The 286,100-nt window shown below is 48.8% G+C and overlaps 4 protein-coding genes, 7 long non-coding RNA genes and 2 other non-coding genes across 25 annotated transcripts in view; 6 read left to right on the forward strand and 7 right to left on the reverse strand.

Annotated features, from left to right (window-relative positions):
* Positions 1-50,913: 50,913 nt before the first annotated feature.
* Syne3 (spectrin repeat containing, nuclear envelope family member 3) lies at positions 50,914-131,568 on the reverse strand. Of its 5 annotated transcripts, none has more exons than NM_001042699.2 (19): positions 119,513-119,658; positions 118,452-118,583; positions 96,719-96,876; positions 90,182-90,354; positions 88,863-89,172; positions 84,152-84,313; positions 82,307-82,654; positions 80,378-80,511; positions 78,935-79,109; positions 76,508-76,690; positions 75,144-75,287; positions 73,967-74,101; positions 67,873-68,034; positions 67,547-67,719; positions 66,062-66,191; positions 64,286-64,444; positions 61,587-61,736; positions 60,563-60,601; positions 50,914-53,352 (listed from the first exon to the last, which is right to left on the reverse strand). In NM_001042699.2, exons 3-19 carry the CDS (start codon positions 96,860-96,862, stop codon positions 53,146-53,148), a joined length of 2,928 nt encoding a protein of 975 aa, NP_001036164.1. In that variant the 5' UTR covers positions 96,863-96,876; positions 118,452-118,583; positions 119,513-119,658; the 3' UTR covers positions 50,914-53,145. The 5 variants fall into 5 exon arrangements, with proteins under 5 accessions (NP_001036164.1, NP_766088.2, XP_006515716.1 ...); XM_006515653.3 differs by lacking the exon at positions 119,513-119,658 and adding an exon at positions 130,972-131,042 and having other exon boundaries at positions 52,312-53,352; positions 118,452-118,587; XM_006515652.4 differs by lacking the exons at positions 118,452-118,583; positions 119,513-119,658 and adding an exon at positions 130,972-131,568 and having other exon boundaries at positions 52,312-53,352.
* Positions 124,441-126,578, forward strand: Gm31742 (predicted gene, 31742). The gene is made up of 3 exons (NR_168503.1): positions 124,441-124,638; positions 124,781-124,945; positions 125,731-126,578. It is a non-coding gene; the product is annotated as a predicted gene, 31742 (long non-coding RNA).
* A 2,095-nt stretch (positions 131,569-133,663) lies between the features above and the next one.
* Positions 133,664-147,737, reverse strand: Gm46375. 2 transcript variants are annotated; one of them, XR_003950255.1, is made up of 2 exons: positions 143,389-147,737; positions 133,664-135,993 (listed from the first exon to the last, which is right to left on the reverse strand). It is a non-coding gene; the product is annotated as a predicted gene, 46375 (long non-coding RNA). The 2 variants fall into 2 exon arrangements; XR_001780683.2 differs by having other exon boundaries at positions 142,954-147,737.
* Positions 147,738-151,597: 3,860 nt separating this feature from the next.
* Positions 151,598-153,260, reverse strand: Snhg10 (small nucleolar RNA host gene 10). Its single transcript, NR_003145.3, has 2 exons — positions 152,941-153,260; positions 151,598-151,806 (listed from the first exon to the last, which is right to left on the reverse strand). It is a non-coding gene; the product is annotated as a small nucleolar RNA host gene 10 (long non-coding RNA).
* On the reverse strand, positions 152,056-152,330 carry Scarna13 (small Cajal body-specific RNA 1). The gene has a single exon (NR_028576.1).
* Mir3069 (microRNA 3069) lies at positions 152,058-152,122 on the reverse strand. Its single transcript, NR_037229.1, has one exon. It is a non-coding gene; the product is annotated as a microRNA 3069 (primary transcript).
* Positions 153,261-153,598: 338 nt separating the features above from the next.
* Glrx5 (glutaredoxin 5) lies at positions 153,599-161,892 on the forward strand. The gene is made up of 2 exons (NM_028419.3): positions 153,599-153,963; positions 161,256-161,892. The coding sequence occupies exons 1-2, from the start codon at positions 153,681-153,683 to the stop codon at positions 161,429-161,431; spliced, it is 459 nt and encodes a 152-aa protein (NP_082695.1). The 5' UTR covers positions 153,599-153,680; the 3' UTR covers positions 161,432-161,892.
* Gm46374 lies at positions 153,959-160,947 on the reverse strand. Of its 7 annotated transcripts, none has more exons than XR_003950249.1 (3): positions 160,685-160,947; positions 154,840-159,219; positions 153,959-154,673 (listed from the first exon to the last, which is right to left on the reverse strand). It is a non-coding gene; the product is annotated as a predicted gene, 46374 (long non-coding RNA). The 7 variants fall into 7 exon arrangements; XR_001780681.2 differs by having other exon boundaries at positions 154,840-158,208; positions 159,129-160,947; XR_003950251.1 differs by having other exon boundaries at positions 154,840-157,127; positions 157,759-160,947.
* Positions 161,893-168,884: 6,992 nt separating the features above from the next.
* On the forward strand, positions 168,885-174,438 carry Gm31884. The gene is made up of 3 exons (XR_872957.1): positions 168,885-169,032; positions 172,553-172,635; positions 173,350-174,438. It is a non-coding gene; the product is annotated as a predicted gene, 31884 (long non-coding RNA).
* Positions 174,439-177,609: 3,171 nt separating this feature from the next.
* Gm31829 lies at positions 177,610-223,972 on the reverse strand. The gene is made up of 3 exons (XR_872956.2): positions 223,101-223,972; positions 221,898-222,212; positions 177,610-179,975 (listed from the first exon to the last, which is right to left on the reverse strand). It is a non-coding gene; the product is annotated as a predicted gene, 31829 (long non-coding RNA).
* A 17,269-nt stretch (positions 223,973-241,241) lies between these two features.
* Positions 241,242-259,084, forward strand: Gm32062. The gene is made up of 3 exons (XR_001780536.1): positions 241,242-241,557; positions 257,304-257,386; positions 257,864-259,084. It is a non-coding gene; the product is annotated as a predicted gene, 32062 (long non-coding RNA).
* An 8,915-nt stretch (positions 259,085-267,999) lies between these two features.
* On the forward strand, positions 268,000-276,206 carry Tcl1b2 (T cell leukemia/lymphoma 1B, 2). Of its 2 annotated transcripts, none has more exons than NR_155261.1 (4): positions 268,000-268,214; positions 273,980-274,150; positions 275,044-275,145; positions 275,611-276,206. NR_155261.1 is itself a non-coding variant. In NM_013775.2 (4 exons), the coding sequence occupies exons 1-3, from the start codon at positions 268,071-268,073 to the stop codon at positions 275,080-275,082; spliced, it is 354 nt and encodes a 117-aa protein (NP_038803.1). In that variant the 5' UTR covers positions 268,000-268,070; the 3' UTR covers positions 275,083-275,084; positions 275,611-276,206. The 2 variants fall into 2 exon arrangements, 1 of the variants encoding a protein (NP_038803.1); NM_013775.2 differs by having other exon boundaries at positions 275,044-275,084.
* A 4,478-nt stretch (positions 276,207-280,684) lies between these two features.
* Tcl1b1 (T cell leukemia/lymphoma 1B, 1) overlaps positions 280,685-286,100 on the forward strand; it is a 6,922-nt gene continuing 1,506 nt past the window's right edge. The window contains exons 1-2 of the mRNA NM_013773.2: positions 280,685-280,882; positions 285,382-285,546. Coding sequence (NP_038801.1) covers positions 280,742-280,882; positions 285,382-285,546 — 306 coding nt within the window. The 5' untranslated portion in view covers positions 280,685-280,741. The remainder of the gene's footprint in view (positions 280,883-285,381; positions 285,547-286,100) is intronic.

The raw sequence follows: 286,100 nt of genomic DNA on the forward strand, positions 1-286,100 counted from the left end.
AAACATATGACCCTATGGGGTAATTCTTCAAACTGCCACAAGATTCATGTTCTATAGCCACAGAGTGAACTAGGACCAGCTCAGTCCATCCAGGGCAGTCCCTCGCTCCCCTGCTGTTTCTGTCTTAAGCAGAGGGAAGCAGTGTTAAAAATGCAAGAAACTAGCATTTGGTGGTGGCACATGCCTTTAATCCCAGCACTTGGGAGGCAGAGACAGGCAGATTTCTTAGTTCGAGGCCAGCCTGGTCTACAGAGTGAGTTCCAGGACAGCCAGGGCTACACAGAGAAACCCTGTCTTGAAAAACCAAAAAAAGAAAAAAAGAAAAAAAAGCAAGAAGCTGACTTGTCCAATAGAGGACAGAGCAGTGACCCTGGAAACATTCCCAAGGGTTCCCGCCTCCGGGCCTGTTCTGCCCCATGCCTCTACCCAAGGCTCCATTACCCTGATGGGGGGCCTCTTGGGCCTGCCATACCCTGAAGAGTAGGAAGTGATTCTTCGCATCATCCTGCTAACAGTGATGGAGGCGGCCTTGCCACAGGGAGAGCCTTTGAAGAGGGGTGAAAGCACAGCAAGAGCCTGTGATAGGATGGCACCTGGCCTGACACCACGGAGCAGCCCGGGAGGTCTATGCTCCCTCCACGAAGGCATCCAGCGAAAGCACAGCCACACATCCTCTCAGCCTAGAGTTAATGGGATATCTTGATTGTTCCTGTCAGCGAATGACACCGCTATTCAAGCTTTCAATTCATCACGTACTTTTAAAAGCAAACTCTGGGGCCTCAATTAAATAAGCTTCCTCATTTACTTAATAATGGTGCCATATTGACGGAACAGGGACATTCTGTGAGGAACATTCCCTTCGCAGACTCTTTCAGGATCTGAGGTAGCAGATGGGGGTGGGGCGAGCAGCCTCAGGCTGGCTTGGAGCCTTGGTTGGAACCATGGGACCTTGGAGCCTGAGAGTTGACCTGAAAGTCACTTTCAGGCTGCCTGAATTCTTTACCACCGGTCCCTCAGATCCCATCCTTGGTAAGGCAGGAGTAGCCTCTGTCACACAGCAGGGGCTCAGAGCTTGCTTCCTTTCACAGTCCTTTGGTCAGTGGTTTTCTCAGGCAAGCTGTTCATGCATCGACCCTCTGGCCAGGGTCCTGGGGCAGAGAACCAACAGGCACCTCTACTGAGAGGCCAACACAGCCACCATGACAGCCAGTCTCTGGAACTCACTTCCTCCCCTCACATATCTTTCAAGGTCCTCTAATTCCTCTCTATCCCCAAGAAGGCTCCCAGGTTCCATTTTAGTCATCTCCGGACCTGTAATCCATCCTGAAGTCTGAACCTTGGTTAGCGCAAGCTTCCACCAGGCGCGCCTCGGACCACTCTCACCCCGCTGTCAGGCCCTCATCCCTCAGTGTCGGGGAGCCGGCAGTCTTCATGGAACCAGTCGTAACTGTGGCCAATTTCAGTAATTTCAGAATTGCCAGGGAATTCCAGCCTGTCGCAGCTGCTCCTTCATGCTGCCTTTGATCTCCACTAGTCTCCGTGAGACGCAAAATACTGTTGTCATCCTCAATTACTCCAAGGGACAGGGTGGCCTTGACCTTGCCACCAGGCTTCCTCAGCCTACATGAGGCAGGCAGCAGCTGTTACGGAGGAAGGACAGGCTCTGGGCAAGGGAACTTCCTCAGGCCCATTCTGGAGGCCGCAGCCTCTGGAGCAGAGAGACCCCAGAGCCTGGTGCATGCTGGGCCTCCACCTTATCATTCAGCTATATCTGAGCTCTATGTTTTGTTGTTCTTTACTTTTTATTGTGAGCCAGATCCCTTACCAAGTTCTCCAGGCAGGCCTTGAACTTGCAACCCTCTGGCCTCAGCCTCCTAAGGTGCCAGAATAACAGGCTTTATAGCACTAAATGCAACTGGGCTGACTTCTCCCTATTCTTCACAGCCCCAACTCTGGGTGCATAACAAAAGCCCACCTTTCCTGCTAGGTTTCCCCTTACACAGCCCTGTCAGAATGAAGCACGGTGTTAGTGCGCCTCAGCCAAGCTCGGGGGTTTTGGTGGCCTTACCACACACTGATGTGTGCCCCAAACAACATGGCTGTCATAGATAGCAACTGTCCTCACGACACCTAGCCAGCTTGTCCAGTCCCCTAGAATTGCCAGGGGTTTTCCTCCAGAGCAGTGGTTCTCAACTTGTGGGTTGCGACCCCTTTGGGGTTGCCAAAGACCATTGGAAAACACAGATATCTATATCATGTTTCATGACAGTAGCAAAGTTATGAAGTAGCAACGAAATCATCCTATGGTTGAGGGGTCACCACAACATGAGAAACTGTATTTTCGGGTCACAGCGTGAGAAGTGGGGCTTACCGTCCTGGCCAGCCCAGCCGAAGCCTTTGTCCCCTTCCCCCTCTCTCACTTCCCACTTGTGTCACATTAAGCCACCACTTTTACATAAACATCAAATAAAACCGGTAGCCTGACTGTGCTGCCCCCATCTCTCCCAGGACAATGGTGGCCACCCCTTGCTGGCCTCCACACATCTACCTGGCTCCTCATTGATCTCCATCACTATGGATTCATGTCCCCCTGACACACACACCCCATGCCAGGCTAGTGATGGCAACCTGAATGACTTGTGCTGTGTCTTGGTCTGGCCCTTCCCCCGCCACACTGGGGACCTAGCTGAGCTAGGCACACACCCCAAGACCTTTGCACTGTGTGAGGTAATTTGACACGAGACACTCACCTGTCTCGTCCTACCAGAAGCTTATGTGTACACTATACTGTAAACCATGCCTCCATTTCCTTGTAGAAGCCAGGGCTATTTTTAATTCCCTTCCTTCTATGTAAATTCCCTTGAAATATTTCTGTGACCATGTCCCCTGTCCCCTTTAAAAAGTGACACACCCTCTACCACAATATTCACACCCACATTTTATTGACATATGAACCTGACAGTCTCCATCTGTATTTAAGCATTTCAGGGAGAGCTGGGGTCAGAACCACACAAAGTAAGAACGGTGTGTTTGTTGGCATGATGGAGGAGAGGCAAGTGTGCCTACAGGCTTTCCAGCTCTCTGAGGACCCCCATCCATTTAAGGGGGGATGAGAAACACAGAAGTTCTAGCTCAGTTACCTTGGGCAAGCCCCACACTGCTCAGCTGGCAATTTCTTCAGCAAACAATAATGATGGTGTTTACCTGGCTGCCTCCACAAGGACTGATGTCATGGGGCCCCACACAAGCCTCAGCACAAAGGCACTTGGCCAGTTAGACCTCACCACTCTGTGCAGCTGGCACCAAGGAAAGGGCTCTGTGCTGTACTGAGACGTGGCTCTCTCTTGCCTGGGACACAGTCTTTTCTGTGAGATCCCAGACTAATCTCCGGGAACAGACAGACAGCAACCATCATCACCCCCATGACCTTTCCCCAGGAGCTGGTGTGACAGCCCAGCGATTAGCCATTTTTTGGCTTTAGTTTTCTCTCCCACCACCAATCTGATGGGCACCGCTTTACATTTCTGTGCTAGCCCCACTTTGGTCATTATGGGAAAGGACGTGGCTTTGGGGACAGTTTCTTCATGTGGGTGTGTAGGAAGGAGAGGGCAAGTGGGTTTGCTCAAATGGGAGAGTCTTAGAAATGCCTGCTGCTGTACTAGGCTCTGGGTGTGGCAAGGAATAGGTAAACAGGAGGAGGCTGCCCTCGGAGAGCTGAAATCCTGTGTGAAAGGCTGACTAGGCGGATTACAGTAATAAAAGGCCATGTGACCGTGGGTTATGCCAGTCAATGTCCCATTGCTGTGCTAAACATCTGAAAAGTCAACTCAAAAGAGCCAAGAGGAGTTTGTGCTCACACTTTCATGATCAGCTTTCCGGGTCTGCAGGAAGGGTTTCATGGTGACAGGGCTTGGTGGGGTGCAGCTGCTCATTTTGGCAGCCTGGAAGAAAGGGACAGGAGAGCAAGCAAAAGGATGCAGTGGAGACAAGTGACACCCTTCCGAAGCATGTCTCCACACTGGCCTCTTTCCTTTAAACTCACCCTCAAATCTCCTTGCCGCCCATCACCACCAATTATAACTCTATCAAAGGGACTTTTCACTGATGAAGACAGAGTCTTCTCTTCTGTTTGCTGGTTCATCTAATCTGTGTCTGGGTTCATCTGTAATGCTATAGCTAGTTTGTGTGTGTGTGTGTCTGTCTGTCTGTCTGTCTGTGTGCCTGTGTGTGTCTGTCTGTCTGTCTGTCTGTCTGTGTGCCTGTGTGTGTCTGTGTATATCTGAGTGTATAGCCATAGCTAGTGTGTATGTGGGTATGTATGTGTATGTGTGTGTGTGTGTATGTGTATATAGCTATAGCTAGTGTGTGTTTTTGTGTGTGTTTATAGCTGTGTCTGTGTGTATACCTGTATTTGTGTCCATGTGTTTATATCTGTGTGTGTATCTGTGTATGTGTGTGTGTCCATGTGTTTATATCTGTGTCTGTGTGTGTATCTGTGTATGTGTGTGTGTCCATGTGTTTATATCTGTGTCTGTGTGTGTATCTGTGTATGTGTGTGTGTCCATGTGTTTATATCTGTGTATCTGTGTATGTGTCCATGTGTTTATATCTGTGTCTGTGTGTGTATATCTGTGTATGTGTGTGTGTCCATGTGTTTATATCTGTGTCTGTGTGTGTGTCCATGTGTTTATATCTGTGTCTCTGTGTGTATCTGTGTATGTGTGTGTGTCCATGTGTTTATATCTGTGTCTGTGTGTGTATCTGTGTATGTGTGTGTGTCCATGTGTTTATATCTGTGTCTGTGTGTGCGTGTATCTGTGTGTATTGTGATGGGGATGGATAGCTTTCTGTGTGCTAGGCAAGTACTCTAGCACTGAGCTACATCCTGAGATGTTTACTCAGATGAGAGTTCTAAGCAGAAGAAAGGCATGATGTCATCTGCAGTCTTGAAGGATCACCCAAGCTGCTGTGTGGAAAAAAAAAAATGGGGCCGGGTGGAGCAATGAAGAGGCCTGTGAAGAAATAAATCCAGGCAAGGACTGATAGTGACGTGGGCAGGGTAGGGGTAGGGAAAAGAATGCAGATTCCAGAGATACTTTGAAGTTATTGCCTGTGGAATTTGCTGATGTAGGGAGAGGGATTCGAGAGGCAAGAATGGTGGTGGCCTGGATATTTAGATTAACACTGAGGCAGGCGAGGCCAGCAGCTGGGGTGGGTCAGTCAGGAAGCAAGCAAAAGGAGTTGTGCGCTCAGTTTGGCACTTCCAACCAAAGGAGACAGTCGGGCAGGCTTCGAGAGACTGAAGCTCTGAAAAGAGTTTGAGAGTGACCAGTGTACGTACGTACGTGTAATATCAAATGCTTTGAGGATGGATAAGGTCACTGAGAGAGAAGAGAGGAGAGGAAGGAGGAGGGAGAGAAGAGAAGGGGAGGGGAAAACAAGGTACTGGAGAGATGAGGGAGCGACTGGGAAGGTGTTAGGTTTTCTGGTTTTGTTTATGTTCTCTTTGCTGTGTCTGAACGTCCAAGACAACTTGAGGGAGAGAGCTTGTATTTTGGCTCCCAGTTTCAAAGGGATCAGTCGGCTATTGCCTAGCTCCATGATTCACGCCTGCTGTGAGGCAGAGATCATGGCAGAGGAAGAGTGGCAGGAGTTTCTTCTTGTGCTCAGAGATCAGAGAGGCAACAGCTAGAAGTCAGGTGTCCCATTGTTTTCCTGTTTCCTTTCTCACTACATCTGGAGCCATCCACACTTAGGACAGGTCCCACCCACCCCCCACCCCACCCCCCGCAGCCCCCTAGGGGCTTCTGAATCCATTTAGGTTGATAATGAAGATTAACCACTTCAGAAGGGGGGAAGGGAGAGGAGCGGAGAGACTGATGAGCCAAGGAGGGGGAGGCCAGAACATAAGTGAAGGATGTACTTGGAGACGGAGGAAATGTCCATTAAATGTGTCAGCTGCTCCGGGAAGAGGAGATGAACATTGGCCATCGATACTGTAGACCGGAAGTCTGACGATTATTGATTCTAGGTAAGACACAATGCACCCCATTCACAAACTGTCAGAGGCAGGGCGTGCACACTGCCCTACAGGACCCCATACCACAGCCACTGGGACCCCACCAGCTGTACTTCAGGAATCACAAGATTGGCAACCCCAGGAGAGAACGAAGGAGAGTCATCAGCACCCAGAACACAGGCTTTTCTGTGAGCAGAGGCTCTGGGATGCTGTGCTGTGATGACCTAATGTGAGCCCCCCATCTTCCATTACACATCTTGTCCACAGCTCAGGGTTGATGGGGGTAGAACGAGCTGGATTAAGTTTTATGCTGATAAATTCCCTAGCTTAGTTTAATCACTGTGACCCCCACTAACATTGCTCACCTGAGGTAGCCTCAAAGGGCCAGGTTCTCTGGGAAAGTTCTACTTCTCCCAACCCAGTGATCATTGGTGATCAATGAGTTGATTGACTCACTGATGCCCTCATCCGTTCATTATTCACTGATTCGAAACTCATAAGAAGACAACTGGACTGTGGACTGCTGGCCTTTGCCTCTCTCTACTTTTTGAGTATCATGAAGAAAGTGCGCTGCCTCATGTGCACAGTCCTGTTTGTATTGTGTTTATGTGCATGTTGTGCATGTGTGTATGAGAGCGTGTGTGTGTTTGAATGTGTGTGTGTGTGTGTGTGTGTTGAGGGACCATGAGAACAGATAAAATTCACACTGTGAGGGGAAGAGGAAAAAGGCAGGGAGCCTAGGGCTCAGGAATAGTCTAGGGAGGAGAGAATATTCACCAGGGTGAGCAAGACTTGCCTGGGGCTGGGAGGAAGGCTGCATCCTCCACGTGGTAATGGACCACAAGGCCCCAAGACAGGCGGGATAGCATGAAACCACAAGGCTTTGGAAAGCTCAGAGCAAGGGCAGAAGGCTAGTCAGAGCTGTGTCTACCCAGGTAATGATAGGAATCGTTAGGCGTAATCACTGAGCAAACTAGGTTTTAGTCACTTGGTTGGGTAATGTCATTCTTTGAATGGAAAGGGCGTTATCTCCAGGTGTTTAGATTCAGCTGTCACCATCTGTGTCTATGAAGGCCCTGGGTGGAGGGCTCCCATGAGTCCTCTGTCTCCTACATTTCAGACCGAATGCTCTGGGCAGGACTCTGAAAGAATGATGGGCTTGGATTTCCTAATCTTCCCCGTGCTCACTCACAGTAAAGCACAGACAACAGGCAAAAGCCTGGAGCATCCGCAAATATAGAGCTGGGAGTCCATCCTCCTCACAGCCCACTCACCCTCTGACGGGGTGGGAGGGTGCTGGTAGAGTAGCATGTGGAGGGTGGTTTCTCTCTCATTTGAAAGTGGCAAGGCCTCAGACAGTGGGACACATGCTTTCTCCAGCTTCAGGGACAGCAGGGTAAGTTCACTCACCCGGAAGAAGTCTCCAGGGAATTGCAAGCCGATAATCTAGCACTCGGGAGACAGAGGCAGGAAGATCGAAAACTCGAGTTCAGCTGGGGTACACGATCTCGTCCAGAAGGAAGGGTGGGTTGCGCTGACAGCTTAGTCAGTAAAGTGAGGATTGTGCAAGCGTGTGGCCCAGAGTTCAAACCCCAGGACATCTGTGAAAAAAGCAGGGTGTGGTGGCTTATGCTTGTAACACTAGTGCTGTGGAAATAAGCAGATCTCTGAGGCTGACTGGTCAACCAGACAGCCTAGCCTAGTCAGCAAGTCCCAGGACACTGAGAGACATTGGCTCAAAAGAGCAAGATAGAAGGACAGTACCTGAGGTTCTTTCTCCTCTGGTACTCCCCCCCCCCCCACACACACAAGTGTATATGAACAAGACATACAGGGAGGGAGGGAGGGAGGGAGAGAGAGAGAGAATCTTTTTTACTTTTTAAAAAGATTTATTTATTTTATGTATATGAGTATGCTGTCTCCAGACACACCAGAAGAGGGCATCATATTCCCATTACAGATGGTTGTGAGCCACCATGTGGTTGCTGGGAATTGAACTCAGGACCTCTGGAAGAGCATCTCTCCAGCCTGAGATGTCAATCTTTAAGAGGCATTATGAAATGACGACTAAACCAGAGAATAGGAAGGCCATGTACACTTGTGACAACAGGACTCCAATTAGAGAGTTCCCGGAATCCTTTGTGTCACGTGGCCCTGTGCCCTCTGCATCAGGCTATCACTAAAGAGGAAGAGGTACTTCAGCTGTGACTGAAGTTGGCAGGAGTTTGACTACCACACTGAATGGGCACACTATTTACTGAGTCCAGGGAACCACTGGCCTCAGAGACATATTTAGGATTGAGAAAGAGGCTTCCCCCACATGCCTCGTCCAACCTTTTCACCCAGCCAAATCCTACACACCCTTCTCCAGGGTCTAGCCTAATAACTGTCCTCACCCCCCATCAAGGAAACTTCTCTTTATAACAGATAGAGACCATTACAGAAAACCTCAGCCAATGAGAAAGCACAACTGTGGAGCTCAATCCCAATGGCTACATCTACGAAACAGCGCCAGAACCTAAGGCTCAAGGAAAATTAAAGAAGGGGGGGGGGGACTGGGTCTCTTACAAACGCCAAAAAAGTCTCACTGGTAAGACAACCTAGACATGAGCTGAGCAAGAACAGGAACAAGAGGCGTGTGAAAGTATATGGGGAAAGACCTCAAGGCCTCAACCCTACACAGAATTATATAGGTCACACTACACAGAGAATTGTAGGTTGCTACACAGAGAGCTATAGGTCACTACACAGAGAATTATAGGTCACTACACAGAGAGCTATAGGTCGCTAAGGAATGCTGAGAGCAGAAGTAGTCTCCCCATGGGAAGAACACACCAATTGGCTATTACCAAATGGTCAGCCCTGAAAACAGACAAACGATTGACATTATATAGACTGAACATGGCATATTTAGAAATATATATATTTATATATTTATATATATATATAAATAATATATATATAAATATATAATATATATATAATAATAAATATATATATAATTTTTTTAAAAGGTGAGCAGGAGACTTTATGAGGACTGTCTAGGATTCCTTCCTGGGGCAGCACAGTCCTCAGGAGCAGGGTTGAGCAAATGACAGACAGAAGGGACATATGTCTGCTAGGGCCGGGTGGAATGCTCCTGATGACACCTGTAAGCCCTGATCGACTGATATGAACCCAGCCCCTCCCCTCACACCCGGGAGTCTCTCTAATCAGCCTTGTTATTATTCTAGTCTAGCAGATGAGGAATGTGGTGAAAGGTCTTGGAGCCAGGATCCGGTGTAGTCAGGATGCTGGAATGGGATGCTCAGAGGTGGGGAGAGATAAAGACTTGAACGGCAGCCACTCCCATCAGACATTTATCACTTATCTGCTACGCTGGGCTCCACGTGGCGTGGCGTGTCTCAGAAGGGAGGAGACAGGCAGAGATAGGGTGGAGGTGGTTACAGTGTCTTCCCCAGCAGGCATGGGGGCTCCCACTGGAGGAGTCTGGCAACACAGAAACCATTTTCTTTTTGTTTTACACATGGGGTTGAGCTTAATTCTATGCATGTGTTGGGCAAATGTTCATTTTCACTTTGAGACAGGTCTTATTAAATTACCAAACTGGCCTCAGATCCATGGTTTTCCTGCCTTGGTCCTCTGAGTGGCTGGGGCTTACAGCCTTTTGGTAGGCGAGTGCAAGAGTCAGGAATCGTGGTCTGAGACTGGGGAGTTGGCGCAGTGGTTTGAGAGTCTGTTGTGTTGAGTTCCTGTGTTTGATTGCCCAGGACCCGTGTAAAAGTTAGGCATGACTCATTGGCTCATGTTTGACATCCTAGAGATGACAAGATGGGAGGGGGAGACAGATGGATCCCTGGAGTCTGATGACCAACCTAGCTAAGCTTGGCAAAATTCCCTGCTAATGAAAGGGCCTGCCTCAAACAGGTGCAGTGATCTAAGAAACACACCCAATGTCTCTGTCTCTGTCTCTGTCTCTCTCTCTCTGTCTCACTCTGTCTCTCTCTGTCACACACACACAGGCACACACTGACACAATTTAAAAGACGAACCCTGCTATATATTTCTCTGGCAACTGACACTAATTTGAAAACTTCTACCCTTCCATAGTCTGTTTTGTTTTGAATATCCCTAAATTACATCTTAACTCATCCTGTCTCCTCCAAAGAATAATAAACAATTCCCAAGTTTCCGAAACAAAGTTACTGCATTGAACTAACGTCAACAAATCTTTGAGTCTCACTGTGAGCTGAATCCTTCACCAGGCCTCCAGATCCCAAGTTTTTAGTAATAATGAACGCAGAATTATGCTGAGCTGACTCTACTAATGGGAACGGCCATGGTATCTCTCACGACTCGTAAAGTGCCTGAAACTCAGGAGATGCTCAGTATACCTGTGAAATTGATAAAGGAACAAAGACACAATGGACAGTCTATTAAATAAGCATAGCAGTCAATAACGCCTGCTGGAGATCCAGGAGAAAGGCAAGCAAGGTATTCGATTTTGGATTTTCATCTTCTTCTTGAGTCAACTCTAACAGGTGGCGGTTGCAGCTAGCTATTTCTTTGGGAGGTTTGCTGGTAACAGAACACAGCTTCCCATGTCATTTTGGTATGCCATACTACTAGCCAATTCAAAATGCTTCCCAGTTCCTTCTGCGATTTCTTCTCTGACTTTGAAGTGCTTAACAAGCAGTGACATTTGAAAGAACGGTCTGGAACAAGGTTGGGTCGACTGGCACTGTCGTGAGGAGCAGATGCCAGGAGTACTGATCTTTGCTTAATTTTTTTTTTTTAGTTCGCCATTGATTTTATTTGTTAAGTTTTATTATTTTATTGAATGGGTATGGGTATTTTGCCTGTGTGTTCATCTATCTGTGCTGCATGTGTGTGCCTGGTGCCCCTGGAAGCCAGAAGAGGGCATCAGATCCCTTGGGGCTGGAGTTACAGACTGGCTGTGAGTCACTATGTCGGTGCTGGGATTCCTCTGGAAGAGCAGCCCATGTTCTAACCATTGAGCCATCTCTTTTACTTTTTTTTTTTTTTTTTTTTTTTTACAATAGCGTTTGTCTTAGGCTGAGGGGAAAGGTCCATCAGTAAAGTGCTCACCTTGCACAGGCCCAGGACCTGAGTTCATCTCCAGAACTCGTGTCGAGAAGCCAAGCAGTCGCATATGTTTGTCATTTCAGTGCAGGGGCTTGCTGGCCAGTCCAGCTGCTTCCAGTTCAGACTGTTTCCTGTTCAGTGAGAGGCCCTGTCTCAAAAAGTTAGCTGGACAACACCTCCCCTCCCCTCTATGTGAGCACGCTTGCACACATGTGTGCACGGATTCCTGTGTCACACCCACCTCTGCAGTCAGGTGACGTGAGATGATGTTTTGGTCAATGACAGACCTAAGATGCTGCTACCCCGTGGCACTGTGGCTCTCTGAGTCTATATGGTTCAGTATTCGCATGACAAGCCCTCCAACAGTATGCATCTCTGAGCAAGTCTCCGCTACTAAGCAACATGAGACTGGATTCCATCATCTAACCTTCTGTTTCTATTGAAAAGGCCCTCATTGTGGGTCTCGTTCCTTTTTTTTTTATTCTGGATACTTAAAAAAGTAGGTGTTTTCTTCCTCCCTTCCTCCCTTCCTCCCTCCATTTCTCTACCTCCATTCCTCCTTCTTTCCTTCCTTCCCTCTTTGCTTCCTTCCTTCCCTCTCTCCCTCCTTCCTTCTCTCTCTTCTTCCCTCTCTCCCTCCTTCCCTCCCTCTCTCCTTCCTTCCCTCCATCCTTCCATCTTTCCTTTCCTCCTTCCCTCCCTCTTTTCTCTTTCTCGTTCTTTCTTCCTCCTCTCTTTTCTTCACCCTCCTCCTCCTGTCTCTTCTTTCTCCCGTCTTTTCTGCCATCTGAGGCTCTAACCACTGACCTCCACCCTCCAACCCACCTCTGGCCCGTTGGCTAATTCTAATGGTCGTCTTAGTTTTGTTTTTTTGCCAACCCCTTTCTATTTTAATCCCTGAGTTGAGCTTTCGCTGAAGCTTTGGGAAGACTGAATCCATTATTATTTCTCTGTACAAGGTTTCTGTCCCCTTGCCTCTTCTTAGGAATTCCTTGGTGTGCTTGTGATAACTCGCTAGACGCTGTCCCACTGCAGGCTGAGACTTTCTTGTTTACCCAGTACTGCTTTTTCAGTTTGGATCATGTTGTTTGGATCGTGTTATCAAGCTCACTGACCACTAGGCCACTCACAATCTGCTTTAGGCAGATAAATGTTTATGGTTTTATTGCTGTCTAATTGACAGGCAATAAATCACACGTATTTAAAAATATAAGCTTTGAGTTTGGGGCTCAGGCGTTGCCATAGGAACGCCACTATGGTGAAGATACAGGATTTACCCGCTACCCCAATGTGTCCTGTGCTACTGAGCAATGCCCTCTCTCCCTCTTGATCCCAGAAGACCACTGGACGGGCTGATTGCTGAGTTTGCATTTTCTTGGGACTTCAGGGGACTGACTGCACAGTAGCACACATCTCCTCGCTCTGGCTCACTCCAGAGTTCTGCGCAGGTGCCAAAGCTGTGCTCCCTGTCTTACAGTGTTCTGTCATATGGATACGCCAGTCCCTGAGGCCAGTAACCTGTGTGGAATGATGGGGTTGTGGGCAGGGATTCAGAAACTCCCCAGTCATCTTCCAACATGGTTGCACCCTTTATCTTCCCATCATCTTGAGCATGCTTGCACATCAGACTGAAGATGTACTATATGGGCTGGTGTTGTGTGTCTGCTTGACACAGGCTGGAGCAATCATAGAGAAAAGAGCCTCCCTTGAGGAAATGCCTCCATGAGATACAGCTGTAAGGCATTTTCTCAATTAGTGATCAAGGGTGGGAGGGCCCCTCGTGGGTGGTGCCATCCCTGGGCTGGTAGTCCTGGGTTCTATATAAGAAAGCAAGCTGAGCAAGCCAGGGGAAGCAAGCCAGTAAGTAACATCCCTCCATGGCCTCTGCATCAGCTCCTGCCTCCAGGTTTCTACCCTGTGTGAGTTCCAGTCCTGACTTCCTTTGATGGTGAACAGCAATGTGAAAGTATAAGCTGAATAAACCCTTTCCTCCCCAACTTTCTGCTTGGTCATGATGTTTGTGCAGGAGTAGAAACCCTGACTAAGACAGGTACTGAAATGCTTAGAGAAAAGCACTGGTGATATACTGTGACACATGTAACTTGTCCATTAGGATATATGCTAAATTAGTACAAAGGCCAGGGAGAGGACGGTGAAAGTACACTGCTCTAAAGTTCCAATAACAATAACAGCAAAGCATCATCATAAGAAAGTTGTACCATGATGCAGCTGCTGCCGGCAGATAAGAAAGAGGTCTGGCTAAAAGGACAATATGGAATCATAAAAGTTCTTCATCTTAAAAAAAAAAAAAAACAGAGGAAAAGGGGAACCAAGGAGAGATAGGGCATAGCCCCTCACCCAGTGTGTCAGAACACAAACTAGATACCAAAACACAAGAACCACACAGCAAGGCAAGCATCAACTGTGCAGGGGAACAAACCTTGGTGAGTGCAAAAAGAAAATTACAGCTGTGTGGAGAATCCAGTTAAAAAACGAGCATCATGCTAAAGATGTTCAGAAAAAGCCATCGTGGGTGGAATGAAACAACATGTGTCTTAGTTAGGGTGACTATTCAGTGAAAGAGATATCACAATGGGTGCTTGTTTATAGTTACAGAGGTTTAGGCCCTTATCATCATGAAGGGAAGCATGGTGACACATAGGCAGACATGGTAATTGAGGAGTAGCTGAGAGTTCTACATCTAGATCCACAGGCAGCAGGAAGAGATAGAAAAACACTGGATCTGGCCTGGCCCCTTGTAACCTCAAAGCCCACCTTCAGTGACTCTCCTCCTCCAACAAGGCCACACCCACTCCAACAAGGCCACACCCACTCCAATAAGGCCACACCCACTCCAACAAGGCCACACCTCCTGATCCCTCCCAAGAAGTGCCACTCCCCCATGACTAAGCTTTCAAACGTATGATGAGCCTATGGGACCATTCTTATTCAAGCCACCCCTTCATAAGGGAGTCCCTGGAAGGGAATGCAGAAGCAGAGGAAGATATAGATCAGTGAGAATCATTGAAATAAAAGTCTAAATGACCTAGGTTTTTACCCGAAGAAACAAGAGAAGGAAAGCAGATAAGATAAAATTAGAAAGCAATGGAATAGAAAATCAGAGAGGGAAAGATAACAAAACCAAAATAGTTTTCTTTGGGAATAATAAAGCTGTATTTCCAATCAATAGCTGAAGATTTTCGTTATGTGTATGTGTGTCTGGAGCAGCGGGTGTTAGCATGAGTGCAGTGCAAATGCTCACAGAGGCCAGTAGTGAGCGTCAGAGCCCCGACGTTCCAGCCCGTGGTGAGTGGGTGGATGCTGGGAACCGAGCTCAGGTTCTCAGAAAGAGCCATTTGTGCTGTTAACCACTAAACTGTCTCTGCAACCCCCTTTGTATTTATTTGTGTCCCCACAATACTTCCATTGATTTTTAGTGCTTCTAACATTTGTTGGCTACACACACACACACACACACACACACACACACACTCACACAATTGTGACTCTGCTTGGAGCCATATCCAGAGCCCTGTCCTCCACGGCTGTTGCCTCTCTCCACACCTCTCTCCTGCCTCTTTGTCTGCCGCTCTCCAATTGTCCAAGAATGAGATAATCCGGTGCTTACCTTCCGGAACTCCTAGAACTGGTTCTAGTGACGAGGCTGGTGAGTTTCTGTTCAAAAGCTTCCTTTGTTTACGGCCAGCAGTGTGACATAATGATGCCCCCGCCCCGTTCCCCCAACCCCCGGCCTAACTGGACTGTCCTTCAGACCCTGCCTCAGTCACTCAGGGTCCGGACCTTGGAAACATAAACCAGCCAGCACTGGTCTTAGCTGGTGCTCAGCAAAATGGCCTTCCCCTCTCTTTCTCTTTTCCTCCCTGTTCTGAAAGCTACCCTCAACTTACTCCAGATAAAGTAAGACTGTTTCAAGATACTAATTCACAGATGAGCCCAGGATATCCTTGAACTTTCTGTTTTGGTCTCCTGAGTGCTAGAATCACCAGCATAGGCTACTACACTCAGCTTGAACTTTCCTTCAGTTGTGTGCATGTGTGCATTCTAACAAATTGGGAAGTATGAACGATCCCGCTCAGCACAGCAAGCCCCCCACTCCCGCCAGTACCTATATTTCAGCCTTGGCTGTGCTCCTGAGAATACAGAGAAAGCAGAAGGGTGTGTTCTGTGCGGGGGCCATCAAAAGTCTGACTCCGACTCCATAAGTGAGGTGGGCCATAGCTGAGGAGCACAGCGTCCATTCTTGGAAGTTTTGGGGTATCATGGATGACTGACCTGCCCTGGATGCAGTTCACTCTGCCATTGACCCAACCCTGCCTGGTTGATGCCTTCTGCTGGACGGCTAGTGACTAAGCAAAGGGACACCAGTATCACACTCTCACCAGTGTCCCCTGCTCACACTGTCTCCTCTGTCACTCTCTGGAACACTTCAGTGATAACCAAGGGACAGAGGATCCTGCCCTGAGCTGCTTGCAGGAAAACTTCAGCCTCTGTTTCCCCACTGACAAGAATAGGGGATTAGCATCCTAGACATCCTAGGATACAGATTGGAAGCCTCTCCTGTGTGTTTCCTGCTGTTTACAGTTAGAATTTAGGCACTTAGTGTAACTTGAAGGCCTGACTGTACACAATGTCCAAGATAGCTCACCTAGCCGTGTGGCATACTAGTTATCAACTGGGAGCTCAGCCAGACATCATGGAAGCATTCATGGCTTACCATAGCACAATGCCTGGCACCTGAGGGATATCCTTCCAATGTTAGCATGAGATTAACCCAAGGTACCCACCACATACTTCTGTGCCTCTTATATCTTTGCTCATGTACTAACTAATTACTTCTGTCACAGCTGTGACAAAACATCCAAGAAAAACAATTTTAAAAGAGAAGTGTTCATTTGCCTCACATTTGGAGAGATACAGTCCATTGCGGGGGGGTGGGGGGGGCCGGAGGTGGTCATGGCAGCAAGAGGTTAAGGCAGCCGGTGCCCCCGTCCCCTCCCCCACAGGCACAATCAGGAAGCTGAGCGACATGAACACCAATGCTCTGCTTGCTTTCTTCTCTTTATGCATCCCAGGATGCAGGCCCTGGGGTGCTGTGCACATTCAGCGTCAGCATGCATCTTCCCTCCAGATAAACCTTCCAGAAAACACCCTTACAGATGTGCCCAGAAGTGTGTTTCCATGGTGACTCAAATCCAGCCCCACTGACAATGAAGGTGAGCCATCACACCCTAGAAGGCTTGAAGCATCGCTAACGTCACTTTGATTGGTAGAGAGAGTCACTAAAGCCAGTCCAGATTGGGAGTGTGTATGTGTGTGTGATATGGGGGGTGCAGGGGGAGATGATATCACAGTCTACATACTCAAGAAAAAAAAAAAACCACACAGGAGGATCCTGTGGGATTGGACAGGTTGCTCAGGCTCTCTTTGGAAAACACAGTTGGTTTTCCAAACATTCCCCCATAGAACATTCTTGGGCCACTGGCATGTTCCTCACAGGGGATACATGCTTGGCATTTGTCCTGGTACTCTCAGTATGGTGCACATGACTAACTAGAGATATCCACTTTACAGTCCCTCAGTATCAGTTCACGGCTTTGGTGCAAGCTCTGGGTTGGTTTCTTGCTTCTAACCCAGAGGAACGTGTGGGCACACTTGATGTATTTACTGTCTCACCCCTGAGTTCCCTTTTCCCTTCTAGTCCCTTAATTTTACCGTATTTGGAACCCCTGAAGTTGTTATGAAGGTCTAAAGGCATACTAGAAGTGAAGGCTTTGTAAACTGTATACAGACCAAGGATGTTGATAGAACAGTCGCTCCATGCTTGGAGGCCCTCCTCCTCTTTACCTCAAAATCCCAGTCTTGATAAAGCAGGAGGAACCGGTTCAAGCTAGACATCTCCTTCAAGCTGCCTGCTGGGGCCCAACACAATTAAACATTCTCCTTGTAAGAGCTGCCTTGGTCATGGTGTCTGTTCACAGCAGTAAAACCCTAACGGAGACAGTGCCTAAGAGCACATCCCTCGGGATGCTTTTCTGTTGCTATGGAAGCTGCAAGTGTGTCGAGAATAGATGAGACTCCCAGGAGTCTGGCTTAGGTAGGTGTTCCATGAAGGCTGGTCCATGGATGAATGATGCAATGCTGAATGGATGGATGGATGGATGGATGGATGGATGGATGCTCAACCAGGCATTTTGCTCAGAACACCTTATAGACATTTGGAAGCACAACTGCCTCTCTAAATACTCTTGACTTACTTCATTTCCTTTCATTAAAAAAAGACAGCGAGGCAGGAAAAATATAGGTCTCTCTCTTCCTCCGACTTCTGAGATCATAAGCAGGCCCTGCTTTCTGGGTACCTAATGACACTTCTTTTAGGACCCCTTCATGCCTCCAAGCTGCCTGTCCCTCTCCACTCTTTCTTCAGCCTTGAGCACATTGCAGTGACCACTCGAGTAGCAGACACCGGCTGGCACTGAGGACACCGCCTGGCCATTTCTTCCTTGTGGAACCAACCTTCTCTGGGGCCGGCCCTCACTTCTTCCTCCCCAGCGTCCACCAGCCTTGAACTGCGCCAGCCCGGGGGACGCCAGCCGGCGGTGAGGAAAGATTACATGAATAAACAATGCGCCAATGTTCCGAGTGAATGACTTTGGAAAGCACTCCGGGCTTGTTCTGGTTCAGTGAAAAGCAAGCGCTTGGCCTTAGCCAGCGTTGCATTCCACTCTGGGTTCGAGGGTTGCCTCTGTCCAGGACTGTGCAGGAAAATGTGGGGCTCTCCATGAGTCAGGGCTACTCAGAAGTTCTGAGAGCTTCCGGATCCTGGGACAAGTGTCCTAAGACTGCAGTAGGGGTATCAGGCACGTCCCCCACTTATCTCTTGCTCTAAGTCTGACCTTGAACTGTGCCCCTTGACTGAAGGGGCTGGCCTCAGACAAAGCATAGTGTGTAGGACCCAGGCAGCACAGGGCTGGTCACAAGTACAGCATTCAGCTACAGTGCAGGCAGGGAAGGGGCTCTGAGGTCTCTTTGTTCCAGGGCTCACATGGTGTGGTGGTTGCTTGGCTGTCCAAACAAGTATGCAAAGACTCTGTGACCCTGGAGGTGGAAAATACCTGCCTGGGCCAATCAGCGCAAGGATTAAGTGTAAGGCCAAAGAGGTGAGCGAAGGAACAGAGCCCAGCCTGTCCTTTGGTGTGCACCTGCAGGCAGCCACGGAGCTGTCATTCCTAACCAGCAGCCCAGCTGCAGCCCAGACCTTGGAAGTTGCTATTATTAGGTGGGGGATGGGGGATGTCGAGGCTTAGGGACAGCCAAGTTCTCAGGTAGGGTTGATGGACCAAGAACTGGAAAACGCTGGTCTCACAGGAGCACAGATGACAAGCCTGCGAAAGAATGGAGACTACAGACCGCTCCTGTTTGTTTTGGAAAGCGAGGGGCCTGTGTGTTATGTGGGAACTCTGCAGGGGGGTGGCCAGGTATGGAAAGAATGTAGGCTTTGGATTCTATCATTTCTAGGCTTAAATCTGGACTCTGCATGGGAGGGCTGTGTGATCTTGGACAGGCTGTCTGACTGCTCTGCGCCTCTACAGAAAACATTTTACTTATTAGAGGTTCATAAGAGAATCCAGCCAACCACCCCTGCCACCTCCAGAGTCAGGCCCATGAGTCTCTCTCAACTGGTGTTGTCATTACTGTTTCAGGATCTTGAAACAGGGTCCCTCTGAGCTGTGACATGTGACCTTGTATACCAGACCACGCATCTCCCAGTCTGAGCTCCAAGTTGCCCCTGTGAAAGATTCCAAGGCAAAATGACAGGATTAAGTCAGGGGTCTCCAAAGCCCACCATGTGTTTGTGGGAATAAGCAGTCCTGTTTCCTTGGACTGTCCTGGACATCATGGGGGGGGGGGGGACATTATGGGGATGGGGGGGGGGGAGTGTGCCGCAGCCTCACTGGCCGCTGCTCACCAGATCACAGAAGTTCTACCCTTCCTCAATGTGACCATCAAATGTGTGCAGACATTGTAGCACATCCCCTGGAGCAGAAAAAAAGGAAGCAGGACCTGCTGTCTGTCTTGTGCTTGCTGGGCTCTTTAGACAGCAAGCCAGCTCTCTGGGCCTCCCATTTTAGATATGAAGCATCGTGTTCAGAAAGTGCTCGGTCCTCTAGGCCAGACCCCAGAGTTCTGAAGTAGGAGTGTTACCTGCTCCAGGAGGCTGATAGATTTCCCTCAGGCAAGATAAAAGGTTGCATTCTACCTGGTCCCACAACACCCAGTCCTGATTTGGGGCTCAGTTAGAGAAGGGGGGCTATTTGAAGTGCTCTGGGTGACACATGAGGGACAGCTAGCCAAGGATGTCCTTGACGCCAGCGGTGGTCAGCTCCATGCAAGGACAGCAGCTGAGGCTGGAGCACGGACTGGAAAGACATGTCAATAGAGAAAAGCCCTGTGAGCAGTTGACTATTGCCTAAGTGGCCCGAGATTTTGCCTTTCATATCTGTAAAACAGGAATAATCTCTCTCTCTCTCTCTCTCTCTCTCTCTCTCACACACACACACACACACACACACACACACACACACACGCCTCTGCCAGCCAGAGGACTCCTGTGGGTTTGGGTAAAGTCCAAAGTACCTGACACATTCAGTAAATGGTATCCGTGACAGTGATGGCTAGGGTCAGCCCTTAACGAAGCAAGAAATGACTGGGCTGTGCCAGAAAGGGCTGATGTGAGCAGCCTACAAGCCGCTGGGAATTCTGGGAGGGCTGCAGTGTCCAAGCGGCCTTCACTAAAACAACAGTCCACATTGAGTAGGTCTTGAGCTAGCCCATGTGGGGTCGACAGTGCCCCCTCCTGGAGAGTGTGGGTTGCTGGCGCTGATTACTTGGGGTTTCTGAGGGTTGCCATGAGGTGCCTTCATCAGCGGGTTTGACAGAACCTTCCAGGCGAAGAACACATTGTGAAGATAGTCTCCGTGCTCACTCCAGGCCGGAAAAGTCACTTTCCCCGCACTCTACCATCTCCTGCCTTCTTTGGTCCAGCCAGGTTCATCTTTCTGTCTCTCTGATTAAAATCTAGTATCTTCTGGGGAAACAGAAGCCGGTGAGCTAGTGGCGTTTGCACATCCACCTACCTTTCTGGCTCTGAGGAGGCGGGGCTTGTGCTTGTGAGCCTTCCTCTTCCTTCTCCAGGGAGCCGCCACTTTCTCTCCAGGAAGGACTTCCTGAGCTTGCCATGGGCAGAGGTGGGCGTGTACACTGGATGCACAGAGAAGCCTGGAGGCCGCTGACTCTCCCTGCGTGGGCTCTGCTGTGGACCACTAGGGCAGAACGGCCACAGACTTCCTAGTCCCTTTCTAGTGCCCTCGCATCTCTGCAGAGGGCAGCGTTTATCTATCAACCTGTGTGTGAGAGAGAGATGCCCAGATAAAGTCACCCTGAATCCTCCTCTTGTGAGATAGGAAACTGTCCTTGCTTTGCACAGGGAACGAAAGCTTGTCACACAGGCAGGGCCAAAAGTGCTTAAATGGACTTTTCTGGTGCCAGGATGACCGGTGTGTCCTTATCCAAGTGTCGGAAGCTGACCTCCAACACTAGCCCCTGTCTGTCATAAAGCACAGGTTTGCCACATTGAAGGAAAGAGGCACAGATCACGGGGGAGGGGGGGGGCTCCAGTGGTTTCTCCCATCTCCTACTAGGTCTGTGATCTCCCACTGGGGCCCTAGAGTGGACCCTTGGAGGCCTCACTTGCTAGACACATCCTCTGGCTGCCCTGTCTAGCTAGTTATGAAGCTGCCGGCAAGCCATGGGCACTGCAGAGGGCCAAGGCACAGACTGTCCAGGTGGCAAATGGCTTCCCCTCTCCACTACCGTTCACCAAGAAAGTCTCCTGGCTCTTTTCCAGGTGACAGACTGGATTCTATCCCAGTGTGTGATGGCCTCCAGGAATTTATGTCACAGCCCTGAACTAGGCTAGCTGGGCGCTTCACTCAAACCTCTGCAAGGACAACTTTGTGTATTGGTGTGAGTGTGTGTGTGTGTGTGTGTGTGTGTGTCTGTCTGTCTGTCTGTCTGTCTGTCTGTCTCTGTGGAGGGGGTCATTCTTTTTTTCAAACTAAATATAATAAACAAAACTAAGAGATTCGAGTTGATTTTTGCCTGTAAAATAACAAAGATACATTTTAGTATATTATTATGAAATGTTGGTGGATATTCCTATCAAAACCTATTTTTTTTGTATGTGTCTAAACCCAAATTTAGCTATATGTCTTATGTTTGATTTATTAAGCTCGGGACCTCTACAGACACATAAACATGCATACACATGTGTGCATGTACTCTCTCCATACCCACACCTACTGCACAGTTTCCCTTGGTATCCAGGGAGCATTGGTTCTAAAATCCCCTCAGATACCCAAATCTACGGATATGGGAGTCCCATATGTAAATGATGCGGCTTCGGTATTCCACCTGTACACACCCTCCCATGCACTTTAACGCTATATAAATATGCTGTCTTGCTCAGGGAACTATGAGAGTGCACAGATGCAAATACTATTTTCTAACTACATTGTCTTCCAGGTAGCTAATTCGGCAGGTGGCTGGCTCTATAGACAATTCCATGTTCCCACAAATAAAGAGGGTCAGCTGTACACATGAAGACAGGGGTGCACACACATAACTCGTATGTCCAATGACTGGATTCTTAGTCACATATATGCAAGCAGACACACACACACACTTCTCCCTTTCTGTGGACTATAGACACTGTCTCAAGACTGAGTCCCTCAAAATTGAGTTTATAGCCTCTAGGTCTGCAGTTGTTTCCTGAGGCCGCTTCCCCCATAGATTCCTTTAGGAGCCTGTGTTTGCTAGCGGCCATTGCTCCTTCCTGCAGCTCCTATGGAATTAACGGCTTGGGCTTGGTTTTGAGCAGAGGTGGCAGACCCCTCCTCCCACCTAGCTACCTTAGCCTCCCTCTCTCCCTAATGGCTTCTCCATTACTTTCTGGCCTGTGGGCTGCTGGCTGGCTGGTGGGTCTTGTGAGGAGCAGGCCTCTTCCCGCCCACTCCCCAGTTGCTCATAGCTGGTTTATGTCCGTCCGTCCGGGCAGTGCCTACAGGGCCTGCGGCCTGGATGTTCTGAGAATTTTATTGGCACCACCACCGAGATGAGGGCCATGGGGGTCCTTTGGGCCTTTCGGAGCCGCTTTATTGGAGCAGGCCTTTCAGACACAGCAGGCAGCCGCCATTTCAGGAGAATCTGGTTTCTCTGCAGGCTCGGGCTTGTTTCCTCTCTGTTTGATTTGGCAGAGGCACAGCCTGGCCTGTTTTGATCTGCACCTCATGTTTGGGCTTTTTGTGGCCTGTTGGTGGATGAGGTGGTGCAGAGGGTTAGCCATTTCCCCACAGCCACAGGGACACAAACAGAGCTTTGTGTCAGGCCGCAGCAGGTGGAATGGAAAGTGTTCAGGCCCCTCCCGGGCTCAGGGTGGGGGGGATGCAAAGCCGTTAAAATGCAAATAAAAGCACTCCACAGCACCTACACCTTGGGAACCCAAGCTGGCCTGTGAGAAGACTGTTGGGTCTCAATTACCGTCAACTCCTTTGGGATCTGGGATAGGAAGGAGGCGGACAGAATTAATATTCTGCAAGGGGATTTGAATTTTAAAACTTCACTGGGGGTTGAGTTCACAGCCAGGCCTGAGCAACAGATGGCCAGCATGCCCCTGACATTTGAAAGCAGTGAAGGGCACGCTAAGGGAGAAAGGGTCTGGCTAAGAGAGCCCTGTCCCATCCATGGAACCCTTTCTGCATTTGATTGGTCCCCAAACCAAAATGAATAGCCACCATATTTGAAATAAAAGATCCATGGGGAACGCTGTGATCGGCTGGTGTGCCTGCCATTCATACCTCAGAATCTAACCCTCAGATGGTGACCATTCGGGGATGGGGGCTTCATGAGGTATATGGCTAAATGAGGGCATTAGGGAAAATCTAATTCATTACAAATCACTCTTCCTTTTTTTTTCTGGTGTGTGTGTGTAGGTGAGAGCACATGTGTGTGCACATGTCACATGTGTGCACATGCACAAAGATGTCTGTGGAAGCCAGGCTGTGACATCAGGATGTGTTTCTCAATCAGGACTCCACCTGACTTTTTTTTGAGACACGGTCTCTCACTACGCCTGGATATGGCCCTCTGAGCTAGACTAGTGAGCCCCACCCCCACCCCACCCTGTGCACGTGTCTCTGCCCTGGAGTTAGAGGTGCGTACCTCCACCCCTGGTTTTTGGTACGTGGGTGCTGGATTCAAACTCAGTTCTTTATGCTTATCTAGCAGTGCTGTTCTGTAAGGGGGTTACCTTTCGGAATAGCCCCGCAAGGACTTTATTGACTGCGCATCTCCTCAACCCATGACCGTGCATAAAACAGCATTTGAATGCAGCCACACCCAGAGGGACACACCCAGAGGGACAGGGAAAAGCTTCATCAGAAACCAGCTCCACCTGCCCTTGATCTCCAGAGCTGTGAAAAATAAGGGTTCCAGCTTTGAGCCTCCTGTCTCCAGCACTTCACCAGACAGCTTTCGGGGAGCTCAGAATCAGCAGTGAGAAGGGAGGAGGCCTAGTCGGCCTCTCTGCTGTTGTGACAAACGCTGACTGAATGCACAGGCTGTGTTGCGTCTCACACTTCCCAGGCCGCAGTCTGAGGGACTGAAGCAGAGACTGGAGGAGTCCTGCCCACTGCCTCCTCACCCTCCTCTGGTTCCTGCTCAAACAGCATTCTTATACAGTCCTGGAACCCTTCCCAGAAACGGCACTAGCCAGAGTGAGCTGGGCTTTCCCACATCAATCAATAATCAATGATCAATTCCCCAATAGACACAGAGAGCTACCGGCCAATCTGATCTGACCAATCCCTTAAATGAGACTCCTTCACCCTAAATGACTCCTTAATTTTTAAAAAACCATTGTTGTTTTGTTGTTGTTGTTATAAATATGGGTGTTTTGCCTGAATGTATGTCTGTGCACCACGTGTGTGCAGTGGCCACAGACGTCAGAAGAGGGCACTGGATTCCCTGAGTCGGAGCTACAGGTGTTTGTGAGGCACCATGTTGGTGCTGGCAATCAAACTCAGGTCCTCTGAAAGAGCAGCCAGTGCTTTTGACTGCTGAGCCATCTCTCCAGCTCTGTCAAACGACTCTTGGCTGTGTCAAGTTGACATAAAAACAAAAACAAAAACAAAACAAAAAACTAATGATGATAGAACTTTTCAGGGAGAACTCCGATTTTGTTTCTTGCTCTGTGAATTTGGGGCCTGTGGGCTCACGCATTGAAGACTCTGGTGAGTGGCGCTGTGGATGTTCAACCCACCCTGAGCAAGCCAGCCAAGCCCCTCAGTTACCCTCGCTGTCCTCAGATCTTACGAACCATCCATTGGTGGCTCAACCTTTCTAAGGCTTTAATACCCTTTAACACAGTTCCTCATGCTGTGGTGACCCCCAACCATAAAATTACTTTGTTGCGACTTCATACTTGTCATTTTGCTACTGTTATGAATTATAATGTAAGTATTGGAAGTGTAAGATATCTGATATGCAACTCCCTAAAGGGGCTGTGACCCAGGAGTTGAGAACTGCTTCTCTTTGGGATAATTTGGGGCTTCCTTCATAATTGTCCCACAATAAGGCAGGAAGCTGGAGTACCCTCTTAACCACCCTGCCCCTCTTTCATGAAGTGTATTAGCCTCAGGGTTACTCTAACTGCTGGAGAAGGTGAGGACATGGGACATAGTGACACGGGAGGTGGCCAAAAGGAGCGGGAGTGTCCTGAGGAGGAAGCAGGTGCCAAATGCCTGCCTCTCCATCACACCAATGTCTCCCAGGATCTGACTGAGCCCAGGGCTGGACGGCAGCTCCTGCAGCCAGAGCAAACAGTGAGCCTGGCTCCTGGGTCCCTGAGTCACTACAGACACCTCTCTTTTCTTGCAAAAATCTTTGCTCTGGACTCCTGTCCACACTGTCATGAGTGAGTCCATTTTCTGTCGTCCCGCTGTTTCTCACAGGACCTTTGGCATCAGACATGTGTTTGTGTGTGTGGTTTCCCACACGTCAGCCTTAAGCAGACACCAGCTGGGCACTCTGTAACCCAACCCTAACACAGCTACTCAGGGAGTGTCACATTACCACAGGGGGGAGTGTTTGGTCCCCAGAGGCCACCCCTTTTCCTGCGGACAATCACCAGCCTGTGTTGTTTTTACCTGTGGTTCCGACTGAATGACTGTAAGGAGATTTGATTTGATCTGAGCTGATTACTCACTTCTCTGAAGGAGCCCACAGAGCTCAGGAAAAACAGTTTAGCCATGGGTCAGAAAGGATGGAACACCAGACACAAGTGGATGAATGGGTGGAAGAGACACCCAGGGCCAGGTACAGGGAAGGGACCAAGTTCCCTGCCTTCTCTGGATGGGCCTCTCAACAGAAACCTCCTGGTATTCAACCAAACAAAGTTCTTGTGAACTGAACCCCATCGGAGCCGTGGGTAAACATTAGATATATCTCTGGTTATGTCACAGTACCGCACACACTTAACCCCAGATCTGTGAACACATTCTCCGACACCCCACCTGTGCCTTCATGCTGGAATTTTCCGAGTGTGAACCACCCTCACCCCATCCCCTCCCCCCACCCTGGGACCCTGGCATCTCTCTTCAGGATGTAGAATGGTCGGTCCCAAGGCCTGCCCAGCCATCAAAGTAAAGCTTTTGCCTGCCCCAGTTCCCCCTTCCTTCCTTTCCTCTGTGTGACACTACAGGGAGACAGGGAGTTTAAGAGATGGCCGTACATGACGAGGACTGCTTCCCTCTCCCTCTCCCTCTCCCTCTCCCTCTCCCTCTCCCTCTCCCTCTCCCTCTCCCTCTCCCTCTCCCTCTCCCTCTCCCTCTCCCTCTCCCTCTCCCTCTCCCTCTCCCTCTCCCTCTCCCTCTCCCTCTCCCTCTCTCCCTCCCCGCCTCTTCCTGGCTTCCACAATGTGAGCAGTTCCACGCCACCACATGGTCCCCACCACGATGGACTGTTTGCCATAGACCCCAGAGTGATGCTGTCCACTAACAGGGAGCTCTTTTTGCTTCCGTTATTTCCTTTCATCTACTTTCCTCATGTCAGGCATCCTGAGGGCCAAGGCCTTAAGAAGGTTACACTTTCAACCCTCCATGGTTACCCAATCCTGTGACATCAGTAATACCGTCACCACTGGGTCTGAGGCCCAGTTGTCAGTGTACCTTTAACTCAATGGTTGCAGGATTTTTGTTTTTTTCTGATGCTTGAGATTAAATCCAGGACCTCATACAGGCTACCCAAGGACTGCACCACTGAGCTACATCCCCCAGCTGTAGCTCAGTCCTTAGAGTGTACTTGTCTAGCACGCATGAGTCCCTGTGTTTCACCCCAAGCAACCACCTATAACTCTCGTTGTAGGCTGTGTTGTGTGACCACATGGTCCTGTGTTGGGTCACTGGTCACCTGCCCTCTGCACCCTCCTGTCTGTCAGGTTCCCCAGGACAACTCTGCAGCAATGGCATCTGCAAACCACAGGTTGTTGGTGACTTTGTTTAGTCTTTACACGATTCCCCTTCTGGAAACTCATTTTTCTCAGACACCGCTTCCCCTGCTTGCATTGTGCATGTGGACGAAGGCATTGCATTTCTGCCATAGACTGTTCTGCTGAAAAATGACCTGGCAGCAACACCACTTTCCTTATGTGCTCTGTGTTGCTAGGTACTCAGAGGGACTCCTTCCTTCCTTCCTTCCTTCCTTTCCTTCCTTCCTCCCTCCTTCCTCCCTTCCTTCCTTCTGTCTTCCATCATCCTTCCTTCTGCCTGCCTGCCTGCCTTCCTGCCTTCCTTCCTTCCTTCCTTCCTTCCCTCTCTCCCTCCCTCCCTTCCTCCTTCCTTCCTTCTTTCTGTCTTCCATCCATCGTTCCTTCTGCCTTTCTTCCTTCCGTCTTCCTTACTTCCTTCTGTCTTTTCCTCCTTCCTTCCCTCCCTCCCTCCTTCCTTCCTTTCTTCCTTCCTTCTTCCCTTCCTTTCTTCTTTCCTTTCTTTGGTTGATTTTAGCTTTCCAGAACACTCTCAATGTATTCCTGGCTGTCTTGGAACTCTGTAGAGCAGGCTAGCCTTGAACCCAGAGATCCTCCTGCTTCTTCCTCCAAAGTGCTGGGATTAAAGGTGTAATGCCACTACATCCAGCTAGTACATTTTCCCCTGAAGGTGAGGGTTTTGAAACGTCATGCTTAGGTGCTAGTTCCTTTTGGTCAGCGACCTTCAGTGTACAGGGCACTGTCTCAGCAAAGAATTTCTTCTCTTCTTTTAAAAAGTGTCCTCAAGGTTGGGTGTGAAAGAGAGAAAGAGGGGAGGCCAGTGTCTCACAGTCCCTGTTATGGCACACTCACAATGAGCAGAAGACCTTCCACTGGGTCCGACTTCTAAAAATTCCCCCAGTCTTTCTAACAGCACTAACCTGTGGACTAAGCTTATAAATGTGGCCTCTGGGACACTCTAGGTACAAGCTGTCACAGAGGGGGAAGTGATTACGTCATGAGGTAGTACCTCAAAGAGGAGGACAGGAAGAGACTCTTAACCCCTTCCATGTGAGCTCAGAGTGAGAAAAAAGGTTCTCACCAGAAATCAACCTGTTAGGGACCTTGAGTTCCAGCCTCCATAACCATGAAAAACAAACTTCTGTTGTCCATAAGCCGCTCCGTCCGTAGTGTTTTGTTATAGTAACTTACTATAACTCTAAAATGTTTGTTCTATGGATAACGAAGTCAGTGTTCTAGTGCTGTGAAGAGACACCACGACCATAGTAATTCTTATACAATTATAATTCTTATACAATTAAACAATTGGGGCTAGCTTACAGTTTCAGAGGTTTAGTCCATTATCATCATGGTGGGGAGCATGGCAGCCTGCAGGCAGACAGGTGCAGGAGAAATTTGAGAATTCTACATATACAATCACAGGCAGCAGGAAGAGAGACACTGAGCCTGGCTTGGGCTTCTGAAAGCCCAAAGCCCACCCCTAGTGACACACTTCCTCCAACAAAGACACACCCACCCCAACTAGGCCACGCCTATCCCAACAAGGCCACACTTATCCCAACTAGGCCACTCCTACCCCAACTAGGCCACACCCACCTAACTAGGCCACACCCCTAATCCTTCTAAGCAGTGCCATTCCCTGATGACTAACCATTCAAATACATGAGCCAATGGGGGCCCTTTTTATTTAACCCTTCACAGGTATGTTTGAGGATATGAGTTAATTCGTTTATTAGACAGATGTTGTGCAAACATCTGCTATGTGTTATATTTGTGCTGGTGACTGGGGATAAACTGGTGTTGGCATATACTTATAATCCCAGCACTGGGAAGTTTGAAGCAGGCTGATCAGAAGTTCAAAGTTATTCTTGGCTAAGTTGTGAGATGGAAGATATGTGAAACCCAAGAAGAGGAAGGAGAGAGGAACAGAAGGAAGAAAGAAGAGGGGAGGGGAGAGGGGGAGGGAGGGAGAAAGAGAAGAACAGAAGGAAAGAGGCAAGAGGAAGAAGGGAGCAGGAGAGAAGGAGCGAGGGGGAGAGGGAGGGAAGGGAGGAGTGAGGGAGAGAGGGAGAAAAAGAGGGGAAGGGGAGGGAGGAAAGGAGGAGAGTGACGAAGAAGAAAGAATCCATCCTAGGAGTCTTCTGCTTACAGAATGGAAACTTTACGTCCCTCGGCAAAATATTCCCGCTGCTGTAAAAAGACAAAATGAGCCACTGAGAACAACGGCTCCCTGAAGTTTCACCTTGTCGAAAGCAGAATTCCTCACGGGAAGGCATTCTTATTTCTTGTTGTGAAAAGGCCCCCAACATGAACAAACACACGCACACAAACCAAACAGACCACAGCCTTTCATGTCAGTGTCTGGTTTTAATTTCCCCTTTTGTTGCCCAAATCAGATTTGTGTTGCTAAGGAAGTTAATTGGGGGCTGTGACCGAGCTGGGATCCCATGCAGAGTCCAACCCGTCCGGCGTCTGTCTTTTGAAGCTCTCCTCTCCAAAGCCCGTTATCTTCTGCCTTCGAACAGCTGTTGCTGTGATCTCCAATCTGCCCTGCACTGAGGCCTGACTTTATCATGAAATGAGGTGAGGGGGCCAAAGAGTTGCCTTTATTGTCTAAGAGGACGCTAAAACTTCACAAGAAAACTTCTTTTTTTTATCTGATCACCGGTTGGCAGGATTTACAGCCTCCTGGGAGAAGAGGGGTCAGGAAAGTTCAGCATCCTACTTTGCCTCTAATCAGGGAAGCAGAAGGCTTTAAAATAGGATTAGCTATCCACCGGGTCCTTTGGGTGTTTGGCCTCCCAGGGGTCAGATCAGTCCTCAGGGCGTCTTTTCAGCTCCATCTGGGTACCAGGTACCATGCTGTGTTCTTCAGAATAAAGACAGACCAGCTTTGAAAGCAAGCCAGGGGAAGAGGGAACCCGAGGTTATCTATCGCTCACCCTCTGTAGGCTCCCACAGGGCTTCACATAGAGCGCTTCTGGGCTTCTTTTTAGCAACCCCAGAATCAGAGACTAGTGATGAGACCAGCCTACTGAGGCCAAATGTGGTAAAACAGGTTCAGGCCCAGAGCTTTCTGAGCCTTTGTCTCCTACCTAAGAAAGACCTTGTGTGTCTGGGGGTGGGGGTGGGGTGTGCAATGGGGTAGGGTAGAAGCCTCAACTCCAGCCCCAGGTCCATGACAACGTGGAGGCGGATAGCAGAACACTGTCTATGCTCCGAAGATGCTGAGCAGTCAGTCCAGTAGTTTCCGTTTGACTAAAATATGCTGTAGAGAGAATCCAGTTGGTCAAGAGCTTCCCTTGCTGGTGTGAGCTCCTGGGCTCAATCCCTGGAGCCCATGTGGGGGGGGCGGGGGGAGGGGGAAGGCAATGGTGACTGCCTGTGCCTGTGACCCAGCAATGGGGAGGGAAACCTGAATATCCCTGGGGGTTGTGGTCAGCCAGGCGAACCTAATCTGTGTGCTGCATGCCCAGTGAGAGACTGTCTCAGAAAACAAACTCCTGAGGAATGACATCTAAGATTGTTATCCAGCCTAGACACATGTGTGCGCATGTGAGCACACCACAAACACACACACACATACACACACACATGCACACACACATGCACTCACACGCATGCACTCACACACATGCACACACATGCATATACATACACCTACTCACATGAACATGTATATGTATGTATGTATGTATGTATGTATGTATTGATCATCTATCAGTGTATACATCTATGTATCTATGTATCTACCCTCATATAATTCTTGTATATCACATATATAGATATATATGATATAATCCTATACATACGATACAAATATATGAATATCTAAATACATATTTATATATTATTATATGCTATATGTAATAATAAATATGTGTATATATGTATCACAATTCTTGATGCCTCTCTAATTCCAATATCTTCCTGAAAGCTAAACAGCCTCTGGGACTCAGGTTGGTTAGAAGCAATGGGACCACCAGCAATCATGGCTTCTTCCAATCTTCTATCCCTTCTATAACAACAACAGTGACAGAGTGTCATTCAGGTCTAAGATGTTGTCTGGTCAACATGCCACTCGACTCATGGGTTCATCAGGCGCTACCTCCTCTGGGAAGCCTGGCTGATCTCCCACACCCCTCACTGATGGCCAGCATGGGGTGTACACAGCTAGGACATTTGTATTTGCTGGCTCAGCACTTATTGAGGTAGAGGTGAAAGGAGCATGTCATATAGTCAGTCGTCACTCAAGGGAAAGGATTGAGGGCCACAGGGGCCAGATACAGGGCATGATCTTTGGGGGGAAGACCCTGAGGGTTCTTAGGAGATGCTGGTCTGGGACCTTTCAGGCTGGGGGACAGGGACAGTGTAAACCCACCTACGGTTAGGATGCTTAGCTGGTCTCCAGGGCTGGCATCTGCTTTCCTGTAAGTGTAACCGCCCAAACAAACAAAGGTGGCCTCCGGAAGGTCACAGGTGGGTGGGATGTAAGTGGGCACACTATGAGCTTGGTGGATTCTGTTTCCACCATGAAGCTGAACGCCCCAGGGATCCAAGGACAGAAGAATTAGTAACAAATCCTGGGTCTGACACTGGCTGAGCGTGGGCTGCCATTTGATTCTAGCAGCCTAGCTCCCGGTTTGTGTTGGGTGGAGGTATGGACACAGAGAGAGAGGTGCCCCTTGGTGCTCAGCATGGCCTACCCGATAGCAAAAGCCTGAAAGCAACCTGTTGTTTCCAAAGTGATCCCTAAATCTCTTTCCCTCCCCCTCTGCTTGCCCTGGCCCCCAGTGAGGCCTTCCGTGGTGGGGGTACCTTCCCTTCACCCTGCACCTCTTGTAGCTTCCTTGGCTTTACCTCAGTTGGCCCACCTCTCACACTAGAACTGGGGGTGATGGCTTCAGGAGAGAGAGCTTGCTGGGAGTTGCAAGCCCTTCAGCTGGTCTGAAGGGGAGTTTCCTGGATGACTGTTCGAGTCCATTTTGGTTCTTTTCGCTGCCTTCAGGACCGGCGCTCCCTAGAGTCCTTCCTGCCTTTGCCAACACAACTACAGCCCTCATGGTATCTGACAGAAGTGTAAAAGCTCAGACTGTATGCACCCTGCTCAGTCCCTCCAAGGCCCAGGCCTCCTGCAACCAACTAGGCCTACATTTCTCCCTCAGTTCCCACCATGGCAAATTCCAGAGACAGCTATGTGCTAGCTGCTGCTGGAGACTCTGTGCTGTGTGCTAAGATCAACATGCTGTCTAGAAACAAGAATTCCTCACTTGGGAGCCATGGTGGGTTCCTCTAGCTGGCTGGATCTGTTGTGAATTTCTCACTTCTGTGTTCCTTTCTCTGAAGGTTCCATGAATTTCAGGTTTCAGTAAACTTAATTCAGCACCTACCAGACACCATCGTTCCATCTGCACAGTCCCTGTCCCTGGGCACACCAGAGGATCCCACATCTGCACAGTCCCTGTCCCTGGGCACACCAGAGGATCCCACATCTGCACAGTCCCTGTCCCTCGGCACACCGGAGGATCCCACATCTGCACAGTCCCTGTCCCTCGGCACACCAGAGGATCCCACATCTGCACAGTCCCTGTCCCTCGGCACACCGGAGGATCCCACAGCTGCACAGTCCCTGTCCCTGGGCACACCGGAGGATCCCACAGCTGGGACAAGTGTGCTTCCTTTACTAAGGCTGGTGTTAACAAATGGAACTGGCTGGCTTCCAGCAATGGGGGTTTATTCCTGTGTAGGTCAGGAGGCGAGCATCTAAACCAAGGCATCACTGGGCCTCAATTCTCCTGAGGGACTCCATTCCACAACTCTCTCCAAGCCTCTGCAAGTGGCTCACGGTCCCTGGTTGTATGCAGGATTCCAACACCTGCCTCCATTGTCACGTGACCATCTTCTTGAAGATACCAGGAATGACAGATTCAGAGCTCAGCCTACTCTGCAAATATTATCACCTTTGAAGAACTGGGTTACAATGTCAATGCTTTGGGATTTTGGGGGCGGGTGGGGGTGGGGAGGGGACGCAGCATACCCTTTAAGACCCACTAACAATGGAATCAGACCACAGACTCAGGTCTGATGGCATATCCTTGCTCTTTGTGCCTGAAGCTGATGACAGCGGAAGCCAGCATTTCAAGTGGCAACAGCAGTGTTGTTCTTGGTGATTATAAATCACAAGAGCCCCACAAGGCAGGCATTGAGATACCCCCACTTTAGGGTCTCTTTATATATGTAGCCCAGGCTGTCCCCAAATTCAAAATTCTGCTCCAGCATCCTTCATGCTGGGATTGCAGGTCTGTGCCACCATGTCAGGACCGAATTCCTTTTAAAGGTGAGAAATTGGGGGTTGGGAGGGAGGGGGCTCACACTCAAGGCCACAGGATCTCATAGGAGCAGAGCTGGGACTTAAGCTGCTGTCCTTGACACCCCACTGAATCTCCTGAAGACCTGCCTTGCTAAGAACACGGTGCAATGTGCATATATGTTGGTGAAGCACCCCTGGGAACCTTTCAAACAGACCACTGGGCTGGCGGTGATTACTGCAAACCCCAGCAGAAAGGGAAAACTTGGAAAATCCTTCATGGAAGAAAGGACTTCTCAGGGCTAGGTTTAGCAGCGCAGAGACAAGGCTGGGGGTGGTAGGGTTCTGTCTGACTAATTCAAAGCTCTCTTCTCGAGTAGATGAGATAAGAAGGGGGCTTGCTGTTTACTGAGAACCCAAGCTGGGGTGAGTCTGTGTGGACTTAACCTCCTGGCCCCTGCTCCAGCAGAAATGTACTTTGAAAGCTTCATTCCTCTCATGAGGAGGGACATCTCAGTAGGGGGTGGAAGCCTGAAGAAAGGGGACCAGCTGAGCAGGCCCAGTGCCTTCTTCTTCCCACGGATCCGGAGCCAGCCTGTGCCCCAGCCCAGAACCCAGAACACTGAGCGGTGAAACGGCCTGCCAAAGGCCGACCTAGATCCATCCTAATATCCAGAGCAAATGACTCCCAGGGAGCCAGTTCCGTTGCCAGGGGCCTGTTGTCTGCGTCAGGCAGTCAGCTGTCACAGTTGAATGACATTTGACAATTGGATAATACTTGTATTTTTAGGCATGGGTCACAGAATCCTTTTGTCTACTGCCAGGGCTGCCCCCACACTGGGACTCTAAGGAACAGAACCTCTGGGTGCCTGAAATTCATGCTTCAGTAAAAGTGGGTGGGTGGTGTCTGCCAGGCTAGACAGCGTGTCCCAGGGTGAGAAGACCTCTACCAAGGACATAGGGGTCTCTTTGGTGTCTTGGCAGAGCATGGTCACTGTAGCTGGTGCTAACCCACAAACGGCCAAGTTTATAACTTCATGGCCCTGCAGAAAAGAAGGCATACAGGTTGGTTCCTCTGCACAGGGTAGGGGGACTGGGCTGTGGCAATGGTGACAGGAAACAGGTGTTCAGCCAGCCAAGCTAGCAAGGTCAGCAAGAGCTATGAATGCTACAGGCGGGTGGGCAGCCAGCATGAAGTGGGGTGAGAAATGAGCTCTGAGGATTCCAGTCAAGAAGGTGTTCAGAAATAGAAGGTCCATATTAAGGACCAGGCACTGATCACACAAGGACAAAGCTGGGCCCCAGGGTCTCAAGCAGGGCCCCTCAACTTTGGCATTTGACCTGCAGAGCTGGCTCGTTCTTTGTCCTGGGTAGCCAACTGTCTTCTCCATTGTTGGCCATTCAGTAGCATTTCTAGCCTCTCCCCAGCCATGACAATGAATCATGTCCCTAGACATTTCTAAATGTTTCCAGGACAGAGGCATGAAACTGTCCCCTGTAGAGTCTTAGAAGAATCTGGAGGTTTGGGGACAGAGGGCAGACTACAGGGATGGACATGAATAATGGCCCAGGCTGTGGGACAAGGGACCCACTCTCCACTCACCCTTTGTGCTTTAGTTAGGGCCCTGGGGCAAGCGTAGGGCGCCTCAGGCCCCTGTTCCCACAGAGGACACACAGGAAGGTGTCACAGGTGAAGGGAAAGGCTGGAGGCTGCTGGAAGACCTGGCTTAGAAATAGCAGGACAACGGTATCCTTGGTTTCCCCTTCTGTATAATGGGAAGAACAGCTCCTCTCTCACAGAGACCCCGCAGAGGTTAGCAGCACTTCTGTGCCTGCTGTTGGGGGAGTCGGCCAGCAAGGCTGCTACTGCCATAGCTGGTTCTCATGTCTTCCACCGTGATCCAGACATGGCTCCTCCCATCCCCAAGTGTCAACTGCTTCTCTCATTCCCCTGAACTCTAACCACCGCAGGCAACTGTGGCGTGTCTCCTACACTAAGCCAGTGTGCATTTCCATTCTGCTCATGAGACTTCTCAGAGTTTGTCTCAAGGTTCTGGTGAGAGAATGAGCCTGCCATCGAAGTAGCAGGTCTCAGAAGTGTTTCTCGTGGGAGGCTGTGAAGTGCTACCACCACAGGTATGCTGTTGTGGCTTGTTTGATGAGCAAGACACCGCTTGCAGGGAATGGGTCTGAGCTAGACCAGGGCAGGAGTCAGGCAGCATCCAGGACGGCAGGAAGTAGACATGGCTGCATATAACCTGCTTTGGGTTCCAAAGAGGGAAACAAAATCTCAGCGAAAGCCTGTCGCGCCCACCTCGTCTGGCAAGGAAGACACAACACGGTCGGATTCTTCTCAACAGCCTTTATTGCAGGAACGGCTTGATGCTGCTACAGGGAACCCGGGTTCCCAGGGAGGTCTGCTTATATGCCCCCCAAGCACAGGGAAAGGCTTCGTGGCCCCCTGGGATTGGTCAGTCTGCCGGCATCTAATTTGCATGCACCCGCTCGGGAGGGGTTGGCGCCAGATTCAGGCTAGCGCCTGCCCAGTGGTATTGTTTACCACAAAGGCACACTGGAAACCTGTGCCATCTTAGAGTTGGCTTCCTACAAAAGCCCATCTGTAGTGGGAAGGAGAGGTAACAGCTTCCCCGGGACCAGTCACGTAGGGGCCTCCACGGTTAATAGATTGTCAACTTGACAAGATCTAGACTGTGGGGGAGATGCGCACACCTATGAAGAAATCTCTAGATTAGGTTAGTCTCTGGGGACACCTGTGAGGAACTTTCTAGAATAGACTGATTGAGGAGGGGATCTGTGATGAATGTTGGCGGCACCAGTTCACCTGCTGAGGTCCTGGGCAGCACAGAAATGAGCTGGTGAGCTGAACACAGCATCTGTCGTTTCCTGCTTCCTGACTGTGGATGCGATGTGACCAGCCACCTCACCCTTCTACTGCCTGCCTTCCCACCATGACGGACTGCACCCTCCGACTGTGAGCCAAGACAGATCCTTCTCCCTCACCTGTTGTTTCTCAGGAGTTTGCCACAGCGACACAGAAGAAACTAACCCCATGACAAAGTAGTAGCCATCAGTGGCTCAAGTGAGGTATTCCACGAGAGCCACTGGTGCGTGAGAGGGCCACCAGCAAATGGGCGCTCGTCTTCTCCCTTTACACTCTGGAAACACTGCCATGATAGAGGATTATGTAAATGTGACCTCTCTGGAGCACCTCTCTGGAGCACCTCTCTGGAGCATCTCTCTGGAGCATCTCTCTGGAGCACCTCTCTGGAGCACGTGGTGGGATCCAGCCTTAAAGGAGGAGCAGAAGCAGCTGGCTCCAGGAAGAGGGCATGTGACTCGGGCCCCAGAGGTTATGTTATTTTACATTTGCTTTGTATTGAAGCTGGACTTGAAATTGTCACTTAGAGACTGCTCAGTGCAGACCATTATCTATGCTCTCATTTAATTTCCATTCTAACAGAGAAAGCACACTTCATCCATCCCTCTTCTGGGTTCACCTGAGGCTACCTCTTCTCACCTCTGCCTGGAGCAGCCTCAGGTGAGCCTGGGACAAGCCCTACCCATGGCCACTGGGGGCTGCCCCTGGAATACCAGGCAGAGAAGAGTCATGTGGGGCCTGACCTCACCCACATTAGGCCCCAAAATGGCTACTGACAGTGGCAGGAGAGTTTGACTGCTGTGGGTTGCAGCCCTTGTCTTCCTTCTTTAGTTAGGGAGCTTAGTTTGCCGAGCCTCATTGTCTGTATGTAAATTGGCAGAAATGGTGCTACTGCCCGGCAGTGAACTCAATGAAGCACCAGGAATGTGGCACACAAAGTCTGAGGGAGGGGCTTAAACTGCAAGGGTTCAAGTCCCTCCTCAGGCTGCGTGCTAGCTGGGTGCTCTGAGTCATTCCTACAAGCTTCCAAAGGCTCTTACCCAGGCACGTTGTGAAGTGAGCATGCACAGATGCCTGAAAAAGTGGGGCTCCCTTCCCTCACTGTTGTGAACAGACCAGCAATAAAGATGGGGTGCAAGCATCTATGTACTGAGGGTCAAAGTTCTGGAGTTCCCAGGAATGTATATGATATATATGTTTGATATGCATGTGTGTGTGTGTGTGTGTGTGTGTGTGTGTGTGTTCGCACGCATGCACGCACATGGAGAGAGAGAGGGAAGGAGGGAGGGAAAGAGAGAGAGACAGAGAGACAGAGATAGAGACAGAGAGTCTCACCACATCACCATGTACCTTCAACTGGCCTGGAACTCACTCTGCAGACCAGGCTGGCCTTGAACTCACAGAGCTCTGCCTGCCTCTGCTTCCTAAGTGCTGGGATTAAAGGGGGTCACTGAAACACCTGGCTGGCAGTTCTATTTAACAAATGAATAGTAATGAATGGGTGATGTATGAAAAACCATGGAATTAAGGTGGGGATCTTTTTTATTTTAATTGTTGAGACAGTCTCACCACACCGGACCTAGGAAATTTGATTCAGAAAAAAACCCACCAAGCTTTCGGGAAAAGGAGGAAACGAGACAGTGTGTCCTGAGTGAGGTGATCCACACACAAGGGACGAACTGTTCACGCCCTCACAAGAGGACCCTAGCTCACTGGTTCAGCAGTAAGTGGGGGAAGCGAGGACACCGTCTATGAGAACAGAGGAGACCACAGGAGAGGAAGAGCACTGGAGGGGCCAGAGGACATACAAGACTGGGAACAAAGAGGATGCTATGGGAAGGGTGGCCGAGTAGGAAGGAGGCGAGGGGAATGTGGGTACAGGGGCAGGGAAGAAAAGCAACAAAAACGTGTTACTTTGTGTAACATGGAAACGCCATATGGAAAGTTACTACTGTGTTGCTAATTTAAAAAAAGAAAAGAAAGTAGAAGGAATATGCCTGTAAAGAGACAGCAGGAGTGGGGGTGGAGATAAAGTGAGGTGGCAATTATATAAGTAAAAGGGTCACAATGAGACCGGGTACTATTATAACTGATATATACTAGTAAAAAGTTAGTCAAGCCGGGTGTGGTGGCACACGCCTTTAATCCCAGCACTTGGGAAGCAGAGGCAGGCAGATTTCTGAGTTCAAGGCCAGCCCGGACTACAAAGTGAGTTCCAGGACAGCCAGGGCTACACAGAGAAACCCTGTTTCGAAAAAAAAAAAAAGTTAGTCAAAACCATGAATGTGTTGATAAAGGATTTTATACCATGTCCAGCACATGGTGTAAGTCTGTGGCCTATGTCACTGTAATTTTAATTACTATTAAAAACAACAACAAAAAAAAAAAAAAAAAAAACAAAAAAAAAAAACCAAGGGCTTCAGATGAGATTTCTTTTGTCCCAGGATGGTGTGAGTCAGGGACTCGGCTGGGCTGGACTCAGCCGGATGGTTCTTGGAGTCTTGGCTGGGTTCACACACGGGTGCAGTGTCAACTGGTACAGTTTAGCACATGCCATCTGTTTGAGCTAACCGGTGAGGTGGCAGGTTGGTTTCTGATTGTGGCTTTATATTGCCACATACTTAGAGGCTTAGCAATCACATGCATTTCTTGTCTCAGAATCCTAGAAATGAGCATCAAAGGTGGAGCTAAAGTCACAAGGCCAGAAGCACCATACTCCTTCTGGAGGATCAGGAGGCCACCAATTCCTTGATATTTTTTAGAATTTTTTTCCGTGTATGTATTCTTTGCCTACATGTCAGAGTGTGCACCTAGTGCCTGTGGAGGTTAGAAGAGGGTAATAGATCTGCTAAAACTGGATTCGTGGATGGTTGCTAGGAACAGATCCCAGGTCCTCTGCAAGAGCAGCAGGCCTCTGACCCACCATCATCTCTCCAGCTCTCCTTGACATTTTAAGCTTCTGGAGTCTATGCACATCCTGTGGCTTGTGGGCCATTGAAGCAATGAGGATAAGTGATAAGAGTGGACACATGAATACATGCATGAATGAACGGATGGGTTGGTACACTGATGGGTAGGCAACCAATGAATGGGTGAATTGGTAGACTGATGGTTAGACAGCCAATGAATGAGTGAGTTAGTAGACTGATGGGTAGACAGCCAATGAATGGGTGAATTGGTAGACTGATGGGTAGACAGCCAATGAATGAGTGAGTTGGTAGACTGATGGGTAGACAGCCAATGAATGAGTGAGTTGGTAGACTGATGGGTAGGCAACCAATGAATGAGTAAGTTGGTAGACTGATGGGTAGGCAACCGATGAATGGGTGAATTGGTAGATGGAACAAATGGATGGGTTGGTTCATTTATGGATGGATGGATGGATGGATGGATGGATGGATGGATGGATGGGTGGATGGATGAGTGGATGAGTTAGTTGGTAGATGAATAAGTAGGTGGATAGGTAGATAGGTAAATTGATAATATGCCAGATAGATGAATGAGTTGGTGGATAGATGAGTGGATGGATGGATGGATGGATGGATGGATGGATGGATGGATGGATGAATGAATGGGTTGGCTGCTGCTGCTGTGTATGTGTGTGTGTGTGTGTGTGTATGAATTGACTGGAGTGTGTGCATGTATGTATGTTGTATGTATATATGTTGTATTATGAATAGATGGATGGGTTGGCTGGTATGTGTGTATTATATATGTGTGTTTGTGTATGTATGTACATACATATGGGTTGGCTGGTATTTGTGTATTATATATGTATGTAAGTATGTGTGTATGTCTATATGTATGTATTGGCTGGCATGTGTGTGTTATCTATGTGTGTTTGTGTATGTATATATGTATGGATGTTTGGGTTGGCTGGTATTTGTATATTATGTATGTATGTACGTATGTATGTATGGGTTGGCTGTTGGATTTGTGTCTGAATGGATTTACTAGATAAGCCATTGAGTAGATGAACAAATGTGAGTGTACACACACACACACACACACACACACACACACACACACACTCAGAAAGCTTTCTGCCATCTCCAGAGCTTAGACCATTGAGGAATATCTTCTTTCCCACTCAGCCCCTAGAGCTGCAATCTTCCCCACCTCCATCATTCCCAGAGTGCTTCCCACTCGGCTTCACAGTGGGAACCTGCTCTCTTTCCAAACTTCCCACAGAACTGCCTGGCTCTGGTTATGAGAAAATAAGTCTGCCACTTAATCACCAGTGATGTCAGTCGGGGATCCTTCAACAAAGAGGTTCGTTCTGCTTTTATTTGTTGCTACAATGAAGAGCATGAAAATTTTAACAGCACCCTAATGTGGACCAGATGGGAGAGACACTGGCTCTCAGGGCCTCCTATCTCCCCCACCTTCCAGTGGCCTTTAGGACAATTGATGGGATGGCCTGCAGCCAGAGCACTGCTCTTATAGGGCTGCTGCAGGTTCAGGTCCAGCTCAGGAATGCCTCCCGGGTTACTTGTGGTGTTACTCATTGGATCAAATTGCATTCCTCTGGAACCCTGGTAATGTCATACTGGGGCTAGATACAAACCTGGGCTCCTCCCTTGCTGGTTTTTTCCCACTGAATGCTGAGTATGTCATAGAATTTCTACCCATAAAACCCCAAAGCTTTGAAAAATCACAAAGGATGACGCTTGATTTGGATATGTGCTGTGCAACCTTGAACAAGTCAGTTGTGTCTCTGAGCCTAAATTCTCAGCTCAGAAAAGGAGAGCCAAGGGAAGATTTGTAAGCCTTGACAAGATCATGCTTATCAGACCCTGCAAGATGCTGACTATGTGGGGAAGGAACTGAAAGTTGACTGAGAGACAGACTTAAGAGGTGTGTGGCCTGTAGGTCTCACGTGGAATTTTACATCTGAGAGGGAATCTTTTGGATTATAGAAAATGAAGGTTGGTGAGCATGCTGTATGGGCCACGGCCTGGAGACACACATGCATAGAGTAGGCATGATTACTTTTTTAAGTATTTAAATTTGTTACCACTGGGCAGGGAGATGGCCCAACGTGTAAAAGCGCTTGCTGCACAAGTTTGATAAGCTGAATTCCACCTATGAATAAAACCGATGTGGTTGCAGTTACCCGTAATCCCAGCATTCCTGCAGGAGATGCAGGGCAGAGACATGGAGAGCTAGCCTGGAGAACTCAGGTATAGAAATGATAAAGGGGGCCCTGCTGCAGAAATAAGATAGATGGAAAGAACCCAGTCATTGAAGCTGGCCTCCGAGTTCCACGTGCACACTGTGACACACACACAACCATAGTCACACAGGAAACAAAATAAGTCACTATAAGAAACGGTTCTTTTTTTAGGGGAGGGGGGTTTTCGAGACAGGATTTCTCTGTAGCCCTGGCTGTCCTGGAACTCACTTTGTAGACCAGGCTGGCTTTGAACTCAGAAATCCGCCTCAGAAATCTGCCTGCCTCTGCCTCCCAAGTGCTGGGATTAAAGGCGTGCGCCACCAAGAAACGGTTCTTACATTGAGCTCTGCAACCTTGAAGGACTGGGAAACCACCAAACTCACATCCCAGAACTCTACACACCCACAAGGCAGCAACTGGAAGGTCCTGCCTCCCTGTGGTGACTTCTTCCACCAAATCTAGCCTGCTCCTTGGTGTTTTCTGTTTAGAGTCTATAAGCGCATGAGTTTACAGACCCAGAGTTAGAGCAAAGCTCATTAGAAAAAAATTAAGGCCAGACAAAGAGCAGACAACCCCTGCTTTCAAGACAGCTCACAGCTCTTTCCTCCAACACAACCTCAGAGTCCTTAACCCTGTGCCCTGGACCCTGAGGGGTCGGAGACCCCGCCCATGATCCCCTGGCTCTGATCCACCACCCTTACAGTCATGTTCACCAACCTTCAACCTACAGTCATGCTGTTCCCTGGGTAGCTGGTGGGCTGGGGCTTAAGATGGATGAAACATGAACGGTGGTGGGTTTGCTTCACTTCTTGCAGACTGTTGGTCTCACAAGAGGTCACTAGAAGGCAGAGGGCTTCTACGTTGGAGGGCTCCTAAGCCACCTTCAGATCATGACCTTGAGGTAGCCTTTCTGTACCCCAGGCTAGCCTAACACTCATGGTGATGCTCATAGCAAGAGGTGAGATTCCAAGAATGAGCCTTCATGCCTGGTCCTTAGCCATTTCTCTCTTTAGTGGTCTAGACAATAAAACCCTTGACAGCCACAGCAAGAATCAGGCACAGCACCACACACAGTGCCCCGCGGCTGTGGATCCTGCCTTGTCTTCTAATGAAGGCTGGCATGCGTCACCGCGGAGTGCAGGGCTCCATCCCTCCTGTCCTCATTTCCAGGACACATTCAGATCTTAATACATTGTGTCAAAATGAGAGATGCTTTCTGTTTGCCTTTCAGCAAAATTGTGATGGCCAGGAGCTGGTTGATCTGTGAATACTTTCTCTTTGTTTATAGCCCACGGGTCGCTGTACCCCCAATCTCTGCCTTTGGCTGTTCAGAGGCTCGCTCTGCCTGCACGGAGCCCCTGCCAGGGCCTCCTAGTCCTCTCCCATGGTTCAGAGAGATCATTAAATTATCACAATGTCTGGAACACAGCAATGACTCCAGCTTCAGTTTGTGGCTTCTGAAGGACTGACTGACCAAGCACTAAAGCAGGGTCTCCTGGGGATATGCAACCAGAACCCAGTGAGGCTCCCAGGCACAGTGGATAAGTTATGTGCACACATCTGCACATGCCTCTGTGGCTGTGTGTGGGTATGTGCCTATGTGTGGTTTATACACATGATAGTTGCATGTGGTGTGTTCCAGCCTGTAACTGTCTATAATTCTGTGTACGGTGTGAGCTGTGGTATAGACGTGTTGTGTGTATTGCACACGTGATTTGTGTGGTGAGAGGATGTTTATGCCTTCAGGTATGTGTGTAATCATGTGTGTATGTCTGTGGCTATGCTTGTGTAGAGTATATGCAGGTTTGCCTTTGTGAAGAGCATGTGTTTGTATGATGCGGGTTATGACAGCTGTGTGCATACGTCTATGGGGTTTGGTGTGTGTGTGTCTATGTATGACTCTGTGAGCATTCGTGCAGGTGTGAGCAGTGTGAGAATGTGACTGTCTACGGTGTATACATGCATATCTGTCAATGTGCACGTGTGCCTGCTGTGATTTCGTCTCCCTACCCTTATGTGGAACTTCGTCATGAGTTTAGTTGCTAGGCTCCCTGACACCACTTGGTATCCTTGATCTCTTCATGTGACCCACAGGGATGCAGAGCAAGCATTGAGGCAGGCTGACCCTGCCATGTGTCTTGTCTCCTTTCATCATCATCATCACCATCACCATCATCACCATTATCACCATCACCACCATCACCATTACCTTCACCATCACCATCATCAGTCATCACTATCTGCATCATCTTCATCCTTGACATAGAATAGAAGCTCATTAATCTCTTCTTCCTCCTCCTCCTCCTTCCTCTTCCTCTTCTTTCATCCTCCTCCTTCCCCCCTCCTCTTCCTCCCCCCCTCCTCCTCTTCCTCCTCCTCCTTTTTCTCCGTGCTGGAGATTGAAGCCAGGATCTCACCCATAATTAGGCAAGCACTCTGCCGGAGCCACCCCTCCCACCCCCAGCCCTGCAAGCCTGGGAATCCTCTAGGAATGTTCTCGTTCTCAACAGTTACCCACTTCGGAGGGCCCGCAGCAGTTGAACAAAGGAGTTCACCCTGTGCACACCAGCCTGCCTTTACCTCCAGCCTCCCCCATACTCGATCAAGAACAAAGAGGCATGGCGGTAGGGTGGTGGCAATCTTGCCACGTGGTACATAGGCTTCAGGACATCAAGATCAGATGAAAATTAGCCAGGCAGAGAGATGCATGCGTTGCCAAGGAGACCGTCCAGTGAGTTGCCATTCTTGTAGGAAGGGGGTGCATTGGGGGAGGATTGTCCTGCTGCTGGTATTGTTTGGAAGAGGCCATGTGGAAATAGGAGGTGCATGGATACTGGGCACCCAGAGGTGTGACCCGGGGAAGTACTGTGGACTCCCTGCTGAGTGCTCTTTTGTGGTGAAGGAAGGGTAAGGTGAAGCTGTCATTTGTGCTTTGTCAGAATGTTCTGGATATGACAAGGCTTTTCCAGCTCAGGAAAAGGAAGGGGAGGATAGGAAGAGACAGCTGTCAAGAGCCATCAACGCACTGCTATGAGTGACCATGGAGACCAGGAGACCCTGCCATTGGCAACCGTCATGATTCAGCAAGCCCTCTGATAGCAACAACAGGTTCTCCATCAGGAGGGGCCAGCATGGACGTGGGGGGGGGTGTATGGGGCAGGAGGGCTGCTCCTGGAACCTTGGCATCCACTCTACTCCCTTGATAGTTCTGAGAGCCACTTACTTATCCCTGACAAACCCATTTCTCCCTACACCAGTTAGACTGGACTCTGTGGTCTGAAACTAAATCGATTGATTCTAGAATCTTCCCTCAACTACTTCCCCAGGACACGTGGGAGTCCTAGCGTAGTTGCAGGCTTCTGTCAGTCCTAAGCCACGGGGAGTGCCAAAGCAGATGGCAGACAGGATACCCTGCTCAAAACCCACCAAGGCAGGACCAAAGGCATGATGGGACCTGCCTTGAAGTGGCTCCCTGTCTGTGTTTAGTATGTACCTGGCATGTTCAAGTCCCATCTCATTATAGTACTTACAACCACATACCTCCAAGGGCACACAGTCAGGGAGACTGAGAAGTTGCTCAAGGCCAAACGCCTTGTAGCTGCAGTTATTCAAACTCCACGCTCACCAGAGGGATCCAGACCTGCTCAGATTCACCATTCCGAAGAAAGAAAATTAAGAGCAAAAGGGAGCCCATAAAGACTATGTTTAAAAAAATAAATAAAATTTTAATTTCGGAGTGATTTGAGAAAGCCTGCAAAACCAGCACAGAGTTCCCAAGAGCTTCCCCCCACCCCCGCCCCCGCGCCTCCGCTGACTCCTTCCACACCACGGGCATCCGTCAAAACTGAGAGGACGTTAACACCGCACAGCCGCCGTAAGGGAGCTCCAAGCTGGCTTCCTCTAACGGCCTCTCGCTGTTCCAGGATGCAGTCCAGAACACATATTGCACTTTAGACTTCTCTTAAAAAACGTTTTCTTTTTTGTTACCTTGTCTCCGCCTTCCAAAGGAAAGGAGGCTTCAATTATTTGCACATGCCCGAGGCTGAGAAACACACGCACGGGCAACGTGAGCCAGGCTGTGGCTCAGAACAATTTTAAGCAATTTCCCTTTACACTCTTCAGTGGATGAGCCCTCTTGGAGAAACTGCAGCGGAGGCCACAGGCAGACCAGGGCAGAGAGCAAAGGCAGGACCCGCGCCAGACAACTGCAAGCCCTTCTAGCCAAGGAAGCTCCCAGTAAATCAGGGATCTCTCGGGGTGCCCAATCCAGGGCAGCAGTGTACAGAAGGTCACGACGAAGCCAGAGCTGGCAGGGTCCCACAACAGAGGTGGGACAGTGGCTGAGAGCTTTTTCTTTTTCTTTTTTTCCTTTTTTCCCCCCTTCCCTTTTGGTCTGGCCCTGCTCACTCCAGCCCCGCTCACTCAGCCCATAGGTTCTTTTGTTTGTTTGTTTCTCATTAAGGATGGTTGTGAGCCACCATGTGGTTGCTGGGATTTGAACTCATGACTGCCAGAAGAGCAATCAGTGCTCTTAACCGCTGAGTCATCTCACCAGCCCAGCTGGGAGCTTTATATCCTGATCTGCAGGCAACAGTCAGAGAGGAACTTGATTGACATGGGCTTTTGAAACTTCAAAGCCCACCCCCAGTGACACACTTCCCCCAATAGGACCACACCCACTCAACAAGACCACACCTCCTAATCCTTCCCAAACAGCTATAGTAACTGGGGACCAAGAGTTCAATGAGCCTAAGAGGACTAATCTCATTCAAACCGTTATGTGCAGCAAGGCAAAACTATATCTTCTACTAACCTTTTAGGGAGAGTCCCCCATTGATCATTGTATGCATAATCGTGATTCAAAGCAGATGCATCATAGGAAGGGATAATAGGCCATCACAGAAATATCATAGGAAGATACGTCAAAGGGATATCATAGGAAGATGAAATAGGAAAGATGAATATATGACCTCATATGTCAATCAAAATGGAGAGCCATCTAAGTCACGCCCCCTAGGAACCAGCCCTTCCTTCCCTCAGAGCCCAGAAAGGAGGTTGAACAATAACCAGCCTCCTGTCAACCTGAGCATCTCTCTCTCCTCTCTCTCCCTCTCTCTCTCCCCCTCTCCTGCACAATCGCTTTGCATAATGTGATCTTGCTGCTTCTGCAGCTCTGCGTGAGCCTTATTTCCAATCTTTGATTAAGAGGCCAATACACAGCCCTAAGCTCAATCGCCAGTAATAAGCCTAACAACAATGTCAAAATAAGCCAGCCATAATCCTGCTGCCTCCTCCCCTTGTGCCCTCCCCAGCTAACTCCTGACTCAGAAAAAGGACTCGAAACCACACAGCATCTCATAGACCAAAATAGAGCTTTTTATTTCCAAACATAGAGCAGATACATTTTTTTAAAAAACCATGAAGTAACAATGATAACACAGAATCGTCTTTCAGAAGACCGCTGCCGCGCAACTTCACAACAGCACTGAGCAGGGACCCCAGGACTCACTTGGCCCTTCCCACAGAGCTGAGAGATGCTGAGGCCTTCAGTCAGCTCTGGACTTGATATGAACCAAGATAACACCACACATGTTCCAAGACAGTCCTTTGGCTCCAAATTTGCCTGCCTTCCCAGAAAGCTGAACTTATCAAAAATTCATGTTTTATAATCACAGAGACTGTGACAAGGGGAGGTGGCCTCTCTGTACTGTTTACACAAAGGAAGACTTAAAACATTGAATTGGATTGCTCTAGCTACCAGAGCACACTTATGCAACACAAGGCACATGCACACATGCACATGCACACACATGCATGCACACATACATACATACACACATGCATGCACACACATGCATGCACACATATATACATACACACATGCACACACACATGCGTTCCCTGTCCCCCTCTTCATCCCAGGAGCTCCAAAAACTTGCCCAGCTCCTGATCTTTGCTCTCCTGGAAGAATGTGACCCACGTAGAGTGATCCTGAATTTGCCTCTGACATTGGTGGCCTGTGTGTTTCCAGCCCCTGCTCCTGGCAGTCTGTCCTGGTACTCCCAGCCCCCATTGGCAATGGAAGTCAGAGAGCTTGCTGCAGAGTAGATACAGGGAAGAAAGCCTGCAGCCCCTGCTCAGAAATGCCATCTTCCAACAGGCTAACCAGATGCTGGAGTAACAGTGGCCTGAGGTCCGTAAGGGAGAGCAAAGCCACAGAGGATAAAAGCGAGTTCTACACAGTGGCAGAAAGCCACCAGCTTGTGGCCAGTCAGCCCTGGGTTCAGCACCTAAACCTAGCTCTTAACTCTACAGCCCAGGGTCTCCAGAGCTGGGCCGTATCTCAGGCCCTTCCTTACTGGTCTCCTCTGCTCTCTTCCCTCAAAACTAGACAAGAGTCTACAGGCTCTGTCCCACATCCACACACTATCACCAGGAGTCCACGTGGCACCTGGCTGTTGAGCTAGCAATGACCATTCCACAAAGGAAGCCTGGGATCTCTTGGGAAGCCGACTCCCTCTACCATCACTGTCTCCTGTGTTCAGGGATGCCTGGGTATCATCCTGTGAGCATCTATAATATTACCATGGGAACCAAAAGGCAAGCAGGTGCCTGGGGAACACTGAGTCTTGTGGGCTGTCCTGTAAGGCTTGTGCTAGGAGACTCCATGCTTGATTCTTCTGCTGTTTTTTTGAAAAAAAAAAAAAAAAAAAAAAAAACCTCCCTTGCTCTTCTTTGATAAACGGAAGGCCTTCCTCTCATTCTTTGGGGCTGAGGAAGAAATGTCAGCTGATTGGAAGTCCTTTGGTTGCAACCTTGTACTGGAGAGGCTCCAAGCTCTGTCTATTAGGTGATGGTGGGTCTCAGTGACCTGCTAGAAGGTCAGAGGCTGGTCTGAAAAAGCTATGGCTCTCTTTCCCTTCCCAGGATTTGCTCCCAGGAGCTCCTTGTGGCTAGGAGTGGCTGGAAGTTATTGTGAACTTCCCAGAAGATCTGAACACAAAACAGGGTGGTAAGCTCAGCCTAGGCTCTGCAGGACAGGGGAGCGCTGCCTCTGTACTCCTAGGTTGGGTGTTCCACAAGCACACTGAAGGGCTCGGGAACTCCTTCCTGTCAGCTAACAGGGGCTGGCAGGTAGCACAAGGACTTCAAAGGGCCCCTATGTTCTAAAGGAGTATGAGACCCAGATGTGGGGCTCTGGGTGAACCTGGGATTCTTGTTCCAATAGTGGCTGATAACCTGGGTACCAGCCTAATCTCATCCACCTTTGTTCCTTCCTAAGAAAAACTGAATTTTACCTGAATGCCCTAAAGTTAACATGTGGGGTTGGCAGAAGATGCAGACAAGAATTTAGTCTTACGTGGGGGGCTAGGATTAGGTATTAGAATGACAAGCAGGTACTTTCCCCACAGGACAAACTAGTAGTAAACACTTTAAGTACTTTGAGGACTAGAAAGTCCATTCAGGCTGGGGAGAGAGGGTGGCTCAATGGTCTGCCATGGGCACATTAAAGGAGGAAACGGCCCACATCTCTCCTCCATGCTGACCTGGCCAGAATACAGGCTAGGGTGAGGGGAACAGAGGACCTGCCACTGTAGGCTGAGCTTAGACGTCCACAGCCATAGACAGCCGTGGGCTCCTCCCTGGAAGGCCTCCGTGCTCAGGCACAGCCCAGCCCAAGGATCTACCTTGAGGCTTGTAGAGGGCCAGTCAGTGGGCTGCCCCTTGTGCTATGCCCAGGTCCTGACCTTCTCCTACCCCTGACCTTCTTCTGCCCCTCATCTGGCCTCCTCTGTAGCTCTCCTTGCCCCTCGCAGACACAGCCATATTTAATTAGCAGAGGCTGTGAGGTTCCCTCCCACCTATCCCCAGCTCCCCTTCTGTCTCCGCCGTGGTCTTTGAGCTCTGGGTAGGTTGAGCAGCACCTGTGGGAGTGCAGATGAGCCAAGTCGTGGGCCAGGGCCCTAGTCTGTGCTCAGCATCTTAGAACAGACACCTTCTAGTCTAGGAGATCTGGAGGGCGGGGCCTACACTTTGTTTACCCAACATGTATGGCCCCAAGAAGAAACTTTAAGGGTTTGTTATATGGGTTAGAATGAAGAGGGGACAGGGACACTTCCTCTGTCTGTCTGTCTATCTATCTATTGTCTATCTCTATCATGTCTGTCCATCTATTATCTATCATCTATTGTCTATTTTCCCTTCTCTCTATCTTCTCTCTCTCCCCCTCCCTCCCTCTTTCCTTTTTCTCTCTCATCTACCCCCTCTTCTTCCTATCTCCCTTTCTTGCTGTCCCCTTTCTTAAACAGTGATAAACATAGACCCCCTTACACACTGAGTGTGCATTTGTGGCCCTCAGCCACTGTGGTCTCTGTCTCTGCTCTCCTCTGCTCCCATTTCCTATCTGATTACCTGAGCCTGATCAGCTTAAGCACCGATTCTCAAGCTCTCTGTTGATCTGCTCAGACCTGGCTCCACTCTGCATAAAGAACAAAGGTACCCTCAGCCTCTCTTGCTCTCAGGCAGCCTGAGCATCCTCACAAGGTGGCCCACACCCTTGGCACCCATTCTCCCAGCAGTAGCTCACTAAGACCCTGTCAATCTCTTTGTCCAGGCTGCAGAACGACCCCAGTTTCCTTCCTCTAAAGCCTCTTAGGACCCTGGTCCCACAGGGAAGTGAGGCCAATGACGGAGGACTCCACAGTGGGGCTGAGCTCCAGGGTATACGGCAAGTCCCGCCTCTCGGAGCAGTGTGAGGATGGTGATGATGGGCTATCGCCTACAGGGATGTGGCTGATGAGGGGATTCCTCAAAGAGGAATCAATGAAATGCCAGCTTTTCAGTGCCAGCTCCCCGAGGACACCATCGCCTGTGTCTAGGGGCAGCCCCTCTGCCCTTTTTGCCAGTACCTCTAGGTCTTCATGGCTCCCCTGCAGTCAGGACCACTAACTCCACTCATTCTGTCCGGGTTATAGACACATCTCTGCCCCTAAAAGCACCATTCTGATCCCAGAGGAAGGATGGGGCAGGAAAGGGCAGGAGGAAGCATGCAGACCAGGGGGTCAATGGCACTGATACTGTCAAGGGCTTCTCACACATCCACTCTCACAGGCTAACCTGTGAGGGTTACATGTGAGCACTGTCTGCAGGACAAAGGAACAGGAACACACACACACACATGCACTCACACATGAATGTGCACACATACAGATGCATACATGCAAACACACATGTACACACACACATACATTAACACATGCACTCACACATGAATGTGCACACATACAGATGCATACATGCAAACACGTGCACACACACACATTAACACATGCACTCACACATGCACATACACACATACACACACACATGCACTCACTGAAATGTACACACATACACACACATGCATACACACATGCACTCATACTCAAATGTACACACATATACACACATGCACTCACACATGCACAAACACACACATGCATATGCACGCATGTACATATATACACAAATATGCATACACACATGCACACAGAGGCACACACACACATGCACTCACACACACATATATCCACACGCACATACAAACACACATACATATGTATCCGTGCATGTACACACACACACATGCACATACAAACACACACACACACACTCTCTATACAAATAGTCCTGATACATCTCTCCAGGGACACCTTCCAACTCTCTTTGATAACTGGCTAGGACACATCCCAGTAGCAGGTGTCTGCCCCCATTTTAAGCAAAAGAAGCTACATCTGAAAAGCGCCCAGAAGTGGCTAGCACGTCATATTGCAGCTATATTCATATGAAAGTAATAAAAATATCAGTCCCCTCTGTTAAAAAAAATGTTACACAACAAGCAATCCACAGTGTCATTGTCGTTAAAAACACAGCCAGGCTCCCACCCTGCCCCACCCCCACCCAGGTATTGAAGTTTGACCCTCCCCAGTATTTATCAGGAGACACGCCCACATTCGTAGCAAACAGCTCTCCCCCAATCCCTCTTCAATTCAGGTCATGGAACTCAGGACTCACACCTGTTAGGCAAGTGCTCCAAAGTCGAGCCCTGTTCATTTTTCCTGGGAAGGAAAATGTGGGGAGGTTTGCTCTAATAAACCTGGTATCAGTCCATTTCTGGCTGTATAGGTTCTTGCTGTGTGGCTATGGGTGAGTTACTTCCCCTCTCTGGGCCTCAGGTTTTTTACTTTTGAAATGGAAAAGTGGTTACAGAAGTATTGATGGCCCTTGCCACAGTTCTGATGGAGTGGTGGACCAGTGGTCTTTCTTGGCCAGTGAGCATCAGGGCTCTGCTATCTGGGTCTGAGATCAGGGCTCGGCTACCTGGGTCTAAGTGAGGTCAGGGTTCACCAGTCCCTGATTTCCCAGCAAAGTGGCCAGGTGCAGAGAGGGCTTTGTGACTGGGGTTACAGACAAAGTCAGGGTCACGAGCCCCAAGACACTGCTTTCCTGTTTGCTGATGTCCAACCTTTTCTGGGTACCATGCTAAGATGAAAGCTGCCTCTGATACAGCCTGATGCCAGCTTGCATGTGCATCAGTGCGGTGACCTGGGAGTCCAGTCCCTCTTAGGGCTACAGTATTTGCTGTATTTAAAGTGCCTCTCTGGGTCTGTGACACTGATGATGGTGAGCTGGTGATCAGGCCTGCGAGCACACACACTCCAAAGGAGTGTGTAATCCCATCTGGAAAAAGGGAGTGTTAAGTATTTTCTAAAGGTTAAAAAAAAAAGTGTCGGTTTAGGGTGAACCCGATCCAGTTTTAAAGCACTTAGGAATCATCCCAGAATTCCCTGGTTATGTGTCCAGCCTTGGGCATAACCTGGAATCACCCAGATGCCTCCCACCTGTGCCTGGAGCTGCCTTTGCCTGCTCCTGCCTGGGGTCAGACTGTGAGCCGTAGGCCCATGGGGGAATGTGGGACCTGCCCAGCCTTGTAGACCCACCAGCCTGCACAGTCCCTTCTTGGAAGGGAAGAGAGGCCCCTTCAGATGGCCTGAGTTTCTCCTCTCTGCTTAGGGTGGACCTCCTGGCCTGGTGGGCAAGCATTTCCACTCTGCTCTCAGCTCATGCCCTAGGCTGCAGACAGCTCAACAGCTGTGTACAGTGGCACGGGCCTCCCAGGACTGACACAGGCCACTTCACCCTTATGCATGAGAATAAAAAGTCAAGTTCATCTTTTTCTTTCTCCTGGAGAAAACATGCAAATAAAACCCAGCCACTTCTGAAGACGTGGGATCGCAGTCACGGTCATGGTCACGGTCACGGTCACAGTCATAGTCATGGGCATTCCTCCATGGTCTGTGTTATCAGTGGCTGCTGTGCAGGGTTGGGTGCTCCGTACCATCATTTTGTGGTGCTCCATTGGGCTCCATCTTTACAGCTCTTCTTGTTGCTCTCTTGGCATCCCTCTGGCACGCATCTTGTCTCACTGCTCTGGCTAAGCCAGTGGCCCACCATCACGGCTTCTCTTTATCTAGCCCACGGCCCAAGTCTGTGTGACTTTAAAACTAGCCAAATACTCAAGTCCCAGGACTCCAATTCTGTGTGGCTATGGTAACCACTCAGAGGCTTCTTCAGCAACATCTGGATTTCTGGTTAACAGGCTGTCATCAAAGTAACGGGTGATTTTTTTTTTTCCCTCTCCCCCAGGGATTCCAGGAGGCTAAGGCACAAGTGCCACAAATCCCACTAGAGAAACCCACTGTTTTGGGCTTCCATAGGCACAAAGAGACATTGTATCTGAAGTTATCTACACTGAGCATGTACAGACATGGCATATAAAAATTCTGTACATATTCCCTAACCACACACAGTACACATTTTAGTATAAATAGACAGAAGCAGCATCGTAGAAAAAGGCAAGTTTGTTCTGGAAACAGAGGCAGCATTTGGTCTAAGGCTGCTCTGGGTGTGAGATCGGCTACTGGGCCCCCAGCAGCCAGCCTCTGAGGGACTGCAGAAGGTCACCTGTGCGCCCAGTGGGCTAGGTGGGCGGGGGGCCATTGTACCGAAGCATGAGCGCAAAGGAGCGGGCGAAGTTGTTGGCCAGGGCGCAGCTGCGCTCCTCCTCGCCGGCCGGCAGCAGGAACAGCAGCAGCAGAAAGAGCAGGAGCAACAGCTGCAATGGCAGTGCCACACGGCATGCTTTCTGTAGGAGAGAGCAGGGACTCCACCGCTTCTGCCTCCGACTCTGTGAACCAATACGAGATACACATGAGTACATGAGTGGCTAGGAGCCTCGGGGATTGGGGCTGGAGGACATGCTGGATCAACCACGTGACTGCGGCGGCGCACTATGAAGAAGGGTGTGATGGGTAGTCTGGGGTGTCAATCTAGAGCCACAAACCCCTGAGCATGCCTAGGAGGGAGTTCTAGATTGTGTTGAGGTGGCTGGATCCAGCCTAACAGCGGGTGGCACCATCTCATGGGCTTCCCGCTGAATAAAAGGGATAACATGATTAACCGAGCACCAGCATCCATCTTTCTCTGCCTTGGGACTGTGGGCACAGTGTGACCAGCCACCATCCCCAAGATGGATGGTACCCTCGAACCTGCCTTTGGGTTCCTTTGTCGGGCATTTATTGCAACAGTGAGACATATCGACTAGGATGTGTAGCTGAGCTTAGCCAGCCACAAAGTTCTCCGCAGACTCCTGCAACCATCCAAGGGTTTGGAAGGGGTATAACAACAGAACAGATTTGGCCAGGGATGACAGAAATCCTTGCCTGGTGGACCCTCAAATGACAACAGCTTGTCTTGGAAAGCAAAATGTACTCAGTGGAAACCACACCTCAGGCTTCAACTGTTAATCTCTTCCTGGGCTAGGTAGGCCCATGTGGTCCAATGCCCTTGGGCAGTAGGACCGCACAGCTCCTCATCAGCTGCACAATCACAAAGGTTGGTGGGTGGACCCATGTTGGATTGCTGAGGCCCAGGGGCCCTTGTGGTTGTCGTTAACCATGGAGGAGCACCATGTAGAGGGGCGGAGAAACTTGGATTTGTGTTGATGGAGGTTAAGCTTGTATGTGACCTCAGACTGCTGACTCTCCCATAGCCTTAGTTTCTTCCTCTGTAAAATGGGCAGAGGACAACCAGCCTTCCAGAGCAGTTGAAAGCATTCAGGAAGCCCATGAGAAGCTGAGCATGAGGCCTTGGGTAGAGTATGTGCACACTGGAGAAGAGGAGCCTAGATTTTCTGGGTGGACTATTGGGGTAGTGACCATGTTCACAGACAGGGGGCAGTGTCTCTATGGTCACCTCCTGGGTACTGAGCGATAGGCAGATGGCCAGAGCAGAGAATGACTTTCTGTTATTCAGCAAGGAAAGGATGGGAGCCTCGAGTCTGGTGGAGCCCTTCTCTCTTGGATGGCTTTGTGTGGGGCATAGGTATCACACTCTGCAGAGAGAGAGAGGCACTTGGAACTGACATGAGCTAGGACTGCCAATTTCCTTGTTGGCCCCTAAAAAGAATGTGTTAGGTGTGTGAGTGTATGGGTGTGCACGTGCATGCACACACACTCAGTTCCAGGCTCCCTGGCTGGTATGAGTTTCTGAGAAGTCGGGTGGAGTCAGGGAGAGGAAGGCTTGGCGATGGGAGGGCTGGGATGAAAAGGAAGTAGGCCGTCTAGATAAACAAGTTCAAAAGCAGCACTTAGGGTTCTGTAGGTAGACGGCAGATAGCATCAAGTGGGGTTGGAGGTCAGTCGGGGTCAGAGATAGCATCTCCGAGCAAAGCCGGGCTATGTATTTAGCTGGGACCAGGGAAGAGACAGGTTTGATCTGATTGCTGAGCTGTGTACAGGTGACGCCCAGGGAGGTCAATGACACCGCCTGCCCCAGCTCCAAATAGCCTTGCTGTCCATGGGACAGAGGAAGAGAGGCTGTCCAGAGCGTTTAGGGCCAGGCACATGAGCGTCCACTGCACCTGGCAGTCGGAGGTTTTTCTTTGTTGGTTTTGTTTGTTTTCGTTATTTAAATCTCCGCTAGGGAGCTATCCTCTACCACGAGAAGCCAGCCAATGCCTCCTAGGTCTGATACCACAATATCCCAACCCAAGTACCTGTCCAAAGGCAGCCGTTCTCTTTCTACCAAGAAAGAAAGCAGTCGCCACCAAGGCCAGAGTAAACTCGACCGAAAAGCTTCCACAGAGGAGCTGGGGATGGCACCGCTCAGCAGGTAGAGTGCTTGTCCAGCACGCATGAAGCCCTGGGTTTGATCGCCCACACTGGGGAAACTGGCTATGATGGGGTCCACCTGTCACACTGCACTCAGGAGGGAGAGGCAGGCTTAGAAACCTGGTTCATCCTCACAAACATAGCCTCGGCTATGGGAGACTCTGTGGGAGGGGGGGGGGGGAATGGAGTGAGAGAGAGGAAGTGAAGGAGAAAAAAGATGCATAAGGAGAGGCTGTGTCTTCAGTGGGGAAGAGGGAACAAGGACAGCGACCTTACAGAGAGAGGGTTAGATCACTCCACATCTGGTTGAAGGGAATGGGGAAAAGCTATTTCTTTCCTTTTTAAAGATTTATTTATTTATTTATTATAAGTATGCTGTAGCTGTCTTCAGACACAGCAGAAGAGGGAATCAGATCTCATTACAGATGGTTGTGAGCCACCATGTGGTTGCTGGGATTTGAACTCAGGACCTCTGGAAGAGCAGTCAGTGCTCCTAACCACTGAGCCATCTCTCCAGCCCCCCAAAAGCTATTTCTTGATAATTCGAACCAAAAGCAGAGACTCCCCCAGCTAGGTGGGCTAAATGTGTAGCCCAAAGAAAGCCAGAATGAAATCCAATCAGAAGCAGAGATTTCAACTTCCAAGATTCTCAGGTGAAGGTCACCTGAGTTGGTGGGGGAAGCGATTGTGAGTACTCCCTGAGTAGGGGGGTGGGGTGGGGATCGTGAATACTCCCTAAGTGTAAAGGGTGGGGGGGAATCATGAGTACTCCCTGAGTGGAGGTGAAGGGTAATCGTGAGTACTCCCTGAGTGGAGGTGGGGTGGGGGGGTGATTGTGAGTACTTCCTGGGAAAGCTAGACTAGGACAAAAATCTAAATTCCAGTAAGGTGAAAATAGAGGGAAAAAAAAACCTTAGAAATACAATCACACAAAAACCTAATGCCATTCCTAGGTAGGTCTGTATACCAAGAGCCCCACTGTGCGCTGCCCAGTGTACCAAGAGCCCCACTGTGTGGTGTACCCAGGAAGCACCTGTGCCTGGCCCCTGCAAACCACCCTGATTTGCCCTGGAAAACAGCAGCACCAGTCAGACCTGGCATCAAGCGAAAAGACCGTCTTCAGGGAGGGCGGCACCCCACTCCGGGCCACAGAAAGGCCTGAGGTGCGTCCCAGCCCCGTCCCAGCTGCCATCCAAAAAAAAAAAAAAAAAAAGAACTACCATTTACGTGTCGTGTCTGAGGGCTGCAGGCAAGCATCTGCTGGCACCAAGCTGGCTAACGCGTTGGCAGTGCAAATTTAATAAATCTTAATTATTCTGTTTATGCAAACAAACAGACCAGAGCTGCTGACGTAGCTGGAGCGTTAGATGACTGGAGGGCTGGCCGGAGTAAGGGAGTGTGGAGAAGCAACCACACATAAATCATCAGCCCAACAGTGGGCGTCTTTCTTCCCCGTGGATGGAAAAGAATATACAGAATGTTTTCAAGTTGGTGAGATTACAGCCTCTGCAGAAGCCACTGCTGTTCTACCTGGCTGGCCTCTGTATATGCGTGGGTACGTGCATGTGTGTGTATGTGGGTGCATGTATGTGTGCACAAGTTTGTGTGTGCATGTCTGTACAAGTATGCATGTGCATAAGTGTGTTAATGCATGTGTGTATATGTGTGTGCATGCATGTGTGCATAAATAAGCATGTGCGTAATTGTGTGTGTGCACATGTGTATGTGCATGCATGTGTGTATATGTGTACACAAGTATTCGTAACATAAGTGTGTGCATATGTGTACACATGTGTTTGGAGTTTTGTCACACTTGTATATACCTAACCACATAAATAACAATAGGCAGACTATGAATTTCGGCTTTGAATGTCCCACAGAGACTCGTCAGTTAAAGGAATGATCTCCTCGCTAGCTACTTGGAGGAGTAGAATCCTTAAGAAGTGGGGCTGCACATGGTTCACCTATAAAGAACGCTGTCTGCTCTTACAGAGGACCTAGGTTTGATTTCCTGTACCCACACAGCAGCTCACAACTGTAACTCCAGTTCCAGGGAGTCGGGTGCCCTCTTGTGGTCTCTACAGGTACTGCATGCATGTGGTGCACAGACTTACTGCAGGTGAAACACAAAAGTAAACAATAAGGATAAAAGAGGTGGGGGCCCTTCCCTCTTGGTAAGCTGATTTCCTCAAGCATTCTGTAACAGTAACTGAAAGCTGACTAACACAAGACCTCTGTCACTGCTCTTTCTGCTCTTGGAAGAAGTAGGGAGCGTGACTACAGACATGCGAGGCCCTCATATACACTCATATACAGGACAATTGAGAGCCGACAATGTGCCAGTTAACAAGAAGGAAACTCTTCCTGGATTTAGTTCCGTGGACTTCCTTCATGGGAAGATCATGGTTGAGTCATTTGCCAAATGTCACACACACACCAGTGACGGAGCCCGGACTTGAAGTCAGAGCATAATAAACATCAGTTCTCAAAGTGTGGTCCCTGAACTGGAAGTGTGAGCAATACGTGGGGATGTTGGAAACACAGATTCATGAACTATCCAGAGCAGTGGATCAGGACCTCAGAGGGGTTGGACGCAGCCGTCTGGGCTCACAAGCCACCCCTTAGGTCGTCTCTGAGTCCCGAGCTGCCGTGAATGGCTTCCTTCGTTACAGGAGGCTGAGGCTCACTGGCTTAGAAGGAAACCAGCACAGAAGCCAGACTGTTATAAGCCTATGTGTTTGAATCAGGGTGGACACACAGAAAGAACCTTCTGGTTTGTCTACTCAGCAGAACAATGGCTATCATCTCCTGGCTGTAGCTCAACAGGACTAATTGTTGAACCTTGGGGCTATGAACCCTCGTGGCTGCTGCTCTTCAGAGCCTCCTGACCCAGAGACTGTCAACCCCAGTTCCACATAGATGTCCCTGGCACTGTGCACGCAGCCAGGTGCTCAGGCGCTAGGATGGCATACATCACTCTCTTGTTGGTTGGTGGGATTTGAGCACTTTAAACAGCATTCCGCACAGAATCAGCAATGACTCCGTATTGACAAAATAAATGAAATGACTGAAAGGAGAGGCGGTTAGAAGGCACCATGGCTAGACCAGGGATCCAGATGTAACTAACACTTAGAATCTTTCTGACAGGGGTACGTGTGTCATGTCACAGCTAGGAATGTGGTCCAACACAAAACTATAAACAAACAAAATACTGTGAGGGTTTTTTTTGAAGAAGAAGAGGAAGAGGAGGAGGAGGAAGAGGAGGAGGAGGAGGAGGAGGAAGAGAAGAGGAAGGAGAAGGAGGAGAGGAGGAAGGAGGAGGAGGAAGGAGGAGGAGGAAGAAGAAGGAGGAGGAGGAGGAGGAAGGAGGAGGAGGAAGAAGAAGAAGGAGGAGGAGGCCACAGCGGCAACAGCTCTTTGTAACTTTGTAGAACATAATGTTACGTCTCAGTGACTAAAGGTTGGCTGCCCCTGATCAACTCTGGCCTAGGGTGCATGGATGTGGACTCTCAATCATGGAGGGGCTTAAAGTGCAGCAACCACAGGCAGATTGAACACTGATCTTGGGACTTCCATTTCCTCCAGGGGCCACCAGGCCAGGCAGTAGGGATCACATGCCCTTTCCTGACACCTTTGCACTCCACAAAGTTCACATCATTCTGAACTACGGCGAAACACACCTCCCTCAGCACCTCCTGGCTTCACAAAAGCCTTCAAATTAATCCACAGAGTAAATGAAGCCAGTGTGGGCTTCCATTTCACACATCACGAAAGACATGGGAAGACCTAAGGCAGGGTCATCTGTCCAAGGCCACAAAGCTGAAAGGCCCAGGGCTCAGCCTTGGTCTCCCAAAGCTGCCAGAGGCCAGGATTGAACCCAGGGTGTCCACACCAGGGATGCTGACTCTGGGGCACGAGGGATCTGAAGTGACGCCGGGTCCTTTGAACCAGACTGTGCTGTGGACTCACGTTATTAGGGTCAACGTTTGGCAAGAAAACAGTGGTAACACTGGGGACAGCAAGGGACAGGATTGGGGAGACCCTCCGAGCCCCAGGGAGGCCTCCAAGGCACCCTGTGAGACAGCAAAGCATTAGGTGCTGAGGCTGATGCCAGTTAGCAGTCACATGCTGCTGGGCACATCTTGTCTCCATGATGTTCCCTCCACGGGCTTAGAGCTGGGTTAAGGAAGCTATTCCTTGTGAGTGGCAGAGTGCATGGAGATGCCCAGCCACGACTGTCCTGGCTTGAGTTGCAGATGTCCCCACAGAATCGTGGTTTGGACAGCTCGACCCCTAGGTGGCTGTCCCTATTAGGGGAGGTTACAGAGACTATGAGAGTTGGAGCCTAGCTGGCTGAAGCTTATGCCCAGGTCTCAGTACTCAATTTCCCCCTCTCCCCCTTCCTCCCCACCCCTTCTCTCTCTTTCCCTCCCCTTCTCCCAGCCTCTCCCTCTCCCTTCATTGCTAGTTGGTCAGGAAGTGAGCGGGCAGCCATCCTCTGCCACAGGCAGAGCAACGACTTACTGCCCAAGCCCATGCATGAGTCTAAGGATCATGGGTGCATTCTCTAAAACCCGGAGCACCTTAAACAGCACTGCAAAAAGAACTGAGGCCACTGAGCACCAGTCCTGACACCCAGATCCTAGGCTGTGTCATCTGGTGTGACACCTGGTGTCACCTTAGGGGTGCCACCTAGAGGGCAGGAACTGGCACTGTTCTCGCTTTCGCCGTGACCAGTACGGGAAGAGCCAAAGTGTTTCAGTGGACAGCAGTGGGCACAGCCTGTCTGGCAGAGCAAAGGACTCCACCACCCTTTCTAATGAGTCCCCTGGGGCCAAAAAGGCCACAAGATCTATTTGCCTGGGATAGTCCAGGCTCCTGGGCCAGTCCTGGTTTACATCTGCTGTCACAGGTATAATCAGTGCAGCATTCAGTCTCTCTCCAGAGTGTCCCGAGGCCTGGATGACAAATCCAGGGTCCTTCTCAGTCTCACGTCAAGGCTAAGTCATCTACACACACTTCAATCCCTCCCTGAGCCTGGGGCTTCCTGAGAACACACACCTCGGGGGCCCAGCCCATTACAGACCAAAGCTGATTCTCCATCTGTGATCTCCAGCTCTCCGGGAACATTCTAGAAAACCCAGACACCCTGCGCCAGAGTCACAGGCTCCAAGCCTTGCACATTCTCTGCCCTCTAGCTGTGTGGAACAGATGGCAGACACGTACCTTCTGGAATGCAGTCAGCTCCCCCGGAGAACTCTCGGTCTGTTATTTTAGGGAAAGGAGAAGAAATGGGGTTTAAAAAAAAAAAAAGTCAGCTAGGCGCGTAAAACTTAAACCCCAGCAGAACCCCCGTAACAGAATATTCATTCTGTCAGGGGAGTATTTTGTTCAAACTGCTGGTCATCTGGACAGCCTGCACCAGCAGGGGATCCCATTTAATGAGCTTTTTAACACACTTCAGGTCCAGGTGGCACTGTCTGGATGGCCTTGGCCAGGGCTCGGAATGTGGTCGATATGGCCTGGGCTGAGCTGACACCTAGTGGCCAACCTGGCAATTGCAGAGCCAAAAAAGCCTGGCTTGCCTCAAGCTGTGGCTGAAAAGTGGGGTCCAGGGAGCCACCCTACCCGCTCCTTCCTGGACCCAGGACACTTAACTTCTTTGTCTCGCTTTGGTCACCAGACCCTCTCCTACACGGGCAAGTTAGGAGGTCATGGTCTTTAACAAAGGCTATCATTATCTTAACCAATGGTTTTCGTAGGGACAGGAGGTCCAGGAGATAAAAGGGCTAGCCAGGAAGAGAGGAGCCGAGGCTCAGGATTCAGCTCCATATGGCATCCCCATGGCAACACCACGCCCCAGTGAAGGGCTATGTGGCCCTTCTAGCCTTGGGGTTAGGAGTGGGACTCAGCTATTCCCCCTGGAGTCTGGGATGCAGCTATTCCAGCAGAAGGTGGTTCTAGGATCAAATGGGAAATGATGTAAAACTATAACACAGAGGGAGCAAGACATCTTTATGTACTAAGCAGGAGTCACTGCCCTTAGTCATAGACTCCAGCCTCCCTGGGAGGTAAGATGGATAAATAATATTACAAGAACCTGAGAGCCAAGAGTGTTCCTCTCCTCCTTTAAGCAGCCACCGTGGCCTGATAATATGGACACGCAGGAATGAACATGCATAGATGCAATTCTGTCTCCCCGAGACATGGTTGCCTCCTGGGACCCCCAACCTTTGGCCCCAGCACCTACCAGCAGGTGGCCAGAGTCCTTGAGCTTGGACTTGTACAGCATCCACCGGTAGCGCAGATCTTCCAGCTCGTTGGAGGGGTCCCTTGCCGGCCTGAGACGAAGCAGGTTCTCAAAGAGGTGCTGGCCTTCTGGGATTCGGGCCTCCAGCTCCTGAGAGAGAAGGTGGCATCATGCCACAGATGCCCAGTGGCTCAAGAACCCCACCTGGCTGATAAGGATGCCAATCAAGGGCCCCATGAAGCATGCTGGGAGATGTGGGCAGGGCCAGTAATATGAGATTCTCATCCATGCAAGTTTTTTAAAAAGGGTTTTTAGGGATGGAGAGATGGCTCAATGGTTAAAAATTATGGCTGTTCTTTTAGAAAACCTGAGTTCAGTACTCAGCACCCAAATATTGATTCATAACTATTTTTAACTTTAGTTCCAAAGACTCTGATGTCCTCTTCTGGTCTCCAAAGGCACCAGGCACAGATGTAGCACATAAGGGCACAGACATTCATGCAGATAAAACACTCATACACATAAAATATTCTTTTTAAAAATGGGCCCTAGACGTATTTATTTTATATGCACGAGCATTTGCCTGCCTATATCTATGTGCATCATGAGTGTGCACGAGCATTTGCCTGCCTATATCTATGTGCATCATGAATGTGCACGAGCATTTGCCTGCCTATATCTATGTGCATCATGAGTGTGCACGAGCATTTGCCTGCCTATATCTATGTGCATCATGAGTGTGCCTGATACCTACAGAACTGGAGTTGTGGATGGTTCTGAGCCACCATGTGCATGCTGGGAAGGAAACGCAGGTCCTCTCCAAGAGCAACAAAAGTTCTCGACTACAGAGCCATCTTTCCAGCCTTGCATCCAGAATGTCAGAGAACTCCCAACAGGCAGAAGAATGGCAGTGAGGCTGTTACTCCCAACACTGACAAACTGGGATCACAAAAGGTTTGTCACAGTGGTCACCATGATAAAATAATGATCACTGAGAGATGACACTGCTGGCATTTGAGACTGCCAGCATTGTTGCTCAGTCACGTAAGCTTTATCTGTCTAAGAAGACCACGGCTTTCCCCTAGGGTGACATTTCCTCCTCCCGGGAGTCCTGACAGATGCTGTGATGTGGGGATCAGGGGTCCACAGGTTGGAGCGTAAGCTTCAATCCCAGCTTTGGACCCTGGCTAAGCTACTCAGAACCCACCCCCGTGTGGGATGGACTGGAGGTCATTTGATATGACTGGAATAGAGGGTGGGGAGTGGGTGGGTGGACTTGCTGGTGATGTGCGGCTCCCTCCGTAGGATAAGCCATTCACTGAGAACATTTAAAGCCAGCAATGGACTACCAAACAGGGGCAGCGAGTAAGGACAGAGTAAGGGGTGGAGTCACAGCCTCCACGGCAGAGCACTTGCCTAGTGTGTCGGAAGCCCTGGGCTCAATCCAAACCACCACAAACCAAGTAAAGGCCCCACAGAAGCCCCAGACATGGACGAGGCCTGAGAAGGGAGGCCTCTGTCCAGATCTCCTTTTGCTCTTAGGATTTTTGACAACCTAGGGGGAATAACACCAGCTTTGAAGCTGATGTGTTTCTGCAGCCTCACAAGGATGAGGCAGCGAAAGCCAAAGCCTGGCCTTGGCAGAGGCAGGGACTTATTCTCTTTGTAGACGAGATGCCTGCAGACTTGTTCTCAGAGTACATACGTGAATCTGGGCCTTGAGTGTACTTATAACCAAGTTTCAGATCATCTTAGTGGCCCTTGAACGTGGACTCAGTGGCCCCAGAATCATAAAGCCCCCAGTTTTTTGGCAATAGCAAACAAAATCATCTCTGAAGGAAGAGATTATCCTAAGTCCCAAATTAGTCTTACGTATATTTTGTCCAGGACAAAAAGTAGCCGCCCAACAATACTCGACACCAAGAATGAAAAGCAAAATTATATAACAGAAATGCTCCTAGATGCCCGGAGGTAGCAGAATTATTTGTCAATGCAGTCACAGTAGACTACAGTTAAAAGACAAGCTTAAACATTTCATCAAGGATGTGAGGGAAGCCAAAGAATGTAGCCAACCAGACCAACCTGAACCAAGTAGAACGTCCAAAACTGATCGTTACAACCAACGTTAAGAGCTTAACAGAAATACAGAAGAGCAAATAAGACACAGATAGAAATGGAAGGTGAATCAGAAAAAAATATTCAGAATTCAACAGTTACAGGTGAAAGACACACAAAAGAAACAAAGGGAAAAAAACACACACACACAGTGTGTGGGATGTAGATGACAGTGACATTTGAGACAAGGAGAAAAAGGTATTAAGGCAAAGGTAACATTTTAAAAGGTTGTCAGATATTTTTCCATAAAGGCCAACACTGAAAATACAGTTCAAATGATTGCCGAGCAGGATAAGTAAGAAGAAACGTGGACTCTAATATCAGACTGAGATTTCACACAAATAAGAGAGAGAAGACTCAGAGTGGACTTGATTAGGGAGGTCTTCCCTGTACAATGGCATAGGCTTGAACATCATGCTAAAATCTTCCATCAGGGGGTCAGGGTCACACTAGTGATTGTGTTGGGTCCTGGCTACCTGCAGATGGAGACTTGACCTGGGTAAAGGCCCCACCAGAAAGGAGGCCACGGAGGAAGCCTTGACCAAATGGCACGAACACCATTAAGGTTACTCCTTGAGACAGACCTGCAGCTTCACCTCTCTGGTCCTCAAGTCCTTGGCTGTGGCCACTCTCATTGTGATGATTCTACGTAGCTTGGAGTTTTCTGCCTGCAGCCACTGTTCAAAGTCCCTCAGGAGCTGGGGATGATCTTCAGGGAGGTCGTGTCCTTCCAGTGGGTTTGCCTGCAGGAAGGCATGTGGCCAGAGGTGAGAAAGGCTTGCCACAGCAGAAGGGTGAAGATGAGGACAGGAGACCCGGGGGACATGGGAGAGGTGCAGAGGGACGAAGAGCAGTCTCTAGTCATCCACATTTAGGGGTCGAGTACCCTTCACCATTACCTCTGAGCATTCATCTTCATCACCTCTCCATCACCTCTCTGAGTATCCCTCTCTATCACCTCTGGGCATCTCTCACCATCACCTCTCTGGGCATCCCTCTCCATCACCTCTCTGGGCATCCCTCTCCATCACCTCTCTGGGCATCCCTCTCCATCACCTCTCTGTAGTTCCAGAAGTTATCACCATCCTTGACCAAAATGCCTACCCAGTGGCCATCCACCCTCCATGTTTGTAGAGATGTGGACAGAGTAAAATAAAAGCCAGTCCAGCTAAGTCCTTTCCTGTCCCTTGGTGGGTCCTCCCTCTTCCCCCATGTGGCTGGAGAGCCCAGGGTTCCAGTTCTACAGGGTCCTGAAGGTTGAGCTGCCTCCCCCCTCCTCCCTCTTTCCCTCCCCCTCTTCCTCCTCTTCCTTCTCCCCTTCCTCCTCCTCCTCTCTGCTGGAGCCTGCAGCTGCACCTCAGCTCCCTCTCATACACTGTCCCTTCTGTATACACTGTCCCATCTACTGAGAACATGCCTGTGGTGGTTTGAAGGATAGCTCATGTATTTAGATGCTTGGTTCTCAGGCAGTAGAACTAATTAGGAGTATAACCTTATTAAAGAAACTGTATCAAAGGGGATGGACTTTGAGGTTTCAAAAGCCTATGCCTTTTCCTGTTAGCTCTCTCTGACTCATGCTTGTGGACCAAGATGTAAGCTCTCAGCTACTGCTCTGGCATCTGCCTGCTTTGCTGCTACCATGCTTTCTGCCATGACAGTCATGGACTCAAAGGTTCTGGAACTGTGAGCCCTCAATAAATCTGCTGTTTTTATAAGTTACCTTGGCCGTGGTGTTTTGTCATGGCAATAGAAAAGTAAGACAATGTCCCCACTTCCCTCCCTCATCTGCTCAGACTTGGGGGTTCAGCTGATACTTCATCCACACTAGAAGGGCTTACTCACCCCAGACTTGAATATAACATCCTAACCAGCATCAGCACATGCCGCTGCACCTTTTTAAAACCTGCTCAGCTTCCTGGACTCCACTGCCATGTCTCTTATACTGTGTTCCAGAGCCCAGCAGCACAGACCATCTGCTGGGGCTTGGCAGCAATGCAGAAGCAGGCTACCAGGTCAGGACCTGTATCTCTGATCTGTTTGCTCTCTGGGGTAATATTTTTTAACCTCTCCCAATATGAACTGCTGCAGGGGTTCAGAGAAATGAGGGGCAGCCTTGTCTTGGGGTGTTCCTGACCTTCTGGTGTGATCTAAGACCTCTAGATCTCAGACCCTCAAGACCCTCAGTCCTCCAACAATTGACTGCTTCTGAGGTCACATCAGGGGACAGTAACAAGAAAGCAGATGCATCCCATGAGCTGAGCATGCAGTCCAGGGCAGGAAGGGAACTGTGCTGGAGGCCCCAACCTCCTTCACTTGACATTGGATCTGACCGTTCTCCCAAACCTGGGAGACAGACTCACCCCATGCTGTCTCCTGGGAATGGGGTCCTGAGGGTTGATGAGAAAGCCGGCCTTTGGGATGTTGTTGGTGAACACCTGCTTCTTCCCCGTGTCCACCTCTGTCCTCTGCAGCTGCTGGTTTCTCATGAGACTGGGGAGACAAATACACTTTCTCAGGGCAGCCGCGTTGCCGCAGACCCTCTGAGTCCTTGGTCTGCGAGGAACGGGATTACTTAGGCAGATGGGCAAAAGAGTCAGATGAAGTGACAATCAGGCACACACAAGAGAGGTGTTGAATCTGAATGTAATGTTCTGGTTGAGCTTCAGACTTATATTACAACGAATTATCAGAGGATACAAATCACAAAAAGACAAGATACACTGAAATTCACCAGTTACAGCAGAAAGGAATTTGCAGGGACTAATTAAATGTTTACATTAGGGATAACAAGCCCAGCCTAGGATCAGCGTAAAAGCATCAGGGGGTTGTTAACTCTTGATAGGCCTTAAGAGTAGTATGTTATCAGGAGCTCTAAATTCTTAGGTCTAGTAAAACTTATCCTGTCTGGAGAGTTCCCCCTTATTAGGGTAGTATATCAACTTATACTTGACATGGAATGTAGCCTGTAGTAAAAGATTTCTATCTCAGTGAGACTTTTAGTCTCTTTCTGCAAACAGCTGTAAATGTCAAGTGCTTTATTGTTTTATGGTAGAGCTTAATTAGTTACTGAATAGGTTAAACTCCTTGCTGCTATCTGGATTCTAAGAACACTGGGAAAAGGCTTTAGCTATGTTAGAATACAATCTTAAAAGGCATTTACTATAAGGTAATGCTTAATAGAGTGCACGTGAATCTATACACTAGACTAATGTGGTGGAAATTTGAATATTATGGGTTAGGGAAAGAAATGCCATAACTCTGGGAGGAAAATTTCCATGGAACTCTTATCCTCGTGAAACAGCTTTCAGGCTTTTAGCCTGACAAACCGATCTAAACTGGAGAGTTGGCTTTCGCCAGACATCCAGGAGAGTCCTAGAAATTAATTTCTCATGAGCAGCTTTTTGGTATTTCTGCCTCACAAGCTGACTCCACCAGAGTCCCAGGAGAAGTGACCAGACAAGGGTACCAAGAAGGACAGGAAACTCCTGGGATTCACTTAGCCGCCAGCCACCTTTGGAGACCATCAGAAGGCTTCCCGGGCGTGTTCATGCCATCTCTTATTTTAAACCCACCTTACCACACCAGGAAGGTATTATACCTATCAATGCAGGTAAAGAAATACGCTCAGGCAAGAACAGGCTAGAGGCTAACTCCCTAGTGAGGGGTGGATGATCTCAGATCCTCCGACCTCTACCAGAGTCACTAACTAGGCCAAAGGTAAGGAAGGTCCCAGGTTCCTGGCACCGTGCCTGGCCCACAGCCTAGCTGCAGCCATCTGCTCCAGGGACCCCAGGAGGTAAGGAGGCATGGTGTGAGACAAAGTGGGAAGCAAAGAAGTCCCTCACCTCAGCATGTTCTCCTCTAGCAGCCGCAGGGCCTGCCAAGACTCCATCAGCTTCCTCAGCTCCTCCTGGACCATGGTTGCCCCTTCTGGGGAAGACTTCTTCATCACAAGCTGGCCCAGTGCTTGGAGCAGGGACACCTGGACCTCTTTCTCTGGGATTTCAGACAGCAGCGTCTATGGGAAACATGAGTGTGCGCGCGTGCACACACACACACACACACATGTTGAGGCACTGATCTGGGGAGGAGGGAGTCTCTGTACCCCTGTATGAGGGTCATCACAGATGCTGCATGGGAATATGGCTGGAAGAACGAATTGGCACCTTACCTCGAGTCCAGCCTCTTGGGACTCAGCATCCCACAGACGCACATCCCCTTGGTGTGACTCTAATGTCTGTGTGGCCATGGTGATCCATAGCTGCAGCTCCGACAGCCTGTGACTGAAGGTACAATGTTCCCGTACGTTCTGCTGACACCTGTCCACGAGATCCTGGGGCACAGCCAGGAGGGCGGGGAGATCTGAATGTTTCTTCTTTTTAAATTTAATTTATTTTTTACCTATTCACTTTACATCCCAGTCATCCCCCTCCTGGTCGCCCCCTCCTACAATCCTTCCCCTGAATGCCTGAGGCAGACTCCGCTGCCACCCCAACTCTGCAAAGCCCCTAGATCTGGCTTTACCCTCAATCTACCTCACCAGGAGCCTTGCCGGCCAGTCTTCCCCTCTACATGGTATAGACCACTTCTGCCCTAAATACTTCTGACCCTGTCTTGTTTCCACAGAAACTCCCAAGTATAGTTGAGGGTGGGGCTCCCATCCACTGTGGTGCTCTGTGAATTTGGAAAAATCAGAGGTAGGAATTTGGTAAGGTTGGGCACAGATGTAATATCTGACCCAGCTGTGGCTCCTGTTTCCCAGAAGAGCGAAATGCTGTCTCTAAAGGGCACACATATATCACTGTCATCACTCCAAATCAGAAGCCATCCACAAAAGTAAAATGGAGGACACGTGGTGTAGCAGTGGTAGAACTCTTGCCTGGTGTGTGTAAGGCCCTGAATTCGGTCAGCATGGGGGTTAGGGTGGAAAGGCTTATGGTAGAACATGCGCTTGACAGAATAGTCTACAGCAGCGAGAACAGCTCCAGAAGCTGCTGCAGAGACTTAAAACTGGTCAAAGCTGCTGGGCATGGTGGCACACGCCTTTAATCCCAGCATTCGGGAGGCAGAGGCAGGCAGATTTCTGAGTTCGAGGTCAGCCTGGTCTACAGAGTGAGTTCCAGGACAGCCAGGGCTATACAGAGAAACCCTGTCTCAAAAAAACCAAAAACAACAAAAAACAAACAAACAAACAAAACAAAAAAACTGGTCAAAGCTTAAGTGAGGGTTGAGTGCTCACTTCCAAATGGAACACTAATATGAACCCCCTGTGGTGGTTTGAATGAAAGGTGTTAGCTACTACAGGATCATGTATTGTTCCCCAGTTTGAAGTGTTTTGAAAGATCAGGTGTGCTCTTGTCGGAGGAGGTGTGTCCTTGTCAGAGTGGGCGTGTCCTTCTTAGAGTGGCATGTCCTTGTTGGAGGAGATGTGTCTGGGGATGGGCTATGATGGATGGTTCAAAAGCTCAGGCTGGAGCACTCATGTTCTCCCTCCCCTCCCTCCCTCCCTCCCTCCCTCCCTCCCTCCCTCCCTCCCTCCCTCCCTCCCTCCCTCCCTCTCTCTCTCTCTCTCTCTCTCTCTCTCTCTCTCTCTCTCTCTGCCTGCTGTCTATGGGTCAGAATGTAGCTCCCAGCTACTGCTCCAGCACCATGCCTGCCTATGTGTCGCCACGCTCCCTATCATGATGATAATGGACTAAGTCTTAAGCAAGCTCCCCACCCCCCCAACGCTTTCTTTTATAAGAGTTGCCTTGGCCATAATGTCTCTTCACAGCAATAGGACAGCGACTAAGGTACGCTCCTCCTCAAGGATTGGGGATAATCACGGAAGGTGGGGTAAAAGAGGGTGCTTCGACATGACACAGCTGGTGTAAGCAACTGCAGTTACCGGTACAAAACCAAGCCAGTTTATACTACCACTGGGATAAGGGAGGGGCTCATGAGACCCCGCCCCTAACAAGGGGCTCTTAGCAGTTGAAGGCTGCTGGGGGGATGAGGAGTCCTTTTTATTCTTTGTGGGGTGTGGCCTCTGGGAGGCCGCCCAAGCTCTAGTGGATGACCCCACGACCTTCCCATGTGGGCAGCACTAACTACCCAGCAGACAGCAACAGCATCAATGTACGAGGGTGTGAACCAGGGGCATGCTGGGAGTGTTCAGGAGGGGGGGGGAGCAGGGTGGAGATGATGAAGATACATTGTATACATGTATGAAATTGTCAAAGAATAAATAAAATTAGTCTTTAAAAAAAATGAACAGCCTGTGACCCCTGAAGCACTGTGAGAGAATCTGGGTGTGTGAAGGTGGAACTCTGAAGTCGGGCTGTCTTCCAGGGCAAGTGAGGGATGGTTTATGGGGGGCACGGTATCACCCTAGGTTTTGTCTGAGGGTGATCACATGGGTCTGTTTGTTTTAAGATTTGTTGAGCTACAGCAACGTGTTTTCTTTTCTGTATCTAATTAGTTCAACATCCTTAATCATCAGGGAAATGCAAATCAAAACAACCCTGAGATTCCACCTCACACCAGTCAGAATGGCTAAGATCAAAAATTCAGGTGACAGCAGATGCTGGCGAGGATGTGGAGAAAGAGGAACACTCCTCCATTGTTGGTGGGATTGCAGGCTTGTACAACCACTCTGGAAATCAGTCTGTCGGTTCCTCAGAAAATTGGACATAGTACTACTGGAGGATCCCGCAATACCTCTCCTGGGCATATATCCAGAAGATGACCCAACCGGTAAGAAGGACACATGCTCCACTATGTTCATAGCAGCCTTATTTATAATAGCCAGAAGCTGGAAAGAACCCAGATGCCCCTCAACAGAGGAATGGATACAGAAAATGTGGTACATTTACACAATGGAGTACTACTCAGCTATTAAAAAGAATGAATTTATGAAATTCCTAGGCAAATGGATGGACCTGGAGGGCATCATCCTGAGTGAGGTAACCCAAACACAAAGGAACTCACACAATATGTACTCACTGATAAGTGGATATTAGCCCAGAAACTTAGGATACCCAAGATATAAGATACAATTTGCTAAACGCATGAAACTCAAGAAGATTGAAGACCAAAGTGTGGACACTTTGCCCCTTCTTAGAATTGGGAACAAAACACCCATGGAAGGAGTTACAGAGACAAAATTTGGAGCTGTGACGAAAGGATGGACCATCTAGTGATTGCCATATCCAGGGATGCATCCCATAATCAGCTTCCAAACGCTGACACCATTGCATACACTAGCAAGATTTTGCTGAAAGGACCCTGATATAGCTGTCTCTTGTGAGACTATGCCGGGGCCTAGCAAACAAAGAAGTGGATGCTCACAGTCACCTAATGGATGGATCACAGGGCCCCCAATGGAGGAGCTAGAGAAAGTACCCAAGGAGCTAAAGGGATCTGCAACCCTATAGGTGGAACAACAATATGAACTAACCAGTACCCCGGAGCTCTTGACTCTAGCTGCATATGTATCAAAAGATGGCCTAGTCGGCCATCACTGGAAAGAGAGGCCCATTGGACACACAAACTTTATATGCCCCAGTACAGGGGAACGCCAGGGCCAAAAAGTGGGAGTGGGTGGGTAAGGGAGTAGGGGGGGTGGGTATGGGAGACTTTTGGGATAGCATTGGAAATGTAAATGAGGAAAATACCTAATAAAAAATTAAAAAAAACACAACTCTATATAAAAGTTTGCAAAGCTCCCTCCCCATCCCCATGCCCCTCCCCCTCCCTCTCCCTCTGTTTCTTCCTGGGTCCTATTTCCTGGGCCTGTCAGATTCTCAGAAGTCTGAATCACTGGCCTTTCTTATCTCTGTCTCCAAGAAGGATGGGCACTGTCCTCAGAAGGATGGCCATTCTCCATGCTTCTGGCCTCCTTGCCTGGGTCTCTCTGAGCCCCCTTTTCTGCCCACCAGGGCCATTTAGACTCCAGCCTGCAGCCACTATTCTCACAACATTACCCTGAAGGCCTCATGCCTCTATGCTAGGCTCCCAAAGACCCTATCTCCCTATATATTTAAAAAAATCAAACAAAACAAAACCACTGGCAAAGCTACGGGATGCCAGGCCCCTGCCAAGGGGCTTGAAAAGTCCATAAAGTCTGAGTTGTAATTAGATATTGTCCAAAGATGGGTTCAGCATCCCACATTCTGCATCTGCCTTCAATAACTCTGTCAAAGATAACCTCATTTTCTAAACCCTGCTTTTCTGAGCCTGCAGTACCAGGGTCAGGATACCAACAGTAGCTAACTACCCACGACAGCTTCCTGCCATAGGGACCTGTGGCCTCCGGCACAGGAGCACACTCCCTGTGGATATGTGACAGTTAATCTTGCTTGTCAACTTGACTAGATCTAGAATCACCTCAGAAACAAGCCTCTGGGCATGTCTCTGAAGGATTGCCTAGGTTCATTAGCTAAGGTGAGAAATCCCACCATAATGTGGGCTGTGCCACTCTGCAGGCCAGGGTCTAAGACATCATGAAAAGGGGAGAAACTAGAAGCAGTTGAATCTCTGTGAGTTTAAGACCAGCCTGGGCTGCCTAGGACTCCAGCGTTCCTTGCTCAATACTTTCTGATCTGACTAAAGCTACAGTGAGACTCGCTGCTTCAAGTTCTGGCCACCATGGTTCCCTGAACCATAATGGACTACACTCTGGACCTGTGGACCAAAGCAAGCCCCTCTCTTCACACGCTGTCTTTGTCAAATCCTTGGTCATGGTGATGACAGGACATGAAAGTGACTCAGCTGTGAGTGAAGGATGATTTAAAGTCACCAGACTTTTCAAGGTCTGCCCCACTCAGGGGCAGGGTTGTGTATGCCACAGGCCCTGTGTATGGCACCATGCTTCCTGGAGACTCCTGGGGCCAAGCCTGGTGCAGGAGCCAAAAGTAACAGACAATGTGTCATGGTCTGAATATGCTTGACCCGGGGAGTGGTACTATTGAAAAGTGTGGCTTGTTGGAGTAGGTGTGGCCCTGTTGGAGTTGGTGTGTCACTGTGGGTGTGGGCTTTAAGACCCTCATCCTAGCTGCCTGGAAGCAAGTATTCTGCTATCAGCCTCCAGATGAAGATGTGGAACTCTCAACTCCTCTTGTACCATGCCTGTCTGGATGCTGCCATGTTCCCACCATGATGACAATGGACTGAACCTCTGAACCTATAAGCCAGCCCCAATTAAATGTTGTTCTTATAAGAGTTGCCTTGGTCATGGTGTCTGTTCACAGCAGTAAAACCCTAACTAAGACACAATGTAAGTGTGATAGGTGCTCCCACCACGTGGAGGGAAGGAGACAGACTTGTCCCGTGCCCTTTGTGTCTCACATGTCCTGGGATTGGGTTCTAACTCTAACACACAGGTGCAAGGAGGTCTTTAAAGCTCTAACAAGGTCATTGGCTTCTCTGGGAACACACCCATCCTAAACACAAAGGACTTAGTATTGCTGGTCATGCTGCCTCATGTGACATTAGTGGCCATGTCCCTTCCTTGTGACCAGGGCTTGCCATTTACCTATAACTTGATTGCAATGTCTCTTTAAGAATCTCTTTCTATTCTAGACATTTCTAAGTTGCCTGTGACATCGATGTGTCCACCTACTAACTTCTGGATGTAAAGAAGATGTTTCCAGTGGAAACGGTGTTCAGGGCCAGGTAGAGTAGAAGTTAGCCTAGAGTTGATTTTTCCTTGAGCTGCACTGCCAGGGACCAGCTTGAACTCCATGAGTCTTGGTTCAAAGGCAGACCCTGGCCTGACTAGGTCAGGCTGTGCAGGGATCCCGGAGCCTGCATTTCTATTTGTCTCAGTCCAATGTCAAGAAGTCTGAAGTTCTGAACAAGCAGTTAGTTGCAGGGAGTACAATCAAACCTGTGCACCTGAAAGCGCTCATGTGGCCACTAGAGGGCGCTGCAGACAAGGCTCTGAAGCTGCCAGGGCTGAGGGACACCCCTCAGGTGTTGGGACAAGGCCACCATTTCTGTTCTCCCTCCGTGGCCCTCCTCACAATGTGAAACCCTGGCTTCACTCACCCACTCACTGATCCACCCACCCAATCCCCAGGAAAGCAGGGCCCTTGTCTGTCTGTCCGTGCATGCTGCATCCACCACAGGAGCCAGAACAGCAGCTGGCATACAGGAACTGCTCAGCAGTCAGAAGTTACAGAAATGAGGATGAGGACAAAGAGAGGTTGAAAGGAGAAAGGACCCAGGATTGTAGGAGTGTAGGACCTGGCTCTCACAGCTCAGGCACATCACTGGTCCCTTACCTCCAGGGACCTCTGCAGGGCTTGCTGGTCACAGGAGATCTGGTCTACTTTCTGCTGGTGCTTAGAGTTCCCATGGGCAAGAGGCCTCACAGCCTCGATCTGTGTCCCCAGATCCAGCCCCTCTTCCTGCAGCCCCTGCGATAGAAAAACAAGTGAGCTGGGTCACCTCCCCTCCATCCAGAAGACCCTCCATCCAGGAGGCCCAGTAGGGCAGGGGCTGAGATGGGTTCCCAGGCTAGCATGTCCCTCTATCAGTGGCTGTACCACTTGGGTGGTCCAATAGATTCTTCTTCAGGGCAAATGAAACTTTAAAATTCAGACACAAATATCCTGGGGCACCATAAAAATAAACTATAGGAAAGATCCCAGACAGCATCTTGAGAAAGAAACCCACGTCTGGACCCCCACCTGCTGACCGTTGGTTGTTATGCGGAATTAGACCTACTTCAGTATTAAAGACTCAAATGTAGCATGCTTAATGTTTTCCAGAGAACACTGTCAGCTTATGCACGAATCATGTTTGGGTTTAAAACAATAAACACCGTGTCGTGTGCATGATAAAAACCAGTAAGGTCCCTCAGCCGGCCAGTGATTGCCAGTGACCTGCCTGTATGCGGTCCACACGTGATAGAAAGCATCCCTTCCTAATCTCAAAATTGGTTTATTCAACTGAAAGCCTCCAAGTTCCTAGGACACTTAATCTTCATCGTCTACCTGACTAGATGTTTATCATCTAGCAGACACCTCTGCTGTGTCTATGAGGGAGTTTCCAAATACGATGAGCTGAGGAGGGGAGAGCCACATTAACTATGGTGGACCCACCCCATGGGCTGGAGTCCCCAAAGGGAATAAAAAGAGAACCGAACTGAAAGCCAGCATTTACTGCCCTCTCTGCTTCCTGACCCCTCCTCAGACTTCAGAGCCCCAAAGAACTGCTTGTTGCTGTGTTAGACTCAAGACTCCGTAGCTCAGGGAGTGTGTATGTGTGTGTATGTGTGTGTGTGTGTGTGTGTGTGTGTGTGTGTGTGTGTGTGTGTGTGTGTGTGAACAGTCCCAGCTGAGGCCAGGACTGCCCACTGAATAAGCAGAGATTCCATTGAGACCCACGCCATCCCGGCAGTAATGGACCCAAACTGCCAGAAGGGGGTGCTACAAAGTAGACAACAGAGCTCCTCACCTGCAACCTTAGGAGCTGGACCTGCTTTCCAGGAAGGTCCCTCGGAAGCCCTTTCTCTGCTTGGATCCTGGCCTGGAGGTCTAGGAGCTTCCTGTTTAGGGGATCAAAAGCCACCCCAAAGTCCTTGTGCTGAACAAGCAGGCTCTGCAAATAGAAGCATAAATAAGAGCTTTTCTTATAGTGCTTTGCAAGACCTAACAGTGGGCTGGGCTGCTCTCTTTAAATGAACTCCTAAACCATCTCCTCCAGGAAGCCCTCCCTGGTGGGCCAACCTTGTGTCCCCTTATCACACTTTAGCCATTGTCTGTGCAGGCTGCCCCTCCCCTGTACACCAGATCTCTCACCAGAAGTTTATTATAAATATGATTTTTGAGAACACATCTCAGTCTACTCATTTCCTCTCTATACTCTGTTATAGAGACAGAGTTGAACCAGTGCCCTACAGACACTGGCCTCTTCAATGCCAGAACCCTATATAGAGCCCTATAGGCTGCCGCAGCCTGTGGACCAGAGATTCTCAACCTGTGGGTTGTGACCCCTGTGGGGGATGGGGTTGAATGACCCTTTCATAGGGGTCACCTAAGATCATCAGAAAACACAGATGTTTTTACACTATTATTCACAACAGTGGTAAAATTACAGTTACTCAGTTGGGAACTCCAGTCCATGGAGTGGGGCCGTTAACAAAAATAATTTCATGATTGAGGGTCACCACAACATGAGGGACTGTATTAAAGGGTCGCAGCATCAGGAAGGTTGAGGACCACCGGTCTCTTTGCTGAGACCCCTTTAGGGGTGCAGCAGCCTCAGTGGTTTGAAAGTGAAGACTTCTCTTTTTGTCTGACTTCCCCCCAGCTCCTGCAACCCTGCCTCAGCCCTCTGATGAGGTGAGGTTGTTGGACTGGAGTCAGGTGATGTAGCCTGAGCCCTGAGCCCGTGCCAGGAGATCCTGACTGACTCTCCTCACCTGTAAAACAGGGTGAACGGCAGGCAGCACCTCCCCTAGAGTGTCAGCTGGACAAAGATTAGCAGGTGGCTGGCCCAGAGCCAACGCCAGTAGACCATAGCCATTATCATCATCATTACTGGCCACTCAGCAAACATTTGGCAGCCGGAACAGGCTGCCCACAGAGTGCCAGGCTGTTGCTTTGATTGAGTGTAGCCGGAAGCTTGCCATTAATAACACTGATTCCTGGGACTGTAGTGAATTCAAGTTAGCAAGTGTTTAAATGTTTGTATCTGCATCTCCTATTGCATTTAACTTCTTTGTGTGCGCACACATGCACACATAGGCGCACATCCAGAGCCATGGGGTCCACCCCCACCCAATGGCCAGGCTCCAGGGCGAAGCTGCTGATGCTCACCTGAAGTTTGCTCTTCCGCTGAAGAAGGCTGTTATGCAGTAGGTCTCTGTCCCTCACAGAACTTGTCACCTGCTCCAGGAGGGTGGCTGCTCTCTCCTGGCCAAAGATGCTGCCCAGCAGGTCGGTCTTCAGCTGCAGCATCGCCAGCTGCTCTTTCAGGCGAGAGCTTTCCGTGAGGGCCGCCTGTGAGAGACAAAGTATCCATGCACCTCAGACAGCCAGGGGCCCCGCCTTTTCCTATAGCTGCACAGGAGCGGTGACTCTGCGGGCATCTGAGGACCAACACAGAGGGAGCAGACTTGCAGAAGTGGGTTGGGAGGCCCTGAATTTTACAATCCCTGGGGTTTTGTTTTGTTTTGTGCATCTCATTACCAAGTACAATCCATACCCTTCCCTGTCTCATCCCATGTCAGCCCGTCATCACCACCAGTAGCTGTGGCAGATGCACTCAGCCTCTCACCTGGACCACTGCTCCTGCCTGCCTATTGCTTCCAAGCCAGCGTGCCCCCCTCTGCCCCCCCCCCCGTGGTGACCCTCCACACCTCACCAGCGTGATTCTCTATGCCTGTACACAGTGATACTCCATCACCAACGAACCTTCTGACATCCTGAGAACATAGCTCTCGGGCCCCAGGGCAGTTCCCACCAATAACAAGAGGCAAGTGGATCTTGGGTGAGTTCATGGCTAGCCTGATCTACATAGTGAGTTCTAGACTAGCAAGGGAGATCCTGTCTCAAAAAAAAAAAAACAAAAAAAAAAAAAACAAAAAAAAAAAACAAGAAAAAAACAAAAACTAAATAAAACAGGTAATTAGGGAGAGATTAAAGCTGGGGAGACAGCTCAACAATTGAGGTGCTTGCTGAACAAGCCTGAGGGACGTGAGTTTGAATTCCAAGGAAGCCAAATAAATGCTGGGTGGGCGAGGTGGGCCAACTGTAATCTCGGTTTATGGAGGCAGAGGTGGCAGGGGATGGCTAACAAGACCGGCCACACCCATGAGCCCTGTGTCCAGCGAATAATGCAGAAGTGTAAACAAGGAGGATTCCCAGCACCAACCATGAGCTCACACATGGGTAAGCTCCAGGCTGCAGGCTGAGCAGCGGGCTCCAGGGGAACAGGGCCAAACCTGGTTAAAGATTCTTCCAGCAACACTCAGTAGACCAGCAAGGGTGAGAGGTAAACTGGTCCAGTGTGTTGATGGAGGCCATGTGCCTTGTGGGATGGTAGGTGGTTTTTCTTTAATTCTCTGGGAATCTTTACCGTCTCTGGGTAATATAGGTTTATTTTTCTAATCAGAACAAGAACTATCAAATCAGGTTGACACCCAGCACAATTTGTGCCTCCCTCTCTGCTCTGTGCATCTGAGCATCCTTAGACACAAGGGCATCTCATGGACCAAGAGCTCAGTGGTGACATGCAGGGTTTATCAGCCATGAAAAGCCCCAGTGGGCTGGTGAGATGGCTCAGCGGGTTAAGAGCACTGACTGCTCCTCTGAAGGTCCTGAGTTCAAATCCCAGCAACCACATGGTGACTCACAACCATCTGTACAGCTACAGTATACTTGTATACATAAAATAAATAAATAAATAAATAAATAAATCTTTTAAAAAAAAAAAAAAGAAAAAGAAAAACCCCAGTGTTGAGGGACTTTGTGACAGATGCTGCCAAATGCTCTTCCTCCTAGTCCCCTTTTCCCAAACAGCCAACATTTGTTTTGGAAGTAATGTGCCCAGCTAAAGGCTTAGCATTATTAGTGTTACTGGTACAGCAACCATGACAACTTCACCATCTTCAGCCAGGCAGCTGGTTCTAAAGGATGGTCACATGACCTACCTGACCAATGAGATAAAAGGTTCCCAGAAAGGCTTTACCTTCTAACTGGCAGCAAAGAGGTTGATGGAGAGAGCCCTTGGCACCTGCGCAGTTCCCACCAAGAACAAGTACCTCTTGCTACAAAGTATTGTTGTAACAAATACTTTGTCAGCTAAGTTGGGGGCCAGAAAGAGACTTGTGGCTTGGAACTAGGAGAGTCTGGGCTCCAGATGACATTGTTGAGCCATAACACTGGCCTGATCAACTCTGTATTTAAAGGTCCCACTGGCCAGGCTGTCACGGCAGAGCAGTGAAGACAATGGCTTGCTACACTGTTCCCGTGCAGAACTGTTGTTACTCTACCTATAGTGGGGACTTCAGGGGAGACAAGATTCCATGTAGGAAATCCATAGAAGTCACAACAGGCTTTGCCTCTACCTGAGGACTAAGCGTGACTTTTGCCCCTGAGAACAAGTGTTAGTCCTTCCTGTGCACTTGATACTTGGCTGGCCCGGGTATCTCAAAGACCCGGGAATGGGTTTGTCCCTGAGAGAGCTGCTGAGATTCCACACACTGAACCAGTGGCCTCCCCAGCCCCACGGAGCCTGGTTACCTCAATCTGGGGTAGAAAGGTGTGAATGGAGGCCAGGTCAGGCAGGCTGGCCGTGATGTCCAGGAGCCTCTGGGCCAGGGCCTTCCACAGCTGCAGGTCATTTAGGGGCCGCTGGAAACGCTGCCACAGCTCTGCCCGGGTCGCATTGTGGAGCCTGGTATTCTTCCCCTTCATACTGCCCGGGCAGCACAGGGCACAGATCCAGAGAGGAGAGAGTGGGGTTAGTCCAGGGCTAAGGCCTACAGAGGCCCAGGCTGCCAGGGCAGGCCTCCTAACACATGGGCTACCACAAGTGTGTATGGACACAGGCTTAGGAATTAAGTGGGAACTTGTATGCACTGAGGCAGGACGAATGAGAAGCCCACACGCCTGGGGTCTACCCGAGGACAAACCCTGGGCTCCCTCAGGCTCGGGGGTCCTCAGGGAAGTGAGTATGCAGCGTCTGAAAGGGTAGCAGTCTAGAGGCAGAGCAACTACGCCTTGCATGGCTGGATGCTGTCCAGCCCTCTTTTCCTCCTCTAGAGAATGAGTAATAGAATGCTCCTAGAAGCATTCCTAATCCAGCGTGTTCTTCACGATGCTCCCAGAAATATTCATTACCCCCCCGAAACTTCTTCTAGTAACAGGACGCTGGAAGACTGCCCTTCCCACTTAGACTCAAACAAGAGCTTAATCCACGTTTCAAAAGGTCATTTAAAATAAATCATGAGAACGTTAGTCTGGGACCCAGAGCTACATTGCGTCTGAGGACGTCCTGGAAGAGAATGCTGCAGAATGAGCTAGCCTGTGACACACACACACACACACACACACACACACACTCCACCCCACCCCCACCCAACCCCAGTGAAGACACTAAAGGGGGTGAGACAGTAGGGTGGAGTGCCTACATCCACCCTGAAGAAATCCCCCATCATCAGGCAGGGGTATAAGATGTACTAAAGAGATGCTATTAGGATAGCTGGGCTGTTTTCAGGATGCCTCCGTAGCAAAAACAGTTGAGCACCTCAAATGTGTAGTGCTCACTTCTGCGGAATGGGGGCCATTACTCTGTGTTGCTGAGCCCAACTGTGCCCATGGGCAGAGATAAACAGAAGCTGTGCTGAAGACACACTCTGACTTAAGTCTCAGCATGGCCAGGCGGAGGCAGAGGAGTGGCACTCACGTACATGGTAGCCCTCCCTTATGACACTGCATGGTGAAGCTCTCCAAATGCTCGGCCATGCAAAGACCCAGCAGAGGTGGGTGGACGAGCCTCCAAGCCAGGAAAAAGCTAAGCTCAGACCTCTTTCTGGGAGCCGAATCTAACAGTGACAAGAGGCTAGAGTAGACACTTGCCATCCCCAGACAGCAAGCCCACCCTCCACACACAGGGTGCCAAGCATCCAGCACCCTGGGTCCCGCCCACCCTCAGTCCTGCCTGACTTCAGTCTCCCTGGGTACCTTTGGTATTCCTGAATGGTGGCTACCACGCTGTCAGAGAGTGACTGCAGGTCCGGGAAGGTGACAAGTTTCTTCAGTTGAGTTTGTAACCGGTCTACACGGGGTTCCTCTGAAGCCAGTGCAGCCCGAGTCCCCTGCAAGATGACATCCAGGTGCTAGTAGGGTTCCTTAGGGGGGATGGGCTTAGTGTGCAGGGCTGAGTAGAGGACAGTGACTGGCCAGGCTGGAGGACCTTGTCACCAAAAGCATGGGCTAGGGGGTCTTACCTGTCATCAAACGCATAGACTGGGGCAGGGCATCGTACCCTTAGGCTCAGCCCCTGTTCCTCGACCTAGAGCTTAACTTTCCCTGTAGCTGCCTGGATGGATTTGGTGTCATCTTCTTCAAAGTGACAGTGACAAATGTTAGCTTCATTTTACTGTAGCTGCTCCCACTGGCTACAGCCTTTCCCTCTGGCTCTGGGAGATCGACCTGGGTTCAACCCCCAGCACTGATGTAAAAGACTAAGAAGAACAAAGCTCCAACAGAAAGGATTAAGGAACTTGGTCCATCGGTTAGCAAGCTGGACTCACTCTAAAAGCCAGTACTTTTTAAGCACCTACATTTTTAGGTGGTAAGCACTCTCTCTGGCCTTCCTGTCAATATTCCCAATTCACATACGCCTGACGGTAAACCATTCTCCCCAGGCTGTCCAGAGTGAAGGAGAGGAACCTGTCTGAAGCCATATGGTCTGGTCCCACGATCTCCGCTCTCAACCACCGCACCTCGCTCTGACTCAGACTAAAGCAATCCCTTGAGGATGCGTGGTTCATTCTGCAAAGAGATGCAGTGTGGCCTGGCCTGCCAGGAGGCTGGATGATAAAGCTCTCAAGTGCATAAAGGATGGGGATGGAGAGAAAACCTTAGCACCATGGTGGGGCAGAAGGGAGATCCCGCGGGGTGAGGGGGTGGGGTGGGGGTGGGGGAACCAGGCGATGCTAGGGAAGGAAACGGGAGCCTCATGCAAGCCGGACAAGTTCTACCACTGACAGAGTCCTGATATTAACAGTAAAGAAAGAGGTTGGGGAGGGTTGGGAATCTTTATCTAAAAACTGTCTTCAAGTCAGGCCTCCTGCTGTGAGCTTTTTGGAGGAGGACCAGGGAGAGAAGGGGAGGAGCCCAGGGGGAGGTGCAAAGGGGGAGGGGTCCAGGGGAGGGACCCAGGAGGAGGTCCTTAGGTTGTTGGAAGTGTGCCACTGAAAGAGTTCATAGGGCCTGCTTGTCTTGTCTTCCTGACTGGCCCTGCTTTCTGGCTTATGTGGTAAATATATGTATGATGTGCCAGAGACTGTCACCAGGACATGTTGTCCCTGCCTGAGGCCCAAAGAAATGCAGCCCCTGGATCTCAAATGGCACTTCCAGAACATGTGGTACACAAACCTTTCCTCTTCATAAGTTGGTTGCTGCAACCGTTTTGTTACAGTAACATGAAGGTGACTAAGACTTCCTGAGTTGGTAGGAGCCCACACTGCTTTCTCTAAATGGGGGTCCTTGCGCCACCCCCTCAGATCCTGCTCTGTGTTTTCTTCTTACTATCTCTCTACCACCTCTAACCTCACTACTCCCTGGCCAGAACATCCAGTTTTATCCCACTGCTGAGGGAGGAAAGGGTTTCAATCCATGCCTGGATGTCTTTTGTTCCTTGGGTCTTAATTAGTCACCAACTTACTATGTGCCTTTAGGGATTGCAAGAGGGAGAAAAATATTTCAGGCCTCAGTTTCTTCTTCTGGAAAATGGGAAGAAACACAAACTTTCTCTTTGGCCCTTTCAGGGAACTCAGGTGCCAAAGAATCAAGCATATCAGAGAGGTGTAAGGCCTCTCTGCGATTATGATTCTACACCACAGAGTAACTCCAGCAACCCGAGGCCCAGCACACCCCTGGACTTACCGAGAACAGCCTCCACTGGGCCACCAGCTCATCCTCTGTGGCTGTCTTCACCGTGGGCTCCAAGCCCTCCTGGGCCAGCCTCTGAAGGCTTTTCTTGAAGTCTCCCAGTTCTGCCTCCAGCTGTTGGATCTGCTGCTCACAGTCCCCCCTGGACTGGAGCAGGCCCCGCAGCCTCCCTTCCTCCTCTTTCCAGAGGACTCTCAGCTTCTCCAGGACACCCCGCATCTCCTCCAGCTCCCCTGAGATCTTCTCTGCACCCAAGGGAGAGGTGTTTTGAATGACACCCACAGCCTGTTCCTCCAATCTTTTCAGAGACTCCTCACCCCTAGGGAAATCCTTGGCGATGTCCTGGCGAGGGGAACAGGGGGACAGCAGGAGAGCAAAGGTTAGCTGCACTCACAAAGCAAACCTGGGGACCATCCCAAGGGTGACTGTCTGCCCTAGGTAACAGAATCAAGGGGCACCAAGCCCCACTCTGTGTGCAGATACCTCCTTAGACTTCCGATGCATGTCTATCTTTTTTTTTGCTACATTTGTAGAGGTATGGGAAGAATGTTGTGTGTGGCTTATGTAGCTCAGGTTGGCCACAATATATTATTGCTAAGGATAGCCTTAAACTTCTGATCCTCAGAATACCCCAGGTATATATAACCAGGCCTGGCTTTTATGTTTTTATATTAACTATAAATAGTGCTGGCTTCCCCCTTTACAACAGTGATTCAAGTCTTCTTTTCTTTCCTTTTTGTGACAGGATATGATTATAGACACACATAAACATTTATATTTATCTTTCCCACACTGGCCCCAAAGTTTCAATCGTTCCAATACCTTAAACTCCCAAGCTTTGGGCTGCTGGCTGGACACTCCTACCTGACTCTAAGCTTTCTTTCTAAATAATGGTCATCAGCTTCTTCAAAGGCAAGTTGATTTAAATGTAAATTAACAGATGCCTAGGAGAGCTGCAAAGTGGTTCTTGAATTGCTGGTGATAACTTGCTGTCTGGTCCAAAGGAAACTCCAATTCCCCAGACTCCAACAGGCAGTGCAAATATCCAAAACCATGCTCAACCTGGACCATAGCCTCCTGAGAGCCAGGCTATCCTCGCTGTTCTCTAGTCCTGATCGCCTGCTCTTCTCCCCGCCCGTGCAGACAGCCCCGGCTATGTCCGGTCTGCTAGCCATGTTCTTTCGCTTTCTGTTCTGGACTCTTCCAGATGCCTCTGGCTGTTTTCTCTCTCAATAAAAACCTTCCCCTTAACCATACCATAGAGCAGTCATGTCTGCAGTTTCTTTACCGCACCCCCACCTTGTATACATCTGGTGCCAAACCCTTGAATACACTCACAAGGTACAGGGTCTAGTCGCTCCCCCAAGGCCATGCGGTGTGAAAGGTGGCCTGAACCCTCTTCTCCTGCCCACAGCATGGTGCCCACCCACAGCTCTTCACCTTGAATGGGACGACTTCCACTGTATAGCTGCCCTGGCCACTGCAGGGTCTGTCACTACATCCCTAACCTCCATCATCCGGGAGGCAGAAGCAGCACCCATTCAGACTTTTAATGAATAAAAACCTCTCCTGCCATGCCATGCACCCACATCTGAGGCACATGGGTCTAGACCAGGCTACTGGGGATCCTGCAGGTTCGACCTGTCCCACCTGTCAGCTGTCACCCCAAATGTTTTGTACTCGATCCTCTGATTCTCAGGAGTCTGTGCTGCGGGTGTCTGTGTCTGGTGTGGCAACCTATATTATTCCCACTTGTGACAATATGAAGGTTCTCCCTCAGCAGGGCCCTAAGACAACCTAGCTGGGACACAGGGTCCCTGCTGGGTCCCGGTGGTGTACCTGCAGCGTAGAGAGACGAAGTTCTGTGGCCAGCTTGCAGTTCCGCCCCAGACAGCTGTGCACCTTCTCCACCACCGCCTTCAGCCACAGCTGGAACTCATTCACGTCCTCCCGGTACTGCTCATGGTCCTGGGCCACCTGGGCCAGGAGGTCCACCCTGCGCTGTAGGGGGAAATGCCTGCTATGTGGGTCCCCAGTCTGGTTAGGAGCCCAGTGCCTGAGGCTGGGCTCAGAATAAGAACCAGCTTGGTAGGGAGTGTGAAGGAATCTGTATGGATGCTGGAGTCAGAACCAGATGCTAAAGTCCCACACATGACAGCCAGCACCTAGCCTGGTCAACCATACAGCTGGCATTCTTTCCTGCTATGTCTGAAGGAATGTCACTTGATAGGGTATAGGAACAGCATGGACAATGATAAGGACCACATACCACTGTCCCTCTGAGCCGTGGCCCTCACCCTTGCCCTCGCCCTGCTGGGGCACTGCTAAGAAGCTTACATGCATACTCGGTAAACCCACCCACAGTGGTCTCTCATTTTTATCCCAACTTGACAGACAAGGACTCTGAGACTCAGAGCAGTGAAGTGACATGCCCAAAGTCACCCAGATAGGACAGCCAGAGATGTGGGGGGATTCTAGGCTGTATAAGAAAGGCAGATGAGTGTGACCTAGAGAGGAAGCCATGAAGCAAGCAAACAAACAAACAAACAAAAAACAAACAAACAAACAAAAACGGTAGCAGCTTCCGTCTGCAGTCTCTGCTTCAGTTTCTGCCCTGACTTCCCTCGGACACTGATGTGGAAGAAGAAGCCAAATGAACACTTTCCTCCCAGAAAAAGAGACGCTTTGGTCAGAGCTTATAGCATACCAATACCAACAGAGGAGCAAGGTAGGACAGAGGGAGTTTGCGGAGAAAGTCGAGGAAAAGGACCAGGGGACTCTTCCAGTGTGTAGCTTGTGTGTGGCTTACGGCATCCATAAGCCATAACCATGTTATCAGCCATTGCTCACAGAACGCGCCTTCCTGAGAAGGTGTGTGTGCTGGATCTAGGAGGAACCAGGATTCTCACGGGGCCCAAACTGAAATCCAGACAGCAAGACTACACTCTCCATCCCTACATAGGGATGAGGGGAGACCCGGAAGCTGGAGACCCCAAACTGTTTCTATCAAGCCAAATGCTTTTTGGCTTTGCCTGTCAGTGGCTTCTACTGCCATGACTCGACCATTCGGGAGCCACTTGCATTCTGTCACATAAGCAGCCAGAGGGCACGGGGAGAACGGCCCCGTTCCCATCAGGCCTCTCGTTACAGATCCTAAAGCTTGAAAATTTCCCTGCCCATTTAAACACCTAAAACCTGTTCTTAGCCCAGTGCCAAGCAGCCACAGGGGAGGCCAGGCAGTGCAGCAGCCGAAGCATCCTGACCTCAGCTCCTCCCGGTGGAACAGGCCATGTCTAGGAAGTGCCTGACCCCGTGGGAAGCTGAGTCGCTCCTTTGAGAAGGGCAGGCAGGAGGATCAGAAGCCTTCCCCATCGGTCTGTGCGTGGTTCCCCTCCTTTGAGACAATGTTCACCAAAACTACACAATACCAGCTCATTAAACCTCTACAGTAACAGCAAGCCTAAGAAAAATCTCCCCATTTTAGAGATGGAATAGCCAAGGCTTAGGACCAGGTCACTTGGGAAAGAGATGAGAATCTCAAGATAAGGACTGGCTACATCCCAAAGTAGAGCCTTGGGCAGGGACCACCTCCTTTGTAGATCAGTCCTCCACCTCCAGAAAGTTGTTGGGGCCTCTTCCATTCCTTCAGTGGTTCCCACTTCCTGTGGTATGGTTTGCACACACAGTTCCCTCCAACCCCAGGAAAGGCTCCTGGATGAGACTCAGTGGATTTGACAGGAACCTCAGAGGCTGAGCCTGATGTTGATGGCGATGGTGATGGGGGTAGACAGGGATGGGGTGGGGTGGGGGACTCCTTCCAGGAATGAATGGTGGGTAGCTCTGCCTGTATGAATAATGAGGTGCTGGCACCCAGAAAAGTCCAGAGTAAACAAAAATCCCCACAATGAGGACCAGGCGCTAGCAAGGAGCGGCAGCAGGCAGAAATCCAGATTAGCTGAGTGCCAGGCACAACAACCATTTCAAAGCCAGAGCCTAGCCAGTGGGAGAATGACAGGGGAAAGAGTGGACCAGGGCTCCACCTTCTCATTAAACTAAACAATTAAACCATCTGCAGCAGGCAGAGTTGTCAGCAATGTCAAAACCCAAGCAATTAACAGGGTGGCTTGGATTTATGTCCCCAACAAAGGGCTGCGGAAAGTCTAGGACCCATGGCCTGATGCCAGACAGCCCTTTTCTGTGGAAGAGGGCGGATGTTGCTGTTTGCTGCTCTCAGAAGCAATGGTTTCAAATCAAACAAGGAAGACAATCCTGGCTTCAGCTGGCCTGCCTGCGCTTTCCTTCTGATACTTTGGGAGGACAGAGAACCTCCACACTGGGCCTAGAAGCTTCTTCAGGGGTGGCCCCAGGAGCCAAAGGGGGTGCACCTGTCCCCACCTGTATCAGAGGCTTCACTGCCTCACATGCCTGGCATCTATAAAAACACACACAGGGGGAGGGGTGGAGAGGTGGCTAAGCAGATAACTGTCCCTGTGCTGCCAAACCTGACAACCGAGGCACATGGTAGAAGGAGAGAGAGGGCTTGGAGAGGCAGCTCAGTAGTTCAGAGTGCTTGCTACTCTTACAAAGGATCCAAGTTTGGTTCCCACCACCCATGTTAGGCAGCTCACAACTGTCTATAATTCCAGCTTCATGATCTCTCTCTCTCTCTCTCTCTCCCTCTCTCTCTCTCTCTCTCTCTCTCTCTCTCTCACACACACACACACACACACACACACACCCCACATAAGAGCCTGATGTCACATGGGCCAAGCCACTTCTGGTTTTTCCAAGCCAGCTGGCCAGTCCTCCTTAAACAGTCCCTCTGGGGTCCCAGACCCGCAGAGAAAAATCAGGGGTTCCCAGATTTCAGCCAGCAGTTAGAAGGTGAAAACAATCCACTTCTACAGACCTCCGTCCCCTCATGCCTCCACACCTTTCTTCCATGTTGAGATTGAGCTGACATCTATACGAGAAAGGCTAGCTCCTCCCCTCCATCTTGATGGTCCCATCATGGAGGCCTCATGACCATACACCCAGCTAACTGAAAACCCAGCCTCCACCAGGAACCCTAAATCCCCTCTCTGTGATGATGTGTAGTGACAATATTGGTTTCTTTAAAACAACTCAGAAATAGGAATGTGCATTTGTTTTAATCCCAGGTGTGGGATATGAGGCTGCTTCAGATTGTCCACAGCAGCTGGCTGTGATTTTCCTCATGCTCCAGCAGAGGAGTGATTGTGCCAGCTGCAGATAGTTTCTGTGATTGTGTGATGTTTGGAGAACTAAGGGGTTGTTGGTATTGGATAGTTGGTTGAGGTTTCTAAGTAGTCATGCACAAAGAAGGAAGAGGAGGGGGAGGGGGAGGAGGAGAAGAAGGAGAAGAAGGAGGAGAAGAAGAAGAAGAAGAAGAAGAAGAAGAAGGAGGAGGAGGAGGAGGAGGAGGAGGAGGAGGAGGAGGAGGAGGAGGAGGAGGAGGACGACAACAACAACAACAAGAGCAAGAAGAACAAGAAGAAGAAGAAGAAGAAGAAGAACAAGAAGAAGAAGAAGAAGAAGAAGAACAAGAAGAAGAAGAAGAAGAAGAACAACAACAACAACAACAAGAGCAAGAAGAACAAGAAGAAACAATTAGATATTCTGACAGCAAAGACCAAACTTGCCCCAAGGAACAAGATACCCCTAGTTAGCAGGAAGTAGTCTAATGATAATGTCTCCCATTTTACCCTTCTATTCTTTTGTCTCTCCTATCTGGTGTTAAGAGGAAGGGAATGGGTGGACATACTAAAGACCTATAAAGAAAATCAGAATTTCTAAAAAGTAATCATTTAACACAGTAACTGAATGAACCATCACAAAAGCACAGCCAGGATGGGATGGGGGATGGGGGGAATGGGCAGAAGGATGAGGGGATGGGGTAAGGAAAGAGCAGCAGTAGATGGGCTTAAGGGATGAAGGAGAGAAACTAAGACGGAAGAAAAACAGGGAGGTGAAAAGGAGAGAGCGGATAGAGGATGAAGGGAAGCTGCCGGGGACATGAACAGCACAGTCCGTCAGTTTGTGCACATGTATTAAGCATCCACATGTGTGTGAAACTCTGAGCAGCTCTGGCTTATGGGTAAGGAGTGGAAAGCTGGTGGATGGGTAACCAGGTGCTGGACAGACAAGGGTGAAGATGGGTGTTAGACAGTGAGTGGATGGCGGGCAAGAAAGCAGATAGAAATGATTAGCACTTAAGAGGATGTCTGAATGGGTGAGTAGACAGGTGGGCAAGTGGGTGGATGGCTAAGCAGTTTAAGGATAAATAGACTAGTTATCTGGGGAGTGCTAGACTGATGAATGAGTGAGCAGGTGGACTGGAGAGGTAGTGTGTAGACTGAGGGGAGGGGTGGGAGGAGGGAGGCTCGCTGATGCCTCCAGGAAAGGAGCAGACAGGCCAGGAGGTTGAGTGGAAGGTGAGTGGTGAATGGGCTGACCATGAGCAAGCTGCAGAGGACTGCAGAGGCAGATGGGGTGGGTAGGTGTTTGGGTGATGGAGCCATCCGCCACTGACCTGGGCTCTGGCCTTCACGGCATCGTACTCAGCCTTCATCCTCTTCTGGGCATCTTCATCCACGCTGGGGTCTCCGATCCTGCTGAACAGGGAGCCCGCCTCCTCCAACAGCCTGTCCAGGAGCACAGCCTGATTGTCCACGTTGTGCAGCAGCACCTGGGCGTGGCTCAGCTGCCATTGCTTCTCCTTCAAGCCCAGCTGCAGCTCCACGGGGGGCTCCAGTGCGACCACCATCTTCTGGAACCAGCGGTAAAACTCATCCTGGGCCAGCAGGTACTCACTCCAGTGCAGCCACACCCACTCGATGCGACTGTGGGATGGACAGAGGTGGTGGGGTTGAGAGGCCTGCCCGCTGGCTCCTGTCACTGACCCCTCCCAGACTCTAGGAGCTTTGTTCTGGGGACAGAATAATGCTTTCTCTGTACTAGTCACACTCCAGATTCTAGACTTTCCTTCCTTCCTGTGAGACCTTGTGTCCTGTGAGTAATCGCCCAAAATGAGGTCAAGCCCAGATTCCATGTGTACCCTCAGCCTCCTGCTAGGGAGATTAAGTCCAGGTGGCTCTGAGCCACCAGCACCCCAGATTCTGGCTCTGAACTTCCACTACTAGCACACAAATCCTTCACTCTACCCACAGTGACCCCAGGACCTTAGAATATGCTGTCGGAAAGCAATTAGAAGATTGCCCCTGGGACTTTGCCCCTGATGTTAGGCTGAAAAAAAAAATCCGTGGGCCAATTAGTGGCCACCAGGTAGGGATGGGGGATGAAGGACCCATGTGAATTCTTAGGGTACAGTAGCCCTGCACCTTCACCTGCCTTAGGCGCCATCTCTCTAGTGTGGAGATGGCTCTATCTTGGCAGCTGACATCAAGATGTTTGTCTGTAATGTTGGATGGAAAGGTTTGGAAGGCAGAAAGCTCTGTTCTGTCATGCATAGCCATGCTCAGATTTACAAGAGCTCTGGGGATTTGAACTCAGGTCCTCACACTTACACAGCAAGCACTTTATCCACTGAGCCATCTCCCTGGTCAGGGCCAGGCCTTCCTATGTCTGCCTTTTCAAAGAGGACACATCCAGGAGCCTATTAGGACTTCTGGTGCAATAAACGGAGTTTCCAGTGTCTACTCTGTCACCATTATGCTTATCTGTTGTTAGAAAGTGACACTAACCTGAATCCAAAGAGGGCATGCTGTTCCCAGGACCCCTAAGTCTGAAAAGAGTTACTTAGACAGAGGTCCCAAGGGTAGGTATGGCAATGGGCAAGGAGAGTCACCAGCATCTGAGGATGTGGCACTGAAGTCCCCTGACTGTCCCCACCTGTGGCAGTGGGTCATGTAGGTGACCGTCTCCTCCCACTGAGACTTGATATCCCTCAGCCGGGCCAGGATCTCAGGTTTCTGGCCCTCCTGGCAAGTTGCCAAGAGGGCCTCCGCCGCCCGCAGGACCAGTTCCACCTTCACCATTCCTTCAGACTCCAGCTGGCAGATTTTCTGTGGGTACAACAGCCAGTTTCCCAGGGTCAGACATGGCACCACCAGGCGCCCACAATGGACCCACGCCGAGAGCTGGATTTCAAGGCTACAGTTGCTGTAGCTCAGCTGAAGGCCCTGCACCCTTGTGATGTGCTCCTGAGGAGGCTTCGGAAAGAGAGGGAGCTCTTGAGGTCATTACTGTCCTTGACAACTGAGCTATGCCCAGCCTCTAACTGAGACAAGGCTTGCTCTCTCCTGGCACGTGTCTTTCTCATCCTGTATCGTGGTACAAGCAGGCCAACCTCTCAAACTTACTCAGAAGAAAACACATGCAAGTAGCGAACATCACCGTGTGTGTGTGTGTGTGTGTGTGTGTGTGTGTGTGTGTGGTGCCAACGTGTGAAGTGACATGACACCCTCAAGTCAGCTGTCAGAGGTCATTGTGGTTCCCACCTAGCCAGGGCTCAAAGGCAGTCACATTGCTTTGCCCTTGTTTCAAGGTCTTGCTCCCATGGGTGACTGAAATTGTACAGTCCATTCCTGAGAGGTGACTCACTTAAGGACACCCCAGAGCCTTGCCTACATCCATTCTATGTGCCCCTAGCCTGTCTCTCCCAACATCTTCCCTCTTTATCTCTATCTTTAAACTTATTATTTGTGTGTGTGTGTGTGTGTGTGTGTGCATGCATGTGTGTGTTGTGTGTTGGCAAGTGTGGGTGCATGTGTATCCCAGTACACATGTAAAGGTCAGAGGACAACTTTTGGGAGTCTGTTCTCTCCTACTGTGGGCCCTGGGAATCAAATTTACACCGCCAGGCTTATGACAGACAGCTTCAGCTCTCAATTTGATATAACCTAGACTCATCCAAGACTCATCCAAGGAATCTCAACTGAGAGATCTCCCAGAGCAGATTGGCCTGGAGCCATGCCTGTGAAGAACTGTCCTGAGTGTCCATTGATGAGGGAGGACACAGCCCACTGTGGGCGGCACCAATCCCTAAGCAGTGGGCCTGAGCTGTAAGAGAGATAGAAAGAGAAGCAGAGAGCAAAATGTTCTTCCATGACTGCTCTTCAAGCTCTTGCCTTGGGATCCTGCCTCAACTTCCTTTAATGGTAGATTGTGACTTGGAAGTCATCATCCCTTTCCACTCTCAGTAGCTTTTGGTTATGTGTGTTACCATAGCCATGGAAGGAAACTGGAACACAGTAAGCCCCTTTACCCTCCCCATCCACCTCATCAGCCCTGTACCCATCACCTCTCGGAGCTGCACACTCAGATGCTCTGCATCTTTTTATCTCATCTGGCCTTCAGCTTTTCCCAGGACAAGCAAGTGGCACCTTGCCTTGGCTATTGTCACTACTAATTGCTATTATTCAGAGACATAAGCTTGGCCTCCTGTCAGGTGACTGGATGTGTTCCAGGGCCATTTATGGACTAAAAGATCATTCTAAGGTGACCTTTGCCATATGACTTCTGTACTACACCAGACCTGTGACAGGAAGGGAAGTAATAGTTACAGCCAACGCCAGGGTTGCAGTAAGCCCCATGTTAGCATGTCACCTGGCCCGACTGCACTGGCCACAGTAACTGTCTACTATGTATGTATGTATGTGTGTATGTGTGTGTGTGTTTGTATATATATATATGTATATGTATATATTTTACAGACAATAGAATCTCTTTATTTTATTCTCTCTCTTCTTTCTTTCTTTCTTTCTTTTTTTTTTTTTTTTTTTTTTTGGTTTCTCAAGAAGACAGGGTTTCTCTGTGTAGCCCTGGCTGTGTCCTGGAACTCACTCTGTAGTCCAGGCTGGCCTCGATCTCAGAAATCCGCCTGCCTCTGCCTCCCAAGTGCTGGAATTAAAGGCGTGTTCCACCACCGACCAGCTTATTTTATTCTCTTTTATTACTGCCTACTTACATGGCTTGTTGGCAGTGCCCCCTGACCTAACCTCAGGATTAGTTTTCAGTTTTCATACCCCAGGAAGCCCAGTTATCTCTGCTCCTTCTCAGAGAATGGTGAAGGAGGGGCTCCTAACATTCAAGTGTGACCCTCTCTGACAGTGTGTGACCTTAGGCAGACCACAGGGCTACTCTATGCAGTCCTTTTCAGTGTCAACACAGCAATTCTGGCTGTGTCCAATAGATATTCTGTCTTAAACAATATTGACAAAGCATGCAAGTAAACACTTTGTCGACTGTTGCATAGTCAGACCTTCCCCCTACACGTGTAAATAGTCCCCACTCCATCTTCATGGCTCCATATGATAAAAGCTAGCCAGGATGGCATGACATTGTTGGGACTTTTCCTCGCTATAAAGAGTGAAACTTAGAAGAGTTCCCTCCCCTTGCCCCTGTCTCTATATGGGACAAAGCCAACTGGAGAGTGGGGAGCATCCTTACAAGAAAAAGGAGGCTCTGTTCTGTGGGGTGGCAGGATGTGGTAAGCCACCCTCTCTGGGCAGTGGCTACATCAGGGCCTCAGACAAGAACCCTTGTGTCCTACTCAGTAATAATCAGCAACAAGGAAGACAGCAATACCTCCAAGGTAGGCTGAAGATGCAAGAGCCATTTGTGGAATGTTCTAGAACAGTTCTCAACCTTCCTAAGGCTGTGACCCTCCCCAGCCATAAAATTATTTTCATTGCTACTTCATAGCTGTCATTTTGCTACTGTGATGAACAGTAATGTAATATCTGTGTTTTTCGATGGTCTCAGGCGACCCTGTGAGAGGGACATTTGACTCCTCAATGGGTTCACAAAGCACAGCCTGAGAACCACCATTCTGGAAGAGCACCCAGCACGCAGGTTGCTGCCCCACACCGGGAACAGAGTCTTGCAGCATGGCTGGATATGAATTTTTTGCCAGGCAGAGATTTGATCTGACTAATAACAAAAATTAAGAGACAGCATCTCTCATGGCCAGATGTATGAAGGAGCATCCACAGTCCTCGTACCTGTGAGGTGGATATATATATTGCTACTCACTTTACAGCTAAGAATGCTGAGGACCTACAGAAAACAGAGAATAAAGGACCAGGAAGTCTCCTAGGTCCCTGAGTCCCAGTGGACCCCACTAGCTTGTCAAACCAAGAGACCCTTTAACTTGGGGAAGAAGTAAGATTCAACCTCTCGGGCCACACCCTTAAGGGACCCACCCTGACGTTGAGGTGGCAAGGTCAAAGTTCTCTTCCCCAAAGTCAACCTCCCTACCCAGTGATCTTGCCTTTGCCCATCCATCTCTGATAGGAGAGGCACAGGCTGGACTTAGGGGATCATGAAAGCACCTGACACCTTCCGCTCTTCCCAAGCATGTAACTAACCTTGACGCTTCCTTGAGCAGGCAAAGGAGCTAGCAGGTGCCAGAAGAGACAGAACACGTAGTAACCTCCTTTCCCCAAACTTGCAGGCTTGCCCCTGCCCCTCACTAGGTAGGAAGAGCCATTTGCTGTGCCCTGAGGTGGGGAGAGGCTGAGACCACAGCAAAGTTAGGGCCCAGAGAGGAAGAGTTGGTCCCTCTTTCTGCCACGCCCACCCTGCGGAAGCCTGAGGGCTCCATTCTGTCCACTCAGCATAGGTCCCCTCACCAGCAAACAGGGATCCCAGGGAAGTCTGGCAAGGGGAGGGGTAAGAGCAGAAGCCGTAATCTGCTGGTTCCAAGCAGCTGGTGACAAGAATGGGGTGCCAATTAGATGACAAGACTTAGTCAAGGGCTTCGCCTCAACCCAGCCAAACACTAGCTGACCACTAGCTGGGCATGTCGCCAGACAGTGTGGTCCGTTCTGGGATTCACAGGCAGGACAGAGAGAGAGAGAGAGAGCTACAGATGCAAGAATCACAGACTTTGTTACAAAAAAGCTACCTGGAAGCTCAAAGAACTGGGAAAAATCCAAGAGGGCTTCTTGAAGGAGGCAGCATTGATACCCACAGGAATGGTGCCCACAATTGGAGGAGGAGGAGGAGGAGGAGGAGGAGTGAAAGTGGAGAAACAAGACATAGCTAGGGATGCTCACACTTGGCCTCTGGAAGCCAGACCCCAGCAATGCAAAGGTGACCTGATCAGGAAGGGGTCTAGAAGCTGGTGAGAAATCTGAGGATGGGCTCAAGCTTAGGACCAATAAGGCTGGAACTGGAGAGTGGACAAAGTGAGCCCGGCCTGGGAGCCTGTATCCACAGTATGGCCCCATCCCAGTGTTCATCCATGGGGCAAGTAGTTCTCTTCCCACTTCCAGGGCTGAGTGCATACACACATACACACACACATACACACACACACACACACACACAAACTCACACACATACACATACAGTCACACACATGTACACACATGCATACACATACATACACACAGTGATATACACATACAAACATACAGTCAGACAGATTTACACATGCACATATATATACATATACACAGACTCTTACATTCACACACATACATACCTACAGAGACATATATATATACATATATATATATACATATATATATACACACACACAGACATATACAATATATACATGCATACACAGACACATACATACACGTAGACAAAGGCATACACATAGAGACATATACATACAAATATACAGACATATGCACATATACACAAATACACAGACACACACATGCATACACAGACACATACACTCAAGAGACACATGCAGACAGACATACAATCACATAAACACACAGATACATACACACAGACACACACACATATACACACAGACACACACAGAGAGACAGATATACACACACATAAACACCAGACATAGATATAGATACATATATATACACAGCACACACACACAAACATACAGACACATAAACACACATACACACAAGCACATACAACAGACACACATACATATTCACATATACTCACACACACATGCTCACAGACACACATGTGAACACACAGACACGCACGCATATACACACACAGATACATATACACAGAACACACATACACATACAAACATACAGATACATACACATTCACAAACACACAGACACACATGTGTACACACAGACATACACACCAGCCTGGCCAACAGTTCCTCCTATGTCCCTCTGAGCCCTCCTCACTTGCAACTCCTCGACAGTTGCAAGGTTTCAGGTGACAGGCAGCTGAGGAGGAACACTGGGGGACAGCGGTGCCCCCGAGGAATTGAGGCAGCAATGGTCAGGGGGGCACCCAGAAGCTAGGTGGCTAGTAGCAGTCAGAAAGGACTGGCTACTTTTCATTTCACATGCTCACTCATGGCAAGCTGATGGGTATTCTGAGGAGATGTAGTCCATGAGCTAAGGCTTAGTGACAGGAAATCAAGGAGGAACACATAACTTGTGAGGGGTGACAATGGGGGCACAGAGGTCATGGATATGAAGAACTTCTAATGCCAGACAAAGCTTAGCTCCATAGCATAAAAACCATGGCGAGTTTTAGAGAAAAACAAAAGACTTTGGATGGCTAATCTCATCTGTCAACTTGACTGGACTGAGAGCCACCTGGGAGACTGGCAAAGCACACCTCTGGATGCATCTGTCACCAAACTATGCTACATGTGTGTCCTCAGAAGCTGAAGAGTGTCAGATCCCCCGGAGCTGGAGTCAAGGCCATTGTGAGCTTCCCAACATGGGTGCTGGGAACGGAACTTGGGTCCTCTGAAAGAACAGCCAGTTAACTGCTGAGCCATTTTCCTACATTACTCCCACCTTTTAAAATAAATTGTGTTTGTTTGCCTGTTTTTTCAAGACAAGGTTTCTCTGTGTATCTCTGGCTGTCCTGAAACTATGTAGACCAGGCTGGCCTCAAACTCACAGATATCTGCCTGTCTCTGACTCGGGAGTGCTGAGATTAAAGGCATGTGCCACCATTACCCAGCTATTTTATTTTTAATTATGTGTGCGCGTGCATGTGTGTGTTTGTGTGTGTGCATGTTTGTGTGCGCGTGCATGGGTGTATATGAGCACAAATGCCTGCAGAGACCAAAAGACAAGAGATTCCTAACAACTAGAATTACAGGTGGTTGTGAGCTAGCAGACATGAATGCTGGGAAATGAATTCTAACACTCTCTAAGAGCCTTATGCATCTCTTACACCTTGAACCAGATCCTTTTAACCCTCCCCACTGATGGAAGAAGTGGACCAATCCAGAAGTTCAAGGAGTGGGTCCTGAACAGAGCCAAGCCTGAGCCAGCAGTGTTAGGGAACCCACCCAGATGTACAGATTCCCGCCCTGAAATGGAAGGGACAGAATGCAGGCTCTGTCCCTTGCAACCAAAGTATGAACGAATAGCAGGTTCCTCTTGTGGAACTTTCTGGAACATCAGAACTTCAGCCTCAGCTCCAGACCAGCAAAGCCAGGCCACTGCCTACCTCTGTCTCTCGAAGCCTTGCCTCCAGGGCCGCTCGGGGCCCCTTCGTGTTGTCATTGACCTGAAGCTGCTCCTGTATCACCTTCATCCAGGCCTGGGCATCCTCCACGCTCCTCTCAAAGTCCTCCTGGGGCTGCTGCGTCATCGCACCTGCGAGGGCTGGGAAGGGCCACATAAGGTCAGGGGTCAGGGGCTACAGAGAGAGCCCAGGCTGTGGGCACAGCATACCAACACCCCCCACCACCACCACCACCACCATGCTCTCCAGCATACCAGCGGCCCACTCGGCACGGCTGTCAATCTTAAGTGTCCAGAGCTAGAAATGGGCAGGCAGAGAACAGGTCTAGCCTGTGCTATGGGAACAGTAGGCTGGTAGAGACATCCCCTTGGCATATAGCCTCTCTGTCCCTTTCTCTACCTTGGGAGCAGGTTGTCTCCTAACTGTAGTTTCAGACCCTCAACAGGAGAGTTTCAAAGCTCACAGACAGAAGGCACAACAGAAAAGAAGCTTGATTTGAATGAGCCTCACGCCCTCAGTTGAAGAAACATTGCCTCTGGCATCAGCCAAACCCACAGAAACCCAGAGCACTCCCGAAATTAATGAGGCAAGGAAATGGCCACGGCGCTTATGTTGTCCCCACTTCACACCAGCTTGGGTCTCCAGCAGCCCCTGTATGTGTCCCTCCATGGTGGGGAGGTGGGGCTCCCCACAGACCCAGGCAGTCAGCTGACACAGCCCCTCTGATAAAGCCCACCTGTTCCCTAGTGACACCTGCCAGCTGGGCAAGCCACCCACCCACCCACCCCTGTCCCCTTGGCTGGGCTGCTGCTCCTAACCTCACCCTGTACTGTGAAGTTAAGTCTCGGATTTCTCATTCAGCGTTCTTAAAAGCCCACTAAGCTTCGACAAAACTCTTCTGCGTTCCAGCAGAGTCGCTCAGTGTCAGTTGACAGCGACTAGAGCCTGCTTTGGATTAAGGTTCTTTACATCCACATTCCAATTAAAGGGATTGGGTCTGACTTATCTGCCAGCCTCCCATGATGCCTTGCACAATAAGCCTGAGGGTGCTGGCAGAAGCAGTCCAGAATGGGGGTACAGCCCATCATTGTTTTGTTTCTTTGAAGTGCTGGGGATAGAACACGAGGTTATGTGTCTGTCAAAGAAACTCAACCACTGAGTTGTGTCCCTGTCATGCTATTTAAAATGGCAAAATGCTTAGGACATGAGAGTTCAAGATAAAATATCTTAAATATCACATGCTTTCTCTCATCTGTAAAAATATATTTAGTTGTATCACACACACCACACACACACACACACACACACACACACACACACGTAATGAAAACAGAGGGGAAACTCTTTGGAATGAGGAAAGAAACCACTGAGGGGGTGGAGAGGCACGATGAGATGACACAGCTGCTTGCAGAATACAGACTCAGCAGGAGCGCATGAATGTAAATGCTGAGGACGTAATACCAAGAAGCGAGGCAAAATTATGTATTTAGTAGCTACGAACCTACATCTAATCCTAACACTCGGGAGGCAGAGGCAGGCTGGTTTCTGAGTTCAAGACCAGCCTGGTTTATAAAGTCAGTTCCAGAGAAACCCTGTCTCAAAAAGGGGGGGTTGGGGAAGAAGAGGCAGAGAAGGAAAGAAGGAAAGAAGGAGAAGAGAGGAGAGGAGAGAGGAAAGACCAGACCACCCAGAGCACCAACAGCCACTAGCTGCTCTTGCAGAGGACCTGGGTTCAGTTCCCAGCACCCACACTGTGGCTTACAACCACCTGTTATTCCAGTTCTAGGAGTGTCTGAAGCCCTCTTCTGGCCTTCACAGGCACTGCATGCATACATAGTATACAGACGTACACAAAGCAGAAATAAATCTTTTTTAAAAATCACCTCTAAAAAGGAAAAAAAAGAAACCAACAACCCTATAATATAAAGAGGCTGGGGTCTCCCCATTTCTGAGCCCATGTGACTAAGAATGGAGGGTGTGTAGAAGTGGCCCAGGCCCTCCCAAGGCCTTGTCCATACATATGACCTGAGGCTTCTCCCATGGGAAGAGTCACTGTGACTTCAGAAGCCACCTGGCTAAGAGCATTCATCCACAGGCAGTTAAGATCACCACAGAGGGTCTTTTTCCTCTCTTATTTCTATTTTTTTAAATAGTTATTAATTTTTAATTATGTGTGTGCATGTATGTATGTGTGTGTACATGTGAATGTGGGTGCCCACAGAGGTCAGAGGGGTCAGATGCTATGGAGCTGTAGTTACAGGTGCTTATAGGCCTCCCTTTGGAAGAGCAGTGCTCATAACTGCTGAGTTATCATCTCTCTAGCACTGTCTTATTATTTTTTGAACATTTTTAAAAAATATTTTTATTAGTCCTTTGAGAATTTTGTACATTTAAAAAAAAGATTTATTTATTTTATGTATGTGAGTACACTGTTGTTGTCTTCAGACACCCCAGAAGAGGGCATTGGATCCTATTGCAGATGGTTGTGAGCCACCATGTGGTTGCTGGGAATTGAACTCAGGACCTCTGGAAGAACAGCCAGTGCTCTTAACCACTAAGCCATCTCTCCAGCCTGCACTGTCTTATTTTTAACCTCACATTTTGTGAGATTTTTTTTTTTTCAGGAAAGAGCAACCATCCTTTTACAATTGGAAAAAAATAAGCAAAATCCTTTCTGAACATGACTAAGTCTCTCCAAAAGCCTTGGCCAGGAATCTGGCTGGCCCCCAATCCCCATGGCACTGGGCGGAGGAATCTGTGGCAGACAAAGAGATGCAGACAAAAGGCCATGCCAGCAGCGCAGGGCCAAAGGGCAGGGGCATGGGTGGGTGGCGGAGAGCAGGCTGCACAGTGGGAGTAGCTGCTGCTGATCCAGAGCTCCGCCCCCACAGTGTTGCTCCGCCCCACGGTGTTGCTCCATCCCCACTTTGTTGTTTTTCTTGTAGAGCTATTTTGACATTTTTTTCTAGAAACTTAATACACACCCGCAGCCACTCCCTGCCTCTCAACACTTCTTTTGAAATATGCCTTCACGTGTGCTTAGCCTCTGCTCGGGTTCTTTGTGGCTCCAAACTGCTGCCCAGTTGCAAGTCTTGTAGAGCTTCCGAGAAGTCTGCTTTCCTATTTAGCAAAGCCAAGAACTCGGGGACAGAAAAATCATCCCCACGGCCTCAGAAGACAGGAGTGCCCCGTGATTAGCAGAGCAGTGCTTGCAAGCAGAAGGCTTCGTGACCCAATAGTGTACCTCACAGCAGGCAGGGCTAAGCCCAGCATCAGATGGCACTCACACTGGCTGGTGAGGCTGCAGGCAGAGTTCAGGGGATCTGAACCTCTTGGGCAAAGCCGCCACACCAAGGAATTTCATTAACGCAGCGCCCTGCCCACCTGACGCTGCAGCCCCAGCAGTAAATAAGCAGACACAGCCCCGCAGCCCTCAGGATGGACAGCTGCCCATAGGGCATGTGTGGCTGCGGAAGGCTAAGGTCCTTCTCAAGTGCAAAGAGGTTAAGAAAACCAGGCATAAGATGACCCAGCTAGCAAATACTGACAATCCAGTTTGGGACACACACGTTCTAGCACGCACTCGCGCTCGCGCACGCACACGCACACGCAAACACACATACCCACACACACACTACTTTATTAACACAGTAAATCACATGATCTGAACCACAGATCTTCTAACTCCAGTAACTCTGAAATAATATTGAACATAACCAACACTTGGAGACTGTGCGACAGCTGCACCGTAAACTAAAAATACCCATGTCAGAATGCCAGGCCCTGCTAATAGCAGAGGGGCTTTGCTGCTGCCTGCTGTATGAGCCAGAAAACCGTCAGGGGTCAAGTGGAGGGGAGAGTGGAGTCACTTTCCCATCTAAGCTTGTGGGTCCCTGAGTTCTATCCAGGGGTCCCCAACACTACACAGACCTCACGTGACAACCTGAAGTCTAGCCGATGGAGAAAGCAAGAGAGTGTAAGGAGCTGACAGCTGAAAAGTCAAACAATAGGCTGGAGAGATTGGCTGAGGGGTTAAGAGCACTTACTGCTCTTTTAGGGGACCCAGGTACGGTTCCCAGCACCAACTGGCAGCTAGCAACTTGGTGGTTCACAGTTCACAACTATCTGTAGCTAGTTCCATTGGATCCAATGTCTTCCAGTCTCTGTGGGCACCAGACACAAACACAGTGCACACATATACATGCAGGTAATCACACACTGCCCTTGCTTGTCAATTTGATACATTTGGAAATAACTAAAAGCCAAATGGCTGGACACGCCCATGAGGACGCTTTTCTTAATTAAATTTGTTGAAGTTGGGAAGACCCACTTTTAGATCCATGTTTAATCTGGGCCGTACCTTCTGCTGGTCACCTACACAAAGGACCTGGAAGGAGGAAGCTCTCCTCTCTATGGTTGCTTGCTTTCACTCTCACTGGTAAATCCATTCCTGAACGAGCTTTGGAGTCTACTTCTTTGGGATTCCAGCGTCTACTGAGGAGCAGCTGAGCCATCCAGCCTCATGGACTGAGCAGCTACTGGATTTTGGACTTTCTGTGGGTATCCAGACATTGTTGGACCACAGCCTGTAAGTCACTCTAATAAGTCACATATATATTATGCATTCACTATATACAATATATAAGTATATATAATATGTGCATATACACATATACATGTACCCACACATATATATATCTTCAAATCCCAAGTAGAAATAGTATTTTATTTTATTTATTTTATTTATTTATTATTTATTTTTGGTTTTTCAAGACAGGGTTTCTCTGTATAGCCCTGGATATCCTGGAACTCATTTTGTAGACCAGGCTGGCCTCAAACTCAGAAATCTGCCTCCCTTGCCTCCAGAGTGCTGAGATTAAAGGCATGCACCACCACATCCGGCTTCAGTGTCAATTTTAAAAACATAAAATTAAATAAAGTTTTAAAAGGATTCTTTCCGGGTTTGGAGAGATGGCTCAGAGGTTAAAGGCACATACTGCTCTTGCAGAGGACCTGAGTTCAGTTCTCAGCACCCACACTGGGTAGTTCACAACCACCTGTAACTCCAGTTCCAGGAATCCTACCCTTTCAGCCTCCACATACACTGTACTCACGTGTACATACCACAAACACACATAACAAAAACAAAATATTTTTTTTAATGTTCTGGAAGAATCTAGTAGATTCTAAAAAATCTTAAGTAAATTTTTTACATGTGCTCTAGCTTTCAAAATTAATAAGCATCCTTTTCTTCTAGTTTTTGACTGCTTTTTCAATCCATATTTGTGATTTAGGTGTCCTTCGAACAGTTTACAGAGAGGTAATTTAAAATTTCTATATGGATGTAATGGACCAAGGAGCCACCATAGGACAAAAGGGACCCAGAGAAAAAGAGATGGTGATACCATCAGACATGGGGTGGAGGTGGCAGGCACTGGAGCCCAAAGGAGACACCGTAACTACAGGAGGCCACTCAGCAGGACAGGCTACTGGAGCAAACCCCAGCCTTCTCCTGGCTTAGCCCTGGCAGAAGCCAGCACACAGGAGTCTGGGCAGTGCAGCCCTCAGAGGCTGGCTCCCCCATCCCTGTGCTGAGTAGTTTTATGCCAACTTGACACAGCTAGAGTTTTCTGAAAGAAGGAAAACTCAATTGCGGGGGGTGGGGGGAACCCTCTGTAAGATCCAGATATAGAGCATTTTCTTAGTGATTAATGGAGGAGGGGGAAACCCATTGTAGGTGGTGCCATCCTTAAACTGGTGGCCCTGGGTTCTTTAAGAAAGTAGGCTGAGCAAGCCATGGAAAGCAAGTTAGCACCCCTCCATGACCTCTGCATCAGCTCCTGTCTTCAGGACCCTGCCCTGTGTGAGTTCCTGTCCTGGCTTCCTTTAATGATGGGCTACAGTGCATATAGGCCCTTTCCTCCCCACTTGCCTTTAGTCATGGTGTCTCATCGCAGAAATAGAAACCCTAGCTAAGACAATGACATAGGCACAGATGGGGTGGGGAGAGGCAGATAGGAGGGCGCTGGGCCAGAGCGAAGCACACTGTCCATTTGGAGGATCCCTGTACCCCAAGTCTAGCTCCCAGAGCAAAAGGCTGAGCTAGTCTTGCAGGAAGGGCTGGGTTCTTGGCATTGGCAAAAATGCCTAACCTGGCCTCCTGACAGCTTGGCTCCCAAGTCCTGTCTCCTGGGGTCAGTCAGATCTCCCTCCTCTCCCTTCCTTCTTTCAAGCTGAGAGTCCCTACTTGGCTCTATGGTGTTATTGGTAAAGCACCATGCCCCTAGCCTTAATCCCTCTGTGCTGGTCAGTTGTTTTTTTGTTTGTTTGTTTGGGTTTTTTTTGTTTTGTTGACAACTGGGAAGAGGAAATCTTATTTGAGAAAAATGACTCCATCAGATTAACCTGTAGACAAGTCTGCAAGACATTTTCTTGATTAATGATTGATGTAGGGGAGAGAGTCCACCCTGGTCGGGTGGTCTTGGATGGTATAGGAAAGCAGGCTGAGCAAGCCATGAGGAGCAAGCCAGTGAGCAGCATCCCTCTGTGGCCTCTGCATCAGTTTCTGCTTCTAGTTCTGTCCTGGTTTCTTTCCTTTACGATTATAACCTGTGAGTCAAATAAACCCTTTCCTCCCCACATTGCCTTTGGTTGTGGTATTTATCACAGCAATTGAAAGCAAACTAAGACAGACAGACAGACAGACAGACAGACAGACAGACCGACCTACCTAATGTCCCTTTCTAAGGTTCCACTGGGCATAGCCTGCAGTACTGCTTGCCCTCCAGAGATGCAGGGCTCATGGAACCCTGATCAGAACTGAACCATATCTTGTTGATGACATGCCTAAAACACGGCCGTACCCCCTCAAATAATGCAAGGGGCAAAGTCGGGCTCTCAAAGTAAAGCACACTCTGGCATTATCGGCCTTATTCTGCAGTGAGGGAAACAGAGTCAGAGAAGCCTAAGAACCGGCCCGGGAGTGGTAATTCCAGCTTCACAGTGGTTACAGCCGCAGCCAGCACTTCCAGGACATCCTTCATGTGCCTGACTCCATAGCAGCAACTCCCAACCTGAGGATCATGAGCCCTTTGGAACCATCAGGAAACACAGATATTTAAATTACGATTCATAACAGTAGCAAAATTACAGTTACGAAGTAGCAATGAAATAATGTTATGGTTGGGAGGGGGGGGTCACCACAGCATGAGGAACTGTGTTAAAGGGTCACAGCAGCAGGAAGGTTGAGAAGCACTGCTCCAGAGGAAGGATTTATATTTATTCAATTATTACAGATTATCACAGAGATCCACACAGGCACACACTATTCTCCTTACTGTGGTGATAAGAGAACTGAGGTTCGCGGATACTAAGAACCCTGCAAGTAGCACAGACAGGTCTTGAACCCAGGACAGCCTGGATTTAAGCCATTTGTTTTTAGTCCCAAGTGCTACACAGCCTGCCTTGCCTGCCTCTGCCTGGGCTGCGGCCCCATTGAAAGCAGCCAACTGATGTGGGGAACTGGGGCAGTCAGCCCTGTGTGAGCTATCTTCAGAGACCTGGGTCTCAGCTCAAGAACCTAGAGTTTGGGACATGCTCCATGGGGGCAGCCAGGTCCCCTCAGACTGCCTGTACTGGATGCTCTCACCCTTGTGCCCTCCCATCTCATCTACTGGCACTTCGTTCAGGAACCCTGAAGGTGTGGAGAGATCATGATGAGGAGAGCTAAGGTTTTGCAGTGGCTTTCTGAGAGGTTACATCCCAGCGTTCCCGCCCAGTCACCCTAGCTGGCCCACCACAAACTGATCCTGAGTCCTAAGGGGCATGCTCCCTGCGTTGTGACTCACCAGCCCCAGCAGTGACTCAGTCCTTCCTGCCACACATGGTTCCCACCCTTCCATTCTCCTTCCCTCTGGCCTTGAATACACAGAATTTAATTATCTGCACCACAGCTGGTTTTAATCCCAAAGCTTCTCCAAGCGTGCAGTGGGAAGGTTCCTTTCCTCCAGGCTAAGGGGGATGGCGGAGGATGCGACCGACCAAGAGATCACTGCCCAGACTGCCAAGGGGATGGTCCTTGGCCTCTCTTTCATCATGTTTACAGAAGGTGATTCTAGGAATGGAGTGTAAAAAAGGAGGGCCAAGGACTCTGGAAAAGCGTGAACCAGCTATTGAGCCAGGCACCTGCGTGCTGCCCCGTTAACCTCACACCCCTCCAGGGCAGCAGCCTCTAAAGTATGGAACATTTTATCACATCTTGAAGGTAACAAAACAGTAGCACACAGGCTCAGGGACTGTGCAAAATGCACACAGGTTTTGGGCAGGGCAGGTTCCACTGGCACCTCAGTCAACTAGCTGTGAGGTCAGCCCTCCATGCCCACGGTTTCCAGATCCATTGATGCAGCCATCAATGATAAGGTATGTAACCTTGGTTACCCTGGAACTCACTATGGAGACTAGTTGGCCTGCAACTCACTACATAGACTAGACTGGCCTTGAACACATAGATATCCTCTCTGCCTCTGCCTCTCTGCCTCTCTGCCTCTCTGCCTCTCTGCCTCTCTGCCTCTCTGCCTCTCTGCCTCTCTGCCTCTCTGCCTCTCTGCCCCTGCCCCTGCTCCTGCCCCTGCCTTGTGCCAGCTGGAATGAAACGCTTATGCCACCATCCTTAGTCTCAGATTTTTGTTGTTGCTATTGTTTGAAGTTGCATTTGAGCCGGGCACAGCAGTGTATGCCTGCACTCCCAACTCTTCGGGGATGCAGGCAGGAGGCTCAGGATGTCCGTGTTATCCTCGGCTACAAAGCAAGTTTGAGGCTGGCTACACCATAGCATCTCTAGGGAGCAGTCCCAAGCTCTCTAGCCATAGGCCTAGGCTAGGGGATACCAAGAGTTGGGAAACTCTGCATTGGCAACTCAAAGGCAGGGGGCCGATTAGGGCACGGCTGGTGCAGGATGGGGCGCTGAGGCTTTACCATAGCGTTGTGGATTTGGGTGCAATTTGCACAGGAGGAGTGCCAATCACAGGGATTCTTAGGGGTTCCTGCACACAGGGCCAGCTGCTGACAGAGAGTAGGCAGAGGTGGTCTGCAGGCATGGGACTAGCTATCTGCTGTAGGCAGAGCATGCTGAGGTGGGTGTTGGGACCATTGGGGCCTGGCTGAGATGTGGAATTGTCCCATCTGAGGCTGATACCAGCCACTCAACACAGCCGGACTTTAAAGAAGACATGTTAAGTATCTGTATTTCACACTGAAGGTGGCGATACACACACACACACACACACACACACACACACACACCTCTGAAGACCAACTAGGCAGGTGCACCTACCCTCAAACCCTTCAGAAGCCTCTGGAAGTCTGCTGAGCCAAATTGCCAGAACTCACCCATCAGTTTCTGAAATACTGAGACAGGAGCTAGAACGATGTCTCAGCAGTTAAGAGCTCTGCCTGCTCTTCCAGACTGACTAGAGTTAGATTCCCAGCACCCACATGGAGACTTGTGAGCTTCTGCAAGTCCGGTTCTGGGGAACCAGATGCCCTCTTCTGGCCTCTGTAGGTACTGCATGCACAGATATGCTCGCAGGCAAAACATACCCAGATACAAAAATAAGTTGTAGAATAGAGACTGAAAGGAGCTGAGAGAGAGAGAGAGAGAGAGAGAGAGAGAGAGAGAGAGAGAGAGAGAGAGAGAGAGAGAGAGAAGCGGGGGTGATATATAAAGGTGCACGAGTGTGTGAGAGAGTATGTGAGCACATGGTCATGTGTGCACATATATGAGTCCAGAGGTCAGAGGTCAGACTTACTGTTCTCCAAGAGCCATCCATCTACCTTGGTTTTTGAGAACAGGGTCTTTCACTGGCCTGGAACTTGGTTGAATTTTTCCCTCTGTTTGTGGGGGGTTTGGGGGGTGATGAGAAGAGAAAGTGTGTGTATACATGTGCAATGGAGGCCAGAAGACAACCCTCTGGGGCCACTCACCTTTGTGTCTGTAGGCACTAGCCTGGAATTCTCCAGGGATGTCAACCAGTGAGACCTGGACTCTGCTTGTTTCCACCTCGCCACCACTGGGCTTACAAGCCTTTGCCTGGCTTCCATGAGCCATCACTTTGGCTGTAGATGTACACATCTAACTACTAATGAGCATTTCAGGATAAACAAGGCTGCAGGAGGGCAGGGCTCATCCCAGCTGTGGGGGAGAGGCTGAGGATAGAAACAACTCAATCGCAGTCCACCTTGACTCCCTGCACTCTGCCCCACACTGCCTCAGCCATTTCTCTTCCAGAACACAGAGCTGGCTTCCTCTTTTAGAGGAAGACAGAGCATAGCCAGGCTCTAAATTCTAATGGTTGTAATTAATACTCCTGAGTTCTGTTCTCCATCTCCCCAGAGGCACTGACGGTCACCTGAGGTGCTGGCTGCTCTCCCAGATGGCAGGGCTCCCTGTTGTCACCTCCCTGTGGCAAATATGTCTCCCAGACCCAGACCTCCTAGAACTCTCAAACTCCAGCTTTTGTTGCCTCTTCCCACAGCAAGCTGTCTCTCTCTCATCCCTGTGGGGCTCAGTAAGTACTCTGAGGAAAAGGTACCAACAGGGTCCCATTTGGGAGGAGACAAGGCCCGAAACCTTTACTTAGGGTACCACCCAGGGCCATTCTTACAATGTGGGGAGAATGGAATTCTGGGAAAGCAGATCTACCCTCCCTCTACACCTCAGCAGGGAACAGAATGGTCAGGAGTCCAAGTACTTGCAGAATGACTGTTGAAGGGCCTGCCTGGCTTGAAGGATGGTTCACCAGCCCCATCCCCTCACCCCCCCGCCCCCCCACACCCCCAGGCCTGGAAACCCTCCCTGTGAAGACCTGACTCAGCAAGGAGGAGTCATCCAGGAAGTCACATCCTGTCCCCCATCAGGCACCTGTCAACCCCAGCATCCCTGAGTTTAGCACTCACTGCTATTATCTGGTCCTTGAAAACGAGGCACATGCCAAGTTAGCGCTGGCCCAATCCCCAGTTGCTCTGTCTCCTTGGGCAAGATTTTTGCCCATATAATGAAAGTCCCAGAACCCACTAGACCTGCCTGGCCAGCTAGCCACTTCCTGGGCCTCTCCCTTGAAACCCATGCCTCCTCAGAGAGCTGTCAGTCACAGTGACCATGGACTGTATGCCTCCCGTTGAGACTCTTCTGACATAGCAGCTCACGCACTCATTCTCACCCACATCACTCCTTATTTCACAAGACAAGACTTTGCTCTGTTGCCCAGTTTCAAACTCCTGCGCTCAATCCAACCGATCCGTCTGACTCAGCCTCGTGCGTAGCTGGCACTATACGCAGGTATCACCAGGCCAGCCTCGTGTGACTGATTTGTATACTTGTGTTCCAGTATTCCTTCCCTTCCTGGGCTTCTGAGCTCACAGACTCCAGCAGGCACGGCCGAGAGGCTCTCCACCCTCTACCCTCTTCAATGTGCTAGTTCCACGCACTGGCTGAAGGCCCTGGAGTGGCAAAGCTGAGTGATAGAGAGACATGGGGCCATCAAGAACCTAATGAAGGTCCAGGATGCTGTCTGTCAACTCCTTGATTAAGTGGCTCTCTGAGGATGAAACCAGGCAACGTGCATGAGGCAGGCTGAGTGCCAAAAGGCATCTCTCTACAAGCCCTGTCTCACTCTCCTGCAGGCCCCTCAGCCCTCTCCATAGGACCTGGACTGTCATGTAGTCTTTGTGGCTGCCACAAACAGCATCAACACTGGAGATCAACAACCTGCTACCCAGCCCTCTGGGCTCAGCCTGTGAAGGCACGAGTGTGCCTCTGAGGTTCTAAGTACACACGAGGCCTTGCCTGGACTGCTGATTCCAACACCTGGAAGGCATGTACTCCTACACAGGTGTGAATGGAGAGATGATGGATCTGGCCACGAGTACAGAAATCTCTCCCCTGGTAGCACTTAGTAGGTCCTCAGAATGTGCTCTCTGCCTATTTGATTCCATGATATATACACTTTCAACCAGCTCAAGCAGCCTGAGAAAGGCTAGAACCAGAGGCCTTCAGACAATGCTCTGTTCACCCACAAGTAAGAGCTTTCTGCTGGCTACAGGTAGGGGACGCCGGTCCCAATGCAGGCTCCTTCCCTGGTGAGCTCTTCACTGCTAAACCAGGACCAATGGTTCCCAGACGGCTCCCAGGCCCTTCCAGACCGGTGAGCTTTTTAAGTGGGAAGGTTGCTGCTAGGGGAAGGGGCACTTTGGTTCCCTCAGGATATATCTCTAACAGACTCACAAGGGGAAAAGCCAGAAATGCTTGCAGCCCCAAGGATGAAGCACTATCATTAACATCTTCTGTCTGACCTTCTAAAGGCTAATTGTGCTGCTGTTACCACGTTACAACTATGTTACAAAGTGTCTTAGCCCTGAGCCGGAAAACCAGCTGCAGCGTGGCCTTAAAATGCTGTGTTAAATGCTACATTGTTCCGCACCACAACCCCAGCCATTGTCTGCAGCGGCTCCCACCGCTCTGGGGTGAATCTTCAGGAGGAGGGTACCATAATTAGTTCTCTGCTATGAATAAGGAAATGAGACACAGAAATATTAAATAACCAGCTCACCGGTCTGAAGAGCCAGAATCAGAGGCCAGAGCAATTTGATTCTAGAAGTTTCTGACAGCCTCTTGCCCAGTATCCAGTTGGTCAGTAGGTTGTCAAGCTAACCAACTGATGGGCAAGTAACACAACACCTGCAGGTGAGAGAAGTATTTCCCAGAGATCTTCTATCTCACTCCCTGGTGCCATCAGCCCACTCTCTAGCTTTGGTTCAAGGTTTGCTGAGTGACCAGTTAGTGGACCCTCATGTTGCCATCCTCTCTCTGAACCTGCAGCTCTCGGTGCACAGTGTCAGCCAGCATGTCCCCACAGCTTGTCCCTGGACTGCTTCTCAATCAATGTGTATCTTTTGCTCAGTACCCAAAGCCCCCATACAGTGGCACAGAGGAGCGGGTCTACTGCTCTTTCCTCAAAAAAAAAAAAAAAAAAAAAAAAGAGCACTCAGGGATATTCTCAGACAAGCAAGCCTGGATCTCACAGGACCAGCCTGGGACCACCCCAGATCTGACTATACTTCTAGGTCTCTGGCTGCAAGGGAGGTCTTCACAGCACAATGGGGCCCTCTAAAGTGCCAAGGAACAGAAGGTTCTGGGCAAATTCCTCAGTCTCTGCATGTCACATGGCTCCCACTCTATCTATCTATCTATCTCTAGCTAGAGATAGTCCTCTCTAGCTAGGCTGTTTTTCAGATAGTTTAGCCAAAAGAGTCAAGTGGGATCTAACTTTGAAAAGACATTTACCAAGGTGGCCCTGCTTAGTCTCCCAGAGGGTTGGGAATACAGGTGTGCCACACACATCTAGCTTGCCAGGACCAAAGGGCAGAGGTGGAGATACGGTCAGGATTCAACTTGGCATAAGAGAAACCTGGGCCTCTCTGGGGGATGGGTGTGTGTGTGTGTGTGTGTGTGTGTGTGTGCTTTTTCACAAGGACCTGAAGATAAAGGAACAATTACCCTCATATAGACACATTCTTAATTTCCACCGAGGGTGCCAAGAACATTCATTGGAGAAGGGATGGATGTTTTCAACCAAACATGTTGGACACTGCAGACAATGGTATGATGCTGGAACCCCCTTCACTCAAAATGAACGAGAGCTAAAATGTAAGAGCTAAAATCAAAACCTAGTGAAGAAAATATGGTCAGAGTGCTTGAGTGGTAAGAACTGGAAGAATCGGGTGTTCAAGGTCATCTTCCGCTGTGCATCAAGCCAGCCTGGGCTACATGAGACTTTACCTCAAAGAATATTAAAAACTGTAGGCCCTCAAGATGGCATAAAAGGGCCCACACCTTAATCCCAGGAGGCAGAGGCAAGTGAGACTCTGTGAGTTTGAGGCCAGCTTGGTCTACACAGCGAGTTTCAGGACAGCCAGGTCTGCACAGGGAGACTCTGTCTCAAAAGTCAAACCAAACACAAACAGAAAGATGGCTCAGCAGGTAAAGGCACTTGACACCAAAACTAACCCCTTGAGTATTATCCCCAGAACCCAAACACTGTAAAGAGAGAACCAATTTTTACAGTTGTCCTCTGACCTCCACATGCATACTGTGGCATGCACACATGCAAACATATACATATACAAGCACACACACACACTAGATAGATGGATGGATGGATGGATGGATGGATGGATGGATGGATGGATAGATAGATAGATAGATAGATAGATAGATAGATAGATAGATAGATAGATGGGTGGATGGATAGATGCTGGTTTTGACACAGCTAGAATCATCACAGAGAAAGGAGCCTCCCTGGAGGAAATGCCTCCATGAGATCCAGCTGTAAGGCATTTTCTCAATTAGTGATCAATGGGGGATGACCCAGCCCATGATGGGTGGTGCCATCCCTGTGCTGGTAGTCTTGGGTTCTATAAGAAAGCAAGCTGAACAAGCCTGGGGAAGCAAGCCAGTAACATCCCTCCATGGTCTCTGCATCAGCTCCTGCCTCCAGGTTCCTGTCTTGCTTGAGTTGCTCTCCTGGCATTTTTCAATGAAGGAAGGATGAACAGTGCTGTGGAAGTATAAGCTGGATAAACCCTTTCCTCCCCACTTGCTTTATGGTCATGGTGTTTGGTCCCAGCAATAGAAACCCTAAGAAAGACAGATGGACAGACAGACAGATGGGTGGACAGGTGGACAGATGTACAAAGGAAAATGCCCAGCCACTTTTCTCTACAACCAATGCCACTGAAACCTAACTCATTTCTCCAACTTTACATCATCAGTGACCTACAACGGCACTGTTAAGGTCATTTATATAAGTCAGAGGAGGAGCCTATAGTTTGAATAAAGTGTTACTAAGTTTCCGTTACAATAGCAAGAGCTCCCACCTGGGGCCAGCTTAGCTGTAGCCATGTGTAACTGCGTAACTGCAGTGACAGGCTGACTGCCAGGGCTGAGAACCTCTCCACCCTCCAGATGGGGAAAGTGAGGCTCAGAGAGGCCCACTCTCATCTTCACAGATCAGACGGCCACTGAGCTCCTGACTTGGAAACCAACCCTATGTGTCTGTTGCCAGCAACAACGCCAAGCAGCGAACCGGTAACCCAAATGAGGAAGTGAGTCACAGGCAGTAGAGGGAGGCTTCCTTTTGGTGTCAGGACAGGACTTCCCTTCACACCCAGAAGGATGCAGAGATAGAGAAGGTGGATCTTAGCCCTATCAGGCTACCCTCTCTATGATGTGGGGACAAGCATGCAGCATGCATGGCTTGGACTTAGACCTGGTGAGCCTTCCTCGTGTATTCTCACAGTACACGGCTACAGGGACATTGGCCTGGCCTAGGATGGACAGCTCAGTAACACTCAGCTCAGCCCTCCTTGTTCCACATACGAGGAGGGCCCATGAAGACACGCTATCCCATCATCTGGGTGTGACGCCTCTCATCTTCCCACGGATGCCATGGTCAGCATCTCTTTTCTCTTGTGCTTGGGAGACGCCAAATTGATCTGATGACAAATCACATGTCAACGCCCACTCAAGGCTGGTGGGCAAGAGATCACACAGGTGAGTAAGCAGGATCCTGCCACCCCAACAGCAGAGCCCTGCTCTCAGCTCACCCTGACCCAGTCACTCGGCCTCAGTCCTCCACTGGAGAAACGCCATCCATACTGAATACTCCCTACACTTCCCCAGTCTGAGACACAACCTTCAGGGACCTACCACCAGAGTATAAGTGTCCTTTAGAAGTGCTTTCTAGGCTGGAGAGATGGCTCAGTGGTTAAGAACACTGTCTGCTCTTCCTAGAGGTCCTGAGTTCGATTCCCAGCAATCATGTGATGGCTCACAACCATGTATAATGAGATCTGGAACTGGGCGGTGGTGGTGCACACCTTTAATCCCAGCACTTGGGAGGCAGAGGCAGACAGATTTCTGAGTTCGAGGCCAGCCTGGTCTACAAAGTGAGTTCCAGGACAGCCAGGGCTATACAGAAAAACCCTGTCTCAAGAGAGAGAGAGAGAGAGAGAGAGAGAGAGAGAGAAAGAGAGAGATCTGGTTATCTGGTTGGTACCCTCTTCTGGCCCACATGCAGGCAGAACACTGTATACATAATAAATAAATAAATAGTGCTCACTAATGTCGCTTTCCAAAGTGGATCATTGTTGGGCCCCTGGAAGGGCCACCAGGTACAGGTACATGTGTACAGTACAGCGGTCACTATACATAAGACATTTTGGCATGTCTTTTTCTCCCAGGGAGTATATACGAAACTCTCATGAACCTCACTAAGGCTTATGACCCAGGGAAAGCTAACAAGCCTGACACAGGAATCCCTACTTTTAGTAACTGCTAGAAATGGCCCCGACTGCTCTGTAGATACCTTGAGCTCTCCTAGGCTTTCCTGATTCCTGGACAGTCATGCTCACTGTGTTCTGATTTCTCCGTCTAACTGGATGTGTGGGTTTATCATTTGCTTAACTACTGGTGAGCTCCAGGCCCCTCTGGTTGGCAAGTAGACAGAGCCCTTTGGAGCTAAGCCATTGTAGACTCCTAGGCACTGCTGGGTTTGGCCTTCAATATAGAACGGGCCATTTTCAGTGCCATTTTAATGAACAAAACAGCATTTGTGGTCACTCGGGCCAAACAGCCCGTTGTCAAAGATTAGACCTAAAGATTACAGCAGAGCTAAATCTGGGTGATGTGGGCTGCTGGGTGGAGCAGGACAGTGCCTGTGAGTCACAGCCTGGGTTTGCCTTGCACATGGGGTTCTCGAAGGCTGCTTCCCCCAGGACACTCCACACGGCTAGCTGATCAGAGCAGGAGAGCTCGGCCAGCATGCTTAACACAGCATCAGCCAATGGACATCACACCTCCAACTACAGAGTCCTTACTGTGACCTGAGGATAAACATTGGTAAAGTGCTTAACCCCGTGCCTTGCGGGCACATAGTGGGTGCTTTGTGTCTTAAATAATACACACCCCGAATGTCTGCCTGGCTGAAAGGGGAAAACAGAGGTGCGATAGAGCAGTCCAGCAAAAAGAGAACGCCAAATGAAAACAAGCAGCATCCATCCCGTGGAATATTCTGGGCCGTCTGCCGTGAGAAGTATGATGACTGACACTGGGGCCAGGGCTGAAGGAACAGCACAGGCTGCCGAACCGTGTGCTCCAACACTGGGAGCCAGCCAGCAGGCTTTCCTGGAAAGGGTCAGACAGGGAACACACTCTGTGACCACATGGTCTCTGTCACTGTTTCTCAAACCTCCCATGGGAGTGTGAGGGCAGCTGCAAGATGATCCCTGAAGGAGCTGTCTCTGTCCCAACAATATCTGATTGGCAAGAGCAGGTGACACCATTTGTCAGTCCTACTGTGCACATCCTAACTGTGTCAGAAAAACACGGAGATGGAAAGAAATATGGGAAACAGCGCAAAGGGATCCTCAGAGCACATTCAGGCTGGCAGTATGAGCCTGAGTGCCTGGCACTAGGGTCATCCTTGGCCACAAAAGAATACCAAGGCCAGTCTCGGCTATATGACACCTCTTCTCAAATAAGAATAATGGTAAATAAAGCTGGGCAGTGGTGGCGCACGCCTTTAATCCCAGCACTTGGAAGGCAGAGGCAGGTGGATTTTTGAGTTCAAGGCCAGCCTGGTCTACAGAGTGAGTTCCAGGACACCTGGAGCTATACAGAGAAACCCTGTCTCGAAAACAGAGATAGAGATAGAGATAGAGATAGATAGATAGAGAGAGAGAGAGAGAGAGAGAGAGAGAGAGAATAATAGTAAAAATAATTTGCTTAAAGTGATAGGAGCAAGGGGTACTTTGATTTAATTTTTAATTTAATTACGTGCAGAAGATCTGGGTGTTTCTGGCTCTGTGTATGTGAGTGCAAATTTTAACCAGAGACACCAGAAAAAAGCCTCGGGTGCCCTGGCGATGGTGATGAGCCTCTGACATGGGCGCTGGGAGTGGGAACTCAGTACTCAGTAAAGAGCACAGGGCTAAGCCACCTCCCCAGCCCCGTTTCTTATTTGTTAAACATTGGCAGTGGTGGTGGTGGCAGTGCCTGCCTTTAATCCCAGCTCTGGGGAGGCAGAGGCAGGAGGATTATCCTAGTCACAGGGGGAGTTTCAGGACAGGTAGGAAACCTTGTCTTGAAAAACAAAAGGAACAAACAAACAAAGAGAAAAAGAAAAGGAGGAGGAGGAGAGGAGAGGAGAGGAGAGGAGAGGAGAGGAGAGGAGAGGAGAGGAGAGGAGAGGAGAGGAGAGGAGAGGAGAGGAGTCAAGTATAATATTCACTATTCACTGTCCTGAACCTCAGATTGGCTTCCAAGTCCTCCGAGTGACAACTAAGTCTGGCTTCCTCATCTACTGGCTGTACAGCCTCAGGGTATTGACCTCTCTGCTCCTGCATTTCCTTATGTGTAAGGTGGGTGGCTTCATATTCAATCTGAGGAAAACATCTTCACCAGTTCTCGGGTCCTATAAAACAGCCCAAAGCACTTGGGTTTAACTGATTTAACAATGGGAGGGCCAGGTTGTGGGGGGATAAGGGAAAGACTGGAGAAGCACATGATGGGGATGGGGGAAGGACACACCAGGACACCTCCACTAGTTTCTCGGAGAATCCTCCAGAGCGTGTGAGCCTGAGTCTTTTAGCACGGAGTCCTCCAACAACCTCATGGCAAGGAGCCTGGGTTGCTCAAAGCCGCTCTGCTCTGCGCTGCTCACCGGCTTCCCACCGCCTGCCTTCCAACACTGGCTGCTTGTCGCAGGAACCCATGCAGCTCCCAGGCTCAGCCTAGCTTGCCTCTGCTCCCGTGGACGGACCCCTTCTCTTTCCCTGCCTCCCTAGCCCCCATGGGCTGACATCACTGCTTCCAGGAAGTCTACCAAGTGTCCAGCAGAGTCCACGTAAGCTCCCTGAAATCCTTCTACTCTAACTAGGTAAGAAATCCATGATGGGTACAGAGTGGTTAAGTAACCCGAGCAAGGTCACACTGCAAGTCATTCTGGGGACTTGTCCTTCCTGCAGTCCCTTGGGAGGAGCGGGCCTGAGTCTTTTGGGGAGCCACTTAGTTCCCACAAACCAGTCAGCCCCTTCATGTTGGGCCACAAAGAGGTGGGGAGAGAGAGTCCATACCTAGGCACGCACACCCTTGGCTTTACACAGACAGGTGTCATTCTGATGTTTTCAAGCCTTAGCAAAACAGATACATTTGAATTGTAATCCCCACAGCCTGTCAGTCCCAACTCTTGGCTCCTCGGGAAATGAAGGCTCTTAAGGAGGTGGTCTCTGATGCTCTGTGGGTCTTGCTACAAGTTGGGCTGTGACTTCTCACTTGACCCTATGGGTGTCACCTCACACCCTCCGCAGAATGGTAACTATTTAAAAGCCCTAGGCAGTAGGAGAAGTGTGACTGCCCCCCCCCCACAGTAGGAGAAGTGTGACTGCCCCCCCCAACCCCTCCAGATCTTAGGGAGGGGTTTGTTTCCCAAGCGCTGACTGAACGGCTTCACCCTCAGTGGGGACAGACTGTGTCCCTCCTTTCTCCCCTCCCCTCTGCCTCCCTCCATAGAAGCTTGTGTTGGGCGAACTTCCTGTCAGACCCAAGAGAGAGGCTGTTGTGTGTAGAGCTGAGAGCTGACCAACACCTGCTCTCTCTTCAGCTAGAGGAAGCTGGGAGGCTCTGACTCTTTCTCTAGAGCACCTGAGGGCAGCCACCTAGCTGGTGGGAAAGCATGGTCAGCTGGTGAGCTCTGATCCATACATCCATACCTCCTCTGGGGGTGGGGCATGCGCGCGCGCGCGCACACACACACACTCACACACTTCGCACACAAGCCCACCTAGCTCTCTAAACTGCCCTCTCCCTCCTTTCAGACAATGCTGGCTTTAACTGAGTTCCTGGAAGGAACCGGTGACCACAGGCTTTGCATGAAAGGCAAATGCCATAGTCCCCAAGTGGACCCACAAAGAGTCGAACTGCCACCACCTCATGGGAGGATGCAGTACTTTGGTCACAAAGGAGGGCACCTTATATTTGGGCCTAGGCTGTTTGTGCTTCCCCTATAACTGCTAAAACAGCTGGAGGGGTTCTAGGTCTGACCATGTGTGTGTATGTATGTATGTACATATATATGTGTATGTGTGTATGTATGTATGTATTATGTGTACGCACACATGTGCATATATGATTTGGGAGGGATGTGTGTGCCACAGTATGTGTGTGTGTGTGTGGAGGTCAGAGGACAACTTTGTAGCGTCAGCTCTCTCTTTCCAGCCTTACCTGGGTTCCTGAGAACACACCGTGTGGCCGTGTGTTTCAGGCTGAGTCGTCTTACTGCTGAGTCGTCTTACTGTCTGGGGCGGGCAGCACTCATGACCTGCTGTCATGTTTCTGTGTATCTGCTGAGCTGCCAGGCCACACCCATCCCAGGAGCTGTGACTGGCCTATAACATTTGTAGGTGACATTATGATAACAGCGTAGTGTCAAAAGGTTGGACACACACTTAGGGCTAGGGAGGTGGCCAAGTCATTGAGGGACTGGCCACAGAAGTGTGAAGACTTAAGTTCTGTAGTAATTTAAAGGAAAACGCCCCCTGTAGGCTCATAGGGAGTTTCATTATTTGAAAGGATTAGGACAGGTGGCCTTGTTGGAGTAGGTGGGGCCTTGTTAGGGTGGGTGTGGCCTTGTTGAAGGAAGTGTGATACTGGAGGTGGACTTTGGAGTTTTTAATGCTTAAGCCAAGCCCAGTGTCTCTCTTCCTGCTGCCTCCTGATACAGACATGGAACTCTTGGCTCCTCCTCCAGCAACATGTTTGCCTGTGTGCCTCCACACTCCCCGCCATGATAAGAATGGACTAAACCTCTGAACCTATAAGCCAGCCCCAACTACCCCCAATTAAATGTTTTCCTTTATAAGAGTTGCCATGGTCATCGTGTCTTTCTACAGCAATAGAAACCCTAATTAAAACAACAAGCACCATTCCCAAAACCCACTTAAAAAGCTGGGTATGCTGATGATGTACTTGATGGGGAGGCAGAGACAGAATGGTCCTGAGCCAAGTAGGCAGACAGCCTACTAGGCAAGCTCCAGGCCAGTTAAAGACTTGGTCTCACACCCAAGATTGTCATCAACCTACACAGAGAGAGAGAGAGAGAGAGAGACAGACAGACAGACAGACAGAGACAGAGAGAGAGAGGCAGGCAGACAAAAAAAAAAAAAAAAGGAGACCTCTGAACTGTAGTTCCTTCTAGATTGCCAATTCCAATGCAACCACACCTTTTCCAGTCCTGCCCATCTCTCAGTCCCCCTACCCAGGGCAGTGCCTGGCACACAGGACACCTTCAGAGAGAATGAAAGAGCCAGCTTCCCCTGTTAGAACAGAGCTTCACTCATCGTGTGGAGACAGACTTGCACGGCTTCCTTGCTACGCAGCTCACTCACGGAAGCACAAGCAAATGAGAGAGAGAGAGAGAGAGAGAGAGAGAGAGAGAGAGGCTGATCCAGGAGAGAGAGGCAGGCTGAGCCAGGGTCAGTGCGAGGAGATTCTGTGGGGAGAGGACTTTGCTCAGGAAGAGGTCAGTAAGGAAGAAGAACAGTGGCGGTGGCTGGGAAAGGCTCATACACGGAGTGGGAGAACACATGCAAAGGCATGAATTACCTTCCCGGTCGCTTGTCTCCAGCACGGAGGAAACAAGGAAGACTCTCCAGCCCACACATCCACAGGGACAGGAATTATTAAGCACAGGGTTCCAGACAGGCAGGGTTGGCCCCAGGATAAGAAAGCTTCCACCTGCCTAGCAAAGAGAGGAACAGGGCCTTGGAGACTTCTAGAACATGGAAGTCCGAAGGGGACACCCATCCCTAGTCAGAACCGCAGGGCTAACCTGGGGTAATGTCCACCATCTGGGTGATCACTGGTCCTGGTTAGCTGGGCACTTTTTTAGTACTAAGCTCAGATGAATATTCTGTCTGAGGCGAATTGAGAACAGCTGACCAACCACTTCCACCTTCCTCTCCCCTCCCGAGGTCTGCCCGTCCCCTCCTCTCTCAGCCACTCGCAGAGTCCTGCAGCCTGCGGTATGCTCTCAGAGGCAGCCAGAAACCAAGCAGCTTGTCCTGGGGACCACAAGGGATGCCTTCACTAGGGACCAATGCCTGGGTGTCCCCATCTCTAGCAGATGCACAAGACCCTGGCTTAGTTCATCCTGCTTCTAAAGACAGCTGCCTCTGATCAGGCATTGCCTCCTGCGAGCTCCCCGAGGCCTCCTCCCAAGCCTGATTTGACTTTCAGAGTGACGCTGCCCAGCAAACACCCAATCAACTGAGGAGGCAGCATCCCTGAGGACACACCCACCTCCACAACACAGAGAAAACCAAAGCTAGCAGAGCATGCTGCCCATGCCTGAAATCCCAGCACTTGGGAGGCTGAGGCAGGAGGATTGCCACAAGTTCAAGACCAGCCTAGGTTAAAAAGCCATTATCAAGTCAGGGCTACACAAGACTTAAAAACTTAGAAACAAATAAAACAACACATAAAAAATTAATAATCACCATACTATAAAGTGAAATTTGATGCTGAATTTTAAAATACAAAACACCAAGGTTAAATCTTGCCAGAGATTTATCTCCAGTGTTCGCTTCACAGCACCTGGAAGACAACATTCTTCCAAATGGACATTCCACAATCCTGGTTTTAGAACCTTCTGGAACCTTCCTCACCTGTCCAGAAGAAACTCAGAAAAACATGATCCTTCCCAAATGTTTGTCTGTAGGCTGGAGTCTCTAAATTGGAACTCTATGTGAAGATACGCCCTCAGTCTGGAGCCACGCCTAGCTGTGGGACCCCTCAACAATGCTGGTCCTCCAAGACTGCCAGGCACAGCAGGAAGGAGATATGAGAGCCCTCACCCCAGGGTAAAGGCGATGATTAAATTAATCCCTGTCAGCAAGCTCCCAGATCAACGGGATGTAATCTCCCGCAGGGCCCTGCAAGGGCATTGTTCGGAAAGAGCTGGGTATTTGCTGAGCAAATGAGCAAATAAGTTATCTAACCCTAGCTCCCAGTCAATCAGCAGTCACAGCACTGAGACCTGCTTCAGACCATTGTGGCTGGACTCAAACTCATGGCGATGCTCCTATCTCAGCCTTCCAACACACAGGGACTACAGGTATGAACCATGTTCAGTCCTGGGAACCCACAGGGTTCTACCCTGCAGCTCAGGGCTCCTGAATGACCAGTTTACTGTGTTTCGGGAAAGTACCAGGCCCCTGTGGGCACTGAAGTCTTGTAATATCGTCACCAAATTTACAGGACAATAATGGCTCCAGGGAAAGATCTTGACGACCAGATAGAGCATCTCAGAATGCTTTGGGGAAGAGGCAAACACATCATGTTGAAAGAATTCTCCACGCCAATCCCAAGGGCTGACGTAAAGCCTCCTGGGAAACTCCTTTGTTAACCCTCAACCACTCCAGTGTAGCCTAGCTCCCTGGAGTGTCCTGGGTCCTCAGCACCTGAGGTGAGGTTTCCTTCAGGGTGTCGGCCCCACCCTTCAGCCACGTGTACACAGGACATGCCCGGACCTGCACGTGCTCAGTCTCCCCAGCATGGGGCAGGGTTGCCAGGGGCCCTGCAAGCCTGCCTCAAAGCCATGAAAGAAGCCGGAGCCGACCACAAAAAGTGCAGATGGTTGCTTCATTCACTCCTGACTTACATTTATATTAAAGGGAAACTTTGTATCTTTCCCTCAAATGAGGAAACAGGATCAATGGTGAGTCTATTACACATCCTAAGAAATTAGCCCGCTGGACAGACACACACCCAAGAACTTCTTCTGTTTGCACAGAAGTCTTCACCTTGATAGAGAGTGAAGGAAGTAACAGAAAGAGGACACATTAGTGCCACCCAGAAGTGTCCCCAACTGTCCCAGGCCAACCCAGGGCTCTCAACTATCCCTGCCCATCAGGATTGCCTAAGAGTTTCCAGAAGAAACAACCTCACTTCCAGAGACTTCTAATTCTACTGGCAACGCAAGTGACCATGAAAACATCCTATAAACAGAATTGTTCAAAGAACCAGAAAGGGCCAGGGATGTAGGTCAGGGAGCAGAGAGAGTTCTTGGGTAGCACACACACAGCCCGGGGCTCAATTGCCAGCACCACCTATACCAAATGTGGTGGCGGCACACGCCTGTAATCCCAGCACTTTGGAGGTGGAGGCAGGAGGAGCAAGGAAGTCAAGGTTGTCCCTGTCTACGCTCTGATGCCTTGAGCTTGTAATACCCCTGTTCTGAGTTCTACATCCAGAACCAGGAAGATCAAGGCTGGAAACCAGACAGCAGGTCAGGATGTGATGTGCTGGGTCCCACTGTAGAGACCTTGACACTCCCCACACCCAGGTCTATTCCATAAGAGAAAAAGACAGCTGTGATTAAGGAATGTAGCCTGCATCCTGTCACCTGAGCTGAGGGCAGAGTCACCTGCAGCTGTGCCAGCTCAACTCTCTGCAGGTGCAGTGGGTGGAGGAGGCAAAAATGCTCAGCTACCTGCGGCCTTTCCTTCAGGCTTGGGAGCACCCTCCTCCAGATTTGGGAGCACCCAGGAAAATGGGGAGAGGTGCCCTGAGAGGATGGATGTTCAGGGGTCAGGGAAGGTGTGGCCAGCCCCCCAGGACAGGTGAGTTAGCCCCGTAGGAGACAGCCAAGATATACTGCAGGTGAGAGAACCAGGATTCCCACCAGATCTGTCAGATTGTACCTCAGGCCCAGGAGGAGGAGAAAGAAACTGATTAAATAGAAAGCAGAGCCGACCTTTGCATAGAAAGAGAGATGATGTAAGAAGTACTTTGCTCTGTGGGGTAACCAAACAACCTGATGACTCCTGGCCTCTTGGGGTGGGGGTGGGGGTTCATGACACAGACCCAGCCAGATGACTCTGCAGGTAAGGGGGCCTACTACCAAGCCTGACAAACCTGAGTTCCATTCTCTCAGACCCACATGGTAGAAGGAGAGAACAGGTTTTCCAGGCAGTGCACGAAGTCATCCCTGATACACTGTCCCCCCCCAACCCACTGAGCTTCCCTGACTCCAGGCTACCACCCCCTGGGGTGGCCGATGTTTATGGCACCTTCTTACCCACCAAACTGTTTCCACAGAGCAGGGATGTGTCCCTGGCATCTTGCTACCCATTCCAGCTCAGTCAAGGTCAAGTACATCGAAGGAATGCAGTAGTCCAGGGTATGTGGGTTACAGGGCGGAAGAGCCCAGATCCCAGCCACAAACACGTGTCTCTCTGGCTTCCAGACCACAGCCAGCTCCTGCTAGGAGCTTCATGACTAATCTTGCCACTTCCTGTGGGTGACAAACACAGGAACTGAGGGCCATCCTCAGTCCTCGTCACTAAAGCCAAGAACTCACCCAGGGATAGTCAGCCTGGACACCTGGGTGATCTTACACAGAGAAGCGGGAATAAGGGAGGCCTCCAGAAAGAACTTTAATATATATATATCCATTCCTTAAAATCAGCTCCAAGCAACGTTGAGCTTGAAGTCCATAAATAGGCAAGCAAATTACACGATCAGGCTGGCTGATCAGTGCTGGGTGAACAACCGACCATTTAACCTGGCAACCCCAACTGACTCACGGGCTACCTACAAACCTCCAGCCTGTGGTCGGCAAGTCTCAATAGCTAACGAACAGGATGCAAATGGAGGGGGAAATAGCCAGGGAACAGGCATGGTGCTCCGGTGTAGGGCCCTAGCTCTGGGGGACCGGTGACATTGCTGGGCCCATGCATGGTCTTGGGGACTTCCCCTGAGAAATGGCTTGGCACAGGGGAGGCCCTGGAGTTTCACAGGATCTGCCTAGCTGGAAGGCTGAAGTCTAGGTGGGTTTGCTCTCCGTTTTCATAATCAAGTTGTGGAGTCTGGATCCAAGCACCTGAATTCAACTCCTAGCTGCACTGGCACCTGAAGATGATAAGGGTGGGTTATTTAACACTCTTCCAAAAAGAGTGATGTCAGCTCGTCTCTCTGAATAGCTGTGGGCCGAACAGGGGATGTAAAGAACACTATGCACAATCAATGCTGGCCCCAGCAAGTAAGTGCCCAGAAGAGGCTGGCTGTCATGGTGGACTGGACAGAGAATCTCCTATGTCGCTCACTCACTCCATCACCGTCCTCGTGAATCATTCCATAGACACATTCAGCCCTCCACATCCACAGCGCCTTCAGCCAAGGATGCAACCAGACAGAGAGAAAATACTAGCAGAACAAATGTTGCATCTGTCCTGAGCGGACTTGGCTTTCATTTTCCTAAGTAACACTGCCTAGCAACTATTCACATGGCATTTACCTTGGGCTGGGATTGTAAGCGACCCAGAGAGGATTTCAAGTGCACGAGAGCCGGTGTGATGGCTCATGCTATAATCCCAGGCCTTGGAAGAGTGAGGCAGGAGAATCACAGTGAGTTTCAGGTCAGCCTGAGCTATACAGTAAGAGCTGGGGCTAGTGGTGCTCATCTGTAATTATAAGCATGTGAAGGTTGAGGCAGGAGGATTTCAAGTTCCAGACAGGCTTGGATTATACAGACAGACCTTGTCTAAGAACAATCAGAAGCACACTATAAAGAAAGGGTGTACGTGTCGAGTGTGTGTAGCACGTATAAGTTACAAAAAGACCGGTTTTATATCAGGGTCTGTGTGTCACTGTTTTGGTGTCTAAGATAGCTAATCTTCATTATCCACATGACTGTTTATGGCATCACCATGGCAATGAACCACTGAGTGTGGCTAGGAAGGTGTTTCCAGAAAGGTTTACTTGAAGAGGGAAGACCCACCTTGAAGATGGGTAGCAACACCCATGGGCTGGGGGTCCTGGGTTGAATTAAAAGGAGAAAGGGAGGAAGGAAGCCATGCAAGCCACACTGTCCCTGTCAGTAACAGACTGTGCCCCCAACCGCAAGCCAGGATAAACTGTCTCTTCCTGGCATCGCTTTCCAGCAGGTGCTCTGTCGCAACTCAGCCAATACCTTCAGGATTCGGAGAACCAGCCCTCTGGGAGACACCAGAGGGAAACTATACAGTGTAGCAAAGCTTGTAGTTGTCTGCCCTGCCCTGGGTCACTCAAGTTCTGTAGAGGAGGCAGACAATAGGCACAGCTGCAGACCCGGGGCTCATGTTTCAGACAGTGCTGGGTTGACAGTGGCCCAGACATAAGAACATCCCCTGCTGGCCAGTGCTGAGAGGTGCTCCTAGAAAGATCTCTCAGTGGCTGGGACCAGGAGCGGAGATCCAAATGGAAAGGCTGGGGTGGGGGGTTGAGGTCCCAGCAAAGAAGAGGAATTGGGAATGTTCTACCAGTGAGGCCAATGTGTCGTCGTCAAGGTCCCAGTGTTGGTTCTCAGAGCCTTGACTGACAAGAGTCACGAGAGATAAGGACAGGTGTCCCACTTGTCTTGGATCTTTCCCTCCAGAGCTCCCTGAGGTTCTGAGTATCCTGGAAACACTAGGGTCTGCCCCGCCCACTTCATTCCACAGCCGGAGCATCTGTTCCCCCTAGCATTTGTCAGGTCCTGGCTAGGCTGGAAAGCCTTTTGTCTAAGTCATAATTATAACCACCTCTCTGTGGGCTGCCAGTAAGCTGTCAAGATGAATGAGCAACAGGCGGGCGTGGGGGTATGACCAGAATTGAGTTCTGGAAACCATCGATCAAGTATCAATAGCAAAGGACAAGAGAACAGGAAACGGAAATCAGAATCCCAGGGTGGAACTTCTAGGGGGTGCTCTCTACCAGATGTGGGAGGAATAGCCCCGGAAGAGCAGCTGGCAGAAGTAACTGCTTGCCACAGGTAGAGAGGGGAGGAAAGTCAGAACAGATTTCGGGGTTTTGTGGAACCCTAAAGCAACCTGGGGGCAGATAGGCGGGCAGACCCAACACTTAGGGAAAGGGAGGAGTCTAAGAAATCTGTTTCCTTTCTGTTTCATGGACAGTCTGCAGCAGCCGATCTCACATCCCCAAACACCCACTGCAAGGCTTCCAAGTGAACAAACTTCACAGAGACCCAAGTAGAGCCTCCCATCTTAAAGAGCTGGCAATTACAACCGGTGAAGGTCAGATGCCAGCTCCTCCCCTCATGGAAGAGAGAGGCTTCCTCAGTGAGTCAGCTATGGTATTATTCTAATAAATGTTTCTTGGGAGGGGCTCAGCCATTTCAGATCTCACATAAAACTGGTGGCTTAAGTGGAGTCCCACCACTCCCAGCTCAGCCATAATGGCTAGGGCCTAACCCAGGGAACCAAACTTCCCATCTACGGGCAGCCATGATGTCACACAACCATCAGCCATGGCGTAGGGTGCTCGGGAACGTGACTGTGTGAGAGAGTTTGGGTGGGAGTCAGGAGGTCCTTTCGAGACCCTAAGGTACCAGAAGACTTTAGCCAGTCAGGCTAGGGAGATGGCTCAGTTGGTAAATTGCTTGACTTATGAGCACAAGAGCCTGAATTTCATCCCTGGAACCTACATTTTCAAAAAGGTGGGGGTTGGGGGAGGGATGGTTCACAATTGCAATCCCAGTATTGGGTGGGCAGCAGACAGGAGGATTCCCTGAAGTAAAGACAGAAAGAACACTCGGGCTCCTTGGCCAGCAAGTCTAGCTATATCAGGCAAGTCTGAGGTCAGTGAGATACCCTGTTTCAAAAATCAAGATAGCCAGCACCTAAGAAACAAATTCCCTAGGTTAATTCCTGGTCACCACACACACCCCTCCACACACACACACCCACGCCCACACACACCACAAGACAACTATGTCTGCTTATGGAGACTCAGTTTCCCTGTACGTAAAATTATAAGCTCGGTCAAGGTTATCTAGAGTGTCCAGAGTAAAAAAAAAACAAAAAACAAAAAACTACTTCTGAAATTTTTGTTCTCTCCACTGCAGATGCCACTTCTGAACACAAGTTGAACATCCCTAATCTGAAAATGGGAAATACTCCAAAATCCAGAATGTTACAAGTACCACCGTGATGGATGCCACACTTGACCTGGCGTGTTCAAAGCCCAAAGGTACTAAAGAGTATTTAACGCACAAGGTACCTAGGACACACACACACACACACACACACACACACACACAGGCAAGTGCCTTTCTAGAGGGCGGGCCGGAAGAACATCCTCCGATGGGAACAGAGGAAGTCACTAGGAATCTGAGGGTGTGCCAGATATACCTGGACAAAACCAGGCAGGCCTTGGGTACACCCCACCTCTGTCCTGCAGACAACGCGTCCTGGGCATGAGGCGGTGTGTCCGGGCTGGGCTGTCAGCTCAGAGGCGTCTGCAACCTGACAGCTGCAAGGACGCCGCCCATTTGTTTTCTACAAGGCCATTTCCCTGTGGCCTGCCAGGCTGGGCCAGCCAGAGTTTCTGCTTCTCCGGAGTGAGAAACAACATGTTTCCAGCCCAGCACATGAAAAAGGAAAGAGCTATCTCTTCCGTTCTCGCTGTAGTTCTCTTGCCCTACCATCACCTGAGAGGAAGTCTGGAGGAGAGCGTCCCTCCTCTATGAACCCCATTCCCCAACAACAGCAAACCAGCACTGACCATACCCAGGACACTATGCAGTCTGAGGATGAATTACCACGCAGGATGAAAAAGCAGCTGCCTTAGAGGACTTGGAAAGGAGACTCCGAGCCAAGCCCACGTACTGCCTTCGGTGATGTTTCTATTCATGAGTCACCTTGCACACTGTGGCTCTCCAGACTTCTTAAAAATGAAAACCGTCAAATCAGAGTCGTCTCACGCATGACACCTGTGCCTCCTTCACCTGTCCCCAGGAGGAGGCTGAGATCCCAGGGTGTCAGGCTAGTGTGACAGGTGGTATCCTTATGAGAGTCATGCACAGGCGGGGCTAGTCATTGTGAACTGTCCCACTTGTGCACCTGTGCCCTATTGTTGACCTTGGCCAGGGCACTTCTCCAGGTTGCTAAACCAGCCAGGTGGACCAGGTGACCTGAGGTTCCCTCCCAGCTCAGAAATGTCAGAATTTTATGATTTAGAAGTGTAAATCATTAGGTCAGAACTTTAAGACATTCTGTTTTTAATTCGAGCTTCCCAGCTTTGCCATGGTGAGGTCTTGTAGGACAAACGAAGGAGGAAGTTGTTCCTCTGCAATAAAAGGAACCCGTGTGTCACACAGCGGGGCTAGTGTTCGCTTTTACAAACCCAGCCAGACAGCCATTCGAGTCCAATGAATAATTCTCTCAAAGACTCTGAGCATGCTCATTACTATCATTCAATTGCATTTATACCACGCGAGATGGGATATAATGGCAACTATGTCTCCTATTTACAATGATAGAATATAAAAATATTCTTAAAATACACGAAGATAGTTCAGTGGCTAAAAGCACTAGCAGGCAAGCCTGATAATGTGAGTTCCATCCCCCAACCCCACATGGTGGAAGGAAAAACCACAGCGTCCTGAAAGATATTTTCTGGCCTCCACACACATGTCATGGCATGCATATGCATTTACATACAATAAGTAAACGTGACAAACACTTTACATGCTTTTGAAATACACACACACACACAGTACTGAGCTGAAGAACAGAACAGAGTGGACCCTGCTGAGAAGGGAACAGACTCATTCCTCAGCAGTTACCCCCAAACAGCCACACAGGCTCACATTAGCATCTCCTGGCTACTGGCTTAAACCGGACACAGCGAGGCATGTCTATAACCCCAGCAAGTCTAGAGCTGAAGCAGGAGACAGTGAGTTCAAGGCCAGCTTGGTTTACATATAGAGACCCCCTGTCTCAAAGTAACAAACTCGGCCTAAGAATGTAGCCAACTTGGTGGAGTGCTTACTCAGCATGCAGGATGTCCTAGCTCTGATTCCCCCACCACCACCACCACCACATACACCAGGTGTGGTAGCACCTGCCTGTAATTCTACCACAGGGGAGGAAGAGACAGGAGGGTCAGGAGTTCAAGGTCCTTCTCAGCTCTCAGCTACCTACTTATTCAGGGCACCCTAGTCTCCAGGAACTCTCCTTACCTGACTCCAAAAAAAAAAAAAAAAAAAAAAAGCCATTCAGTGGTGGCGCACGCCTTTAATCCCAGCACTTGGGTGGCAGAGGCAGGTGGATTTCTGAGTTTGGGGCCAGCCTGGTCTATAGAGTGAGTTTGAGGACAGCCAGAGCTGCTCAAACAAAACAAAACAAAACAAAACAAAACAAAAAGAAAAAGAAAAGAAAAAAACTTATGAATCTCCACAACTGCTCTACAAATTAGAATACAGACAAATGCTTAGCAAGTGACTGCAGAGCGATCTCTATCCTAACTGCTAATGTGCTTGTAGTCCTGCTCCTGGCCAACCATGGTGGAATTCGATGTGATTTCCAGTTAAGGTAGGTCTATCCCACACTCCTTTCGGGCATGGCTTCCGTTCAGCTCATCAACAGCCTAACGCTTTGAGCTTTGGAGTCTCCTCTGCTGCTCCCTCATGGACTTAGGAGATGCTAGGCTTCTAAAATTTGGGCACCAGGCAGAGTGGAGTCCAGGAGACTCGATGTAAAGGCAGTAAAACAAGCAAGAATTCGAGGGCAGGTGCTGCCTTTGGTCTGCCCTGCCCCTCTAGGCTCTGGACAACATTGCCCTGACTTACCTTCTCAGACACCCTGGAAGCGATTGGCATTACATCAGAGAAGAGCAAATCAGGGCTCCAGATTTGGAGGCCTGTCCCCACCTGCTTCCTAGCCGCACACTCTCAGGCATAGCCACTAAGTCCAAAGCTAAGAATCCTGAGGTTGGGAGATACCATGTCCCTTACTTCTGTCTGTTCCTCCTGGGTCCTGTCTTGGTGCCAAAAATGCATTGATGTTATAGGTGGGTGGGAAATGCTCACAATGCATGTTTCCATTTCTTTCCATCAGTGACTTGATGATGAGTGGGATCCGCCTGAACTGCAGTTTTTCCAGTGACTAACACACAACATCATCCTCCGATTGTCCAGGACAGGGTGTGGAGAGTAATGAACAGCATTGAGTCAAAGGTCTGGAGTTCAAATCCTGAACCGCTCACACAGCCAGTGGAGAGTAGTATCAGTCTCCTTCCCTGTGGGATGCTAGTGCTGTCATCCTTGCATCCTGCCAGGGGACACAGGAAGTATACAAGAGGACACACGAATCCTAAGACTCCACAGCCACATCTGAATGCCTCTATAGTCTCTCTGTGATCTCCCTCCTTCCCAGAGTCAAGGACAAGCGTTCAGTATTGAGAGGACGCCAATTCCCAGTATTGAGGGAAGTGATCCAGAGCATGGACTGTTTAACAGATTTGGGGAAATCAAGGCAGAGAGGAAAAGAGCAGAACAGAGAAGATCTCAGGTCTCCTGTTCAAGCCCCCCACCCACACCCCAAAACACCAAATCACTCATCCTTGCCATATCCACAGCACACACAACACCGTTTGTGAATCTCTCACCTACTGTTCATAAGCTTTATAACATAGGGGCTGTGGGGAGCTGGGGTGCCCCCTGTCTGAAGCTGACAGGTAAAACCACTAGCCCAAGGCTACATACTCAGGTGAGGCCAAAGTGGCCATCTGATTTGACCACCCTTTCTCTTATAGCGAAATGACACTGGGGGCCAGAGGCTTCTGGGCTTACAGACTCCACAGTCCCTTGGAGGTAATACTTCCCTGCCCAGTCATGCTGTCCAATGTGACCACACCAGGCTCCCTGAGCAACCACGGGTCTCTGTATCACTAGGTGGAGGGGCTGCCCAGACAGGGCTAAGTCCATAGTCACTCGAAAGCGTGCAAAGACCCCCAGGAGAGTGGGCAGTTGTTCCCATGGAGGCAGAACAGCTCTGCCACACCCTGAGGTCTTTGCCGCACTGAGGGGACAAAGGATCCTGGGTTCTCATCCCTCCCTCAGTGACTCCAGAAATAAGGCCTCCTGGTACATTCCTACACAGCCACCCCCAGAGGGGCCTCTCTGGCACGCGGGGAGCAGCTTGGCTCAGCTGTAACTGTCAGCAGGCCCGGGGAATGTGCGAGCCCACGTGTGCTAGAGTGTCCCTCTGGGGCACAGTTCACAGGAAACCCAGCAAAACAGCCCGCTGGCATAGATCACCTTCCTACCTCCCAGCTCCTGCCCCCTATGAGCTGTTGGCCCCTCCCCACTCCCCCAGCAAGAGGCGAGGCTAAGAAAGCTCTTCAAGAGAGCCAAGTTCCTGCGCAACGGATCTAGACTGTGCCGCCTTGAGCAAGTCACGCCCCCTCTCTCTGCTTGTTTCTTCTCTCCTGGGTACACGAAAGGGGCTATCCTGTGTGGCTGCAGTACGAGCATGACACACTGGTCTTGAGCAGAGTCGCTTTTTCCCACCCACGAAGGATGGGGTGTGACACCCCCCTTTGGTACTAAAGTCACCCCACAAGCATACCCTGGCTATCCATTATAGAAAGAAGCCATCCCTACAGAGATGAAGCAGGGCTCCAAGTCACTGGGGATACGTCCCAAAGCCAAAGAGATTAAATGTCACGAACCCTGGGCTGAATTCACCACTTTTCAGTTTTGAAGCAGAGGCCAACCAAGATGTGTGAGACACCCACCCAGGGAATGGGCTCCAGATCTGACTTCAAGCGAAGCCAACATATAAGTTCCCCTTAGAGTGGTTTGATGGGGATCAGCGAGGCTGTGCGGCTGGCCCAAGTCTGCACAACAAGGTGACTGAAAGAAACGGAGCGCGCCGGGTGGGACTTCCCTTCCTCACTGCGCGCTCTTGGGCTCTCCCTGGCGAGCTCGTAATTCCCAGAATGGGACATTCCGGGACCTGAGGACCTGTGAGTTGACAAGTCTGCCAGCCTCTAAAGGCGAAGAGGGGAGACCGAAGAAGCTACCTGGCCCCAGGGAGGAGCAGCCCCCAGCACTGCGGCGTCTTGGGGCCAAGACTCTAGGGTGCCCAGGATTTCGCAGCGGGTGGAGCGGTTGCATTTGAACCGAAGCTCCGCCCGCCCGCAGCTGTCACGCTGGCCGCCGCCCCCGCGCGCCTCCCCTGCTCCCCAGACTTCCCGCGGCGCAGATCCCAGGGGACGCGTCAAGACAGGGGTACGCTGGAGAACCGGGCGCGATACCCCGCAGCCCCGTGCTGCCTCCCACCGCCCTGACCTTACTCACCCTGCCCGGAGCAGACGGAGTGCGGCGCCTCCGGCGGCTGGGCCGAGTCCCTCCTGCACCCTGCGTCCCGGGCGGCTCCGGGGCGGGGCGGGGCCGGGTCAGGGCGGGGCGGGGAACACCGCGACTGCCCCGCCCCCCTAGGGACCCGCCCGGAGCCCCGCCACACTGCAAATGGGGAACCAGGGCGGAGGACGAACCTCCCCGCTACAATTCTCAAACCAAAGTTCAGGAGGGCGGGAATACTGTGTCTGTCCATGCCAATCCAGATCCGATCCAGCGTCTTCATCTGCCTCCTGCCATTCCAAAGAGTCGTGGGGACCACCCAGGAGGAGGCCCTCGGGAAGCTATTATCCTACCTGTCCAGACTTGGGGAGGGGATCAGAGGATGGCAGGTGTTACCCTCACAGAGCAGAGAGAGCGACACAGGCAACAGCACCAAGTACAAGAATGAAATGGCAGCCATCAGTCAACCTGAAAGAGGCACTCTACAGAGCCCTTCCCACTCTTCAGTCTTCTAGCCACCCATACTGCATGGGAACTTCCCAAAAAGCCCAAGCCCAAGAATGTCCATCTCCTCTCTCTGGTGTCCTGGCCTTGCTCACCCTCCCCCGCCCCCCAACCAATCAGCATCCTCCCATGTCATTGGCCAATCCTTGTTTTGGGCTCCACCCACTTAACCTTGCTTCGGAAGAGAAAGTGTTTCTCTTCTCTGCCTCAGGGCCTTTGCACTTGTAACTGCCTAGGGCCATTCTAACTCCACCAGTGGGATTTCAAGGATTTTCAAGAAGAGGCCGGCTCCCTTCCCCTGCCCTCAGACCTTGTTCAACCTCACTAAAACAAAACAAAACAAAACAAAACAAAACAAAACAAAACACCCTAGGGCTCCAGAGTTATCTCTTTCAGGCAGCAACAGATCCTTCCGATTGAGTCTGGGTCTTCTGAATGAAGCGCCTGCTGCTAAAGAGAACACAACTTGGAAACCTAGTACCATGTGAGAGTCTGTCTTCACGACCTAGGAGTGACCAGTCCACTTAATAGATAACAACAAAGTCTTCAACACAAGCCCAAGGTCAGTCACACGGTCGCCTTCTGTGGTTTCTTGGCAGAGCTGGCAGAATAAATAAATGTAAAAGCCATTGTCCTAAGGAGATTAATTTGTCAAACAAAACCAGAGAGTAATGGTGGGGGGAGGGGAAGAGAGAGAGAGAGTATTCTGGAAGAGGCAGAGTTAAGTAGAGCTCTAAGCTTAACACTGGAGGTGGACCCAATTTGAAGCAGAATGCCAGAGGCTCAACCACGCCTTAGTTGGAGCCCATTCATTAAGACATAATTACTTTGAGAAGATCTACACAAAGGGCCTCCCCTGGTCTAGCACAACAGCCAAGCAAGCAGTGACTTACAGTAACTATAATTCTCACCTTTGGATAAGGCTTTCAACCTGCATCCCTTTGTTAAATCCTTACTACCGTCCTCCTCTGAGCAGTTAGGAGAATGTAATTAGCTTTGTCTTAAAAGCCAGACACTGAGGGCTCAGGCACTTTGTTCTGGGATAGAGCTGTCTCTGCCACCTCTGTGAATAGCTGGAGCAAGCAATTGGCCCTCTAAAGTCCCATACCTGCAGTGAAAGCTGACCTAATGCAGCTAGACAGGCTATAAGCCTTTTAATCCTAGCACCCAGGAGGCAGAGGCTGACAGATCTCTGAGTTCCAGGCCAACCTGGTCTACAGAGGGAGTTCCAAGATAACCAGGGCTACACAGAGAAACCTTGTCTTGAAAAGCCAAAACTAAACAATCCATAAGCAAAAAACCAGAGATGACAGTGCCAATCACCCCAATTCACAGCCAGCAGCTGGTTACTCAACTCCGGTTCCCTCTTCTGTTAAAAGGGTCTAATCTAATAACAGACACTTGTATGGTTCTCTGCCTGGTGTCTTCAGGTCTGCTTGGCAGGAGCTGTTGCTTTATGGTTCTGAGTCTGATGTGATGGCCAGGATCTCTGGCATATGGCTGTGCCAAGTGTTTCATCTAACTAACATCTCCAGAGCCAGCCATATGCAAGTCTCTGGGAATGTGGGGAAGGGTTTACAGAGATGAGCTGTCCTTTCCATGGGTAAGCCTTTCAGAGCAGTAGGAACCCAAACTCCAAGCCTTGCCTTTCTATTGTGTAGTAACCGAGTGAGTCAGTTAACCCCTTAGAATACTGGAGGGGGACAGCAATGGTGCTGCACAGGTAAAAACATAAAAACGGTAAATATGAACCCCAGAACTCCATCAGATATTAAAGTGCTGGGGAGACTGCTCAGTGGGTAAGTACTTAGCTGGGCAAGCATGAAGACTTGAGTGCTCATCACCAATGTTCCCATAAAAGCTCAACGCCATAGCACACATCTGTAAGGCAGTGGAGGCAGGGGATGTGGACTGCAGGGGTTCTCTCTCTAGCCAGTGCAACTGAAACAAGCTCCAAGTTTCAGTGAGAGGCCTTGCCTCAGAGAAACAAGGTGGGATAGAGGGGGACAGTTGGTAGATGGTGACCTCTGGCTTCTACATGGAGACATGCAAGCACACACCACAAACACACACACACACACAGTGTTACATATATATTGATAGGTTGTTATCTTTGACTTGATACTTTTCACAACACTCTCTTGGCTTTTCATAAGGCTGATATGCACATCCATCAAAACCGGACTTCACTATGTATACGTATTTATTGGCATCGTGGCTCTGGGTGGAACACACTGGGTGGTTACTTCCACACCGCACTTACTTTTTTTAAAATAATATTTTTAGTCTTGGGAACTTAGCACAGTGGTAGAGCATCGCCTAGCATGCACACAGTTTCTATCCTTAGCTCCAGTAAAAATTAAAATTGAAAAAAAAAAAACTTTAATTACATTTTTTTTTATTTAACTGAAGGAATTGTCCAGTGCGGCAGTGAGCATGTGGAGGTCCTGGGGATCGAACTCAGGCCATGAGGCTTGGCAGCAAACGCGGTTGACACTCAGCCATCTCCTTTTCCACTTCGTAGCAGCCCACGCATTTGGAAGAAGGACGCTGTACAAGCGTGGGGCGAAATTCTCAGCTAAGAAGACATTAACGGCTGCTACCAAGTTTAAAAACGTATCTGGAAAGAAAATACTGGCAAACGGCTTGGGGAGAGCCCCGTTGTCATCTCTGGAATTGAGCACAGGAAACCCCGCCCGCGGAGGCCTCCCCTTTCAGAGACAGCCTGGAGAGGCAACCGCAAGAAGGGGCACTAAAATTATGCCTTTCGGAAATTCTGACTCACGCGCTGTGGGGCTGTTTGTGCAAGGCAAAAATGTCTCCGAAAAAGTGAAGTTCCCACTGCTCCCACCCCTTCCTCTGGGCGTGCATGCGTCTCCACCGGCACTCAGGCACTCACGGGGAAGCGGGAATGGGCACAGCTAGTTCTTGGTCTGCTACACACTGGCTCAGCCAGCCTCCCCAGCAGCTCCTGCATTCTGTAGGTGTGATTTCCTGTTTGTTTATGTGTTCAGCCTCCACACGAGATTAAGGGGGAAAGTAGGGATGGCCTGGCGTTGCTTGTTGCTTCCTTTATACAGCCCTTTGTATGGATGGGTAAAGCGAGGCAAGAGCGGAGGAAAGAGGTGCCCTGTCCAGAAATCCCGGAGGTGTCAGTGCTATCCTGCAATGTTTAGTCCCATTTCCTGGCTCCTGTCTGACTTCTCTTTCAGGGCTGGTTTTTAGGATAGCTGTTGGCTGGAACACTTATGCAAAGCTCTCTCTGGGGCGTCTGTCCAGTTCTGGGGTATCTGTTTCTGGGGTGCCCCAGAGAGCTGGTCAGCTCTCATCCCTAGTCTGCTCTCCACAGTTTTTAACAAAATAGTTTTGTTTCTGTGTTAGCGTTTTCCAAAGGTTACTTTATAGCTCCCCATTGGGGTCCTGCAGGAGCCCACTGCCCTGGTAGGTGCAGCCTCTCACAGCTGCCTCTCTGCCCAGCACTCCCCAGGAACACTGACCTGCCTTGCTTTCAGAGTTTTCTGTGTGTGTGTGTGTTTTGTTTGTTTGTTTGTTTGTTTTGTTTTGTTTTGCTTTATGGTCTTGTGTTTGTTCCGCAGTGGTAGGGACCAAGCCTAGAGCCTCTGCGTGCTAGGCAAGCCCTCCACCAAAAGAACCATGACCCCACCCCTTGCCTTGAATTTAGAACATGGAAATAGAGTATGGGGTTATGCATGGTTGGATTCTACAGTGTCTGACTGGGTTCTAGCCTTTTTTCTGCCATGTTACTTCTGGTTTTGGACTTCTTAAAATGTTCATAGGTTTGCTTGCCTGGTTGGTCAGTTACATGGTTGTTTTTTTCTCACAAAGTCTTGCTACTCTGTAGCCCTAGCTATCCTTGTGCAGCCCGACCCCTTCTGGAATTTGTGGCAATCCACCTGTCTCAGCCTCCCAAGTAGGTATGGGTCATCTCTATTATAGGCAAAAAAAAAAAAAAAAAAGATTTTTTTTTTCCTCTTACTTAGCATCAGCCATCAACTTGACACAATCCAGGATAATGTAAGGGGATTTGAGTTAGGAGAGTCCCTCCATCAGATTGGTCTGTGAGCATCTTCTTGATGATGGCACTTTGTGAGTTCCTGGGCTGTATTATGATGGCTGCCTGAGCAGGAGCCAGTGAGCAGCGCTCCTCAGAGGTTCCTGCCTCTGCTCCTGCTTGAGTTCCTGCCCCGACTTCTCCCAGTGATGGACACTGACCCGGAAATATGAGCCAAATAAGCCCTTTCCTGTCTGAGGTGCTCTTGGTCCCGGTGTTTATCACAGCATCAGACGCAAAGAACAATCTTTAATGTTAACGGTGTAAGATGTAGCTCAGTTGGCAGAGCACTTGCCAAACATCCGAGATGTCCTGATTAGATGCCCAGCACTGCATAAAACAGGCATGGTGGCACATGCTGGTTTCCCAGCACGTAGAAGTTGGGATCAGGAGAATGAGAAATTCAAGGTCATCCTTGGCTACACAGCGAGCTTGAGGTCTACCTGAATCAAAATAAAAAATAAAATAAAATAAAATAAAGTTTCACTAGTGTACAAACAATGGGTCTCTTTGTAACACTTCTTACTCACTCTCTATTTGTATATTATATAATTGCATTATATTATATACATTTACATTTTCTTCTGCTGCACACATGGCACCCCCCCTCCCCCAACTCCTCCACCTTCTTGTTGGTTCCTTCTGAGTTTTCCAGTCTGAGACAAGAGGAAAGTAGGAAAAACCATCACTTGCTTACCTCTCCAACTTAAGAAATTGTGAAAAATCTCAGGACTGGAGAGATGGCTCATCAGTCAAGAACACTGGTTGTTTTTCCAAAGTATCTGGGTCCTATTCCTAGCGCCCACATGGTGGTCCATAGCCACATCTAACTCCAATTCCAGGGGCTCAGATGCCCTCTTTTGCCTTCCCTGGGCATCAGGAGTGCACATGACTCACAGACACACATGCATGAGGGACACCTTTGCACATAATATTAAACATTTTTAAAGTGAGGATATTGATCTTGTTACACAAAAAACACCATTCACTGTTGAGGGAAATATTAAAAAATGAACCCACCAACTCTCCTCACTTCTGCTTCTCTCAACCCACCAGCTCTCTGGCCCCACAGGGCCATGTTCCCACTCTAGTACCTGCACCATAGAGCCACAACACTACGGCTCTGTCCCACATTCTAGTAACCAAATAGATCCGCCATTCTCGTGTTTTGATACCACAATACCCAGTAACCCGGTAAAAACAAGACTCAATGCTTACAGTTAACCAATCAGATTTATATATCAACAAATTCTCAATATACAAGATGCCAATACAATAATTTCAGAACCAATTGATAATGATAAAAGCTGCCCAATATTCTAACCTTTATATCATAACAACCTGTGGCTAGTCATAGCCACACTGATTCACATCAGCCACCATCTTCCTTTTCCCCACCCCACCCCCACCCCAAGACTCTCTTTGTCTCTCTGCAACTCTTAGCTCTGCCTCCCTTTCCCCTGCCCAATCACTGTCCTCCCACTGCCCTAATGTAATTAGATAGGGGAAAATCCTGGGACACACTGTGACTAGACATTGTTTCTGCTAAGTTCCATGGAAATAAAACATGCTAATCTACGGTTGATAAACTTTAATTCTGAAAATGGAAAGCCTTCTGGAAGAGGCTTCCTGTGCATCTCCTGGAGAGTATCCAGGGCTATGCTCTCTGCTCCCACCGGCTTACTTTAAACGTGTTTAACTACGTGTTTTACTGGAAGATAATTGTAAACTTGCATGTAGTTACAAGACCTTGCGCAGTATCTCTCCCTGCCCAGTGCCCTTGCTGCCAGCATCTTGCAGAACAATGATAGAGTATCACAGGGAGGGACACTAACACAGCAGTCATCAAGACAAAACACTCTGTCACAGCAAGCTGCCAGTCTGTCCCATCTGCTTCTTTTAAATGCTGGAACCATCAACCAAACCATTTTCCTTTCTGTAGCCCCACCCCCACCCCCATTTTAAGATAGTTCTCTCTACTGCAGAGTTTGCAACCCCTGCATGCTGGAGGATGAGGCAAGAGGATTTAGAGCTCAAGGCCAGCCTGGGCTACATAATGAAACCATGTATCAGACACATACTGAATGGAACCTTTTAGGGTTGGCTCTTTCTACTCTGGTGTTAGCAAATCGTTAACATATTCCCCCTGCTGAGTCCTGGCCCAGGGTATGGATGAATGCTGGTTTAATCATCACCCTACAGAGGGACATTGGTTGTTTCTGGCTCGGTGCTCTCTTGTGAAGCCGCCCTAAGCGCTCTGCGCATGCGCCTTCGCATCCTCGGTTGTTTGGTATAGTCCCCATAGACAACTCCACCCCGCTCTGTTCTTCCTAATTGTTTATCCCTCCAGTGTACTAACTAGGGGATGTTTGTGTGCCAGTAAATGCTCTGGGCTGAGCTCTGAATTGTGGAAGTCCAATAAAAACAAATTACATTCCTGCAGAGCGTGTGAGGATAACAACACAGGGGCATGTGGGATACTGAAATAACCAGGCTGTGCTGCACCGTGGACTTCCTGGAGGAATGTAGAGACAGAAGAAGCAGAAGGCCTGGGTGTTTGAGGGAAGGCCCTCTGGAGATTGTGAGTTGTGGGTTAAGCTTGGATGATGGGGAATACTAAAGATACTTTGTGCTTACTAAGGGCTTACCAGGAGGCGGGCAGTACTCTGATCCTTTGCCTGTGCCACTGCTCTTCTTGGGAGCCTTGATTGTCAACTCACAATCAGGGGAAAAGAGAAAATAACCCCTTGCCCACCATCACCCAACTATCATGTGCCTGACCAGATATACAATGGCCCTCCCCTCGTTCTCTCACCTTACTGTGTGTGTGTGTGTGTATGTACTTGTGTGCGTGTGTGTATGTAAGTGTGTAAGCATGTATGTGTGTGTATGTATGTGTGTATGCATGTGTGTATAGGTATGTATGTGTTTATGTGTGCAGGTGTATGTAGGTATGTGTGTGTATGTATGTGTGTAAATGTGTGTATATGTATGTGTGTATGTATGTGCGTGTGTATGCATGCATGTATGTGTGTATACATGTGTATGCATGCATATGTGTGTATGCATTGTATGTATATATATGTGTATGTATGTATGTGTCTATGTTTGTATATGCATGTAAGCCAGAGGTCAATGTTGGGATACCTTCCTCAATCATTTCTTCACCTTATTTACTGCAACAGGGAAGATTTCTCTACCCTAAACCTATTTCTGCCAGAGTAACTGGCTAGCAAGCCCTGAGATCTGGCTGTCTCAGCTTCCTGGCATGGGGTTTTGGGTGCACAGGGTGGCTGGCATTTTTCACATAGTTGCTGAGGATCTGAACTTGGGCTCTTACACTGTGCAGCAAGCACTTCACCTACAAGCCATCTCCTCAGTCCCCACAGTCCAGATTCTTGTTTGATTGTTGTTTTGTCTTGTTTCCTTTTTCTAGACAATGTTTCTCTGTGTAGCTCTAGTCCTGGAACTCACTCTGTAGACCAGACTGGCCTGGAACTCAGAGATCTGCCTGTCTCTGCCTCCCATTTAATCACTCTAATTTTTTTTTTTTAAGAAAATAACTTCTTTTTTTTCCCCCCTATTTTATGTGTGTGAGTGTTTCGCTTACACACATGTCTACACCATTTGTGAGCCTGGTGCCCACAGAGGCTGGAAGAGGATGTTAGATCCTTTGAAACTGTAACCGGGACCTAAACCCTCATCTTCTGCAAGAGCATCATGTGTTTTAGAGCCTCTCTCCAGCTCTATTTTTTTTTTCTTCTGGTTTTTCGAGACAGGGTTTCTCTGTGTAACCCTGGCTGTCCTGGAACTCACTCTGTAGACCAGGCTGGCCTCGAACTCAGAAATCCACCTGCCTCTGCCTCCCAAGTGCTGGGATTAAAGGCGTGCGCCACCACTGCCCGGCTTCAGCTCTATTTTTTTAATTGTCTTTGTCCATCCATGGTGTGTGTATAGGGCAGGGGCTGTGCAGGAGCGATCAGAGGAACTTTCTGGAGTCAGCTGTAACCTCCCTCTGCCTTTATGTGGTTCTGAACTCCGGACATTAGGCTCTGTGTAGTGAGCATCTTTATGAGCTGAACCGTCCTACCAACCTCTTAGTCACTCAAATTCTGTGTGGTATCCATAGCAAAGGACCATTTTCTGTGTCATGAGTAAATTCCGATCTGTTTCTTAGGTGCTATTTCCACACGGTGCTCTTTTTTGCTCTTTTGTTAAAAATTATTCTGGGTGAAGCTATTGATAAGATAAAATAAGCTGGGGAGAAATGGCACGGGCTCTGGTAACACAGAGAAGTCACTTGATGGACCTGGAGCCCGAGAGCACGCGCGCCAGGCTCACTCCTTCAACTGTGCGTGCATGAGCTGAAGTCGTCCGGTCCTGTTTATTATCTGCCTGTGCAAAATGGAGGAGCTAGAGAAAGAACCCAAGGAGCTAAAGGGGTCTGCAACCCTATAGGTGGAACAACAATATGAACTAACCAGTACCCCTCGGAGCTCGTGTCTCTAGCTGCATGTGTATAAGAAGATGGCCTAGTTGGCTATCAGTGGAAAGAGAGGCCTATTGGTCGTGCAAACTTTATATGCCTAAGTATAGGGGAACACCAGGGCCAAGAAGTGGGGTGGGGGGTAGGGATGGGGGGAAGGGTATGGGGGACTTTTGGGGTAGCATTGGAAATGTAAATGAAGAAAATACCTAATTAAAATTTAAAAAAAAGAAAAGAAAAGAAAAGAAAAGAAAACAGAGCTTCGGGCTGATGGCACCGAGCTTGCCAGGCCAACGAGCCCACTACACATAATGAATGTGGTTTTGTTTTCTCGGAACTGCTGTGTACCAGGAAAGTCTCGTCTCTGCTCAGCTCTCTCCTTGGTGACCAAACATGAACTGTGTGTTCACTACGCTGAAGGTCGTCCACCCTCCCCGCTTCATCATTCATATTTAAACAGCCGCGTATTGCAGACCTGGCCTGCTTGTTCCCTTTCCTTTTGAAATCCACATGCAGACTTCATAAGATCAATGTTTCCAGCCCAGGGGGGATTGGCAGAGCACAAAAGCCTCCAGGATCAAAGCCTCCTGACTGGGCTCTTCTCTGGGCCTCACACATCTCTAGCTGGCTGGGCAGGGCCAGATGCCTTATCTCCACAGGCTCCGACACCCAGCAAAGGGACCACCAGTTCTTGCTGTCTTCCTGGGAGGAGCGTGCAGAACGTGTGCCATGAATTTGAAGATCTGCCCGAATGTTTCCTCCTGTGATGAACTGAATCCCCACTCCTTGAAACAGAAAGCAACTCTGGAAGAGAATGCGTCTTCTGAGGAAGGTCTCTACTAGGTGGGAAAAGGAGCGGTTTGGGTGTTTGCTCTCCGGGGACAACAGTTTTCAAAGCCACTAGAGCGTTTCTCTTTATTTTCTGAACCTGTGATAATATTAGAAGCTGTGATAGGCAGGGTGCCCAGAAAGCTGAGGGAGGTCCAGGAGCCCCGCCCTGGCTGACTCCCAGAGGCGTGGCCTTGGCATCCTAGTTAGGCTGGAAGAACCCAGGAAGGCTTTGTGGTACTTTGTGCAACCACAGACAGACAGGCAGGCGCTCTTGAGCTGGGTGGCAGGGCTTAAAAATGTCAGATAGGTCCACGTGAAGGCTGAGAGTGACCTGTAGGGTGTTGTCCTCACAGCACAACAGCCTTTACCACCTTCGTCAGAGCAGCTGTGACTGCCTGCAGCAGTCTTTTTTTAAAAAATATTTATTTATTTTATGTATATGAGTACATTGTAGTTGTACAGATGGTTGTGAGCCATCATGTGGTTGCTGGGAATTAAACTCAGGACCTCTGCTCCCTCCGGCCCAAAGATTTATTTATTATTATAATATGTAAGTACACTGTAGCAGTCTTCAGACACACCAGAAGAGGGTATTAACTCTCATTACGGGTGGTTATGAACCACCATGTGGTTGCTGGGATTTGAACTCAGAACCTTCAGAAGAGCAGTCAGTGTTCTTACTCGCTGAGCCATCTCGCCAGCCCTCCATTTTGGTTTTTGAGGCAGGGTCTCTCACTGAATGTGGAGGGCATCGATTGGCTAGTCCCCTGGCCAGCAAGCTCTGGGGAGCCTCTGTCCCCGACTTCCTAGCACTCATGCTACTATGCTAAGCATGTTATGTGTATGCTGAGTACTGAGCTCAGGTCCTCCTGTTGGTGTGGCTCGCAGTGTATCCCCTGAGCCACCTCTCCAACCTCATCTCCATCATAATTCTTGGTTGGACGGGAGCCTTCCTGAATAGTGAAGACCATGTTTCACTGTAAAAGCCTAGCTTCAGGATGCCTTAGGGTCCTGCTGCTGATCACTGGCCCCTGACCAGACAGAAAGTGTGCTTTCCAAGTGGTTGCTGCCAGCCCTTAAAACTGCAACTTCCCCTGACTTTAAAGACCTTTGTAGTGGCTATTCCTGGCTGTCAACTTGACTATAACTGGAATGAGCTACAATCCAGAATTGGAAGGCTCACCAGTGACCCTAATCTGGAGGCTGGGAGATACAAGTTTCTGACCTGGATCTTGGCATGGAGACCTTGAGGCATAGTGGCTATGAATCCTAGAAGATTAAGACAGAGAGATTTCCAAGTTCAAGGTCATCTGGGATTAAAGGTATGGTGCCACACACCTTTAATCTGGGCCACACCTTCAGCTGGAGACCTACATAAGGGCATTGTAAGAAGGAAGATTTACTCTCTCTCTTCTTCTCCTGCTTGCCTTGTGGGACTGAGCAACTGCTAGATCCTGTCACAGCTGCTGCTGACCACTGTTGGGAGTTGGACTACAGACTGTAAGTCATCAACAAATTCCCTTACTATATAGAGACGACCCGTCAGTTCTGTGACTCTAGAGAACCCTGACTAATACAACCTTTGATTCTAAATCTCCTCTACGGTGGAGTGGGTACACACACACACACACACACACACACACACACACACACACACACAGCAAGTGCCACACACTTCCTGGTGAACAGTCAAAATCAGTAGGCAGAAAACAAGTCAATGGAAAGGCTAACAGAAGGTACGCCCACCCCAGTGGCCACAGACACTGAAGGTCTTACAAGCACCAGGGCGAAAGGGACAGCTACCAGCCTCTGCAGGAAGGCCACTTCTTCAATCTTGTGCAGATTCTTGCTTGCTATTGACATGCGTGGGGAAAATGGTGGGGCCCTCTGCTTACTTCACAGGCTCTCTAGATGCTTTAGAACAAACACAGGCTCACACACAGGGGCCACTCACAGCTGGGAGACAAGGTGGCAAATTCCTCCCAACTCTTTCCCGAACTGAAAGGGCAAGCGGCCACCAGTGGTCAGGAATCAGTCTCCGGTCACACTTCCCTCACGGCCCAAAGCAGGAAGCCTGGGCCCTCACCTGGCCTTGCTGTGGCTTGGACATTTCCCATCTCTGTCTTCTTTCCTTCCTCCTTTTCAATCTTCATGGCTGTCCTTCCACAAGCACACAGACCCAGGGTTTTACCCTTGTCTGGCTTTTCTCTCGAGGCCCACGCCTACCTCTGTTATTATTCAAAGTAATTTTATGGTACAGGCAGTCGTGGAAACACTCTCCTCTTTCAGCTGTAGCCTGATGATTTAGGTGTCCCTCAGGTGCCTTGAGAATCTCGATGTACAGAAGTCTTGTGACAGCCCATCTTCCTTCCATTTCCCCCGAGTTAGCAAGCAGCCAGCAGGGCTCACCATAACCTCCAACCAGACAATCACAGATGGCGCCTTTCCTTTCTGCAGGGTTTCTGATCTCCTCCCATGGCCCCTCCCCCACCCCAGACTGGAATAGTGCTGCCTCACTTACAGTCAGTCGGGCTCGCTGGCTGCTCTGTGGGTTCAGCTGCCTCCAGTCCATGCTCAGAGTTCCAACCAAGTGCTCTCCTGACTGGGGAGCGAGGCTTTCTAGGATCTTCTCTCCTAAGGAAAGATTCCCTATCAGACTCCGAGCCAGGTCTGCCTCAGCCTCCCAAGTGCTGGGATTAAAGGCGTGCGCCACCACCGCCTGCCAGGTTTTTCTTCCCTCTTCCATGGAGACTCTCTTGAGTGGCAGCCTCAGTGTCATCCCCTGAGCTTTCTCTGGCCCCTTGAAGTGTTTCTGTCAGGTCCCCTCACCCTAGTTCCTGCCAGTTCTTAGTGACATTCTTGCATGTGTCATTGCACGACTGTGAGGTGTTCAGGACTGGACAGGGTAGTTTTCCTCCTAATGTCCTATCTAGCATGGCGGCAGGAGCTGTGAGTCTGGGACTTGAAGTGAGGGCCTTTTGCATGCAAAGCAGACGCCTCACCCCAGAACCCCAGGCACACAGGTGCTTTGTCTCTTTCTGTGGCATCTATGGTCAGCACCGGAACCTTTGCTGAGGAGCAGTTTGGTTTGCCACAGTTTCAGTTACCAGTGAGCAGCCAAGAGTTCAAGGCAAACTCCTCCTCAGCAGCTTGCAGCTGCTCGGCATCCAACTCGGCGTGCGGGGAAAGTGAATCATGCTTTGCTCAGTGTATCCACACCATATGCACTGCCTGCCTAGAGTATCCACACTATATGCGCTGCCCACCTAGAGTATCCACACGGTATGCACTGCCTGCCTAGAGTATCCACACGGTATGCGCTGCCCGCCTAGAGTGTCCACACGGTATGCGCTGCCCGCCTAGCGTATCCACACGGTATGTGTTGCCCGCCTAGCGTATCCACACGGTATGCGCTGCCCGCCTAGCGTATCCACACGGTATGCACTACCTGCCTAGAGTATCCACACGGTATGCGCTGCCCGCCTAGAGTATCCACACGGTATGCGCTGCCTGCCTAGAGTGTCCACACGGTATGCACTACCCGCCTAGAGTATCCACACGGTATGCACTACCCGCCTAGAGTATCCACACGGTATGCGCTGCCCGCCTAGAGTATCCACACGGTATGCGCTGCCCGCCTAGCGTATCCACACGGTATGCACTACCTGCCTAGAGTATCCACACGGTATGCGCTGCCCGCCTAGAGTATCCACACAGTATGCGCTGCCCGCCTAGAGTGTCCACACGGTATGCACTACCTGCCTAGAGTATCCACACGGTATGCACTACCTGCCTAGAGTATCCACACGGTATGCGCTGCCCGCCTAGAGTATCCACACGGTATGCGCTGCCCGCCTAGCGTATCCACACGGTATGCACTACCTGCCTAGAGTATCCACACGGTATGCGCTACCTGCCTAGAGTATCCACACGGTATGCGCTGCCCGCCTAGAGTATCCACACGGTATGCGCTGCCCGCCTAGAGTGTCCACACGGTATGCGCTGTCCGCCTAGCGTATCCACACGGTATGTGTTGCCCGCCTAGCGTATCCACACGGTATGCGCTGCCCGCCTAGAGTATCCACTGCCAGTCTAGAGTATTCACACGGTATGCGCTACCTGCCTGTGAGCCGGTTAGTGGCTATGCTGGTCTTCAGGTCTCCCGCTGGGTATGGCAACCCCTGTGTTTATGTCACCCTGTCTTACTTGTGTCCTCAGAGTCCCGGGGATGTTGGCAACTTGAATATGCCAAAGAGAAGCTGTAGAGTTCTTCCTGGAGAAGGCAGAAATGTGTGGAGGGACCACAGTGGTAGAACTATAGCTACAGTGTTGCTATCACGGTCTTGTTGCTATTATTGTTGCTACTGTTCTTCCTTCAGTTCATTTATAAGTTGACTTTAATCACAGGTAACACATGGATGTAAAAACATAGTATGTATACAGGATTCAGTTCTATTTGTGGTCTCAGGCATCCTCTGGGAGAGGGGTACTATATTTTGAGTTTCATACTTTGAGACTTGTAGAGGCACTGTCCTGAATTATTTACGGTGTTTCCTGTCCCTTATGTTAGAATTATGTACTGAGCAGACCCTACAGGCCAGGAACAGTGTGAAGGCACCAGGCTACACAACCATTTCTGCCTGGGAACCCACAGGGGAATGGGCGAAGCATAGGAAATACATAGGAGGAGAACACACATTTCTGAGAAGAGAGGGCCAAGCAGCCATCGAGGGTCATGCTCATGTTCTTTAGTGCCTGCGACTGTGTGGGATTGGTGCTGGACTGCTCAGGCTGATGGTGGTCTCTATATCTCTTAGTGGGTGGGTCTCCATCACGTCTACTATTGTCTCAACAAACCTGCTGTGGTTCAGTTAGGAAAAGGACTCCATGCGGGCAGCACTCAGTCCCTCACACCTGATGACCGGTATCCCAAGGTACTGACCACGGACTGCAGGAGGGCTGTCTACAAAACTGTTCCTCCGGCATTGTGAGGGAACCAAGCATCCATCCTCTTGAAATGTGTTTGCTCATTCATATTTTTTTTTTGAAGCAGGTCTCTAGTCAGCCCAGGCAGACCAGTACCCCAGGATCCTCCTCGTTTATACCCAATGCTTCCAGAATGTTCTTTTCTGCTTCGTTTTGGTTGAGGGGAGTGGAGGTGAGGATGGCAGGGGTCTCACCTACTTCAGGCTGGCTGGAACTCAGTATATAACCAAGGATGACCTTGAATTCTCATCTTTCTGCCTCCACCGCCTGAGTGCTGGGATTACAGGCATTCACCATCACACCCCATGTCCTGCAGTGTTGGGAACTGAATTCAGAAATTCCTGCTTGCTAAGTAAACATTCTACCAACCGAGCCTCGTGTACCCCTTTTAGTATCTCAGACTATCTGTCAACTTTTAAGTCTCCCAATGACCCCGTTATATATGCCATTTTGTGACTCTAATAGAAAGCACGTGAGTTAACTACTCCATAGGATAGGTTCTGGCACTAGGGGAAAGCACAAATCTGGGCCACTTACCGATTCCCAGACTACATTATCAGCAGGGCTCCAGCTTCTGTAGATGACAAGCTAGTGCCCCCTGCTGGCCTTACAGGATAAGACAGGAGACTCACTAAAATGCTCAGTTCTTCCTCCCCCCACTCCCACCTCTTGAAATGAAGACTCTTAATTTTTTTTTTTTTCCACAAGAAACAATTTCTTCAAGAGAATTCTTCTTATTAAAGCCGGGGGTAGTCCTGCACACCTTTAATGGTAGAACTCAGGAGGCTGCTGCAGGAGGATCACAATGAGTTACAGGTCAGTTCCAAGGCGCTTGAGGGCGTGTGTGTGTGGGACACACACACACACACACACACACACACACAGAGGAGACTGACAGGATCTTATCTGCTTCCCTAGATAGCCTAGCACTCGTATGAATTATCTCAGGGCAGCAGCTGTGCTGTGTGAAGGCAGATGTGCGGATGGATGGGAGGGTCAGAGTAGAACTAACTCACACAACCATGGCTTCACAAAAAAGTCACAGGAAGGCTGGGCTCAGTCCACCTAGGCACCTAGAGAAGAAGGCACCCACTCACCCACAAGTGCTAACTTCACCCTGAGACAATAAAGGTTCCCAACTTGCCAGTGAGGCCTTTGCAAAAAAAAAAAAAAAAGCTTACTTTGCATTTTTGAAAAGCAGAATAGTTTTTTTGTGTGTTTAAATTAAAATCCTTTGGAATTTTGTATCTACCAGCTACACTTTCAAAAATACAGCATTCAGAGTTAACAAGTGTTATCCTTCTGGGTAAACAGTCAGAAAAAGAGCCAGTTTTAAAGACCCTTTTCCTAATCGTCTTCTGAAAGGGAGAATGGGAAGTTCCACCTCCCCATCTCTAGCCCAGGCCGCCCTGGCGGAACCCTGCGGTAACTGCTTTCTTGGCGACGGGAGTCCTGTGTGCAGTGGACTCTCGTGATAGTGATGGTTTGAAAGCATGAAATTATCCAGCCTCAATGGTTTGGGAAATGCTGAGTGAAATTCTGACTCAGCAGGAGTCAGAGGCCGTCACTCCTCAGAAGAGAACACGTGTTCTTGTGGCTGAGACTATCAGAGGGGCCCTTGGCCCCGTGATACTGACTGGCTCCTTGTTTTTGTGGTCTAGGCATCTCCTCACAAGTCTTTGGGAGGTAATGAGTGACAGAAACTATCTGCTGTTAAAAGCCAAATCCAACCCCAGACAGCAAAACAGCACTGCATATTAAACAGGCGGTAGGGGAGAAGGATTTGTGGGGTCAGCTTGCTCCTTCCCCTGTGTGCGACCTGGTGGTGGAACTCAGGTCACCAAGCTTGGTTGCAGGCCCTTTAGCCACTGAGCCATTGTGCTCACTTAATTCTTGTACCATTTAATTCATATATAATAGTATATACATATACATGTATATATGAATTATATATATAGATACATACATATATGTATATATTTGTTATATATATATATGTATATATGAATTAATTCATATAGAGAGAGTTTAATGTGTTTTAATAGCAAACTTATAGGAAAAGCAGAGGACAGACAATATTAAAAACTTGTACACAGGGCAACTCAGAAGGTATAGTGAATGGATGAACTCTACTGGATGATAAAAATGTCACAAACACCATTTAGTTTCTGTCAATATAAATTTACTTATGTTTTAAAAATCCGAATGCTGGCATTGTTCAGAAAAATCTAACAGGTTTATTTAAAATTGTTATAAAGTTGAACTGTTGAAAACGTGTTCACTGAAACATTTTGCTTGCATTAATGCTTTACATCTTGAATTTATATTAAAAGCTCACACATGAATGTGGAGAAGCTACCAATACCTGATTCTGTCCCCTATGTTTCCACCCCCCAATCATATACTTGGGTACCTTTGATCCCATGGAAAAATTATCTAACATTCAGAACTACTGATAACAGGAAGAAGAGGAAAAAAATTTTTTATTTTGAGAATGAAATTTTTCCTCTCATAGAGTACTTTTTTTAACCTATTCTTTTTTAAAAAAATGATTTATTTATTTATGTATATGAATACACTGTTGCTGTCTTCGGACACACCAGAAGAGGGCATCAGATGTCATTACAGATGGTTGTGAGCCACCATGTGGTTTCTGGGAACTCAGGACTCATGGACGAGCAGTCAGTGCCCCTCACCACTGAGCCATCTCTCCAGCCCCATAGTGGACTCTTAAGCATGTTCTCTGCGTGTGTAGCTGGATATCTTTTGGAGATTTACATGTTTGGCATGGATAGCACACAGATTGGTATCTTCCCAAAGGCCAACCCGATAGGCCTCACTTGCCTCCTGCTCAGCACCAGTATCTGCACTCTGGAAGCGCAGATCTGTTTTGAAATCCTGAGCAATTTCTTGCACCAGACGCTGAAAGGGGAGCTTGCGAGTCAGCAGTTCAGTTCTGTTGACTTCTGATAGCGGCTGATTTCAGAGTGCCACAGTACTGGGCCTGTGACGACGAGGTTTCTTCACCGTCCAGTAGAGGGCGCACGCGTGTGAGCGGCTTTTGAAGCCAGTTGTTTCCTGGGTGTTTTACCACTACCCCACCCCCTTCTCCTTGGTCTGGAGCTCCCCAAGCGAGAAGCAGTACAGTGCTGGCGTGAAAGCAATGGTGGCTCCCCGACAGCTGCAAACACACCATTTAATTAATTTAACTTTACAGGAAACCTTTCCTTTTACACTCGGTGTATAGTAAGTTTCTCAATAAAACAAAGTCGGACAGTTGTACAACTTTAAGACATATAAGGTTGGGTGTGGTGGTTCCTGCCTATAAGTAACTCTGGCATTTTGGACGCAGGAACAGTGCTGCTGAGAGGACAGACACACACCACCACACCTTGCACCCTAGGCTTCATGTAAGGTTCAAACGGATTTGTGTACACAAAAGCTGTCTGGAGAACAAAACTCACAATACGTACACAGGACAAACTCACACTGAGGCAACTGCTTGGGAGGAGGGAAACACAGCAGACAGCCTTACAACTCCACACCACTCTGACAAAAGCTTGAAATATACACAACCTCCAGTGGCCATTCTCAAAACACAAGGAGAGAAAATACAAGTGTGGGAAAATTCAATGATGAAAACTCAATACTCGGTATCCTTAGGACTAGAACCCAGGACCACACCCCCACACTCCAAATCCCAGGACAGCACTCTAGCTCTTCACAACATATACCTTCTCCGTGGTCTATCCTAGATTGACCTAATCCAATTGCAACATACCATCTATCTCCATGTACCCAGTCACTCCTGGATCAGACAAAGCAAGGAGAGCCTGTGCCAGCCAGAATCTCTGATGTAGGGACTAGGTTATCCACAACTAAGATCAGTTAAGTACTTACAAAAGGCTTCAAGGCATGGTAGGACACACCTGTAATCCCAGCCTTCAAGGAAGCTACGGCACGATCTCATTTTAGGCCTGACTAAGGCTCTAATGGCAAGGCTATCTCAAGAAACGTAACAAAAATGAAACCATAACCAAGTCGAAAATAAAATATAAATTAGCTGTGTTGGAGAGAAAGGTAGTCAAAATTCAAAGGCATTGCCACCTCTTGGAAAGACTGGCTCTGCCTGGTTTCCACATGCCTGTAGGTGTTGTCTGGGCATTCGGTTAATGGCGGGGGCTGAGCTGATGCTCTGTTGTTAAGTGTCACACGGGGGTGGGTCAGGCTTCAGCTCAGGTTGTGGGTTTCTGGGTCCCAAGAGCCATCTTTACTGGAGGCTCCACCCCTGTAACCCAGAGAGCCACTTTTCTCTTAGGGCAGCACCTTCAAAGCTCTGGGCAGCAGGGCCAGGCACGTGTCACCTGGTGTAATTTTTGCTTATGGTGTACCAGTGTTTTGCCTGTGTGCGTGTCTGTGTCCACAGACGTTGCCTGGAACCAGCGTAACAGAAAGTTGTGAGCTACAAGGTGGGTGCTGGGAATTGAACTCAGGATCTCTAGAAGAGCAGCCAGTGCTCTTAACCACTGAGCCATCCTCCCCTCTTCTAAAAGCTGGTTACTGTAAAGGGTATCAGGTGGTAGCACTAGTTGTGTCAGAAGGAAAGGGGGTGGGAGCTGGAGACCACTCAGCTCCACAGTCCCCACCCTGGCTGGTGTGGGGCTGAGACACAAAAGACTCAGTCATTGTTCCCACTGGCCTCACGGGGTTTGGAATGGAAGCAGGACCTCATCTGAACGCAGGGAAAGAGAGACACTGTGACATGCCCGAGTCACATATTGCCAAGGTGAACTTTTGCAGTTTAATTATGATGTTGTTTTACCCAAATCCTAGGACCCTTGAAAGCAAACTCCCCTTCCGCTTCCCCACTGGGGACACACACCGCGGTGACACACAAGCTGTCCAGAGCGCAGTTCTGATGGACGCTTCAGAAGCGTACTTTCTTCACACTTTCATTTGAAGATTTCTAAAGCAACGGCTTGAAAACAGTCTTATACCACACACACACACACATTTTAAGATGGTCTTATTAAATTATTAAATTATGTATCCTTGGTTGGACTGGAACTCACTATGTAGACTGAGCTGGCCTTGAACTCAGATCCATGGGCCTACACCTCCCAAGCGCTGGGATCAAAGGTGTGTGTCACTTCAACTAGGCAGCGGTGCTGCATTTCTGGAAATCGGGCTTGGCAATCGTCCCACTTGGTTAACTTTAATGTTACTACGTGACAGCTGTACTAGATATCTGATGACTTAAAGAGAAAACTCTTTCCTAGGCCAACGAACTATACATAAAGTCAGTGTGAAAGCTCTGTCTCCACTGTCACCTCGACGGGATTCACAGTCACCATGGAAACTCCTGAGGATGTGTCTGTCTATGAGGATGCTTCCAGAAAGGTTTACGTAGGGAGGAGGAGCCGCTGACCCCTGCAGGATGGGGACCTGGAGGCAGGCAGCGGTGTTCATCTCTTTGCTGGATGCCATGCAACCAGCCACCTCAAGCTCTTGCCATGATCCCTGCACCTGCCAGCTGGGAGACAAGGTAAACCCTTACTCCCTTAAGCTGCTATTTTTTTTTTTTTTTTTTGGGCCAGGAGTTTTGTTACCACTAATAGTTAGCAACATGCTGTTTGCCACCACTGCTCTGCTTCCAGGTCCCCAGAGCAGTCTGCAAAGTCTTTCCCTTCACCCAGTGAGCACCAAAGCCAATTGGACGGCTGAGAGTAGACGAGACACACAGCTTCCCAGAAGCAAACTGCCAGCATTTATTTATTGGTTTATTTATTTATAACTACTCACAGCAGTGTAAACATGAATAAAAGCTTCCGGGCGCTGGGGCGATTTAACTGACACTCTGCCGTTAAGGACACAAAAGGTTGGCTTTCGGAGCAGCTGTTTTACCTCTGCATTTCTTGTAAACATCTTTGTATGGTACCTGGAATCAGAGGATCTGCAAAATAACAAGATTTTAGTTTGGGGCTTGCCATCAGAAAAAAATAAAAAAACCAGGAATCAATACAATGACAAGGAACCCGCCAGGCGGTTGGTTCCCATCTGTCTTCAGAGCGAGTGGCTCCGGTTTCCCTCTGAGCCACAGCTTAGCACATCCCATGGCTCACTCTGTGTGAACTCTGATTTTTTACATTCACTCCCCGGGTGCAAACAGACCACCTCCGGCAACACGCTTAGTCGCTCGAGGTTTTGTGGCAGTACTTAGTGTCCAACAGAAACCGCTCCGTCTGCTAAACAATATCTTGACTGCCAAGCTTCTCTGACTGTTGGTGGATCGACAATGACACGGCACAGCCATTATCACCGTGGCAACAGTACCCAGGCCCTATCAGAGGAAAATTGCACATGGGCCTGCTGCCTCTCGAGCAGGCATGCCTCAGCTTCCTCTGTTGTCTGCTTTCTCTGCAAGTCTGGTGTGCTCTAGGGTACCGCTAACCCAGCGCAGGGCCAAGACTGCAGATTAGATAGTGGGCTGCGGAGGCCTGCTGGCCAGGATCTGGATCTGCGTACTACCGGCGGGAGAACTGACCACACCCGGGGCTCTGTTCTAGGGGGAAGTCCATGTAAAAAAACGACGCGCCTGCCCACTCTTCTGCACCATCCCCAGCAGATGTGCAAGCAAGCACTCTACCCTGGGGCCATCATCATCTACACCGGAATTCACTAAGAGAATACTCTCTTTTATTACTGTCTGTGTGCATGTGACGGGGTGGAACTCTGGACGTCGCTTACACTAGGAAAACGACTTCCTACTGAGCTACATCCTCACCCTCCGTTTTCCCTCTTAAAAAGGGTCCTGCTGTACGGCCCGGGCTGACTCGGGCTTATTTAGAACTCCTGAGTTCAACTGATCCTCCTGCCTCAGCCTCTTAAGAGGCAAGGCAACGTTGCAGACAATGGCCACAGGGCCCGGCAACCCACCAATTCCCTTGTTCTTTCAATCCTTCCCGACCCCAGTAGTCACCGAGACCCCAAAGCCAGCCGTCCCACGGCTAGAGCACTTTACACGTTTCTACGAGAAGAGCATCATTCTAGAGGCCAGGGAGAGGGCTCAGCGTGCCAAGGGACTTACCCTGCAAGCTAGAGTTCCATCCCCGGACCCTTTATAAAAGTCGTCTTCTGAAGATGCATGCACGCAGATCATACATACACAATACTTATAGTTTTATGCTAAAAAAAAAAAAAACCTCATTCTGGAGGAAGAATCCCACGGGAGGCCGCAGGACACGGCTTGGATGTCCATGTGCATGGCGGGTCGGAGGCTGGAGCCCCGGGCAGACCAGGACACGCCAGGTTCGCGGCTGGCCTCAGCCGGTGAGGCATGGAAGGCCACCTCCTCTCTGGTGCACGCCATCGCAGGACTACCGGCCGCGTTACCGTAGCAATCACCGCAAAAGGAACCGGAAGCTGCGTCTGGACGTGACTCCTTCCCGGCGTGCCGCGGGCGGCAGAAGCCCCGCCTCGCGCCTGCCCTATCATCTTGGCGTATCCGGCCAGGCCTCGAACGCCCGCACGAGGAAAGCCGGCTTCCTCTAGTCACGCCTCTTCATGCCCTTCACCGACGGACGTCCGATTTGTCCAATCAACACGCAAAGCGGTCGTCCTCGCTCACTAGCAAGCCTGTAGGACGCGGCTCCCAGGGAAGGCCCACCCTACGGTGTAAGCGATGTGATTGGTGGAATTGAGCCAGTATTGTCCAATCACGAGACTCATCCCAGAGCTTGTCCAATGAGAGCCTCTGGTGGGCCGGCCGGACACCACGGGCTCTGTAAGCCCTGGAGTGGCCGCAGAGGCGGTGGACAGCGAGCGGGCATGAGCGCGTCCCTGAGCCGGGCGGCGGCGGCTCTGCTGCGCTGGGGGCGAAGCGCTGGTGGCGGTGGCCTGCCCGGAGCCGGCGTGCGGGCGGCGAGCTCGGGCGGCCAGGCGGAGCAGCTGGACGCGCTGGTGAAGAAGGACAAGGTGGTGGTGTTCCTCAAGGGGACGCCCGAGCAGCCCCAGTGCGGCTTCAGCAACGCCGTGGTGCAGATTCTGCGGCTGCACGGTGTTCGCGACTATGCGGCCTACAACGTGCTGGACGACCCGGAGCTGAGGCAAGGTCAGGCCCGTGGGATCCGATTGCGAGGGCGCGGTGAACTTGAGCAGATCCCGAGGAGCAAGGGCCTTCCCTGGTTGTGTAGCCACATGGGCGGAGGGTTCGCCTCGGCCCACCTCGGGGCGAGATGTTTCTGACTGCATAGGAGAGGGGGTAGTCGGCATCATGATCCCCTCTGAGCAGGTCGACTGGGGAGTGGCTGGCTGAGAGGGGGACTCACTGCGAATACCCTTGGGGACAATTTGAGGGCTTGGAAGCCAGCAGCGTACTTGCTAGGTGAGGGACTGATGCTACTACGTATGTAGGGAAGAGGTTTCAGGCTTGCCTGTGTGTGCCTAACGAGGTCAGAGGCTGACTAATAATGTTTAAGGCCCCGAGGGTCAGGGACTGTCTTCTTGCTGGAGAGAAGGTTTCACCATAGTCTAGCCGGACTCACGTTGGGAAAGACACGAAGTTTGTTTTTTAGATACTGTAGCATCAAAGAACAGTGTGTGGAGACTAAGACATGGTAGAGGCTCAGCGGAAAGAGGAAGCCACTAAGAAAACTTCTGACCCCCGACCAGATTAGCAAACTGCGGCCAGGTTGGGCCCAAAGGGCAGAGAGCAGAACAGCTTTTTACTGGCCCCAAGGCAAAGCGACTGCGTCCTGACGTCTAGTTGGAATCCTTTATACACAGTACCAGGCAGGCGCCTTTCTCTCCGTCTTGTGCTTGCTGTGAGCGAGGAAGAGAAAGGCCAGGGATTTGGTTCTGATTCTTGGCAAGAATCGGTCAAGGTGGGCCGGGTAATGGGAAAGCTGCCCCCTCCCCGCACCCTGCTCCTCCTTCAGTGGAATCCGGGGAACCCTGTATTCAAGTAGCCCCCCCCCCCCCATCTTACTGATTTAGTGCTCTGGGTTGGTCACTGTGCTGAGAGGAGACTTGTCTGTGTTAGAATGGAGTATGCAACATTTGCAATTACTGATTATAGTTGTTCGTCGTATGGTCATTCTTCTTGATGAGGCTGGGGCCGTGGAGAGCAGGTTTGGCTTGGAATCATCTGTGGTGGGTCTGCAGCACAGCCTACTGTAATACTACTTCATTATACTGCCTTCTCAGTATAATGAAGATTATGACACCGAACCTGGCAGAGTCCACGAGGAAACGAGAGAAAATAAGAATTACAGCCGGGTATAGTAACTCACTTCCATAACCCAGCTCTCTTCAGGCGGAGGCAGGGGGACCACCAGTTCAAAGTCAGGCTGCACTGCATTGTGGGAACCCCCCACCCCCTTCTCTACTGTATATAATAATGTCATCCTCTCTGGCACAGAAGGCACCCACCACGTGGCAGCAACTTTATTATTGAATCTGATGGCTTCCAAAGCACTTTTCCTCCATGTTGTTAAGTGGCTAACCCCACACTTGTTCCCTGTGATAGTGTTGATGGGCGGTAAAGCAGAGAAAGGGAGGCGAGGTAATGAGTGCTAACAGGAATGATGGCAAGCCAGGCATTGTGCTCTGAACCCTGCGTTTTCCTCCTCAGCTAACATTTGGCTGCTTGTGAGGCTCTGGGGTTATCTGGCTCAGGGCATGCAGTAGCTTTGGGTCAGAGGTGGCTCCCTGCAGGGGAAGATAAGGGGCTACTCTTCGGCCTCTGAGCTGGGACCTACCTGCGGTAGCGTGTTGCCCTGCTAGCGGGGCTCTTAGCAGACAGCTGCGTTGAGGATATCTCGTTTAACATGGGGCCTGAGGATCTTTGGCTTAGACTTTCCGCTCCCCTGTGAGTGTAACTGGAGGTTCGATAGAGTGGGTACAACCAGCATGAGTAAGAATAGCAAGACCTGTTCTGTCATCCATCTCTCATCATTAGGTGCTCAAATGACAGAAGAAAACTCTTGATTTTGTTGTTGTCCTTTGCTAGCCAGGTTAAGCCTTTCAAGAGGACTTTGTCTACACCTGTTTGCCAAAGGGCAGGCAGGCAGGCAGCTCATGCTCACTTTGGCAGGCAAGGAGGGGCCCTCTTACCTGTCCCACTGCAGTGTGGCTGCTGTGACAGCGGTCCGTCCTTGTCCTTTTCCCTCATGCCAGAGTTTTCAAAGGGCTCTGGTTCTCACCCAGGATCCAGGACGAGCGATGCTGAGAAGCCTTCCGGTCCTCACTTTTATCACCTGGAGGTACACACAGGCCACAGCCACCGGGCTCTTGAGGAACCCAGGGCACAGTGCTGCTTCGTGGTTCCCTGGGCAATGGATCCTGTGGCTGCTGACATTGTGAGATCCTACCTGTCTGCACATAGCATCTCCCGCTCGGAGGCCAGGGGCCTGGCTTGCACAGTAGCCTGTGCTGCTGACATTGCTGCTTGAGCAGGGCAGGCTTTCTGTGACTGGTTACTATGCTAAGGCGAGGCTGGTGTTATTCACGGTCACGGCACAGACTTCTCTGTGACCGCTCTCACTGATAGTCCCATGCCCACCTCTACGTGTTCTTTAGAACAGGAGCAGTGTCTGCCAGGGTAGGTAGGGGGCTGAACGTTTTTGAATGCATAACCGTTACCCCATGTTTTCTTGTTCTTACAACTTGTAAACTTTCGATGCAGAAGCCTAGGCGGCATTGCCGTGTGTGTTGTGTGTGTGTGTGTTGTGTGTGTGTGTTGTGTGTGTGTGTGTTGTGTGTGTGTGTGTTGTGTGTGTGTGTTGTGTGTGTGTTGTGTTATGTAACAAGGTCAGAGTACCTGGCCTAGCTGTCACTTTGGACATGGTGATCTCCCTGCTGGTTGCTGGTTTTTGTGTCCCAGGCTTTTCCATCTGGCTCTCATGTATATTAAAGCCCTTCTTTGAACCCTGCTGTGCCTCACCTGTGAACTCTGTTTTCTTCAGCTCCTCCCAGTCCTTTCCCCACAGCCTGCAAGAGTTTATGAAGCAGTGTCCGAACATCCAAGGAAATAATTAGGTACTTACTACTCTGGTGCGCCCCTGTGGGCCCAGCCATGTGCTGTGGGCATCTGGCACCAGCACTTTGGAATTGTAACAGTCAGTGTTGGAGATGCACAGATCTGTTTCCCTTCTCCCAGAGAGATAGTCTGAGGTGGAGACAGCTTCCTCTGTGAAGGGCCAGGTGGACTGTGGGCTCCTGGGTCACCATTGCTTCTGTTTCTCTGTTGTTGGAGGCGGAAAGTAGACTCGGATGCTGTATAATCAGTGAGCAAGCTGAATTCAATAAAACTTTATTCACAAAGGCAGGAAGAGGTTTAGCCCAAAGCCTTTGCCCTCCCCACCAGGCCTCGAGGGTCCCACATAAGATACACGTGTAAGGTGTCTGTGACACCTTGTGGTGGGGGAGAACGACAAGATGGGACCCTGTTCTGTTAGGAGGCTGGATCAGCAAATGTTTCAGCGATCCAGGGTAAAAAAAATACACTGTGCGTAGACAAACTAGATCCTGGTGTAGTTGAGGTGGCTAGATACCAGAGACACGTTTGGTCAAAAGTAAGTGGCAGGGAGTACCAGTGGCCCAGTAAATACTGTCTGTGTATACTGACATCAGAGGTGTGAGTCCGTCCCGTGGACTGTACATGCTTGTGCAGTGAGCGGGTAGCTGTCGGTGGGACAAGCTATGCTGAGGGTCATGGGTTCAGAGGCTGACTTTAGAAACTGAGGTGCTGTCCTGGACCCACCACATGCTAACTCTGTGCCTGTGGGTAACTTACTTACCCTCTCGGTACCCTAACTTGATCTGTGAAACAGGGGTAATTACATCATCAATTACATCATCGGGCGTCTGTATTGGTTAAGTAGGATTATTTATGGAAAATACTCACGGAGTATGGAGTGCTGTAGCCCACAGCTCTGCAAATGCTGCTTCCTCCTCACCGTGGGGAATACCCTGCATGTGCCATTCCTGCGTTCTTCTCATGCTTGCTGTTTCCTGTGTTGCTCAGAAAAGTACTTCTGTGACAAACGGGACAGAAGACCCCTGACAGGGTGGGTGCACATTCATCTATAATCCATACGCAGCTGAGCCTGGCACTTCTATAGGAAGTAAGTCGTCTCAGCAGTTACAGACCATTTGATCTTCTCAGTAAACCCATGACGCAGCGTGGACTTCGGAGCCAAGGAAACTGAGAGTGGGGGCTTTTGTCACCTCCCTGAGGCTGCATCCAGATGCCAGTGAGCCCACTCCGCTGCTCTGTGTGCCCAAGCTATTGTCTGCTGTTTCCGATCTTTGCTGTCCTCTCCTGAGGCTCTGTTTCCATGCTGAGATCCCCTGACTGGAAGATGGGAGAAAACCCTAGCATGTGACACACCTAGGCCAGAATCACAGAGCCTGCTATGTGACTCTGGGAACTACTCCACACCGAAATTCTACTGGGAACCAGGAAAACCACGGCAGTGTGATGCGCTTAAGCGTCTCACTGTAGACAGCACCTTTTGGAAGTGGACAGGGCAGGCAATTTTAATACATGTTTCCTTTCTTTTTTTCTTTTTTCTTTTTGCTTTGATAAACTGTAATTTTGGGGAGGGGCACAGGCATGGGTGTGCGTGCCTGTGTGTGTGAGCACCAGAGGTGCATAGGCAAAAGTGCCCGAGGGTGTGAACACCAGAGGTCTACGCTAAGTGTCTTCCTCAGTCGCTCTACCCAGTTTCCTTACGGAACCTGGAGCCAGCCTGGCCGGCCAGCAAACCCCAGGGACTCTCCTAGCTCTGTCCCCAGAGCTGAGGTTACAGGCACATGTGCTGCTGCGCCCATCTCTGTGTCATGGGCTCTGGGGGCTCAAACGAAGGACTTCATGCTTGCAGGGCTCCCACCTTGGGAGCACAGCCATCTCTCCTGACTCCCTGACTGGAAGGATTGCTAGCTTGGTTTTTTTGTTTGTTTTGTTTTCTTTTCTTCTTATTGTTCTTTGTTTTTGATGTCGATCTGTGAACTGAGTCCCAGCTTCCTAGCTCGATTTAGGGTGGCTTCCATGCAACACTTGGCCTTGAATTTGATTACTGTCTAGACTGGTTCCCTAATTTTCAAGAGTTCCTACCTGACTGTCGCCAAGTAGTGAGGTCTTGAACACTAAGTGGGAAGTAAATAAGCCATGTTTGGACAATCCCCATGGTTCATTACAGTGTGTAAGGTATGGAGTTACAGTAAGAAAGAACTTTACTCCCTAGGAAGATTCAGCTCTAACAGACCTCTCACCTGCAGTTCCGGCACTGGAGATTAACGCAGGAGTAACTCTGCAAGTTTGAGGCTAGCTTGAGCTACAGCTGAAGTTCCGGACGCACCTGGGCTAAAACAAAACAAAATAAAAAAGCTCCCAGCAAGCAACAGTAACAGCAACAAAAGTAATCCCAGCGACCTGTCATCCCGTGGCACCCAGTACTGCCAGGAAGCTGCCGTGCGTCCTTGAGGCAGAGCTCTTTAAATGTCAGCCATGAGACAAGACAGTGGGCAGGGTGGAACTGTGACAGTGTCTGAGAACCACCTGTTGGCAGCCAGCTGATGGGCGTTCTGGTACAGGACCCCAGTCACAGGCCTTGGTGGCAGCGCCTCACGTGTGGGACCGACCAGCCCAGGGCTTGGGTGAAGTGAGTGCTACCATGTGTCCTGCCTTTCCTGCTTCGTCCACCATGACTTCCTGCCAAGATGGACTGTGTCTGAGGGCACTTGAGCCCAAGCAAACCCTGTTGCCCTTGGATGGAAAACAATTCAGTGTAAAACAATGGCACTGTTTAGATGTAGAGGTCAGTGAGGTTTGGGGCAGGCCTCAGGCAGCGAGTGTATTTCCAGTTTGATAGGTTTCAAAGCTGTGGGCCCTGAGTAAATGCATTCAGTAAGGAAGGCAGGGTTGGGAGACACAGAGACCTCAGGGACTCACATGCAGTCTCCAGCTCAGGAGACTCAGGGAATGTCCACGCCTGCCTCTGCCATAAAGATCTGCCGCTGTCCCATAGGCTGTTTATATTGCAGGGTCAAGTTTAAGGTGCAAACAGAAACCAAAGCTGCACGCCCTACACACTGAGTAGTTGCTCACAGTGTGTGCACCCCACAGCAGTGTGGTGGAGCTCAGTGCACCTGATCCTGGATGCCGTGAAGCCCGGCAGGATTTGCCCTCTACTATAGCCTCCCGGCATCTTCAGAGGGCCTCTCTGTGAGGTCCAGGCCTGCCTTAGCTGGGCGCTGGCTTTACAAGGGTGGGCCACCACACCTAGCCTGTGACTCTCAGTGTTCACTGTCTGGAGAAGCAAGATAAGAGCTGTAACCCAGTCTCCCTCCGACTCTGTCATTTACAGCAACTCGGTGCTTTGTAGAGAAAGACAGGAACTCTAGAAAGAAAGTATATACTGTCTCTTGAGGCCCTTGTTTTGTATCTCACATCTGTTAATTATATTTGGAAATCAAACATCGAATGATATGGTAGTTAGAGCAAGCCTTGTGCTTTAGTTTGCATAAAAAGCCCACCGTGTGGCTGGGTTTCAGATTGAGTGCTGCTGTGTGTTTCTGGAAGCACCTCCTCACTTGGTGTATAATTTGTGTGCTCGTTTTTGCCTTGTAAAAACACCCGTCTATAGTACTTAGGCCATTGTTAATTTGTTTGTCGCTGAGCTGAACTGAACTGACCTGACCTGACCTACACTCACACTGTTGGGACTGTATTCCCAGCTCTTCACAGTAGTGTGTGTGCATGTACACACACACACACACACACACACACACACACACACACACACACACAAGCATCTAATACTACTCACCACAGGCTACATATTTCCGTCCTTATCAGGCTCTGCAGAGCCCATCCAGGGAGCTGAGACCTGGGGTTAGGAGTCTTGTCCCATAGGCTGGAGTGCTTTGTGCCTCTCCTCAGTAACTCTCAAGGGTAGAATGCTTTCAGCGTCTTGAGTGGTGCTCGGTGGTGGCCCTCACCACTCAGAGCCGCAGGAAGAAGGCAGAGGGGTCACCCAGGCAGCCAGTGAGTCCAGGGTGGATTTCACAGTACATTTAGAAATGGAGTTGTGACGTTTCTCCCCTGCAAACATGACCTGTGTGGTTGATTATAGCTTTGCCTGGCTCACGTGCCTTGGTTACACAGTCCCATTCCCTGGGGTGAGTCCCCCGGCTGATGTGTCTGTTTTACCAAGAGCCTTACCTGACTCTCATGAGGCCAAAGGTTGAAAGAGAAGCCGAGGTTCCTGCTAAGTCATCGCTGACCAGGAGCGGGGGAGGGGGCCTGGAATTCTGCCAGGAGTGCTGGATGCGGCGTTTGTGTTAGAAGGCTCCCTTGCTTCTGATCATTTCAGTGACCCATCTTCCATCTCTCCACAGGTATTAAAGACTACTCCAACTGGCCAACCATCCCGCAAGTGTACCTCAACGGCGAGTTTGTGGGGGGCTGTGACATCCTTCTGCAGATGCATCAGAATGGGGACCTAGTGGAAGAACTGAAAAAGCTGGGTATCCGCTCTGCCCTGGTAGATGAGAAGGACCAAGACTCCAAGTGAGGGCCCCGGGCCCTCGCCGAGCAGAGCGCCCTCTCCATCCTCGGGGCCAGAAAAGCCTTACTGCGTGGTGGTGCCCTGTTGCTGTGATGCTTGCGCTGGGCCTCCTGGCAGCAAGCGGGCAGGTGCTTTTACTTTAGTCTCTGGCTCAGAATTCCCTCTGGTGAACGTACAACCACTGCACTGTAAATCAATGTCGCGATCCTGTATTGCTATAACCGTGATCTGTTCTTACGTTGTCTTTATTCTCTGCCGGCCGGCTTTGGGAGTCACTTCTGATTCTTGTTTGGGTTGTAGAGATGGTAAAGCCCCCTGATGTTTTTGTAACTTCCTGTAAAAGGGAAATGATGGACAGAGGAGAAAATGTGGTGGCTAGAGTTGTTTTGTAAAATTAAATTGCCAACACAGACGTGTGTGTGAGTCATTAAATCCAGCAAGAACAGCTCCATAGGACGTGGAGAACTAGCTGCTTTTCTTTGTGTTTTCTTCCATCCTTCCCCCAGCTCTCTGCCACCCTCTGCTTCTCACGCTGCCCCTCTCTCCTCCCTGTCCCTCCCTCTGTCTTTCAGTGCAGCCCAGGCCGGCATTGGCTCATCAAGTAGCCAAAGGTGAGCTAGATCCTCTTGCCTCCCTCAACCTTGCAGTGCTGAGATGTTGGCTATCTGCCACCATAGCTCATCTGCCACCATAGCGCTGAGATCAGGCTCCAGGGCATTGGTCACACCAGGCAAGCACTTTATCAGCTGAGGTACAGCGCCAGGGCCTGCCTGTGTCCTCTGATTTTGAGAAATTAACAGTACTCCCATTCACCATTTGGCTGCTCTGAAGTTCCTTTCGGCTACTAGGGAGCGCCTGTACAGTGTGTCCTTGAGCCAGGTGGCGAGGCTGTGCAGGAGGGATGTCACCTTGAAATGGGAGAAGCCATGAGCTGGCCTCTGACGCGTTTTTCTTTCTCATGAACTGGGTTCTCAGAGGAAATCACTGGAACTACGTCTGTCTTCCAGTTCAGTGTCTTGGTGGGACTTCCCCAGGGCTCATCAATCCAGAGACTGGTGTGGAGGATCCGATTTCCACCATCACCTGTGGGACACTTCTCTTCCAGTGTGTCTGCCTGTGCAGGAAGCCACATTCAGTCTCCCAACGCCTAGAAGTCATAGAGGCGGGAGAGAGGCTGCCTTTTTCCATGAATAGGGCACAGAGAATGAGTAGCGGCCTTCCTGAGGTAGGGTGGAAGGCTGCGTGGGCTTCCCTGTACACAGGGTATGCTGGGCTCCCAGGATTTGGGGTTCCTCAAGAAGGGGAGGAGAGCCACAGCCTAAGCATGCCGCCTTCCTCATTTCACTAGGGACCCAGTCAGAGGATGACAGCCCTCACCAGTGACTAGTGTCAAGGCTGAAAGAAGAAAAGGCACACGAGTCTGAAGGTTTTTACCTCATTAATTGAGCATTCACCTCTTTTGAGCAGGCAGCTGGGCCTGCATGGGTCCCTCACAGACCTTGGAAGCCTTTTGTTCAGGTAAGGAAGGAGCCCCGGAAGGAAGGCTGTGCCCAGCGGCCTGTCTGGGCTGGCAGCTCTGTCCTCTGGGAATAATAAATACCATTAGCAAATGGCTTTCCTACCTGAGCATGAGTGCCAGGCTGTGGGTCACACATCAGTCGGCGGTTGTCCCTTGCCATCACACAAGCTGTGGAGTGACTTGCTTTTCCATTCTGGCTGCTTTTGGCTTTTCCCAGATCTGCCTGTATTCCTTAAGGCTCATTTTGAAAAAAACTGAAATGATTAAAAAAAAAAAAATTAGCAAAACAGCACTGTAAGTATTCTCGCTGGAGTGTAAGCTGGACCAGGATAGGCTGCAGGCCCACTCAGAGCCTGTGAATCAGTGAGATCCTATCAGAGCCACAGAGAACGGGGCCTTTGAAGCCCCGGAAGAAGTGTGATGTTCTTCCCAGAGGTTAACTAGGAATGCTTTCTATGTGCCCTGCACGCAGTAACCAGGTAGGAAGTTGAGGATGTTATCTCATGCGAGTCTGAGGAATACCTCAGTGGTCTGCATTAGAGTTCACTCTAAGGATTAAACAGTGACACGCAAGTTCCTTTGTACAAACAGCATCGGACCAGCCCTCTAGGGACAGTAGATGACGTCGCAGATGCCCAATCCCGTGGAAGTAGAGATAAAGACAGCCGGGAACCATCAGACTTGGGTGCAGGGCCACTGAGCCCAGGTCTTCTGTAAGAGTAGAACTTGTGTTTGACTGTGGAACCCTCTCTCCAGCCCAAGAAAGACATTTTAATTGCAGGTGGTTTTAGCGCTGTAGCCTGGTAGCCACATGACTGTCATTCAGCTTAATTTGAACTATAAGGTTTTGTAATTGTTTTAGGATACAAGGTAACTTTTCGTTTGTTTATTTTGTGACTCCCAACCCTTGGCCTCCTGCATAATAAACCCACAATTCAACACCAAGCCACACCCCCAGCTTCATTAGCCCTGTTGAGTTCACTTTCCGGGAGGAGTCTGAGACAGCTGTCCAGAGAGGTCTAGCTTCCCTTGCTGGGTAGTATATTGCCATAGCAGGGTGAACCAGGTAGATCAGAATTGGGAGAAATCAAATCCTGTAATGGCCCGAATGAGAGATGTCCCCCACAGGCTCCTGGGTTTGAACACTTAGTCCCCAGCTGGTGGCCAGTTTAACACGTTTATGGAACCTTTAGGAGGAGCCATTTTTCCAGCCCAAGGCTCAGGACCCAGTGATGCTGCTCACTGCACACTAAGAAAGCCACTCTCCACACAGGAAGTCAGTCACTGGGGGAGGGCCTTGAGGCCTTATAGCCCACCTACTTCCTGATTCCTGGGCTTCCTGAGTGTGGTTGTAATGTGATCCTGCCCCAGTGTCCCTCAGTGATGGAGTGTGACCCGGAAGTTGTTAGGTGACGTTAGCCCTTTCCTCCCCAGCTTGCTTTTGGTCATGGTGTTTGTCACAGTAAACTGAGGCAGAAGACACTTCACAGGTAGGTTCGATAATGGTTAGGTTCGATACGAGGCCAAAGAGTTTTTTAAAATCACTTCCCTTTCATGTTACAGAAGAAAATCTCCAATGAGCTGAAATGCAGGGCTTCTGATGTATGGACTTACACCAGAAGAGCAGTTTAACCAGAGGCTATCCCATTTTTATCAGTAGCAAGGACTGTGGTACGGAGGTCCACAGCACCCTAACACTTCCCCCATGGGTACATGCGCCAGGAAAAGGCAGTGGAAATTCCCAGTGCTTTAGGCTCGGCAGCCAAAGATGAGCAACCTTCCTGGGAAGTCACCAGAGCCATGGTGGGTTCCCTTCCTGCGCTGCATGGCAGCTGGTTGGGGCTCAGCTTTCCGTTCGGGGACACATACTTTGAACCTGGGAGAGCCAGTGCTCAGAGCCTTCACAGGTAAGCTGGGAAGTCTCCCATTTCTCACCACCTTGTGCATCACTCTAAGGCAAACCTGTCAATGATGCTGTTAGCTTTCTCTGACTGACAGACACCCGACCTAGAGAAGAAGGGTCATCCATAAATACATCTCACAGCAATGTGTGGTGGGGCAGTGCCTCTCAGCACAGGCAGAAAGAGACCACAGGCGATGGTTTTTCAAGAGTTCCCACCAGGCCTGCACCTTTCAGTGGCCCCACTATCTTTCTAAGGTGCATCTCTGGGGAGAAAATCTTAACCACAGAGACCTTAGAGTTATTGTAAGACCCAAGCTGGAGCCTCTAGAGCAAAGCTCTGGGCATTAGGTGAGGGTAAGGGATGCTGTTCTGCCCACCTGCGTCCAAAACATTTGTGTGTGGGACGCCCTTACCCTCTTCCCCAGACCCTGTGAATGTGCTACCTGCGACCTAGAAGATGTGCTTTGACCTTTGACCTTGATAACAGATGCTCCTGGGTTCCCTGGGTAGGTCTTGGCCAAGTGTCTTAGCAGGGGGAGCAGGGAGGCCAGAGAGTGGAGATGTAACCAGGGTTGTCCTTGATGGACAGAGGGGGTTAAACGCTGTGAATCGTGGATTGCAGTCAGCCTCTAGAGGCAAGAAGCAAGCCTGGGTGTCTACTCTGCAGCCCATGTAAAGAGGACAGATCCTGATTTTAGTGTAGTGAAATGGATGCTGGACTTTAGACCTCTAACTGTAGGATAGAAATCAGTGTTTGAAGCCATTAAGTCTGTTGGGGCAGCCGTAAGAAACTAGTATCTGGCTGCCTGGTTTTGTTTTGTTTTGTTTTGTTTTGTTTTGTTTTGTTTTGTTTTGTTTTGTTTTGTTTATAAAGGACACCATGTGGTACAGCAACTGGATAAGAGGACAGACATGACCTCACAAAAGAGTAGCGGATATGAGGCAGTATCTCCCTTATAGCAGATGACCTCACAGAGGGCCCGTGAGACCAGGCCACATGTCTGAGGTCACTGCCCAGCGATGGCACGGCTGGAGTGTGAACCTTGTTCTCTTCTCTAGCTGCCCGGGTACGTGAGTGCACCCTGGCTGGCCTGGGTATGGCACAGCTCTGGCGAGGGGGTCTGAGAGCGAGTTCCCCATGGCCTTAGAGGAGTAACTCTGGCCTCAGAGTCATTTTTCATTTCTTTAGCAAGAGCCAGGGAGGACAGGCCTTTGGAATTTGTCCCCTGGTCAAGCGTGGCCAAGGACTTCAGAAGGTAGAAGGTCCCAGTGTGGAAGGCAGTGTGTAGGGCTGGAGGGGATGGACAGACAGACAGTGAGCACATGTGATACTCACTGAAAGGGAGAAAGGGACCAAGGCTGGGTTTGCCTGGTGGCGTAGCATGGCATAGCTCTGGTGAGGGGGTCTCCTGTGACATTCCAGGAAAGGGTCGTGTAAGGCCTGCCCGCTGCAAAGTTTCCCAGGGTGACCAGCCTCACTGTGTCTATTTCTGCCTCCCTTAGAGACACCTGTTGTCTTGAGTGCTAAGCTCTCACGTCCTGTCTCTATTCCTCCCCAGCCCCCACCTCCACGCCCTCCCCACCCCCACCCCAGCTTTCTGCCTGTTACAGCTCCCCTCCCCCACTCCTGGCAACACAGCCAAATAAGACATACACTTTCATAGTCCCGCTGCCTTGAAGTTTAAACCTGCTATTTTTTATTTCATTGAACCGAGGCGAGCATATAATTAAGATGACTGAAGTTCTCAGTCTCCTGCCCCTGACCTTTCCGCCCAGAGCCCACCAGTTTCTGTCGCTGGAGTTGTTTCTTCTGCCTCTGTCGCTCTCAGCGCTCCTGGCACTGTTTTCCAGTCCTACCTGAATTCATTCGTTTATTTTTTTTACAACTTAGTGAATAAAAAATGTAAGTGTTTTATTTCATTGCTCGGCTATCCGACTTCTGACCCTCACTCGATTATAACAACAGTGCCTGCGTTACGTGTTCTCTTCTTCTACCATGTAAGTTCCAGGGATTGGACTCGGGTCGTCAGACCTGGCAGCAGGTGCTGTAATGGCCAACGTTAACCTGTCAGCCTCCCTTGGCCCACGGACAGAGAACTTCCTGGACTGCTGGAGGCCGTGGTTTATGGGAGATGGCAGACCCCAGGTTTTCCCCTTAAACAAACACAATCCTCTTTATTCCTTTCTCCGCTGGAGCATGGTCCTAAGCGCTTCATGAAGAACAGGCATGGGAATGGCACTCTTTTGTGACCAGCTCTTCTGAAAAGGTTTTGTCATATCTGTGTGTTATGGAAAAGCTTGGCTGTGCCCAGAGACGCTTACCCTCCAAGTCTGGTGGCAAGGCCTCACTCTCATGAGCATCTACAGCTCTGTTGGGAAGTACAGTGAAGGGCTTTCTTAGGAGCCATTTGTCCCCTCCCCTCCTTTCTCCTCCCCACTCTCTTCTGCCGGCTTTCTGTCTGCAGAGCCAGATCTACAGACTCCATTTGTCGCTTCTTGGGAAATCCCACCTTTGACCCGTTAGTCAGAGGTTGGATCGCAAACCAATCCTGATTTTATCTTTTTCTCTTCCTTTTTTTCAGACCTTGGATGTTGTTCTCTTTTAGGAAGCCCCCCTCCCATTTCATTCCTTCTGTCCCTCAAATGTCTGCTGTGTGTCTCTTGGTTCATGGTCCTGCAGCCTCAGGGGAAACTGTAAACGTAGCTTTTATTCACCAGATAGGCTCACCTTTCCTAGTTCTTTCTGAACTCTGCCTGGCTGGTTCAACTCAGCTGTTCTGGCCCAAACTCCTCTCCAAGCTGACTGATTCAAATTGGCCTCTCTCAGCTTCTGGCTGAATTGCTCTGCTTAGCCTCAAATTAACTGGCAATCTGTTCTAATCTTCTGACTCCTTCCCGTTCTCTGGCTCCTGTATTCACTTACAACCTGTCTCCGTAAAACTGTCCTAGTAAAACTGCCTCCTCTCTCTGGGACTCTCTTAGTTACCTCTCCTCTCTGCTCTCTTAAATAGCGTCTCTTTCCTGTCCTGAAACATATCTCTGACACGCTCTGTCAGATTTCTCTCTGGTTCATCACTTTGTCTGCCCCTCAATTAGATTCCACTATCAAATCTGTCTCCTTCCTTCTATAAACTAACCTTACTTTCATTGTTTGGGATTAAAGGTGTGTATTAAGGAAGTGTCTGTATTCCAGCCGTACCATACTGTAATCCAGAATGTGTCTGCATTCCAGCTGGATCATAAAGACCTAGAAGGTCTTTGGATGTGATCCCTTGCCAGAGCAGCCATGTAGAGGATTAAAATTCCTCTACAGGGAACACCATAATCACTTGCCCTGAGCTGCTGAGCACAGGACCAGGGTGTCCCATACTCTCTTGGTACTTAGCTTCTGCTTCAGGCCCTGTGATGCTCCTGGGAGCTAGGAAGGCTATTGGAGGTGTGTTCAGTTATGTTTAAGGATGAAGGAAGCAAGGAAGGCTAGTCACCCCTGGCTGGATGCACACAGGTGGCGTTGTGGGCCTCCTTGAATGCTTTTGATGGGCATGTGTTCTTTTGGGGATCCTGTACCGAGAAAGTTTCCGCAGTAAGGGCTCTAGAGAGGAATGGGTGGCCACAGGGCTAACACTTGCACCCTCCCAGGGTCTTGCGCGCACCGGACTGGCCAGCAGTAACGACGCTGCAACAGGATCCTTCTGTACATGTTTATTGGGAGAGCTTGATTGCAGAGGCGAAGAGACCCCAAGCCCAGAACTGGTGCTGCTTATATAGGCCTAGGAGAGGCGTGTCTCACACCCGGATTGGTTATGCACTAAGCCTCATTTGCATGTTCCTCATCTGATTGGCTTCTCTCTCTCTCTCTCTCTCTCTCTCTCTCTCTCTCTCTCTCTGTACCTCACAGAGCCTCATTATCATACCTCATTTGCATGTCTCACATCTGATTGGTTATACTCCCAAAGCCTCATTATCATGCCCGGGCCAGGCAGTGTCTTTGCAAAAAACTTTACTGCATATGTACACATTGGTTGTTTGTCCAAACTTATGCGTGGTGGCCAGCAGTAGTCAGTGCCACTCTGCAACGGCACATGTGGCTTCCCACACCAGGGGAGCAGCGCAAGGATGTGCATCTTTAGGACCTACAGGGAGGAGACACTGGGGGTGGCTGCCTGAGGAAATGACCGCTTCCAGGTACGGTTCATCAGTAGGGTTTCATTATAGATATGAGGGAGAGTACAGCCAGGGGCATCTGGAGGAGTCCAGAGCAGAGAGGGAAAGGGGACTGACCATGCCTAGCAGGTTGAACTTGGGCATGAGAGGAGAGAGAGAGAATGATAGAGGAGGAGAAGGAGACCACCAAGGACAGGACCCCAAAATAGGGTTATAAGGAGAAATGGGGGGTGGGTTCCTGAGCTGGAGAAGTTGAGCTCAAACTGGAGAAGAGGCAAGACAAGTTGGGTACCCATGATCCTGAGGGAGCCTGCTGGCCAGCACGCACATTGCTGTTCTAATGGGCATCCCAGAGAGCCATTTGTCCCTTCTGCCCCAGATAAGGGAGTGGGCACCTTTGTTAGAAGGGGTTTCATAAGCTCCCGAGGAATGCCGGCTTTTGTCCAACTGCGGGAGTTTGGGGAGTGGAGTTTCCTTTGTCCTCTCATCCGGATGTCTCTCTGCCTACCGTGAGTTAGCAGCCTGATGCCTGCCTGTGAAGCAATCTCCCACTGACTTCAGGAAGCGATGGTATGAGCCAGGCACCGGGCGTGGACAGTCAGGGTCCAGCGGGGCTTGGAGCGCTCCCAGCCTGCGCACATCAGTGAAGGAGGCACAGTCATGGTCTCCTCCCAGAGCTGATCTCGTGCCAGAGCACCTGATCAGAGGGCACTTATGGCTGAAGGCCTGAATCTGGTCTATCAGTGTGGTCTCAGGGCGGCAATAGCCAGCAGCTGAGCTCAGAGACCCGACTCCATTAAGAGTCGTGGGTGCGCCCCAGTGTGTGGGTGCTCAACTTGTGCATGTAGCAGCTCAGACCTGGGGTCTGCTCTTAGCCCTCCTTCCTGCATACTGACACTCATCTGACTCTCTTTACTCGGAGAAGTCTTACTTACTACCCTGGCTGGAGAGTCAGCCCCTACTGCTCTTGCAGAACTCCAGTGTTAACTTTTGTGGCTTGATTCCGTCATGACGTGCACCCATACCTAAGCCAAGCTCGCCTATGTGAACCCTGGTGCGTGTGTTTGAACACAGGCATGCACAGTCAGTCTACGGGCACGCATGCATTTGGGTATCATCTAAAACATTTACAATGATGTGGGTGTTTCACCTGGCTTTCTGAGCAGGCTTTCTGGAGTCATGTTGCATCTTGTTAGGTAGAGTAAGTGTTCTTCTGGGCCCAGCAGAGACAAAGGCTAGGGAAAGGGGGGCCTGGACAAAGAACAAAAGCCAGTTCAGGCACTTCCCTTGTAAGGCAGTTATGGGGACATAGAACTGAGACGCAAAGTGTTGATCAATATCGGATTTCTGACGGGGTTGAAGACTGGTAGTCTCGTAGCCAGCCTAAGCTGTTTATTGTTGAGAAAAATGATACAGAACTGAGAGGATGGTTTTCAAACGGCATACAATCTAAAGCCAGGACATTAGCCAGGCGCAGAACTATAGTCTTTTAAGTTAGGATAGAGGACAGCGTTCAATTTTATCGACAAAAATGTTGGGCTGGGTGTTAGGTCTTAATACCATATAATATACAAGATGGTAATAGTTGTGTTCAATTTATATTTTGAGAGAAAGTTTTTTTTTTTTAATTAAACAGAAAGGGTGAAATGTTGCAGGATTTTCTCTGTCCAATCACATTAGGGCAGTGGCAGGCCTGTGATTGGACAGGAAAAGGGAGGCGGAGCTAGGAGTTGGGGAGACAGGTGGTGGAGGGGAAGAAAGAGAACAGAGGCGGATGTGGTGTTATCTAAAGGTTACAATAATTGGGTTAAAGCTTTATCATTATCAATTGGCTCTGAAATTACTGTATTGGCGTCTTGTAAAATGTGATATTATTAATACATAAATCTAATTGGTTAACTGTAAGCTTAATTCTACTGGATAATTAGGTGTCGAGATGGCTAAGCAGGGGTGCCTGGGGGCAGTGCGCCGAAGCAAGAGGAACACGGGGCCCCTGTCCTAGAAATGGCTGGGCGGGAGCCCTGTGACCTCGCGGAGTCAGAGAGTTGGACGGGCGAGAGATGGAGCAAGTGAGATCATCTGGCCTGGGGGCTAGCTCCAGAGAGTTGGTGGCAGCGGCAGGAGCGAGGGAGAGTTGGCTGGTTCTTTATTTATTTATTTTTTATTTTTTTATTTTTTTGGTTTTTCGAGACAGGGTTTCTCTGTGTAGCCCTGGCTGTCCTGGAACTCACTTTGTAGACCAGTCTGGCCTCGAACTCAGAAATCCGCCTGCCTCTGCCTCCCAAGTGCTGGGATTAAAGGCGGGCGCCACCACGCCCGGCTCGGCTGGTTCTTTTTAAAAATATTTCCGGCAACAATCGGCTTACTTTTTGGGGAAGGATTAAGGCAGAGAACGTCAGTATTGTGCCAACTTGCCTCATGGTGCTTGGGAACTTAGCTCCTGTCTTACATAATCCCTGGGTCCCTCAGGTCAGGTAACCGAGCTTTCTTTGGTGACAGAAAACATTGGTGTGAATGACTCCATGTGGCTTCTTCATGGTTTGGAAGCCCAGGGAGGGAGCCCAGGCCAAGCCGGCAGCCTTCTGCAGTAGTTCTTGTTTAACAAAATAAGTGTGTGTGTGTGTGTGTGTGTGTGTGTGTGTGTGTAATGGCACAGCTAGGCCTTCACTGCACAGAACTTACAGAAGAGCAGTAAACATGTCTGTCTTGTCTCATTAGGAATCGATATACATATTTTAAGTAATTAAAAATTGTTTCTAGGCAGTAGTGGCACACCTTTAATCCCAGCTTTGGGAGGCAGAGGCAGGCAGATCTGAGTTGGAGGCCAGCCAGGTCTACTTAGGGAGTTCCAGGATAGCTAGGGCTACACAGAGAAATCCCATCTCAGGGGGAAAAAAGAAAACCCTAAAAGAAAAAGAAAATTTAAAAAGTTTAATTCTAGGTGGATTAATACTTACATAGTTTTAATTTGATCCACCAAAATAGAAGATCAATGGAATATTTCAAGGGTGTCTGAGATGCTTGGGTCTGGTGTCACGGGGTGTCATACCATAGAATACCAGAAGATGGCGCCATTGGTTCCAAAATGAGCCCTCGTCTGCTCAGGTGGCTCCCACCTGGCTCTCTTTCTGCAGTTGGTATATTAAGACACATTTCTTAGAACACTTTATGTGAAAAGCAAATCAGGCCACTTTTCATTTTCCCCTGAAGCACATCTGTGTTTCCTCTCATGGAAGCAGATCTTGCTCTGAGACGATTGGGGAGCAGGGAGTGGGTTTTGATATCAGTTTCATCAGAAATGCATGGTATGTCTCAGGCATTGTAACAGACCAGTGTCTGGTTTTCTCTCCGGGCTGAGAGTTGTTCTGGGGACAGGGGAGGAAGGTTGTGGATGGAAAACTGGCTGCTGCTTAATGTGAATAAGTTACTCAAGTTCTCTGGGCCTCAGTTTCCTGACCTGTACAATGAAAGATGGTTGATAGCTCCTGTTAAAGACTGCTCCAGAGACAAAGGCAATAAAGAGCATCTGCTTTTCTTACAGCAACAGCAAGCACCGAGGTTTATAGAGAAGAGTAGAGGGCGAAGAGAGGAGCCTGGGTACTGGGCAGAGCCAGCTTCTATTAGGTAAGGTAGGATAGCTGGAATTCACAGTGTTCTTCCCCAGGGGTTACAATACATGTGGCCACAGAGGTTAGGTATGGAGACATAGTAAGGGTCTCCCTAAAAAGGGAAGTAGACTAGGTAGTTATGGGTGGACAGGGACACACACACACACACACAGGGACACACACCTACACACATGGATACACACACAGTGACACACACAGATATAGACACACACAGACATGCACAGGGACACACACACACATGGACTCACACACAGGGACACATACACACTTGGATAGACACACACACATGGACACACACACACAGGGAGACACACAGATACAGGCACACAGACATGCACAGGGACACACATGCACACACATAGAGACACACACACACACACACACACACATACACATAGGGACACAGACTCAGCAGGAATGGAAGGGTCAGTGGAGCAGGGAGGGAGGGGGAGGGGGGAGAAAGGAAGTGAATACAAGTAGGGCTGCTAATATTTAAGACCATATGAGGGGTTGTGGGAAAACCTGATATAGTAGGCGTTTCTTAAATATATATACACATATGGGAGAAACCTAGATTGGAGTCATCAAATAATGGGGGAGACAAAGCCCCAACTAGACACCAAAGGAAACCTCTAGTGGGTTACATCTAATTGAGTTGTTGGCCAAAGCGGTCCCATGGAAACCCCAAATAACCCAAACTGTCAACAAGACTATTGGTTTCTCTCCACACGATGATGGTTACGGCCCTACTGCTGAAGACAACACCCACAGAAACCTATCGCTTTCACCCCTACTGATGAGTGTTTATGGTTCTGGAAACTACTCTGCACACTGTCAGAGGAGAAAGATAAAGAGCAGCCCAGCTACAAACAAACCCTGCAACCTACCATGGTGACCAGCCTACAAGAGACGCATTCTGGTGCATTCATGGTACAAACCATCCTCTATCTGACTGGCATCCAGGCTCAGTCCATGAGCCGACGGGACCCATGCTCAACACTGTCTGTGTGGCCACGAACCTGAGCCTGGTAAGCCGTGGACCAGTGTTCTGCTAAAGGAGTGTAGCAATAAAAATGACTTCTAATAACGTCCCTTGGTCCTCATAGATCAGTGTCTTGCTCAGCCAAGATCAGAAAAGTTTTCTCCTGCAGCATATGGGAACATAGAGACCCACAACTGGACAATGTGCAGGGAGTGGAGACCTGGGAACACTCAATCCTAAATGGGGTGTTTCTATCAAATCGCTCCCCTCAGGGCTCGGGGAACCCTATGGATGAGGAGGTGGAAAGATGGTCAGGGCCAGAGAGGCTAGAGACCACCAGGAAACAGTGTCTTCCAGATACGACGGGACACACATGCATGCACTCACGCATGCACACAGGATCACACAAGCTGAGGCAGCATGCACAGCTGAGAGGAAGTAGACACAAGTCCCATCCCTAACCTGGATGCTGTCTCCAATTAATAACTTCTCTCAAAGGGAAAATTAGTTTTCTCCAAGGGAGTCTCACTGGGTATACAAACTGCTCCTCAGGGCTGTCCCAGCCCGGCAGTCGATGGCCAACAGAAAGCTAACTCAGAAGTATTTGGGAGGTTTTCTTTGTCTCACAATGCTTTCTCTGGCCCATTTGTTTGTCCGTTTGTTTGTTTGTTGTTGTTTTTAGCCTTACAGATCTTTTATTTATATATTATGGTTTCTGATTTTTGTTTGTACAGAGTTTCTGCGTGAGTCTCAGTGTCTGTACGCGTTCCGTGTGCTTTTTCCTTGGTTCCTTTTTTTTTCTTTTTCCCTATTCTGGCTTGTTTCTCCGTTTTTGTTTTTTTGTTTTTTGTTTGTTTGTTTGTTTGTTTTTGGTTTTTTCGCTCCGTTTGTTTTTATCTTAGTTATTATTATTATTATTATTATTATTTTTTTTTTTAGATGTCTAATATTCTAATGAAAGAGAAAGAGCATGTGGATTTGGGGGTGGGTGGGTGCATGAGTGGAGATGTAAGGGGGTCTGGGAGGCGTTGAGGAAGAAGAAACTGTAGTCAGAATATAATACAGGAAAAAAATTTTCAATGTTAAAAAAAGGTATTCTGCCTGAGGGCTACAAGCAAGTTATCCAAGACTGTGGCCCCAGATGTTTAGAAATCTCCTAAGAACCTGCTAGTCCACCCGTGTCATATCCAGGACAGTCTGTTCCTACATAGTCACCCCCGCCCCGCCTCCCGGGGAGGGGTTTCCAGGGTGCCACTGGTTCTGCAGTGCTGCTGAGATCTTCCATCCAAGGGTTCCTTCCCCCCCCCCGCCCCCTCCCGAGACAGGGTTTCTCTGTGTAGCCCTGGCTGTCCTAGAACTCACTCTGTAGACCAGGCTGGCCTCGAACTCTGAAATCCGTCTGCCTCTGCCTCCGGAGTGCTGGGATTAAAGGCGTGTGCCACCATGTCCGGCGGGTCCGTTCTTCCAAGACTCATCTTAAAGAATAGGTGTGAAGAAGATTTGGAAAATGTGGTTTCAATGAAAATGCCTGCCCCCCTACCCCGTAGATTCAGAGAGTGGCGCGATTAGGAGGTGTGGCCTTCTTGGAGGAAGTGCGTCACTGGGGGCGGGCTTTGGGGTTGCGAATGCTCAAGTATGGACCTCTTTCTGCCACCTGCTGATCTGGATGGCTACCTCTCCAGAGCCATGTCTGCCAAAGTGCCACCGTGCTTCCCACCGTCATGGTAATGGGCTAAGCCTCTGAAAACCGTAAGCCAGCCGCAATAAAATGTTGTCCTTCATAGGAGTTGCTGTGGTCACGGTGTCTCTTCCCATGATAGAACATTTACTAAGCGAGAAGCGGGATATATGTGTGTGTTGAACATCTCCTGTAGGCTTATTGTCCAAAGACAGTGCTGAGTCTAGGAGCTGGTTGAAACCAGTCCTGTGGTTTCAGATTTAGGCACAGAGCTGAAAAGGGGATGGTCACTGGGGATATTGAAGAGCTGAATTGACAGTTTATATTATTAGAAATGTGGTTAGCATCAGTCTCCTTCGGAGCTACTGTGAACATTAAATGAGATAGTACAATTTAAAATCCCAACACCATATCTCTTCTCTCTCGCTTATGCCCCCCCCCCTTTCTCTCCCATCTCTCTACTGGAGATTGAATGGAGGTCTTGCATATAGCTACACAAGAACTCCACAGGACTATAAATATAGCTCAGTCATTTATTGATTGATTGATTGATTGATTGATTGATTGAGACAGGGTCCCATTAAGTTGCTCAAGCTGACCTTGAACTCACTCTATAGTTCAACCAGGCCTTGAACTGGTGGCCCTTGCCTCTGCACCACCAGCCGCACGCAGCTTCTTTGCTTTTTCCAGTCTCCTCTTGTGTTATTTTTCCAGCTTCCTCGTGGAGTTTAGAATCATTTTGTCAACAGATTCCCTTTTTAACTTCTGCTAGCCTACACACATTCGAGGCATTGAAAAATAGCTGCAATTTCAGCCTGTCCCCAGCCCTGCAAAACACTGGCTCCATTCGCCAGGAGACACTACCCTTTGCACACACTGAGGTCCCAGGGATGAGACCGCTCTTCTCTGCTGGCTCAGGCCCGGGAGGGATGGATCTCCACTGTGAGCACTTCTCACCCCTCCCCCTGGTGCCCAGGGTTTCTGTGTCCCCTGTGGAACACAGCCTGTGAGATGCTAGCAGCCAGAAGGATGCCCTTACTAATCTCATAACGTGTCAATCAGGACAGTAGCAGCCCCACCATGATGGTGCTGATGTTTGGTCAAGAGCGGGCCAGCCATTTTCTATACTTTCACCGAAGGGATCAATACAGGGCAAGGTCTGTGAAGGGGAACTTTATCCTTCCTAGGAGCTGCCTGGCTGGCTCCCAACAGGGAAGAGCAGCGGGAGAGGGTTGTACTGAGAGGCTAGAACAGTATACCAATCAGACCAAGTTCACGAAGCTCCTGGTGTGGGGACTTGGCCTGGAGGCCATGGCTTGCTGTCCCTGGGGTGTGGGATGTGTGAAGGCACGCTCTGACAGTAGTCACCTTCATAGTGTTGAGAGTATGGATTAGTGGCTTTATGGCTAAGCCTCACCCCCCTCCCTCTCATCCATACAGAGATTTTAGCTGTACGCAGGACATTTAGTAATAAAGACTACATCTCCCAGATGTCTCAGCTCCCTTGAGGCACCTGGGGCTGTGCACCTTAGTCCTGTCTAGTGGGGTGTAGACAGATATGTATCCTGGACTGGCCTTAAATTGGCAGTCTCAAGAAGACTTTCTCTCCCACCAGCTGAGATTACAAACCACTGTTCTTGGTACCTCTTCTCCTTTCCCGCCACTCTACCTCCCTCTTTTCTTCCTCGGTGTTTCTTTCTTTTAGATATCTTTAATCTGTCTTCATCCTTTTAATAAAGATTTAGTTGTGTGTGCACATGTGTGCATGTACATGTATGTGCGCCCATGTGTGCACGTGTGCGTGTGTGTGTGTGTGTGTGTGTGCGCGCGCGCGCATGCGCGCGCGCCTCCTCAGGTGCCTACTCCTATGCACATAATGCAGAGGCCAGTAGGCCACTTTCCACCTGTTCCTTTGAGACAAAGTTCCTCCCTGAGTCTGGGGCTTTCAATTTCTCTCCTAAGAAGGATGTAAGCAAGCTGCAGCAAGTGACCTTCCTGTCTTTGACCTCTTTGGAACTGAGGTTACAGCCAGGGCACTTGGCTTGTGACACTAGAGTTTCTGCCACCCACAGGGGAGCCCAGGTTAGCGAAGGCATGTTTTGTGTTCAGGTTCCAGCAGAATTCAGAGGGTGCTTGCAGTGTGTATACGAAGGCCAGAGGGTGAGCTTTCTGAGAGACAAGGTGTTTTCAAATTGAGAAATGGCCTCTTGGCAGAGCTCAAATGGATGGAGGTGCCAGTTGTTAGGTTTCAAGGGCTCCAGCTGTCCATATATCCAGAAATGAGATCAAACTGGGCTATAAGTGGGTTTCTAGCACATAAATAAAAGCCGGCATTCCTCAGGAATGTCTGCAGAAAGGAGTCACTTCCCTTATGTCTGGCAGAAGGGACATTTCAATTCCGGGGATGGCCTCCAGGCTCACTCAGCCCTTACATGTGTGTGCCAGTTAGACATTTCCAAGACCCCCAGCATTCTGACCCTCACACCCCAGCTTCCTGCTCTCTTCATACCCTCTGCCCGCTCCCCTGGCTACACGCTGGTCTCACGGTTCCCTCTACCTCTTGCTATTCTCCCCCTCTGACGGCAAGCCCTGGCCACCTCCTGCATGCTTTCTTTTCTCCCTGCTCTGGACTCTTCCCACTGCCTCTGGATGCTTTCTCTGTTTTACCTACAACAAAAATCTTTCACTCAACCACACCATGGAGCAGTCTTGTAGGCAGTTTCTTTACTGTGCCCCCTGGTTTACACAGGTAAAACACGGTTGTCAGGCAAGATGAAGTCCCGGGGCTGTAAGACCCTTTTGGAGGACTGAGAAGTTTCTTTGTAGACCTTCCCAGTTAGCCAAGACAGTCTTTCTCATCTCCCTTCTTATCCTCTTCCTCCGCCCTCCCCACATCCTCTCTTCTTTTCTGTTCTTGACAGTGTTTTATGTAGCCCAGGCTAGCCTCAAACATTCTGCACAGCCAAGGAGACCTTAAACTTCAGGTCCTCCTTCCTCTGCCTCCCAAGTGCTGGGGTGGCAGGCATAATCCTCTATGCCCATTTTGTGCAATGCCAGCGATTTAACGCAGGTCCTTGTGAATTCTAGGCAAGTGCTCCACCAGTGGAGCTCTCTCCCAGCCCTTGGATAAGAGGACATTTTTTTATTTGTTTATTTTTGGTTTTTCAAGACAGGGTTTCTCTGTGTAGCCCTGGCAGTCCTGGAACTCTGTAGACCAGGCTGGCCTCGAACTCAGAAACCCACCTGCCTCTGCCTGCTGAGTGCTAGGATTAAAGGCGTGCGCCACCACTACCCAGCAGGTGAGAGGACTTTTAAGGATATTAGGGGCTGTTTTTTATGTGACTTTTGATGGACAATAAGGTCTTTGACAATTAGAAATGCCAGCATATAATTGATGACAGGAAACCTATAGAAATTATAAAGGAAATGAGCCAGCTTAAAATGAAATGGCAGAAATATTTCAAACGCCAGGAGGCCTTCGGACCCGAATGTAGACTAGGTAGAGCAGACTGTCAAGGCTCCTTGACTGCACACCCGGGCCATTGCTTATGGCTGCTGCTTTCCCTTGGCAGATGTAAAGCAATGTTTTTCACCCTACACAGGGCTCCGAGAGACCAAGGCTTGATTCCACCCCAGCCCAGCTCAGTGAACCAGAGAGTTTATTGGGGTTATTAATGTGGGTATGGATAGGCTCAGAACCCATGGAGAAGGTCTCACCGTGGCTGCACCACCAGAGCACTGATCAGGTTGATTTCTACTTCATATGTACTCTAACACACATACATGCACACATACCCACACACATACATGCACATACACACTCATACACACCACACACTCTCATACACATACACGTATTCACAAACATACATGCACAGACTCACACACATGCACACACACACACATGTACACACACATATGCAAGTATTTACATGCACACACACACACACATTCCGACCCAGGCCAGATGAAGCTGGAAGGTGATGGTGGGCGGAGTGTCAGAAGAGTTCCCTCCTTCTAAGAGAGAGCACTAGCAGACTGTTACTACAACCACAGATCTAGCTAGCACTGAAATGTCTCGTTGTAGGTCCAGCACAGGAATCTTTGCTGCACAATGCTGATGTTCATGTTTTGTCTGGGGAAACAGCTGTGCCACAACCCTTCCGGTAAAGGAAAGGCGGCAGAGAGAGCAGAGCCAAGAGCCCAAGCGGTCGGGAAGCCATCTTGAGATGCAGGGCTGGCTTTAATGGTGCCTCTCATTACTGTGACCATATAGTCAACAAAAAGCAAGTCAAGGGAAGGAGGGTTTACTTTGGCTCCCAGTTTCAGGGTGTAGCATCCATTGTTGTAGGGAAAGCATGGTGACAAGAGTCACAGGTGACCGGCCACACTGCACCCCAGTCAGGAAGCAAAGGGCGATGAATGCTATGCTTAGCTGTCTTCTTTACAGTTCATCCTCAGGACCACAGCCCAAGAGATGGCGCCACTCACGTCTTCTGTCCTCAGTTAAACCTCTCTGGAAACACGCACCCAGGCGTGTGTCCCCTGGATGATTGCAGGTCCTGTGAAGCTGAGAAGCAGACACATAGCCCATGCCTCCTGTCCTGTCTCTCCTCTCTGTGTCACTGCTTGACTGGAGAGTGACTTTGTCTTCTGTGGACATCTTGCCATCATCCTGGGGAAAATGAGAAGAGATGTCAGTGTCAGAGACGCTGTAGCTGAGGAATCGTGTCTGGGAGCCCTCGCCCGTGGCGTGGTCCCAATTTATGTGATGAGATCCTGGACCTCGTCCATAAGCTTGAAGCCATAGTGACTTTAAGTTTGGATGTTTTAGGAGGGGCTGAGTAAATTTTGCACATGAAAGGACTATAAATTGCTGTGGTTGGAGGGTGGCTGTGTTAAGTCTCCAGAGGTGGTGGCTGGGCTGGGCTGACTAAGATGGCTCACTTAGTTTAGTGCATGTTGTGCAAACATGGGGACCTGAGTTCTATCCCCAAAGCCAAATGTGGGGGCTGGAGAGATGGCTCAGCGGTTAAGAGCACTGGCTCATCTTCCAGAGGTCCTGAGTTCAATTCCCAGCAACCACCAGTGACTCACAATCATCTGTAATGGGATCTGATGCCCTCTTCTGGTGTGTCTGAAGACAGCTACAGTGTACTCACATATATAAAATAAATAAATATTTGGGGGCTGGAGAGATTGCTCAGCGGTTAAGAGCACTGACTGCTCTTCCAAAGGTCCTGAGTTCAATTCCCAGCAACCACATGGTGGCTCACAGATCTAATGCCCTCTTTTTGTGTGTCTGAAGACAGCTACAGTGTACTCATACACATAAAATCAATCAATCAATTAATCTTTTAAAAGCCAGATGTGGTGGCATGCTATTGTAATTCCATTTCTGGGGAGTCAGAGAGTCATGAATCCCTAGGGCTCACTGGCTTAGCCAACCTGGTATACAAAGCAAACTCCAAGTTACTCACAGACCATCTCTCAATAAACAAGTGGACATTGTCTGAGGAATAACACCTGAGGTTGCCCTTTGGCCTGTATTATATACATACGCATACATGTACACCTGCATACACACATGCCACCGACCCCACATGGTCCTCATTGATTGTGTATATATATATATATATATATATATATATATATATACACACACACACACACACACACTACTTTCCCATGCAGAAATGGCATCTGCTTTTCTGACTCCTGAATGCCAGCTTGTTCTTTGAGCAACAGAGAGCAGAGGAGTTGGGTAAGACTAGACCACAGGAGGCCTTCCAGCTGCTGCCTGGGTCTCCTGGAAAGCTTTCTCATGGCACAGTCCTTTCAGAAACCCAGCTGCTGAGGCTGAGACAGACTGAAACCACAGAAAAGTCACACAGAGGTATTTGGCTGCCAACTCCAGCTGAGCTCCCAGCTGACAACCACTTGCAGCTCAGAGTGCGGCCGTCTTCCACTCCTAGCCTTGATGAGTCTTTGATGGGCTGGATCCTAGCTGCCATATGTCTGAAAGCACACAAGAGAGTCTGAGCAAGAACTCCTGGCTGAGGTTGGTCAACCCCTGTGTTATCTACTTTTCTGAGTGCTGTAACAACATAGCTGCAGAAGCACGTAGAGGAAGAGAAGGTTTATTTGGGCTCACAGTTTTCAGCGCACAGTCTCTGTGGTAGGGGAAGCGTGGGGATGGCAACAGGAACTTGTGGCATGACTTTTTCACGTGTTGGAAGACCAGGATGCTGAAGGCTTAGGGTTGAGGCAAAGCCAGGCTCTAAGATTCGAGGTGCATGCTGGGTAAGGTTGTCTGGAATGGTCCCTGTTCTTCTCATTAGACCATTGTTCTTTGCTTGGGGTTGCTCCCCTGTCCTCTGGGAAGTCTCCCTCCTGCAGGGTGCTGCCCTCCAGTCCACCCGCCCCATGCTTTCTACTCCTGACGTCTGCCTGGCATTCCCCTCTTTTCTTAAGTTAGCGGATGTAGCCATGTCTGATCCCCACAGGGAGCCAGGCTTTACAGAAATCAGGGCCCCGAACTCCTTGCCTTAAGTCGGAAGTTCTGGAATGTATTTTTGTATTCTGAGCATTTCCCCAGTAATTTGAAGGGCGGGGAACTAGAACCTTCGGCCGGAGATGCTCTGAGCTTCAAGGCTTTGGAAATGGCCTTTCAAACCCCAACCAACCTTCATAATCGGGGCAGAGGTGTGAACTCTGGAGAGATGAGGACTCGGCTTCAGACAGGACTTTGGCTTTTCTGAGCTGCTCTCTCTGGGGCTGAAGATCGTGAATGCTCGTTGTTTGAAGTTTCTCTGCAGGCTCTGGGGAGTTCACCCTTACTCCCAGGGCCATGACTATCACAAGCATTCCCAAGAATAATCTTTTGTAAACGGCAGTCAAAGCATCTCCATTTTTCCCTCTGCACATTTACTTCCTTCTAGCCTTTTGCTCCAGGGGACCCAGAAGGCTTAGTGCCCAAGGCAGAGAGGCAGAGGAAGCCCTGGCTTTGAAAGCTTAGAGGAGTTTGTGAGGATTGAGACTCCTCTGTCTATTTCCTTAACAAATCATGGCTAAAAGCCTGGAGGCTCCTAAGTATCCTGGTGGGCAGTGCGGGAGAGGACAGGCCACCAGGGTGATGGGGGTCAGGGAGTGGGAATCTGAGAAGGAAAAGAGAGAAAGCATCAGGGTCTGAGAACTGGAGAAAGGAGGAAGGCCAAGAGGTCCATCAGGGACCTCACTCCTATGTTCTGAGTTTTCTTCTGCCGCCAAGGTTGGCAGAGGGCAGTAGGGGTTCAAGGCTATTAAGAAAGCAAATATGGCTGTTGAGTCTTCCCTTGGAGCCTCTGGGAGGCCCAGCCAAGGAGACCTTGGATGTTAGCTTTCTCTGGAGTAGTGTAGAGATGGCACGAACTCCACCATCCTTGTCCTGGGCAGGATGAAGTCACCTATTGGGACGCACATGGCAGCCAGGGGCAGCCAAATGCAAGGACATGAATTAGACCGCTGGTCCCTTGTCTATCGGGCATTTTGTTTCAGCAGCACATAGCAGCATGTTCCCAAGGTGTCGCCACCTCAGGAACCAGAACAGCTAGGGAGCCGTCTCCTCTGTTCTTATCATCTGCCAGCCACTACCAGGGGCTCTCTGAGGAGTCTTCAGTGGTCTTTGCCACTAACCACCCCTGTCACTCCATGTGACCTTGACGATGTGAACACGGTCCTTCCGGGATGGAGGCTAGACAGGAACTCCCCAGAACTTAACTAACTCCTACTTGTGGTCCCGAATAGAACTTTAAAGACCATTTTTATCTGGCCATGGTGGTATAGCCCTGTAATTTCAACATCCAGGAAGTGGAGGCAGGAGGATTATGAGTTACAAAAATAGCTTAATGTATATATAGAGAAATCATGTCTCAGAAACAAACAAACAAAACCAAAAATCCTCTTGAACGTGTAGACTTGCTGGAGGTTAAAGGACAGAGAACTGGAATGTCCAGAAAGCCTGTTCCTTGGGCTGTGTTCAGGCCTAGTCATTTTCAAGTGTGAGGACATAAGTTTGGACCTCCCCCGCCCCAACCCATGTAAAAGCCAGGCACAGCCCCATGCCTTTGATCCCATCCTTTTCTGCCAGGCTCTTGTCTGGTTCTTCCGGGCCCAGAGCTGTTTCTTCCTGCACAGAGTCCCTCACTAGCTTCTGGAGACTGGCCTCCAGCAGATGCTCTAGCCCCACCCACAAAATGGAATTTGTCTCTCAACCCCCAGGAACCCATTTATAGTTCCCAAGTCTAGGAATTTGATCAACCCCAATTTTATACACTGGGTAATTTAAAATCAGATTGAACAAAAAGTTACTTTTCTGCCATGACAGGGGCGACTCTGCTCAGAGCCTGAGTTAGGCCAAGGCCAGAGCTATGAACTTGATCTGAAGCATCTATACCTGTTTTTGGCTCTTAGGTACCCTGGGAACAGGGGACAGTCCATGTTAGATTCCAGCCAACAAGCTCAGGTGTGGCTTCACTCCAGAGGAACAAGGACAGTGTCCCATGGACAAGGCCTGCCCTATTCTAGAATGCAAACTCCTCTTTAGAACTTTAAGGCTCCCAACCACCCCTGGTGGCTTCATGTACTCCAAGCTGGTGCCAAGTTTCCTACACACTTGGGAGTGATCTTGAATTTCTAATCTTGCTTCAACCTCCCTAGGACTGGGATTTCAGGGTGTGCCACCACACCCAGCGATGGGGATAGAACAGGCTAGCCAGGCACTACCAGCAGAGCTGTATCTCCGACCCTACTTTCAAATTTTGAAACGCTAGGAATTCCCTCAGTAGAAACTTTTCAGAACCAGCTGACCCAGCACCGCTTTGCATCTATGGGGTAGCGGGCGTGTCAGGCCTGTGCAGGGACCGTCGAGGACCCCAGTGGATCTGGTTTTGTTCTGGCATGGTCTGCCGCTTGGCGCTTTCTGATCTTTCTCATCGATGCTTCCAGCTCATCTACTCCTGTCTCATCAGTGCTAGTTTACAGATCACACAGCCCCAGAACACAGACGCCTTGAGTCACAGATTGTTTCCTTTGTCTTCTCTCTGCCTTTTCTCATTTCCCACCTACCCCAAAGGGTTTTACAATTCCATTGTGGCAAGTGGGTGGGTAAGTGAAGGGGCGAGCGCGCATGCGCGCACGCACCGGCTAACCTACCGTCCAATCTCAAGGGTCACTTGTGTGCTGGGCTGCAGGATTGATTCCAGGGTACACGAGTAAACAGGTCATGCTCACCTTGCAGAGAGCTATACCCCCATTTTCTCTGAGGTGGAGGACAAGGTCTAGCTTCTGCTACCCCAGCTAAGGTCATTGGGATGGAATCGGGACCCATTAGCATTCCGCCCAGAATCTGCAGCGGGGAAGCTGGCTGCAGGGCATTTAAAATGTGTTGCAGGCAGGACTCGCTGGCCTCCCTCCTGAGGCAATCTAAATGTTAGTAGATTGAAATCCTCAACCACTCCAGTCTGCTAACAAGAGGAGTAAATCACCTTTGAGAAACCAATTATACCGCTGTAATAGCATCCTGCTCACGCGGCTGTATGCCAAATAAACCCCAATGCAGCCCCACAGGGCTCACACCATCCACTCTGATGTCAATCACACAAGTCACAGCGCCCCCAACAGGCAGAGCCGGGTTCAGGCTCCAGACAGGCGGCTGAGTAAGAAGCCGGGCAGGATTGTGCAATCTTAATGGTTCTGCTCTTTTTCACACACTGCCCTCGTCCATCCAGATTACCCGCCTCTGTGTGTGTGTGTGTGTGTGTGTGTGTGTGTGTGTGTGTGTGTGTGTGTATACACTGTAGTCTTCCCGATTGGTACAATCCTGGTCCCATTGCCTCTCTGATGGCTCCAACGGACCTGTGTGGTCTGGTCACAGGGCCTTTTTAGAAACAATAATTTTTATTTCATTTTACATAAGTATGGGTGTTTTTCTTGCATGTGTGCCTGGCGGCTGGAGCGGGTGTCGCATCCCCTGGAACTGGGGTTACAGATACTTCTGTGTAACAGAAGCTAACATAACAGATGCTATGTGGGTGCTGGAAGTTGATCTCAGATCTTCTGGAAGAGCAAGGCTCTTAACTGCAGAGGCAGACATCTTTCTAGCTGTCTCCATCTCTGCTCCAGGTGATATTTAAGCTTGTTGTAGATAGCCTTATTTTCACACACACTTTCCCCCAGGGGCAGGAAAGCTCTACCCAGCCTCCCTGACTGTTTATTCACTCCCGAAGGGAGAGAGAAAGCAGCTTCAGGGATTGGTCAATGCCCCCCAACCCAAGGCTGTGCAGTCAGCAATCTCCTCCTGCCTGTCTGGAGCCACAGGGTCCTGTCTCTGTCCTCTGCCATGCAAGTGTCAAGCACTGGACAGCACTGTGACTTCTGAAGAAAGTGTGCATGCCACAGCAGCTGCGCTTTTGAGACTTGTCCTTTGCAAAGCTGTCTCCCTTCCTTAGCTCCTTAATACTGTTGTGATCCACAACCCCGGAGCATCTTGTGACCCTCACAAAGCAGCGTCAGAATGTGTGGTGACCACCCTTAGTCCTCAGTCTGTGCAATGACCAACACAAATGACATCAACTTCCGTGAAGTCTAACTTGGTGAAAAGTGACACCTTTCTCCTGTTTGCCTGACCTCTTGTGGCAGAGTTGCCCCTAGTACCCAGAGCTCAGACCTGTGTCATTTCTCTCCCCAGGACTCTCCTGGTGAATCCAGACTCAGAGCTGGAACCAGCCACAGGAGCTGAAGGTCAGTTGTGCTGTTAGGCCAGAGTGAGGGAAAAGGGGACACCACTGAGCACATAGGTTTCTGCTCATCGTCTCTTACACTCTCTTCCCTCTTTATAAACCTGACTTCCCCAAGATAGATCTTTGGGGGTAGTGGTACTAGTTGCTTTCCTGCGGCTGTCATAAAACCTCATGACCAAGGCAACTTACAGACGGAAGGTCTTATCTGGGCTAGTGGCTTTAGAATGGGGAACAGTCCATCATTGGGTGTGTGTGTGGGGGGGGTGGTCATGGCAGGAAGTGGCAGGCACGGCAGGAGGACAGGAAATGGAGAGCTCGGCATCTTCAAACTTAAGTATGGAACAGAGAGAGCAGACCGGAAGTAGACGAGGCTCTTTCCTCTCAAAGTCCATCTCCTAGTAACATGTTTCCTCCAGCAAGGCCACGCCTTCTAAACCTCTCCAAACAGTGCCACCAGCTGGGGACTAAGCATCCAAATACTGGAGCCTGTGAGGGACATTTATCATGTAAAGGCCCCTGGTTTGAGAACCAGGATTTGGATAGGCCTGCCACCGTCGCAGGGGCCTAGCCTTGAATAAACCTGGTTCCTCCTTCCAGTGCTCATCTCCGGAGACCTGGCTTTCGAGTGATGAGAGAGGGGACAAACGGGACAAAGCTCCGTCCCTGTGACAGACTCACTACTCATCCTCAACCTGCTCCCCACCATACTGTGGTGTCTGAGGTCTCAGGGATGTCTCTTTGCCTTAGCTGACCTACCCAGTGTTTCCATCACTTTATTTTAAAGGCACCATAATTTATGAGTTCCCTTGTTTGGCTTCTATAAGAACATTAAGCTGTCACTGCATTGGACATAGAATTTGGAGTCACCTGACTCTGTGCCCCTGGACCATGGTCCCTCATATTTAGCTCCAGAATAAGTCATCACACCTCACCTTTGAGATAAAAGATATTTTTGTGTCTGTAGTAGGGAGTCTGCCTTTTCTCTCCAAAGCTGAAAGCGCTCATGAGGTCACTTTTGCCTCTCTGATGGAAGGCCAGAGGAGAGGGTATATGTCACCCTTTGAGGCAGTCTGCTCTGTGACAAGCTTTGGCTGTGGCTTCTAGCCCAGCTCCTTCGTGCCTTCTGTAGGTCCTGATAAATCTCAGCTCACACCAGGCCTTTATAATGGCCTTTTTCAACGTAACCTTTAGCAAATATTTATTGATTACCCAAGGATTGTGGTGGCGTAAATGCCACATTCAGGTTCCAGCGTCTGACCTTTCTACACATTCTCTCTGTACCAACCTGGGGCCTCGGTCTGTGCCAGGTGATGTGGTTGCAAGGAACAGCAGGCTCCAGGTTCCCCCTGACTGGGAGTTCCCTGAAGACCAGGATGGTTTGTTTTCTGTTGCTGTGATAAAAACACCATGACCAAAAGCAACTTGGGGAGGAAAGGGTTAATCTGGCCCACTCATCCTGATCACAGTCCATCACTGAGGGAAGTCTGGGCAGGAGCAGAAGCAGGAGCCTGGAGGCAGGGACCGAGGCAGAGGGCATGGAGGGGCACAGCTTTTTGTGGCATGCTCAGTTTGCTTTCTTATACAACCTGGCATTGCCTGTCCAGGCATGGCGCCCCCACAGTCAGATGGGTCGTCTCACATCAATCATGCGTGAACTTGTACACAAGCCATTTTGCCGACTGCGGTTCTGCTTTCCCAGAGGACTCCAGCTTGTGTCAAGCTGGCAGAAGACTAAGCAGTGCAGAAGGTCATGTCTGCCGCCACCGGCTGACTTTCCAGCAGGGCCCAGTTCAACTCAGCTTTTCCCGTTAGGCGTCCTACCACCTTGCTGTTGGCACACAGCTGATGGCTGACCCACCTTCCCCCTTTACAGTCAAGTGTGTAATTTTCAACTGTGTGGAAGAAGGAGGGAGACTCCGTGCTGAATACAAGAAACCCAACTCACTTTATTGAATATGAAGCTCTAGTCCCAGGGACCCTACCGTTTATTTGTCTGCAAACGAGAGCTTAGCAAGAAGTTTGAAGAAAAACACAGGGCATTCAGCTCCAGGTCAAGTGGATGAATTACCGAAAGAACTTAGGAACACCGTGGTGCAGGGTGGAGAGTAAGAGAGAGACAGACTAAGAGAGTGCAAGAAAGAGAGGGTGTGTGTGTGTGTGTGTGTGTGTGTGTGTGTGTGAGAGAGAGAGAGAGAGAGAGAGCAAGAGAGGGAGCAAGAGAGAGAGTACCACATTGCAGACACGTCTTCCTTCTTTGACTTCCCCCTTTACTGGTTTCTCCTCTCCACACTCTCAGACCCTTTCTCCCTCTGTGCACGCTCCTCTTTTCTTGACTTCCATTGCCAAAGGCCGGGTCCCCGCTCTCCACTGAATCTGTCCTGTCCCACTATCTATCCATCCATGGTTCCATATGAGCCTTAGGCACGGATGCCCAGTGGCACCGACAGCAGCTGTTCATTGAGCACAATACCTCCACCTTCCACAGAACTTTCTGCCCCCAGTGCGACCTCGCGGCCCGACTTTGTCAGCTTTCAAAGCGGAGACTTCAGTTCTGTGGCGATTGCCAACTGATCATCTCCCTACCCTGCCGTTCAATACTTCCTTGGCTAGCGCGTGGCTGGAAGGCTGCCTAATGGCAATTTTATAGCTCGGTGGTGTGCCGCTTCATTAAACCCCAGTGACGGTCACATGCCTTGCTCTATCTACCCATGGTGGGGACACCTCACTGATCAGTCAGGAGGGGGTGATGGCACCATTGCCAAGTCAACAGAGAGATCTTCGGAGTCAGAAGGAGACATCATGACTCCGCGCGACTCTGCTGACAACAGAACCAAGGTTGCCGTTTGAGGTTGGGCCTCTGAACACTGCAGCCAGGGGCCACACCTGGATGTGCTTTGTCTATGAAATGCATATGGGAGCTTAACGATCTGAATAAAAAAGAAAAAAAACAGAGGGAACATGTGTGACTCATCAGTGTTCTTAGAAGAGGGATGGCTTGGGAAATGGTATTTGGAACGTGTTAAATTAAACATGTATTTGTGTGCACTTCTTGGTTTTTGTACAGGGGATGGGGGCGGGATGTGGGTGCTAGCAAACCCATAAGGCATGTGGTGTTTTCTGTTTATACCACACAGTGCTTCTTTAAGATCTTCCAGAGAGTCGGTAGCAGCAGAATGAACGAATGTGGTTACATGTGTGAGTGTATGCGTGTGTCTGGTTAGTGTGTGCATGGCAGTCTATGTGGAAAGTGAGGTAAATATGTGAATGTGTGCAGATGACTGTGTGTGTATGTATATATGGACTCATATGTAAGGATGTGTGTGTGTGCATATGTGTGTGCACATATATACATATATATCAGTATGTATATTCATATGTGTATATGAGCATGTATATAAATGGATGATGTGTGTGGTGTGTGCATGCATGTATATATGTAGGAATGTGCATATATATGTAAGTACATTGGGATTAACATACACACATGTATATGGGGTCTCCTGGTAAGCTTCAGCTATAAATTGACACAGCCCAGAGCTATGGGAAAGAGTCTCATGTGAAGGATGACCTAGCTCAGATTGGTCTATAGGCATGTCTATGAGCATTTCCTTAATTGCTAACTGATACAGGAGGGTCCAGGCCATTGTGGGTGTTGTGTCCCTAGGACAGCAGACCTGGGTTATATAAAGGAAAGCCAACTGAGCAAGCCAGTAAGCAGACTTCTTCTATGGTTTCTGCTCCAGTTTCTTTGTGAGCTCCTAGCCTGACTTCCCTCAGCCAAACAAACCCCTTCCCTCCCTAAGTTGCTTCTGATCAGAATGTTTTATTGAACCAACAGAAAGCAAATTGGAATGGGGGTCAGGTGGGGGATGACAAAGTTGCTCTTCAGAAAGCCACAGTCAGCAATTCTGATCAAGGCCCAAGCTGTATTTACATCACTGTTCTGTGCCGTGGCACCACTATATGATGTACACAGGAAAACACCACGTCAGAGCTACCATGCTGACTCACAGGCACAGAGCAGCTCAGTAACTTACAATGACCTCCCACAGGAAGTACAGGGGACAGGAAGCAACCAAGCACCAAGCGGCTGTCTCTAAAGAGCCAGGAACACCTCAAAGACCTTCTAGGGAACCTTTCTCCACAGTCCTATGCAGAGCCTGGGAGCATTGCAAGAGGCTGTTGCAAAACAACTTCCACGTTGCTTCGACCTTGACACCAGATGGAAGCACATCCTATACTCCAACCATGTGCCTATCTAAGTCCTATTACCCAGCCATGTGCCTATCTAAATCCTATCACTGCAGGGCCAGAGCTCACACATGGTCTCTAAACACAAGGACTAAAGGAAACCACTGTTACTATTTGTCTTAGTTGGGGTTTTACTTCTGCGGACAGACACCATGACCAAGGCTACTCTTATAAGGACAACATTTAATTGGATCTGGCTTACAGGTTCAGAGGTTCAGTCCATTGTCATCATGATGGCAGCATCCAGGCAGGTATGGTGCAGGAGGAGCTGAGAGTTCTCCATCTTCATGTGAAGGATGCTAGCAGAATACTGGCTTCCAGGCAGCTAGGATGAGGGTATTAAAGCCCATGCCCACAGTGACACACCTACTCCAACAGAGCCACACCTTCTAATAGTGCCACTCCCTGGGCCAAGCATATACACATCACACTATTGGATTTTTGTTCTCCATATATGAAATACTCATTTGTTTTCTCTCAGAGCTGGGGATATACCAGGCAAGGGCTCTACGGCTAGGTACAATAGCTCAAACACTTGCTCGTTGAATAAATCTCTGGTTATACATGACCTGGATGCCGGTTCTGGCTCAGCAGCCGTGTGCCCCATGGCTGGGTGTGCCACAGATGCACCAGGCCATGGCCCGACTGTGCCATGAGGAGCAGGTGAAGTGGAACTTGTACAAAGCTGACCACAGAATGGACGATCAATATGGGGTCGCTTCTCCCTGTTCTTCCTGTCCTCTATGGTCAGCCTCTGTTCCAAGCTTTCCAACTACACAGGTGAAATCATGCCTTCCCAGGTGATTTCCTAGACAGCCCTACATACGTGACAAGCAAGCCACCTCGGACTGTGAGAGCCATGACTTTGTCACTCCTGCTGCCCGTCAGTCCGCACAAAGCTCTTCACGTCTGCTGTCCTGTTTGGCCTTTACAACTGGAAGAGGTGTCTATCCAGGAACCATGCCTTAGGTTGCATTGTTTATTTACTGTATTGGTTAGCTACCGCCGTGTAACAAGTTAGCCACCAAATATAGTGGCTTTAAACAGCAAGAAACACTTTAAGTACCACTCACAGTTTTGGGGGTCAGAAATTTATAAGTGCTTGGTGATTTCTTAGGAGGTTGCTATAGTTACCTGAATGCTTGCCTGGTAGTGAACACGTAGGACTAGATAATCATGTCTGTACATTAGTGCAAATCTTGGCCTCTCTTTACACGAGTGTATTAGTCGCTTTTCTCACTGGCCAGTGTGGCAGAGAGTGAGAGAAAGGAAGGACAGCTCCCAGGGGTTCATCTTAGAGGCAGAGGATGGAGCCCACTGAAGAGTATGAGGGAAGACTGTCTTGATTTCCCTCATGTCAGAACGGGTCTTGGAAGTGTAAGCTCACTAAGCCCCTCCCCCTCTAAGCAGCCTTGGTCACAGTGTTTTTTACAGCAACAGGAAGGAAACGGGAACAATTTAACTCCACAAAAAAAACTCTACAAATACACTCCACAGCCACTGCGCTGCTGCTCAGTTTCACAGTCCTTGAGGTTCCTATCTTCCCAGGTCCTGGTCAACACGTTTTTCTTTTCTTTGTAGTAGCCATCCAGGCCTGCCCACAACTTGCCTGAAAGCACACCCAATAGCGGTAAACTTCACCCCATACCCTGCGCTCCATTTCTGGCCCCACAACTCTGACTGTTTTCTGGAGTGCTACCAGACACAGGCACATCAGGTAAGCCCCCAGACCCCTACCTGCCAATTCCCCCAAAAGCACCCCCAACAGCAGCAAACTGCACCCCATACCCTGCGCTCCATTTTCTACCCCACAACTCTCTGCATTCCCAGAGGCCTGCAGTCATCAAGGACAACTAGGCCCTAGCCAGCCATATTCCCATAAACACACCCACTAAGCTCCAATTTCCAACCTACCACCTGGCTTGTTTTCCTGAGGCACCAGGGACCCCAGAGGTAAAGGTCACACTCAGGGGCCATGCAGGCTACAACAGAGGAGATCTGGACCTGAACACTAGCTAGTCACTAGAACTCCAGGCCACTCGGGCCAGTAGACAGAGAGGAAACAGAAACCCAGGGGGAAAAAAAATCCAAAGACCACACACCCAACAAAGATAAACTCGGAAATCTGCATCTAAACCTATAACAACTGCAAAACTCAGATGCAAAGGCCAGTGTAAAAACACAACAGCCAGGGCAATATGGGGCCATCAGAGCCCTGCTATCCTACTGCAGCAAGCCCCGTATATCCTGACAGATCTGAAGCACAAGAAAATGACCTTAAACGCAGTCTTATGAAGAGTAGAGGCCTTTAAAGAGGAAATGAATAAATCCCTTGGAGAGATACAGAAATAAAATCAAACAGGTGAAGGAATTGAATGAAACTGTTCACTACCCGAAAATGGAAATGGAAGCAATAAAGAAAACATCAACTGGGGGAATCCTGGAGATGGAAAACCTTAGGGAAGAGAACATTAACCACAGATGCAAGCATCGCCAACCGAATACAAGAGATGGAAGAGAGATCCTCTGGGGTAGAAGATACAATGGAAGAAATTGATACATCGGTCAACAAAGTGCAAAACCTAAAAAGTAGTTCCTGACCCAAAACATCCAGGAAATCTGGGACACTGTGGGAAGACCCAATCTAAGAATAATAGGAATAGAAGAAGACTCCCAGCTAAAAGGTCCAGGGAATATTTTCAACAAAAACATAGAAGAAAATTTCCCCTAACCTAAATAAAGAGAAATATAGAAGAAGCTTACAGAGCACCAAATAGATTGGACCACACCCACCACATAATAATCAAAACACTGAATGTACACAGCAACAACAACAGCAGCAACAACAAAAAGAATATTAAAAGCCCCAGGAGAAAAGGCCAAGCAACATATAAAGACAGACCTATCAGAATTACACCTAGCTTCTCAATAGAGACTCTAAAAGCCCAGAAAGGTCTGGGAAGATGTTTTGCAGACCCTAAGAGACCACAGATGTCAGCCCAGACTACTAAACGACTAAACCCAGTAAAACTTTCAATCACCATAAATGGAGAAAAGAAGATATTCTATGACAAAACCAACCTTAGACAATATCTATGCACAAATCCAGCCCTACAGAAGATACTAGGAAGGAAAACTCTGACACAAGGAGGGTAACTACACCCAAGAAAACACAGGAAATAAATAATTCCACACCAGCAAAACCAAAAGATGGGAGGCACACACACACACACACACACACACACATACACACACTACTACTACTACTACTACTACTACTACTACCACCACCACCACCACCACCACCACCACCACCACCACCACCACCATTAAAATAACAGGAAATAACAATTACTGCTCAGTACTATCTCTCAACATCAATGGTCTCAAACCCCACCCCCACCCCCTGCCAAAAGAAACAGGCTAATAGACTGGATGCAAAAACAGGATCCATCATCCTGCTGCATACAAGAAGCACACCTCAGTACCAAAGATAGACATTTCCTCAAAGTAAAGGGCTGAAAGATTTTCCAAGCAAATGGGTCCAAGAGGCAAGCTGGAGTAGCCATTCTAAAGTCTAATAAAATAGACTTTCAACCAAAATTAATCAAAAGTGAAACCTCCAGTAGCCATCTGGATAGGCAGGGAGTGGTCTCTCTTTATAGCTTTGACCTGAGTTTTCCAAACTGTTACAGAGGCTGAGATGGTTTTTCTTTTTTGGTTCCTTCCCTGTGTTATTATTTTTTGTTTGTTTGTTTTGTTTTTGGAGATAGGGTTTCTCTGTGTAGCCCTGGCTGACCTGGAACTCACTTTGTAGACCAGGCTGACCTCGAACTCAGAAATCCACCTGCCTCTGCCTCCCGAGTGCTGGGATTAAAGGTGTGTGCCACCACGTCCGGCCCTTGTGTTATTCTTGAAATAGAGAAAAAAAATAAATCAACATTTTCAAATCATTTGCTATCTATCTATCTATCTATCTATCTATCTATCTATCTATCTATGTATCTATCTATCATCTTCTCTCTATCTGCTTGACTTTGAGACAGGGTCTCCTGTAGCCCAGGCTGGTCTCCAACTCCTTATCTTCCTGTCCCCAGTTCTCGAGTGCTGCAGTTATAGCATATGCAACCATACCCAGCTAATTTTGCTCATTTTTCTTCTCAGTAATCCGCCTTTCTGCTGTTGTTAAACTTTCTGCATTCTTAAACGACTAAAAACCAAAAGACAAATGATACTTTTATACTTCGTGAGCTGGGAAAATTGTCTACCAATTCAAATCTCAATGTGTAAATGAAACTTTATCAGAGCACAGCTACAGTCGTCCATTTGTATTTCAGCTTTGCATTGCAACGCCAGATTTGAGCAGTTGAAACAGACACCAGGTGTTCTGCAAAGCTCGGAGCTCCTGTTATTTCGTGTTTTATAGAAGAGTTGGATAAAATTAGGGATCTAGATAGAGGAAAGCCTTCGAGGACCACAAGGAGTTGTAGTTGCTAGGACAGTACACTAGGGGACAGAAGAGAGCAGATAGCTCAGTGCTTTCTCACTGGATAGCCCAGAGTCCAAAGGCTCTGGAGCTCGGACCCTACCAGGGACTCCACAGCTCTTGGCTGGGGATAGTAGCCGCTAGCACGCGTGAGGCTGAGCTGCTGAGAGCAGAGTCCCCCAGCCTCCCTGCCCTCTGTCTCCCGGTCTCTTTTCTACACAGCTGTACACTGCCTTTTCTAAGGTGCAGCTTAGGAGGCCGAGGTAGGAAGATCAGGTGGCTAAGGTCATCGTCAACGTCCTATCGAGTTCCAGGCCAGCCTTGTATACAGGAGACCCTATTTAAAATAAACAGTGAAGGCACTTAAAAATCTTCCTTGGGGCTCCCTGCGGCCCTCACAGGTTAGAGTCACAGCCTAGCCCGTCCCAAAGGCTGGGCTCTCCTCTTTACTTTTCTGTCCCTCACTTCTCGGCCCCGTTAGAGCCCCAGACCTCAGCAACACATTTACCAGCCCCTTTCCCTGGTGGCCCTTTCTGGCCGTCTTGGGCCTTTCCCCTGCTGTCCCGGGTATGTTCCCACTCTCCCTCCTTTTTACCCAGATAATCGCCCATCCTTCTAGGCTCACCTTGGGTCCCGCTTCCTGCAGGTTTGTAGAGCAGAATTGGTTCCCAGGGACAGCTGGGTGATCTCACACAGTTAAGGTCAGCATCCGAATCTCTCCCACTTTCTGCCCACATGTGGCTCTCTGACAGGTACTGGTCCCACAGGGACCCAGTCACTGCACTTCATGGCACCCTCTATTGCTGAACGAGGCAGTATTAATGTCCTGTGCACAAGGGCTGGTCCCCTGCTTAGGATGCACACTACACTAGAGAGACCTCCTCTCCACCATGTCCCCTTGGGCTAGAGTCCACCAACTTGGGCTGAATGAACTGGCCTGGGCATCTAGTAAAGTGGATCTGAGGCTGAGCCTGCTGGGCGGTAGCTGAATGGGGACGTCTCTAACCAGCCTTTGAAACGGAGAGACCGTGATGTTGGGGTGAGACTTCTTGTTCATTCGCTCATCTATTAACATTCGCTATGAGCCTGGTTTTTATACTGGCGTTCGGGTTCAATAATTGCTGAAGGAAGACCCCAGATTCAAATCGTATGCAAAGGCAAAGAGCGTTTATTCTGCAGAAGTTACCAGCGTGTGCAGGTCAACCATTAGAATGGCGACCTTAGACAAGTCTTTTTATAGGTGACTTGGGGAGTTTTAAGTAAGGTTAGGTGGGTGCTAGGGATGCTCCATGGGTTGGTTCTGACTAGAGTGTGTCTAGGTGGTCAGTGGGTTGTATTCCGGTGTCATGAACATTAAACCACAGATTGAAATACCCAAACACCATCTAAGGCTGCCCCACAAAGACGGCCCATCTGAGATAAGATATTTCCCCCATCCTTGTGGTTAACTCCAGGCTGTTCTTTGGATGTGGGGAGCGGGGAGGTGTTTAATGGCCTTGTAGATTCCCAAGGTCTTGAGACATCTCACAGGTCTGTTGGGGACCCTGAATTAAGGAGACCCTTAGCTTGTGACAATATTTGGGGGATCACTTGCTTTCTCTGAGCCTCAGCAGCCTCATCTAGGAAATGAGGCTGAGACTGGACCTCTGTGACCTCCTGGGGATGCTAGACTTATTGGCCATAGGAAAAGCTACCTCCCGGTCTCTCTACAGTGTTCTTCTCTATGGTGAGGGAGCACCGGAGGGCACAGACACCAGATGGCTAAAATTCAGCCCATCTTCTGGAGCCTTGTAGATAAAAGCATTCTCCTCAGCCAACCCCCGCCCCCACGCACCATGCCAGCCCCTCCTTCTTGCCTCCAGCCCCTTGTCTGTCTGAGGTCTAAGCACCAGCCACACCGCCTGTGCTGGAAGTCTTGCAAACTCATAGCGGAATTAGCTGGAGAAATTAATGGCTAAGCAAACAGATTTCTCTTGTCAGATGCAATTTATAAATATCAGTTACACAGGAAGTCAATTAAAACTTCCCCTGCAGACTGAAGCCCCCCCCCCCACGCCCCACTTCTTCCCACATCCCGAATGTCATTCTTTATAAGAAGCCATAGGCTTCCAGGACCAAAACTTTGCAAATTCCCCCTCCCTCCCATTAATTAGATATCATCTGGGTTTGGTAGAAATCTCATTAAATGTCAGGGTCTTGCTGTCGAGACATTTTCCCTAAGAAATAAATAAGACCTGGTTCTCACTTCCTTTGTTCCCTCACTTATTCATCCAACAAAGAGATACAATCGGCTCTTTTTTTGGTTGCTCTTGACGGTTCTCCACTGAGCCTGCTGCTGTTGTAGCTGTCTCCTCCATTTTTTTATCCCTGTTTTCTTCTTTTTCTTGACAGCATTTATCCTCATCCTAGCATATAAAACAGTAGCTTTTTATATTTTTTATTTATGTTGTGTTTTCCAGCTTCACACACACACACACACACACACACACACACACACACACACACACACCAGCACAGGAATCTGTAGCTGCTTTAGTCCCAGCCTATCGCTCCTGTTCCCGAAGGCCCTTGGAAAGTCCCTGGCAAATAGCTGACAAATCAATTGTTTTCAGTGTGAAGGACAAGCTAAGGACTTGCCAGAGAAGCCCTGAGAAGTCGATGTAAGATGGAGCAGGCAGAGATGCCTGCCCAGTGGGAGGAAAAAGCCAAGAGCCCTGTGTGCGAGGCTCGTCACTGAATATTCCCAATGGCTCTACAAATTAAAGTTGTTTATCTGTATATAGCAGAATGTCTGCCCAGAGAGGTCAAGCCATTTGCCTAAGGCCACGTAGCTGGTGAATTCCAACCCAGGGCTCACTTGAAGGTGGAGTCCTCTCAACTTGCAAAACAAAAAGGACAAGTGTTCTAGGAATCTAGGAAGATAGTCTGGAAGATGGGGCAAGATCTGCACATACAGGGCTGGGCTACAGGATCTTTCACTTACTGTGAAAGGAGTGAGCTGTTGGCAGAGAGAGGCACCTTCTGAGGCCTGGGACAGAGGAAGACCCAGAGTGGTCAAAAGTGGTGCAGGACAGAGCAGGGAGAGACGCCGGCTGAGACTCAGTCTGAGAGTGAAGACTTGCTTTCAATGACATGACATGGAAAGGCATGCTGTGCTCTAGGGAGGCCTTTAAAATAGGCAGGAACCGGCATTTCTGTTTTGTCTTCACTCAAATAAGGCTGATCTGAGATGTCCTGAAAGGAAGCAGACTTGCTTTAGTTCTGGGCCAAAGAGGATGTGTGTGTGTGTGTGTGTGTGTGTGTGTGTGTATACACATAGATAGATAGATAGATAGATAGATAGATAGATAGATAGATACATACATACATACATACATACATACATACATACATAGATACATAGATAATAGATAGATAGATAGATAGATAGATAGATAGATAGATAGATAGATAGCACATGCAGATTAAAACCCAGTCTCTGCCAACAAAACAAAATAACAAAGACCTCTGAATACAATGAGGCTCTGCAGAGCCAGGCATTTCCTGTCTATTGTGTATTTAAATACTTCCCAGGTGGAAGATTGGTTGGTTTTGTTTGTTTGTTTTGTTTTGTTGATACAAAGTCTCACTGGCAACTGGTCTTAGGCCAGGCTGGCCTGGAACTCAAGAAGATCCATCCTTGCCTCTGCCCGGCAGAATGCTGGGATTAAAGGTGTGAGCTACCATACCTGGTTTAGATCAGTGGCTTTTGTCAGAGACTTCAAGAGCTTAAGTGTCTACTCCGCAAACAGGTAAGATTCCCAAGTCCCTGCTACCTACCTTGATGCCCTTTTGTCTTTGAAAAAAAAGTTTGCTGGGAAGAATCGTTCAGCTTAGAACTTGGTGCCTTATCCTTTGAGGAAAGGTGGCGGCCATTTCCAGGAGTTTCACCCTGATCTGGTTAGCCAGAGCCCTCCTGTGGAGCAGAGCAAGTGGTGTCGCCTGCCTCTGCCTTGGATGGCGCAGTCCGAAAAAACTGAGGCAGAAGTACCACATAGGAGGCCAGACATGCGCTCACTCACCTGCCCTAGCCAGTCACATCGCCTTTGGCTTCAGTCACCCTATTCAAAGCAACGAGCACCGAGTTCAACCCTGTTTCATGTCCTATTTGATGGAAACATGTAACAGGGTTCCCTATTGATCTGGGTACCCACTCTTCTACAGCTCACTGGTGTGGCTACACACTATGGTTGGAAGAATTGTACCCAGAACTCCTTCATCTTCTGAAGGAAACAAAGGTTGTATTTATCTTTTCACTTAACACCCTGTCTTAGTCAGGGTTCCTATTCCTGCACAAACATCATGACCAAGAAGCAAGTTGGGGAGGAAAGGGTTTATTCAGCGTATACTTCCCACAATGCTGTTCATCACCAAAGGAAGTCAGGACTGGAACTCACACAGGGCAGGAACTTGGAGGCAGGAGCTGATGCAGGGGCCAAGGAGGGATGCTGCCTACTGGCTTGCTCAGCCTGCTTTCTTGTAGAAGCCCAGGGATGGCACCACCTACAATGGGCTGGGCTCTCCCACCATTGATCACCAATTGAGAAAATGCCTTACAGCTGGATCACATGGAGGCCTTTCCTCAAGGGAGGCTCCTTTCTTTGTGATAACTCCAGCTTGTGTCAAGTTGACACACAAAACCAGCCAGTACACATCCATTAACTAAATATCTATTTCATGTTGGGATGGGCAAGCTGAGGATGTCTGCCTGCTGTAGGCATCCTTGCCTTTGGCTGTCCCTCCTCTCGGGCATCCTGTTAGCACAATGAAAATGCATCCCGGACTCCTGCTACGACTTCCTTTTGTATTAGGCAATTTGAAAACATTTAAGATAATTTAGTTTTATTTATATTCTTTTCAACTGACATAGATTATATATGTATATAGTACAATGTTTTGAAATAGCTCTTAGGTTTTGAAGCAGCTAGGTCTGAGTCCTGGGCATACCATTGAACATATCTTTGTATATGTGCATGTGTGAGTATGAGTGGTGTTTGTAGGGGTGTGTTTGAGTGTGGTATGTCCACACAAGCCTGTGAGGCCAGAGGAGGTAGACTAGTTGTCTTGTATAACACTGTTGGCCTTAGTCTATTGAGACAAGGTTGGTCACTGGACTCAGAACTAGGCTGACAGCCAGCAAGCCTCAGAAATCCTCCTGCCTCTGTGGGTGCTGGGGATTTGAACTCAGGCCTTCACGCTTGCATACATGGGCTCTCGTCCACTGAGTCATCTCTCCACTCCCCCATTTTACCTTTTATTCCCTACTTAAAACACTTAACTCTCTCTTAGTCTTCAAGTACAAAATACATTAGTTTCAATCGTGTGTGTGTGTGTGTGTGTGTGTTTGCACATGAGTGTACAGGTCCATGTACATATATATATGCTCATGGGTGTTGATACCAGAGGACAATCTTGGGTATTGATCCTGGGATTCTTTTGTTGTTGTTTTTGTTTTTGAGAGTGGGTTTCTGGGACTAGCTCTGTAGACCAGGCTGGCCTTGAATTTACAGAGACTCACCAGCCTCTGACTCCTGAGTGCTGGGATTAAAGACAGACCATCACTATCTGGACATTTTGTTTTGTTTAAACACACACACACACACACACACACACACACACACACACCTCACTATATAGACCAGGCTGGCCTTGAACTCAGAGATCCACTGGATTTCTGCCTCTAAGTGCTGGGATTAAAGGTGTGTGCCACCATGCCATGGCAGCCCTACTTGTGTCTTTTTTTTTTAAAAGAATTATTTATTGATTTTATGTGTATGAGTACACTGTCTTTGTCTTCAGACACACCAGAAGAGGGCATTAGATTCCATTACAGGTGGTTGTGAGCCACCATGTGGTTGCTGGGAATTGAACTTTGGACCTCTGGAAGAGCAGTCAGTGCTCTTATCCACTGAGCCATCTCTCCAGCCACTCGGTTGTGCATTTTTGAGGGTTTCTCACTGGCTTGGAATTTGCCAAGGAGGTTATGCTATCTGGCCATCGAACCCCAGAAATCATCCTGTCTCTGCTTCTACTCTTGGATTACAGACACACAGCACCATGCCTAGCTTTTTACGTGCATTCAGGGCCTCAGTTGAGGTACTCCCCAGCCTCAAACCACTATTTTGGCACTTGCATAGAAACCCTGTACTCTCTCTCTCTTCCTGTATTGCTGAAATTTCTGTCCTTTGTTTTTGCTTTAAAAAGTATTTGTAGAGGGCTGGAGAGATGGTTCAGCGGTTAAGAGCGCCAACTGCTCTTCTAAAGGTCGTGAGTTCAGATCCCAGCAACCACATGATGGCTCACAACCATCTGTAATGAGATCTGTTGTCCTATTCTGGGGTGTCTGAAGACAGCTATGATGTACTTATATATAATAAATAAATAAATCTTTTTTAAAAAGTATTTGTATGTAAGTAACTTGTTATTATCTGCAACTTCTCATCAATTACTGTGCATGTGAGGGGTTCCTGGAAAGAGAGGAAACACTGCCTATATCCAGCCATAATGGCATGGTTTTTTTGTTTTTGTTTTTGTTTTTTTTGTTTTTTTTTTGTTTTTGGTTTTTCGAGACAGGGTTTCTCTGTATAGCCCTGGCTGTCCTGGAACTCACTTTGTAGACCAGGCTGGCCTCAAACTCAGAAATCCACCTGCCTCTGCCTCCCAAGTGCTGGGATTAAAGGCGTGCGCCACCACGCCCGGCGGCATGTTTTTATGAACACTAAATTGAAAGATTAATGAAATTGATTTAAGATTATAGTTAATAGAGAAACATTAATTTTGAAAATTTCCCTAAATGTAGAGCTATGCTTTTTCAAGTCTCAAACATTTGCTTTTTGGCACAGGAGAATTCTCTAGCTCAGGTGTTCATAACTGGGGAGAGATCTGAGAGGGCAATCGATAAAGACTGGCACACGTGGGGACATGGGTATGTTGGGGATTGGTTCCAATGCTTTGAACTAATCCTGCCCCAAAAACTGAGAATCTGCATGTCCAAACACTAAAGATCCTTGTCCCCAATTTTTTAAAAAAAAATACTTATTTATTTTATGTATTTGACTACACTGTAGCTGTCTTCAGACACAGCAGAAGAGGGCATCGGATCCCATTATAGATGATTGTGAGCCACCATGTGGTTGCTGGGAATCGAACTCAGGACCTCTGGAAGAGCAATCAGTGCTCTTAACTGCTGAGCTATCTCTACAGCCCCCCAATTTGTTTTTGATCAATCAATAAAGAGCCAGTGGCCAATGGCTGGGCAGGTAGACTGAGGTGAGATCTTTAGATTTGCATGGTAGGAATCGGGAGAAAGGGAGAGGGGGAGTCGCCATGATTGGGAGGAGAAGAATGGGACATAAGAGCTGCAGGAGAGAAAGCCAACCAGCCATGTAGCAATTCAGGTAAGTGGCCACTGGCCATGTCCCTGATTGTATCTGGGGTAGCAGGGGAAGGTTTAGGAGTGCCCAACCTCTGAGCTAGTCACAGCATGTCAAAAGTTAACTGGTGTGTGTATGTATGCATGTGTCTCTGTGTGTGTGTCTTTCATGCGAGAATCCAAAGAGCTCTGGGTAGGTGTGCTACATGGCATGGATATGATTCCCAGAACCTGTGTGACAAACCCAGTTACAGGGAGACAGAAACAGGAGGGCCCTGGGGTTTGCTGCCTAGCAACCTGGTCTACTTGGTGATCATTAAGCCTTAGAAAGGTAAAAGTGGATAGACAGACAGTACTGAGGACCGACACCCAAAGTTGTTCTCTGGCCTCCAGGCACACATGCACACAGAGTACCCCACTCTCAACACACACACATGCACACATGAATGTGCATGCAGAGCCACACAATAAACAAACCACAAAAAGGAATGTTGGGAGCTATTAAGACAACACAATTGTCCTGATCTCTGAATTGGGCCTCCCCCCCCAGAAGAAAAGGGGGTCAAAAGTGGGCCACCAACGCACCGTTCCGAGAACAACCACAGAATGTTCCAGCCCTAAGTCAGCACCAGATGTCCTGACCACACCCCATACCACCAAGTTCCTGCATCCCCATGTAACTGCCAAAAGAAAAATTTCCACTGCCCCACCCCTCCTGCTGAGAAGTACTTCCCCTTTTGCTTGTGCATTTAAGCCTTGAGCCTTTCTCAATACAGTGGGACCTTGATGCCACTCAGAATGTTTCCGTGCTGTTCTTGCACTTAGTCCTTGTCTCTCTCTATCCCCCCCATTTGGTTCTTAGAAGAAGGTCCCCTTGAGACCCTCAAATAACTGGACCTGCTGGACAGGTCAAAAGAAAGGAAGGAAGAGAAAGACAAAAGTCAAAGCCTTTGAAGACCAAGTGTAGTGCATGACTCAGAGACGGGAAACTAGAAATCGCCATGCCTTGTGGGAGACGGGTCCCAGGAAGGGTGTCTTGAGTTTTGTGGGTACAGTCAAAGGAATGGGGTAACTGTGGCGGAGGCCTCATGGGGACCAACGTACTTATTCAGATCTGCATCCTGGTGAGGTTGTAAAGATGGCAAGGGGTGGGCAGGACCTGGGGTGGATCAGAAGCAAGGCTGGGAAGGAAGTTCCAGGCTTGGGAAAGAATTTGAAGAGAGATGAAAAGCCTAAGGGCTGGTGCCTGGGGACCTCGGGTCCTTCCCTGTGGCGGAGCTCACACAAGGCAAAGGTGGGTTGCACACAGCAAAGGTGGGTTGCACATGGCAGAGCAGCAGTATGGAGCACAGTCTTTATCAATGGATATGGGTCTAGTGGTGCACAAATTTGACGTCATGGTAGAAAACACACACACACACACACACACACACACACACACACACACACACACACACACACGGGAGTGGGGGTTTGCTCATGTATAAGGGTCCTAAGGACAACTTGTTTTCAACTCCTCCTCTCTGGTAAGACTTGCCATCTTGCAGCACAAAGAGAACTTTTTCTTTCCTTTATTGCTAGGGCTAGGATTTTATTGTTTGTTTGTTTGTTTGAGACAGAGTTTCTCCTTGTAGCCCTGGCTGTCGTGGAACTTGCTCTGCAATCCAGGTTGGCCTCGAACTCAGAGATCCATCTGCAAGTTGTATGCCTCCAATGCCCAGTGATAGGATTTCTGTCTTCAGATACACCAGAAGAGGGCATCAGATCTCATTACGGATGGTTGTGAGCCACCATGTGGTTGCTGGGATTTGAACTCAGGACTTTTGGAAGAGCAGTCAGTGCTCTTAACCACTGAGCCATCTCACCAGCCCCCAATAAGAATTTCTTAACACTACATTTCATTCTTTCTCTCCTTCCTTGATCTCATTTCTCCCCTTCCACAATTCCTCCCCACCCAACTCCGCTCCCAATCTGCCCAGCTTTTGTCATTTAAAAATGGACACAGAAAGTCTCATTTGTAATGTCTATATACTCTTTGATGTGTGGCCTTCCATGGAGCAGGGGCTGCATACCCTCAAAAAACAGATTTTCTTCTTCAACGGCCATTTTCCAGAGAGAACTTACATTTGCCCAGAGTACACCGTGCAGCTCATCCTTGGTGTAATCCTAGGACAGCCGAAGCGGAGGGAAGGGGACTATACTGAGGCCTGGTCCATTCCCAGCGCCCAGCCAGGATCTCTTGATCCCCTTCCTCTGGGCTGAGTGAGAATCTCTCCTGCCAGCTCCATCCTCCAGGGAGACACACTGCATTTATAGTGGGGTGCCATTTAGATCCTAATCAGAGCTAACCCTGGACACAGACCCCACATCTCAGAGTGAGTCTGGGAAGGGGCCTGTGATCAGTGGCAATGGCCCAGGGGATTTGAATGGGCAGCCAGGCTAGGATCATTTTGCTCAATGGTTGTTCAAGCTGCACACGGCTACACAGACGGGTAGCAAGTCCACACATAGCATGTTCTGGTAGACACCTCATGCATGTGTATTTATTGTTCACACAGACCCTGGGAATACACAATAGATAAAATCATCATCTGTGTTTTATAGTCATGGAAATGGAGGCACAGAGAAGCCACATAGCTCGTATAAACTGGGATGCACATGTACACGTGCTTGTATGTGTGTGTGTGCATGTGTGCATATGTGTGTATATTTGCCTATGTGTTTGTGTGTGTATATGTGTGTATGTTTGTGTGTGCTTAAATAACACATAGTCCATTTTTCTCCAGCATCAGAGACTTGTTTTTTTTTTTTAAACAGTCTTCTTCCTGTATAGACCATAATAGGATTTTAAATAAAAACCTGCTGCCTCTTTTCCCCAGCTCTGAGATTACAGGAGTAAACAATTCACCATGGAAATTTCTGTCCCTAAGTGGCACACCACAGGTACTCCCTAAAGAGCTGCTATGTCACTGAGGTCCACCCTGCCCCCACCTCGAAAGGCTGAGTGGCTCCTGTCCGTCCTGGGAAGATAAGGCTGTGGTCAGAGCATCAGTGTCGTTGACTGGAACTGAGGGATACCAGGGAAAGGCTGGGGAGGGAAGGCTTGGCTGCCAGCAAGCGGAAGATGAGCCACTGGGTCATCCTACAGCTACTGAGAGCCATGTGTGTACAGAATCAGGGACAGTGGATTGTTGGCAGGGATAGCATAGAAACCAGCCAGCCAGTCTAGAGACCAGAACAGCCTGTGACTGAGTCTGGGGCAGCTCGTGTGGTCATTGGCTTAACTTTGGTGTTGAGGGCTAAACTGGATGGAACTCATGACCTGGCCAGAGGCTTAAAGTTCTAAACTGTAGCTTTTTTCACTGAAAATTTGGCCAAATCCCCTCTTCTTGTTCTTTTCTTACTCACTGTCAAACATATGCATTGCTTTGGGGGGGGGGGGGACGACAATGAGGAGAAATTCTAATTTTCATAGAAGTCAGCTTGTGTATTCCTGGGCACACATCAGTCACGGGTCCTGGCTCCTCGTGGTTCCTCAGGGACCTCAGGCATGGCTGGGCTCTGTAAGCCAGTGAAGTACCTAGGTGTCTCTCTAAATGAAGCAATGGTTTGTTCCCTTGTCTGCGTCAAAGTGTGGGTTTGAAGTGTCCCCCGCCATCGAGCCTCATGTGCTAAAGACTTGGTGACACTATTGGACATGCCAACTTTATGATTATTATGTTTTCCTTTATGACAAGGACCTGCCCACTGCTGTCCTTGTCGCCAGGGTCCTCTCCTTGACTAGTGACTCATTGGCTTTAAGTGCCAGCAGCTACGGCAGCAAGGACAATGGCTGGAGGGGAGCTCATTTTACTTTCTGACAATTAGACTCAATTTAATTACCGAGGAGTAATTAGCATGGAAATCCAGACCTGGCTCTCCCTTATTTTGAACATCTTCACAAAGAGTGAACCTTGGTGAGAAGAACCCAGAAACAAAACCAAATCTCCCAACAAGATTGGAAATGGCCAAGGGTCACGCAGGAGGAACGAACTGCTTCAGAACTCAGGCCCAGTGGTTAGCACAGCCACTGTGGGGGTGCCCGAGGACTTCACATCCTGAGGACTTTGTGCTGCTGCGGAGTTCTGCTCTGCTCGTTGCCTTCGAGTCCCTTGTAATCTAAGGATTATATGTGGGGAGGGGGGAGGGGGGGACGACCGCTAAGGGGGTGGAGCCTCTCACTGGGCAGCGTCATTGGCCCTAACAATAGTAGTGATTGGTCTCTTTCAGGCATTGGAGCAGATTAACGATCCAATCACCACCCTAGGAAAGAATTTAGAGATGTAGTTTGTCTGCAATGACCACTATCATTAGAAAGCATTTTGGAGCCTGGCGTGGTGCCGCACGTCTTTAATCTCAGCACTTGGGAGGCAGAGGCAGGCGGATTTCTGAGTTCAAGGCCAGCCTGGTCTACAAAGTGAGTTCCAGGTCAGCCAAGGCTACACAGAGAAACTCTGTCTCAAAAAACCAAAAAAAAAAAAAAAAGCATTTGGAAAAATAACTCATTAGTGAAGCGAGGCTAAGCTGGGTTTGTTAGTGGCTTTGAGGCAGACATTCTTAGAGAACGATTTGAAGTTTAGGAAAACACACTCTTGTTAGTTGAGCTATGGACTTCTGAGGTTCTGGCAGTCTAACTAGCACTGGCGGATTTGACTCTTCCTGAGCTGGACTGGCAATTTAAGTGATAATGAATTCCTTGTATCCACCCTTGCCCTCAGCTTCCTGATGATTGAGTTGCTGATGAGTAGATAGATATGCATGCTGAGGACTGATGGTTTTTTAATGTAAATGTTTAAATCTGTGATTCTTCTATAATTGTTACAAGACTACTCTTTATGATAAATAATAAAATAATTGATCCTTTCTCTGCGACGGCAAATTGCTACCTTGCCAGTAAGAGAAAGTGGTTGAGAAACCCACCTTGCCCGCTCACACTTTGTAAATCTAGAATAAGTTAGTTATGACTGTACATGGAGGCTGGCGGTGGTGGCACACGCCTTTCATTCCAGCTCTCGGGAGGCAGAGGCAGGCAGATTTCTGAGTTTGAGGCCAGCCTGGTCTACAGAGTGAGTTCCAGGATAGCCAGGATTAAACCCTGTCTCAGGAAAAAAAGAAAAAACAAAAACAAAAAAAGAATGAATTTACATGGGTTCTTGGGAATAATTTGGTTCCTTTAGCTGTAGTATGTAATGTTTTTTCATGTAACAGTTTTGGGGAACATACTGTTTGTTTGTTTTTTCATAATCATTCACTAAAAGAAAAATAGAATGTAATCACATTGTAATTTCTATATTGCTTGAAAGATTTTGCTGGGATATATAAGCTATGGGAGAAGAAATACAGTTGTTGGAGCCTGCTCAAAAGAGTTTGCTCCAGCCACACAATATGTATGTGTGTGTGTGTGTGTGTGTGTGTGTGTGTGTGTGTGTGTGTGTGTGTGTAAAATGGTTGGAGCATGCTCACTGCAGTCTGCTCCAGCAACCAAAAATGTGTGTATTTGTATATATGTAAAGTGGTTGGAGCTTTGCTTCATATACTCAATCTGTGAATGTCTATGTCTGTCTGTCTGTCTGTCTGTGTACACATGTGAAGTTGACGGAGCCTGCTTGTTGGAGCTTGTTGACGGTTGCCTAGTCCACCAGGTGTGTGCCTGCTTTACCTTGGCGCCGATCCTACTTCCCCTCCTGGATCACTGATTGTCATAGCTGGTCTTCCACAGGAAACAGCCATGTACCATTTCCAGGGCTCTCAGGAAGGTGGCCCCAGAACTGGGCAGATGGAGCTCCAGGCTGTGTGCCTTGTAGTCAGGTGTCAGAATCACTCCGGGCTTCCTTATTGGCTTCCATTACTACAATGCGTTGTGTTTTATAAAAAGATAATGAAGAAGGAGTATGTTTGAGGGAAGTGAGGTGTGGTGTAGGGGAAGGGGGTGTCTCTGAAGGCCCATGCTTAGGCATTCCTTTCCCCTTGAGGTACCAGCCTCATAGAATAGTATAGAATAGAGTTTATTCAGGACAGGAGGAGGGGAATTGAGAGAAAGGCTAGTGTCAGAGAAAGGCAAAGAAAGACAGAGACAGACAGAGAATGAGAGAGAGAGAGAGAAAGAGGGACAGAGAGAGAGAGAAAAGGAGAGGAAAAGGGAGAGGGAGGAGGGGGCAAACAGCCCCTTTTATAGTGAATGGACACTCTTGTCTGTCACCAGGTAACTGTGGGGGCGGAGCCTAGATGAAATGCCAACACAATGCATCCTATTGTCTGCTGTGGTTTTCGCCATTCTGATGGAAATGGAGGCCATTTTTATTTCCTTAATGGCCCTCTTAGGATGAAAGGATGGACCTTAGGTATGCTGAATTTTGGTAACTTGGGGAAATACCCTTATACCTATCTCTCTGAAGAAATGGATCTGGTCTCTTGCCCATGATTATGGTATGGATAAGGAGTATAGCACCAGAACTCCGTGTCTGGAAGGCTTGATCCCCAGCTGGTGATGCTGGTGCAAGGAGTTTGGATCAGAGGGTTCTGACCTACTTTACTGATGGACTAATAATTTGATCGTGGGCGTGGAGAGATGGTCTGTGGCAAAGAGCACTTGCTAGTCCTTCTTTGTTTGATTCCTGGCACCCACATTAGGTGGCTCACAACCACTGGTAATTCTAGTCTCAGGGGACCCAACACCAACTTCTGACCTTTGCGGACACTGCACTCACAAGCAAATGCCCACCCACAGACACACATGCACACATAAATGAAAATCAGATAAATTTTAGGATAATTTAGAGGTTGTAGAAGCTAAGGGTGGGGCTTAGCTGGAAGAAACCAGTCGCTGGGGTCGGTAGCCCATTCCTGGTCTCTTCTTCTGCTCGCCGTTGCCTGACTGCCACAAAGAGAGCCACCTTGCTTCACCTGCCTGACAGGAATTAGGTACCTTCTGCGAGTTGCCTAGAGTTTTGGCAGGAAGGCTCATTCTTCTGAATGAGGTGCTGACATTTCTTCAAAGGCCGGTGAACCAGGCTATCTCTTTCTTACAGAAGCTGTCAGAGCAGGGGAGACTGCAGAGAGAGGCTGTGCCCTCGGGAGGGTGGCATGAATTCTGGCAAGGTATCTCCATAAGTATCAACCACAGACCATGATACTTGGGCTTCTGGGAGCAGTTTCTGATTCCACAAACCGAATGTCATGCCTCTAGTGTCAGAGACTGTGGAAGGAGGAAGAGAGAGCCCTCTGATTGAGTGCCTGTCACAGTAGCAGAGAGACTGGCCGATCAGTCCACTTTGCATTGTTCAATGATGTAGGCTAAATTCATAAAGGAAGTTAGTCAAGAGGCTGGGAATCGAGGTCACTTGTTGAAGTGTTCATGAAGCATACACAAAGCCCTGAGTTCTATCCCTATAAAGCAAGCATAATGTTGATCATTGTAATCCCAGAACTTGGAAGGTGGAGGCAAGGAGGACCAGAAATTTCATATCCGGCCTGGAGAGATGACTCAGCAGTTAAGATCATGTACTGATTTCAGTCTCCACCACTACATTGGGCAGTTCACAACCACCTATAACTCCAGCTCCCAAGAATCCAACATTTATTTTAAAGGTTTATTTAATTTTATGTATATGAGTACACTGTAGCTGTCTTCAGACATAGCAGAAGTGGGCCTCGGATCCCATTACGGATGGTTGTGAGCCACCATGTGGTTGCTGGGAATTGAACTCAGGACCTCTGGAAGAGCAGTCAGTGCTTTTAACTGCTGAACCATCTCTCTAGTCTGCCCCCCCACCCCCATCCCCCGGGAATCCAACATTGTCTTCTGGCCTTTGAGTGCACTTGCATTCACGTGCACACACTCACTCATACACACTCGAATATGCACCTAATTAAAAATTAAAATTAAAAAAAAAGTACAAGAAGAGGATAAGAAGCCCCCTCCCGTTTGATTTCCAAGTCATCCTCGCCTCTGTAAGTTTGGGGCCAGGCCAGGATACAGAAGATCTTGCCTCAAACAGAAAACTAAGGAGCTAAGTGAGCTTGGTGGTTTAAGGTCTAAAGTGCACGGCCTGAGCTCTGGCGAGGGGTCCCCTCTGGCAGGGTCATGTGCTAGCAGATGGCAATGCTTGAAATGCATGTGGAAACAAGTTCCTAAGCAGGAGCCAATGAGCCGGATGGGGTCAGGTTCAGGTTTCTATAGCAACCATCTCTTCAGAACCAGCCATGGTCCTGTGAGGACCTTCTTAATCTCTTGCCTGTGCGGTACCCTCAATTGACCTCAGGACAATTAGGATCTGCCTCTCAATGGTGCCTATTAATTCCCGATACCTCACCCTGGAGACAAAGCCTCTAGCACATGAACCCTTGAAGGAAAACCCATATCCAAACCCTAAAGACATTTGTTATTTCATCCATTTCCCCTAATTGGCAGGTAGATGACATTTATAGGACTGTTCAGGGATGGAAGAGAGGAAGTGACTTAGTCCCTACTGGCTGCTATAACAACAAAGCACAGACCATGCCTTGCAAGCAGCAGAATTTATTGTTCACAGCTCTGGGAGAAGTTCAAAATCAAGGTCATGTCAGATACAAGTGCTGAGTGAGGTCTGTTTTTTCAACACATGGCAGGCAGACAGACAGATAGACAGATACACACACACACACACACACACACACACACATGAGGAGGGGTGTTGTCTCGTGAGCCTCTTTCATGAGGGCATGGTATTAGGGATTTCCAGGGAGACAGAATTAACAGGCTATACTTAGGTCCAGTCAAGCCTCCATATCTGTAGGCTTTATGCCATGATGTAATGACTAATCTCATTAATCTCTATTATCTCTTTGACAGAATCTAGCATCATCTGGGAGATGGGCCTCTGGCATGACTGTAGAAGATTATCATGATTAGACTAATTTAAAAAGTTCTGCCCACTGTGGGTGGCACTATTCCCTGGGCTGGGGTCCTGGCCTACAGGAAAAGGTAGAAGTTGATTGAACAAAAGCATTCATCTGTCTCTGCTTCTTTCCTGTTGATACAATGTGACTAGCTGCTTCAAACTCCTACCTCTGTGACTTGCCCACTAGAATGAACTCTATCCTAGACCTGGTAGCCAACGTAAACCTGTTCTCCCTTAAGTTACTTTAACTAGAGAACTGTATCACAGCAACAGAAAAAGTAACTAAGATGCATGGAGTCAACAAACTACAGACTGAAAATATTTCAAAACAATTGCATACCTAAAGATTTCTCCCTGCTATTATCAATCAGTTAACACAATGTAATAACCATTTACACAACATTTATGTTGTATTAGGGATTATAAATATTATAGAGATGATTAAGCCATGCAGATTAAAGATGCACATAGATTATAAACAAATGCCAGCCATTTTATATGATCCTTGAATATCCATAGGTTTGGCATAATTGGGAATCCTGGAACAAATTTCAGTGTCCAGAGGGACACCAAAGGATACCTTCCCATCATTACTGCACAGATGTGAGGGGACTTATTAGAGAAATTAGCTCATATGAATACAGAGGCTAATAAGTCCCGAACAGGCTGTCTGAAAGCCTGAGAACAAGGAAGCCAATGGTGAATTTCTCACCTGAGGGTGATTTGCCAGGAAGCCCCAGGAAGCTGCTGTACAGGCTGAGGAACTCAGACCTGACTTCCAAGGGCCACAGGCTAAGGACAGAGAAGGAGCTGATGAGGGGAGAGACTTCTCCCTTCTTCTACCTGCTGGTTCATCTGTGGGTCCTGCCAGTCAGATAAGGCTGGCTTACCCAGAGAGTGGGAATTTCCCTACTCAGCACGTCAGTGCTGGCACCCATCTCTGGAGAGGTATAGAGGCATTCTCAGTGCAGCCATTGGATTTCTGGGTCAGCAGTGGCAGGTCCCATGTCCAGTTCTGGCATCAAGTCTTTGTGCACAGCCGCATGAATAGCTGAGTCTCTACTCTGCAGGAAGAGGCTGGGTGTCAATTCCCTCTGTACCCACCCAGTCTGGCTCCCCCAACAGTGTCAGAGGAGAGTATTGGATCCCTGGAACTGGATATACAGACACTTGTGAGGTGCCATGTGGGTACTGGGAATTGAACCCATGTCCTCTGGACAAACAGCCAGGACTCTTCAATGCTGAGTCTCCTCTCTGTCCCCACATTAACCATCAAAAGTGCATTCTCTCCTGGTCTTCGTTCCACAGTTCACACTATTGCTCAGTCCTCACCACCATCCCTCCCCACAGTCCTCTCATCTCCCCACAGAGAAGCCCTGTCCCAATTAAGTTAAAAATCCCATTCTCCCCTCCCTGCAGGCTGTAGGCAGGCTGCTCCCTACTTCTGCTCTGGGCTTTTCACTCGCCTAGGCAGCCATCTAAGTGGGATCACATGGCGCTTCCTGTGGCTGGCTCATCTCGCTTAGCACAATGTCTTTAAGTCACACCAACACTGTTGCATGTTTCAGAAGTCCACTCCTGGTTTTCAGGCTATTATAGTTTGCTGTGATGCAACATTCTGAACAAAAGCAACTTGGGAAGGAAAGAGCAAGTTTCAGCTTGTCCTTCCAGGGGACAGCCCGTCATTAAGAGCAGTCAGAGTAGGAAGTTTTGGCGGAACAGTGCTTGATGCCTCTCTATCTGGTTCACTCTCATGCTCAGCTAGCTTTGTTGCATAGCCCAGACTCACCTGCTGCCTAGGGATGGTGCCGCCCACAGTGGGCTCAGCTTTCACATGTCAATCATCAATCAAGACAGTCCCTCACAAACATGGCCACAGGCCAGTCTGATCAGAGCAATCCTTTAATAGAGTCCCTCCTCAGGAGACTCTAGGCCAGTAGTTCTCAGCCTTCCTAATTCTGCGACCCTTTAATATAGCTTGTGATGGCCCCTAGCCATAAAATTATTTCATTGCTGCTTCATAGCTGTAATTTTGCTACTGCTATGAATTGTAATGTAAATATCTGGTATGCGACCCCTGTGGGGGTTGAGAACCATTGCTCTATGCTGCGTTGACAGCAGAAGACATCTAGGACCACGTTGAATGCATTTGAATCCTATGTAAATAGCACAACTCATTGATCCATTTGTCTGTCCTCGGGTACTTGGTCTGCTTCACATTTTACCTGTTGTGAATTTTGCGGGGGAACGTGGGTGTGGAAGCTGCTGATCTAGCCCCCACTTTCAACTTTTGCAGTACATAGCTAAAAGGGAGATTGCTGGATTACATTGTAGCTCTATTTATGGATTACTAAGGAACCTCTGTGGTGTTTTCCATAGCAGCTGCACCGTTTTTCAGAGACATGATTCTTTCTTGGCCTCCAGTGAGTTCTGAATGTGATGTGCCAGGTGCACAAGGGGGTCCTGGGGACTGTCAAGGATTCGGAAGCATATCGTCGCCTGAGTCTATCTCTTCTTGGGACTGTTTTCTGGGGGTAGACAAGAAACTCAAAGCCCAGCATTCTATCTTACCTGCTGAAAACCTCTTGGTTTCCAGGCAATGATTTAGATCGGTCTCCTCCTCCTCTCCTTCTCCAAACTTCTTTCTTCCAGAATGTGGCAACACCACCCTCCTATTACCCCATTAGTTCCCATGGAAACACATTAACAGCCTCTTCAGTGTGGTTCCTCGGAAACAGCCAAAGCCTTTGAGAGGAACGATTAGTAAGCTCTCTGGCCTCTTCACTGAAGCTCAGGAATAGACCTGGGCATGAGGATATTTTGGCTCTGGTTAGCGCCCAGGTGGTTCAGTAGCAGGACTGTGGGGTTTGCCTCATTTCTTCTGCACCAATATACTCTCCGTGTTCAGCCCTGAGAGGCCACATTTCTAAAGATGCTGTCCATCAGATGGGACTTATTTAATAACATCAGCCATTCCATGTTTTATTAAAGACATCAATAACTTCCACCCAGAGCTTCTACACTCACAGTATAAGCCATCCAGTGGATGTCATTTCATGCAAGAGCTGGCGCGGCCTCCTTTCAGTTGGCAATGCTCCCTTTACAACTTAAAAACACAGGACATAGTTCTCAGATCTCCGTGACTGCTCCTGGGGAGCCAGGTTCAGCACTGATGTGCATCTAGACATTAGGCCCAGTGCTGTAATTCTTCGAGATGGAGAGACTTTGGAATCAGTGTCCTGGTTTCTTATCTGTTGCCTTAATATAATTTCCTGGAAAATTTTTACAGAGAGAAAGAGTTCCAGGACAGCCAAGGCTACAACAGGGAAACCCTGTCTCAAAAAGGGAGAGAGAGAGGGAGGGGAAAAGGGGGGAGGGAGGGAGGAAGGTTAGGTTTCCCATGCATACTGAATAGCAGGTTCCTTGTGTTCTATGTTGATCCTGGAGGAGGGGGAGGGGGAGGAAAACAGCTGCCATGTGTAAGGACACTCAAACAGAGCTATGGCCCCACAGAGAGGTCCCTATAGGGAGGAGTCAAGAGCTGACTCCTGCTGCCAAACGCCACGTCACTGAACCACGTGAGAAACTGCTTTCTATTGTGGCTGCGGCAGAGCGTAGAAGCCTAGACAGCTTACAGCATCCCTCATTCATCTCATGGTTCTGTGGTTGGGGAATCAGCATGGTGTGGACAGGGCCAGAACAAAGGTGTTAGCCGGCTCTGCATTTCAGGAGTCCCTAGTGGGAGGCTGTTTCCTTGTCCTTTCTGGCTTCTAGAAATACCCATGTTCCCTGGTTTGTGTTTTGAATCTAAGATGTCCCTGGTGCTGGTAGGATGGCTCAGTGGGTAAGAGGTCCCGCCACCAAGCCTGATTACCTGAATTCAATCCATGGCACCCTCATGGTGGTAGGAAAGAAACAATTCCTGCGGATGGTCCTCTGACCTCCGTAGGCATACACTTTCCGTGAAACAACAAAGTAAACACCTTTTAAAAAAGCTTAAAGAATCTTGTTTAATAATAATCATTTTTTTAAATGTCCCCAAAGGTCCTAGCTAATCCAATGGCTCTGCTCCTGAGAGGCCGTGGAACCTTCAGGAAATGGAGCCCTGGCTGGTAGAATGGGCCTCTAAGGGAGGGCCTTGGAAGACTGAAGCTCGGCCCCTACTTCCGGTCTTGTTTGCCCTGCTTCCTGGTTAGCCATGGAGAGAGAGGCCTACTGGAGGGGACTCTGTGAGGTGCTCCCAATGCCAGGGACTAAGCTAAGCACCTCTGACTCTTCTCTCTGTAACCTGAAGCCAAGGACCGATGTCTCCTTAAAACCTTGAACCCAAATCTGTCTGTCCTCCTTCAGGTTGAGTCTGGGAGGTGTTAAGCCCATGGAGAAGCCTGAGTGCTGACGTGTGCCCCTCCCCCGTCTTCAGCACACCTCTTTCTCCCTGCCTCTTATCCCTTGTCAACCATCCCAATCTCTGGTTTTCCTCTTCTGTAAACTAGGAACCCCTACAGTTCCACTGTGGTCACCTGGAGAACCCAGGAGAGTGTCTCTACATGCAACTTCATACTTTAATTCAACCTGCAACACTAATTCCAGGTATGGATGCTGTCATGAAACCTCTCTTTGGCCAGCCACAGAAGTAGGTCTGCTCGCCCTGGCTAAGCCTTCACTGACCACAGCTCCTGCCAACAAGCTGACTAAAAACCTCTGGAGAAACTCAGAGCCAGACCCCCAAGCTGGGCTGTTCCCTCACTTTTGACTGAGCGAACATAGACCTGTGAGAGGCCAATTTCTTTTGCAGCAACAGATACCAACTACAGGCAGGTTGATTAACCTTTCCCAGCCTTTCTTACGTGTAAGACTGAGGCAGTGCAGTGTAATGACCTTGCTGGAGACTGGTGTGATGACTAAGTTAATGCTTGGAAATTCCTCTTCACAATCAAGTCCTTCTTAAAGAGATGCTGTTCTGGGGGTGACATTGGGTGGGGTTGAGATAGGGCTCACTTAGCTCAGGCTAGCCTACTATTTGCTATGTAGCCAAGGATGACCTTAAATTCCTGCTTCTCTTGCCTCCACCTCCCAAGTGCTAGCACTACAGGTGTGGACCACCATGTCTGGCAGTCGATAAAGATTTCCCCTTGGACCCTAACCTCCTTTTTCATAAGACAGACTCCAGCAGTCGCAGGAAAAGATCAAGCCCACCAACCTGTCTCCATGTCTGTCACAATGAAAAAATACTTTGACCAAAGAAGTGTAAGGAAGAGAAAATCTATTTTGGCTCATAGCTCAAAGCACAGTCCATGACGGTGGGGAAATCATGCTGTAGCTTGAGACAGTCACGTTCTGCTTCAGTCAGCAGGAGATGCTCGTGTGCGGGTTAACGGCTCCCTTTCCCCACTGTAATACAGTCCAGGATCCCCTGCATACAGAACGTGGGGATGAAGATGGATCCTCTTACAGCAATGCACATAATCAGATAATCACTCACAGACATTCTCAGAGGCCTATGGCCAGATGAGTATAGATTCTGTCCAGTTAACATTGGGGACTATCCCACTACACTCTGGTAACATGTTTGCCGTATACATTTAGTGTCCAGACCCAGTGTGATCATGAATCTTGCCAATCGACTCATTTGGAATGGGAGTCCATCAAGAGACATGACTCTGGTCACTCTGGATAGATGAAGTGGGAAGACTCACCTAAATGTAGGTGGCACCTGCTGCTCGCAGCCCAGCCATAAGGAGGTCTAAGAGAAAAGTTTTCACCTTTTTTGCTTCTGTGTCTTGCCGGTGCGTTCATCTACTCTGTTTCTGCTGCTGCCCTTGCTGCCGTCATTCATTGCCATCAGAACCCAGCTTCCTCCCATGTGAACTGAAGACCAGGTAGCTCTCCAGGAAACCACTAGGCTTCCAGAGCCTGACTGGGATTGCTGAGACATTCAGCCTCACAGACAGAACAACTATCAGGTCCTTAGCCTCTTTAGAGTGAAGACAGCTATTAATGGGCTACCTACACCATGTAGTATAAGCTAATCCAATAACCTGGACCAAAAATACACCCAGTGTTTACTGGTGTTGCCTCTCTTAAGCCTCCCATGCATGGCTTGTCTGGTCAGTGCTCCCCTGAGGCATTTCTGGGACACTCTAAAGTTCCAGGACACTGTGACTGCAAATCTCCAATGGGCTCTTCGCCTGGAATAGTGGAGTCATGTCACCTTGTCACGTCACCACTCTCAGAGGTAAGGGGGGGGGCTTGTAAGCATTCTAACAGGCAGTAGAAGGATGGACTTAAAGTGTCTGCTTTGGAGCTTTGTTAGCGGGAAGCCTGACCACTAAGTCACCAGACACAGCCTGTGGAACGAATGAAGATGGTTCTTTGGTCTCCTCTGGACTTGACAACTTAAAGTATTAACACATTACTGGGAATGCAAGTGTTCAGAATATTGAATGACATTTTTTAAAAAAAAAAATGGTTCTTGGGGCTGGAGAGATGGCTCAGTGGTTAAGAGCACTGACTGCTCTTCCAAAGGTCCTGAGTTCAAATCCCAGAAACCACATGGTGGCTCACAACCATCCGTAATGAGATCTGATGCTCTCTTCTGGGGTGTCTGAAGACATCCACAGTGTACTTACGTATAATAAATAAATCTTTTTTAAAAAGGGTTCCTCTGTCCCCCCAAAGTGGTTGTAAATTTGGGCAATATCTCCCCAAAGGGGTGCAAGGGCATGGATTTATCTGTATGAAGAAAATGACAGAGCATTCTTAGGTATCTTTTAAAGATGTAGTGTTTCCAGGGAGAATGATCTGTTTATTGAAAAAGTTATGGCCTGTTGTGGTGGCACACGCCTTTAATCCCAGCACTCAGGAGGCAGAGGCAGGTGGATTTCTGAGTTCGAGGCCAGCCTGGAGGTGAGTTCCAGGTCAGCCAGGGCTATACAGAGAAACCCTGTCTCGAAAAAAAAAAAAAAAAAGAAAAAGAAAAGAAAAGAAAGGAAGGAAGGAAGGAAGGAAGGAAGGAAGGAAGGAAGAGAAAGAAAGAAAGAAAGAAAGAAAGAAAGAAAGAAAGAAAGAAAGAAAGAAAGAAAGAAAGAAAGAAGAAGTTATGGACAGCACAGGAGGAGACAGAGCCCTGGAATGCTGGGATTGGGGCAGAGAAGATGCCAGAATAACTCAAGAGGCATATGAGGGTCTGGGGGTGGGGTGGGGAGGGGCTGCTCCCAGATCAGCCCAGGGATGGAGAGGGCCGAGAACCGCACAGCAGCTGGGAATGTTCAGGCTGCAAAGAGGAAACTGTTTGCCCGGGTGCGGGCTGGACAGGGGTTCAGACACTGCTGTGACTTGAATGCTTGCCCCGTGGAAGGCGTGACTCTCAGAGTCAGATGCCCGTGCTGTGTAGAGGTGTGAGCTCTGGGAGGTGCCTGGGTTGTGGTAGTCAAGAGAATGTCAGAGGTTTTGTCATAAAAGCAAGCTCACACTAACAGATTCGCTCATTCTGCCGTGCGTGTGGCCATCCATCGGGACCCTCACCATTCTGGCACCATACCCGGGACCTCCCAGGCTCCAGAACCTCCTGATAAACGTGCCTGTGTTTGTTTTTCTGTTTGCCTTCCAGCGCTGGAATGCTACCCAGGGCCTCACATGTGCTTGACGAGTGTCTCCCACTTAGGTACATCCCCAGCCCTTGGCATTTTTTGAGATAGTCTCTGGTTATGTAGCCAGGCTGGCTTCAAATGCACAATCCTCCTGCTTCAGCTTCCCTGGGGCTAGAATTACAGGTGTGTACCACTACAGTTAGCTAACCCTGTGTTCTTTATAAGTTACCCAATCTGCGGTGTTCAATGAGGCCAGAGAAAATGGATTAAAACATCATGGGCAAGGCCATAGTGAGAGTGTGTCCCCACGAGGCTGAGTCAGGAGAGGCTCTGGGTGAGGGTAGAGGGTGAGGAGAGAGTGGGCAGCCTGGTCCGACTCACTGATTTGACTTTTGCACGTGCCTGCCCATTTACTTCAACTACCGAGCACCACTGTGTATCCTAGGACTAAGGAAGGGATGGGGAGTGAGGTTAGCAGGATAATGCAGCTGGATCCAGAGACGTCCATGTCATCGCTGTGGAGTTGGTGCGCAGGTTAGAACATTTGGAATTGCCCTTGGTGGGGTTAAGAGGGACTTCCAGAAGCTCAACTTTGTGCATGTTGGCTCTGGAATGTTTACTGACCACTCAGGCAATGGCAGTAGGCATCTGAGTCTGGAGATAGGGGGAAGTTCCTGCTGGGGTCTGGTCCAGTGATAGCATTGGAGCCTGCATCCTGATGAGTTTGCCACTAAGCCAAGCAGCCAGGAGAAGGCTGGCCAGACCCTTTGGCATGCTATGTCCAGCAGGAAGGAACTGGGAAGAAACTTCTACTCTGTAGCTGGGTATTGGGAAGAACCCAGTGATGGAGAGTGGTGAGGCAGGGGGACAACCAGATGGACCCTCTGTGTGTCTCTGATCCTGAGTGTTTCCAAGACAGGACGCTAGTCAGCCCAATGTCACCAAAGGTCAAGTAGAATGATATCTGAATGTGACCAGACAAACACTGTGCTGGGCACAGGACACAGCAGAACAGTAGAGGAGACCCCCACAGCTGGCTTCAAGTGCGGAGTGCTTTCTGTTACCCAGTACTTGTGGCACAGAGCAAGACAATCCCTCCGGTATCTGTTTCACTTTCTATGAAGTGAGGGCTTGCTGGATTCTTCTGGCTGGGCATTCATGCAGACCCAGGCACACCTATCACTTTCTTCATGAAGTCCTGAGTCTCTGAGAGGTCTCTCAAGGTGAGCTACTGCCTGGGACCCTTGGGACAAGCAGGTGATCTGAGAAGGAACACTGCTGGGGTTAAGGCAGAAGGTCAAGGGCCTGTCACTCTACTCTGTGCGTCTGCATCAGATTTCCTACCCGGCTGCCCACAGCAGGAAGAGCGTTTGAGTCAGCAGGCCACTAAAAACTTTGCAGAAGGCGACAGACTGGGGACAGGTGTGGCACTGGGGGAGTGGAACAGACACTCTGTGTTTGTCACAACTGTACAAAGTACATATAATGTACCATAGAACACGCAGGACATAGGCACTGCATATTAAGGTGTGCCCATGATCCCTGTGTTTATCATTGGTGGGAAGAGCCCTGTGCTGTGGTCAGGATCCTGACTCTTTTAACATAAACTTGGGATCATAGAAGATATAGGGAACCTGAAGTTAGGATGCACCCAGGATCAAGGAGGGAGAGAGGGGAACACTTAGGACAGATCTCAGGTCCCCAAAACTGCTGGGCCAGAGATGTGCAAAACCCCCATGTTTCTGACTGTCTGTGAGGTCCCTGCAGAACCTAGGAAATGAACCAGGCACCAGGCAAATCTCAGGCCTCATTAACAGAGAGTCTGTACCTGTGGGTGTCCCTCTCTGGTTCTTTGTGCGGGTGGCATGGTTTGTATCCTGCTCTGATGAGCACATGGCCCTGGGAGTGGGTGACTGCTGCTGTCACATCCTTGTCTCTTAATTGCCGCAGGAGGGAGGATGCCCTGGGAGTGGTATGGGTTTGAATTTAAATAGAAAAGAGATGGAGGAGCCAAAGATCTAGGACATTTGAAAGGCAGCACGGCCCTCCAAGTGAACTTCCAGATCGTGCTGGTTCCGAAGAAGGGAGAGGGGGAGGGGAAATGAGGGAGTTGGTGAAGAGCCAGAATGGATGAGGCGCTGGATAGAGAGGCTTTTCCTCAGTGTGACCAGTGGCCTTGGGGAAAGGCACGGGCCGTCATGTTTCATGTAGGAGCATGTGATCATGTTTCATGTAGGACTGTGTGGAAAACAGGCACTCCCGCCCTACTGAGTCTGGGTCCCTGCCTCACAGGGCACCGAGGTGATTCCCGCACAGTAGAGTTGAGAAACTACTTTGCAGACTCCCCACTGGCCAGTTCACCCAGCTGGGAAGGGGCAGCATAAAGGACTCAGGTCAGTGTGATTGCAAAGCAAGGGCTTGTGCCGTGTATGCAGCTCATGCCTCTCAAATCAGCACTGGAAGCTTTTAACAGAATACATAGTTCATCATCCAGGATTCCCCAAACACACACACACACACACACACACACACACACACACACACACACACTATCAGGATTAAGCAGTGTGTAGAACTAGAACCTACCTAACGCGGCATTCAAGTCCCAGAGAACAAGACAGTGTGCCTAGGGCCACATGGCTGCACTGTCCTCCCACAAGGGAGAGGTTCACGAATGAACTGGAACCTCAGACTCACTGGCCTGAAATCAGATGGGGACAGGAGACAGCACACTTTACCCCAGCTCCCCCTGAGTAGCGGGAGTCTACTAACCACCTAGAGGAGCTGGCTAGAGGGTCAGACGTCTGGAAGGGTTAGTACAGGAAGCTGGGGACAGGGAAGAGGAAGAAGACGAGTCTCAAGCCCTTTAAATCTATGATCTAGCCAGCACGGGCCAGTCTCTTGAAAGCATCCAGGAAACCTTTTGAAAGCCCACCATCGAACCACGAGATGTCCCAGCAGAGAAAGACACTTGACCCCAAGCCTAATGGCCTCAGTTTGATTGTGGGGGTCACATGGTGGCAGGAGAGAACTGACCCCTGAGGCTGTCCTTTGACCCCACATGCATGCGTGCACACAGACCCACCCACATACATACATGCATATACATGCAGACATGCACACACACGATCACATACAAGTGGAAAAGAATAAAGTAAGCCTACCGCTCATGTCACCACAGGCGGCCGTATGAAGGGGGGAGGTACAGAGGTGAGACCGGAGTTGACAGCTGCTGGTCACTGCACCTGGTCATCTTTGCCTCTGTAAAGACAGCCTTACCAGGTGGGCCTCTTCCTCCAGCTGACAGACAAAGCCAGAGATCACACCTGCCGGGATCCCCTTGATGTGTGTGATGAGGGAAGAGCAGGTTCGGAGGTCTTTTTCTATAGTTTCATCCACCTCTGAGACCTTTGAAGCATTTTTATAATCCATATTCTCTGGAAAAATTTTTAATTTCATCTGTACTGCTGGGAGCCTTCCTGGAGGAAGAAAAATGCTGATTTAAACAATACCGGATCATTGTGAAGTATGAAATTCATTTTGTGGGTGTCAGGCATGTTCTGTGAGCAGTTGAGACTCCTGGAAATAATGAACAAAGCCCACAGCTCACAGAACAAGGGGCCTTAGCCATCACAGGTTGAGCTGTGGTTCCCCAAGCCCAAAGACACTCCCCCCTCCCTCGTCCTCCCCACTCCCACTCAGCTCGAAGGCTTTCAGAGTTAAGATGCGTTTATCTTCATCCTCAGGGGTGCAATGTAGCCATTGCACCTCCTAACTGAAGGAGGTTCACACATTTGTATCTGGAGCTGGTAGCCCCCGAGCCCAAGGCGAGTCCTTTGGCATGTGAGACCCTTTTCTCTTTATGAGCCTTGTCCAAAGTGATGGAGGGCTGTTTCAGAAAACGGAATTGGCTGGCACGGTATCAGGATGAAGCAGTGCGTAGGATTAGAATCTGGATGGTGCGTGGAATTGGGAGCTACATCGAGAGGAAAATGAAGGTCCTTCCTCAGCACTTAGGAGGCATCATCTTGGGGGGGGGTGCCCCACCCTCAGCCCCTCATGGGAGGAGTGAAGGCAGAGGCTGGCTCTCCTGGGGTTTGGAGAGGCCAGAAGCACACGCAGTGTTCAGTGCTGACTTGTGTTGCCCCCAGCATCTCGCTGTAGCCACGGGACAGACTCTGGGGCGTTTCCTCACACATCAGATCTGGCCACGCAGCCCCAGAAAGCAAAAGGCCAGAGTTACAGAAAGCCAAGAAGAGATTTTAAGGGTGAGGTGAGGCCTCTCAGCCTACCGTCAGGGCCCTGACATGGGTTAAAAGGAGGGATGAGGGTCAGGGCAAGGGGGAGGGATGCAGGTGTGTGTGTACCTGAGGATCCTTGGTTACCAAGTGGTCCAGTTGATCACGGAGTTCCCAAGCTGCAGAGTGAAGAAGGATGTCCTTGATGTTTGTGAGGACAACTCTGCTCCCATGTATCTGTCAATGAAGCCCTGAAGTTGATGAATCCAAGATGGCTGCAGGCTCAGGACAATGCCTGGAGACTCCCAGGCAGCTGACATAAAACACCCCATTTCCCTGGTTGTGGAATCGTCAGTTTCAAAGGGGCTGAGGTGGGTGAGGAGCCTGCCGCTTTAGACAGACACTCCTTATGAGATCAGTGCGCCCATCTGAAGAGTTCAGAGGGATTGTTGCCTGAAGCTGAGAGACAAAGCAGATAGATGCACAATGCAGGCAGAGAGCTCAGGCCTCTGCCCACTTTCAGTTGCCTTCTGGGACAGATGACAAGTCCTTTTTCAGAGAAGCAGTTGTCAAGGGTTCTATGCTACCAGCAAGTAGTGTGGAGTCTTGCATACTGTAGATATCAAGGAAATCTAGGCACCACTGAGTACAATGCTCAGTGGACGGGTCTCTATGCAGACTCTAACCAGGCAGGACTCACCTCCCTGGGCATCCAAGAGGCACCCGTGATGCCCACCCTCCTCAGAAGACCCTGCTTAGGAGAAGTCTATGAGGAGTTTCTATCTCTTGAATCCAGGGACTGTGAGGGGAGCCCGGACGTCTGCTTAGGTTTTCCTTATGGCTCCTGGGTCTGTTTAAATTTATTTTGTTGCTGAGGATTGAACCTGGGGTTTTACATCTGCTAAAATATAGAAAAGGATGCTGAAACTCAATCAGGAAAGAACCATACAACCTAACAGTCGTACTCGTGGGCAGACAGGAGCTGGCACGTCAGTAAAGATGAGGTATGGATGGCAGTGGAGAACCTGTAAGCATGCGCAGCTGCAGCAACCGGGAGGAAATGCAAATTAAAGCTAGGAGACAGCACACCTGTCAGAATGCTAGAAGCAAAGAGCTGCTGAGCTGCTGCCAGATACTGGCAAGAGTGAGCAGGGAGCAGGCACAGTCACGTGGGCACCACTGTCAGGAAGAGGGAGAGCACCTTGGAAAACAGCTAGACAGCTTTCATGAATAAAACATCCCTTCATTATTCTCAAACAAATCCTGGCGTAGTGACTCTCAGCCTTCCTAACGCTGCAACCCTTTAATACAGCTCCTCATGTTGTGGTGACTCCCCCCGCAACCGCAATATTATTTTTATTGCTACTTCATAGCTGTAATTTTGCAACTGTTATGAACTGTAATGTAAATATCTATGTTTTTTGATGGTCTTAGGAGACCCCCTTCCGTTGAAAGGGTCATCTGACCCCCCACAGGGGTTGTCACCTACAGGTTGAGGACCACTGTTCTAGTGGCTTTATTCAGAGCAGAAGTTGGGAACTGCTCAGGTTTCTTCGGCAGAGGAAGGGTTAAATGGGGGCAATCAGAACCATGGGATGCTGTTTACAGCAAAAAAGACCGAAGTATTGACAGCTACAACATGGATAAATCTCTAGCGAGTTGTGCTGAATGGAGAATGTCCCCAAAGAAGACCAGCTTTACAGCTCCATTTCATGGCAATTTTGAAACAATGACATTTTAGAAATGTCAATTAGATTAGCGCTTCTCAGGGGCTAGAGAGTGGGACGGCGGTGGCTCTGGAGGTCACAGCAACACTCAAGGGGTCCGTCAGATGAAGTTATACCAGAAAAGGGTATTGCATCCCCTGGAGCGGGAGTTACAGGTGGTTGTGATATGAGTCCCCCTAAAGAGCACCATGAACTCTTAACTGCTGGGCCATCTCTCCAGCCCCACTAAAATCTTTTGTAAGGGAGACGTAACATATAATATTCATGTTTTTATCAGGGATTACATCATGCTTTTCTTAAACATTCTGTAGCCTTTTCCATGTGGTCTTTCCCCCATCTCTCTCCGTTCTAAATCTCGTTGCTCTAATGTCTATAATGTTTGCACTTAGGTCATTTCATGGGATGCTCTCCCAGAAGTGGAGTCAGAGGGTTGGAAACATGCCCCTGAGGCTCCTAATGTAGGATTTCAAGTGGCTTTCTAAAGAGCTCTGCTGGTGCTGCGTTCACAGCAGAAGTGTGTGCGCCCCCTGGTGGTTCTTTGGTTTGTGCTGCCTGGAGAGGGTCTTGAAAAATGAGCTGCCCTAACAGACCCATTGAGCAGGACTCTGGAGAGTCCTACTCCTGTCTACCAATGTCTAGAAGCAATCCAGATGAAGAGAAGGGAGATGAGTTGATCTTTTAGGTTTTTCTAAGTGGCCTCTTTGTCCTCAGGTTCTTAACAAGGTCCTGGATCCCAGGAGGTCTTGGACCTTGACAAGATCGGGTGGCTTCGGAACTGTGTAAGCTTTGTATTAGCCCACTTCGGTTACAAAACTGTCAAATTTATTTCCTTATAGTTTTGGAAGTGAAGTCTAAAATCAAGGTCCAGGAGGGTTCTGTACCTCTCTTGCAGACATTTGTCCTCTCATAGTGTCCTTACCTGGCCTTTCCTCTATGAATGTGTCTGGACACACACACACACACACACACACACACACACACTCCCCTCTTTATGTAAGGACTCTTACCCCATTGGTTCAGACCTCTGTCCTTAGGAGTCTATTTAATCTTAATTACTCCATAAAAGTGCTATCTCCACAAGCAGTCACATTGCAGGGTAGAGTTTCAATATGACTTCTGGGGCTCACAAATATTCAGTCCTAGCAGGCATCCTGATCTCGGGGAGGCAATTTGAGTGTAGAAGAGAAGAGCTAAGTAGCTTCCTCACTCAGGAGGACCAAAGGTGAAGAAAGTCAAAGGTCACCCTTCATCTTTTGGGAAAATATTCCACAGGTCCAGGTGTTGAGCTCCAGGCCAGCCTCTGATGATACAGAAATGGAGGCATCATTTTTGTTCTCCCAGTGGAAAAGATACTGTCTTAGTCAGAGTTTCTATTCCTGCACAAACATCATAACCAAGAAGCAAGTTGTGGGGGGAAAGGATTTATTCAGCTTACACTTCCACATTGCTGTTCATCACCAAAGGAAGTCAGGACTGGAACTCAAGCAGGTCAGGAAGCAGGAGCTGATGCAGAGGCCATGGAGGGATGCTGCTTACTGGATTGCTTCCCCTGGCTTGTTCAGCTTGCTTTCTTATAGAACCCAGGCATTTCCTCAAGGGAGGCTCCTTTCTCCGTGATGGCTCCAGCGTGTGTCAAGTTGACACACAACACCAGCCAGTACAGACACACTGAGAACATTTTCAAATCTCGTACAGCCGTCTGTATTGAAGTAGGGTACAAGCCTGGTGCTATAGGAAACCATAGGATTGTGGGGAAAGAGGATTCAGGGGAGACCTTCTGGAATACAGAAGCAGGGTAGAGTCCATCTGATGGAGGTCACATGCAAGAGGAGACATAACAGTCAAGACATGGGGATGCATTTGTGTGAGGTGATGGCCAGAGCTCATTGCAGAAACTCCCAGGCACTGAGTCAGGACCAATATGTCTGAGGCAGCTTGCATGTGAGGGTCAAGCAATCCTTTGGCCATCCAAAAAAATGTTTTGCCATATCCTAAAAATAATGGACGTCCATTGGGAGTGTTTGTTTGTTTGTTGTTTTGGGCAAAATGTCAGATGATATTAGGCTTGGGTAATGCCTTTCTGGGCGCAGAATGGAGGGTGAGTCTGAAGAGATAACACAAATGCAAGTGAATATCAGTCAACCCATGGGTAGTTCCAGAGATGAGAGGTGGGAGCCAAAGCTAGGGATGTGGTGGGGCACTCACAGATGCTCTGCAGGGAAGCAGCAGCAGCAGCAGCAGTACCAGCAGGAGCAGCAGCAGCAGCGCCTTGTTACACTGTGAGCTGAACAGCAGGGTACAAGGCATGTATGATTTGTCCCATGTGCCTGACCAGTTTGAGGGGCTTAGTAAGTGTTGTTGACTTGTGGATGAAGAAGTTTGGTGGAACCGTAGAATGCCACAAGCATTCTACAGTCTATGCATGACTGAGAGCAGACATTTCTCTGGCAGCTGACCTTGAGCTTGGTACCAATCCCAAGATGGTGGCTATCTTCCATCCATACCTGTATATCTTGGCCATAGCTATGTGTATTGATATTGAGAGTGCCTGTCCTTAATTTTGAACTGGTCACAGCACCTGTAGCTACCCCATTAATCGGTCAAATCTCTAACTTGTTGTTTTTATGCACAAGCATATTTTTTTAATGAGCTTGTTTGTTTGTTTGTTTGTTTGTTTTCAAGACAGGGTTTCTCTATGTAGCCCTGGCTGTCCTAGAACTTGCTCTGTAGACTGGGCAGTCTTGGATTCAGAAATCTGCCTGCCACTGCCTCCCATGTTGGGAGTAAAGGCTCAAATTTATTAAGCTGCTCAGCTGAAACTTCTCTGTCTCTCTGGTTTTTTGAATGAAATTTATCTTTTAATGCACGTTTTTCTCTTCTTTTCCTGAAGTACATTTTCCTAGTAGCTTCTTAAGAGAGACGAAGAGTCCCCCTGAGTCCTCGCTTGCCTGCAGACCTTCCACTTTACCCTCATCTGCATCATGTAACTGGATTTTGGGGTCCAGGGTAACTGGACCCTCCTCCAGATCTTGAAGGCATTGTTCATCTTGTAGCACACAGTGCTGCTTTTAAAATTGTTTATTCATTTATATTTAATCTGTATGGTGTTCTGTCTGCATTTATGTCTGTGTACTATATGCATGAAGTACCCTCAGAGACCAGAAGGCACCAGGTCCCCTGGAACTGGAGTTTCAGTCAGCTGTGAGCTGCCACATGGGTGCTGGGAATCAAACCTGGGTTCTCTGGGAGAACCAGCCAGCTCTTACCACCGAGCCGTCTCTCCAGCCTTTAAACCTGATAGTGAGAGTTTTGATCTCCGCATCCTCCTCTTCTTCCTCCTCTCCCTACTTTCTCTTCCCCTCATCCTCCATCTCCTTCTCCTTTCCCGAATCCTTCTTATTGAAGGTGGTCCTAGAGACAAGCTGGCCTTGAACTCTATGACCAGGCAGGTCTTGAACTTGTGACCCTCCTGCTTCAGTCAGCCGAGTAGCTAGATTACAAGTCTGAACACCAAGCCCAGTCAAGGTTTTTGTTGTTTTGTTTTGTTTTTCCTTAATGTGACTCATTTTGTTTTTCTTCAAGGAGAGTGACATGTAAGGGTCTTAGGACAGTGTTTGGAATTTAGTAAAATATGATTAATTCTTAGCCATTATGATTGAGTTTTTAAAATTTGCCGTTTTACTCTGGTATATGTCTAGCCACTATGCTACTTAAGAGAGTGGAGCCCCAGTTTCCTGGAGCACTTTATAGTAAATCTGCCTACCTGTCTCTCTCTCCATCTATCCACCCACCCACCCACTTATCTATCCAATCTTTCTTACTGGTCTCTAGAGATCCCTAAAACAGGTATCAAACTGTATTTCTCACTGGGGATCCCTGCTGCCGGCGAGCAGATGGCTTGCCTATTTGTTTGTTTGTTTGCTTGTATTTTGAGACAGAGTCTCACACAGTCCATCCTGGCCTTGAACTCACTATGTAGGCAAGGACACTCTTTAAGCTTCCAGCCCTCTTAGCTCCTCCTCCAGAGTGTGCGGTTTATAGGCTTGTTCTACCACGCCTGGCTTTATGTGGTGCTCAGCGTTGAGCCAGGGTTTGTTTGGTGCATGTTAGGCAGGAGCTCTAACCACTGAGCTACACCCCAGCCTCAAGGGAAGCTTCTTTTCATGACTACCCTAGGTGTGTCTGAGGGAGGGGCAGGGCTTCCCATCCTGTAGGATGGAGAGAGGTCTCCAGGCACACACTTCCCCTCCCTCCGGACTCTCTCCTCCTCTCCCTTGTTGGACAGATGTGTTTCCATGGTGCCTCTTGAGAGGGGAGGGAATGGTGTATGCTTTACTTGGATAGTTAGGGGAAGGTACCTAGGTTTCTAACTGGTGGCTTTTTGCTGATTCTTAGTACAAGGTCTCAGTGCTGGGTGTTCCCAGACTGGGGTCTATCTCCTGAGGACTTTGCCAGACCGGGATGTTCTGTGGATGCTTCCAGACTGGGGTCTCCTAAGGATGTTCCCAGACTGGGATCTCTTAAGGAATGTTCCCCATACCTATTCTAGTTGTCTCTACCTCCCGAGACCTGTCACCATGTCCTGTGCGTGCACCTCCCCTTCCCTTCCCTTCCCTTCCCTCCCCTTCCCTCCCCTCACCTCCCTCCCTCCCTCCCTCCCTCCCTCCCTCCCTCCCTCCCTCCCTCCCTCCCTCCCTCCCTCTCTCCCTTCCTTCCTCCCTTCCTCCCTTCCCCTGTTCTAAGACAACCACAAATGCCCTGGGTGCTTTGATCCACTGTCTACCAGTGCCGCGCTCAACCTTCCCTGTCCCTACATGCTGACAACCTTTGGTTCTATCTTTCTGCAAGACTGTGGGAACCGAGTGGCCACAGGTCTGGGAAGCAGAGCTGAGGAGGAAGCTGTTGCCACGTGGGGTAGGAGACAGGAGCGAGAAGGGGCTACTCTCCATCCCTGGGGAGGTGCTAATGTGGGGGTCTGGGAGAGGGGGCAAAGGAGGAGAGAGCTGTGGGTTCTATATAGTTTAATGCTGGATGAACAGAGAGGTGAGGAGAGGATTGAAAGGGTTCGGCCCCAGTTTGGATGCAGAGTGAAGAAAGGCTGAAATCATGGACGCACCTCAATGTGGTGGTGGGGTGGGCGGCATGTAGCCTAGAACAGAGACAGGGTACCAGCAGGAGGGAAGGGAATTCAGCTGGGCCTCATTTCCTGAATTTTGAGCAAGTCTGTGGAGTCTGAGAGGGATGCTCAGACTGTGTTCAGCCTAGAAGCAACAGTGAGCTCATGGACTACTCAGCAGTAGCATTTGATCCTTCTCTGGGTGGCCCCAAAGGTGCTTGCCCATGCACGCGTGTATGCAGAAGGTGCTCACACATGCACACCTGTATGCACAAGGTGCTCACACATACACACCTGTATGCACAAGGTGCTCACACATGCACACCTATTTCTACACGGTGCTCACACATGTATACCTGTGTGCACAAGGTGCTCATACATGCACACATGTATGCACATGGTATACACACATGCACACATGTGTGCACAAGGTGCTCACACATGCATACCTGTATGCATTCACACATGCACACCTGTAAGCACAGGGTGCTTACACATGCACACATGTATGTACATACATACCATGAGACCCTGACCTTTTCTTTCAGAGCCAACCCATGACCAAGTCTTCCTCCCTGTGTAAAAAACGAGCCTCTCCCTTACAGTGCAGAGCACAGCACTCCTGGATAAAAATAGAACACACTCAAGTCTGCCCGGGCTGCCCAGGAGGAACATTCATAGCCTTGTTCTTCCTCTGCTCTCAGTGTTATTGGTGTTTAGTGCCAAAAGACAGCTCTGCTGTGTGTGGGTGTGTGTGTGGGAGTGGGGTAGGAACAGCCTCAGCTCTGATTGCCAGGAAGGCCCTTCTCTGTCCCTAGCACCACTGAGCCTGAAGCAGGCCCTTGCCTTGCGTTGTCCCCTGGGCTCTTCCTTACAATGATTCTGCTTCCAGCTGGCAAATCTGCTTCTCACCCTCAGACTAGGCCTGGGACTTAGTCTAGGAAAGTCCATCAGCACAGCTGGTTAGCCTGGGGCTACTCTGGTCACCAGTATCTGCCTGCTACACACAGGGGCCTCGAGCAGCCACTGCAGTCAATATCCTGTGACCTGTCCACATGGTTCTGGAGTTCTTCCTGTTTGAGCCGTGAGGACTGTTGGATCGGCTTTTTCTGAGGCAAGAGTCACCTTCTAGCCTGGGGCAGTGACATTAAGAGTCTCAGTAGGCCTGGGGACCTTGAGAAGCCCCACCAGTCCCAGGAGTGTTGCAATGAGGATTGGGTAAGAGATTCGGGATGATACAAGTCAGTTGCCTGTCTAGACCCAGGTCAGAAAACAATTCAGAGATTCCAGGGAAAGGGGGCAGAAGTTCCATGTTCCCTCCCTCAGCTGAAGGAGAGCATAGAGGCAGATGCCAGCACAGTGGGTTGAGTGGATTTGGCTCCAGTTTGGATGCAGTGTGAAAGACCTGTGGTGTGCCTCAGTGTGTAGGGGGTCAGTACACAGCCCCGAGCAAGAGCTGGATAAGAACAGCAGGCCAAGGATCACAACTGGGACCCCCTCCCTGAAGACCCTGTAGGGGCCAATGAAGGATGCTTTAGACTGTTTATCCAGCCTGGAAGCAAAGGTGAGCAGGCGCATGATGTCTGTGGTCCAGCCCGGCTGCAGGCAACAGCACATCTCAGCAGTAGCCATCTCCAGAAGACATCAGGCTGGGGCTGTAGCTCAGTGGTAGAGCATCTGCTCAGCGTGAAGGAGGTCAAGGGTTCCAGCCCCAGCCCCGCACAAGCTAGATGGACAATTGCGTCTGCAATTAGCGTTCTCCCATCTTCCAACATTCCATCAGCTGCCTCTCCCACATCTGTCCTTTCCTTCCCCCCCCCACTCCGACCCGACCCCCCCCCCCAGCTCCGTGAGCAGCTCCATGGCCCTTCATCTGCTGACATTTTAGAATTCTGTGGCTGTCATGTGGTTGCAAATCCCCTTTAAATTCTCACTGAAACACACAGAGAAAACAGCAGAGACTGGAGTCTCTCCTTACCACGGGGGGGGGGCGGGGGGGGGATTGTTTGCAGTTGAGACACTTGTGACCCTGAAGAGTCCCTGTTCCCTTATTACCACACACAATGCTTCTCCGAATCCTTTGAATCACTGTGACACCTGTACGTGAGGGGATGGAGAAACCACAAAACGGGACTACTCTGCGAGTAGAAAGAACGGTCTGTTGAGAACCAAACTGTCAAGGCTCTTTTGCTGGCAGAGAACAGCAATGCGGTGGGAAAGCGAGCTGATGGATTGCATCTGAGTGTAGGTAGGGGCGGCTTGGGGGGGGGTGTCTCTGCGCTCACGTAGGCTGTTCAGTGAATCAGAACCAGGTGCCCTCCCCTGAGATAGCCAGCTGTTGGGGGAGTGTAGGGGGTTAGTGCTTTTCTTGGTCAATGGTAACCCACTTTACAATATTTCTAAGGAATGCTGAGTTTAGGTTTTGTTTACCCAATAACAATCATGCTGTTTGCCCAGTCATTGTCCTTCTGTTTAGGACACTGTCACCAGCACTGCCTTTGGGGGCCTGCTTTGGCCCTAACAGCATCATTTCAGTGTGTTCTGCTAGTAGAAGCTTGGGCCAGCACTTCCTGTTTGTCTTCTTAAACCTGAAGCCGCCTTGCACTCTGTGGGGCCTTGGTGGCTCCAGGGTGTTCTGGAAAGACCCTGAACTTGAGCAGCAGATCCATTTCCTGTGGCTGTTGGGACCTGGGGGCCTTTTATTTTCTAGTTTTGGAGGCCAGGTGTGTGGAGTGAGTTTGTCTCGGTTGAAAGCTGGACAGGAGTGTGCTCCCTTCAGAGACTTTAGGGAAGAGAGAATCCATCTCAGGGCGTGGGCAGCTCCTGTAGCTCCTCTTTCTCTCCCCCCACCTCCCCCATAAGGCAGCATCCTTATGTCTCTTCTCCCATGCCCAGGTTCTCCTCCTCTTCTGAAGTCCCTCCTGCCGCCTCTACAGATACAAGGGCTGATGTTAAGGGCCCACTGAGATAATCTCTGTGTGTCAGCTTAAATGTAACTGCCAAGGACATCTTGTCATATATGTACCAATCACAAACTCAGAGATTCTACCCTAGACAGGGGCGTGTGTGTGTGTGTGTGTGTGTGTGTGTGTGTGTGTGCGCGCGCGCGCACGCGTGTGTGCATGTGCGTTGCGTGCACAGGTACAAGTGAAGAGGGTGCACATATGTGTTAACATATACATATGTGTTTACATGTGGAGGCCAAAAGACAGTCTGAGGTGTCATTCCTCAAGCACCAACCACTTTCTTTTGAGACAGGATCTTTTCCTAGCTTGGAATTTAGGGCCAGTTAGTGAGCCCAGGGGAATTTGCCTATCTACTCTCCTTAGCATCGGGATGAAAAATCTGGCTTTTAAAAACCTGGCGTGATTTGGGGGATCGAATGCAGGTTCTCATGTTTGCTGTGTGAGCACTGTGCACGTGGAGTCATTTCTCCAGTCTTCTAGATACTGTATCTAGTATATAGAGTGCTGCATAGATGGTCTCGGTCCTGGGTGGGTTCCAACTAGTGACCCTGAGGCTGATGGGTGTGGCTTCAGTCTTTCATCTTGTTCTGTTGGCTTGTTGGCGTGGCTGTAACGACCTTGAGTGCTTCCTTCAGGCCTATAGCTGCCTGAGGGCAGGGCTTCTGACCTCACGGGTTTTCCTGCTGCACCTCCCCTGTTTGGATCCCCACCGCAGTTATTGAACCAGTAAGGGAACAGATGATGGGTAAGAGCTGCCAGTGCAGGGGGACCTTGGGGAAGACTAGGGCGCCAGAATTTTAAGTCTAAAAGCCAGCTGGATACAAGCCAATAGCTGAAGAATTTGTACAGAAGCCTTCTGTGACACTGTGTGCCCCGGTGTTCAGACTGCAGGGACCCGCTACCCACACTCAGGCAGGGAGCTAGCAGGTCAGCAAATGGCCTTGGGGACTACAAGAGGCCACCCTGCCCCCCATACCGCTCGCAGGAAGAGGACCTGGCAGCTTCGATGCAGAAGCTTTGCAATGAGTCTCCTGGGTCTGCGCTAACCCAGAACTACTCAGGGAAAGGAAACCCCAGACAGGGCATTTCCAGCGTTGCTTAGCCGACACAGCACAAATCCTGGAGTGGCTTGTGGGTTGGAGAAACCCCCCTCCATTTTCCCAGGAACCCTTCCTTCCTAAATAATGCAGAGACCTGCTTCTAGGCTGCCAGGCTGCAGCAATGGATGGATCTTTTTCTGTCTCTTCTTGGGCAGTTTTCAGTGGAACAAATGATTAATAAATTATTATTTCACGCCTGTCAAAAGTCCTTTCTTATTTGCAAAACAATAACTGATCTAGAAAAAAAAACGTGTTTAGCCACATTCCTAATTTTACTAATATTCTTTTCAGCAGGTTGGGCTGAGCGAAACTGTGTGTAGAAGTCAGGGTGTGATAATTACCACCAAGAATGATGGGAGGAACCTACTGCCTGTGAAAAGCATGAGTTAGACCCAGAACAAGTTCTCTGTGACAGATTTGTGACAAGTATGTTTTCTGAATCAAATGTAACCTAGGGTCAGGGCCTAAGGATTATGACAACCAACCCTTTAATATTTCTGGAAAGTTCTTTATCCTTCTTCCCAAATAAAGTGGAAAAAAAAAAACCCTCAACTTCATAATGACACATTGCAGACCCAGTGTAGATGAGCTCATAGCGACACCAGCTTTGCTTTTCTGTCTGTCAGCACAAGATGCCCGTTTCCAGCCACCTTGGACCTTTGTCCCCCATTCTTTCTGTGACGACTGATTGTCAACGTGACACGATCTAGAGCCACATGGGAAGAAGCTGACTCTGAGGCGTTATCTTGTTTAAGTTAACTGAGGTGGGAAAGACTGGCCCACTGTAGGTGACACCACTCCCTACTCAGGGCACCCTGGGCTGTGTGCAAGTAGAGAGAAAGGGAGCTGAGCTCTAGCATGCACATCAATTCATGACTCTTCTGCCCTTAACTGCATATAGTGTGACCAGCTGTCTGAAGCGCCTGCTGCTGTGACCTCCCTGCCATGGTAACCTGGAACTGTGAGCCAAAAAAAAAAAAAAAAAAAAAAAAAACCCAAAACAACAACAACAACAACAACCCTTTCTCCCTTAAGTTGGTTTTGTCTGGATTTTACCAAAGTGACAGGAACAGAAACTATGACACTGTGGTGGTTTAAACAGGAATGTCTCTCCCAGGCTCATTCCTTTGAATGCTGGATCATTAGGGAGTGCTGTTACTTGAGAAGGATTAGGAGGCGGGCTGGGTTTACAACTACTCTGAAGCTACCTTTGCAGGCTCGGAATCCATCCACTTTATAAAAATGTGTGTGTGTGTGTGTGTGTTTGTGTGTTGTACACCATGGCAAGTGTGTGGAGATCAGAGGACCATTCTATGGAGTCCGTTCTCTCCTTCCACCTTTATGTGGGTTTCAGGAGTCAAACTCAGGTTGCTAGATTTATATGGCAAGGCCTTTACCCACGGAATCATCACACTGAACACATGCGTCCACTCACTTTGGAGAGAGAGGTCTATGTGTAGATGTGCAGCCTGGCGTCCATGCTGCAGGAGGCAGGCTTTGTGCTTTGTATTTATTCTCTTTCATTCTGGACTTCGCATGCATCTCAAGTGGATGGCAGCCCAGAGCCACACCTGCACCTGAATAGCACGCATCATTTGGGGAGGTTACAATAGGCATATAAAAAGACCAAGGACTTTTGATATAGAAGACATTTGAAAAATAAAATCGAAACAGAAAATCTGCCCTACATTTAGGGTATGCACCAGGGTTTTTTTTTTTACCCACGTTAGAACACAGCTAACAGGGCAGCGCTCTGGCAGGGGGCTGAGTGGAAGCCTGTTGGCACCTGCCCTGGTCTGGAGGAAATCATGGAATATCAGGGACCATGGCTGCTGAGCATCAGACAGGAGAGACTGAAGAGCAGGTAACGGACACCTGGCCAATGTACATGCAGTAAGAAGGGTTTATTTTTAGCCCTGAGCAGAAGCTTCCAGCATGGGTCCATTGGGTCTGAGCATTGAGCCAGCATCTCTGCAATACCATTTTCTTTAATTCTTTTTTTTTTTTTTTTTTTTGAGGATGGCTTTCCTGGTTGTGAGCATCTGTGCTGTGTGCAACTACAGAAGAGGACAATGGAGACAAAAACGGGGGCCATACTATTCTTGATTCTTCATCTAGAGTGTCAGCTCTATCCCGAGGCTGGCTTCTCTCTCATGGTAGCAAAATGACCCCACAGTGCCATACCTATTGGCAAAATGTTGGCTCTGGTGATGTTTCTTGGCTGCATATGAATAAAAGCTCCTCCCTAGCAGAACTCTTGGGTAATGTGTAAGAATCACCCAGATAGACTGGTTTTGAAGGCATGAAGAGGTCATGGAGAGCAGCTGAGGCTTGGCATTATGAGAGAGAGGTCAGGGAAGGACGTTAGTGAAGGTGTAGCCTCCATTGCAGTTGACAGCCCAGGACTGAAGGGGTCATACAAAGAAGTTAAGGACTTGGCACCATGAGGAGAGCCTATGAGAGGCTATTGATGAAGCCTAGTTGTAGACGACCCCACATATTGGAGATGCCAGTACCATGGGATGACCCCCAAGAAGAGCAGCAACAGTGGAGTGGAGTCAACCAGAGCCTAGAGTGCTACAGAGGGCAGAGCTGGAGAAGTGACCCAAGGCCTTTGGAGGAGCCCAGCAGATCACACATGATGTTTGGTTCTCAGACATAGGAGTAAGAAGCTCTAAAGTTGAAGTGGCCTTGGATACCCCGAGATATTAGAAATGTCAGAGCTATGGGATACCTGCCTAGGAAAGCTGCTAATAGGGAGTGAAACCAGCCAAAGAGAAGGTATGGTGTCGTCAGCCAAGTTGAACGGCTTTGGAGATCTGAAGAGTGCTTTGATCACATACATGGAGATGCAGAGTTTGGAGTTTGCCCAGCAGTTTTTCTGTCTTGCTTTGGTCCAATATTTCCTTACCATGACATTTTGGAATGCTAATGTATACCATGGATGATGTTGGGGGTATGTGATCTGCTTTTTGATTTTGATTTCTTAGGGGATTATAGTTAAGAAATTGCATGATCTCAGAAGAGACTTTGAACTTTGGATTTTTAACATTATTGAGACTGTTATAGACTATGGGACTTTTTTGCTGTTGTTGTTGTTGTTGTTGTTTTTGTTTTTCGAGACAGGGTTTCTCTGTATAGCCCTGGCTGTCCTGGAACTCACTCTGTAGACCAGGCTGGCCTCAAACTCAGAAATCTGCCTGCCTCTGTCTCCCAAGTGCTGGGATTAAAGGTGTGTGCCACCACGGTTGGCACTATGGGACTTTTGAAGTTTGGACTAACTGTATTTTGCAATGTGCTATGCAGAGGTATGGGTCCCATAGACTGTTTTGTGTTTGAACAAGCCTATGAGGGCCAGGGAGTGAAATGTGATGGTTTGAATATGCTTGGTCCAGGGAGTGACACTCTTAGGAAGTATGGCCTTGTTGGGGTAGATGTGGCCCTGTTGGAGGACATGTGTCACTCTGGGCGTGTGCTTTAGCCAGTCTTCAGTTTGCCTTTGGAATAAGATGTAGAAATCTCAGCTGTTTCAGCACCATGTCTGCCTGCATCCTGCCATGCTTCTTGCCATGATGATAATGGACTGAACCTCAGAACCTGTAAGCCTGCCCCAATTAAATGCTGTCCTTAAAGTTGCCTTGGTTATGGTGTCTCTTTGCAGCAATGGAAACCCCAATTAGGACAATGCCTTGAAGCCTGAAAGCACAACCATGCACTGCTGATCACCTGTCTTTGGGTATCAGTAAGGTGATTGCCAATCTGAGCCTGGAGTGACCGACATTTGCTGAACTGCTCTGGCCAACTGGAGGCTGGCTGCCACCTTCTTGCCCAGAAGCAAGGATGGGCCAGTGGTCTTTCTATTATATATGTGTTACACATTCCATTCCCCAGCAGGTTAGCCACAGTCTCTTCCTGTGGTAATGGCAAAGGCCAAGTGTGCAGAGTGGGTGGGTCAGGGGTATTCTAGTTTCCTTCTGCTGCTGTTATGAAACACTCTGACCAAAAATGACTTAGGGGACAAAAGGGTTTATCTATCTTCCAGGTCACAAGCTATCATCAGGAGGAAGTCAGGACAGGAACTCAAAACAGAAACCATAGAGCTGCCCTTCTCCACCTCCCTATTGCTGTGACACTTTAATACACTTCCACATGGCCTGGTGACCCACAACCATAAAGTTATTTCATTACTACTTTAGAACTGTAATTTTGGGGCTGGAGAGATGGCTCAGTGGTAAAGAGCACTGGTTGTTCTTCCAAAGGTCCTGAGTTCAAATCCCAGCAACCACATGGTGGCTCACAACCATCTGTAATGAGATCTGACGCCCTCTTCTGGAGTATCTGAAGACAGCTACAGTGTACTTACATATAATAAAATAAATAAATCTTTTTTTAAAAAAGAACTGTAATTCTGCTACTGTTATGAATCAGAATATTCATATCTGATATGAGATTCCGAGAGGGTCTTGACCCACAGGTTGAGAACCACTACACAGTGCACTGCTATTGGCTTGATTGCTTGTAGGCTGATGGATAGCTACCCTTCTTATGAAACCCAGGATGGCTAGCTCAGGGAATGGTCTTCCAACAGTGGACTGTGCTCACCACACCAGTTAATTGTCAGGACAACACCCTACCCATGCTGAGACTTCCTTCTCAGATGACTACAGGCTGTGCCAAATTGACAAAGGTAAGACCTCGTTATTGATAAAGCTAAGAGGAAGAAAAATATCCCTTACAGTTAACTTATGTTTAACTGACTAACTGGCACATGTAACTTCATACAGTGTCTAACTTTCTTCTCACAACAGCCATGAGCAAAGCAGCATCCCTCCAGTGCAGGGAGGAGGAGACCAAGGCCCTCCAGAGAAACTTTGCCCAACACCGTGTGGTTATCAAATGCAGAGTCAGGGTCTTAACCAAGTGTTACCTAAGTCCACATCTGTGAAAGGGTGGAGCCCAGAATAACCCAGAGCAGTTGGCACTGCATGGACAGATGGAGAGAGTGTGTGTCTGAAGTGACCAGGGGCTTTTCATCAAGTAGCCATTGCTGACCACAGGTGACAGCCGATCTCCCAGAGTGTCCAAGCAACTGAGACAAGGTTTGGTCCTTCCAGCTCTGGACTCTGCTCAGTGAAGACCACACTGGGCCTCCTGTTTTAGATTGTGACAAAGCACACGCTGTCTCTTAACACTTACCCTGGCTGCAAGTGTGTGTGGGACAGCATCACCTTTGCCCAGAAATTCTAATTTGGGGTTGGAGGGTTCCCCTCAAATTCTTAGCTGCTCAAGTCTGTCTTCCTAGCAAGCTGTTAGGGAAGTAGGGCCTCCCAGCATAGTTATTTTTTAAAATGTAATTTAATTGTTTTACTTATTCACTTTACATCCTGATCACTGTCCTCCTTGTGTTTGCGCCCTTCCATAATCCTTCCCCGTCCCTCTCTTCCCTTCTCCTATAAGTAGGTGGTAATTGCCCATAGTAGGTGGTAATTGCCCATCCCTGACACACCCTGGATATCCTTCCATCCTGGCTCTTCAAGTCTGTGGGAGGCTAGGTGTTTCCTCTCCATAGAAACCAGACAAGGCATCCCAGCTAGAAGAACATATCCCATGTGCAGGCAACAGCTTTTGCCATAGCCACTGTTCCAGTTGTTTGGGATCTGCATGAAGACCAAGCTGCACATCTGCTAAATATGAGTGAGAAGGCCTAGGTCCAGTCTGTGCATGTTTTTGGTAGGTAATTTGTGGGACATTGGGCTATGCACAGACAGGCTGGTCTCCAGTCGAGCTGAGGTCTGAACCCCGAAAATGGTGATAATTCATCTACATGACATGGTCGGCATTCTCTCATGCTCCTGGAACTCTGGCTCCTGCCTAAGTTACCACCCCCCACAGCCCCCACAAGAGAAGCATGGTTAGAAGTCACGTAGACAATGGCCCAAGCTTCTGACCTTCAAGCTAAACTCCTTCCCAGTTACCTAGCAACAGTAAAGACCATAAAAAGGGTTGTTCAGCCCCACCTTGCTCTCTTACCTCTTACCCCTCACTCTCACCCTCTTTCTCCTCTCTCTTTGTCTTCTTCTTCTCCTCTCCTCTTCTCTTCTCTCCTCTCCTCTCCTCTCCTCTCCTCTCCTCTCCTCTCCTCTCCTCTCCTCTCCTCTCTCCCTCTTACTCTCTTTCTCTCTAGCTCTCTCTCTCTCTCTCTCTCTCTCTCTCTCTCTCTCTCTCTCCTACCTTCTCTCCTTCCCCCTGCCTTTCTACAATAAAGTTCTAAAACCATAGAGAGTCTCTGTTCATCAAGATCCACTGCACTCACTCTCGCTGGTGTTAGGAACCTCTCTTCCCTCTCTCCTATAACCCTGGTGGCTTTAGCAAAGTAGCTCCAGGGTTTCCAGGTAGGGCTGCCCCTTGCCACCCCCTGAAGAGTGTGTCAGAAGCTCAGATGCCCACATGGGGATGAGTGGAAGGTAGATAGGAGCCCTCCCACACCTGACAGACCAGAGAATAGGTAAAACTCGGGCAGGGTATGCATTTTCCCTTCCCCCTCATTCCCCAGGGCCTCCCTTTTAGTTCCCAACAGTAATTCAGATTCTGAGAGCCCCAAGAGTCCAGGTGGGTTGACTCTATTGGTCTTCCTGTGGAGTTCCTATCCCTGTTGGGGCCCAAAATCCTTCCTCCTATTCTCCCATAAGAGTCCCCAAGCTCCATCCACATTTGGCTGTGGTTGTCTGTATCTGTCTGAAATAGGTGCTGGGTGGAGCCTCTCAGAGGACCACATACTCCCATCTGCAGGAATTGCAGAGTATCATTAATAGTATTAGGGATTGGTGCTTGTTCATGGATGGGTCTCTAGTTGGGCTGGTTAATTGTTTGTTGTTACCTTAGCCTCTGCTCTATCCTTGGTGCCTGCATTTCTTGTAGACAGGATACATTTTGGATTGAAAGTTGTGTAGGAGAGTTGCTGTCCCTATTGCCCTACTGGGGTTCCTGCCTGGCTACAGGAGGTAGTTTCTTCATATCCTGTATCCCCAAAGTAGTGAGTCACAGCTAAGGTCATTCCATTGATTCTTGGGTGCCTCCCTTATCCCAGGTCTCTGTCTTGTCCTGGAGGTGTCTCCCACCTCCTTGCCCCCGTCAATTGCAGATTTCCATTAATTTTTTTATGCCCACTTAGCCATCTCTCTTGTCCCTCCCTGTAGCCTCCCCCAGCCTTGAGCAGGCTGGCTCAGACTTGTTTTGCCACTGTGAACGAGACTACCTAGGGTCTTCTGACCTAGATAGGTCAATTGTTCTGCAACCTCTGCGCTCTTCTCCAAGATGCCGCTGCCCACTGAGAGGCTGAAGTTGTCTTCCTGAGACATTCCTGACCAAGTGCTGACAGCCTGGTGATAAAGTATCTAGAGCCTGGCGTGGCGGGAGATGGGCCTTCCCCCTTTATAAGCTCAGACTCTTAGTAAACTTTGGGGCCTTGATCAGTATCTTGTCTTGGTCTAATTATTTCTCCTGCCATTTCCTCCCATATAGCTGCAGCCTCCCCTTCAGGAACCTGGTCCTTCTAGCTGCGGGCAGATACAGATGGCATCCGAACAGGGACCTGAATACAGAAGGAAGGACGGTCTGAGAGAACACTCTCTTGGTAGAGCTCTACAGGAAGATTAAGAAGAAGATGTATCCCGCACAGTAAGCAACACTTTGTGTTCACTGGCTTTAAACTTCATCTTTTCAAAATTGTTGCTGTAGGTGTGAAAGGATACAGGCTAGACTGAGTCAGCATTGGCCCAGTGCTGATATCAGCTCAGGGTTGACAGTGGAAAATGGGAGTAAAAATTCTAAACAGGCATTTGTTCGCAGTCAAGAACTGCATCAGGCGAGAGGAGTAGAGCTTAAAATAAAATAAAATAAAATGAAATGAAATAAAATAAAAAGAGTAAAAAAAAATAGGGAGATGCTAGATATACAAATGACATGAGAGAGAGAGAGAGAGAGAGAGAGAGAGAGAGAGAGAGATCAAGAGAGAAGGAAAATGGATTTTGGAGCTCTCCCAGGGGCAGAAGGAAATTGGGAGATGTCCTGTTTTCTCTCTGACCCCTACAGAAGACACCCTTAGTTTGTGTTTCATCAAGTTCTCTACTCTCTCTGTATTGTCTGTGTTTGGAACACCAATCTGTCCACGTGTCAATTCATGTCTTTCTTTGTTTCATTGTCTGAATGACTGTTGTTCTATGTTTCATGTTGAAAAGAAACAAATGGTTAAAATTTTATCTGCTGGCTATCCATCTCGTGATTCAGTCTCAGTTTACACAGTGGAGGCTGATAAAAAGTTGCCCCTCACCTTAGCCAGGAGTAACGCACAGCAGGATAGCTCCTGCTTAAAAAAAAAAAAATTTTTAAAGGAGTCTGCAGCTTCTTAGTCCTAAGGCAAATAAGCTGTTTTTTTTTTTTTTTCCCTAGAAAATTCTCTGCAATTGTGATTATTGGGTTCAGCAAATGACAAAGTGCTTTTTATCTTGAAATTATAGCTAGAAAAAGTAAAATTCTTTGACTGGCCTAAATTTATAAGATTTATGTAGCCACTTCATTTGGTTTCTGACCAGTCTTAAAGGTATAAATATGCTCTGCATGTCTTGGTCATAGAGTATTGGCTTATAAGTTATTGGGTATGATTAAAAAGGTGTAACATTGGTAACAAGAAAGTTAGCTTAAAACTGGTAACTCAGGGTTGGAGTCGTTTTAAACAACAACACGTGGCATAAACCAGCCCAGGAAACTAGGCCTCTAAGGATACTTCTAAATTGGGATAATATTTTATGTAATTCTTATCCTAGAAAGTAGACTTATAAGAGATAAGATTTAAAACAATATCTCTTTAATGAAGCACTAAAATTTGCATTGTCATGCATTCATATGTATGAGTTGGCAGCCAAACTTTGTAACATAAGAGTGATGTTTCTGGTGTTGATTTTTAAAGATAATAACTTGTTTAAAATTGGGTTTTGTTGGGAGCTGGAAAGATGGCTCAGCGGTTGGGAGCACTGACTGCTCTTCCAGAGGTCCTGAGTTCAATTCCCAGCAACCACATGGTGGCTCACAACCATCTGTAATGGGATCTGATGCCCTCTTCTGGTGTGCCTGAAGACAGCTACAGTGGACTCACATACATAAATTAATAATTTAAATAATATTTTTTTAAATTGGGTTTGATTTAACAAAAGTTATATATATATATATATATATATATATATATATATATATATATATATTTTAACATTGCAAAAGAAACTTAAAAATTATGAGTAAAATTGCCAGTGTTCCACTGACTGCAGTTTGCAGTTTGATCGCAAACTTAAGATTTTTTAACTCACCCATATATTGTAATTAGGATGATTACAAGAGTAAACATTTTATGAGAGTGCTAATGCAGCTCATTGTGACCATCCGGCCATATAAAGCAAAGACAGACTAATCTAGATATATTCGTCTTTGTGCAGAAATTGGACCCTCATACAATCAGTCTGGCTATGGTTGCTGCCTTGCAGGGGACTACAGTACAAGCAATGCTTCCAGCACTAAGGTTATAAGGAATGTTTTAAGTATAGTCATCTTAAGAAAGACTGTCCAAAGTTGGAGAAATAGATAGACAGTCAAATTGCTCCTCACTACAGAAGAGATAATATTTGGGCCAGGACTCGGGCAATATGGTCAGAGTAAGAAATATTTACATTTGAGTTAGTGCAAAGCTCTGAGGAGCCTTAGTGAGGCTTGTGTGGCTTTTCTTTTGATTCACAAACCCTGCCTAGGGAAGTTCTTGGGACCTCGCCTCTCCTTGCCTCTGGGGATTTTTTTTTTTAAAGCTAAAACATTATTACACATCTATCCAGATTTTGTTCAAAATAAAGTTTAAATTTGAGATTTATGAAAAGTCAATGATGGTCTGGCAAGATGGCTCAGCGGGTAAGAGCACTGACTGCTCTTCCGAAGGTCCTGAGTTCAAATCCCAGCAACCACGTGGTGGCTCACAACCACCCATAATGAGATCTGATGCCTTCTTCTGGTGTGTCTGAAGACAGCTACAGTGTACTTATTTATAATAATAAATAAATCTTTGGGGCGGAACAAGCAGGGATGACCAGATCGAGTGAGGTTGACAGGAGCGAGCAGAGGTCCTAAATTTAATACCCAACAATCACATGAAGGCTCACAAACATCCGTACAGCCACAGTGTACTTATATACATAAAATAAATAAATAAATTTAAAAAAGGTCAATGAGACTGTAGAATTTATAGAGGCATTACAATCTGGCTTGCCTACTCCATAAAGAATTAGTATAGACTTGAAAGGTTGTTTTTTCCTTTGCATCCTGATACTTGTAAAGAATTTGCTTCCAGTGAGCTTGTGATCATTAAAAAGTTTAGCCTCTAGGTATGGCTAGCAATTTCTTACATCATGTAAGAAAAATTTTTATTGTCTCTGCTTCAATACAAGAAGCTAAGATTTTGAATCTTTCAGTGTGTATTGTTTCTTAAATGGAAAGTGTTTTATTAGCAAATGCCCCTGAAGGGAAGTTTACTTCAAATCTTCGCTCTCACACAATGAGCTTCAAAGTTCTGGGGAGTAGCTGTTGCTCCAGAAAAGATTCAGAGGCAATATCTTTCTAATATTTAGGGTCTTAGTTATCCTAGGAAAACTGTGGTACAGAAAACTTAAGAAAGAAAAATGATTTGCTTACTTCAAATTATTTTCAAAAGCTTCCAGGAGATGTTAATTGGCTAAGGTCTTAAGGTGACTTAAGCCTTTGTTGGAAGTTATCAAGAGAGATACAAATTAACTGGTGAGAAACAAAAGGCTTTGGAGAAAATACAGGAAGCTTTTATAATTAATTGTTATCAATTATAATCAATGGTAATCAAATATGAGCTGCTTATTTTAGTTATTGTTACTCAATGTGCCCAAGCAATTCTAAGAAAACATTAATGTAAAATCATCTTTCTTCATCTCCAAGGAAGTTTTAACATCCTATTATAAGGGTGCTGTGGTGCTAATAAAGAATTGTAAGATAAATTCATGAAGATATTTTAGAAAAACAACAACAAAAAACGTGTCTTAAAAACCTGAAGAAGAATCTGTTCCTTGTTCCAAAGAGCAATTAAATTGGTTATTGCAGAATATTGATATTTGGTCTATTGCATAGCAAACATTTTAGGTAAAATTGGTAATCATTATCCTAAAGATAAGTTGTTAAAGACTGCTTCTATGCATGCTTTTGTATTTTGTGTAAATTTATGCATGCATGCATCCCATCTGCTGTATTTAAAAACAGCCCTTCTATGGGTAGATTGGATCACATGTTTATTCTTTTGAGTTCCCTCCTGCTTCAGCACAGATAATTAAATTGTGTGCTGTAGCCAGTGTTTTAAAATGTTAAATCAAGCTTTAATTTGTATACTAATAGTCTATATCTATCGATATCTATCTATCTATCTATCTATCTATCTATCTATCTATCTATATCTATATATATATCTCAGGACTTACAATTGCTTAAAATTGTTCATTCCTTAGATACGATGAATTCTCAAATTTGCAATTGTTTACGCATATAAAACTCATAAGAAAAAATGCTGTTCCTTTAAAGGACTGTCTTTGGACATTTAAGAACTCATTCTAGATTGCCTGGACAAGACCTCTTAAGGCGATGCCATGGTAGATTTATATCCCAGGCAGATTACAGGCCTTACACAAGAATAATTGGCCATATAATCTTATTCTTTACATCATCAGAATAGTAATGGCTTAAGATAATATTTTGGTATTTTTAGAGCATGTGCATGTCAAATAGTAAAGACTTGTTCTCAGTGTCCTCAGTTGATATCTGTTCCATATAATGGTGTTAATTCTTGAGGACTTATACTTAAACAATTATTGCAAATATACTTAATCAATTATTGCAAATAGATACTCACATCTCTGATTTAAAATAAATACATAAATAAATATGCACATGTGACTACTGATACCTTTTCAGGCTTTCTAGTTACAACTGCTCTAACAAGGGAAGCAACTAAAAGTGTAATTAGTCATTGCCTATGTTAGTATTTGTTTGCTTGGTGTTCCAAATCAGGTTAAAACAGATATTGGAACTGCCTATTACAGTCAAGTATTTGAAATGTTTCGTCAACAACTTAATGTTACCCATGTTACTGAGATTTTTTTTTTATAATTCTCAAGGTCAAGGTATTGTGAAACTTTAAAACTATATCTTCTTAAAAAACAAAAAAGGGGAGGAATTACATCCCTATGCGCAGTATTTAAATCACATTTTTATTTTTAAAAATTTAAAATCTGGATGTCAAAGAACTTGCTAAATGCCTTATAGTATCTTTTTTTTGGGGGGGGGGGGTTGAGACAGGGTTTCTCTGTGTAGCTCTGGCTGTCCTGGAACTCACTTTGTAGACCAGGCTGGCCTCGAACTCAGAAATCCGACTGCCTCTGCCTCCCAAGTGCTGGGATTAAAGGCATGTGCCACCAAGCCCGGCGCCTTATAGTATCTTAAAACTAGGCATATTCATGCCTAGGTGAGATGAAAAGGATCCACATATTGGCATATGGCATGAGCCTGAACAGGTGTTTAATATGGGTAAGAGGGCATGCTTGTGTTTTCGCCACAGAATGCCGCAGGAGCATAACAGCTGCCAAAATCATTCATGTGACAGGCTGTCCTGTGAGTTTGATGAGTGCCCTGACTATGGTGATAAGAAAGCTGTATTGGGTATATGTTCTTGACCCACCTTTGCTTGCCTTTGTCCCAGATTAGACAAGCTAAGCTGCCTTGCTTCAAGCTTTCTGACCTTATGGGACAGAGAACATTAGAGACTGTGGAAACTGACTTAGAAAAATTATTCAAAAGGAGGAGTTATAATGACGTACTCTTTCCTTTAATGTGACCAGTTATTCTAACTCAATCATGGACTGGTCTAGTAGTAATTCTAATATTATTATGAAGATAGTTAAAAATCTTTATTAGCCAGCAGAGTTAACTTGGAGCATAGCCTATTTATATGAGAAGTAACAACTTTTCTGCTGATTCCCAAAGCCACCTCCCCCACACCAGGAGGCCAGTCCATGGGCTGGATCAGTGCTAATTTGCAACTGACTAGAGTACCTGGATTTCCCCCACAGAAGGCCTTAATCCTGTTCTAGCTGGTCAGTTACCTCCCTGCAGACTCATCTTCAGCAAGCATGCAGACTCACTTTCAGCAAATGCAAGTGGCAGAAATTCATGAATATTAAGATACGCATTGAGTACATATTGTGGCTTTGGTCTGATTGGGAAAAAGGTGTGTTATGAGGGCCAGCAGTCAATGACGGGCTACTGGGTCTCTGAATTATTCAATCTAAAACAGAGGCATATGCCAAGAGGCTGTGGTTTGTTCATAATAACACTGAGTTTGTGCAAATAAACACAAGCAAGCTGCACATGTTCTCCAGGATGGATGAGAATAAGTTCATAGAAGACCAAAGTCCCAAGACAGGCACAGCAGCCAGCCACCATAATTCCCAGGCAGGACCATGGACCATAAGTAAATGTTTTGTCCCAGTCCAGCTAATTTTTTTTATTATATATTTAGGGAGGAATTGTAGCGTCCCATAGCCTTGAGCAGGCTGGCTCAGATATGTTTTGCCACTGTGAACAAGACCACCTAGGGAGGAGTCTTTCTACCTAAATAGGTCTATTGTTCTGCCACCTCTGTGCTCTTCTCCAAGAAGCCACTACTCACTGGGAGGCTGAACCCGGCTTCCTTAGACATTCCTGAATAAGCAACAGCCTGGTGACCAAGTGCTGACAGCCTGGAGACAAAGCATCAAGAGCCCGGCCTAGCGGGGAATGGGCCTATTTCCCCCTTTATAAACACTGACTCTTAGTAAACTCTGGGGCCTTGATCAGAACCTTGTCTTGGTCTTATTATTTCTCTGGCCATTTCCTCCCATATAGTTGCAGCCTCCCCTTCAGGAACAAGGTTTGTGTAATAGCGGGCAGCTACGCCTCCTCACACCTGATTTTGAATCCCCCCATTTCCTCTATTTCCTCTCCCACATAGTTTCCTCCCTCCATCTGCCTATTATGACAATTTTATTTCTTGCTCTAAGTGAGATTCAAGCTTCCTTACTTGGGCCTTCCTTGTTTTTAGCTTCTTTGGGTGTGTGGACTATAGCATGATACCTGTATTATATGGCGAATATTCACTTATCAGTGAGTACATACCATACTTGTTGTCCTTTTGGAACTGCATTACCTCATTCAACTCATTGATATTCTCAAGTTTCATCCATTTGCCTGCAAAATTCATCATGTCTTTATTTTTCATAGCTGAATAGTATTCCATTGTGTAGATGTACCATATTTCCTTCATCCATTCTTCAGTTGAGGGCCATCTAGGTTGTTTCCAGTTTCTAGCTATTATGAATAAAGGTGCTATGAACATAACTGTGCAAGTGTCTTTGTGGAATGTTGGAGCATCTTTTGGGTATATGCCCAGGAGTGGTATAGCTGGGACTTGTGGTAGAACTATTCTCAGTTTTCTTAGAAATCTCCAAATTGATTCCTTTCTCCTCAGAGAGATCACAAGGATATCCAACCTTTTGACACTGTGCTACCACATTGTCATTTACAAATATGTTGGACCACATTCTTAGTTATTTTTGGGTGGTCAAACGTTGGGCACACCTGAGTGACTCACCTATTGTCACAAAGCTAGACAGTGGCTGGTACCCCAGCACCTCCCTGCCAGTGAGCCAAGAGCTGGGCTTGTGGTTTTATTTCAAGCTCTGCCAGCCACAAAACTCCACTGGGAGCTAGAGCATGTCTTGGCCCTACCTAAGAGATTCTGGTTTGTTGGCCTTGGGATGATACAAAGAACTCCCTGAGGTTTCAGGCACATGTGGCCAAATGAGACCTTCATCCTGTTTCTCACCTGGGTGCTATGCACAGGTCTCATGGACTCACTGGAACTGTAGTGACAAGCCCTGTCACAGATAACTGGTAACTGAACCTAACTCTGCATATTCAGAAGATCCTCAAGGAAGTCCAACAGACATTTTCCCCGAATAAGACAGCATAGAACAATGTCACAAGAAGAGACAATGGTGGGGAGGATACTTTGGGGAGAGGGTTCTATTTCCAGGGGCTTTCTAATCACATTTACGGAGACCGGGGAGGTTCACCCACATTGAGGAAGCCAATCTGTTTTACCCAAAGTTCACTGACTTAAATATGAACTCAGTTGACAGGTAAATGTGGCCACCACAATAGCCTGGGCAATGCAGAACGGCAAACCTAGGGGAGAGGGTAACACTGTAAGATGTCAAGGCCTATGTTAAAGCTGTAGTTGTTACAGAAAAGGAGCCCAGAGGCCCACACTGGCATGCATGCTACCTGATTTACCACGGAAGTGAGAACAGTTGACAGAGAGAAGGCCCTGGATTTAATAATAGCCTTAAGTGAACTGGATATCGGGATTTGTTAGTTACTTTCCTGTTGCTGTGATAAAACACCATGACCGAGGCAACTACAAAATGAAGAGTTTATTTGGGCTTATGGTTTCTGAAGGATGAGTCCATCATGGCGGGGGGAGCAGAAGTGGGGGAGGCATGGCAGCAAGCAGCAGGTGTACCCCCAGCAGCAGGAAGATCTGAGCTCACATCTTCAACAGCAGCTATGAAGCAAAGTTGGAAGTGACATGATGACATTTCACCTCTCATCCCTTGTCCAAGGTGACATCTTCCTCCAGCAGGACCACACCTCCCAACCCTGCACAGAGAAAGCCACCTTCTTGGGATTGAGTGTTCAACTGTCTGAGCCTGTGGGGGACACTCTTATGCAAACCAGAAATGCAATGAGGTACAATAGGCTGAGAACAGAGCACAACTTTAATGCCTCAGAAAAAGCAAAGCTGCTGAAAACCTCTTCCCTCTTTGGGGGGGTTGGGCCTAATTTCCTTCCATCTTCCTGTCTGGGCAGATCCCTGAAATGAGCAGATAGGACAGGAGGGTCTGGTCTGCAGGGTCCCCACCCTGCCTTCAGTGAGACTTTTCCAGGGCAGAGTCATCTGGTTCCCCAGCTAAGCAGCCTTTCTCAGTGTCCCTTCCTCAGGGCAGGCCAAAGGACACCTGCTGACCTGGCTCCTCCTCCTGCTAGGATTAGCATTTCCTTACCCTGAGCACAGGCAGGAGGCCATGGTCTGAGATTTGTTTTTTTTTTTTAAGGTTTGTTTATTTATTTATTATGTAAGTACACTGTAGTTGCCTTCAGACACTTTTTCTCCTCTCTCCTGCCCTGCTCATTCCGGCCCAAAGATCTATTTATTTACTTAAGTACACTGTAGCTGTCTTCATACATCCCAGAAGAGGGCATCAGATCTCACTATGAATGATGGTTGTGAGGCACCATGTGGTTGCTGGGATTTGAACTCAGGACTTTGAGAAGAGCAATCAGTGCTCTTAACCACTCAGCCATCTCTCCAGCCCCTGTCTGAGCCTTTGTCACAGGAGCCCGATGACACCCTATCACCAATTGGTCTCTAGCCCCCTGTGTTCATCCACAGCTGCTGCCTCAGTTCCAACTCCAACCAGACCCTGTTGCTTTAGACTGTCTACCTCCTGCCAGCCTGTCCTTCTGTCCCAGTTCCCTGGAGTGGCTGAGCAGGAGCTCTGATAGCAGCAGTGCCTTCCCTTGGCATCCCAGAGCTCCTTTACTGTGGGTGGAATCACCTCCCCTGCCTGCACTTAGTGCCTGGGGATTGGAGAGGGCTCCCTCTGCTGGGGAGGACGGCACTGCTGGGCAGAGCTCATCTTTGGGTAGGAGAAACACCCTGGAGAGAAGCCTGCACTTCTCAAAGTCTCCCCATGCCAGGTAGCAGAGTGGCATGTTGGACAGGAGACATAACCACCTGTCATCCATGATGTGGACAAAGACTGGTTAGAGGACCAAAGGCCTGATCCCTGTGCCCATCCAGGCCTCCCAGGTAGATATTCTGAGCCTCTACCTGGACTCCCACAGACTCTGGGGTACTCAGCTAAGCCTGGCAGAAAAGTGTCAGACCAAAGAATAGGCGAGTCATGGCTTCCCATTGCTGCCCTCCTCACTCAGGTCATGTCTCAGTTTTCCCATCTGTGAAATGGGGTCTGTAGGCACCAGTCTAGAGTTGCAGGAAGACACGGATATAGGGCCTACTGTCCAAGTTAGGGATACCATTGCTGCAATGAAACACCAAAAACAAGATGGAGGAGAATGGGTTTATGTGGCTTACACTTCCACATTGTAGTCCATCCTTAAAGGAAGTCAGGGCAGGAACAGGGACAGAAACCTGGAGGCAGGACCTGATTACTGCTTGCTCCCCATGGCTTGCTCAGCCTGATTTCTTACAAAACCCAAGACCAGCAGCCCAGGGATGGCCCCAACCACAATGTTGGGGTCCTCTCCCATCGATCACTGATTAAGAAAATGCCCTATAGGTTTGCCTGCCCCCAGATCTTATGGAGACCATTTCTCAATTGAGGTCCCCCTTTTTCAAGTGACTTGAGGCTGTGTCAAGTTGATGTAAAACTAGGCTGGACACCTAGGAAATGCCTGACAGGGCTAGAGGTGGAGATCAGTTGATAGAACAGTGGTGTAGCCTGTGCACAGCCATGGGTCAGATCTCCAGCCTCACACAGACCTGGGCACAATGATGTAATTCCTGTACTAGGCAAGCTGAGGCAGGAGGATCAGGAAGTCATGATCACTCTTGGCTACAATGTGGGTTTGAGGACAACTAGGGCTACAGCAGACCCTGCTGAGAAAAGAAAAAAGAACTGCAGGCTGAGGGGCAAGGGGGTTGGAGACGGAATTGGCAGACTCAGTGATACCGGTGTTCCACACATTCCTGACAAACACAACCTGGCTTGTGGTTTTCAAAAGGAAAAGGGAGTATATTATAACCAGGTCTTGAGAGCACAGGATGCTGCTACCTCAGGGCTGCTTTCTGAGAACTCTCCTGTGGCCTCAGCACAGCAGAGTTCAGGACTTGGCCAGGACACCTGGGTGCTCAGAGTCTGGGGCAGAGAACAAGGGTAATCAGAAGCCCCTGTGTCCCTTGCCCGTCCCAATCAGCCTCCATAATATCTTGATCACAGGCATCTGAGGGTTGTGGGCTTTTTTTCCAGGAGAGGAATTTAGCCCAGTTGTGTCTTATGCAGCTAGCCCAGGGGCTTCTGTTCTCAACCTGTGAGTCACAACCTGCTTTGCAGCCTCTATCTCCCCAAATATTTACATTATAATTCATAGCAGTAACAAAATTACAGATAGGAAGTAGCCACGAAATAATTCTATGTTTGTGGGTCACCACAGCACGAGGAACTGTATTAAAGTGTCCCAATGTTAAGAAGGTTGAGCACCACTGTGCTAGATCCAGAGGGTCAGCTGACAGGAGAGCTCCTGATGAAGACATGTTGGAGAGGTGGTGTCCAAAATAATTCCCTGAAATCTGGGCAAGGTAGAAAGAGAAAGCTCTGCAGCGGGGGAGCCTGAGACTCTCAGGGCACCTGGTGAGTTGAGCTTCTGGCCCAGGTGCCAGAACTAGGTTTCTTATTCTGCCCTCAGTTCTCTGTCTGAACCTCATTTAAGAAGGCAGGCAACCGGACAGCCTCATTACTATGGCTGCTGCAGTTCGTTTTCCCAGGTGGCCAGTTCCACTCTGCCTGATTATCATACGACATGGCATCTTTGAGGATGAATTTCATAGAAAGTGGATAGTTGCAAAAGTGCAAACTTGTTCCTATTCACCATATTGCGGTGGGGTGAGTTTCAGGGCTCCAGACAGGTTATCCCTTAACTCTTAACCTCGTGGGCTAGTGTTTCTCTCTCTCTCTTTCTCTCTCTCTCTCTCTCCTCTCTCTCTCTCCTCTCTCTCTCTCTCTCCTCCCTCTCTCTCTCTCTCTCTCTCTCTCTTCTCCCCCCCCTCTCTGTGTGGCTGTTATTACCATCTCACCCTCCTCACTTCTTCCCCTCCTCCTCTCCCTTCTCCCCCTCATCTGCCTTCCCTCCTCCATACTTAGGAGCAGTTATGGCATCCTTTTTCATTCCTTGTTTTATATTCATCTGGAGATGACTTTGATATTTTAATGGACACCTCAGCCATGTTTTGGGTTTGAGACTGAACAATAGGGTAATTCACTTGCCGAATCATGAGATAAAAAAACTTCAAGTTTATAAGTATTTTCTTTTTTTTTTAAATTTCAATATTTATTTATTTTAGCATATGAGTACACTAGCTGTATACATGGTTGTGAGCCTTCATGTGGTTGTTGGGAATTGGATTTTAGGACCTCTGCCTGCTCTCATCTGCCATGCTTGCTCTGATCTATTTATTATTATGAATAGGTACACTGTAGCTGTCTTCAGATGAACCAGAATAGGACGTCAGATCACATTGCAGGTGGTTGTGAGGCACCATGTGATTGTTGGGATTTGAACTCAGTACCTTTGGAAGAACAGTCAGTGCTCTTTATCACTAAACCATCTTGCCAGCTCCGTGAGAGTTATCTTTAAGCCTACACCAAATATAGTGTGGAATAGTTTTGGACCAAATATTTTCAGTAGAAAGGAAGGAAGGAAAGAGAGAAGAAAGAAAGAAAGAAAGAAAGAAAGAAAGAAAGAAAGAAAGAAAGAAAGAAAGAAAGAAAGAAATGATCCAGAAAAGAATTCTGTTAGTGAGGATATAAATGAAACAGCTTCAAAAGGAAATAAAGTGTAGTCAACTAAATTCAAACAAAAGCACATGTCTCCCAGACATTCTGCTTCTGGGCTGGGCTTGTGTTGAAGCAGCCATTGGTCCCACGTGTGCATAGAGGGGCAGGTGCAGCAACCAAATGAGCTCCTTGTACAACTGAGTGTAAAGGGGAGGGAAGGGTCTGATGGCATTTGCAAAAGGAGGAACCTGAGGATCCAGGCAGAGCTGTCTCTAAGGGATACATCCACCAAAGGTGCCCTGTGGAGTGCCTTCACAGAGACAGAAAGCACAATGGTGGAAGGGAGGGGGAGTTCCAAGACCCTATGGTTGCCATAGGTTTGGAGCAGGTGAGTGGATGGAAAGACTCTGGGATGGGATGGGGGCCATCTTAGGATCTCCTTGCACCCTGTGCACCCTGAAATCACCACAGTGGCCAGGGAAAAGGTTCCATAGGAATAGAAAGATTGGAGAAATTTAGGCACAGGTGGCCCTGAATTATTTCCCTAATTAAGGCAATCCCCCCTCTGTCTCTCTGTCTGTCAACCTATAGATTACAGTACCGAGGACTTTGCAACATGCTAGCAAAATGTTCTACAACTGAGGCACATTCCAGCCCTCCTGCTACTTTTTATGTTGCAACAGGGTGTCACTAAATTGCCCATGTTGGTCTTCAACTGTAGTGCAGGTGGGTCTGGAACTTGTGATCCTCCTGCCTCAGCCTCCTGAGTAGTCTGGGATTCCAGGTTGCAACACTAGGCCCAGCATTGAGCAACTCTTTTTCTTCTTCCTGCTTTTCTTCCCTTTCCCACTCTTGGTTAGGTTGCACTGTTACATTCTCTCTCTCTCTCTCTCTCTCTCTCTCTCTCTCTCTCTCTCACACACACACACACACACACACACACACACACACACACACACACACACACCCATAGCAGAAACAGGGACATCTAATTTCAAGGGCAGATTGGCCTATAAAGCTAGTTCCAGCTGAGGCAGGGCTACACAGAGATCCTGTCTCTTTAAAGCAAACATAACCCTGTGAACCTGAGTTAGGACCCCAGAATAAAAAGTCAGGTGTGACTTTGTTTGCTGAACTTCAGGGCTGTGGGGAGTTTAGTCACACAGGAAAAAGTGATAGGACACACATCTGAGTCCTCCTTTGGCCTTTTCAGCCTGGTGTAAATACATATACTGTACACGAGTGCATGCACACACACCCATACACACACAAACACCCCGTATATACACATGCATACACACATAAGCATATATGCACACACACCCATACAAACACAGGCAGACACACAGATGCACACATAGACACCCATGCAAAGAAATGCACACACATGCACATACACCGGCTATGTAAGAGTTCACACAGACCGTTGCTTGCCTGGTTGACAGCAACTTCTCACTGGGCTTTTTCAATCACCGGCCTCCAAGAGAAGCTTATCTTTCTGCAGGCACTGAGGACCTAGGAACGCTCCCCTGTGCCTCCTTAGTGCAAAAGCATCCGCAGACAACAGCAGTTTTGAATGAAACTTTATGTACTACAAAAGCAGGTGGCAAGCCTACTTGGGCCCTTGCCCCTTCTTTGCTATCCCCCTTCTGTCCACCCTGACATCACAACACAAGCAGAAGGGACAGACTTTGAGACCATAGGATGGCAGCCAGGAAAATGACTCCCCACAGTGTGACCTATCAAAGTGTGTGTCTTTAGCTCAAAAAAACAAAGGCATAGATCAGGAAGACAGGAGGACGCTGGTAGGAAGTCTGTGACACACTTTGTGGTTTGTGGTCATGCTTGGCACTTGGTTATGGCTTTTAGGAACTGTTTTACTTTGTGGCTTTCTGTGTTAGTTCAGGTTTATTCATCTATGAATGGTACATGAAGTTCACTATCAACAGATCAATGGATTTCTTTTGGTAAAGCCATTGCCCCCTGGTGTTTCTCTGTGTGTGTCTGTGTGTATTCTGTGTGTTTGTGTACATACTTGATCATGTGTGCATATGTGTGTATGTATACAATTGTGTGCATTTGCATGTGTGTGTGTCTGTGTAACATTCAGGTGAGCTGCCCTGTGACTTTCTTATTCCCTTGATAAAACATCCTTCCCTAAATCTGCAGTTACAATGGCAGCCAGCCAACCCCAGTGGTCCTCCTGCCTCAGCTCCCCAAGCACTGGTGCAAATATAACTGTAGCTTTTTACTTGGGTGCTGTGATTCAAACTTAGGGGCTCCTGCCTGTGCGGCAGGTGCTCTTATCTACCGAGGCATCTCCCCACTCTCTGTCTACTCAGAAGAGAATTTTGAAAACTCTTGAAATGGCCAAGACAGAGCCCCAAGGGGCCATTTAGTGCCATGAAAGGCATTACCAGCCTGGAGGCAGTGGCTACTTTGTGGGAGATACTCTGGTGTTGAACAGGGTTGGTGGAAGAGAGTGCCAGAGAGGCAGAAGAGCAGCAGACACCCCAGGCCCTGAGGAACAAGACCTCGGTGCTGGAGACAAGGCTGTGGTTAGGGGTGTTGACCACTGCATCGAACAAGCCAGTCCAAGGCATGGCTGATAGAACCCTGCTCCTAATAACTCTCTCTCTATTCCCTTCAGACTGGAAGGTGTATAACTGTCCACTTGTGGCATTTGACCAGATTCCCCCAGGAGTTTATTCCCTACAATCCCATAAATTACCACTCTCTACCCTGGATGTGGACATTACAGTCCATGAACATATACCGGGGAGCAGATTCCAAGCAATGGAGATTACTGACTCATGTCCAGGCAAGTGTTTGCTACCTCAAGATAAAAGCTGCAGCAGGTGTCCAATGCTTTTCATTCTGACCCACCCGTGGGAGGTTCTTCTCCCCCTCTTCCCCACAGTCTAGCCCTTGGTCCATTTTAGTGGATGATTAGGGTCTGCCACATGACAAACCTTTTCTTGGGGAGATGAGCCAAGCTCAAGTACCCAGCACAGATTGGGAACCCACAACAGACCAAAGTATGCACAGCACTGGAGCCCAACTTGGTGAACCAGAGAACTTTATTGTGGTTACATACAGGAGCACCAGAGAGGGGTCTCTCACAGGAGCAGAAATGAGTCAGTTGGCTGCATCACCAAAGCCCACCACAGCCTTGTTGACAGAGAGTTCAAAAAAGCTGGTACCTTGGAGCACAGTGCCCAGCCTACGGTCAGCTAACAGGTTGGAGAGTGCCCTTTTGAGGTGCCACCACTGGTCTACAAGCCCTTCCAGGAAGCTTGACTGGTCGGCTTCTTGAGGGTTCTTTTGTCTGAATCTTTGAGGCTTGACTCTGCTGCTTCAGGCAGGGAGGGGCAGTGTGATTCTGCTCAGTTTCAGGGAGTTCTTGAAGCTACTACTGTTGTAACTTCCCTGCTTAAGAAAGTGAGTGCTATAAAGAAAGGTACAGAGGGAAGGAGAGAGGGGGCAGAGAGGGAGGAGGAGAGGGGAAGATGGGAGAATGCCCATGGGGACACTTCTGCCTACTGGTGTAGGTGTGAAAGTAATGCTTCCCTCTGGCTACAGAATCCAGAAACCAGGTCCCCTTTTTCCCTTGTCCCTTGCGGCTGCCTCAGGTCTGAATGGGTCACTAGGGCTGGCTAGATTTGCCTTACAGGACCCTGATGGCTGTTACCTCTCCTGTAGGTTGGTGACATACTGCAACTGATCCTGATGCTGGAGTGTGACTGACTGACTGACTGATGGGAGCTTCTGGGAAGGTTTGTCAGGTCAGGGACCATGACTCTCACTGGTAAGGTCACCGCTGACTTTCCCTCTTTATAGGAAGACAGTGCTGGCATCTCTCCCTGAGCTTTCCTGGTGTAACACACACAGGAAGCACAGGACATCACCTGGATGACCTAAAGTCACCACTCAGCCCTGGGGGAAAAATCTTTATGTTCAGTGTTCTACATCATAGCTAAGCCAAAGAGCTTAGTTGGGTGTTGGAATTGTGGGTCCTATGATCTCAGAGCCCTACGATCAGACTAGAATCCAGTGATTCTGGGTCTCAAGTTTAATCATACAGTGCTGTTTGATCCTGGCCACAGGGGACCTACCCTGGGCATCTCCCCCAGCTTCATAGCAGCTCTCCCTGGCTGTGTAGAGCTTGGACCATGGGCAGTGCTGGCTGGAGCCCAAGCCTTTGGATCTAGGACCCAATTCTGCAGCGATTCACTAATCAGTGTCTCATTTGCCTTCTACAGGTCTTGATAGCCTGGCTGGCTCCTGCCCCTGTGCCCTCGGGGTAGACTTTGCACCCACCCCTCTGCTTGTTCCTCAAGTATCTAGGTCTATAGCACCTCTTGCCATGATTAGACCTGCTTTTTAGATGATCTACTTTGTGTGAGCCTGGCCTATCTCTGTCCTGACCCTTCTCCCTAGCTTGAGACAAACTGCATCTTCTCTTGCTCACTTTGTGCCTCTGGCCCTGACCTTATAGATGGCTCTTCTTAAGACCCCTCCTCCATTCAAACTCCTCCTCCTGGGCTTCAAGTGCTTCCAGTGGTAGGGGATTTGCCCCCATTTACCTTAGGATGTCTACAGGTGCCTCTGGAGGAGGTACAGATAGGGACTCTATGCCCTGTGGGCCTTTGACCTATCATTGGCAAGAAGTTCGCCTGGTGCTGGGTAGAGGACACTCAGTGCTCAGTAGCTTGAAGGCACAGTGGGAGACTATCAGAGAACATCTGGAGTACTTGTCCAGGTGCTCAGTTCTTTGGCTCCAGGAAGTGATGCTGACCCTAGGCCCCTCCCACCCCAACTTGTTTTTAACTAATTAAACTTTACTGTTTTTACTTAAGATTCTGTGCTGAGCAGGTCTGTGTTTATCCAGGCTCTAGTGCAGAAATCAGAAGCTGGTCCCAAATATGACAAAAACATGTATGACCTCTTCAGGACATTTCCACACTGGGAAGGGAGGTTACTGCTCTATTTCAGCAGCAGATTTCCCGGGGGAAGGTTTAGAAGAGAGGCTGTGTGGGAGCTGTTAACCCTGCACTGAGAATAGGCCAAGAAGAAGTGATGTCTCATGGAAAAAGGGAGATCGGTCAGTGATGTAGCAGACAGTGTGTCACTGCAAGAAGCTCTGTACTACACTACCCACTGTGGGAGGAAGTGTACTTGCATAGGAATATACCAGGTGATGCAGGGAGCAGTAGGGAGGGGACCCAGGCCAGGAACTGGGAGTACATCCTTCAGCTGATCTACAGGAGAGGCACACTCTCCCTCACAAAGCCTCCAGCAGATGGAAGATATAACTTTGAAGTGTGAATCTATAGATGCCCTTCTAGAGCTGGCACTGTAGCTGAGTTGCTGACATGCTTGCTAAGCACACACAGCTCTAAGTTTGATCGCTCAGTATTGCATAAACAGTGTATCAAGCTTGGCATTGGTGACACATGCCTTTAATCCCAGCACTTGGAAGGAAGAGGCAGATGGATTTCTAAGGTCATGGCCAGCATGGTCTACAAAGTGAATTCCAGGACACCCAGGGCCACACAGAGAAACCCTGTCTCAAAAAACAGAACAAAACACACAAAAATCCAGTTTGACTCTGCTGTGGTTTAGTCTCATGACAGAGGGAAGACCTAGTTATAACTAAAGCTAAGAGGAAGAAAAATCTCCCTTATGGCTAACTTATGTTTAACTGACTAACTGGCACATGTAATTTCATACAGTGTCTAACTTTTTTCTCACAACAGCCATGAGCAAAGCAGCATCCCTCCAGTGCAGGGAGGAGGAGACCGAGGCCCTCCAGAGAAACTTTGCCCAACACCGTGTGGTTATCAAATGGCAGAGTCAGGGTCTTAACCAAGTGTTACCTAAGTCCACATCTGTGAAAGGGTGGAGCCCAGAATAACCCAGAGCAGTTGGCACTGCATGGACAGATGGAGAGAGTGTGTGTCTGAAGTGTCCAGGGGCTTTTCATCAAGTAGCCATTGCTGTCCACAGGTGACAGCCGATCTCCCAGAGTGTCCATGCAACTGAGACAAGGTGTGGTCATTCCAGCTCTGGACTCTGCTCAGTGAAGACCACACTGGGCCTCCTGTTTTAGATTGTGACAAAGCACACCTTGTCTCTAAACACTTACCCTGGCTGCAAGTGTGTGTGGGACAGCATTACTTCTGCCCTGAAATTCTAATTTGGGGTTCGTGGGTTCCCCTCAAATTCTTAGCTACTCAAGTCTGTCTTCCTCACAGGCTGTGAGGGAAGTAGGGATTTCCATGATAGTTGTGTCAGCCTGACCATGCTCCTCCTCCTCCTCCTCCTCCTCCTCCTCCTCCTCCTCCTCCTCCTCCTCTTCTTCTTCTTCTTCTTTTTTAAAATTGAATTTAGTTGTTTTAATTATTCACTTTACATCCTGATCACTTACACCCTTGTGTCCACCCCTTCAATATTCCTTCCCTATACCCCCATTCCCTTCTCCTATGAGTAGCTGGGGACCCTATTCCACCTGGATATCCTTTCATCTCTTCAAGTCTCTGTGAGGCTAGGTGCTTCTTCTCCCATTGAAACCAGACAAGGCAGCACAGTAGAAGAATATATCCCATGTACAGGTGTCTTAGTTAGGGTTTTAATGCTGTGAGCAGAACTATGACCAAGGCAAGTCTTGTAAAAAAACAACATTTCACTGGGGCTACCTTACAGGCTCAGAGATTCAGTCCATTATCATCATGTGGGAGCATGGCAGCATCATGTGAGAGTTCTACGTCTTCATCCAAAGGTTGCTAGTGGAAGACTGACTTCCAGGCAACTGGTGTGAGAGTCTTAAGCCAACACCCACAGTGATACACTTACTCCAACCAGGTCACACCTATTCCAACAAGGCTACAATCCAAATGGTGCCACTCCCTAGTCCAAGAATATACAAACCATCACAGCAGGCAACAGCTTTTGCCATAGCCACTGTTCCAGTTGTTTGGGATCCACATGAAGACCAAGCTGCACATCTGCTACGCATGAATGAGAAGGCCGAGGTCCAGTCTCTGCATGTTCTTTAGTTGGGAATTCAGTCAATGAGAGCCCCAAGAGTCCAGGTGGGTTGATTTTTTGGTCTTCCTATGAAGTTCCAATCCCCTTTGGGGCCCCATATCCTTCCTCCTATTCTTCCATAAGAGTCCCCAAGCTCCATCCATTGTTTGGCTGTGGTTGTCTGTATCTGTCTGAAACAGCTGCTGGGTGGAGCCTCTCAGAGGACAACATGCTCCCATTGCAGGAATAGCAGAGTATCATTAATAGTATTAGGGATTGGTGCTTGTTCATGGATGGTTCACAAGTTGGGCCAGTTAATGGTTGGTTGTTCCCTCAGCCTCTGCTCTGTCCCTCGTGCCTGCATTTCTTGTAGACAGGATACATTTTGGATTGGAATTTGTGTGGGAGTGTTGATGTCCCTGTTGTCCCACTGGGGTTCCTGCCTGGCTACAGGAGGTGGTCTCTTCTGATCCTGTAACCCCAAAGGAGTGATTCACAGCTAGGGTCACACCATTGATTCTTGGGTGCCTCCTTTAACTCAAGTCTCTGTCTTGTCCTGGAGGTGTCTCCCACCTCCTCACCCCTGTTAGTTGCAGATTTCCATTCTTTTCCATGCCCACTTAGCCATCTCTCTTGTCCCTCCCCACACCTGATTTTGAACCCCCCCATCACCTCCATCTTCTCTTCTGCACAGTTCTCTCCCTCCATCTGCCTCTTATGACGATTTTATTTCTCCTTCTAAGTGAGATTCAAGCTTCCTCACTTGGGCCTTCCTTCTTTTTAGCTTCTTTGGGTCTGTGGACTATAGCCTGATATCTGTATTTTATGGCTAATATTCACTTATCAGTGAATACATACCATGCATGTCCTTTTGGAAGTGCATTACCTCATTCAACTCAGGGTGATATTCTCAAGTTTCATCCATTTGCCTGTAAAATTCATCATGTCTTTGTTTTTCATAGCTGAATAGTATTCCATTTTGTAGATGTACCACATTCCCTTTATCCATTCTTCAGTTGAGGGCCTTCTAGATTGCTTTCAGTTACTGGCTAATTTGAACAGAGATGCTAGGAACATAGCTGAGCAAGTGTCTTTGTGGAATGTTGGAGCATCATTTGGATATATGCCCAGGAGTGGTATAGGTGGGTCTTGTGGTAAAACTATTCTCAGTTTTCTTAGCAATCAACAATTGATTCCTAAAGTGGCTGTCCAGCATTTCACTCCCACCAGCAATGGAGTAGCATTCCCCTTGTACCACCTTCTCTCCAGCATGTGCTATCTCTTGAGGGTTTTTCTTTTTCTTTCTTTTTATTCCTTTTTTTGTTTGTTTTTTGTTTTGTTTTGTTTTTTTTGTTTTTTGAGACAGGGTTTCTCTGTGTATCCCTAGCTGTCCTGGAACTCACTCTGTAGTCCAGGCTGGCCTCAAATTCAGAAATCCACCTGCCTCTGTCTCCCAAGTGCTGGGAGTAAAGGTGTGTGCCATCACAGCTCGACCTCTTGAGGGTTTTCTTAGCCATAATGGTGGGTATAAGATGGAATCTTAGAGTTCTTTTCATTTCCATTTCCATAATGAATAAGGACTTTGAACATTTCTTTAAGTGCTTCTCAGACATTTGAGATTCCTCTGTTGAGAAGTCTCTGTTTACTTCTCCACCCCATTTTGAAATTGGGTTATTTGGGTTGTTGGTGTCTAACTTCTTGAATTTTTAAAAAAATTTTGGATATTAGCCCTCTGTTAGGTGTAGGATCAGTGAAGATCCTTTCCCAATCTGTAGGTTGCAGATTTGTCCTATTGACAGTGTCTTTGCCTTACAGAATCCTTTCATGAGGACCCACTCATCATTGTTGACCTTAGAGCCTGAGCCATTGGTATCCTGTTCAAGAGATTGTCTCCTGTAACAATGCTTTCAAGGGTATTTCTTACTTTCTCCTTCTTCTTCTCCTTTTTTTTTTTTTTTTTTTTTTTGGTTTTTTGAGACAGAGTTTCTCTGTGTAGCCCCTGGCTGTCCTGGAGCTTACTTTGTAGACCAGCCCTGCCTCGAACTCAGAAATCTGCCTGCCTCTGCCTCCCGAGTGCTAGGATTAAAGGCATGTGCCACCATGCCCGGCCTACTTTCTCTTCTATGATGTGTAAACCACAGTGTATCCAGGTTTATGTTGTTATTCATAGTATGTATGTATGTATGTATGTATGTGTGTGTAAATCATAGTGTATCCAGTATAATGTTATCCTTGATCTATTTGGACTTGAGTCCTGTGCAGGGTGATAAATATGGATCTATTTTCATTCTTCTACATGTAGACTTCCAGTTAGGCTTCACCATTTGTTAAAAATGCTTTCATTTTCCCATTGTATGTTTTCGGGTTCTTTATCAAAAATCAGGTGTTCATTGGATTATTCATGTGGGGCATGGGGGATTAGGGGGAGAGGGGGGAGGGAGAGAGCCTGCATCCAGCCCAAGTTCCTGTGCTCTGGGAAGGCAGACACAGGAGGACTGCTGGATGCTTTCCACTTGGCCCCTTGTGGGCATCTGGCTGTGTGAAGCCACTGACCCCTCATGGCAGGGTGGACAAGGGGCAGCTCCTGATACCATGGGCCCCAAGGCGACACTCTCATCCCTGGGCAGAGGGAGAGAGGTTCCCATGCAGGCGAGAGTCTTTAGTCTGGTTCATGGCTGGCGCACAGCAAGGACTTCTGACAGGAGATTAGGCAGGGCTCATTAGGAGAAAGCCTATCCCATTGTCCAAGCACAGCAGGCCTTGATGAACAGAGACAGTCTATGGTTTTAGAGCTTTATTTTAGAAAGGCAGAGGGAAAGAGAGAAGGTAAAAGAGAGAAACCGGCCATGGCCAGTGGAGAAAAGCGGGAAAAGGAGAGAGAGAAGAGAGTCAAGAGTAAGAGGGAGAGTAAGGAAAGTAAAAGCTTAAGAGAGTAAGAGGGAGAGAGTAAGAAATCAAGGAGGGGCCAAGCATCCCCTCTTATAGTGGGCTGTGTTATCTTGCTGTTGTGAGGTAACTGGGAGGAGTCTAGCCAGAAGGGCAGAAGGTTGGGACATTATCTATGTGACTACTAGCCACATGCCTCTCTGGTAGGGGCTGTGGGGGTGGTAACTTCAGGAGATATGAGGGAACGCCTTCCGTTCCATGTAGGTGATACTTATCACCAACCTGTTTCTCAGGGGTTCAGACCTCAACTTTACTGGAGACCAGCCTGTCTATGCATAGCCCATTAACTCACCTGTGGGTTCATTTTTTGGTTTATATTTTATTCCATTGATCGATGTGGCTCTGACCCTTCTTCTTAGAGAGGTCACAAGGATGTCCAACCTTTTGGTACTGTGCTATCACATTGTCATTTACAAACATATTGGACCACATTCTTAGCTACCTTTGGTTCAAAGTTTGGGCACACCTGAGTGACTCACCGATTGTCACAAAGCTAGACAGTGGCTGGTACTCCAGCACCTCCCTGCCAGAGAACCAAAGTTTTTATTTCAAGCGTTGCAACCCACAACCCCCAACCCTTGGAGATAGAGTGTGTCCTGGCCCTACCTAAGTGATTATGTTTTGTTGGCCTTGGGATGATAAAATGAACTCCCTGAGGTTTCTGGCACATGTGGCCAAAAGAGACCTTCATCCTGTTTCTCACTAGGCATTATGCAATGGTCTCATGGAGTCATTGGAACTGTAGTCTCAATCCCTGGCCCAGATAACTGGTAACTGAATCTAACTCTGTATATTCACAAGATCCTCAAGGAAATCCAACAGACATTTTCCCCGATTAAGCCCCCACAGAACAATGTCACGATGTAGAGACAATGGTGGGGAGGATACTTTGGGGAGAGGGTTCTATTTCCAGGGGCTTTTCCAATCACATTTACAGAAACATGGGAGATTCACTCACATTGAGGAAGCCAATCTGTTTCACCCAAAGTTCACTGACTTAAATATCAACTCAGTTGACAGGTAAACCTGGCCACCACAATAGCCTAGGCAATGCAGAACAGCAAACCTTGGGAAGAGGGTAACACTGTAAGATGTCAAGACCCATGTTAAAGCTGTAGTTGTTACAGAAATGGAGCCCAGAGGCACACTGGCATGTACGGTCCCAGATTGACCATTGAAGTTAGAACAGTGGACAGAAAAAAGGCTCTGGATTTAATAATAGCCTTAAGTCAACTGCATTCTAGATGTGTTAATTACTTTCCTGTTGCTGTGATAAAACACCAGGACTGAGGCAACTTAAAAATGAAGAGTTTATTTGGGCTTATGGTTTCTGAAGAATGAGTCCATCATGGCAGGGGGAGGAGAAGTGGGGGAGGCATGGCAGCAAGCAGCAGGCATGCCTGCAGGAGCAGGAAGATTTGAGCTCACATCTTCAACAGCAGCCATGAAGCAAAAGTGGAAGTGACATGGTGACATTTTACCTCTCATCCCTTGTCCTGGGTAAAGGCTTCCTGCAGCATGGCCACACCTCCCAAACCTGCCCAGAGAAAGCCACCTTCTTGGGATTGAGTGTTCAAATATCTGCACCTGTGGGGGACACTCTTATGTAAATCATCAGAAATGCACTGAGCTACAAAAGGCTGAGAACAGAGCACAACTTTAATGCCCCAGAAAAAGCAAAGCTGCTGAAAACCTTTTCCCTGTTTGGGGGGATTGGGCCTAATTTCCTTCCATCTTCCTGTCTGGGCAGATCCCTGAAATGAGCAGATAGGACAGGAGGGTCTGGTCTGCAGGGTCCCCACCCTGCCTTCAGTGAGACTTTTCCAGGGCAGAGTCATCTGGTTCCCCAGCTAAGCAGCCCTTCTCAGTGTCCCTTCCTCAGGGCAGGCCAAAGGACACCTGCTGACCTGAATCTTCCTCCTGCTAGGATTAGCATTTCCTTACCCTGAACACAGGCATGGAGCCAAGGTCTGGGATTTGTTTTTTTAAAGGTTTGTTTGTTTGTTTGTTTGTTTATTATGTAAGTACACTGTAGTTGCCTTCAGACACTTTTTCTCCTCTCTCCTGCCCTGCTCACTCTGACCCAAAGATTTATTTATTTACTTAAGTACACTGTAGCTGTCTTCATACATCCCAGAAGAGGGCATCAGATCTCATTATAGGATGATGGTTGTGATCCACCATGTGGTTTTGGGATTTGAACTCAAGACCTTCAAAAGAGCAATCAGTGCTCTTAACCACTGAGCCAGCTCTCCAGCCCCTGTCTGAGCCTTAGTCACAGGAGCCCGATGACACCATCACCTTGAGGTCTCTAAGCCCCCTGTGTTCATCCACAGCTGCTGCCTCAGTTCCAACTCCAACCAGACCCTGTTGCTTTAGGCTGTCTACCTCCTGCTGGCCTGTCCTTCTGTCCCAGTTCCCTGGAGTGGCTGAGCAGGAGCTCTGATAGCACCAGTGCCTTCCCTTGGCATCCCAGAGCTCCTTTACTGTGGGTGGAATCACCTCCCCTGCCTGCACTTAGTGCCTGGGGATTGGAGAGGGCTCCCTCTGCTGGGGAGGACGGCACTGCTGGGCAGAGCTCATCTTTGGGTAGGAGAAACACCCTGGAGAGATGCCTGCACTTCTCAAAGTCTCCCCATGCCAGGGAGCAGAGAGTGGCATGTTGGACAGGAGACATAACCACCTGCCATCCATGATGTGGACCAAGACTGACTGAGGACCAAAGACCTGACCCTCGTACCCATCATGGCCTCCCAGGTAGATATTTTGAACCTCCACATGGATTCCCACAGACTCTTTGGGACTCAGCTAAGCCTGGCAGAAAAGTGTCAGAGCCAAGAATAGGCGAGTCATGGCTTCCCACTGCTGCCCACCTTTCTCAGGTTATGCCTTAGATTTCATTTCTGTGAAATGGGGTCTGCAGGCACCAGTCTACAGTTGCAGGAAGACACAGATGTAGAGCCTACAGTTCTAGTTAGAGATACCATTGCTGAGATGAAACACCCAAAGCAAGATGGAGGAGAATGGTTTTATATGGTGTACACTTACACATTGTAGTCCATCGTTAAAGGAGGTCAGGGCAGGAACAGGACAGAAACCTGAAAGCAGGACCTGATCATTTCTTGTTCCCCATGGCTTGCTCAGCCTGATATCTTACAAAATCCAGGACTACTAGCCCACGGATGGCCCCAACCACAATGGTGGGGGCCTCTCCCATAGATCACTGATTAAGAAAATGCCCTACAGGTTTGCCTGCCCCCAGAACTTGTGGAACCACTTGGTCAATTGAGGTCCCCCTTTTTCAGGTGACTTGAACCTGTGTCAAGTTGATGTAAAACTAGCCTCACACCAGGAAATGCATGAAATGGTCTAGAAGTGGAGATTGCTTGATAGAATCATAGTCTAGCCCGTGCAAAGACACAGGTCAGATCTATAGTCTCACACAGAACTGGGCACAGTGATGTAATTCCTGTACTAGGCAAGCTGAGGCCGTAGGATCAGGAAGTCACTGCCAACCTTGGCTACAATGTGGGTTCGAGGACAACTCAGGCTCCAGGAGACCCTGCTGAGAAAAGAAAAAAGGACTGCAGGGTAAGGGGCAAGAGGGTTGGAGACAGAATTGGCTGACTTGGTGATACCGGTGTTCCACACATTCCTAACAAACACAACCTGGCTTGTGGTTTTCAAAAGGAAAAGGGAGTATATTATAACCAGGTCTTGAGAGCACAGGATGCTGCTACCTCAGGGCTGCTTTCTGAGAACTCTCCTGTGGCCTCAGCAAAGCAGAGTTCAGGACTTGGCCAGGACACTTGGGTGCTCAGAGTCTGGGGCAGAGATCAAGGGTGATCAGAAGCCCCTGTGTCCCTTGCCAGCCCCATCAGCCTCCATAATATCTTGATCACAGGCATCTGAGGTTCGTGGGCTTTTTTTCCAGGAGAGGAATTTAGCTCAGGTGTGTCTTATGCAGCTAGCCCCGGGGCTTCTGTTCTCAACCTGTGGGTCACAGCCTGCTTTGCAGCCTCTATCTCCCCAAATATTTACATTATAATTCATAGCAGGAACAAAATTACAGATAGGAAGTAGCCACAAAATAATTTCATGTTTGGGGGTCACCACAGCATGAGGAACTGTATTAAAGTGTCCCAATGTTGAGGAAGGTTGAGCACCACTGTGCTAGATCCAGAGGGTCAGCTGACAGGAGAGCTCCTGATGAAGACATGTTGGAGAGGTGGTGTCCAAAATAATTCCCTGAAGTCTTGGCAAGGTAGAAAGAGAAAGTTCTTCCGCAGGCAAGGTTGAGACTCTCAGGCAACCGAGGTCTGCAGTGGCCGAGCCTGAGACTCTCAGGGCACCTGGTGAGTTGAGCTTCTGACCCAGGTGCTAGAACTAGGTTTCTTATTCTGCCCTGACCCTTGCTCTAACTGTGGTGAGTTTTCAGTCATTCCCCTGTCTGGCCGCATTTAAGAAGGCAGGCAACTGGAAGGCCTCATTACTATGGCTGCTGCAGGTTTTTATCCTCCGAGGCTACTCCCACAAGTTCTGATCTCCACAGGACCGGGCTTCTATGAGGATGAACATCATAGACTGTGGATGGTTGCAAAACTGGAAACTTGTTCTCATTCACCATATTGCAACAAGGTGAGTTTCAGTGCTCCAGACAGGCGATCCCCCAACTCTTACCCTTGTGTGCTAGGCTCTGTTGTGTGTGTGTGTGTGTGTTTAGGTAGGTGCTGTTATTATCGTGTCAGAATAGATGATACAGGTAATTGAATAGAAACATGTCCCTATACCCTGGAGCTTGCTTGGAGGCTTCACAGGTCCAACTAATAGACAGATGAAGAGCCCTAGCAGTGAGGACGCTGTTACAGATAGAGAGAACATGCTGAGAAGGGTTTGGTAAGCTGGGCTTTGTGGGATGAGTAGGAGTTCTACAGGTCAGAAAAAAACAAAACAAAACAAAACAAACAAATAACCAACTCTGGTGCCAGGCAGATTTCCTGGAAGGAGCAAATGTAAGTGCCAGCACTACTTTCCGCATTTCTGCAAATCATAATTCATCTGCTGCTGTTGCTCCCAGGCTTGAGTGGCCTGAAGAAGTGTTTGACAGAGAAGGGATCCTTACACTAGGAGCTGACTACGGGACTTGGGGGAAGTCCTAATGGGTTCTGTGATCTGCAGGTGATGTAGAGACCCACACTGCTGGAAACCTGCTCTGGACCATGGTTTTAGTCCACAGCAGGTCCTTGGGGGCTAAAACACTCTCTAATGGAAGGCTCTGGGTATCAAAACTGCTCCCCAGGGTTGTGGAAAAGACTATGGGCCCCCTCCCCTGGCCTGGAGGTGGAGAGAACTTGGGGGCCTTAAGTCTCTTTGGCTGCCAGGGTTTTCCTGCAACCCCAACCCCTGTCCTAACCTTTTCCAGCCCAGTAGCCCTTCCCTGCAGCTCCCCTGACTCCCTGAATACTTCAGCCATTTTGGCAATGGGGCTCTCTTGGTTCCCCCCTCCCCTCCCTCCTTGACTTGCAAGGCCCAGATCAAGGTCATGTTCACTCTGGACTCTCCCAAATGTCTGTTTTTGCCTATGTTCTTCCTTTTATCTACTATGAACCTCCTCTTTCTCCTCCCCCCTCCTCCTCCCCATCCTCTCACTTCTCCCCCTCCTCCTCAGCCTCCTCACTTCTCCCCCTCCGCCAAACCCTTCTCCCCCTCCTCTTCCTGTACCTCCTCCATACCAAGGAGCATTTATGGCTTCATTTTTCATTCCTTGTTTTATATTCATCTAAAGATGACTTTGATATTTTAATAGACACCTCAGCCATGTCTTTGGTTTGAGACCTAACAACAGGGTAATTCACCTGTTCAATTATATATATATATATATATATATATATATATATATATATATATATATATATATCTTCAAGTTGATAAGTGTTTTCTTTTTTTCTCTTTTCATTAAAAAAACTCCAATATTTATTTATTTATTTTAATATATGAGTACACTGTACTGTATACATGGTTGTGAGCCTTCATATGGTTGTTTGGAATTGGATTTTAGGACCTCTGCCTGCTCTCATCTGCCCTGCTTGCTCTGATCTATTTATTATTATAAATAGGTACACGGTAGCTGTCTTCAGATGAACCAGAATAGGACGTCAGATCTCATTACAGGTGGTTGTGAAGCACCATTTGGTTACTGGGATTTGAACTTAGTTCCTTTGGAAGAGCAGTCAGTGCTCTTACCCACTGAGCTATCTTGCCAGCCCCAATAAGAGTTTTCCTTAACCCTATACTATACAAAGTGTAGAATAGTTTTGAACCAAATATTTTCAGTAGAAACAAAGAAAGAAAGAAAAGAAGGAAGGAAGGAAGGAAGGAAGGAAGGAAAAAAGAAAGAAAGAAAGAAAGGAAGGAAGGAAGAAAGGAAGAAAGGAAGAAAGGACGAAAGGACAAAAGGAAGAAAGGACGAAAGGAAGAAAGGACAAAAGGAAGAAAGGACGAAAGGAAGAAAGGACGAAAGGAAGAAAGGATGAAAGGAAGAAAGAAAGAAAGAAAGAAAGAAAGAAAGAAAGAAAAGAAAGAGAAAATAAGAAAAAGAGAGAGAAAAGGAAGGAAGAAAAGAAGAACGGAAGGAAGATCCAGAAAAGAATTCTGTTAGGGTATAAATGAAATGAGCTGCAAAGGAAATAATGTGTAATCAATTAAATTCAAATAGAATCACATGTCTCCCAGCCATTCAGCTCTGGGCTGGGCTTGTGTTGAAGCAGCCATTGGTCCCACGTGTGCATAGAGGGGCAGGTGCAGCAACCAAATGAGCTCCTTGTACAACTGAGTGTAAAGGGGAGGGGGCAGGGAAGGGTCTGATGGCATTTGTAAAAGGAGGAACCTGAGGATGCAGGCAGAGCTGTCTCTAAGGGATACATCCACCAGAGGTGCACTGTGGGGTGCCTTCCCAGAGACAGAAAGCACAATGGTGGGAGGGAGGGGGAGTTCCAAGACCCTATGGTTGCCATAGGTTTGGAGCAGGTGAGTGGACAGAAAGACTCTGGGATGGGATGGGGCCATCTCAGGACCCCCCTTACCACCTCTGTGCACCCTGAAATCACCACAGTGGCCAGGGAAAGGTTCCATAGGGGTAGAAAGATTGGAGAAATTTAGGCACAGGTGGCCCTGAATTATTTCCCTAATTAAGGCAATCCCCTCTCTGTCTCTCTGTCTGTCAACCTATAGATTACAGTACCGAGGACTTTGCAACATGCTAGCAAAATGTTCTACAACTGAGGCACATTCCAGCCCTCCTGCTACTTTTTATGTTGCAACAGGGTGTCACTAAATTGCCCATGTTGGTCTTCAACTGTAGTGCAGGTGGGTCTGGAACTTGTGATCCTCCTGCCTCAGCCTCCTGAGTAGTCTGGGATTCCAGGTTGCAACTCTAGGCCCAGCATTGAGCAACTCTTTTTCTTCTTCCTGCTTTTCTTCCCTTTCCCACTCTTGGTTAGTATACTAAGAAATAGGTTGCACTGTTACATTCTCTCTCTCTCTCTCTCTCTCTCTCTCTCTCTCTCACACACACACACACACACACACACACACACACACACCCAGCAGAAACAGGGACATCTAAATTCAAGGGCAGATTGGCCTATAAAGCCAGTTGCAGTCTAGGCAGGGCTACACAGAGAGATCCTGTCTCAAATAAGCACATAGCTAGATAGATAAATAAATCTCTAAAGCAAACATAACCCTGTGAACCTGAGTTAGGACCCCAGAATAAAAAGTCAGGTGTGACTTTGTTTGCTGAACTTCATGGCTGTGGGGAGTTTAGTCACACAGGAAAAAGTGATAGGACAGACATCTGAGTCCTCCTTTGGCCTTTTCAGGCTGGTATATATACATATACTGTATGTGAGTCCACAGACACACACCCATATACATGCATACACACGTACATACACATGTACACACACACCCATACACACACAAGCACACACACATATGTGCACACATACACACCACACACACACATACACGAATACACACACAGGCATACACACGTGCACATATACCCTCATACACACACACAGGCACACACACATGCACACATACCCACACATACACACCCATATACACACATGCACATACACATACATGTGCACACATGTGCACACACAGAAACACACACAAAAACATGCACACATGCACACACATATGCACACACAAATGCACGCACACACACACACACACATATGTGGATCAATTGGCTATATACAGACAGCTTGGTCTCCAGTGGAGTTGAGAGATGAAAACCTGCTGAAACCCAGTGTTGGTCATTTTCACCTACATGGGACAGAAGGCATTCCCCCATCTCCTGGACCCCTGGCTCCTGTCGAAGTTACCACCCCCACAACCCCCACAGGAGAGGCTGGTGGCTTTCAGTCTTGTAGACAATGCCCCAAGCTTCTGCCCTTTAGGCTAGACTCCTCCCAGTTACCTAGCAACAACAGGATAACAAGGGGCTGTTTGGCCCCACCTCACTCTCTCCCTCTTACTCTCTAATCTCTTACTCTCTAAGCTTTACCTCTCTCTTTAAGCTTTCTTAGTCTCTAGCCTTTATTTTCTCTCTCCTTTTCTCCTTTATCTCCTCTTGGCCATGGTCAGTCTCTCTCTTTTACCTTTTCTCAATCCCCCTGCCTTTCTACAATAAAGCTCTAAAAGCATAGACTGTCTCTGTTCATCAAGGACCAGAGTTAAAACTCTCGCCTGCGTGGGAACCTCTCTCTCTCTTCCCACTTTCTGTATCTCCAAGGCCTGGTGCTGCTCCGGGGCCTCTATTCTGTTCTTATCTCCTTTGCACTATCCAGCGTGGGATACAGAAGACTGAGAACTTAGTATCTGTGACTGCCCCTTGTCCACCCCTGGCAGTGTGGAGTCAGTGGCTTCACACAGCCAGATGCCCACCCAGGCCCAAGTGGAAAGCATCCGTTAGTCCTCCCTCATCTACCTGCCCAGAGCACAGGAACTCTGGCCAAACACAAGCTCTCTCCCTGCCCCCTCATTCCCCTACACCCACAGCACCACACACACACACACACACACACACACACACACGGTGTATGTAAGAGTTCACACAGTCTGTTGCTAGCCTGGTTGACAGCACCTTCTCACTGGGCTTTTTCAATCACAGGCCTCCAAGAGATGCTTATATTTCTGCAGGCACTGAGGACCTAGGAAGGCTCCCCTGTGCCACCTTAGGGCAAAAGCATCCAGAGACAACAGCAGTTTTGAATGAAACTTTATGTACTACAAAAGCAGGTGGCAAGCCTACTTGGGCCCTTGCCCCTTCTTTGCTATCCCCCTTCTGTCCACCCTGACATCACAACACAAGCAGAAAGGACAGACTTTGAGACCATAGGATGGCAGCCAGGAAAATGACTCCCCACAATGTGACCTATCAAAGTGTGTGTCTTTAGCAAAACAAAGGCATGGATCAGGAAGACAAGAGGACGCTGGTAGGAAGTCTGTGACACACTTTGTGGTTTGTGGTTATGATTGGTACTTGGTTATGGATTTTAGGAACTCTTTTACTTTGAGGATTTCTGTGTGGGCTAAGGATTATTTTTTACATCTATAAATGGTGCATGAAGTTCACCATCAACAGATCAATGGATTTCTTGTTTAAAGCCATTGCCCCCTGGTTCTTTGTGTGTGTGTATTTCTGTGTGTGTGTGTGTGTGTGTCCTGTATGTTTGTGTACATACCTGTTCATGTGTGCATGTGTGTGTGTATACAAGTGTATGCATTTGCATATGTGTGTGTGTGTGCGCGCGTGCACGCGCGTCTGTGTAACATTCAGGTGAGCTGCCCTGTGACTTTCTTATTCCCTTGATAAAACATCCTTCCCTAAATCTGCAGTACCAGTGGCAGCCAACCAACCCCAGTGGTCCTCCTGCCTCAGCTCCCCAAGCACTGGTGCAAATATAACTGTAGCTTTTTACTTGGGTGCTGGTGATTCAATCTTAGGGGCTCCTGCCTGTGCGGCAGGTGCTCTTATCTACCGAGGCATCTCCCCACTCTCTGTCTTACTTTTCAGAAGAGATTTTTGAAAACTCTTAAAATGGCCAAGACAAGGTCAGAAGGGGCCATTTAGTGCCATGAAAGGCATTACCTGGAGCCTGGAGGCAGTGGCTACTTTGTGGGAGATACCCTAGTGTTGAACAGGGTTGGTGGAAGAGAGTGCCAGAGAGGCAGAAGAGCAGCAGACACCCCAGGCCCTGAGGAAGAAGACCTAGGTGCTGGAGACAAGGCTGTGGTTAGGGGTGTTGACCACTGCAGCAAACAACCCAGTCTCAGGCATGGAGGATGGAACCCTGCTCCTAATGTACCGCTCTCTCTATTCCCTTCAGATTGAAACATGTGTAACTGTTCACTTGTGGCAGATGACCAGATACCCCCAGGAGCCTGCTCCCTACAATCCCATGAATTACAACTTTCTACCCATGACGTGGAGATTAGCATCCATGAACACATACCGGGGAACAGATGCCATGCACTGGAGATTACTGAATCATTCCCAGGCAAGTGTTTGCTACCTCAAGATAAAAGCTGCAGCAGGTGTCCAGTGCTTTTCATTCTGACCCACCCGTGGGAGGTTCTTCTCCCCCTCTTCCCCACAGTCAAGCCCTTGGTCCATTTTAGTGGATGGTTAGGGTCTGTCGCATGACAAACCTTTTCTTGGGGAGATGAGCCAAACTCAAGTACCCAGCACAGATTGGGAACCCACAACAGACCAAAGTATGCACAGCACTGAAGCCCAACTTGGTGAACCAGAGAACTTTACTGTGGTTACATACAGGAGCACCAGAGAGGGGTCACTCACAGGAGCAGAAATGAGTCAGTTGGCTGCATCACGAAAGCCCACCACAGACTTGTTGACAGAGAGTTCAAAAAAGCTGATGCCTTGGATCACAGTGCCCAGCCTACGGTCAGCTAACAGGTTGGAGAGTGCCTTTGAGGTGCCTCCGCTGGTCCACGAGCCATTTCAGGCAGCTTGGCTGATCAGCTTCTTCAGAGTTCTTTTGTCTGAGTCTTTGAGGCTTGACTCTGCTGCTTCAGGCAGGGAGGGGCAGTGTGATTCTGCTCAGTTTCAGGGAGTTCTTGAAGCTACTTTTGTTGTTGTTACTTCCCTGCTTCAGGAAGTGACTGCTATGAAAGAAAGGGTCAGAGGGAAGGAGAGAGGGGGCAGAGAGGGAGAGGAAGGGGGAAAGATAGAAGGTAGAGAGTGAATGCCCATGGGGACACTTCTGCCTACTGGTGTAGGTGTGAAAGTAACGCTTCCCTCTGACTACACAATCCAGAGACCAGGTCCCCTTTTGCTCCTTGTCCCTTTGGCTGCCTCAGGTCTGAATGGGCAACTAGGGCTGGCTAGATTTGCCTTACAGGACCCTGATGGCTATTCCCTCTCCTGTAGGTTGGTGACACAGTGCAACTGATCCTGATGCTGGAGTAAAGGTGACTGACTGATGGGAGCTCCTGGGAAGGTTTGTCAGGTCAGGGACCACGACCCTCACAGGTGAGGTCACACAGGTAGCCGCTGAATTTCCCTCTTTATTGGAAGACAGTGCTGGCATCTCCCTCCGAGCTTTCCTAGTGTAACACACACAGGAAGCACAGGACTTCTCTGGGATGACACAAAGTCACTGCTCAGACCTGGGTAAAAAAAATCTGTATGCTCAGTGTTCCACATCATAGCTAAACCAAAGAGCTTAATTGGGTGTTGGAATTGTGGGTCCTATGACCTCAGAGCCCTATGATCACACTAGAATCCAGTGACTCTGGCTCTCAAGTTTAATCATAAACTGCTGTGTGATCCTGGCTCCAGAGGACCTACACTAGGCATCTCCACCAGCCGTGTAGCAGCTCTACCTGGCTGTGTAGAGCTTGGACCATGGGCAGGGCTGGCTGGAGCCCAAGCCTTTGGATCTAGGACCCAGTTCTGCAGCGATCCACTAATCAGTGTCTCATTTGCCTTCTACAGGTCTTGATAGCCTGGCTGGCTCCTGCCCCTGTGCCCTTGGGGTAGACTTTGCACCCACCCCTCTGTTTGTTCCTCAAGTTTCTAGTTCTACAGCAACTTCTGTCATGGTCAGACCTACTTTTTACATGATCTACTTTCTATGAGCCTGGCCTATCTCTGTCCTGACCGTTCTCCCTAGCTGGAGACAAACTGCATCTTCTCTTGCCCACTTTGTGCCTCTGGCCCTGACCTTATAGATGGCTTTTCTTAAGACCCCTCCTCCATTCAAACTCCTCCACCTGGGCTTCTAGTGCCTTGTGTGGCAGGAGATTTGTCCCCATTTACCTTAGGATGTCTACAGGTGCCTCTGGAGGAGGTACAGATAGGGACTCTATGCCCTGTGGGCCTCTGACCTATCACTGGCAAGAAGTTTGCCTGGTGCTGGGTAGAGGACACTCAGTGCTCAGTAGCTTGAAGGCACAGTGGGAGACTTACAGAGAACATCTGGAGTACTTGTCCAGGTGCTCAGTTCCTTGGCTCCAGGAAGTGAATCTGACCCTAGGCCCCTCCCACCCCAACTTGTTTTAAAGTAATTAAACTTTACTGTTTTTACTTAAGATTGTGTGCTGAGCTGGTCTGTGTTTATCCAGGCTCTAGTGCAGAAAACAAAAGCTGGTCCCAAATATGACAAAAACATGTATGACCTCTTCAGGACATTTCCACACTGGGAAGGGAGGTTACTGCTCTATTTCAGCAGCAGATTTCCCGGGGGAAGGTTTAGAAGAGAGGCTGTGTGGGAGTTGGCAACCCTGCGCTGAGAATAGGCCAAGAAGAAGTGATGTCACATGGAAAAAGGGAGATCGGTCAGTGATGTAGCAGACAGTGTGTCACTGCAGGAAGCCCGGTACTACACTACCCACTGGGAAGGAAGTGTCCTTGCATAGGAATATACCAGGTGATGCAGGGAGCAGTAGGGAGGGGACCCAGGCCAGGATTTGTGAGTGTGTCCTTCAGCTGATCTACAGGAGAGGCACACTCTCCCTCACAAAGCCTCCAGCAGATGGAAGCTATAACTTTGCAGTGTGAATCTACAGAGGCCCTTGTGGGCTGGCACTGTAGCTGAGTTGCTGACATGCTTGCTAAGCACACACAGCTCTAAGTTTGATCCCTCAGTATTGCATAAACAGTGTATCAAGCTTGGCAGTGGTGGCACATGCCTTTAATCCCAGCACTTCCGAGGCAGAGGCAGGCAGATTTTTGAGTTTGAGGCCAACCTCGTCTACAGAGTGAGTTCCAGGACAGCCAGGGCTATACAGAGAAACCCTGTCTTAAAAAACAGAACAAAACACAACAAAAATCCAGTTTGACTCTGCTGTGGTTTAGTCTCATGACAAAAGGAAGACCTTTGAAGCTAAGAGGAAGAAAAATCTCCCTTATGGCTAACTTATGTTTAACTGACTAACTGGCACATGTAATTTCATACAGTGTCTAACTTTTTTCTCACAACAGCCATGAGCAAAGCAGCATCCCTCCAGTGCAGGGAGGAGGAGACCGAGGCCCTCCAGAGAAACTTTGCCCAACACCGTGTGGTTATCAAATGCAGAGTCAGGGTCTTAACCAAGTGTTACCTAAGTCCACATCTGTGAAAGGGTGGAGCCCAGAATAACCCAGAGCAGTTGGCACTGCATGGACAGATGGAGAAAGTGTGTGTCTGAAGTGACCAGGGGCTTTTCATCAAGTAGCCATTGCTGTCCACAGGTGACAGCCGATCTCCCAGAGTGGCCATGCAACTGAGACAAGGTGTGCTCCTTCCAGCTCTGGACTCTGCTCAGTGAAGACCACACTGGGCCTCCTGTTTTAGATGGTGACAAAGCACACCTTGTCTCTAAACACTTACCCTGACTGCAAGTGTGTGGGGGCAGCATCACTTCTGCCCTGAAATTCTAATTTGGGGTTTGTGGGTTCCCCTCAAATTCTTAGCTGCTCAAGTCTGTCTTCCTCACAGGCTGTTAGGGAAGTAGGGGTTTCCAGGATAGTTGTGTAGGCCTGACCATGTTCCTCCTCCTTCTCCTCTCCTCCTTCTCCTCCTCCTCCTCTTCCTCCTCCTCCTTCTCCTCCTCCTCCTCTTCTCCTTCTCCTTCTTCTTTTTAATTCAATTTAGTTGTTTTACTTATTCACTTTGTTTTGATCACTGATACCCTTGTGTCCACCCCTTCAATATTCCTTCCCCATTCACTATTCCCTTCTCCTATGAGTAGGTGGGGACCCTATTCCCCCTGGATATCCTTCCATCTCTTCAAGTCTCTGTGAGGCTAGGAGCTTCTTCTCCCATTGAAACCAGACAAGGCAGCACCACAGAAGAATATATCCCATGTACAGGTGTCTTAGTTAGGGTTTTACTGCTTTGAACAGACACTGTGACCAAAGCAAGTCTTATAAAAAAACATTTAATTGGGGCTGGCTTACAGGTTCAGAGGTTCAGTCCATTATCATCTATCCTGTCCCATGGGATTCAGTTATTCGTGGGTGCGAGGGGGACCACAAACCTGGGAGAAAATGGGATTGGAAGGAAAAGAAAAGCCGAAGACCAAGTAGAGTGTACCTATCAAGGTCTTCATCTATTAGGCTGAGGTGCCTTCTTTATAAAGCATATATCGAGGGGAATAGGAGGGGTCGAGGGAGAATTAACAAAGAACAAAGAAGTGGGCATCTGCTGACATGAGGGCCGAAGTCAGGTGCCAGGCGGTGGGCACTCTGTGTCTTATCTCCGGAACGTAGATCCTCCTTAACAGCCTTGGGGTGTCAGGCCAGGCTCAGGTGTAACTCATGTCCTTGGATGTCATAGGAGTTCAGGAAGAGATAGGGAAGAGGGGACTATAATTCAGCTTTTACAGCCTCAGGTGCCATGAAGGGAACAGGGAGGAGGGAGTGACGACCGGCTCCTAGCACTAGGCCATTTGGCCTGTCAGGGTGGAAGGTTGTGAAGGACTCGCTTTCTCATGGTATGGTCTCTGACAATCATCAAGGTGGGAGCATGGCAGCATCCAGGCAGTCATGGTGCAGGCAGAGCTGAGAGTTCTACGTCTTCATCCAAAGGCTGCTAGTGGAACACTGACTTCCAGGCAACTGGGGTGAGAGTCTTAAGCCAACACCCACAGGGACACAATTATTCCAACCAGGTCACACTTATTCCAACAAGGCCACACCTCCAAATGGTGCTACTCCCTGGTCGAAGAATATACAAACCATCACAGCAGGCAACAGCTTTTGCCATAGCCACTGTTCCATTGGTTTGGGATCCACATGAAGACCAAGAGCAACACCCTGGAGAGAATCCTGAACGTCTCAAAGTCTTCCCATGCCAGGGGGCAGAGAGTGGCATGTTGGACAGGAGACATAACCACCTGTCATCCATGATGTAGACAAAGACTGGCTAGAGGACAAAAGGCCTGACCTCCGTTCCCATCCAGGCCTCCCAGGGAGATATTCTAAGCCTCCACCTGGACTCCCACAGACTCTGGGGGACTCAGCTAAGGCTGGCAGAAAAGTGTCAGAGCCAAGAATAGGCAAGTCATGGCTTCCCATTGCTGCCCTCCTCGCTCAGGTCATGTCTCAGTTTTCCCATCTGTGAAATGGGGTCTGCAGGCACCAGTCTACAGTTGCAGGAAGATGTAGGGCCTAGAGTCCTAGTTAGGGTTACCATTGCTGAGATGAAACACCAAAAGCAAGATGGAGGAGAAAGGGTTTATGTGGCTTACACTTCCACATTGTAGTCCAATGTTAAAGCAGGTCAAGGTGGGAACAGGGACAGAAACCTGGAGGCAAGACCTGATTACTGCTTGCTCAGCCTGATTTCTTACAAAACCCAAGACCAGCAGCCCAGGGATGTCCCCAACCACAATGGTGGGGGTCTTGCCCATCAATCACTGATTAAGAAAATGCTCTACTAGTTTGACTGCCCCCAGATCCTATGAAAGCACTTGGTCAATTGAGGTCCCCCTTTTTCAGGTGACTTGAGCCTGTATCAAGTTGATGTGAAACTAGCCTGGACATCTAGGAAATGTATGACATGGTCTAGGGGTTGACATAGGTTGATAGAATGGTGGTCTACCCTGTGCAAAGCCATGGGTCAGATCTCCAGCCCCACACAGACCCGGACACAGTGATGTAATTCCTGCACTAGACAAGCTTAGGCAGGAGGATCAGGAATTCACAGTGACTCTTGGCTACAATGTGTGTTTGAGGACAACTCAGGCTACAGGAGACTCTGCTGAGGGAAAAAGAATGGCGGGATGAGGGGCAAGAGGGTTGGAGAGGGAATTGGCTGACTTGGTGACCCCAGTGTTCCACACATTCGTAACAAACAACCGGATTTGCGGTTTTCAAAAGGAAAAGGAAGTATATTATAACCAGGTCTTGAGAGCACAGGATGCCACGGCCTCAGGGCTGCTTTCTGAGAACCCTTCTGTGGCCTCAGCAAAGCAGAATTCAGGACTTGGCCAGGACACATGGGTGCTCAGAGTCTAGGACAGAGAAGAAGGCTAATCAGAAGCCCCTGTGTTCCTTGCCCGTCCCAATCAGCCTCCATAATATCTTGATCACAGGCATCTGAGGGTTGTGGGCTTTTATTCCAGGAGAAGAAATTTAGCCCAGTTGTGTCTTATGCAGCTAGCCCCGGGGCTTCTGTTCTCAACCTGTGGGTCACAGCCTGCTTTGCAGCCTCTATCTCCCCAAATATTTACATATAAATTATGAGTGAATTAATTACAGTCAGGATGTAGCCACGAAATAATTTTATGGCTGAGGGTTACCACAGTACAAGGAACTGTATTATAGTGCCGCAGCATTAGGAAGTTTGAGAACCACTATGCTAGATCCACAGGGTCAGGTTTCAGGAAAGCTCCTGATGAAGACATGTTGGAGAGGTGGTGTCCAAAATAATTCCCTGAAGTCTGGGCAAGGTAGAAAGAGAAAGCTCTGCAGCGGGGGAGCCTGAGACTCTCAGGCCACCTGGTGAGTTGAGCTTCTGGCCCAGGTGCCAGAACTAGGTTTCTTATTCTGCCCTCACCCTTGCTCTACCTGTGTTGAGTTCTCAGTCATTCCCCTGTCTGACCGCATTTAAGAAGGCAGGCAACTGGAAGGCTTCATTACTATGGCTGCTGCAGCTTTTGATCCCCTGGGGCCACTTCCAGTCTACCTGGTCTCCGTTAGACTGGGCATCTATGAGGATGAACATCATAGAGTGTGGATAGTTGCAAATGTGGAAACTTCTCACTCATCACATGGCAACAGGGTGAGTTTCAGGGCTCCAGACAGGCTATTCCCCAACTCTTACCCCTGTGAGCTAGGGTGTGTTTACGTGTTTGTGTGTGTGTGTGTTGTGTGTAGGTATGTACTTTTATTACCGTGTCAGAAAATAGCTGATACAGGTCTCTGAATAGAACCTTGTGTATACCTAGGCCCATACCCTGGAGCTCCCTTGGAGACCTCACAGGCCCAACTAATACACAGGTGCAGAGCCCTAGCATTGAGAACTCCGTTACAGATAGTCAGAGAGAACATGCTGAGAGAGCTTTGTTAGGCTGGGCTTTGTGGGATGAGTAGGAGTTCTACAGGTCAGAAAAAAAAAAAAAAGCACTCTGGTGCCAGGCAGATTCCCTGGAAGGAGCAAATGTGAGTGCCAGCACTACTTTCCGCATTTCTGCAAATCATAATTCATCTGCTGCTGTTGCTCCCAGACTTGAGTGGCCTGAAGAAGTGTTTGACAGACAAGGGATCCTTACACTAGGAGCTGACTACAGGACTTGGGGGAAGTCCTAATGGGTTCTGTGATCTGCAGGTGATGTAGAGACCCACACTGCTGGAAACCTGCTCTGGACCATGGCTTTAGTCCACAGCAGGACCTTGGGGGCTAAAACACTCTAGTGGAAAGCTCTGGGCATTAAAACTGCTCCCCAGGGTCGTGGAAAAGACTATGGGCCACCACCACCACCCCCACTGCCCTGGGGGTGTGGAGGACTTGGGGGCATTAGGTCTCTTTAGCTGCCAGGGTTTTCCTGCACACCCACCCCCTGTCCTAACCTCCAGCCCAGCAGCCCTTCCCTGCAGCTCCCCTGACTCCCTGAATACCTCAGCCATTTTGGCAATGGGACTCTCTTGGTCCCCCCCTCCCCTCTCTCCTTGACTTACAAGGCCCAGATCAAGGTCATGTTCACTCTGGACTCTCCCAAATGTCTGTTTTTGCCTGTGTTCTCCTTTTTAATTTACTATAAAACTCCTCTTTCTCCTCCCCCTTTTCTTTCCCCTCCAGTCACTTATCCCCTCTCCTCCCCCTCTCCTCCCTACCTAGGAGCAGTTCTGCCATCCTTTTCCATTCCTTGTTTTATATTCATCTGGAGAAAACTTTGATATTTTAAGGATACATCAGCCATTTTTTGGATTTGAGACCCAACAAGATAGTAATTCACCTGTCCAGTCATGAGAAAAAAACTCTTCAAGTTGATAAGTGTTTTGTTTTTTTAAAAAACTTCAATATTTATTTACTTATTTTAGTATATGAGTATACTGTAGCTGTATACATGGTTATGAGCCTTCATGTAGTTGTTGGGAATTAGATTTTAGGACCTCTGCCTGCTCTCCTCTGCCCTGCTTGATCTAATCTATTTATGGTTGTAAATAGGTACACTGTAGCTGTCTTCAGATGAACCAGAAGAGGGCATCAGATCACATTACAGGTGGTTGTGAGGCACCATGTGATTGCTGGGATTTGAACTCAGTACCTTCAGAAGAGCAGTCAGTACTCTTACCACCTGAGCCATCTTGCCAGGTCCGTAAGAGTTTTCTTTAATCCCATACCAAATAAAGTGTAAAATAGTTTTTGACCAAATATTTTCAGTAGGAAGAAAGGAAGGAAGGAAGGAAGGGAAGGAAGGGAAGGAAGGAAAGGAAAGAAGAAATGGAAGGAAGAAAAGAATGAAAGGAAGGGAGATACAGAAACGAATTCTGTTAGGGTATAAATGAAAGAGCTGCAAAGGAAATAATGTGTAGTCAATTAAATTCAAACAAAACACATGTCTCCCAGCCATTCTGCTTCTGGGCTGGGCTTGTGTTGAAGCAGCCATTGGTCCCACGTGTGCATAGAGGGGCAGGTGCAGCAACCAAATGAGCTCCTTGTACAACTGAGTGTAAAGGGGAGGGTGCAGGGAAGGGTCTGATGGCATTTGTAAAAGGAGGAACCTGAGGATCCAGGCAGAGCTGTCTCTAAGGGATACATCCACCAGAGGTGCACTGTGGAGTGCCTACACAGAGACAGAAAGCACAATGGTGGGAGGGAGGGGGAGTTCCAAGACCCTATGGTTGCCATAGGTTTGGAGCAGGTGAGTGGACAGAAAGACTCTGGGATGGGATGGGGCCATCTCAGGACCCCCCTTACCACCCCTGTGCACCCTGAAATCACGACAGTGGCCAGGGAAAGGTTCCATAGAAATAGAAAGATTGGAGAAATTTAGGCACAGGTGGCCCTGAATTATTTCCCTAATTAAGGCAATCCCCCCTCTGTCTCTCTGTCTGTCAACCTATAGATTACAGTACTGAGGACTTTGCAACATGCTAGCAAAATGTTCTACAACTGAGGCACATTCCAGCCCTCCTGCTACTTTTTATGTTGCAACAGGGTGTCACTAAATTGCCCATGTTGGTCTTCAACTGTAGTGCAGGTGGGTCTGGAACTTGTGATCCTCCTGCCTCAGCCTCCTGAGTAGTCTGGGATTCCAGGTTGCAACACTAGGCCCAGCATTGAGCAACTCTTTTTCTTCTTCCTGCTTTTCTTCCCTTTCCCACTCTTGGTTAGTATACTAAGAAATAGGTTGCACTGTTACATTCTCTCTCTCTCTCTCTCTCTCTCTCTCTCTCTCTCTCTCTCTCTCACACACACACACACACACACACACACCCAGCAGAAACAGGGACATCTAAATTCAAGGGCAGATTGGCCTATAAAGCCAGTTGCAGTCTAGGCAGGGCTACACAGAGAGATCCTGTCTCAAATAAGCACATAGCTAGATAGATAAATAAATCTCTAAAGCAAACATAACCCTGTGAACCTGAGTTAGGATCCCTGAATAAAAAGTCAGGTTTGACTTTATTCCCTCAACTTCAGGGCTGTGGGGAGTTTAGTCATAGAGGAGAAATTGATAGGACAGATATCAGAGTCCTCCTTTGGTCCTTTCAGGCATATATATACACACACACACACACACACACACACACATATATATATATATATACATACACACACACACACACACACACACACACACATATATATATATATATATAGTACATGAGTGCATACACACGCATGCACACATATACACCCATAAACACTCATGCACAGATACATACATATACCCACATACACACACATGTACACACACATGTACACATACACACTCATACACATATATACATACATACACATGCACACACACAGCACTCAAACATATACACCCACAAGCACACTGTGTATGTCAGAGTTCAAACAGACCATTGCTTGCTTGGTTGACAGCACCTTCTCACTGGGCTTTTTCAATCACCGGCCTCCAAGAGAAGCTTATCTTTCTGCAGGCACTGAGGACCTAGGAACGCCCTTCTGTGCCACCTTAGGGCAAAAGCATCCGCAGACAACAGCAGTTTTGAATGAAACTTTATGTACTACAAAAGCAGGTGGCAAGCCTACTTGGGCCCTTGTCCCTTCTTTGCTATCCCCCTTCTGTCCACCCTGACATCACAACACAAGCAGAAGGGACAGACTTTGAGACCATAGGATGGCAGCCAGGAAAATGACTCCCCACAGTGTGACCTATCAAAGTGTGTGTCTTTAGCTCAACAAAACAAAGGCATGGATCAGGTAGACAGGAGGACGCTGGTAGGAAGTCTGTGACACACTTTGTGGTTTGTGGTCATGCTTGGTATTTGGTTATGGCTTTTAGGACCTCTCTTACTTTGTGACTTTCTGTGTTGGATCAGGTTTATTCATCAATAAATGGTACATGAAGTTCACCATCAACAGATCAATGGATTTCTTTTAGTAAAGCCATTGCCCCTGGTGTCTGTGTGTGTTCTGTGTGTTTGCGTACATGACTGTTAATGTGTGCATGTGTGTGTGTTTGTCTGAAGGTGTTTTGTGTGTTTGTGTATGTACCTGTTCATGTGTGCATGTGTGTGTGTGTGTGTGTGTATACAAGAGTGTGCATTTCCATGTGTGTGTGTAAAACATTCAGGTGAGCTGCCCTGTGACTTTCTTATTCCCTTGATAAAACATCCTTCCCTAAATCTGCAGTACCAGTGGCAGCCAGCCAACCCCAGTGATCCTCCTGCCTCAGCTCCCCAAGCACTGGTGCAAATATAACTGTAGCTTTTTACTTGGGTGCTGGTGATTCAAACTTAGGGGCTCCTGCCTGTGCGGCAGGTGCTCTTATCTATCAAGGCATCTCCCCACTCTCTGTCTTACTTTTCTGAAGAGAAATTTGATAACTCTACAAATGGCCAAGACAAAGTCCAAAGGGGCGATTTAGAGCCTGTGAAAGGCACTGACAGCCTGGAGACAGTGGCTACTTTGTGGGAGATACTCTGGGGTTAAGCAGGGGTGGTGGAAGAGAGTGCCAGAGAGGCAGAAGAGCAGCAGACACCCCAGGCCCTGAGGAAAAAGACCTAGGAGCAGCAAACGAGCAAGTCAATAGCATGGCTGATGGAACCCTGCTCCTAATGTACTGCTCTCTCTATTCCCTTCAGAGGAGAACCCATGTAACTGTCCACTTGTGGAAGTTAATCCCCCAGCAGGTTATTCCCTTCAACCCCTTGAATTACGACTTTCTACCCACGACGTGGAAATTAGAGTCCAGGAACATATACTGGGCAACAGATGGGACTCACTGGAGATTACTGGATCATTCCCAGGCAAGTGTTTGGTACCGCAAGATAAAAGCTGCAGCAGGTGTCCCATGCTTTTCATTCTGACCCACCCTTGGGAGGTTCTTCTCCCTCTCTTCCCCACAGTCTAGCCCTTGGTCCATTTTTAGTGGACAGTTGGGAAGTATGGTATGAGAAAACTTTTCTTGGGGAGATGAGACAACTCAAGTACCCAGCATAGACTAGGAACCCACAACAGATCAAAGTATGCACAGCACAGAAGCCCAACTTGGTGAACCAGTGAACTTTACTGGGTTGACATACAGGAGCACCAGTGTGGGGTCACTCACAGGACCAGAAATGATCCAGTTGGATGCATCACCAAAGCCCACCACAACCTTGGTGACAAACAGCTCACAAAAGCTGGGACCTTGAAGCACAGTACCCAGCTTACAGTCAGCTAACAGGTGGGAGAGTGCCCTTTCCAGGTGCCTCTGCTGGTCTAAAGCTCCTCTAGGCAGCTTGGCTGGTCAGCTTCTTCTGGGTCCTTTTGTCTGAGTTTGAGGCTTGACTCTGCTGCTTCTGGTAGGGAGGGACGGTGT

Source organism: Mus musculus, chromosome 12, assembly GCF_000001635.26.
Source record: "Mus musculus strain C57BL/6J chromosome 12, GRCm38.p6 C57BL/6J".
Taxonomy (NCBI): domain Eukaryota; kingdom Metazoa; phylum Chordata; class Mammalia; order Rodentia; family Muridae; genus Mus; species Mus musculus.

Bases quoted from the DNA above. Each gene is read 5' to 3' on its own strand.
- Syne3 (XM_006515652.4), bottom strand. From the start codon at position 131,257: ATGAAGACGCTGGATCGGATCTGGATTGGCATGGACAGACACAGTATT. The intron at 82,655-84,151 runs GTACACCACCGG...TCCCCTCGCCAG, and splicing joins TTCGTCTCTCTACGCTGCAG to GACATCGCCAAGGATTTCCC. The intron at 53,353-60,562 runs GTACGTGTCTGC...ATTGGTTCACAG, and splicing joins AGCTGACTGCATTCCAGAAG to AGTCGGAGGCAGAAGCGGTG.
- Tcl1b2 (NM_013775.2), top strand. From the start codon at position 268,071: ATGGCTGCTGCAGGTTTTTATCCTCCGAGGCTACTCCCACAAGTTCTG. The intron at 268,215-273,979 runs GTGAGTTTCAGT...TATTCCCTTCAG, and splicing joins ATTCACCATATTGCAACAAG to ATTGAAACATGTGTAACTGT. The intron at 274,151-275,043 runs GCAAGTGTTTGC...CCTCTCCTGTAG, and splicing joins GATTACTGAATCATTCCCAG to GTTGGTGACACAGTGCAACT.
- Glrx5 (NM_028419.3), top strand. From the start codon at position 153,681: ATGAGCGCGTCCCTGAGCCGGGCGGCGGCGGCTCTGCTGCGCTGGGGG. The intron at 153,964-161,255 runs GTCAGGCCCGTG...ATCTCTCCACAG, and splicing joins CGACCCGGAGCTGAGGCAAG to GTATTAAAGACTACTCCAAC.